The sequence below is a fragment of the Zootoca vivipara genome, chromosome 8 (assembly GCF_963506605.1).
Source record: "Zootoca vivipara chromosome 8, rZooViv1.1, whole genome shotgun sequence".
Taxonomy (NCBI): Eukaryota; Metazoa; Chordata; class Lepidosauria; order Squamata; family Lacertidae; genus Zootoca; species Zootoca vivipara.
Genome location: NC_083283.1, coordinates 87,713,201 through 88,001,558, shown reverse-complemented (window position 1 = coordinate 88,001,558; position 288,358 = coordinate 87,713,201). Strand labels below are relative to the sequence as shown.

General features: G+C 44.8%; 5 protein-coding genes across 13 annotated transcripts; 3 read left to right on the top strand and 2 right to left on the bottom strand.

Annotated features, from left to right (window-relative positions):
- Window positions 1–100,836: 100,836 nt before the first annotated feature.
- PCDH8 (protocadherin 8) lies at window positions 100,837–106,345 on the top strand. 2 transcript variants are annotated; one of them, XM_035101293.2, is made up of 3 exons: window positions 100,837–103,391; window positions 104,130–104,337; window positions 105,051–106,345. In XM_035101293.2, exons 1-3 carry the CDS (start codon window positions 101,022–101,024, stop codon window positions 105,422–105,424), a joined length of 2,952 nt encoding a protein of 983 aa, XP_034957184.1. In that variant the 5' UTR covers window positions 100,837–101,021; the 3' UTR covers window positions 105,425–106,345. The 2 variants fall into 2 exon arrangements, with proteins under 2 accessions (XP_034957184.1, XP_034957183.1); XM_035101292.2 differs by having other exon boundaries at window positions 100,837–103,640.
- Window positions 106,346–139,272: 32,927 nt separating this feature from the next.
- CNMD (chondromodulin) lies at window positions 139,273–158,548 on the top strand. The gene is made up of 7 exons (XM_035101312.2): window positions 139,273–139,381; window positions 142,105–142,245; window positions 148,721–148,861; window positions 150,360–150,473; window positions 155,083–155,236; window positions 155,716–155,924; window positions 157,933–158,548. Exons 1-7 carry the CDS (start codon window positions 139,307–139,309, stop codon window positions 158,149–158,151), a joined length of 1,053 nt encoding a protein of 350 aa, XP_034957203.2. The 5' UTR covers window positions 139,273–139,306; the 3' UTR covers window positions 158,152–158,548.
- Window positions 158,549–162,435: 3,887 nt separating this feature from the next.
- SUGT1 (SGT1 homolog, MIS12 kinetochore complex assembly cochaperone) lies at window positions 162,436–200,773 on the bottom strand. Its single transcript, XM_035101314.2, has 13 exons — window positions 200,675–200,773; window positions 200,542–200,587; window positions 195,353–195,443; window positions 192,819–192,888; window positions 192,217–192,287; window positions 190,122–190,175; window positions 186,156–186,175; window positions 185,078–185,124; window positions 184,323–184,419; window positions 182,340–182,447; window positions 168,340–168,430; window positions 163,280–163,467; window positions 162,436–162,809 (listed from the first exon to the last, which is right to left on the bottom strand). Exons 1-13 carry the CDS (start codon window positions 200,704–200,706, stop codon window positions 162,708–162,710), a joined length of 1,017 nt encoding a protein of 338 aa, XP_034957205.1. The 5' UTR covers window positions 200,707–200,773; the 3' UTR covers window positions 162,436–162,707.
- A 4,264-nt stretch (window positions 200,774–205,037) lies between these two features.
- On the bottom strand, window positions 205,038–270,898 carry ELF1 (E74 like ETS transcription factor 1). 7 transcript variants are annotated; one of them, XM_035101317.2, is made up of 10 exons: window positions 270,666–270,898; window positions 269,946–270,102; window positions 233,656–233,941; window positions 217,981–218,155; window positions 216,752–216,859; window positions 215,510–215,671; window positions 213,181–213,264; window positions 211,590–211,782; window positions 210,129–210,599; window positions 205,038–206,581 (listed from the first exon to the last, which is right to left on the bottom strand). In XM_035101317.2, the coding sequence occupies exons 3-10, from the start codon at window positions 233,725–233,727 to the stop codon at window positions 205,960–205,962; spliced, it is 1,887 nt and encodes a 628-aa protein (XP_034957208.1). In that variant the 5' UTR covers window positions 233,728–233,941; window positions 269,946–270,102; window positions 270,666–270,898; the 3' UTR covers window positions 205,038–205,959. The 7 variants fall into 7 exon arrangements, with proteins under 7 accessions (XP_034957208.1, XP_034957207.1, XP_060134158.1 ...); XM_035101316.2 differs by having other exon boundaries at window positions 270,048–270,102; XM_060278175.1 differs by lacking the exon at window positions 270,666–270,898 and adding an exon at window positions 270,286–270,433 and having other exon boundaries at window positions 270,048–270,102.
- Window positions 270,899–270,973: 75 nt separating this feature from the next.
- WBP4 (WW domain binding protein 4) lies at window positions 270,974–287,564 on the top strand. 2 transcript variants are annotated; one of them, XM_035101270.2, is made up of 10 exons: window positions 270,974–271,103; window positions 272,593–272,665; window positions 277,346–277,408; window positions 277,495–277,618; window positions 278,255–278,416; window positions 278,871–278,926; window positions 280,744–280,810; window positions 282,341–282,498; window positions 283,982–284,187; window positions 287,149–287,564. In XM_035101270.2, coding segments are annotated over exons 1-10 (1,119 nt in total). In that variant the 5' UTR covers window positions 270,974–271,101; the 3' UTR covers window positions 287,357–287,564. The 2 variants fall into 2 exon arrangements, with proteins under 2 accessions (XP_034957161.2, XP_034957162.1); XM_035101271.2 differs by lacking the exon at window positions 270,974–271,103 and having other exon boundaries at window positions 272,593–272,705.
- The last annotated feature ends 794 nt before the right edge of the window (window positions 287,565–288,358 follow it).

Below are 288,358 nucleotides of genomic sequence, written 5' to 3'. Positions count from 1 at the left end.
ATTAGCAGCATTATTCAGGGGAAGGGGAGCTTTGCAGAGCCCCTTGTTTATCATTCACCAATGGCAGAGCAGGTGGCAACACCTAGGCACTCACCTAGGCTGGTCAACACATGCATGAGAAGGAGCTGGCAGTGGTAGAATGGATTGCACTATTCAGGTAAAAGGTAAAGGTAAAGGATACCTAGGTCAGGCATCCCCAAACTTCGGCCCTCCAGATGATTTGGACTACAATTCCCATCATCCCTGACCACTGGTCTTCTTAGCTAGAGATCATGGGAGTTGGAGGTCAAAACATCTGGAGGGCCGCAGTTTGGGGATGCCTGACCTAGACGGTTACATCCCCATAAGGGAATTATCTTGCTCATTTTGCTTTTCAGGCCAAGGGAGCTGGCATTTGTCTGCAGACAGATTTCCAGGTCATGTGGCCAGCATGACTAAACTGCTTCTGGAGCAATGGGGCACGATGACGAGTGCCAGAGCGCATGGAAACGCTGTTTACCTTCCCACCACTGTGGTACCAATTTATCTACTTGCACTTGGTGCTTTCAAACTGCTAGGTTGGCAGAAGCTGGGACAAAGCAATGGGGAGCTCACCCCATCGTGCAGATTCGAACCGCCAACCTTCCAATTGGCAAGTCCAAGATGCTCAGTGGTTTAGACCACAGTGCAACCCACTTCCCCTGCACTATTCAGACTACTGGTGGGTAATGGCATTTTAAAAATATTACTCTATAAAAACTAACAAAACATATCTGAAACTGGAAATAAAAACCTTCCAAAATGGCAGCTCCCATTTGCCTCCTGAAAGGGAACAGTCTTTTCTACCACCTCAGCATTTGAACACTGTATGTGCAGACCAGGTCCTTTTTGCATTAGCTCTTCTTAAACAATCACTTTCTGTCCTCTCTTCCCAGCCACACCCCCCAACCCCCTTATATCAAGCATGTTCCCAACAGCCTAACGCAAATTATGCCATGCATGCATTTGCCTCAATGTAGTCAAATGGATGTTCATGGATTTAAGTCCTTTTGGTCGCATGCTGCTGGCAATACTGACTGACTCCCTCCCCCATCAGGGACTTGCCACACACTCATTCAGTCACACCTCCCTTGCCCCACAAAGAGGCCACAACTGCTGGAAAACATGCTTACTTTTTCACATCTGTCAAATCTTCTATCATCAAAGTGGGAAGGAAAACTCCCAGAGACAAATCCAGAAATGAGCAAATTAACACTCATTGGCAAGTGTGATCCTGGAGCAAACCAGCCCTCTCTCTTCCTTTTGGTGGTGTTTGCCCTTCCTTAAAGTTCTCTCTTGTCCTACATAGTAAAGTGCTTTCAGCTTCGTAAAAGAAAGAAATTAGTGGGTGTTGTTAAAAAGTGTCGCAATAAATCAGAGCAGATCAGTTTATTCTACTTAGATCAGTGAAGCATGCATAAGAGAGCCCTTCATCATTGGCAAATTTGCAGAGAGAACAAATGCACATTCTTTGGAAGAAAATGAGAGGAATATAACATGAGATTTTTGGCTTGGAGGGGGAAAAGCAAAGTATACACAGTGCTATGGTCTGAACAAACAGTTTTCTAGCCATATATAGCACAAACAATGAAAAAACCAATTTTTCATAATTTTTTCATAAAATTTGATAGTCACTGTTGGGTTTGTAGAAGAAACAGATGAGGAACATTAAGGAATAATAATGAAAAAGGCAGATGGCTGCAAAATGGCCAATCAGGGCTTTGTGACAGAAGGAAAGCCTGACCCCCCCCCAAAATAATAATAATAATAATTTAGCACTGGGCAGTAGATCTCTATCTGTAAACATCGCTCTGTCAAAAATCTTGTGTAAAGGAGGAGGGTCCTTTACAGTACTGGAGGTCCCCCAATAACACCACATACCATAACACTGGTCCTGAAAGACCTACATTGACTTCCAGGCACAATTCAAAGTGTTGGTGTTGACCTTGAAAGCCTTTAAAAAGCCTCAGCACAGTATACCTGAAGGAGCATCTCTACCCCCATCGTTCAGCCTGGACACTGAGATCCTGCTCCGAGGGCTTATGGCGGTTCCCTCCCCGGAGAAGTGAGGTTACAGGGAACCAGCCAGAGGCCTTCTCAGTAGTGGCACCAGCCCTGTGGAACACCCTCCCAGCAGATGTCAAGGAAATAAACAACTATCTGACTTTTAGAAGACATCTGAAGGCAGCCCTGTTTAGGAAAGTTTTTAATGTTTTAAGTTTTATTCTGGTTTTAATGTTCTGTTGAAAGCCACCCAGAGTGGCTGGGGAAACCCAGCCAGATGGATGGGGTAGAAATAATAATAATAATAATAATAATAATAATTATTATTATTATTATTATTATTATTATTATTATTATTATTATTATTGAGTCATAGAGTTGGAAGAGACCACAAGGGCCATCCAGTCCAACCCCTTGCCAAGCAGGAAACACCATCAAAGCATTCCTGACAGATGGCTGTCAAGCCTCCGCTTAAAGACCTCCAAAGGAGGAGACTCCACCACACTCCTTGGCAGCAAATTCCACTGTCGAACAACTCTTACTGTCAGGAAGTTCTTCCTAATGTTTAGGTGGAATCTTCTTTCTTGTAGCTTGAATCCATTGCTCCGTGTCCGCTTCTCTGGAGCAGCAGAAAACAACCTTTCACCCTCCTCTATATGACATCCTTTTATATATTTGAACATGGCTATCATATCACCCCTTAACCTTCTCTTCTCCAGGCTAAACATACCCAGCTCCCTAAGCCATTCCTCATAAGGCATTGTTTCCAGGCCTTTGACCATTTTGGTTGCCCTCCTCTGGACGCGTTCCAACTTGTCAGTATCCTTCTTGAACTGTGGTGTCCAGAACTGGACACAGTATTCCAGGTGAGGTCTGACCAGAGCAGAATACGGTGGTACTACTTCCCTTGATCTAGATGCTATGCTCCTATTGATGCAGCCCAGAATTGCATTGGCTTCTTTAGCTGCTGCATCACACTGTTGACTCATGTCAAGTTTGTGGTCCACCTAGACTCCTAGATCTTTTTCCCATGTACTGCTCTCAAGCCAGGTGTCAGGGGCTGTGTTTCCCCTGCTGAATGATCTGCTCCATATTCTTCAGGTCGGGAATTGTTTTCTTTTTTGGAGAAGACTGAGGCAAAGAAGGTATTGAGGAGTTCTGCCCTTTCTCTGCCCCCTGTTTGCATTTCACCATCTTCTCCTCTAAGTGGCCCCACTGTTTCCTTGTTCTTCCTTTTGCTACGGACATACCCATAAAAGCCCTTTTTGTTGCTTTTAACTTCTCTGGCGAGCCTGAGTTCATTCTGTGCTTTAGCTTTTCAGACTTTGTCTCTACATGTGCTGGCTATTTGTTTGAATTCCTCTCTTATGGTTTCCCCCCTTTCCCATTTTTTGTACATATACATTTTTAATCTAAACTCAGTTAAAATTTCTTTAGATAGCAACACTGGCTACTTTATGCACCTTCCATGTTTCCATCTCATTGGTATTGCCTGAAGTTGTGCTTTTAATATCTCCCTTTTAACAAACTCCCAACCATCATGAACTCCCTTCCCTTTTAGTATTTCTGTCCATGGGATCTCACCCAGCGTTTCCCTAAGTTTTCTGAAGTCGGCTTTCTTAAAGTCTAGAATTTGAGTCTTAGTATGCTTGGTTGCTCCTTTCCGCTGAATAATAAACTCCAGAAGTGCATGGTCACTCCCACCTAATGATCCTGCCACTTCTACCCCGCTAACCAGGTCATCACTATTGGTTAGGATCAGATCTAAAATGGCTGATCCTCTTGTTGCTTCTCCCACTTTCTGGACAATGAAATTGTCTTCAAGGCCAGTGAGGAATCTGTTTGACCTTCTGCTCTTGGCTGAGTTTGACATCCAACAAATATCAGGATAGTTGAAATCCCCCATTACTACTATCTCACTTCCTTTTGAATGCTTGGTCATCTGTTCCAGGGAGGCATCATCTGTGTCCTCAGTTTGGCTTGGGGATCTATAGTAAACTCCCACAATGAGATCACTGTTATTTTTCACTTCCTTAATTTTGACCCAGATACTCTCAATACTCTATTATTATTATTATTATTATTATTATTATTATTATTATTATTATTATTATTATTATTCCCTGCCTCTTGCTTTGGCCCACTTACTTCCCATCACACTTCTGGAGAAGAGACATGGGTCTGGTGAGTGCCTGTCCTATGCACAATTAGGCATTCACCCCCAAAAGCTGCTTAGGGTGGCTTGAGCTTTCCCAACACATGGAAGTAAAGATACTCATATCATTCTGAAGCACAGCTGTTGGGAAGAGGCTGGATCCATGCTCCTTCTTAGCCCGTGCGAACCTAATGTGGCTCTCCAGATGTGGCTGGACTACATTATCTCCCATTATCCTTGACCTGTGGCCACACTGACTGGAGCAGATGGGAAGGAAGTCCAAAAACATCTGGAGGGCCACAAATTCCCTATTAATCCTTTGAGGTGTTTAGATATTTTCCTTTTCCTTTTGTATTTACATAGGGAATGAAGTCTAGGTTCTGTGGTTGTCATAAATATTTGTGCAATGGTTGTGTTACTCTTCCTATAATGCAACAGGCCAATTGTTGTCATTGGACTGCAGAAGCAATGGGAAATAGTGCTCTGGTCCCAGACACTTGCAAAAGGAAAAAGAACCACCAATGGCTAATTCAAGCAAGAACACCTGTGAGGGAAGATCCCATGGGCCTGACCTGGAGATGCAGGTCCTCTTATAGCTCACCACTTTGTTCTGGCCTTGAAGAACACTGAAAGTCCTGTGATTTCAAGAGGTATACTCTGAGCACAACTTGTTGCAATGTCCAAAACCCCACATGAAGCACTCAGGAGTCAAGCTGCATTTTAATTACAGCTTTCTTCCAGTTGCAGTCCTGCAGCATCATAAAGTAGTCTTCTTACACCCACGAATCAGCAGACACTGATTACATACAGTGGAGAAGCCAGTGTGAAGTCAACCACTCTTCCTTATACTAGCTAGCTATAGACCAATTAGCCAACACCCCATGCATATGCATACCCTCCAAAATGTCAATGAAAATAGGGGCATCCCATTCCATACTGATAATTTTACTATTTTGGGCAGCTTCCAACATATATAAAAACATAATGAAACATTAAACATTAAAATAACTTCCCTATACAGGGCTGCCTTAAGATGGCTTGGGGTTCGGATAACTCCATACTCTCCAACATGTCTCCAATGAAAAAAGGGACCATCCTAAGGAAAAGTGGGACATCAGAAACTGAGACATCCCTGGAAAATAGGATCACTTGGAGGGTCTGCCCATGTCTCCTGATGGTGACTTATCACGTGGTGCTGAGTCACTATTTCCACTTAGCACAGAGTGTTAACTCCTTGAAGCCCACAACACTTTGACATGACTAGCATTCACTATCACCCACAGTACAATTGCAAAGTTCTTCTTCTGTAGTGTTAACCTCGTTTCACAGCTTGCATCATAGACATACTAGTTAGTCAAACATTGGTTCAGCTGTCAGTCTTGCTCCTCCCCAAATTCTTCAAAGGGTTTATCCTTCCCTGCCCTGCACATGCATTTATTCATTTGGGTGTTCAGTCTTTCTTTGGGGTCTGTGTGTGAAAACAGAAACATTCTCAAAACAATGACAAACTTGTTGTAGGTATTGGGGGAAAGGTATATTGGTGATATCATTGGTGTGGTACAGGTCCCAGGTCTCGTGGCCCCACCGCTGCTCTAAGCCAAGATGACAGACTGACTCTGGCTCTCATTGGTCAGAAAGAGCCACAGGACATGCCCTTCAGTGACTCAAGGCTGAGCTGCTCCCAGAGCTTTGTTCCATGTCTCACCAACTGGAACCTGATTCTCCTCATGGCCTACTTGATCTCTTCCAACTATGTGTAAATAAACTAGGAATATTATATGCAATAGGCCAGGATTAGTCTAGTTTTAGAGTCGCAATGCTCTGGTTTGCCTGTGGTGTGCTTCCCCCTTACTTTTTATTTCTAATAAAGTTTCAGTGTGCTTGCTGCCCTCAGGATCTGGGAATCCCTACATGCCTTAATTGCTTTGAGTTCTGTGCTACTGGAAGTCTTAAGGCCAGAGTGGCAAGATCCAACTGGCAGGGCTGTTGTGCAGCAGTTGGGCAAGGAAGGGGTGTGAGAGGCTCTTCTGAGCACCCCCCTTCTCCACATTCAGCACTAAGCAAATGGCACCTTCACAGCCAGCTTGATTCAAACTGAACCAGACTTGCAGAATAGTTTTTTGGATATTAAACCCCCCCCCCCCAATAAAGAAAATGATACAGTCATACCTCGGTTTAAGTATGCTTCAGTTTGAGTGCTTTCAGTTTAAGTACTCCGCGGACCTGGAAGTGTTTACTTCCAGGTTCCACCGTGCGTGCATGTGCAGAAGTGATCTGCGTGGTTCATGCATGCGCAGAAGCGGTTTGCACGGTTCGCGCATGCGCAGAAACGCTCTATCGGCGTTTTGCACACACACGCTATTGCCGCTTGGATTAAGTACTTTTTGGGGAGCGAATGGTACCCCGGAACCAATTGAGTACTTAACCCTTGAAGCCCACAACACTCTGTACCACTGTAATGAACATGGTGATATCATTTCCAGACTAGCTCTAGTGTTCAAAAATACCCATTTCCAGCCTTTATGGGCCAGCAAAAATCTTCATGGAGCAAATGCACACCCTCCCCCTGCAACACAGATTACACTACAGATAATGCGGGTGCTACTCACAAAGCAGGTGCCCAAATTGCATGGTGCTCATTTTGCTCTTTGGGAAGAAATATGCAAATAAAATATTCAAGTGATGTTTGCATGGAGCATTCAGAATGTATGGGAAGCTACATCTGTGGTTGTGGAGAGGGTTTGCCTGTCTCCAAACCGCGATAACACTCTCGCTAACTTACTAAGCACCTGATTGGCCCTGAAATCAAGGATGTGGGGCCTAAAGGCTAGACTCCCAAACATCAATGTCAAGTGGCTCTGCAGAAGCCATACCAGGTCAGACGAAAGAGCTACGTGCGCCATCAGCCCACTTCAAGATCTGAAGAGCAAGATGCCTGTAGAGATTTAAAATATGTCTAACTTTCAATCTGGGGTGGAAGAACTTTTTAAAAAGTGTGCGCCGAGTTCAGCAATTTATGTCTCAGGCTGGCTACTTTCCAAACTGGAAAAAGAGGGAGGGGAGTGAAAAAGAAAGAAGAAAAGAAAAAGGCTATCAGGTTCCGCACGCTCAACCCACCAAACCCCCTTGTTTCAGATTCCACTCTAAATGCTGGCAGAGTTTCAAGCAATGAGTGAAACTTTATGCAAATTAATCTGCCATTCACTGTAATTTAAATCTAAATTCATCATGCATCATGAATTCATTAAGGTAGATGGCCATGTGAATACTCAGCAAAGTTACCTGACTGCTGCCTAATTGATCTCTACGCCACCTTGGGGTGAAGCCTCTTCCTTCAAACTCTTCCTGTCCTCTTCCCGTGCCTGATTTCTGCCCCCTTCCACTTTGACATTGGTTTTACCTCCTCCCCCCTCCCTTCAGTCCAGAAGAGGCCCAGGATATGAATAACAGAATCATAAATCATCTAGTCCAACCCCCCTGCAATCCAGGAGTGATGCAGGAGAGAGATTTTCCTCTGGAGAACAGGAGATAGTTCAGCGCTATATGTTCAGTTCTTTATGCAGAATACACAACACATTTAAGGCATCTTAAAGTTTGGCAAGAGTTGCAATTAACCTGTTGTTGTTGTTGTTGTTGTTGTTGTTGTTGTTGTTGTTGTTGTTGTTGTTTTGCCATTAAGATGGTGGTTTCAGAGTAGAGTGCTTGGGCTCAGAAACCACCACTTGGTAGCCTTGGGCAAATTCCTTGTTTCCACCTAGTCCAGCAGTCTCTTGCCCCTGTAGGGTCACAAGCAGATCACAAGGGTAGCGGAGTTCTTCTTTTCTTTGTATGCAGACCTACTGCCTCTGAATACAGAGGTTCCATTTAGCTGGCTGGGCTGATGTGGGGGCAAGATCTTCTATGGGTAGAGCTAGTTGGAGCAAGTAAGAGGAACTTGCAGCACTAATGGAAGATATGAGTAGGGTTTGTAGCATCCTTACTTTGGGAAAGCAGAAGCTCTTCTGACCAGTCATTCACCTGTCAAGGTGCAGAGAATTCAGAGTGTACACCTGATGTGAGATTTGACTGGACATGGATCAGGACCACCAAGAGGTACTGAAGGTACTATTGTACCAGGCCTGCATGGTTTGGGGGGGGGCATTGGGGGGACAGGAGCAGGGCTCTTGTGCCTTTTACAGCTGCGTGATGGGTGGAAATTTAACAGGATAAGTCTACTATGGGAATCCAACGGTGGGGAAAGCTTCACCTGTCTGCCAAACATCTTTCTATTTGTGTGTGGTCTGTGATTTATTTATGGGCCCTTTGAGTCCATCTGCACAAGAGAGCACAAACTTGCAGATGACAAAATGTATGCAGATGTGTTTCTTCTTTTGCAAGTGCAGCAAAGGATCCTATCCATATGCTGTGCACTGGGCACGGAAAACTATGGTGGCACTTCTGATGTGGATGCAAGACTATGTGAAGGAGCTTTAGGGCAATGGAAGCTACATAATTAGGAAGCAGACATTAATTGTGCTCATCCCAAACCAAAATATGCTCTAAAGACCACACCCTATGGGAACTTACGCTGTCATTACAACAGAAAGCCAGACCAGACAGTTGTCATTTTTAATTATCACCATTTGCCACTATTAATACTGATTTATATAATGCCCCATCATGTTTGCAAGAATCTGTCTGAGTAAGAGAAGAAAGAGGATGTGCCCAGGCAGGTAAGGACAATGTCCCGTGTTTCTCCGAAAATAAGCCATACCCCGAAAATAAGTCATACCCCGAAAATAGGGCATCCCCTGAAAATAAGCCACTGTGTTGTTGTTTTTTGAGGAAAAATAAATATAAGACGGTGTCTTATTTTTGGAGAAACACGGTATCTGGCTCTGCCCTCCCCCTGTCAGGGCACAGCAGGAATTCTCTCCAGCAAACTTACAGGAAAACTCTGAGCTCCATGTGCCTATAAAGCAAACATGCATCATTTCTTTGACTGCATTGTAAATATCCCACAATAGGGACAGGGGCAAATACAACTCAGGGAAGGAGATATGAGGGTTAATGATTCAAAGACATTGTGGTCAAAGGTAGGAATGCAGGGACAAAGCCAGATGGAACTCAGGAAAGGTAATTGAACTGATCTGCTTTAGCATACGAGGGTGTAATATTTCTCTACACATCCTCACCTTTTGCTTGGGATAGCCAGTTGCAATTACAGTGGTATATTGGTTTAAGAACAGTGTAGTTTATGAAGAACTTGGATTAAGAACGCTGCAAACCCGGAAGTAGGTGTTTTGGTTTGTGAAGTTTGCCTTGGAAGCAGAACATGTTCCGCTTCCTATTGAGTGTGTTCCATTCGTAAATTGAGTCCCCCACTGCTATGGGAAAGCACACCTTGGTTTAAGAACGCTTTGGTTTAAGAACGGACTTCCGGAACGGATTAAGTTCGTAAACCAAGGTACCACTGTATATGTTATTTGCAAACATAGGAACCATGAAAACCCCAGAAACCTGCCCACACATAGGGGTCTATGTCTATTCACTTCCTCTATTCTGACATTTATGCCAAATGTATCTGTCAGGAGTATGGGCAGGAGTCAGGCTCTGGGGCCTGTAGCATAGCTGCCAAGTTTTCCCTTTTCTCACGAGGAAGCCTATTCAGCATAAGGGAAAATCCCTGTAAAAAAGGGATAACTTGGCAGCTATGGCCTGTAGTGCTTTGCAGGACTGGGGCCTGCCTCAGCTTGTGCTGGTGAAGCAAGGAGTGGCCACTCAGGTGAGGCCACTTGATACCTGCACCTGGTGGCAAGAGCTGGGAGGGATAAAAGCTCTGCATTTTCCTTCAGCTCTTGGCCACAGCAACACTATCCCTGCCTGGTTGCATCTGGCCTCTTGCTCCTTGCTCCTTGGACCCTTGCCTTGCCGACGCCTTGCTCCTCGACCCTTGGACCCTCGCCTTGCCAACGCCTTGATCCTTGGACCCTCGCCTTGCCAACGCCTTGATCCTTGACCCCCAGACCTTCGCCTCCGCCTGGCTCCTTGACCCTGCAACTGCCTGCTGCTGGACCCTCAGCCCTGCACCTGTTCCTGCTTCTACACCACCATCTTTCCTCTGGTCCTGACGTCCTCAGCCAGGGCTTTAACCGCCCGCCGACCGGACCGTGACAGTATCGATGCATGTGGAAGTTCATTCACATGCTTGTAATTAGCTCATGGATGGCTAAAAAGTGCCTTTCTTCTCCCACCCCCAATCTCTTTATATTTTGAACTGGCGTCCAACGGTTTATTTATTAATAAAGCTTTCAATTACTAATTTATAGCTTGATATTTTGAGCTATGGCAGACAGAGTATACTATATTTCATTATTTAGGATACTTAATTATGTACGTGCCTAATTAGTATCTGAAGGAAAAGAAGTTTCTTTACTGCAGTATAGATTTGTGATGGCAATAAAAAGTCCCTTTTAACCCCATCCTGAGCTTCTGCTCTTTTTCCTTAGATTCCTGAGTTTTAATATGTGTAATTGCTACCAACTGGTCTGGCAGGAAGAATATTAAGTGACAAAAACATTATTTGGATGAAAAGGTTTTTAAAATATTAAGATCTAGTCTTAGCGTTTTTATAGGTATGTTGGACACTTCCCAGTCATTTCCATCACTTCTCCATACCCATGATGAAGAGCCATGAATGAACCCACGCTCTTACCATAGCCAAAACATAATACACTAGCTGGCCCTGCCATGCGTTGCTGTGGGTTATTTGTGTGATTTCCCCTACCCTGTGCCGATCCATGATGTATTCCTGTGATTCCCCCACTCCTCCCCTCACCCCCCGGCTTATCCCTGTGATCCCCCCCTCATCCCTGTGAATCCCCCAACTCTGTCCTGATCCATGACCTATTATGCCCCCTCTTCCCCCCACCCCGGCTTATCTCCCCAGCCACTCTGGGCGCTCCCAATTGAATATTAAAACAATACAGCATTAAATATTAACAGCTTCCCTAAACAGGACTGCCTTCAGATGTCTTTTAAAATTAGGATAGCTGCTTATTTCCTTGACATCTGATGGAAGGGCATTCCACAGGGCGGGTGCTGCTACCAAGAAGGCCCTCTGCCTGGTTCCGTGTAACCTCACTTCTCGCAATGAGGGAACCGCCAGAAGGCCCTCGGCAATGGATCTCAGTATCCGGACTGAACAGTGGGGGGTGGAGAAGCTCTTTCAGGTATACAGGACCGAGGTCAGCTCTTTCAGGTATACAGGACCGAGGTCAGCACGAACACTTTGAATTGTGCTCGGAAACGTACTGGGAGCCAGTGTAGATCTCTCAGGACCAGTGTTATGTGGTCCCAGCGGCCGCTCCCAGTCACCAGTCTGGCTGCCGCATTCTGGATTAGTTGCAGTTTCCGGGTCACCTTCAAAGGTAGCCCCACATAGAGAGCATTGCAGTAGTCCAAGCGGGAGATAACCAGAGCATGCAACACTCTGGTGAGACAGTCTGCGGGCAGGTAGGGTCTCAGCCTGCGTACCAGATGGAGCTGATAAACAGCTGCCCTGGACACAGAATTAACCTGCGCCTCCATGGACAGCTGTGAGTCCAAAATGACTCCCAGGCTGCGCACCTGGTCCTTCAGGGGCACAGTTACCCCATTCAGGACCAGGGAGTCCTCCACACCTGCCTCCCACAAACAGTACTTCTGTCTTGTCAGGATTCAACCTCAATCCGTTAACCTCCATCCATCCTCCAACTGCCTCCAGGCACTCACACAGGACCTTCCCCGGTTCTGATTTGAAAGAGAGGTAGAGCTGGGTGTCATCCACATACTGATGAACACCCAGCCCAAACCCCCTGATGATCTCTCCCAGCAGCTTCATATAGATATTAAAAAGCATGGGGGAGAGGACAGAACCCTGAGGCACCCCACAGGTGAGAGCCCTGGCGTCTGAACACTCATCCCCCCACGACTTTCTGAACACGGCCCAGGAGGAAGGAGCGGAACCACTGTATGACAGTGCCCCCAGCTCCCAACCCCGTTATGGTCGATGGTGTCAAAAGCCGATGAGAGATCCAGCAAAACTAGGAAACAGCTCTCACCTTTGTCCCTAGTTCGCCAGAGATCATCAACCAGCGTGACCAAGGCAGTTTCAGTCCCATGATGAGGCCTGAATCCTGACTGGAAGGGATCCAAATGGTCCGCTTCTTCCAGGCGTGCCTGGAGTTTTCAGCAACCACCCGCTCAATCAACTTGCCCAAGAATGGAAGATTTGAGACTGGGCGATAGTTGGCCATATTGGCTGGGTCTAAAGATGTTTTTTTAAGAAGCGGTTTAATGACCGCCTCTTTCAACGGGTCTGGGAAGGCTCCCTCGCAGAGAGAAGCATTCACCACCCTGCAGAGCCCATCGCCCAACCCTTCCCGGCTCGCTTTACTAGCCAGGATGGGCAAGGATCAAGGAGACAGGTGGTCAGTTTCACTCATCCAAGCAACCTGTCCACATCCTCGGAGGTAACGGATTGAAATTGATTCCATGCAACTCGACCAGACAGAGCTCCAGCACTCTCCCACCCCAGCCCTGCTCCCATGGTGGTGTCTACCTCCTTCCGAATCTGAGCGACTTTATCTGCAAAAAGCTTTGCAAAATCGTTGCAGGAGATATTGGGGTTCCTACCAGGCCCCGATGACAAAGGTGGTTCTGTGAAATTGTGAACTACCTGAAAGAGTCTCCTGCTACTATTTTCTGCAGATGCAATAGAGGCCACTTGGTAGGCTCGACGTTGAGCTCTAGCCCGTGTCCGATCTGATTCAGAGTAAGTTTTCTGCCACCGGCGCTCTAGCTGTCTCATTGATTGTTTCATCACCCTCAGCTCTGGGGAAAACCACGGGACTGTCCGGGCTCCATACAATTGGAGAGGGCGCTTTGGAGCCAGACAGTCAATAGCCCTGGTTAACTCCATATTCCAATGGGTCACCAGGGAATCAGCTGAAAGGCCATCAACATGGGATAAAGCATCCCCTACTGCTCTCTGGAACCCATTTGGATCCATTAAGAGGCGGGGGCGGACCATCCAAATCGGTCCTACCTCCCTGCAGAGGGGAAGGGTTGCTGAGAAGTCCAGTTGCACCAGAAAGTGATCTGACCATGGCACTTCTTTTGTTTCACTTTTACTTAGTGTCAGATCACCCCCATCACTAGAGGTGAACACCAGGTGTAAGGCATGTCGGTGGCTATGAGTTGGGCCAAACTTATTCAGGGACAGCCCCATGGAGTCCATGCTTTCCACGAAGTCCCGAGTGGCCCCTTGTAAGGTCGTGTAGGCATGGATGTTAAAATCCCCTAGGACAACCAAACTAGGTTTCTCCAGGAGAACATCCGCCATGACCTGAAGCAGCTTGGGCAGGGAATCCTTGGTGCAGCGGGGAGGTCGGTACACCAAAAGGAATCCTGTACTGCCCCTATTGCCCAACTTCCAGAACATGCACTCAGAAAACTCGGTCTTCCCAATAGGACGCCTGGTGCAAACTAATGACTTCCTAAAAATCACTGCAACTTCCCCCTCCCTGCCCACATGCCCTGGGTTGCTGTGCGTAAGAGAAACCTGGTGGACCATCCACTGCAAGGATGGGCCCGTCTGCTTCCTCCAACCAGGTCTCTGTCACACATGCCAGGTCAAAACCACCATCCACAATCAGGTCGTGGATGGCAGTGGTTTTATTCATTATTGACCTGGCATTACACAGCAACACTTTCAGATCATATGGGTTTCCCTTGCTGATTCCAGTATCCTTCCGGCCAGGACCAGACCCGGAGGCAGGGATAGTCCTCAAACAACGACTAAGCTTGCCTCCTTGGTAATGACATGGTCTGGTCTCAGCGTAACTCCTCCTGCTGCCCATGACCACTGAGATCGGGTGTCCTAGTACATCCCTTCCTGTGGAACCTGCCCCAGCCATCCTATTGGCTGAGGTCTCCTGCCGGGCAGCCCTGACCCTTTCCCTGGAGGCCTCTGTGGGCCTCTTGAGCTGTGGTGGTGAGTGCCGGCCCCACCCATTAGGCCTGATGGAGCTGGCTGGATGAGGGAGTGGGCTTCCCAAGCACTCGCAGCAGCAGCAGCAGCAGCAGCAGCAGCAGCAGCAGCAGCAGCAGCAGCAGCAGCGAACCGTTCATTTAGCACACAATCATTCCCCCAATGCGTGTGTTCTGTAAAATTTTGCCATGACTCCCCTACCCATTTGTGTTATGTGAAGTAACATTTATTCTACCAAAGGCACGCCCCTGTAAAAGGCCCATATTCAGTTGATTCTATGCTGCGGCCTATTCGGGCCCCCCATCCCCCCCCAGGCAGGCCCCTAAATCCACTCAGCCTAGTCTGCAAAGCCAAGGCGAGATACTGTGGAGAGGACAGGTTTCATCCCTTTGTCTCCCCCCCCCTGTTCTGACCCATTACCTATCCCTGCCCCCTACGTGGCCCCCTCCCAGGCAGGCCCCTATGTCCACTTGGCAATGTTGGGCCTTGTTGCTGCAAAAGGCCTGTTTTCAGTTGGTTGCTGTGGAATTTTGTGATGTCATCTGGTGGTGCGGCTCTGAAGGCAGCAGTGGGCGATCTGCCTTTCTATTGGATGCTGCTGGAGTCTTCAGAGCTTCTGCTGGTCACGTCTAATTTGGGCGCCACTTTTTGTGTTTAATCATTATTTTAGGTATGAAAGGTTTGCTTTTTTGGAAAAAAAATTATGCCAGATCCCTCACTGATGGGCATGGAATGTTGTGGCCAAATTTGCTACATTACAATTCAGCGGTTGTGGAGAAAGGCTGTTACATCTGCATGCGCAATGCCTACATTTTTATATATATATAGAAGATGGGGGTCTATTTCTGCAATATTTCTCCACCAAAAGTGGGGAAAATCCATGTGGACTCTCTGCACATGTTATGAGCCCATGACATGGGACTCTCTGAGCATTGTAGAATTGTAAGAACACCCATATTTCCCCACCAGCTGATACACATCTTTTTAGGTGGATATATAAACTGGGCCAGAGTGTATTTCATGTCTGTCTTGGTAAACACAATTTTTTTCTGTTTTACAAAGGACCTCTGTGCTTGAAAAGCATATGGCTAACTGCTATGATTTATATTTTTAAGGGATCTCACCCTTCCCTCAGCATCCCACCATGTTTTGAACTTTATTTATTGTGGATGAGACTTCCAAAATATGGACATTTGGTAGCCCTGAGTCATCCATTCCACCCAAGACCCCTTTGTGTTTCAAACTTTAAGAAGCATAGTATAGTCTTTATCAAACAGTACCTTTCAAATATACATGACAGGCAAGGCTTGTTTCTTTGCCCTCAGATTGTTACAGATGCTTCCTAGACAGTAGAGTAACAAATCCTTAAATATGTAGCAGAAAGCAACCTCATGAAGCATGTCCCATGGGCCTCCCTCAGCATGTTCAGCATAGCTCCCAAAGCAGTCAGTGCTGCTACAGCAAACTTCAGACCTCAATGCTTATTAGTTGGCTTGTGACCTTTGCGGACTATGGTTATTTAGAAGAATGTAGAATATTTCAGCAGGATAGATGCACAGCCTTCAGTCAAAAAGAAAGAAAAGAGAAGCCCTTCAGTCGCTTTCAGCTTTCAATAGGTTAAAACGGCCCTCCAGTTGCAGTAAGGCTTTAAAATCTATTTTAACAATGTCCACAAGCCTTTTGGCTGTACATGAAAAGACAATAGGCAGGCACAATTAAGAATGATGGTTTTGTTGCTTGTGTGATAAATAACTCTAAATAGCTCTTTAGATAATCATTTAGGGCCTTCCTTTCCTTCTCTTTTTTTGTGGCAGATGGTTTGAAATCTCTGCGCTCCCCAAGCTTTGACCTCCTGCAGATGTTGGGATGGCCCAAAATGGTCCTCATGATTACAGAAGAAAGGAAGAAAACTTCCATAATGTACCGTATCAGGGCTAGCAGTGGGGTGGGCCACTAACAGCTTTTTTATTACTGTCACTTACCAGCTCTGATTCTTCTGTATTTAAAGAGTTATGTCAGCAATTGTGAAGCAGTTGAAAGGAAGAGTGGATGCATGTGGTGGAAAGCATTATTGGAAAGCAGGCCAATGGAAGATGAATGCTTATGAGAGGGGCCCACAGAACATAGCTAGCAATGCAGGAACTAACTAGACACTTATATTGTCCTCTCAGAGATATTCTGACAGGCTGTTATAGGGCCCCTAATGAGGTTGTCATGCATATCTCTTTATATAGCTATTAAAATCTTGTCTACATCTGCCGAAGTTTGCCTTAGTAAGGGCGAGGTTAGGCTGGGAGAAAGTGGGGGAGCCAGCAGTATCCTCTCTGTTCTGCTGTGTGTCCTGGCTCCCTAACACCTGACCTAACAGTGGGGAGAATTATTTCAGAATGTCTAATACGTAGTATCAGCTTGGGAGAGTCTTTCATCGAAAAGAGTGGAAGGAGCATTCCACAGCAGTCACTTGCAATAATGAAAGAGCCTGATGGATGGGAATATAACCAATGGGGAGCGCTTTGCTCCAGCCTTTCTTGATCTATCCAGACAGCGAAGCTATGCAGTATCATTATCCAGGCCTCATTAAATGTAAAAACCCTGCAGATGGCTTGTTAAGTTAAAAAGCCAGTTAACATGGGCTCTAAAATAACAAATGAAAAATTCACAATCATCATTTCTTAGCTTCTAAATTCTGACTGGGAATCTATGTGTATGCCCTCTGAGATGTGAGCATCACTAGCCACAGCAAAACTGTAACATAAGCAGTTGTGGAAGCTGTGGGAAGATTAGAAGTAGTCTTCCAGTCACATTCATCCCACTAAGGTCTGTAGGTCGAATAGTTTTTGCATTTCACAGTCTTCTGGAAAAAGCCCTTGGTTGCTTGTAACTACCACAACTGACCCAACAGTGGCAAGAAGGTTCTGAAATGTCCAATATGCAGGGAGTGAGTTGCACAGGACCACAGTGGAACAAAAATAAGTTAGTTTGTATACCATTGTCAATGCTGACTCTAACAAACCAATTCTCTTAGAAGTATTATCTAACTGCAGTTTGCATAATGCCTGTTTGGATACAAAAATTGTGGGAAACTGAACACAGAATTCTGCCTGTGAGGTTTAGTGGCTAAATTGGTTCAGCATTGATTGGATCCCCGAGGTTCGTGAATCTGAGTTCTTGCTGCCCTCAGGAGAGAGCGGGGCTTCTTGCTCTGTTGGGTTAGGGCAGCGGTTGGCTTAGCCCGTGGCCCTCCAGACACGGCTGGACCTCAACTTCCATCCCTGGCCATGCTGGCTAAGGAGTCCCACGACATCCAGAGGACAGCAGGTTAGCTACCCTGGGATAAGAAAACCAGGGGCCCTTTGATGTGGCTTGTGGCTGCAGGTAGCATAAGCTCAGCTGTGGAACCTGGTGGCCATGAGGCCTGCAGGAGAGCCCACCCGGGCCTTCAAGTTGTATCACAAGTCTAAATCTAGCCAATAATTCTTTTTACTATTACCAACTGTGTGTTAGACCTCTAAGCAAAAAAAGCATAACATGGTTTATCAAGCCATAGTTTTATCAACAAGTCACAAGCTGCCCCACAGACAACTAAACAAACCTTGGTTAGTTCCATCATTCCTTGATTGTCCTCATTCCCCCTCCCACCTTTTCCATAGTCTCTGAGAGGCCCTACTCCTGGTGTTCCCCCACAAAGTCACTGTGCCCTCTCACTACCCATCAGTAGCGCACAGCTAACCCCCACCCCAACATTAACTGTTGCCACACCTAACAGCGCACCTCTCCCCACCACCAATCCCCACTGGCTCATGACTTAGAACTGTACTCCATCTGGAAGGCAGATTCCTAACCCACAAGTTCCCTCTAATGCACAGAGCTGCAGGGGCCTTTATTCGCTGCTCCACATTCACCCCTTCACTGTTACTCTGCTTGTGAGCCACAATGAGTGTGATGAATGGCAGTTGTCACAATCTCTCTCCTCCCCCCCCCCAAAAAAAACCTTCCTGGCCTCCCCATTCTTCTCAGTGAATGTTTTTTTAAAAGTAGTTTTTATGAAGGTTTAACGTTAACTTGGGCAAAGCCAGTGGCGTCCCAAGAGGGGTGTGTTGGGTGCACACCGCCCCCACTAGTCCCTCCTGCCATTTAAGAGATGGGGTGACGGGCTGAGGCTGCAGGGGCAGCGGGCAAGCCAGCCCGGCCGGCCGCTGTGCTGAAGTGATTTGTTATTCATGCCGCAGTTAGAGTTTTATCTCCAGTGTGCATTGTATATTTGAAATGAAGGATACAATGGGAGCAGCTGAGCAGGGGGACTGGTCCTGTCAGGGTGGCCCAGTACATTTTGGCACCTGAGGTGAACCACAAAATGGCGCCCTCCTTCCACCATGAAGGAAGGGGTGAATGAAGATCTACATCAGAAACGGTGGGGAGAGAGATTGACATCAGGATCTGCTACCCCTTGGGATCCTGCCACCTGAGGCCTTATACCTGGCTTCACAGGTGGGCCGGCCCTGGAACCTGTCATCGATTGAGTTAGCTGTGACATCAGAGGAAGAGCCAGCAAAAGCAATGAAGTGCTGAGAGAGCTTGCATTTTCTAGCCACCCTTGGGTAGCTTCTTTGTCGCCTGGTGGGCAATTTGGGTGAGGTGAACAAGCAAACCACACTGAAACCATCATTGAGGAAGTGCCCACATTCAGCTGTAACACTTAAACCATAGGTAAGGTCAGTCAGCTAACAACTAACCAGGGCCTGTTTCTCTAACAAGCCATAGTTAAGGCACTGGACTGGGTCTGCATGTAACACTAAACCAGGCGTGAAGAACCTCAGACCTAGAGACCAGATGTGGTCCTGCAGGTGCCTCCACCTGACCCTTGGAGCTCAGCCCAGTCCACATATCTCACTGATCCTGCTCTGTGCCTTCCTTTAGAGTTTTCCCTGGCTGGAATGTATCCCTGATCTATGGTGATCCCCCTTGCTTATCTGAGGGATGGAAAGGCATATGTGTGGAAACTACTCTATTGCACGAAGGTGAGATTCACATTCACTGCTCTCCTTACTTCTGCCTCTAGAACCACCAACCAATGGCATGAGGCTCCCAGAAGGCTGTCCAGAAAGGAATGCATCCCTTGGGCTGAAAATAGCTGTGCTAAACCATGGTTAATCAACCATAGTTTCTTAAACAGTGGTTTAATGTAAAGAGCAAAACAGGTTAAAGGGGGCATATAGAAAAGTCTTGTTCAGCAGGTATGAAACACTTCAGAATTGCTATATCATGACCCTAGTATCATGCAACCCCTCCCCACCCTCTCACTATACATAAGGGCCTGGTGACTTCTGCTTCAGTGTATCTGAAGAAGTGTGCATGCACACAAAAACTCATACCAATGACAAATTAGTTGCTCTCTAAGGTGCTACTGGAAGGAATTTCTTTTATTTAGATGCAACCAGTATTATTCCAATAGGCAATTGTAATTTGTTTGTTTGTTTGTTTGTTTTTCTGGGTTCTGTTCTGTATTTTATATCAACATAATTTTTTGTTTGTTTTAAAGTTTTGTTGCTCACTCTGAGGTCCTGAAATAGGTGAAAACTAAAACTTTAAATAAACAAGCAAACACCTCTCTGTGGTCTTTCAGTGAACTTCTAAGGTTCACATTTTCTCCATTGCTCAAGTCCACTTATTTGCCTGCCTTCCTTTCCAGAGATTCAGAAACAAAACCTATCTTCTACATGAATTACCACCCAACTGGGCGGAGAGGCTGGCCTGACAGATCTATTGGGGCTTGATGTGTGAACCATTCTGAAATGAGGGTTCGCCATGAATATGTCAGATGCTTGCGCTTTGCTTCGCAAGAGGCAGATAAAGGAAGTCTCAGTGGGCTTTAATGAGGCAGATTGAAATGTGTGAATACATTTCTACACACAATGCATGGGTGCCTGGTTTGTTTTAGTGAAACACTAACCTCTTTTGCTTTTCCAGGGTAAATGCCACACAATTGGCCAGCACCACATGAATCTATTATGTCTTGCAGAGCTTTTAGCAGGAGGATGACTGTTTAACCAGGCAGTGACACGAGAAGAATTACTAGTCAGCCCTGTAGCTGAAAGTAGAGATTTTATTGATTCACTGCATTGCCTGCCATTTGAGCCTTGATTGAAAGGCACTCATGAATTCAAGGAAGGTAATGCTGCTTTGCAGAAAACAACAGCAGGCCGTGACTGGAGCCATCTGTCAGTTCATAAGAAAGATGGAGCCACTTCTCAAAGAAGTGCTTTAGCTCGGGAGAGGGTGAGGGAGTCCTGCTATCTGCTGCACAGCTATAACAAGAAAACTGATTTTTTTTCCAGGATTTGGGAGCTATATTATTCTTTAGCAGCTTTTATAAACTTTGAGCTGGTTCTCACACAATGCTAATCCAAACTATGGCATAGTGCAGGCATGAGGGATCCCGGAGAGGCCATGGTGACCCCTTTTCTCATCTTCCACTGTTGCTCTTGCTGTGCTGTTGTAAGCTAAGCCATGCTTTGGCTTAGCAAGTGGTCTGACCCTGAGCTCATGCTTTGCCTCCTCCAGGAAAATCACAAACAAACCCTGGCTATAGCTTTAAGAGAGGATTAGACAAATTCATGGAGAGGAGGGCGACCGAGGGCTACTAGTCATGGTGGCTATGCTCTGCCGCCATAGGCAGCAGGGCTTCCGAATGCCAGGTGCTGGAGATCACAGAAGTGGGGTCTGTTGTTGTGATCAAATTCTTCTTGCTGGTTTCCCACAGGCATGCTGGACTAGATGGGCCACTGGCCTGATTCAGTAGGACAGGACCCAAACGACTTCTTTACAAAGGACATTCCAACTCAACATTGTGAGCTCTCCTTCCTTGGGGGTTTCTAAGCAGAGGTTGGATGACCATCTGCCAGGGATGCTTAAGTTGAGATTCCTGGAATGAAGCGGGTTAGACTAGAAGATCCCCAGGATCCCTTCCAACTCCACCATTCTATGATTCCATTTTATGATATCACACTAAGCGAAACCATTGTTTGCTTTGCTCAGTGCCACACAGAAGAAGCAGGACCAGAAGAGGAGGCAAAGCAACCACAATTTCTTTTCCAGGAGCTTCCCCATGTCTCTCAAGCCATAGTTTGGGCTGAGCATTGCATGCAAAGTGGGTCACTATGTCTTTCACTCATGCAGAACCTGTGTAAGGTAAAGTCATGGTGGTTCCCATTGTTTCACACTCTGCACTCCATTGCTGTTGTTTAGTGGTTTAGTCGTGTCCGACTCTTCGTGACCCCATGGACCAGAGCACGCCAGGCACACCTGTCTTCCACTGACTCCCGCAGTTTGGTCAAACTCATGTTCGTAGCTTTGAGAACACTGTCCAACCATCTCATCCTCTGTCGTCCCCATCTCCTAGTGCCCTCAATCTCTCCCAACATCAGACTCTTTTCCAGGGAGTCTTCTCTTCTCATGAGGTGGCCAAAGTCTTGGAGCCTCAGCTTCAGGATCTGTCCTTCCAGTGAGCACTCAAGGCTGATTTCCTTCAGAATGGATAGGTTTGATCTTCCTGCAGTCCATGGGACTCTCAGCCAAATATATAAAAGGATGCCATATAGAGGAGGGAGAAAGGTTGTTTTCTGCTGCTCCAGAGAAGCGGACATGGAGCAATGGATTCAAACTGCAAGAAAGAAGATTCCACCTAAACATTAGGAAGAACTTCCTGACAGTAAGAGCTGTTCGACGGTGGGATTTGCTGCCAAGGAGTGTGGTGGAGTCTCCTTCTTTGGAGGTCTTTAAGTGGAGGCTTGACAGCCATCTGTCAGGAATGCTCTTATGGTGTTTCCTGCTTGGCAGGGGTTTGGACTGGATGGCCCTTGTGGTTACGGTGCAAGGGTGTTACCTCTGCACACGCAGTCAGGGACGTCTCAAGCACGTCGGGTGCCCTGGCGCCGAGATCGCTCTGGCGCCCCCGCCCCACTCTGTTTCTTGCTGCGGCTGGTGGGTAGGCGCAGTGCGCAGCACGGTTTCCGCGCGGGGGCGGCGCCCTGGCGCCCCGCGCCACCCAGACTACCCCTAGAGCCAGCCCTGCATGCAGTGTCTACATTTTTAGTTTGATGGAACTTACCTCAGAATTAATAGGTATAGAATCTGGCTTGCATTGTCTTGGGAACCTGCTGACCTCGATATCTTAGTGGGCCCAGCTGGTAAAGCTTATATGTTAAAAGGGGGTTACAATTGATATCTTTCCTCTTTTATCATTCCTACCTCTGTTCCACATGAGACTGGGTTAACAGTTCACACAACTACAGGAAAACCTCTAAATGATTATTACATGGTGCTGCAAAGGAAGAAATTTAAATAGAAATTGTACTTCCAGCCAATGGATCTTGTAATAGCTCAACTTCATAGGAAGGATGCCCCAGGCACTGAGTGTGTGGCCTGAAAACGGAGAGGTTTAATATTTTATAAAAACCTTCTAATGCTACTTTGCAGAGAGATCCCAAATTCTGTAAGATTTTCTTAGCCAAAATTATGATTATAGGAAGATTTATTATGTCCATCCAATTACAAAAAAATGCATATTATTTATTAAGTCACTTTTGCTAAACAAAGCCTCAGTTTCTGAAACAAATAAATACATTAAGGAAACAATAATAATGTTCAATGGGAAACACTGTGAGCATTGCACGGCAGCAAAGGTGGCAAAGAATGCTTTTATCACATCCTCAAGTAGCCAACTAGCACAGCTTTTCCGTGTTGTGATGGGACTGTTGACAACCGTCCCTGGGAACAGAGTGATAGAACCACTGGAGATTTGCTGCGACAAGTATCTCTTTGAGATAAAATCACTTGCCTCCATGTTGGATAATAATGCTACCATTATTACAGAGCCAGGTGAGGTGTCTGACACAACATCTTGACTTGATCTTGTGGGACTGATTTCAGCTGAAGAGGACTGAGGATGGTGTGTGAAGCTGTTGGGCCCAGTATATCTCAATGAGTGACTGAACTTTAGCTTCTGCTCGGCAGGATTTGTGCTAAGCCTATGCAAAGTTTTCGCATTTTGTATTTGCCATTGTGTGGATTTCTTTAACATCAACCCACACTTATTGTACAGTAGTATTTGCACAAAATAACTTCTAGGAGTACAGTACTATATCTGATTTCAGATACACTCACCACTGCATCCTGGTTGCTAGGAAGAAAAGAAGGGCAACGGAAAAGGGAAGGAAAGGAAAGGAGGTCTTTAATTTTTTAATTTTTTTTAAAGCATCTGCCCACTCTTTTGGGTGGCAGCATGTTCTCAAACTTGGCTATAAGTCAAACATGTTTGAACTAAGACAAAGAAGAGGGAGCTTAAGCAAAAACTGCACACACTATTTATCAACAGTTATTCAACATTTTAATATAGAAAGTGCTTTGCAGTCATTACCTCTTTTAATTTTATAGATCATTTATTGAATTATGGTAAGTTCTACAAAGCAAACTTACCCCAAACCACCTGCATAAATAATTGACTGAGTGAAAATATGAATCTGACATTCATGGGTTCAAAGCCAATATTTCAGCCATTTGCTTCTGTTCCTAGTTCTTCAGGAAGCGCTTAGGAAGCACAATATTAAATCTGCCAGACTGAAATCTTGCTATTCAAGTCTAATCAAGAAATTGCATAAGAACATCTGGCAACTTCGGAAACACGTGGAACTGCAAATTCAGTCACAGCTACAGAGGTTACTCCTTCAGATCAAGGATGAAGTATAATTAAGTTTCTTTTTTTAATTAAAGATTTTATTGATTTACAAGGATATATGCAATTTCTTTCGTAACATTTTTACAAATCAGTTTCATTTGTTGAGACATTGGGAAGAAAAGGGGGGAAGAAGTATAGAGATTCCAAGTACTAGAAAATGGGGGGGGGGGAGAAAGTGCAAGCAGGAGCCGTTTAGGACCCCAGGGATTGATCCATCAATTACAGCTCTGACTTTGTTCATTGGCTAAAACAGTGAAAGGTGAGAGGAGTCAGGCTGGCTCTTCATCTCTCAGAAACCGCTTAGAATTTTAACTGTACATTTTGCTTTCTATCTTCCCTTCCAAGGGGCCAGCAACTCTTTTTTTATTATTATTATCAAAGAAAGTTCAGTGTTCAGGTCCCCTGAACTGTGGAGCTCTCTGGACAGGCATGGGCCTGTGGCACCAGATTTAGCTTCCCCATTATCACATTTTCCTCATTAAAATACCCCTCCTCCCAAAACATCATTCTGACAGCCTTGTCAGGGGGGAAAGACAGGTTTAATATGGGAGTAGTTTTATCCTCAGGAGATCTCATGGTTGTGATGCTTATCTCTGCATCCTAGACAGAGATAGCCTGGCCTCAGTTTTCCATGCTCTAGTCACACCCAGGCTAAGCGAGTCTAATGCTCTACAGGTGAACTGCCCTTGGAAACTGCTGTTGGTGCTGAAGAAGGAACTTGGAACTTGGTGTTATGATCTGCTTACTGATGTTTGCCAACAACACTGGCTTCCAGTTGTTTCCAAAGCCAATTCAGCTTTAATCTACAAAGTCCTAAATAGTTTGGCCATAGGTTATTGGAGGATGCCCCCTTCGCACGTAAGCCTTCCTGGATCTTGAGGGCCTTGTCAGAGACATTTCACAGAGTATTACTGGCTAGTGATACCTGGCTAGAGTCGGTTAGGAAGAGGGTCTTCTCCATGACAGGACGGTGCTTGCAGAATGCTCTTCCCACAGAGGCTTGCCTGGTGCCTACTCTGTATTCATCTTTGGTGCCTGGTGAAGACTTTTAAATTTTGTATTGTTTACATTGTATTATTTTAACAATTTTATGTATTCCACCCAGAGAACTTCAGTGGCATAGAAATAGTGGTAACAAACAAACAATCTTTGTGCTTTATTGCTTCTCTACATATGTGACCTTCTATAGACTCACACTTTTCCCTTCCTGGGAATGTGGCTGCCCTTTGGGTCAGTGTCATTTTATTTTTATACTCCCTGCTGTATTTGTGCACAAAAATTCTGGATTTTTTTCCCTGCCAAACTGCAATTGAAGATTTCTTCTACCATCTGCCAGGCTCACTAGCACTGGCAACCTCTATTTTGCCTAATAGAAATTCAGCAGATGCTGCAAAACAGCAACATAAATAAATAAATCTTGATACAAACAGAAAAAGAACTACAATGTTGCAAGTCCCTTGATAGTTCTACAAATCTGATGTAGGATCCTGATGTGTTTGCAAAATATGGCCAAATAGAAACTGGCAAGATTTTTCCTATTTGGCTTTTAAAACATGTATTAACCCTGAGTGGTGATAGTAGCTTTCCAGCTTAGGGAGAAAAGAAAAATTACTTATTTGCAAGATTTTCTTTAGACTAACAATTCGAGGAGACTTGAGGTATCTAAGCATTGGCTCAACATTTTGGCTGAGGCATTAAGCAAGCTGACAGACTTACATATAGTTCACTGAGCAGTTCTGACTGAGACTGTGTAGATGGAAATTTTTGGCTGATTATTTTGACTGGAGACATTGATTAAAACATTATCTGCATGTAGCAATAGAATAGAATGATCAGATTTAATGTGCTTTACAGTGCATGGCATGAAATATCCAGCATCATATTAAAGCATAATTCATCCTCTAGAGAAGAACTGCAGTTGCAGCTTCAGTTATGAGAAGACACATCTTAGCAATTCCTTAGAAAAACTGCTCTTGCAAGAGCACTGCTTGGCTCTTTCTGATGTAAAGCTGTTGCCATGCACTGAAAGCAGAGGAGCATCCCCTGACATGGTGGTAAGGATGCTACAAAAACCACTGATATATCATAGGAATAATAATAATAATAATAATAATAATAATAATAATAATAATAATAATAAATTTATTTGTACCCCACCCATCTGGTTGGGTTTCCCCAACCACACTGGGCGGCTTCCAACAAAAATTTATAATACATTAAAATGTCACACATTAAAAACTTCCCTGAAGAGGGCTGCCTTCAGATGTCTTCTAAATGTCAGGTAGTTATTTATCACTTTGACATCTGATGGGAGGGCATTCCACAGAGTGGGTGCCACTACCGAGAAGACTCTGTGCCTGGTTCCCTGTAGCTTTGCTTCTTGCAGTGAGGGAGCCGCCAGAAGGCCCTTGGAGCTGGATCTCGGTGTCCAGGCAGAATGATGGGGGTGGAGATGCGCCTTCAGGTATACTGGGCCGAGGTCATTTAGGGCTTTAAAGGTCAACACCAACACTTTGAATTATGCTCGGAAATTATGCTTGGAGCCACTGTAGGTCTTTCAGGACTGGTGTTATATGGTTTTGGTGGCTGCCCCCAGTCACCAGTCTAGCTGCTGCATTCTGGATTAATTGTAGTTTCTGGGTCACCTTCAAAGGTAGCCTCACATAGAGCGCATTGCAGTAGTCCAAGCGGGAGATAACTAGAGCATGCACCACTCTGGTGAGACAGTCCGCGGGCAGGTAGGGTTTCAGCCTGCGTACCAGATGGAGCCTGGATACAGAGTTGACCTGCGCCTCCATGGACAGCTGTGAGTCCAAAATGACTCCCAGACTGCGCACCTGGTCCCTCAGGGGCACAGGTACCCCATTCAGGACCAGGGAGTCCTCCACACCAGCCTGCCCCCTGCCCCCCCAAGAACAGTAATTCTGTCTTGTTCAACCTCAATCCATTAACCGCCTGTCCAAGCCAGGAGAACCTAGCGGATGGGTTCACAAAGCCCTTGAGTTTCCAACATCATGGGGAATTCTGTGAAGGGTTGGTGTTGGGGTAAGTTTGGATACCCACTGTCCCCAGTGTTCAGGTGAGAGGGGGTGTGAGGAGTAACAGGTAACCAAGGGGTTAGACTGTGTACCACCTGACCACTGAGGAAGATATCGTGTTACAGAACATACGGGAAACTTTCCTTTGTGTAACGGTTGGTTTCGATTCTGCCTGGGAGACAGAAGCAAGATGTCTGCGATCTCCCCAGGACGTCTGTGTTTTTCTCTGTAAATAAACTTCAGTAGTGAGTAGAAGAACCTGGACTTTGTGTGTTCTTACAAGGCTTTTTATCCGAGGGCTATACAAGCTACCGCTGTGCGTGAAAGGAGGAGAGAGACTCTGCATTCTCACTGCCGAGCCCGGGTCCACGTAGCAGAGCGCAGCGCAAGTGTGCCGGGCGACGTGATTAGCTCTAATTGAGTCGTAAATCGCTCAATAGAGCAATATAACTGTCAGAAGGCCTTCTGGTGGTTCCCTCACTGTGAGAAGCAAAGCTACAGGGAACCAGGCAGAGGGCCTTCTCGGTAGTGGCTCCCGCCCTGTGGAACGCCCTTCCATCGGAGGTCAGGGAGATGAACAACTACCTGACATTTAGAAAACATCTAAAGGCAGCCCTGTTTAGGGAAGTTTTTAATCTGTGATATTTTAATGTATGTTGGTAATTGTTGGAAGCCACCTAGAGTGGCGGGGAAAACCCAGCCAGATGGGCGGGGTATAAATAATAAAATAATAATAATAATAAAATAATAATAAATCAGCAAAATCCTATTGCTTTAACCTCTCCCACAGCATTGTTTACAGATTGGTAATAATTTTTAAAACCCAATTCAAATCATTGGAACACAAATAAAAATGGCCCTAGATGTTGTGGGCAATAAGAAGAACCTGAGTATTTTAACACAGAGGTTGTAATGAATGCAGAATTCGCCATGTCAGTAAGTCACCTCTTCCGCTGCAGGAATGTTGCCCATAACTAAGCAACTGCTTGTAAGCAAACAAATAATAGAATACTTCTTATAGAAAAGACTAATTTAATATCACTGGCAAAGAGATAATTTAATCTAATCCTTAATACTATTATTTACAGCAAAGACTGTTGGATTTTAAAGCTAAAATAGCATTTTCCGATTTTTGAGGGGAAACTGAAACAAAGCTGCTCCCTGAAGTCTGACTCTCCCCCCCCCCCTGTGCCTGTAATAGAGCAGATGGGATTAAGCCCAGTCTTGGGATGACCAGGGGTGTGAAAGTTATGGAACTTTTCCCTCCTGACACTCTTTGCTTTTTTTGTGCTTCTGTCATCAGCGCAGGACAATAGGACAATGCTGCCTGATTCATCTAGTTGTCGTTGCCATTCATATGTGCCATTTGATGCTGGTTTGTAATTCTGAAATATTGGTATCTTATTCATGTAAAGATTCCTGACTACAAAACTTCCTTGCATAACCACTCTTGTGTAAACAGCAGAGCATGTTTGCAAACGGTGCCCCTTGGAAGGCCACAAACCTTGGAAAGGAAAGCCCCGTCTCATGCCTGTGCTTTTCTTTCCCCTGCTCACTTGACTATTATGTCATTTCCAAGCTGTGCTTGGCATGTTGATTGTCCAGAGACTAAGCAAACAGACTGGCTTGGGGGAGCTGCACTTTGCAGGGGGGGGGTATCCATAGTGCCATCTGCCATCTTGAAAATTAAAGCAAAGGAAAGGTCATTGGGATAAACCGATTTGCCAAACAAAATGGTTAACAACTCATGAATAAAACTTTGTTTAAAAAATACTTAGAAGGGACAAACTGCCTTCCTTGTGCTCCACGCATCTCCTTTCCAGTTCGTTTCCATCATTATGAGGGAGAGAAAGCCCTCACATGAAGTTGTTGTGTGTGCGGGAGGAGAGGAGTTTGCAATCTGTGCTGTGGGAGGGGCCCACCAGATTTCTAATGGCTTTTCAATGATAATTTCAAAAAGGCTTTGTCTTCCTCTTGGCTCTTTGCTGTTTCCACAGCAGCAGCAGCAGCAGCAGCTCAGACTCCTTCCTTAGAGAGCCACTTTTATCTCCTGCTTGCTTCAATGGTGCCGTCTCTTTCCCGCCCCTCTCCCCTTCTCAGCCTCGGCAGTAAGAGCTGTTTGACCGTGGAATTTGCTACCAAGGAGTGTGGTGGAGTCTCCTTCTTTGGAGGTCTTTAAGCAGAGGCTTGACAGCCATCTGTCAGCAATGCTTTGATGGTGATTCCTGCTTGGCAGGGGGTTGGATTGGATGGCCTTTGTGGTCCCTTCCAACTCTATGATTCTATGATTCTAGGTTGGCCTTAAGAGGAGGCAAGGCGAAGAGTCAGAGCACTTGTGGGTAGCAGAATGGGAGATGGGCAGGTGCTGTTCTGCAGTGCCTGCTCATTTCCATGGGCATTACGGAGGAAGCAGTTTAGGGCCAAACTACAGTAGATTCAATATGGTGGCCCAAATAAGCTGTAGAGGTGGTTGGTGGTGTGCTTTTAACACTGAGATTTATTGAAGTGCTGGACCCTCCTCTACAGAGCAGTAACTGGTACCCTGGCCCCCACCCCCAAGTCATGGTGTATTTTATCAGAGGCTGGTCAAGTTATTTTGACACCCGAGGCAGAAGATAATACATTAATGCTTACAACAACCTTGCAGTGTAAGTCAGTACTATTACCTTGCACCTATGGATGAGGAGGACCAAAGCTGTGACTTTTTTTCTTTTTATTAAACATAGATTAAGTTACCTATGGTGATTCCACATATAAAAAGGACCTGTGAGCAGATCATTTGAAGAATGCACTAGTTAGTGTCAAGTTTATATTTACTTAGGTGCACTTCTGCTACTGCCAATCAGTTATTTTTAACCAGCCTGTCCAGTAAAACTGTAGTTTTCCTTACCATTTCTGGGGGCTGAAAGGGCTCTTCTTGCCAGCCTCTTGTCCTGACCTGGAAACTGTGGGATGGAACACTGGGGCAGACAAGTCACAACAGTTCCTAGAATGTCCACTAACAGGAACTCACCTGGAGGGACACCTGACTACAGGTCAGTTCCTGTTCCCTCAGACATGCAAATGAGTTGGATTAGACAAAAGCCCTAGCCTGCAATCACTCTCTCTCTTAGCTACTTCCTCCTTCGATGGGAACACATCTCCAGAGAATCTCCAGTTAGCATGGTTCTCACTCTAGGCCTGCAGCCAAGAGTGAGACCAAATGGAGTCTTACTTTACTAAGTAGTCTCTAGATGTATATATACTTGTAACTTTTCTAAGCAAGCCTGCCTTTCTGAGATTATGCTGTAACTCAGGATGAAACTGTAAGTAAACTCTATCTTATTTTATAAACACTGTGTTGTGTATTTCTTTTAAGAGGGACAAAGGGGACCTTTGCCAGGAAGTGTAATATTGAACTATAAAGTGTAATATTGTTATAGAGATTCTAGCGAATCTAACGCACATGCTTTGCTGCGCACAAAAGGGGAATGTCACTCTGCTGATATTGGAAGCTTGCTAACACAAGCTTGGATAGGATCTATCTAATAATATATCCTAATCCACATCCCTAACATTCCCATAAAGGGTTATTACGGCCCAGGACTGCGTATTTTTGTGTATTTTTGAAGGATTGCTTTGGATTGTGATTTTGAACTGAGTAGGATTTTTTGAGTTAGAACTTCCTGGTGAGCACATGGTCTATTGTTCTCCAGTGTGCCTAGGGGATTAGCTACCCCTCCCCTCCCTCAGAGTTTACAGCACTGAGAACTCAGAGGCAGTGAAGATTATTTTGCATTTTGAGATATTTTTAGAGATTTTGATTTTGGAATTTTTGGCAAATTTTTGAATTTTGAGAAATTTTTAGAATTTTGAGATTCCAAGATGGCTTTTGCAGATTTTGATAGTGGAGTTAAGCCAGGATTCATGGCTCTAGATGATGACAATTATGTATTTTGGAAACAACGCCTGATAGCATTTTTAGATGCAAGGAATGTTTTGGATGCCATTGAAAAACCTATGCCTACTGGCACAACAGCAGAGGATCTAGCCAAGATAGCAAATTGGAAACGCATGAACAGCGAGGCCAGATACATAATTTTGAGTGGACTTCGCAATAAGCATCTAACGTCAATTAATAGCAAAGATGATGCAGCTAAAATCTTAAAAGATATTGAGCGCAGGTATGGAGCATCTACTAAGAACTCCTACAGGAATTTGATGAGCAAATTAACTGCGCTGAGGATGAATTCAAGAGAAGAATTCACTGACCATATCAGCAAATTTAGTGAAATTGTTCAGAGGATTGATCTTACTACTAAAGCCCTTGATGAAGAAACAAAGGTTTCATTTTTGATAGCATCTCTAGGACCAAGCTTCAGTTCATTCAAGAGTTGCATGGATCACAAAAAGGACCTGACTTTTGAAGAACTGATTGATCATTTGAGAGAGGAATGCAGAGATTACCTTGATTCTTCAGAAAGGAATACAGGGAGAAAGGACACTAATTATGCTTCCAAGCATTTTCAAAGGTCCAGACAAACGCCAAAGGAAATAATTTGCTTTAACTGCAATTTAAAAGGGCACATGGCGAAGGAATGCCGGGCACCTAGGAATAAATCCCACCCCTTTCCACCAAAAGGCGAAAAGAAGGGGGGTCGTGGGCGTGCAATGATATTGCAAGAAAGAAATGTAGCTTTCCAGAGCTGTGAAGGAAAGCGCAATAAGTGGCTTCTGGACAGTGCAGCAAGCAGCCATTTCTGCTATAAAAGGGAATATTTCAATGAAATAGACAATAATAAACAGTCTGAGATTGAAATTGCTGATGGAAATGTTATAAAGTCAATAGGTGCAGGATCTTTGAACTTGAATTTCAAAGTGAACAATGAGTCTTTTGATACTACAGTGAGTAATGTTAAGTATGCACCAAAGCTGAACTGTAACCTAATAAGTGTGTCTAGCTTGGACAAGAAAGGTTTTGAAATTATATTTAAAAATGGACAATGCAATGTGATAAAAGATGGTGAAGTGTTTATTCAAGCCAAACTAATCAATGATGTCTATGAGATTGATATTTCAGAGAATGAGTCTGCAAGGGTTGCACAACCCAGCAGAAAGGATCAACCAGATCTGGAACTCTGGCACAAAAGGCTTGGACACAGGGATACCAACCTTATCCTGAAAATGCAGAAGGAAAATCTGGTAAAAGGTCTACAGGTAAAGAATTGCAGTACACCAATGCCAAACTGTACAACTTGCATAACTGAAAAGGCAGTCAAGCCTTCCTTCCCACGTTGTACAGAGAAGAGAAGCACAAAAGTCATGGACACTGTTCATACTGACCTATGTGGTCCGCTGAATGTACCTTCCCTAGGAAACAATAAGTACATTCTGATATTTATAGATGACTTCTCAAGATATTGTGTTGGATATTTTCTAGAAGAAAAGAGTCAGACACCGGAATTGTTCAAACTGTACTTAAACATGGTGAAGAACAAATTCCAGAGAGCTCCTTCCACCTTAATTTCGGATAATGGTGGAGAGTTTTGCTCACGGCAGATGAAGGCCATCATGGCACAAGAAGGCATAGCACATGTAACTACAGTTGCTTACACGCCTCAACAGAACTCCATTGCTGAGAGAAAGTTTAGGTCTATTATGGAGATGACAAGGTGCATGTTAAAAGAGGCCAACTTGTCACAGAAGCTATGGGGTGAAGCGGCGAATACGGCGATTTATTTGCAAAACAGATTGCCTACAAAGGGTGCAGAACGCACACCATTTGAACTTTGGCACGGGAGAGTCCCAAGTCTGCAGCACATACGTGTGTTTGGAAGTGTCTGTTATTACCACGTGCCCAAAGAGCGCAGACACAAGCTTGACTCCAGAGCAAAAGCAGGTATCCTGGTTGGATATGCTCCTGGAGGAAAGGGATATAGAGTTCTAGATCCAAAGAGTGGCAGAGTAGACCCATACCATGTGGTTCATTTTGATGAACTAGGAAAGTTTGATACAAAGAACACTGTTATTGACTGTTCTAGAGAGTCACCAGATGAAGAGTTTATAAGTTATCCTTTAGCACAAGGAAGTAATATACCTTCTAGTGTCACAACACCCCCTACAGGCGACACCCCAGAAGACGCAGAGGTCCAGACCCCTGGCGGCACCAGAGACGAAGAGGAGGAGCTGTACGTGGACATGCCAGCGTTGGAGGAGGATGAGGATGCTGATGCGGTTGCACAACCAGAGGTCAGATGCTCATCCAGAACCAACAAGGGCGTTCCGCCACTACGACTGTCCTACTTTGCAGGGTCGGCGTCTCCACCAGAACCTTCCACTTGGGAAGAGGTAGAGCAGATGCCAGCCACCGAAGCCAGTCTCTGGAGGAAAGCCGCGCAGGAGGAGATTGACGCACTGCACAAGAACAAGACCTGGACACTCACAAAATTACCTGCTGGTAAGAAAGCAATTGGGAGCAAATGGGTGTTCAAGGTTAAAAGGGGTTCAGAAGGGGAGGTGCAACGTTACAAAGCAAGACTAGTGGCACAAGGTTTTTCACAACAATATGGCCACGACTATGACCAAGTCTTTGCACCGACAGTGAGATACAGTAGCGTAAGATTACTTTTAAGCATCGCAGCATCTAAAGGGATGGAGGTGAAACACATCGATATAGCTACTGCGTTTTTGCATGGGGAAATTTCTGAAGAAATTTACATGAAGCAGCCTAAAGGTTTTATAAAGCCAAATGAGGCACATTTGGTTTGCAAGCTTCAAAAGGGACTGTATGGTTTAAAACAAGCAGCCAGAGCCTGGAACTTGAAATTGCATGGAATGCTGGTGAAACTTGGGTACAAGCAAGGTGAAGCTGACAAGTGTTTGTACACTAAGCAGAGTAATGGACAATTTTCTTATATTCTTGCCTTCGTTGACGACCTTTTAATCGCAACGTCAAATGACAGGGATTATAAAAATGTAGTCCAGCACCTCAACAAGGAAGTGCAAGTGAAGGAATTAGGACCAGTTGAGTATTACCTTGGGATTCAAGTGGAAAGAGAACAGGATGGTTCATTTCTACTCAATCAGAAGCAAAAGATAATTGAACTGTTGGAGAGTATGCAATTGCAGGATGCAAAACCCGTCGACACCCCGATGGCTACAGACTTCTTAAAGAACCAAGAGGATTCGAAGCTGCTGCCAAACAACACAGAGTATCGTTCAGCGATTGGTAAACTTTTGTATTTAGTTACCACGTGCAGACCTGATTTAGCCAATGCAGTAGGGATTCTCAGCAGGAAAGTGAGTAGTCCCACTGAGCATGATTGGGTTGGTGTGAAGAGGGTGGTTCGATATCTTAAGGGTACAATGGATTGTAAATTAAAGTTACCAGCTGTCAGTGACCCTAAGCTCATTGGGTACACTGATGCTGACTGGGCGGGTGATAATTCTGATTATAAATCCACAAGCGGGCATGTCTTTATGTATGGGGGCGGAGCTATCACATGGGGCAGTTATAAACAGAAATGTATAGCTTTATCGTCTACAGAATCGGAATATGTTGCGGCTACAGAAGCGTGCAGAGAGATTTCCTGGCTGGACCAACTCCTAACAGACTTTGGCGTGGAGAGAAAGGAACCTATAAGCCTGCTGGAGGACAACCAAAGCTGTCTAAAGCTGGCGCAGAATGAGAAGTTCCTAGCACGCTCAAAACACATTGGGGTCAGGTACCACTACGTTCGCCAGATGATACAAGATGGACTTGTCGAACTGTCGTACTGCTGCACATCGGAGATGACAGCAGACATCCTAACAAAACCCCTGCCAAGACAGAGTTTCCAGAACCTGCGTGTCAAGCTGGGACTCTTGGGTGGTTGAATAAAGTTGCTTATGTTTTTGTTTTGTATGTAATGAATGTTGTGAATTGCCTGAGAAGGGGTTTGTGGGATGGAACACTGGGGCAGACAAGTCACAACAGTTCCTAGAATGTCCACTAACAGGAACTCACCTGGAGGGACACCTGACTACAGGTCAGTTCCTGTTCCCTCAGACATGCAAATGAGTTGGATTAGACAAAAGCCCTAGCCTGCAATCACTCTCTCTCTTAGCTACTTCCTCCTTCGATGGGAACACATCTCCAGAGAATCTCCAGTTAGCATGGTTCTCACTCTAGGCCTGCAGCCAAGAGTGAGACCAAATGGAGTCTTACTTTACTAAGTAGTCTCTAGATGTATATATACTTGTAACTTTTCTAAGCAAGCCTGCCTTTCTGAGATTATGCTGTAACTCAGGATGAAACTGTAAGTAAACTCTATCTTATTTTATAAACACTGTGTTGTGTATTTCTTTTAAGAGGGACAAAGGGGACCTTTGCCAGGAAGTGTAATATTGAACTATAAAGTGTAATATTGTTATAGAGATTCTAGCGAATCTAACGCACATGCTTTGCTGCGCACAAAAGGGGAATGTCACTCTGCTGATATTGGAAGCTTGCTAACACAAGCTTGGATAGGATCTATCTAATAATATATCCTAATCCACATCCCTAACATTCCCATAGAAACAGGACCCCAAACTGTTCTGTTTGGGGCTCTGCTTTAAACCCTGAGACAGCTGCAGACTATGCCCCACGCTTCCCAGATCCTGCCCAGGTTCACCCCTGCCCATCCCTATTCTTTTCTGCCTATCAGATTCCCCTAAGCTCTATGAATACAGGAGCTCCTGTTCTGGCTTACTTGCCTGGCCCTGCTTAGGGGGGCAATATTTTATTCATATCAATTGTCATTATTAGGTTTAAATCCCAGAATCAATGCCACCCTGGGCCCAGCTGTGGTTCCTTAGAGAGGTTTCTGCAGAGAACCCTCCTCCATAGCAGGGCTCTGCTCCTGAGTAGTCCTTTTCTTGTGAGAAGCCCTCTTCTGTGACCGGTCACTGTGAGGGTCTCAAACTGCTTCTTGAGGTGCTGTTGCTGCCAGGGGTTTGGGGGCTCTGTCTCTGTTTCAGAGCCCAGGCTTCCTTTCTGGGGGGGGGGGAGTTTCCTGCCAATCTCCCTGAAGGGTCCCAATGCCCCTTGGCCATTGTTCTGGGCTTCTCTGAGGGGCTGCAGATCATCCTTGGCTAGATCTTCCTTGGAAGAGTAGTGGGAGCCTGACAGGTCATTTCCCAAACACCTCTGTGTTATCAACCTCTGTGTTATCAACCGTTGGTGTGAACAGCTCCCGAGATTGCATTACAGCACCTAAAAGTTGTTCAGAAAGCCTTTCAAACGAGCCATTTGGTCATGTGGTCACCAATGTGGGTGTCTGCATGAATGAAGCAGATCAAGCGGATCTTGAAGACTAAGGATATTGAGCTCTAAAATTATTTTTCTGTCTCTCATGCATTCTCTTTGGCTGTTAATCTAAGTAAATGTTCCTTGGATGCCTGGACTATAACTGAGTGAGTTTAGGACACAAGATTTTCTTCTCCCTGCTCTAGATGTGGCAAACCTCTCTCTATTTTAATCCAGGAGGTTGATGCTGTGTTGATCCCACAAGGCACAGAACTGAAGTATTTTTTGTAACCTTTTAAAAGAGGTACACTCACTTCTTTAAAGTAAAGACAACAGCTAAATGTAGTATGGTGAGGAGACTGTTAGCCAGCAGTCCCTAAAATAAATACCACCTCTGACCATAATTCAATAGGCTCCCTTAGGCAATCTGCCATTTTCTTAATTTCCATCCTCTTTCTGCAAAATAAGGATAGCAATATTGACCTACTTTCTAGGAATCTCTTAAGGATTATTATTGTTGTTAAATCATTTTATTAGTTTTCAGTTACAAAAATCCAATATATGCAACATTGTATTAATACCAAGATTACCCCACACATTTCTCATTAACATAAAAAATAACCCAAAACAAAACAAAACAGTTTTACCCCCCCCCCAAAAAAATCTCCAGACTTCCCTCCACCCCCTCTTCTAGTTCTTTAAATAAACCAAATAATCTTACATTCTAGATCCCTTTACCCAATTTTCCAACTACTAAACAATTAAACTTGTGATATATTGCACAGATATTTTAAACATTCAAACTGCTTTATACATTACACATCTTTGCTTACAGACTATTTCCCCTTTTACAATTATCCTTATTGTTGCTTTTTGCAAGCATTTTATCCATATCTGCTGATGTCCTGATTTATTTACAACCGCTGGCCTCTAAATAAAAACCTTTTCCAAACTGTTACCAATTCTTTTTTCTTACTTTGGCATATTTGAATCTCCTTTAGAAAAGGCTTCCCCCTAGGACAATTTCCAGTTTCAGCCCTCCTTCCTTCCAAATTTCTCCCTGTCTCCACGGGTTATGATTTCACCAAAATTTATCTAACAACTATTTCCTGTCTGTACTCATATTTAAGACTCCTCAAGAAGCTGCTGCCAATTAGGACCATTTCCGATCTCACCTCCTTTTATCTTAACATTGGTGATTTTACCAATACTTCCTCAAATGTTTTCTGTCTATGCTGCCCTTCAAATCCCCCTACCCTTTCCTTTCAGGTTTTCTTCATAACAATTACCCTTTCCTCCTTTACAAAAATTTCCCTCCTGTCTTTGCCCTGCATCTATTCTTCTTGTTTCCGGTTCTTCCGCCGTGTTGTTATATTGATCCAATCTGGTCCTGATGGTCTCTGATATCTTAGCCATACTTTCCATAAATTCTCTTCTCCATTGGTACAAGAATGTCATAATTTCAGCATCTGAGCTCATCTCCGGCAGCCCTGCCCCCCATCCTTCCATTGTTTTCAGAGCAGCCAGTTTCCTCTATCAGTCCTGATTAAGTCCAAGGCCATTCAGTACAGTTTCCGAGTAAACACCAGGGAGAGCCAGTACTTTACCAGAGGAAGCGTCCGCTTTCCCAAAATGTCTCAGAGTGGGGTACAAGTCACTTGTAAACTGTTCCTTAAAAGTATCAATTGTGTTTGTGAGCCAACTTCAAGTTGCTTCCTCCTTTTATTCCTCCCAGCAGAGAATCTTATAATCCTCAGCAGAGCTCCAAGTTCCTCAGCACAGTACAAAATTAAATTCCCAATTTTATAATCCAATAGTGATAATATGCAATTATGAATAGATTTCAGCTGCTAATAACTTTCCTTTCCACTTTCTTGTTTAGTCGTTTAGTCATGTCCGACTCTTCGTGACCCCATGGACCAGAGCACGCCAAGCACTCCTGTCTTCCACTGCCTCCCGCAGTTTGGTCAGACTCATGTTCGTAGCTTCAAGAACACTGTCCAACCATCTCATCCTCTGTCGTCCCCTTCTCCTTGTGCCCTCAATCTTTCCCAACATCAGGGTCTTTTCCAGGGAGTCTTCTCTTCTCATGAGGTGGCCAAAGTATTGGAGCCTCAGCTTCAGGATCTGTCCTTCCAGTGAGCACTTTATGGTCCAGCTCTCACTTCCATACATAACTACTGGGAAAACTATAGCTTTAACTATACGGACCTTTGTTGGCAAGGTGATGTCTCTGCTTTTTAAGATGCTGTCTAGGTTTGTCATTGCTTTTCTCCCAAGAAGCAGGCGTCTTTTAATTTCGTGACTGCTGTCACCATCTGCAGTGATCAAGGAACCCAGGAAAGTAAAATCTCTCACTGCCTCCATTTCTTCCCCTTCTAATTGCCAGGAGGTGATGGGACCAGTGGCCATGATCTTGGTTTTATTGATGTTGAGCTTCAGACCATATTTTGCGCTCTCCTCTTTCACCCTCATTCAAAGGTTCTTTAATTCCTCCTCACTTTCTGCCATTAAGGTTGTGTCATCTGCATATCTGAGGTTGTTGATATTTCTTCCGGCAATCTTAATTCCGTCTTGGGATTCATCTAGTCCAGCCTTTCGCATGATGAATTCTGCATATAAGTTAAATAAGCAGGGATACAATATGCACCCTTATCATACTCCTTTCCCAATTTTGAACCAGTCAGTTGTTCCATATCCAGTTCTAACTGTAGCTTCTTGTCCCACATAGAGATTTCTCAGGAGACAGATGAGGTGATCAGGCACTCCCATTTCTTAAAGAACTTGCCATAGTTTGCTGTGGTCGACACAGTCAAAGGCTTTTGCATAGTCGATGAAGCAGAAGTAGATGTCTTTCTGGAACTCTCTAGCTTTCTCCATAATCCAGCGCATGTTTGCTATTTGGTTTCTGGAGTTGCGGAGCCGAGAGCGCTCTCAACTGCTCTTCCCCTCCATTTACCCTTCGGCAGTGTTTTTTTGGGGGTGGAGGGAGATTGGCGCTCTGCCAGACCTCTTGACACTCCGCTCACCCTAGCACAGCTTTTGGGTAGCACTCCCCTCTAACCTCCATGGGACTCGGGTGTGTCCGGAGATCAGATCCGCACTCCCTTTTCTGTCAGCAGGAAACCGGAAGTCTCTTAAGGATTACTCATATGCCATGAAGCTCCTGATTCTGGTTCAGAAGCTGGTGCGAACTGTGGCAGCCTTTGGTTGGTGCTAAACAGGAACTGAAGGAATCTGCATATGAGCAATGGAAGAAGAGGACAGGCTACATCTGTGGCTCTTTTTCTTTTTAAAAATAATATTTTATTAATTTTTCATTAATAACAATCCAATATAAACTACATTAATACAATACCAAATAATAATACAATTAAAAGAGCCAATTATCTGATTCCAAATTAAACATTTTGGATGACTTCCCATGTTCTGATTTTTGAGAGATGCTTTTATTCCTTGTTCCTGCTCCAATCCTCTTATTTGATTCTTTGTTTTAACAGCTACTGATGCGATGACTTTCATTCATATTTAACTATTCCATATCCTTTAATTTGCAAGAGGAGTTTAAATCTTGTAAGTTTCTGTGTGGAATGCTTTTTTTAAAAAAAGTTTGTCCTTCCTTTCTTGTTGTAATCAATCATTTTCAGCATTCCCCTCCACTCCAGGGACTTAATTTTGATACGTAATGGCCTATTGCCATCTTGCTTTTCTCAAAACTGAAAAAGGTCTGGCATCTAGACATCACTCCAGGTAGACTTCCAGCATTTTCTTTGATTTCTTTCCCATCCGAAAGAAACACCATAATAAACACAATAATAAATCAGAGTTCTTCTTAGAGGGTATTACCACAAAACATTCCAAAGTTTCCACACAGTTCCATTCTTTCAATTAATCCATAAACTCTAAATGTGAAAGGTCCAAATACGCAAGTGTTTGCATGCACTTAGATTGGACAGATGTCACACCTGTGACAGGTAAAAACCTGAATTTGTCAAAAAAAAACCATGGCGCCATCCAGTGGACATCAAAGGAACAGATTCCATTGTGTGGCAATAGTGCCATAATCCCTCCTCCTTCTAACTCCCCATCGAGGCCTTTCCAGAATCACATGTTGTCAAGAGCCAGGCTGTCCTCCCAGGCCCCGCCACCAACGGAGCCAGACCACTCCAGGAGCCAGGCCAAGCCTCCAACCGAGACCCACGCTGCCCCAGGAGCCAGGTAGCCCCAGAGGCTGCGCTGCAGACTGAGAGCCAGATCACTCCAGAGGCCGTGCCACAAACCGAGACCCAAACCGACCTGGAGGCCACTGACCGAGAGCCAGACTGCCCCGGGAGCCAGGCCGCACCGGAAGCTGCACCCTGACTGAGAGCCAGGCCACCCCGGAGACCATGCTGCCGATGGAACTGACACCCCGGGAACCAGGCCGGGCCCTGCCTCCCCTACCGCACCACCAATGCCACCGTCTCCAGAGTCAAGCCATACCCTGAACCCACCTCCACCTCCTCCGACGGCACCTCAAAAACCAGCCCAGACCCCGAGAACCAGGCCGCCTCTCCCGCCTCCCCCAACGGAGCGAGAGGCAGGCCCGGCCCCTCCACCACGCCGGGCCTTGAGAGCCAGGCTCCTGCGTACCAGAATCCACTGGGGGAACTGGACAGAGTCTCCCCAGACGGTATGTGAGGGGGAGAGAGAGAGGCCTTGGGGTGGGAGGTGACGTCACGTGGGGGGGGGAATGATGTCACCCACCAGGGGAACAGAGAGAGGGGTACCGTTACATCCTATGTCTGTCCGGATAAACGGAGGCCCTGACAGAGCCACAGCAATGCGTGGCCGGGTACAGCTAGTTATCCTTAATCGGCTGCATGCCCAACATCCGCTATCATGGGAGCCGCTGTTCACCATGGCGGCAAGCACTGGAAGTAGCGTCTGTGGCTCAGTTTCTGCTCTCCAAACTATGGCTAGCCTGAATGGAGCCCATTTAAAGCAATTTGATTGCTCCGTCGCACGATTCAGATGATAAACATTGTTAAGGAAATCTAAGGCCCCAACGGGATCAGGCCATTTAGTTTTATTATCAAACTCATGTGGACAAAAATGGAATCTTCCATGTTTACATTTAATTTCCTTGTGTATACAAAATGAGTGTCTACACTGCTAGGAGGCACCCCTTATAGAACCTATTTTTGGCTTTATGAATTGTTTATGCAATCTGAACTATGAAGGTTGCACAAAATAGCTGCTGAAGATATGTGACTTGAATTAAGTTTGCTTCTTCTTGGGCAGATGGTGAGTAGTGCATGTTTAATTGATTATAGCAATATGAGTGAATCAATATTCACCTTCCAACATAAATAACACAAATCTCTCAAAGCACCTTAAGAAAAAGAAATGTTGTAAGAAATGATTACCTACAACTAATGTTGAAAAGGAGCTGATGAAGATTGAATTATAGAAATAATTTTGTTTACTTGATCCATCCAGGTTTGTTTTTTTTTAAATAAATAAAATTCATGTCTTGTCAAATTTATACACAGAGCATAGTGACTTTGGATGCAGGGCAGGCAATGCTTCATATATTTGTTGAACCATAGAACTGTAGAGTTGGAAGGGGCCCCAAGGGTCCTCTAACAAGTCTAACCCAACCCCCTGAAATGCAGGAATCTCAGCTAAAGCATCCGTGACAGATGACCATCCAACCTCTACTTAAAAGCCTCCGAAGACAGTTCCACTGTCAAACGCAGGGGTCCCCAAACTAAGGTCCGGGGACTGGATGCGGCCCAATCGCCTTCTAAATCCTGCCCGCGGATGGTCCGGGAATCAGCGTGTTTTTACATGAGTAGAATGCGTCCTTTTATTTAAAATGCATCTCTGGGTTATTTGTGGGGCATAGGAATTCATTCATATATTTTTTCAAAATATAGTCCGGCCCCCCACAAGGTCTGAGGGACAGTGGACCGGCCCCCTGCTGAAAAAGTTTGATGACCCCTGGTCAAACAGCTCTCACTGTCAGAAATTTCTTCCTGGTGTTTAGTCAGAATCTCCTTTCTGTAACTCAAAGCCATTGGTTCCAGTCCTAGCCTCCAGAGCAGGAAAACACAAGCTTGCTCCCTCTTCCATGTGACAGCCCTTAAGATATTTGAAGGTGGCTCTCCTATCTCCTCTCAATCTCCTCTTCTCCAGGCTAAACATACTCAGCTTCTTCAGCTGTTCCTTTATGGCTTCGTTTCCATTTGTGCCTATTGAAATTCATTTTGTTAGATTAGGCCCAGTTCTCTGTTAAGGTCATTCTAAATCCTAATTCTGTCTTCTGCAACATTGGCTCCCCTCCCAGTTTGGTGTCATTTGCAGAGTTGATGAGCACCCCCTCAATTCCTTCATCCAAGTCGTTTAGAAAGACATTGAACAACAATGGGCCCAGGACAGAAGCCTGCGGCACCCCAATTGTCCCCTTTTTTCCAGGATGATGAGGAACCATTAATGAGCACTCTTTGTTTTTGATTGTTTTTTAAATAATATTTATTAAGTTTTTCATTTCAACAATCCTATCAAAGCCACATTAAAAATATTCCAAATTATAAAATAATCAAACAATCCAAATATTATGCCAAATTATAAATCTTTGGTTGGCTTCCCATGCCCTGAGATCAGGAAGTGATGATCATCTCACATTTTTGCTGCTTCTCTTAATTAGTCCAGTTAAAACCATAAACCAGTCTGATGTTAACCCTTCATTCCTTTTTAACAGCCTCTGAGTTCATCCAGCAAGCAAGTTAGCTCAATACATTTCTGTGTGAATGTTTATTTTCTTTCTCTCTCTCTTTATATTCTTTGTACTCCGAGTCTGTCCATGGTGTTCACTTCCACGTTCTCACACTGTGAATTATCCACTACGACACGTCCCCAAATGGAGGAAATCTGGCTTTCTGCCAATTGTAACAGGTCAGGTGCATGTCCAAACTTCTTCGTTTTAGCTTGGTCCAAAACTGATAAGCCTGTACTTTAGCTAGGAGCCTTTCCTTCTTCAATCCTTAACATTCCATTAAAGTAAAATGCCAATTCATAAGTCTTTTCCACACAGTTAATAATTAAACCAAAATTATATCAATAATGCAATACTCTCCAGTCCCGCTTGCATTGCCAAGTAAAATAGCAAATACAGAGTATATCAAACAGAAGCAAAGGAGGCTCGCCCCCCCCCTTCTGTTCCAACATACCAATCTCACTCTTCCACTCGTATTCTTTAGCACCTCAGTGGCTGGATCAGTTAGCAGAGTTTACCTCCCCTCACTCAGCGCATGCCCATTAAGTCCGAATTTTCAGGTGTTTGTTTGCTCATGTTGCCGACTTTAGTTGCCAAGAGACGCACGGTGCTTTCCACCCAGCGCCCCCTGCCCCCTCATTCCTTCCAGATTGGGGGCAGGTGTTGGGTGATCTGTGGGTGAAGCTGCCCCCACCCAGCCCTGGGGAGGTTGGGAGGATGATTACTCCCATCTCATCCTCAAAATATTCCATGCGAAACGGCTCCGATGTTTTGGGCAGCCACCTTCATGGCAAGCCAAACCGGAAGCCATTACAGTAATAAGTACTTTTTGGGTTATAAGGTATCATCTTGTCTGTAATCAGCTGAAGGGGCTCAAAGTTAAAATCATTCTTGTTGTTCCAGTTTTAGCTCCAGATAATTTTACTGCAGGGCTGCACAATTTATGACTCACCCAGCTGAATCCCTCTGTTTCCAAAGTCCAGGCAGCCAGCACAAGAGAAAGGTTGACCAAGGCCCAGCTAGACCACCATGCATGACTGGAGGACCGTGAACTAGTAATAAGCAGTGCGCACACCCACATGCATGTGCTTATGGTGGAGGCATAGAATAGTTTCATCCCCTCCTAGAAGTGCAATGCCAAACTCTTGTACTGGCTAGATGGTGATGATGATATTTTAATTAAATGCATTGCTCTTCATCTGTAGATCTTAGGGCAGTTCGCAACATAAAATTACAATATAAACACCACAAAAAAACATAATGAAAATCAGAACAAATACAAAGCCCAAAGCCCTCCTCCAGCAACACATTTAAAAGGGCAACACTAGAACAGGTCTTCTTGGCAGTGGTGCCCTCCCTGTGGAATGCCCTCCCATCAGATGTCAAGGAGTTAAATCACTATACAGTCATACCTCAAGGTCGAACAGAATCCATTCTGGAAGTCTGTTTGACTTCCAAAACATTTGGAAACCAAGGCGCGGAAGCTCCTGCAGCCAATCAGAAGCCTCATGAGCCGCGTTGGCCGTTTGGGTTCCAAAGAACGTTTGCAAACCAGAACACTCACTTCCAGGTTTATGGCATTCAGGAGCCAAAACATTCAAGTTGCAAGGTGTTCATCAACCACAGTACAACTGTACAACTTTTAGAAGACATCTAAAGGCAGCCCTGTATTGGGAGGTTCCTAATGCTTGGTGATTTATTTATGTTTTTATATGTGTTGGAAGACGCCCAGAGTGGCTGGGGCAAACCAGCCAGATGGGTGGGAATAAGAATAAGAATAAGAATAAGAATAAGAATAAGAATAAGAATAAGAATAAGTCAAACCAGCCAAAGGCCTGGTTGGAGAGGAATGTTTTCTCCTGGCACATATAATGAAGGCGCCAGGTGAGCTTCCCTGGGCAGAGCATTCAGCAAGCAAGGAGCCACCACAGAAAAGGCCTGTTCTCATGTTGCCATCCTCCGCACCTCTAGTGTAGGAGGCACATGGAGAAGGGTATCAGATGATGATTGCAGAGTCTGGGGCGGCCTTTGACGTATGGCTATGTAGGTGAAAGTAAGGATTATTTTCATGCCATCCCCCCAATAGATCTGTTGAAACTGAAATATTGCTAAGTCCTGTCCAAATAATACAAATTGGCTTTTGCAAGTTACCATTATACATGCTTCATATTTTACAGGATCAAGGCTCACTAAGTGTTTTATAAATCTTGAATCTGTGACTTTCATGGGGCTTTGCTTCATTTGGATCCAGTTTTACCTCTGTGGCCCTCTTTCATTATCTATAAAAGCATTCAGCCCACAATGTCATTCTTCCTTGGTGAGACAATTGTTTCTGACTTTTCTATTTAGAGTTAGAAAGAATCCAGGAGCCCTACAGGGTTGTGGCAAAGCACTTGAGATAAGTGATTCCCCTCCCCCTTCCTTGTATTACTTATTTATTAAAACTGGTGGAGCATAACTAAGATGATGAAAAAAGACCGAAGAAATATGGAATACAATGGCATTCAGATTTTAATGGGAGATATGGCTGGAAGCTATTTGTAAATTATTTAAAAAATGATTTTGTTCTTGCAGCCACCCTCCAAGATGTATTTGCCTGCCTTACTATATTTGCCTTGTGTGTTGTTTCAAACCACTTACAAAGGAACACAGCCTTTTTGTGGACTGCAGTCATTCACTCTAATTAATTACGCAATTTACACCAAGGTGCCACATTATCTTTTCACACACACACACACACACACACACACACACACACACCTTCTAAATGTCAGATACCAACCTAGAAGTCTTAACATCAGGTCAGCTGTGAGGCTCAAAACTAAGACACACTTGTTCTCCTTTGATATCAAGGATCTGTTGTCTACCGACCACTTCTTGATACATTAGCCTGCTGTTGATATTCTGATAGCTTACACAGAGATGATAAAAAGGACCTTCGTAGATGAGGGATTGAATTCTGACAAGTCAGGGCATTTCCAAATGAGTCCAACTAACTCCCCAAGCTGTGATGTACTCCTGCATACCTGGAAGCACTTAGCTCCGGGGGAGCAGCTACAAGGGCACATGTATAGCATCGCAAGCACAGATACATAGAACAAAATGGCAGTGCTCCTAGAACTGATGGGGTCCACTCCCAATCAGAATACTAAAGATTCCGTGTTCAATGTGGAATAAGATGGATAGCTCAGTTGGTTAGAGCGTGGTGCTGATAATGCCAAGGTTGCAGGTTCAATTGCTGTATGGGACAGCTGCATATTCCTGCATTGCAGGGGGTTGGGCTAGATGACCCCTGGGGTCCTTTCCAACTCAACAATTTTATGATTCCATGATACCTTCAACCATACCTCTCACCAGCCCCACTCTGTGCACTCTCTGAGGGTTTCTGTGTGGCCAGAATGGGTATGTTGACCATGAAAAAGTCATAGACCATGAGAATCTATTGTACCAGGTAAGAAACAGTTGCCCTGCTTGCTTTTGTGTCTTGCCCCATCTTCCCCTGGAAGGCTGCCATTGATGTAATGGCATCCAGTTCCAAACTCTGGCCAATGAAAACAACCTGAGGATTTTGGGGTGTCTGAGCAGGCTAGAACTCACTTGCTATTATTATTGTATTTCATTTGTGCGCTGGCCTTCAGGCAACTGCCCCATTTCATGCTCACTAGGCTCTTGCTATGCAGGGGAAGCTGATCAGGTCAAGGTAAATTTAAACACAGGTAGCCTTATCATCTGCAACCACATTAAACAATGTATTTATGTACTTGTTTGTGACCCTAGGATTTGTACCTGGCACTAAACAATTAGGTGTGGTTTATTCAAAATGTTACAAAAAAACAACTTTTTTAGCACCTTAACAGGCTAAAAGATGCTTTCTTGCTTTCTTGGAAGCTACTTAGCAAAGCTTATGGCATAGCAAATTTGTTGTTTCTTACCACTCATCTCTTTGGTTGTTTTTCTTGGGTGCCAGCAACCTTGTCTGCTTCCCGTCAGTAAAGGGCAGAGTTGAGACTAACATGTGTGTGTGAGGAAACTTCATGGTTTCCCAGACCCCCCCCCACAAGCTCCGCACCTTCTACTTGCTCTTTCTTCTCTCCCCCCCCCCCCCCCGGATGCAGCCATGGAACCATCTCTCGCCATGTAGACTTAGAATCCAAAATATGAAAAAACTGTAAGAACCTTTTTTTCCTTTAGCAGTGGGGCTTCAATATATTTTGTTTATTCTTTCAAGCCATGCTAGTGATATGTGAATGAGGCAGAATGAGTTGTGGAGATAGTGGATAGATCCAGTTTCCAAGCTATTAACTGTGCTATATAAATAAACCAATTTTATTTTTTTTAAAACCCAAAGTTTTGCTACAAGAGAAAACTGTGGCTTAGGTTCATTTCTCCTTCCTACCCCAAACACAAGAACACAAAATCCAATTTTGTAAGTTTACCCATGAGAAATGTAGCTTTAGTATATTGGAGCAAAACACTTTTTCCCCTTTAGAAAGCCAATTAAAAAGTCAATATGAAAATAAGTGATTAATAAAGAGTCTCTTGTAACTGAATGCTCTGCAATAGTGGTACTCGTAAGAAAATGGTAGCAAAATATTTTCCAAAGAATGACTTTACAACCCCAAGCAATTAAAAATGCAGACGTTGGATGTATTTCTCCCCCCCATCCGAATAATTTTCAGTAGTTCTTGGCCCCTGGTGTTCAGTGCAATGAGCCACAAAAAGAAATTGGGTGCAATGTTGGCTGTTCCCTTTATGGAAGAGTGAACGGGAATAAAACAGACCACAGAGAAGCAATTCCCAGCCCACACTGCAATGCTTATTTGCTTGTAAATATTTTTAAAGCTTGATTCTGTGCCCGAGGAGAGAGTTGGGGGTGTGTGTCGGTAAATAGCAAATGTTTGTTGTGATCAGAAGCTGTGTGAAGTCTGTCTGTCCATGTGTCTACACCGCTGGCTATATTTTTAAACCCGTGCAGCTCAAGAGGCTTCAGTGCCCCTGTGCAGCTGTCTCCTTGAAAGAGAGCTCAACAGGAAATATTTGAAGTGAGGAAACCAAAAGGGATCTCTTAACACTGACATTTTTGCTGAGATGGATGTGTGATTTTCATTAATGTGTATCAGCACAGCCATAACATGCACAAGCATAGCCACAAGGCACAACTTTGTATGCATGCCTTATGGCAGGTGTGAGAACCTCCCCCTTGTGTGCCATGTTAGGCCTGCCAGAGATCTTAATCCGACTCGCAATAAGACTGTATACCTGCAGCAACACCCACTGCACCTCAGGGATGGAGCCCATAAAGTTGCTGCTGGAAAGGACAACCCTGAAAACAAACCTGTCTAGGTCGTGATTCCTCTGTGCTAGCAGAGTCATTTCCAGCTCCCTCGCCTACAGAACACCCCCCCCCACACACACCCATGTCAAAAACCAGATCCAATAGATGTCCTGCCACTTGTATTAGGCCCAATATTATTTGAGACACATCCATGTTTGTTGGTCATGAAGTCCTGAGCTGCTCCAGAATAAGCAGGGATATTGAAGTCCATCAATAACAAAAGCCTTGGGGTCCTCGACACCACACCCAAGACCACTTCCCCCAGCTCATGTAAGGAGGTTGTTAGGCAGCAGAATGATCAGTATGCTAAGAGGAAGAAATGACTGGGTCTATCTTAGGGAAACCTTCTTAAACAAAAACAAGAAAGGGGGAAACGGTGTCAGCACGTCTAAGCAGTAAGCAATGGTTTGTTTCAGACAGTGGCTTACCATTACATGCAAACTGGGTCATTGTCTCCTAAAGCAGCTAACATAAGTACAAAAACAAATAAACTTGAGTCCTCAGGCTTTCAAACTAAAAAGATAAGACATACAAGGGAAGGGGAGTGGACTGAAAAAGAAGAGGTTAGCAGAAGGAGATGACTTGGCATCTGTTGCTGGTGGTATTGCTTGGGCAGAGGTCTTGCATCAGCCCTTGGTCCTGGAGTAGAGGCCTGTGTGCACCTTTCTTCTGCTCTTCAGTCTGAGGCTCACGCACAGTTGGAGCAGAATGTTCTTTCTGGCAGGGAGCCGGAGGGCAGCAGGGGTGGAATAAGTTTCCCACAGTTATTCCTTCTTTGGAGGATGTATGGAGGAGCCAGGTAGGTCTCCCTCTTGCCATGATGTTCTTCCCAGTGGCCCTTGGCTCCCTTGACTGATGGCAGATCAAATTGGAGGCTTGGAGATGGGGGGGGGACAACCAACTGGAGGATATTAGCAGTTTATCTGTTTTCAAATGAATGTGTTAATTTACATTGGTTCCATCTAGAATCTGATGTTGGAGCAAGCTTCTTCACTTCACTGTTGCTTTTTTTGTTTCGTAGTAAAAGACAGTGTAGTATCAGCCTTGTGCAGGGTTTTGAAACAGGATCTAAACCATCCATTGTTTTCAGCTTTGTTGGAGCATCTGCTGATTTTTTTATTCACTTACCAGAAAATATATTCTTCAGAATGGGAAAAAGTTTTTGTTTTTTAAGCAGACCAGACTCATTCATTTGTGGATCAGACTCATTCCTAATGCAATGCAAAATAAGGTCAATGTGACCCAGAGTGTTTTACCTGCAGAATATCTTCTGGTAATTATAATCGGAATCTTAACTTTTTGAAACAAAGTATGCAATCAAATTTGTTGTAATTGATGCTTTTGAGTACATCCCCCCCCCAAAGCAGTTTTATGTTTAATAAAAGAAGGACAAAAGCATTTTCAGATTCCTGATTGTTAATTCCCAACATGATAAAGAGCTAGGGCTACACTAGGAGAATCTAAATGAAATGGTAAACTTGGTGCTAATTATCCACCATTGAAAGCTGGCTGCAGATAAAACTAACATTCTTCCATGAAGTGATTATTAATGCATCTAAGTGGTGCTTGGAGGAGCCCCTAGAAAACAGCTAGGTTTGGGTACATTTTGATACATGTCAGGTGTGGGAAGGCAATTTCCCTCAGAAATAGGGGTTTCAATCAGAATGGGGTTTTTAAATTAATAGTTTTTTATTTGATTTGTAACTTTTTCCATGCACATACAAAGAATAAGAAACACAGACATTTAATAAACCAGACAACATAGCAAGAGTGGGTGGGGGAGAAGAAATGTATGCGAGTTTAATAAAGTGCCTTTATATTCTGGCCTCTAAAGGAGCAGCAAGGTCATCTCTGCCTGTGAGACCCCCAAAATGAAAATAAGGGCAATGCTCCCAAGAGGAAAGTTATGTTAGTCATAGTGCACTGCATTCTGGGAATTTCATGTCCTCTTGGTTTGGTTAAAACAGGGTGGATTCTGTGGGATTTACACCATATGTCAATTGCATTCCAAAATTGCTGCCTTTAGTCAGCTGCACACTTGCCGTCCAGTATTGATCAGAGTTAATGTGCTTTGCAAATTAGGGGTGGATGCAGTGCCTTTGTTCATAATAGACGTTTTCATTCATTTAGGATATTTTAAAAGTGAATCCCGTTACAATGGGAAGTTAAACCCCTGCTAGTCATTGTTAATGAATTTTCTAATGTTTCCTGGATCCCATAATTGAGAGGAAATCTATAGTTGTTACAGCCTAATATAAATAAGCGGAGAGTCCATTCATATGGAAATAGTTGGGTGTCAGGAGTGAAGCTTTGGCTGCTTTATTTTTTTAAAAAAAAAAAAATTTTATTCCATTTTCCAGTTTATCCAATTAAAATAATAAAAAGAAAACAATCTTTTATACAAAACATCTTATATTTTCATCTTACATCTTGCTCTGCCGAGCTACGACTTCCCCCCCTCCCTTCATGCGGGTTTCTTGTTGACTCCATTTTTGCAGTTCCTTTTTGACTTTTTTAATCAGTTCGTAGGATTTATTTCAATCCTGCAAGTGTTTTTAAAGATCTACAGTTTTTCTCCATATAATCCACATATTTACTCCAGTCTTTTTGAAACCTCGTCTCCCCTTGGTCGCGGATCTTGCAAGTCAACCTAGCGAGTTCAGCACAATCCATCATTTTTGTCTGCCACTCCTCAATTGTTGGTAATTCCTGTAGTTTCCATTTTTGGGCTAACAAAGTCCTAGCCGCGGTTGTCGCATACATAAACAATACTTGATCTTCTTTTCTAATCTCTCCTCCTATTATTCCTAACAAAAATGCTTCCGGTTTTTTTGGAAAAGTGTATCTAAACATCTTTTTCAATTCATTATACAACATCTCCCAAAATCTTTTTACCTTATCGCATGTCCACCACATATGATAAAATTCACCATCTCCCTCTTTACATTTCCAGCAACTTTTGTCACTCATTCTATGCATTTTAGCTAATTTAACTGGAGTTAAATACCATCTGTACATCATCTTATATACATTTTCTTTCAAGGCAGTACATGCTGTAAATCTTAAAGTTTGATTCCATAATTTCAACCACGCATCATATTCAATATTATGCCCAAAATCCTTTGCCCACTTATCATCACTTCTTTTGTCAACTCATCTTTTGTGTACCACTCTAACAGCAAATTATACATTTTTGACAGAAGCTTTGTTTTGCCTTCTAGCACTTCTATTTGAAATTTGGACCTTTTGTCCTCAAATCCTATTTTCCTATCTTCCCTAAGAACATCATTTATTTGATGGTATTGTATCCATCCTGTTAAAACTCCTTTAATTTCTTCATAGGGTTTAAGTCTCCATCCTTTTTCAGTCCTTGTCAAGATTTCCTCGTACGTGGCCCACCTCCCCTCCATATTTACTTTCTTAACTGTTAATACCTCTACTGGTGAGACCCACCATGGTTTTTTAGTCTCTAACAGCATTTTATTTCTTTCCCATACCTCGTATAGAGATCTTCTTATCACATGAAGCTTTGGCTGCTTTAAGCGAACTTCTTGACAGGTAATCAAAAATCGAACAGCAACTAGCTGTGCAAATCAATATATATACCAGTAGCTAGGTTCAAAGAGTGGCTAGTGAAACTGATACTGTGGCTAGATGACAGTTTAAGCTTCTGTTCTAAGCAAAAGCGGGATTTCGTAAAAATGAAGATGTTTAGCAATTGGTGTTGTATCCAGCATCAGTCCTACTCAAAGCACTATTGAAATAAGTCTAAATAATCTGCTTCCTCTATGCATACCTGCAGCTGGCTGGTCACCACCCTCTGAGTCACCTGCCCCCCCCCAGAAGGAAATGCTAGCTAGAGACTGGCCAGTTTCCTTACCACTGCCTCTTTCAAGTCCTTGGATATAACTCCATCCTGTAATGAGGCCTTGATCCATCTGAACAATCTATTCCTACGATATTTTATCAGCCATGATGGGTAGGGATCAAGAGGGCATGTGGCTGGTCTCACTGTCACAAGTGTGCTGACTACCGGTATATCGCCAAGCTGCAACAACTGAAACAGGTCGAACTTCTGTGGTGCTTGTGAGAGCACTGGGGGGCCTGAACTAATGGTGGTCTCAAGCTCAGCCTGGACTCATGGGATCTTAAAGAGTACTCCACACATCTTTTTATAACAGACTATTGAATGGAGCTTTATTCACAATGGGACACTGGTCCGTTACTGCATGTACCAGCCAATTTGCCATACCAGTCTGCTAGATGATCCACCAAGGAGGCAATAGATATGAATATATATTCTCTCTTTGTTGCCACCACTGCCAGGTGCTTGGCATGGCTACCTCCATTTGCTTAGATTTGCTCTGGGGCTTGCACTACCATGCTCCCACCCCTGCTCACCTGCCCATGTCTCAGTAATGCACACCAAGTTAGCCACTTCATCCATGGTCAGATCGTGGATAAGAGTTGCTTTATTATCGACTGACCTGGTATTTAGTAGTAGCAGCAGCAACAGGTAATAGGTAGGGCAGGTCTGCATGGCTACCCAAGTTCCTACAGCAGGTGGTTGAGTAGGGTTGACCAACATCAAGTGTCTACCCCCCCTCCCCTTAGGATGATGTTGGCTACCCATCATTCTATGCTTCCCCTTCCCCAAGACCCTGGTAACAGGCACCCACCTGTTCCTTTTGACCCAGGCACAAAGGCTGGATTTTGTTTCTTTGTTTCTTGTGTTAAGTTTTCTCCACCCAAGGCAAGTGCTGAATCCCACTGTAGGAAAGCTCAATATTCCCCCGCCACACCTCCAGTTAGGAGTCGTGGGAAGAATAAAACTGCAGGAATATACTGTGCTCAGAATGCAGGAGTACAACTACCTTTCACAGGCTAAAAGTCGGGCTATAAATTTTCAAAAACAAGCACACAATGTTGCCTGCAAGGCCCAAACTAGATGCAATGGTAACTGTGTGTGTTTCTCAGCTTGTCTGTTAGTTGAACTGTGTCCTGCTGGCCACATTTGTGTTTTTCCAATCCTGACTGTTTGTTCTTCAGATTTCACTTCCCTATTATCATGGAGGGTACATCCTGGAGAATACAGCACAATTTGCCAGCGCTCCAAGTTTAGGGACAGATGAGGGTACAAAAGACTCAGCAGCAGTACAGTAAAAACAACAGCAACAAACCAGGAGGCAGGAAGGTGTCAGGCTCTTACTTTCTTGGAATAAAGAGCTTGACAAAACCACTCTGTGTACCAACGCCAAATAAAGTGGCCAAGATGTACAAAAGCATGTCAAGTAAATGCTGGAAATGAAAGCAGATAAATGCGTCATTCTTCCATATGTGGTAGACATGTAAAAAAGCTAATGGTTTTTGGGAAATGATATGTAATGAAATGAAGAAAATATTTAAATGGGCTATTCCCAAAAGACCAGAAGCTTTCGAAGAAGAAGAAGAAGAAGAAGAAGAAGAAGAAGCTTTCGAAGAAGAAGAAGAAGAAGAAGAAGAAGCTTTCGAAGAAGAAGAAGAAGAAGAAGAAGAAGCTTTCGAAGAAGAAGAAGAAGAAGAAGAAGCTTTCGAAGAAGAAGAAGAAGAAGAAGAAGCTTTCGAAGAAGAAGAAGAAGAAGAAGAAGCTTTCGAAGAAGAAGAAGAAGAAGAAGAAGCTTTCGAAGAAGCAGAAGAAGAAGAAGAAGCTTTCGAAGAAGCAGAAGAAGAAGAAGAAGCTTTCGAAGAAGCAGAAGAAGAAGAAGAAGCTTTCGAAGAAGCAGAAGAAGAAGAAGAAGCTTTCGAAGAAGCAGAAGAAGAAGAAGAAGCTTTCGAAGAAGCAGAAGAAGAAGAAGAAGCTTTCGAAGAAGCAGAAGAAGAAGAAGAAGCTTTCGAAGAAGCAGAAGAAGAAGAAGCAGAAGCAGAAGCAGAAGCAGAAGCAGAAGCAGAAGCAGAAGCAGAAGCAGAAGCAGAAGCAGAAGCAGAAGCAGAAGCAGAAGCAGAAGCAGAAGCAGAAGCAGAAGCAGAAGCAGAAGCAGCAGCAGAAGAAGAAGCAGCAGCAGCAGCAGAAGAAGAAGCAGCAGCAGAAGAAGAAGAAGAAGCAGCAGCAGAAGAAGAAGCAGAAGCAGAAGCAGAAGCAGAAGCAGAAGAAGAAGAAGAAGCAGAAGCAGAAGAAGAAGCAGAAGCAGAAGCAGAAGCAGAAGAAGAAGCAGAAGAAGAAGAAGAAGCAGAAGAAGAAGAAGAAGCAGAAGAAGAAGAAGCAGAAGAAGAAGAAGAAGAAGAAGCAGAAGAAGAAGCAGAAGAAGAAGCAGAAGAAGAAGCAGAAGAAGAAGCAGAAGAAGAAGCAGAAGAAGAAGCAGAAGAAGAAGCAGAAGAAGAAGCAGAAGAAGCAGAAGAAGCAGAAGAAGCAGAAGAAGCAGAAGAAGAAGAAGAGTTTGGATTTGATACCCCGCTTTCTCACTACCCGAAGGAGTCTCAAAGCGGCTAACATTCTCCTTTCCCTTCCTCCCCCACAACAAACACCCTGTGAGGTGAGTGGGGCTGAGAGACTTCAGAGAAGTGTGACTAGCCCAAGGTCACCCAGCAGCTGCATGTGGAGGAGTGGAGACGTGAACCCGGTTCCCCAGTTACGAGTCTACCGCTCTTAACCACTACACCACACTGGCTCTACAGGTAAAATATAGGTATGGTCCCTAGAATATAGGTCCCTAGAATATAGGGACGGAGCTTCCAAATAAGATGGCTAGAATATTATATGCACAGAAATGGAAAGAAGAGAAGATTCCAGCAAAGGAGGAGTGGCTTTTGAAAGTAATGAACTATGCAGAAATGACAAAGCTGACAGTGAGATTAAGAGATCAAAATGATGAACTTTTTATAGAAGAGTGGAGGCCTTTCATGGACTATTTCAAAAAATATTGCAGTCAAATGAAATCGCAGGCAGGATTTGAGATAATAGCAGTGGAAGAAAAATGAAAATTTGCAACAGAGAAACTTTTGGTAATAGATAAAGATATAATGCAATAGAAAAGGTTTGAGTAAAAACATTGGAGGTGAGGGTGGAAACAATGTAATTGATTTAAAGGTTATTGTGAAAATGTTTGAAAAAATGTACTAAATATTATATACAAAAAGACCACTTTTAGTACTGACTGGATAATGATTAGCATTGTTTATTAGAAAAGAAGTATCTATGCCCCTAAAGCTCAGCCTGGAAATCTTTAGACCTTAAGTTATAGACAGCATTAGCCTTTGGCATGTCTTTGTTTTGCACGGGGGTGATTCTATCTGTTCACTTGACAACATACATAGCCTTTGATCCCAGCAACACATTAGCAGAAATAATTCACCCATAATATCCACACTTTTTATGGAGACAGGACTATGCCAGGCAAAGGACACCCTTCATCTTCCACAGGTCCCATTGAACTGTCATTTCTTTATTTAAAATATAATAACAGTAACAATAATAATTTATTATTATACCTCGCCCATCTGGCTGGGTTTCCTTAGCCACTCTGGGCAGCTCCCAACCGAATATTATTAACACAATACAGCATTAAACATTAAAACTTCCCTAAACTTCCCCCACTCAGTGTGGCTAACAACATATTATTTTACTTCATTATTTCTTAATTTATATAACACTCTGTGCCAAAATAGGATTCGACGTAGTTTGCAAAGTAACTATCCAAGCTATTCAGACCATTAAAATATAAATAGCTATAATTAAAACACACAATAAAACAGTATTGAATTCAACAATTCAAAACAGGAGACTCGGGCTGAGAAGTGAAGGAAATACCTGTATAAGCATATGTGTCTTCAGAAGCCTGCAGAATGCTAATGGGGCCTGTCATATTTTAGCACGGAATGCATTCCAGTATCACCAGTGACAAAGGCCCACTTTGCAATCCTTCAAGCCAATAACCATCAGGCTGTGGCAAGACTTCAGGTAACCTGGCTCAGAGCTGTTTAGGGCTTCATATGAAAGTAACAAGATCTTAAAACTGACTCTGTGGGTAATAGGCAGCCAGTGCAGGCCCTTCAGCATTTGATAGGGGACACCATTCACCACCCAGCCGTATGGAAGGCCCCATACAGATGATATTACAGATGTGAGGTACGCAGCATATGAGTCACGGTGGCCAGGCTATCCTCGTCTAGGAGAGAGCACAGTTGACACACCAGCAGAACCTGGGGGGGAGCCACCACTGTCCTGAGATCCCCCAACACCATCCCCAACCTCTGCTGGCCAAATGAGGTCCAGGTCTTCAAGGCCTACGCCAAGGTGAGAGTTGGTGGTGCATTGGTTGGTTTATTTAATAGGATTACTTTTGTGTTAGCCATTGCAGTATACATAACGAAGGAACAAATAAGATGAAGATAAACTGAAACTATATGCTTTTCTATATCAAATAACCACAATACCTTTGTTTATTGTATTAATAAGCTATTGTGTCACACCACAGTATATTTTTGCCCAATTGTAGTACTTTACATTTCTCCTTGTTAAAATTCATCTTCTTTGCTTTGGCCCAGTTGTCTAATCTGTTAAGGTCATTTTGAAGTGTGATCCTGTCCTCTGGGGTATTAGCCACTCCTCCCAATTTGGTGTCATCTGCAAACTTGCTCAGGATGCCCTCAAGCCCATCATCCAAGTCATTGATAAAGATGTTGAATAAAACTGGGCCCAAGACAGAACCCTGTGGCACCCCACTAGTCACTTCTATCCAGGATGAGGAGGAGCCATTGATGAGCACCCTTTGGGTTCGGTCAGCCAGTTACAAATCCACTGAATGGTATCATTGTCTAGCCCGCATTTTACCAGCTTCTTTACAAGAATATCATGGGGTACCTTGTCAAAGGCCTTGCTGAAATCAAGATAGGCTACATCCACAGTGTTCCCTTCATCTACCAGGCTTGTAATTCTGTCAAAAAATGAGATCAGAGTAGTCTGACATGACTTATTTTTCAGAAACCCATGCTGACTTTTAGTGATCACAGCGTTCCTTTCTAGGTGCTCACAGACCGTTTGCTTAATGATCTGCTCTAGAATCTTTTCTGGTATTGATGTCAGGCTGACTGGGCGGTAATTGTTTGGGTCCTCTCTTTTCCCCCTTTTGAAAATAGGGACAACATTTGCCCTCCTCCAGTCTGCTGGAACTTCGCCTGCTCTCCAGGAATTTTCAAAGATTATTGCCAGTGGTTCTGAAATCACCTCTGCCAGTTCTTTTAATACTCTTGGATGTAGTTCATCTGGCCCTGGAGACTTGAATACATCTAAACTAGCCAAGTATTCTTGTACTACCTCCTTACTTATTCTGGGCTGTGTTTTGGGCTGTGTACTTCTCATCTGGGAGGTATTTCTCAGCTGGGAGGGACAGCACAAAGCAGTGATCAGACGTTGAGTGATTCTCATGAAAGGCGGCCTGAGCTTCAGATATTTTATTATTGTCATTCAGAAAAGATCTCAGTTTGGTACAGAGAAAATGGGCATACAGCTTTCCTATTATAGAAAGCAAGCTGATTGGCCTATAATTAGAAGGCACGTTTGGCTGACCTTTCTTAAAGATTGGGACCACTATTGCATGTTTCCAGCTGATCAGTACTTTGTTAACTGCTATAAAAAGTACCACTAAAAGAGGGGGACCTGACATTCAGCAACAGCAGCCGCAGACCTGAAGGTTGGCTGATAGGACAACCACAATTCCCCAGGTTGGAAGAGGGACTGGCACACAGCACAGTCACTAACTGCTTGTGCCGTGTGCCCCTTACCCGGCCTGCCCCATCTCCCATGCCATCAATCTGGCTCTTAATTCTGTGTGTGGATGAAAAAGATGAGATCACAAGGTTTTATGAACCAAGTTCACTAAAAGGGGAAAAAATATTCCTGGGGAAAAGGTTTCAGCATCTGAATACTTACAGGCACACAAACAATCATCAAAGTGCAAAAAGGTAGTGAAAATAAATTGGGATAAATACATTCAGTTATCCCTATCTAAACAGTTTCCTACCAGTTCAAATTCTGCTTTGGATCAGACTCCTCCAGCTCCTCTTTGTTGTATAATAACCCAATCTGCAAAGACGGCAAACATCAAAGTACACTTTTGCCTCAATCCCACTTCCCCAGAATCCATACTTTCCCTCATTATTTTCTAACACCTCCTGAGGTGGTTATCTGCAAGCCAAGGTGGGTTCCAGGAAGCAAATCAACCCCATAATTACCAAGCTATATACAAGGTTTTTTAAAGAATAGAATTGATACTTTATTGTCATTGTACATACCAGTAGTACAACGAAATTGAATGCCATCCCATAAAAAAAAAACAATACAAAAACACAATTTCAGCCACACACACACACACACACACACACACCACAACTCCCAGGATCATAGTATTTAGTTACAGCATTTAAGATGGTTTTAGCTCTCGGATATAAACTTTTTAAATTTCTTTTAACAGCCCAATTCCTTCTCAGTGGGAAAGGGATTTACAAATGGAGATATCCGAAGTAGTATGGAGTTTCTTATTTGGCTTAGGCAAAAAATTTACAATTGCCACAATTACTGAGAAAATTTCATTACAGTGACGTTGGTCATCATGGAGAAGCAGCTGAAAGGAATGGGAACAGAATGGCAAAGAAAAGGAGGTGCCATTCACATCTTGGAGAAAGTCTAGAAAGCTAACAGACGTTAGAGAATGATAATCTTGGTTATAAACCAAATTTGGGGTGTGGGGTGTGTGTGATGAGCAACCTGCTGTTATGCTTAAAGAACAATGTAAATGATCGGATGATACAAAGCAGGGCCGTCTTAAGCATATCTGGTGCCCTGGCGCCATGGTGCGAAGATCCCTCTGGTGCGCCCCCCCGCCCTGTTTCCCAGCGCGGCTGCCAAGGGCTCAGCAGTGCGGCGCCCTCCTGGCGCCCGGCGCCCCCCAGCCTGCTGGGCCTGATACAAAGGTTTGTCTGTATCCAAGTATTCCTTTTACTAACATTAGCTAGGATTCTATTTGCAAAGGCTTGGAAAGAGGAGGAGGAGGAGCGGAGAGTCTACTGCTCTTAACCACAAAACCACACAGAGGAGTGTGAGCCAAGTAAAATAGAATTAAAAGGAGCAGATTGTCACGGTCCGGTCGGCGGGCGTCAGGACCAGAGGCAAGATGGTGGTGAAGAAGCAGGAACAGGTGCAGGGCTGAGGGTCCAGCAGCAGGCAGTTGCAGGGTCAAGGAGCAAGGCAGAGATGAAGGCCCACGGGGCAAGAAGCAAGGCGAAGGCCCACGGAACAAGAAGCAAGGCGAAGGCCCACGGAACAAGAAGCAAGGCGAAGGCCCACGGAACAAGAAGCAAGGCGAAGGCCCACGGAACAAGAAGCAAGGCGAAGGCCCACGGAACAAGAAGCAAGGCGAAGGCCCACGGAACAAGAAGCAAGGCGAAGGCCCACGGAACAAGAAGCAAGGCGAAGGCCCACGGAACAAGAAGCAAGGCGAAGGCCCACGGAACAAGAAGCAAGGCGAAGGCCCAAGGAACAAGAAGCAAGGCGAAGGCCCAAGGAACAAGAAGCAAGGCGAAGGTCCAAGGAACAAGAAGCAAGTCGAAGGTCCAAGGGTCGAGGAGCAAGGCGAAGGCAAAGCAAGGGTCCCAGGAGCAAGGAGCAAGGCGAAGGATCAAGGAGCAAGGCGAAGGATCAAGGAGCAAGGAGCAAGGCGAAGGAGCAAGGAGCAAGGAGCAAGGCGAAGGAGCAAGGAGCAAGGCGAAGGCCCACGGAACAAGAAGCAAGGCGAAGGCCCAAGGAACAAGAAGCAAGGCGAAGGTCCATGGAACAAGAAGCAAGGCGAAGGTCCAAGGAACAAGAAGCAAGGCGAAGGTCCAAGGGTCGAGGAGCAAGGCGAAGGCAAAGCAAGGGTCCCAGGAGCAAGCAGCAAGGCGAAGGATCAAGGAACAAGAAGCAAGGCGAAGGTCCAAGGAACAGGAAGCAAGGCGAAGGTCCAAGGGTCGAGGAGCAAGGCGTCGACAAGGCGAGGGTCCAAGGAGCAGGAGGCCAGATGCAACCAGGCAGGGATAGCGTTGCTGTGGCAAAGAGCTGAAGGGAAATGCTGGGCTTTTATCCCTCCCAGCTCCTGCCACCAGGTGCAGTGAGATCTCAAGTGGCCTCACCTGGGTGACTACTCCTTGCCTCTGCAGCACAAGCTGAGGTCTTCACCTGTGTGGCCACGCCTTGCTTCCCCAGCACAAGCTGAGGCAGGCCCCAGTCCTGCAAGGCACTACAGGCCCCAGAGCCTGACTCCTGCCCATACTCCTGACAGTACTCCCCCCATAGGGAAAACGGGGTTCCACCCCCGGTCATGGCCCAGGCTATCTGGGAACTTCCGATGGAAGACCCGAACCTTATCCCCAACCTGGAACGCAGGTCCTTGCCACCGCCGTCGATCCGCTTGCACCTTATAGTCCGCTTTGGCCCTCTCTAGGTGCTGTGCCAGGTCGGCTTGTGTCTCCTGGGTGTGGGAGACCCGATCATTGGCGGAAGGCACGAGAGAAGCCGCGGGGGTGCAGGGATGATTGCGTGGGTGGTACCCTCGGAGGGCCCCAATGTTCAGGGGCCGACAAGGCATAAATGCGGCCAAAGGGTATCTCTGCTCCCGGCTGCAGATCAATGGGGCAATCATAAGTCTGATGGGGGGGCAAGTCTCGGCCCCTTCCTTCTCAAACACGTCCACCAAGTCCCGGTAGGGCTCCGGGATTAACCGGACATCCGGAGATGCTATTCCATCAGGGGCAGTCCCCTGTAAGGTGGAAGAAGTAAGAGTCAGCTGGTGAGACGCCCCCGGCGCTTGTGGCAATGGAGGTAACACTGGGGGTTGAGCGCAGACATCCTGGCAGAAGGATGATGAAAAAGACAGTGTCCGCTGCACCCATGAAATGGCGGGGTCATGCCGGATCAACCAGGGACTACCCAGGACCACAGCCTGTGGGGGGGGTAGTGGCTGGAGGAGCCCCACACCTCCCCGTGAATTTATGTGGCACTGGGACGGGGAGAGTCCGTTGGGCTGGGGCCGCAGCAGGGATTGCTCGAAGAGCTCACACCTCCCCCTGGAGCGTAGCTACCTGCATGTGGAGGTGCTTCAGCACAGTGGCGAGGTCCATAGGCTGGGCTCCGTCCATCTTGCACCCTGGCCGGGACGAGGTTTGGCCACAGCAAACTGTCACGGTCCAGTCGACGGGCGTCAGGACCAGAGGCAAGATGGTGGTGAAGAAGCAGGAACAGGTGCAGGGCTGAAGGTCCAGCAGCAGGCAGTTGCAGGGTCAAGGAGCAAGGCAGAGATGAAGGTCCACAGGGCAAGAAGCAAGGCGAAGGTCCAAGGAACAAGCAGCAAGGCAAAGGTCCAAGGAACAAGCAGCAAGGCGAAGGTCCAAGGAACAAGCAGCAAGGCGAAGGTCCAAGGAACAAGAAGCAAGGCGAGGGTCCAAGGAACAAGAAGCAAGGCGAGGGTCCAAGGAACAAGAAGCAAGGCGAGGGTCCAAGGAACAAGAAGCAAGGCGAGGGTCCAAGGAACAAGAAGCAAGGCGAGGGTCCAAGGAACAAGAAGCAAGGCGAGGGTCCAAGGAACAAGAAGCAAGGCGAGGGTCCAAGGAACAAGAAGCAAGGCGAAGGTCCAAGGAACAAGAAGCAAGGCGAAGGTCCAAGGAACAAGCAGCAAGGCGAAGGTCCAAGGAACAAGCAGCAAGGCGAAGGTCCAAGGAACAAGCAGCAAGGCGAAGGTCCAAGGAACAAGAAGCAAGGCGAAGGTCCAAGGAACAGGAAGCAAGGCGAAGGTCCAAGGAACAGGAAGCAAGGCGAAGGTCCAAGTGTTGAGGAGCAAGGCGTAGACAAGGCGAGGGTCCAAGGAGCAGGAGGCCAGATGCAACCAGGCAGGGATAGCGTTGCTGTGGCAAAGAGCTGAAGGGAAATGCTGGGCTTTTATCCCTCCCAGCTCCTGCCACCAGGTGCAGTGAGATCTCAAGTGGCCTCACCTGGGTGACTACTCCTTGCCTCTGCAACACAAGCTGAGGTCTTCACCTGTGTGGCCACGCCTTGCTTTCCCACCACAAGCTGAGGCAGGCCCCAGTCCTGCAAGGCACTACAGGCCCCAAAGCCTGACTCCTGCCCATACTCCTGACACAGATGGCCATAGAAGTTGACAATAAAACTAAAGAAACAGAGATATTATAAAGAAAGGTCGGAAGTTTGGAAGCAGATTGGATAGTATATAAAATGTATACTAGTGGGATTAGTGTAGACGCCATGTGTTCTTATATACTTTTGTTTTGGCTATACTATGTTCCTATTGGGAAGATGGGTGGTCTGGATAAGGGTGGTTGAGTGCTCTTGACCACCTTGTCATGGTCAGACCTCTTCATGGGGAAGTTTGGACTTTGGGCAGCAGCCCCTCCCCCCCTGCAGGAGTACAGACTGATTTGGATGCTTTGCCCAAGATGCTAATGGAGCCTGGCAGATTCCTGGGTGCTCTGGTGTTTTTCCAGTGGGTAGAGCTGGTGAACCTACTGAGGTACTGATCTCCCTGTGGGGATAGGGAAGGTGAGAGGACCTCCGACACAATCACTCCTGAGGGTCCTCGCTGATGTTCAGAGCCCCCACCACTCCTTGTTTTGCTGAGGAGCTGTGGGCAGTGAGGCAGGCTGGGAGATGACCGGAAAGCAGATGGCAGAAGACTAGCAGCTCTATACAATGAAAAAATATGACTGGTATCTGAAGAGGCTTCATTTTCTGTTTTGTTTTAGTTTGGCAATTATTTGGAAATGCATAACATTTCAGAAGAAAAATATAGAGGGACAGTAGAACAAAGGGCGAAGTAGCATTGGTTGCCAATGCCTGGGGCAGATTGGAGGCACGCAGCGACCCCACCCCTACCAGAGCTAAGGAGGGCCACATTGAGCCGCTTACCTGCCCGCCTGCGCAGGTAAGCGGAGAGAGCACCAGGCCACACTTGGGGCACCTGCATGGGACTTCCTAGTTTCCACCTCCTCAAAAATTGTGGCCCCTGCCCCCTGGCACCCCCATGCCACACCCTTGGGTAGCTCTGAAAGGCCACTGAGCCCATCTGCCTGTGTAACTTTCATCTTTGGCTCAAATATTACTGGCTGAACTGTTATGGATATAAGTATTTCAAGAAGCTACCAACACAACCTAAAGCTCTGTGATATAGCCATGGCTCTCTTGTGCCCCAAAGACCCACCATTTCTCACCTTCTTCATTGGTCCTTTTCTGCTGCTGCTGCCCAGTCACGAGTTCCATTTCCCTGCCAAAGACTGAGCCTAGCCTGGCCAGATCCAGAGCTGGGAGAGATACTCTTTCAGTCTCATCTGGCTCATTGGCATTCACGGGAGGCAGCTGCACTCCCAGTTCTTCTGCTGCCTCCAGGCATGTCATGCGGCCACACGATGGCGGTCCTGGCAGAACATCCTTGTCCTTCTGGACCTGGCTTTCCTTTGAACCACCTTCAATGTAAATATCGTGCTTAACCAAGATCCAAGATTGATCGCATTTTTCTAGAGTTCCTGATGAGCCCCTCATCTATTTATTTATTTTTAAAAAAACTCTCATAACAGTCAACTCTCATATTGCTTTTCAAGGCACATTTGCCTGCAGTTGTTGAGAAATACAATTTCATTTCGCAGCATCTGTATTCAAGTAATATTTCAGCTACTTGCTGCCCAAACAGCAAAAGCTTCATTTACTGCATTTATTTATCTTCAAGAAACATGAATAAAACATATTCCAGAGGAGGCCATGTTTGTCTGTTGCCTAAAAACAACAAAGAGTCTAGTGGCACCTTAAATGCTAGCAGATTTATTCTGGCAGAAGACTTCATGGATAAGGTTACCAGATTTTTTTCCAATGAATCTGGGGACACTTTTCAACTTCAATGGATTTTGTATGGGGACTGATGTGTAAATCTGGGAACTTTCCCCAGGAAACGAGGACATCTGATAACCTTATTCATGGACTAAGTCAGATCTACAGTTGTTGTTGTTTAGTCGTTTAGTCGTGTCCGAGTCTTCGTGACCCCATGGACCAGGCACTCCTGTCTTCCACTGCCTCCCACAGTTTGCTCAGACTCATGTTGGTGGCTTCGAGAACACTGTCCAACCATCTCATCCTCTGTCGTCCCCTTCTCCTTGTGCCCTCCATCTTTCCCAACATCAGGGTCTTTTCCAGGGAGACTTCTCTTCTCATGAGATGGCCCAAAGTATTGGAACCTCAGCTTCACGATCTGTCCTTCCAGTGAGCACTCAGGGCTGATTTCCTTCAGAATGGATAGGTTTGATCTTCTTGCAATCCATGGGACTCTCAAGAGTCTCCTCCAGCACCATAATTCAAAAGCATCAATTCTTCAGCGATCAGCCTTCTTTATGGTCCAGCTCTCACTTCCATACATCATTACTGGGAAAACCATAGCTTTAACTATACGGACCTTTGATGGCAAGGTGATGTCTCTGCTTTTTAAGATGCTGTCTAGATTTGTCATTGCTTTTCTCCCAAGAAGCAGGCATCTTTTAATTTTGTGACTGCTATCACCATCTGCAGTGATCATGGAGCCCAAGAAAGTAAAATCTCTCACTGCCTCCATTTCTTCCCCTTCTATTTGCCAGGAGGTGATGGGACCAGTGGCCATAATCTTATTTTTTTTTTTATGTTGAGCTTGAGACCATATTTTACGCTCTCCTCTTTCACCCTCATTAAAAGGTTCTTTAATTCCTCCTCACTTTCTGCCATCAAGGTTGTGTCATCTGCATATCTGAGGTTGTTGATATTTCTTCCGGCAATCTGAATTCCAGTTTGGGATTCATCCAGTCCAGCCTTTCGCATGATAAATTCTGCATATCTATATCTATATATAAATGTAGACTGACCCTGTTTGTTCCACATGAATGGTCACAAAAACTGCTGGACCAATACTCCTCACCTTTGGCCACAACCTCACTTGCCACTATGAGTGACACCAGACCCTTTCCGTGGTCAGAAAAAACACTGTTTTCGGCAAATTTCGGAACCCACCACTCAGATACCCGGGGAAGCTGGGAATTATTTTTTAAAATCTGCATCTCCGGGGTTGGATACAACTGACCACGCCCCCACCATAGCTGCCAAGTTATCCCTTTTTTTAAGGGATTTTCCCTTATGCTGAATAGGCTTCCTCGCGAGAAAAGGGAAAACTTGGCAGCTATGGCCCCCACCCAAGCTCCACCACAAACCTCACCAGGACGCCATTTCCAACCATCAGAGTCACCACCACAGGCCTCAGAACAGAGGGCTCCCCCTCCCCCGCCACACCTGCCGTGGGAAACACACCACCCTGATGTCGTCACAGAAATCCCCACGGCCCGATGACACGTCTGTTGACACACGGTCACTCAAAGGGAACCAGGAAATGAGGGGAGGAGAGGACATGATACCTCAAATAACCTGACTCACCTGACTCCACAGAAGCCCCGCCCCCTCAGACCATGTGCTCAGAAGAGCACATGGCCAGAAACAAACACACACACAAGCCTGGACAGTCACCCATATCCAAGAGGCAGAAGCCCTTGTGCTCCCTCCTCAGTCGCTGGACTCCAGGTTTCTGAGCCTCAGCCTCCATTCAGATTAAATACCATTCTTAGCACATCAGGAAGTCCCACCTCCCATTCTGCAAGCCATGACTGCAGATCACCCTTGAAAGTCACATTTCTCCTTTCTGCTGATCTTTCAGGTTGCATTGCTGTTATCATTCATGCCACACCAAGCATTAAAGTTATGCCCTTTTCCTACCTAAGGAAGTAATCGTGTGTCAACTTCAGCAGCAGACATGACACGTTTGAGCACATGAATCAAAAGGGGATATGTTGCTTCATGCCATGATGAATGCAACTGTACATAAGCATTAATTTGTCGGCTCCAAGTCTTAGCCCTGCTCCCGTTTCCTTTCTTATTGTATTTGTTGAGATTCAATTGTAAGCTCTTCAAAGCACCAATCTGTCTCTTTCTATCTTTGTTAGCGGCTATGTACACCTATGGCGCTTGGCAATAAGTAATTTTCTCTCTGCCTCTGAATAAAGAGAGGTTTAACAGAAAAGCAATGTAAACTGAAAGAGACTGGCTAAAGGGCTGCAAACAGTTCAAACTGTGTCAGGCACAGTGTTAGCAACATGCCACTGATGTCAGTGTGTTGTAACACAACTTGCAAACGGTCTTACAACCAGACCAAGATCTCCCACTACTGCATTCCCAAATGACTGGCAGGAAGCAACTCACACATCTCAGCCCACTTAAGTAGTGTTTCCTAAATTATGCAACTTCTCATGAATCAAGTCCAAGCTGCAATTCAGCAGCATAGGTGTGGGCAATCACACCAAGACAAAGAGTGCTTTCTTTCTGAGTCCATTAAACCAGTATGCAGAGATTGTCTTCACTTTAGATTTCTACCTTGTCTCATCCCAGGACCTTAGGGAAGAAGGCAGCCTGAGAAGGAGGAGGAGGAGGAGGAGGAACAATAGTAGTCAACATGTCACCCAGGCTTCTCAGTAAGTAGAAGTTTGAGAGGATAGTATTCTGTTTGTTTGTATTATTCTGATAAGGAGGGAGAAGACAAGAAAATGGTGAACCTGCACCATGCCCATCCTGGCCATTTCTTTTTCTTGTTGAGTTTGCTGGGGGGGGGGGGGGAGAGAGGGAGAGAGGGAGGGAATGAGAAAGAGAAGGATTACATACTGACATCTCTTTTTACTCCTCTCCATCAACCTGCTCTGTTTGGCCCTCTGCCCTTTCCTGTAAAGTTCTGGCCTTTTAGGACACCTTCATTTTCATGTTTCTCTTCTTAGAGTACAACCCTGTACTGCATGTCTACTCAGCAGTAGGCCCCGTTGAGCCCAATAGGATTTGCTCCCAAGTACATGGACGCGGGTGGCACTGTGGGTTAAACCACAGAGCCTGGGGCTTGCCGATCAGAAGGTCAGCGGTTCAAATCCCTGCAATAGGGTGAGCTCCCATTGCTCAGTCCCTGCTCCTGCCAACCTAGCAGTTCGAAAGCACGTCAAAGTGCAAGTAGATAAATAGGTACTGCTCCGGCGGGAAGGTAAACGGTGTTTCCGTGAGCTGCTCTGGTTCGCCAGAAGCGGCTTAGTCATGCTGGCCACATGACCTGGAAGCTGTACGCCGGCTCCCTCGGCCAATAATGCGAGATGAGCGCCGCACCCCCAGAGTCGGTCATGACTGGACCTAGTGGTCAGGGCTCCCTTTACCTTTTACATGGAGATAGAATTCCACTTTCAAAGGGCAATTCCAGCCATGCCCGCTTAGGCCTATTGTAGGCAGCGGTGCTTACTCCCAGACCCAGAAAAATTTGGGTTAGAATTGAAGCCTCAGGCATCAATATTTTCCAATCGTAAATCCATAAGGATTTGGTGGGTTCTCTGGGTTACTGAGTAGAACATTAATTTGGAAGAGTAAATTTTAAAATGACCTCATTTATAGAGGTGATTTGGGGAGGGGTCAATTGAAGGAGGACTGAAATCGATCTGAAGCAAGATTGCAAGATTGCAAAATTTGAAGCAAACTGCTTGGCTGGGGTAGGATCAAATTACTTGGAGAATGTGCTTATTTGGGGTGATCTGGGTCAAACCTCAGCTTGTGTTCAATAAAATCAAACTATAGTAACTATTTCTAAATGTGTGCCTCTACTTATACATTATTTCATGTACAGTAGCTGCATGACGCTGTAAAATCAATGTGGTGCAGTGGCTGGAGGGCTGGGCTGGGATTGGGGCGATCCCCTTTCAGCTGTGGATGTCACTGGGTGACCTGGGAAGAGCCAGTATCTCTCAGCCTAACCAACAAGGTTGTTGTGGGGAGAAAATGGGAAGAGGATAATCTTGTAGCAGCTTTAAGCTCACAGTAGGAAAGGTAGGGTTGTCATATGTCCTCTTTCTACAGTAAAGGTAAAGGGACCCCTGACCATTAGGTCTAGTCGTGACCGACTCTGGGGTTGTGGCGCTCATCTCACATTATTGGCCGAGGGAGCCGGCGTACAGCTTCCAGGTCATGTGGCCAGCATGACAAAGCCGCTTCTGGCAAACCAGAACAGCACACGGAAACGCCGTTTACCTTCCCGCTTGGAGCAGTACCTATTTATCTACTTGCACTTTGACGTGCTCTTTTTCATGGGAATTTAAAATGAGAGTCATCAGAGCGATCCATAGTTAACAGCAGAAGTCGGCACTTCAAAATATGGCAATCCTAAAAAATAAATATTATCTGGATTAGGTGCAAGTAGGAGGAAGAAGATGTCTGAATGCTTCTTAATCTTAAAAAACAAATCAACCTTTTTGAACATTGAAAGCCAGAGATACAGAGATGCTGAATTCTGAAGTGATGGTGGTTGATTTGTGTGATCTTCATCCTTTGCATCTGAAGCAAAGTCCCCTATCAGACCATGATGTCCAGAGTCTAACATTATGTAGCTACTACCACTACTACTGTTCATTTTTATGTGAGGAGCCGGCTTCCAAACGGTGGATTTGTTGTTCTTTGGGAAGTGTTGCCTCTTCCACTACTGTTAAAGGCACAGGAGAAAAGATGGCAACCCTGCATGTTCCATGCATTTTGCAAATATACAACCTGAGCCATCTTGCAGCACAATTGAAATATTTATGTACTTATTTTATTGGCTCTGCTCCTCTGTGTTTAGCAGTAGCTCAATTTGCGATGAAAGCTGCACGCCTCTGCTCCCTTTCTAGGTACACACAGAATTATGCAGACTCTTAAGCTGGAACTCACTTTCCCTGCCTTTGAGAGCAATGCCAGGAAGACATTCTCCTGCCTTAGTTCTCTATGTCAGGCTGCTGTCAAAGGCACAGGCATGGGGCAAATGCATAGCGTGGTGAATCTTAAGGCCACAATCCAATAGACACTGTCTGACCACTGCAAGGCTTATCTCCAGGTAAACTTGCATTGGAATGAGCTGCCTATGATAAAATAGCTGTTCATGAAGGTTACGTTTTTCTTTCTCCTCTCTGGGGGTTATGTATTGTCACTACAGGTAAAGATTAATTGTAACATCCAGGTATGTATCTTTGCAAGGAAGGAGGGTAGGGAGAAAATCAGAACAAGTTCACTCTGGCTCCTGTGGTACCCTAGTACCACTTCACATGACCCCCATCTCTTGCAACCCCCTGGCTCAAGGCCTGTCATCCCCAATGGGCAGGGCTGCCACTGGTGAATGTTTCTTCTGACCTTGAAATCTGTGGTTTTTTTCTTGTGTATAAGCCTTCAGGCAGGGCTGACACAGCAGGGAATTACCTAAAAAACCCACAAAAGGATTCTCCTTTATCTGCTCTTAAACCCAAGTGAGACGGAGGGGGGGGGGACGGGGACATCTTTCCCCAGGAGCAAAACAAATGCTAAAATATTCAAAAAGTGAAGGTTCAGGTTTGCCCTCAGGCAAAGCTAGCTGAGCCTCAAAGCACAACAGCCTAGCAAGAAAATAATGAAATGCAGTCCAAAGTGACCTTCACGTGTTGTGGAGAAAAATGTGCCAGTTTCCAAATGGTCTTCTTCCTTTGGGTCATGGATTTGAGCTGGTAGTTAAAAGAAAGTTCTGTGCCAAAAGTAGGCCAAATAAGTTCTTATCTGCATTGGTGGATTTCAAGATAGCATTATTATTGCAGCCATCATATTACCATTATGTCACCAATGGACATAGTATTTAACAGATATGAGTCTCTGCCTGACGAAAGTTCACTATCAAAAATGGAGTGTCTCCCAGTTGGAAGGATATGTGGCTACATTCCACTGAACCATATTGAGAGGGGCCCCTCTGGGTGGCCTTTGTAGAGCACATTCACAGTGACTTGTGCTCACAATTCTCCTTCCCAGACTGTTTTCACCTGCAAAAGTTCGCACTGGTCCAGTTCTAATCAGTGCCTATCCTGTAACTTCCTGCTGAAATTTTGTAACATTTTACACCACAAAGGTTCTGATTCATTTTTAACCTGTTTTGCTTGTGCTATAGCCTCTCAAGACATACCTAATGAGGTTACACTGGGAGGAGGCTCAGCAGACCCTCCAAGGGTCCCTATTTTCCAGGGACGTCCCTGATTTAGAGAAGCCGTCCCAGTATCTGATTTGATCCCAGAATGTCCCCCTTTTCCATAGGACATCCCTATTTTCATTGGAGAAATGTTGGAAGACATGAAGTTATCCAACCCCCGAGCCATCAGAAGGCAATCTGTATAGGGAAGGATTCCCCCCCAACCCAATGGTTAATGTTTTATTATGTTTTTATAGATGTTGGCGTGGCCGGGGCAACCCAGTAAAATGTGTGGAGCACAAATAGTAGAATTATGATTATGGAATGGGAAGTCCCTATTTTCATTACATAAATGTTGGCGGATATGCATCAGATAACAACTAATAAAGCAGAACAATGCACTATTACTGTGTCAAGAACATGTTGCAGAACACACTCAAAATAAAATGTGAATCCAGACTGGCCCAGAGTTTGCCTTGACAACAACTTGCCTGGCGGATGTGCCCTGATTCCAGCTCCCGAGAATTCTGAAGCTCCCTCAGAGGCAGGCAGAGAGAGTGGCAGAGAAATGGCAGAGCGACTGGGGGTGGTTTCGCTCTCCTGGCCTCCTCTCTCTTATTATCCTTCAGGATTGAGAGGGGGAAGAACAGGGACAGTTAGCTGCCAAAGGAGAAAATAAGCCTAGATAAACAACAGATGGAAAAATGTGAGTCTAACATAAAGCCTATCCAGAAGTGACACTGAAGAAAAAGGTCCTTTGTGCTGGCAGAGCTGGGGGCGGAGGGGAGGGGAGGGGAGGGGAGGGGAGGGGGGCAGGAGGGCCATTCGTCCCTAGCCTCAGATTGGGGCAGCTGATAAGTTTCACAACATTTTTAGCATGCATCAGACCAAATTGCTACGCAACTTCTCATTTTAGAGGTGCAAACTGAAACAATTCAGATATATAATAATAGAATCATGATTTGGTAAAATACCTTTTTTGGGTTAGCTGATAGAGATTTTGTATATCAACTGTGATATTGTACAAAAGCAATATTTTTCTCCTTTAAAAAAAGCATTCAAAAGAAAAGCATTTATTAAATAACATAATATTCAAATTACTCCCCCCCCCCATTTTTGGTGCCTTGCCCCCCAAAATATGAAAGTCATAATCTTTCTTTCTTCCATATCTGCTTTCATAAGCCACTTGAATTTGGAGATTCTCCTCCTGGAGTTATCACTGTTGTTATAGATTTTGGGGGCATAAACCCTTAAATTAATAGATGGTAGGATTTTAATTATTTGGAGTATTCAAGGGAAGATTGGAGGCCAATTGAAAAATACAGGCTAAACTTCCTTTCCAAGCCAGGGCCTCATCTTGGACAAAGGCGTTAACATGGCTAAAGGTGTTGATTCCTGAGAGGAATCTTGAGCCTGGGCAGAGAGAAGGTGGCCATGGGGTTGGGGTGGGTGTTTGAAGTGACAGGAAAAGAGTGTTTTTAACAAGGTGTGGCTGTGAAGAAGAAGGGGAAGGACAGCCTTGGGCAGGCTGGCTGGCTGCAGGCTGGCTGGACTCCAGTGCCCCTCCTAAGATGACCATGCTGTGCTATCTGTACACCTTCCCAAGGGCGTAGGAATGGGGTGGGGGCGGTCCGCCCCAGGTGCCATCATGGAGGGGGGTGACAAATTATCAAGGAACAATTACTGCCCTACTAGGGTAGTTCATTAAAAAAAAATTTTTTAATGCCTGCTCCAAAGTTCATATCTTACTACACTAGGGATTATATAGCTATATATGAAAATTTCATGCATATCAGTTAATATCTTGACCCTCATCCACGAAAATAGCTGTTTACTTGGCCGTTTTCCTATGTCACGAAGGCTGAAATTTCAGTTCAGTGGAGCAGGGTCAAGATATTAAGTGATATGCATGAAATTTCAGATATAGCTATATAATCCCTAGTTTAGAAAGATAAGACCTTTGGAGCAGGCATTTTTTTAAAAAAAGTTTTTTATGAACCCCTCTACTGCCCTCCCCTCCGCTGGGCTTCCCTCTCCCCAACCTCCAGTCTCTGTTGTTGTGTGTCCTGGCTGAGGAGAAAAACAGAAGACGGATGGCCATCGGTCAGGGATGGTCTAGTGGAGATTCCTGCATTGCCCCCCCCAGGGGCTTGGCTAGATGATCCTCAGGGGTCCCTTCCAACTCTGCAATTCTCTGGTGCAGGCTTGTGCAGAGTTTTAGGTACAAGTTGGATGCAAGGGGTGCATAGGATTGCAGCCCATCTTATGCACCGCCGGCTTGGGAAGAAGTCCCACTGATCATGATGAGACTAGATTGCTGCTGTGCAGTCCTGCTTTTTAAAAAATGTTTTCCTTTTCAGATAATACAGAGCATGGTGAAATCACAATAAATAAAACCTCCCCTTCAGTAGTTTCAAGCACTACTACAGGTTCCACATAATATCTGTACTGCATTGTTTACTGTGACAGCACCTGCACTTTGGAACTCCCCGCCTATTGCAACAAAGCACGTGCCTTTGCTAGACTCTTTTCGGGCACCTGCTAAAAGCATATCTAGATGCTTAGGGAGTTGAAGTAATTTTAATTTTAATATTTTGGCTCAGAGGCCTAGAATCCACAATCCTTTGTAAAAAAAAATGAAATAACATAAAACAATTTTTGCAGGCAAAAAATAATAATCAAAATCAATGGGGTGTGTGTGAGACAAGAAATTTTCCGCACCGGGTACCATCTGACCTTCCTACGCCTCTGCACCTTCCAAGCAGACTGAAGGTGTAAATGTGGGAGTAAATCATATTTCTTCAAGCTACGACAGTCTACGCCAGGCATCTCCAAACTTTGGCCCTCCAGATGTTTTGGACTACAATTCCCATCTTCCCCGACCACTGGTCCTGTTAGCTAGGGATCATGGGAGTTGTAGGCCACAACATCTGGCGGGCCGCAGTTTGGGGATGCCTGGTCTACACTGTGTCTTCAATTCTCCCAAGGAGCACAGACTCTGGGTGAGTGCCTGGAACCCCTTGGAAACTTGTCACCACCCAACAGAGTGGGGGTGACGTCCAACTTTTGTAACACTGTCCATCTCCTGTTCTCTGGCCAATCACCACCCAGCCAATCTCAATCCAAAAGATGGAACAGCGAGTCCTGAACTTCTGATAATGAATTTGATCTGACTGGAGCAATTGGCTCTTAGCCCTGGTTGTGCCATTTCCGCCCCGCTCCTTCCTGTTTACACGTCAACCTTATGAGGAATCTGGCCTTACCAGGCCTAACGGGAAGTCAAGACGCCTATTCTGAGCATTCCTGGCGAGTCTCCCTTTCCCCGTGTTATTCTCACAGATGAGGCTGAGGGACAGGGACCTGCCCAAGGTCATGCAGGGTGCTTCATGGGGATCTTAACCCTGGTCTTATAGGCCTTGTCCACTTAATGGCCCTTCATTTGATTTCACATTCTGGAAAGAAGGTGTAGAAGTAAATAAACAAGGAGAGGGGGTTATCCTGTCTCATATCTCTGGCCTTGTTAACAGTCCTGTGTGGCATCTTTTGCACTTCAGGGTGCAATCCTGCACATACTTACCAAGGAGTACTCACCATGGAATTCAGTGGGGCTTACTTCTGAATCATGTATGGCTAGAAACTGTGGCAGCAGAGAGCCTGCTGAACCAAGTTAAGACACTTACTTGCTATGTCTTGTCTTTATTTATACATTCATGCCACGTTTCAGGGGATAGGGAGAGAACCAGAACAGGTGGAGCCTGGAGGACACATAATTTTTTTCCCAGCAGAGAAGCAACTGTGACAGCAAGAACCCCTTCCAGTTGAGGTGGGTGTTAAGGGAAGAGGATGGGAGAAAACCAGGACAACTTGGCTAGGCCCCTGTAACCACATTGCATACCCCCATGAACTCCTAGCAATCCTACCAAGTGCAATGGGCACCAGCCATCCTTGGCTAGGGGCTTCAAAAGCTGGAAGTGGCCCAGGCCTCTAAGAAGGTCATTGTGCTGCTGAGGAGAATAACATGCATTTAGCCTGAAGGTCTCTCAACAGGGTTCCTCAACACACAGGAAAGAGAAAATGCCCTGAAATGCTAAATATAAAAATGGTAAAATGAAGCACAAAGTGCAAAAGAAAAGAAAAAGAACCACCCCTCAGTATTTAATACCAAAATCAGACAATACAATTTCACCAAATTCATCCTGCAAAATTTTTCCAGCCCCTTTCATGCACCTCACATTAAGGGGCATATCTCTCTGAGGTGGCAGCATAATGTGCCCAGAATCCCATTCATAGCACAAGGTGTTCACACCCCATGACAGATGCAGCTGCATCTAATACAAGAGCCTGTTTATAGTTCACACACGTGCAACAGCAGATTCTTTCCTAGCCTAGCATCCTCCAAATGTACACGTTTCTGTTCTATAAACTTGTGACCACTTGGCCACAAGGAGCAGGAAGGTCTTCGGTTGACTCCATCCTGAGTCTAAGGCTCTAACTTCCATGCCAGGCCCAGATTCTGTTCACATCCCAGCATTGCATTAGACAAAGATAAGCCCGACATGAGTCTGTGGCACTTTTCAGATTCAGTGTGGTGGGAGAGCCAGCCAAACAACTTTTCAACCTGCTGGAGCCCATCTGCTCTCTCCTCTCCCCTGGCTGTTACAAAGAGCTGGATTACTGCCTGCTACACTTTGGACACGGGTGGCGCTGTGGGTTAAGCCACAGAGTCTAGGGCTTGCTGATCAGAAGGCCAGCGGTTTGAATCCCCGCGATGGGGTGAGCTCCCGTTGCTCGGTCCCAGCTCCTGCCAACCTAGCAGTTCAAAGGCACATCAAAGTGCAAGTAGATAAATAGCGGGAAGGTAAACAGCATTTCATGTGCTGCTCTGGTTCACCAGAAGTGGCTTTGTCATGCTGGCCACATGACCTGGAAGCTGTACACCAGCTCCCTCGGCCAATAATGCGAGATGAGCGCGCAACCCCCGAGTCGGTCACGACTGGACCTAATGGCCAGGGGTCCCTTTACCTTTACACTTTGGGGGAAGAGAGAGAGGTGTGGAAGAGTTTGGAAGGGAGAAAAGAGACTAACAACTATGGAGACACTATAGAGAGATAGTTGTATTGTTTGTATATTGCAGTATAGTACTTTCGTGGTATCAAGCATAGGCATAGGACAAGGTGCACACCTGACAGGGAACTCCAACCAATCCTGGCTCTCTGATTAACGTACCTGTATAACATGGGTGTTGTCAAATAGTTGTGGTATCATTTATATATTACATTTTTAGGTGTACATCTAAAAAATGTAACATGTGGATCAGCCCTAATTTTTTAGAAATACACCATCAGTGGACATTAGGGTCAAAATTACAAATACATAGGGAGACATATGGGTCAGGTCTCATGTGTAATTTCAGTCCAGGTATCTAAGAAGCAAGGTCTGTTGCTTCTTAGATCATGAGCCACCAAACATACTAAATTCTTTGTTGTGGAAACCTTATGTTTCTCTACATAGAAAGAGTTACTTCTGCAAAACATAGCCTACATAAATTAGTTAAATTGGCTTGATTTGTTCTAAGCACAGGACATGAGCTCCTTTGGTGGAGAATCTGGGGTGCTCCAGACAAGTGTTCATTAGGGCTCCTCCTGCCTGCCTGGTTTTTACAGCACCCAGAGGCTGTAATCTCCCGTGGATTGTGGGAACCAGTTGCAATGTCCTGACATTGCACACAAGGGGGGACCTCTGAACATTGAGGGTGGCTAGCTTCCTCAGAAAAGAGGTTGGGGGCCCACAGTACATCAGCCCCTAGGAGCCCCCAGGCAGCAGCCATACAAATGCCAACCTAGTTTATCCCCCCCCCCATTTACCCTTTCCACTGAAAATCTGGTAATTTTTTTTTTTAAATGTGGCCCATTTGTGATACCTGAAGCACAGGTCTGCAACATTAAGCCTGATCTGAAAGCACATTTGGTGTTTTTTTTCAGCACAGCTCTCAATAATAAATATGGGTGCTCTTTCAGTTTACAAAGAAGCAAGGAAGAGGGACAGGCAAAGAAGTACAGATGCTAAGAAACTCTGGCTTGTATTTATGCTGTTCTCTATCTTTTCACCCATTCCATACCCTGATGTTCACACAACTCCAGATAATGCAACGGAAACTGCTTTCTGGAAGTGGATAATTGGCACCTGGCAATATCAGTACAGGTGTGCTCATTTGTGCAAGTGTGGTACTTGAAACTCGTGTTGCAACTCATACACAGTAGTGAAGAAAGCCCTAGAAGGGCTCCTAAGGATCCACTTTTGGTATTTGATGCTGTGATGGGAGAAACCAGCTTGTGCCCCTCTGGCTCAGAATCAACAAGCTTCTCCTGCCCTTGGGGAATTCAGTAAGAATTTCTTATATTTCAGTTAAGTGGAACAGTTTTAATCTTCCCAGTGTCTCTGGCTTTCTAAAGACATCCAGCTTGTGAGACAGATGTGAGTGCCCACAAGCAAACAGAACAGGTGCTGTGCTCTTCCCACTCTGAATGTGCACAAATGGGGCAGGCAGCAAAGCGGAATCGAGGAGGAAAGTGATTTCCCACCCACCTCAAGAAACAAGACATCAGCGGCTCAGGCCGATCTCATGAATTCATACTCCTCCAAAGGTAATCTCTCTCTCTCTCTCTCTCTCTCTCTCTCTCTCTCTCTCTCTCTCTCTCTCTCACACACACACACACACACACACACACACACACACACATATCTCAAGTGCTTTAAATAGCTGGATCGGATCCTTGAAGGATCTAAAAAGCAAACCTATCCCAGAGACATCTGGATCATGGCAAATTAAGAACAAGTCTCTCCATCCCAAGCATTTCTCCATATGCTTCTCACACCTAACTAAGGAAATTCTAAGTCAAAGTACCTCCTTGAAATGTCAGGGTTCAGAAGAGTCAGCCCAATGTTCTTATCCACCATCCCAAATCCCCACTACTATTTGGCATTTAACATAGCCTTTGTCCTGGGTATCCAAAGGTGCATTTATTTCCATCTTATTTCAATTTTGTTGTTGTTTATTCAGTTTATAGAATAATGGAATTGCAAAGCTGGAAGAGATCACAAGGGTCATCTAGTCGAACCCCCTAGAACAGAACACATAGGCTTATTTAACAACAACAACAACAACAGGCTTGTTAGTTAACGGACATAAAGAACACAAAGATACAGCCAGAGAACTGAAAAACAAAACAATCTGGGGGTATTACTTACTTGTACCAGATGACATTGGCAGGTATTTATGGCTTGCATAATTACCACAGTTACCTGTAGTTTCAAACCTCTCTTCCTCCTTGGCAAGAGCTGCAGTGTAGCATTTCTTGAGCATCCATTTCACTTATAAATTACAGCCTTGGCTATATTCTTCTAGAAGAAACTAACTCAGGAATGAATGAGCTGGAACATAGGATTCTAGGTATAGATACTTTCATTCATGTTTGGGGACCATGGACATAGCCAGGATTTATGCCGGGGGCAGAATTACTTACTTACTTTTACTTACTTACTTACTCACTTACATGGAATCATAGAATCATAGAGTTGGAAGAGACCACAAGGCCATCCAGTCCAACCCCCTGCCAAGCAGGAAACAACATCAAAGCATTCCTGACAGATGGCTGTCAAGCCTCCGCTTAAAGACCTCCAAAGAAGGAGACTCCACCACACTGCTTGGCAGCAAATTCCACTGTCAAACAGCTCTTACTGTCAGGAAGTTCTTCCTAATGTTTAGGTGGAATCTTCTTTCTTGTAGCTTGAATCCATTGCTCTGTGTCCGCTTCTCTGGAGCAGCAGAAAACAACCTTTCACCCTCTTCTATATGACATCCTTTTATATATTTGAACATGGTTATCATATCACCCCTTAACCTTCTCTTCTCCAGGCTAAACATACCCAGCTCCCTAAGCCGTTCCTCATAAGGCATCGTTTCCAGGCCTATGACCATTTTGGTTGCCCTCTTCTGGACACGTTCCAGCTTGTCAGTATCCTTCTTGAACTGTGGTGCCCAGAACTGGACACAGTATTACAGGTGAGGTCTGACCAGAGCAGAATACAGTAGTACTATTACTTCCCTAGATCTAGATGCTATACTCCTATTGATGCAGCCCAGAATTGCATTGGCTTTTTTAGCTGCTGCATCACACTGCTGACTCATGTCAAGTCTGTGGTCTACCAAGACTCCTAGATCCTTTTCACATGTACTGCTCCCAAGCCAGGTGTCACCCATCCTGTATTTGTGCCTTTCATTTTTTTTGCCCAAGTGTAGTACCGTACATTTCTGCTTGTTAAAATTCATCTTGTTTGCTTTGTTTCATCTTGTTTGCTTTGGCCCAGTTGTCTAATCTGTTAAGGTCATTTTGAAGTGTGAGCCTGTCCTCTGGGGTATTAGCCACCCCTCCCAATTTGGTGTCGTCTGCAAACTTGCTCAGGATGCCCTCAAGCCCATCATCCAAGTCATTGATAAATATGTTGAATAAGACTGGGCCCAAGACAGAGCCCTGTGGCACCCCACTAGTCACTACTCTCCAGGATGAGGAGGAGCCATTGATGAGCACCCTTTGGGTTCGGTCAGCCAGCCAGTTACAAATCCACTGAATGGTAGCATTGTCTAGCCCGCATTTTACCAGCTTCTTTACAAGAATATCATGGGGCACCTTGTCAAAGGCCTTGCTGAAATCAAGATAGGCTACATTCACAGCGTTCCCTTCATCTACCAGGCTTGCAATTCTGTCAAAAAATGAGATCAGATTAGTCTGACATGACTTATTTTTCAGAAACCCATGCTGACTTTTAGTGATCACAGCGTTCCTTTCTAGGTGCTCACAGACCGTTTGCTTAATGATCTGCTCTAGAATCCCAACAATTCTTGAATGGCAAGAAAAATTGGTAGAGTTTATGAACCTCGCCAAAATGACTGCTGCAATTAGGAATATCCCCAAACAGAAGTGTAAAGCTGAATGGAAGTTTGTTGAGGACTATTTGATTAAAGAGGATATGAATACTGAATTGGTGATTTGCTTGAATGGAAAGATAAGTAGGGAAATATAGAGAATCTATGTAAATAATAACTCAGACAAAGCAAGACAAGGCAAAGTTAAACAAAGGGAAGTGGTGTACAATCTTTAGGGAGTCAATTTTTGTTTTTTGTTTTTGGTATGTTTTGTCTTATTGCTTTCAGGGCCGGCTTGCCCATTGATTCTAGTGGCGTGGGGCGCCAGGGCACTCAGGGGGCGCTGAGGGGCGCTGAAGGGCACCCCAGCAAGTGGGGAGCTGCGCAGCAGCCTCCCTTTTCCCTCCGCCAGCTGCAACACTCAGGGGAGAGCAGGGAGGTAAGCGAGTGGAGCAGGGGCACTAGGATCCTGTTCCGCTCTGCAGCGCCCACCTTCCGGCGCTTGTTGGCAAAGGGGAGCGCCAGCCACGGCATGGCCCGCGTGGCTTCTTGCCAGCGCTACTGATCCTGCTCGGCTGGCATGAAGACGATCTCCAGGCGCTGCTGCTGCTCCAGCGCCGCTCTGGCTTTGCCTCGGGCTGGTTGGAAGCGCATGTAGAAGGCGGCCAGGCTAGCAGCCAGCTGCGCGCCCGGCACAGCTCCGGTTCTGGCTCCTGCTGCTGCGGCGGCATAAAGAGAAACCACCAAAAACAGGCAGAGAGGGGAAATGGGGTAAGAAGGTTTGGTATATAATGTGAATGAAAATAGCTTTAAATAAAATTTCAGCTTTAAATTGGAGGTGGCGGGTTATAGCAGTTTAACAATGTCAGTGTCATGCGGAGCTGTTTTTTTGTATTATTGGAAGATAATTCTGGTTGGTTAGCATCTTTCTGTCTTGGGAGACAATGAAAGAGTGTTCCTTTGGGGGTGAAGTCAATGCCAGGAGAAAGAGTCTGAATGGAAAGACCTTATCTGCAGTGTTATGACAGTAGGAAGAACTTCCAGTTTTTCAGAACTTTCCAGTCTTTGTTGTTATTGGGTTGAATTTTTGTCTTTTTTAAAAATTGTATTTTTATTATAGATTCCTTGGTATACAAAAGTATGTGCAATGTCTCTTTTTTCAAGTTACATTTTCTACAGATCAGGGAGAAAGAGGTGGAGGGGGGAATGGTGAGTGGGGTGGGGTGGGGTGGGGTGGGGTAGCAATGCTTCTATTCCTTACTGTATGTGTGGGTTTTGTGTCAGCGTCACTTGTATGGGTTCTCTTTATTATTTGCTTGTATTCCTTTGGTGGTGAGAGAGGTTGGTCTAGGGCAGGGGTCAGCAAGGTTTATCTTGCCTAGGCTGGATTGCTGAAGTGGAGATCCCTCCGTGGACTGGATCGTGTGTGGTGTGAGCATGTGTGCCCGCGATTTTCGGCATCTGCATCTGCACAGATGAGATTTCTGGCACAGTGGAAGCAAGTGCTGGTGTAGCGCAGCGTGCGAGTGGGCAGCTCGGTTCAGAGGCGGCTTGTTGGCTGGTGAAACAACCTCCGCAGGCCGCTTCTGGCCCATGGGCCTTAGGTTGGTGACCCCGGGCCTAGGGTGTGGTTTGTTGGTTGTGATTGGCTGTGGTTAACTTTGTTTTCTTGTGTGAGTGGGGTGTGTGTGTGTGTGTGTGTGTGTGTGTGTGTGTGTGTGTGTGTGTTTGGATCAGGTTAGCCAGATTGAATTGAATGCTGTTGGTGGGTTCTTGTTGTCTTGTTGGGATGTGTATGTAATAAAGGGTAAAAATATCGGGGTGAAGGCATCTTCTTCTATTTGTCCCTGTGTCAGTTTCAGTTTGTTGGTTAGTTCCCCCCCCCTACTATTTGATACCATTGGTCCATGCTTATTCCTGACAGGTCTCTCCAGTGTCTGGCTATGATGTTTCTGGCCGCTGAGAGGAGGTGGGTGATGAGCTCTTTGTGTTGTGAGTGGGCATTATTGTCTTGGAAGATGTTTAGTAGGGCCAGTTCTGGGGTGACTTCTAATACTTGCTTAGTTATTTTGCATATTTCTTGTATGATAGATGTTCAGAAGTGTTGGATTTTAGGATATTCCCACCATGTGTGGAGGTATGTGCCTTTGGAGGTGCATCCTCTCCAGCATTTTGGTGAGGCTCCGGGGCGTATTAGTGTTAGTTTCCATGGTGTTAGGTACCACCTGTGAGTTTCAGAGTGAGTTCTTTTCTTTTCACTGAAAGGGATTTAAAGGGAGGTTTAGACCACATTCTGGTCCTTTGGGTGGGGTTAATCTCATAGCCTATTTCATCCTCCCATTGTTATTTTGATTACGTCCAGGGGGGTTGTGGGATTTTGGAGTAGTAATTTGTATATTGCAGATACCATCCCTTTGATGTGTCCCTTTGTTGTTAGGAGGAGGTTTTCGAAGGCTGCCAAGGGCTTAGTTGCTGCTGATTTTACTACTGGATTGCTTAAGAGGGCATGTAATTGGTGGTGTGTTAGCCAGGGCATTTAATTTTTGTCTTTGTTTTTCAAACCTTTTGCAATCTGAATGAGGCGTGAATATAGCAAACATACATGTCTGCGTTTTCATTGATACTGCAGTGCATTTGTATAATAGCAAATGAAGTGCTGGGAAATAAGGAGGAGAGGGGAAGGGGAGGCTCTGCAAACTGCCCACTGAGGAGTAAGTGCCTAAGGGGAAGTAAGTGCCCACTTGTTCAGGCACCAACATGGATCCTAAGCATTCATTGGCAGGAAACCAAGTGCTGCAGGTATCTGTGAGGAGCATTTCACAGCATTCTGGACTTCAACTATATCAGTCTGTTTTGTCTCTTCTTTTCTCCTGCCTTGCTCCTTGGGTGGCTGCAAACAGCAAGGACGTTCTCCTTCTCACAGTGAGATGCATGAAAACAGGCACAGAGGCATAAAACAGGCATAAAAGCAAATCCACTCCTTTTCCAGATTGCCCAGGGTGCTCTGTGCTAAGAGGAAAGGGACTCATAATGAAAGGAAGAGGGGGTGGCTTGAAAACAAAGTAGGCCAGCTTGTGGGTGGGTGTGGGAGGGAACGGGCAGCAGACGAGCTGGTATGAAAAAGAAAATGGCATGAATGTGGCTGATATATATTCTTCTAAAGTCCTGTGGACTCTCAAAAATGTGTCTGAAATAAGTATTGTGGAATGAAAGTCATTATCTAAAGAGGCCAAAGGCCTTGCACTCCAAAGGGAATGTGATAAGTCAGACTGGCAACCACCCTGAACAGTTGGTGCACAGATCAAGTAATGCTCCAGAGGGCAGATCCAGGGGTAGAAAAGCAGAGATACCTAGAATAATAGAATCACATAATTGTAGAGCTGGAAGGGACCCTAAGGGTCATTTAGTCCAGTGTTTCTCAACCTTTTTTGGGCCACGGCACACTTGTTCCATGAAAAAAATCACGAGGCACACCACCATTAAAAAAGTTTAAAAAATTAACTCTGTGCCGCCCTATATTGACTATAATTATGACTGTAAGAAACACTTGCCAATTGCTGTGTTGGTTGCAATCTCCTGTAATAAGGCTTCACAAGCCGTCCGGTGGGGCGGCTTGTTTGCACTGAGCTTTGGGAAAGAGGAGGAGAAATATTGCTTTCCGGCGGGTTAGTGCTGTTTATTGGCGGCCGCCAGGCACGTGACAATGCAAATCACCCTTCTCGTCGCCGCACGTCGCGGCACACCAGCCAGCGTCTCGCGGCACACTAGTGTGCCGCGGAACAGTGGTTGAGAAACGCTGATTTAGTCCAACCCTTTGCAATGCAATAATCTCAGCTAAAGCATGCATGACAGATGGCCATCCAACCTCTGCTTTAAAACCTCCAAGGAAAGAGAGTCCACAACCGCCTGAGGGAGACCGTTCCACTGTCGAACAGTTCTTACTCTCAGAAAGTTCTTTGAAGTTTAGTTGGAATCTCCTTTCTTGCAATTTAAGTCATTGGTTCAAGTCCTACCCTCCAGAGCAGGAGCAAACAAGCTTGATCTCTCTTCCATGTAACAGCCCTTAAAATATTTGAAGAAAGGCCATATCTCCTCTCGATCTCTTTTCCAGACTAAACATACCCAGCTCCTTCAGCCGCTCCTCATAAGGCGTGGTTTCCAGACTCTTGATCAACTTTTTCACATGTACATACTTGATTTAATTGAGTAACACTGCTTTTGGCCTTGACCTTCTGGTGCAACCCTCCACATTTCTTGCTTCCCTGTACATATACAGTGTGCTGCAGTGGCTATAATGTGTCCATGAGCTGTGTTGCTTTCATATGTTGCGTTCTGTGTTTTAATTGAGCTGGAAAATAACTACAAAGGAATTTACATAGGAAGTAGAATCCATTCATGTTCCTGATACTGAAGAATATACTCCTACTAAGCCAAATGGAGCAGTGTCTTTATTTTATATATATCACACAAACAGATGAAGGGTTCTTTCCTGCAAGCTATAATTTGGATGACAGTCTACAATGCTTCCTTCCACAGGATCTGCCGGCCAAGATGAGCATGAGACAGTAAGCAGCCCTCACATGCAAACACCAAGGGAACAACAAAGAACGTCCCTCGAGTTAGTTCCAGCCTTTTATTTCCAGGGAGCTTTTGATCAGCCTCATCTTGTAGTGTTTGACAGGTTAAAACCCACATCTTTGCTTGGGTACTTGGGAAAAAACTGATTAAACAGGAGCAATTGTTTAGCCTAAGAAGCATATGGGGTGCTTTTGTTTTTTGTATATTATTGAAGCCACCAGAACCATCCATGGTGTGAAGGGAGGAAAAAGGGTGAAGCTCAAAGAAAAGCATTTCAATAGGATGGAAGATTGGGGGGGGGGGTTTATACAGTCCTCTCAGCTCCTTCTCCTCTCTATGCAATTAAGAAAACCATTGTATTCTCATTTGCATAGTATAGTCCAGACATGATCAGAAGGCCAGGCCCAAGCCAGATATAATAGTGTGACTGCAGAGAGTTATATGCCCCCACTCACAGTATATACATTTATCAAGTATATTTGTGATTTTCATCAAATGATTTACATAAACAAATTTCCCAGAAGGTGGAAGAAGCCACAAGAGGATCATCTATCTTGGACCTGGTCCTCACCACCAAGGAGGAGCTGTAGGAAGAGATTTGCTAATTGTAATATTGAGCTAAATCTGATCATACAGTTTGCATTGCTTGCATTGTATAATTCTGATTGTGGCCCCCATATTCCTTAAATGCTTGCTTTTCTCTTTAAATCCATTAAGTGTCTTTCAGTGCCTCTGTGCCAAAGTGTAATGTAAACAGCATGATAGGATGCCCTGCTAGCTATCAAGGCCAGATTCCTTTCTCTGAACTCAACCCTCGGTGTCATTTTTGACTGTCTTTCTCCCTGTCGGGCGCAACACAAGGAACCCAGCTGAAGCCAATAAGGCAACAGAACCAGGGAGGAACTGACTGACAAAGTGGAAGTACTCAGAAACTTGGGAGGAAGTGATCATGCCCTCTTGGGTTTCATGAAACAGAGGCAAGGGAAAGCTGGGTGTAGTCAGACCTGCACTCTGGATTTTAAGAAGGCCAATTTCAAGAAGCTTAAGGAGCTACTGGGTATGATCCCATGGTGAGAAAAACTCAAAGAGAAGGGAGTCCAAGATGGATGGGAGTTTCTAAAAGAAATATTAATGCTGAAGAATTGATGCTTTTGAATTATGGTGCTGGAGGAGACTCGTGAGAGTCCCATGGACTGCAAGAAGATCAAACCTCTCCATTCTGAAGGAAATCAGCCCTGAGTGCTCACTGGAAGGACAGATCCTGAAGCTGAGGCTCCAATACTTGGGCCACCTCATGAGAAGAGAAGCCTCCCTGGAAAAGACCCTGATGTTGGGAAAGATTGAGGGCACAAGGAGAAGGGGACGACAGAGGACGAGATGGTTGGACAGTGTTCTCGAAGCTACCAACATGAGTCTGACCAAACTGTGGGAGGCAGTGGAAGACAGGAGTGCCTGGCGTGCTCTGGTCCATGGGGTCACAAAGAGTCGGACACGACTCAACAACAACGGCAGTTGTTGTTTAAAAAAACTCAATCACAAAACCAACATTTACAGTTTCATTTGAGTTTTATGCTTTGGGTGTGGCCTTAGAGAAGATGAACATGGGTATGAGTGCTGGAATTTTCTTGGAGAAACTCAAGATTTCAGTCACAAATTTTGTGAAAGGCAACATTTTGTCTTGACCACAAAGTGTTCTTTGGAAGGGAATGCACATGCAGGACACTTTTGGTCTTCCTTCTAGTTGAGAAAGACAAATGTCTCTATTTGCAGGATAGTAATTTGTCATTTATTGCACTAACTAGCATTTAAATGCTGCCTTGTCGTGGCGAAGGGGCTATGAGCTATGCCGTGCAGGGCCACCCAAGACGAACAGGTCATAGCTGAGAGTTTTGACTAAATGTGATCCACCTGGAGAAGGAACTGGCAAGCCACTCCAGTATCCCTGCCAAGAAAACTCCATGGACATAAAAAAGGAGGACAGGAGCTCCATCCTTCCTTCCCCCCTCTTCCTTTCTTCCTTTTTCTCTCTCTCTCCCTCCCTCCCTTCTCTCTCACCCCTTTCCTTCCTTCCTTCCTTCCTTCCTTCTCTCTTTCTTCCTTCCCTCCATCCTTCCTTCCCTCTCTCTTCCCCTCTCTTGCCCCCCCCCAGTTTTGATCCTGGGTATTACCTTCCTCCTCCTCTCGTAGCTAAGTATTGGCTTGGTAGCCGTTGTGAGAGTAGCTCAGTGTGTGGGGTGTGTGTGTGTGATAATTTTTATTATCGGTGATAATTTTTATTATCGCTCTGCAGTCTTTGCCCTATCTCCGCAGAGTATTGTGTGCTGGCTGCTTGCTTTCCTTGAAGAACCGAGCACATGGCCAGTCACCTGGTCAGTGGTCTAGTCCACTGCCTCTTTTGTTTACTTGAGTCTGGGGGATTCCCTGCCTGGGGGAATTCCTTGCCAGCAGTTGCCCTGTCCTCTGGGTCATTGCTGGGGGTGGGTGGGAGTGTTGGAGCTATTGAGGGGAACGCTAGTATTTCAGCCTCCTTCTTTATTTTTTGATTCCTACAACTTTTAAGCAACTGTGCACATTTTCAGAACTGGCAATTCCTTGGGAGGGGGTCTCCCCACATTGTTAATTTTTAAGTTGCTATTGGAGTTTAAGTTGATTTTGGTTTTTTCCTAACTTTGAAGTATCTTTTTTTCTCCCCTTTAGCTATACTTTTTACTATTTAAAAATTTTCTTCCCACATTTTTTGTTACCATTACAGTATTATTATTACTTTTACTTTTTAACTTCATTAAAAGAAAAAACCCCTTTCCCCCTCTCCCCAATATCAACACTTCTACATCACTATTATCACCCCCATCTCCCACTTTTAATACAGACTCCCCCCTTCATTTTATACACCAAATCCCCCCCCCTTTACTCATCTCCTCCTTATCATCCTCACCTACCCCACTTCTCACCCCCCACTCCCACTTTTGTCACTGTTTGACTGCTGGTTGGCCTGCCTTTAAATTGAAACCTGCTTGTCTGACTGTTTTTGAGAGGGGAGCCTTTTCCCTCCCCCTTCCCCCTCTTTTCTTTAAAAAATAATAATAATTAAAATACTGCAGTAGAAGGCTGGGTGGAACAAAGCCGGGAAGCGGTTAAAAATCTGGGAGACTGAAGCAGGAGACCTGCGCAAGGGGAAGAGGGGGTCAACCCCAATGCATTTTCAACCTCCTCTCCAGGAGTGGGAGTGAGGGGAGAGGTGTGAAGAGGGCCAACCCCTTGGAGGGAGGCCTGAGCCCAGAGTCCCACTGGGAAAGACTTTTCCCCCCCTTTTAAATAATTTTTTAATTTTTTAAAAAAATAAATTAAATAATTAGTTTTTGGTTTATTAAATACAGTTATATATTAAATGGCATTTTTGTTATTTAAACTATAAATATCATGAAATTATGGTTTTTTTCTCGAAGTGACACACCACCCGTTAGGCTCAGGTTTTTGGCGAATTTCAACACACCAAGCTCCAAAGGTTGCCCATCACTGATCTGTATTATATTCCCTCGCCCCTGGTGCTTCATTTTAATTTATTTTTTGCATCTAAGCAAGGATCTACACCCCCACCCATCTTCTTCCTATCTTGCTTTTCTGCTGCGTTGGTGGTTGTGTTTTAATTTTAGTTTCCCCTCCCGTTTTCCCTTATATATAATAACATTTTGGTTTCATTCGCCTTTTCCGAGCTGAAATGTCACCACCTGAACGACCATGGCTTTCCCAGTTTTGATCCTGGCGACGCCCCTGGGCCCCCTTTTAATTAGGCGGAGGCTGTGGGTGTACCGCTTGGCTTTTCTGCCTGGGGACCAACGTGTCCCGGCCCGGTCCTCGCTCCAGGCCTGCATCGCAGCAGAGAAAGATGACTTGAAATGGCAGAGCAAATGAGGAAAAGGGAGCAGGGAGCCTTTCATGTGTCTGGCGGCCTCCAAGCAAGAGGCTGCGGGAGGAGGACAGAGAAGGGGGGGGGCATTTCGGTTCCTTGACTGCTTGGGGGGGGAGTTTCTTCTTCTCTCTCTTCTCTCCCTGAGGATTAGGGAAGAGGAGGAATGAAGCCCGCCCCTCCCCCCTCGCTCTCCTTCTCTTCCCTTTCACAAGCCCTGGCTGCCTTTCCTCCGCCACCTAATCCTAATTAAAAAGAAATTACATGCTGTATGGAACTTGAAATGGAGAAGCTAATCCCATTACGGGGCCTGAGAAGGCCGGGGGAGACGGGCTCATTCAGCAGCTTCCCGGGCCTCGCTAATCCGTCACGTGACGGCCGTGTCCGCCGGGGGGGGCGGGGGGGCTGCACGCGAGTCGCCACAAAGCCCCTATTCAGCGCCCGCCCGCCCGGGAAAGGCAGCTTCGCGGCTTGGGCGGCCGGGGGGACGGAGGGCGCAGAACGCAGCCGGCCGACCCCCCCCCCCGGGCTGTCAGGCAGGTTGCTAAGCTCAAGAGGGACGCTAACAAAGCAGAGGTTTCTCTCGGGCGAGAGAGAGGCCGCTGCTGGTCTTGCTCAGGCAGCCGAGCTCACTTCGCTCGCGTGCCAGCACAGCGCCCCGGGCGGGCGGGCGGAGGACAGGAGAAGAGGCCGGCGGGGCGGCGGAGGCGCCATCTCCGTCCAGCTGGGGCGCAGCTTTTAAAGCCAAGCAGAACTGGCTTGGTTAAGTCTTCATTCCGGGATAGCCATAGGGAGAAGGGAAGGGAAGGCTGAGCTAGTGACACACTTTATTATTCAACAACAACAACAACAACAACAACAACAACAACAACAACAACAACAACAACAACAACAACAACAATATCATCCGTACAGATTGCCACACTGAGGTTGCAGGCGCAGCCCCTCCTCTGCACACGTCCTAAAAGTCACTGAACGGAGCGGGACCGTTGTTGTTGTTTTTGGCATCTGCTCTGCTTGTCTGTCTTGCTGCCCATGAGCATCTGTGGTCCTGCATGCTTATTTGAGAAGAAGGCCCGCTGAATACCGTGAGACTTGCTTCTGAGTAAGCTTGCATACGGTAGGATCAGGCGTCAGCGTTATGCTGCCTAATCCTCAAAACAATGAAACCAGAAGGCTGGCACTTGCAAGCCAATCCGTTTAGATCCAGCTATTCTGGCTTCAGAAGTAGTGGAACTGGCCTTCTGGAGTTCATCTTACTGCTATAAATTAGTTGCATCAAATAACTTAATTTGCTTGCATACCGGCAGTTAGCATTGTATTTAATTTATTTATTTCTATACCACTTTAAATTTTTAAGAAAAATATCAAAGCAGTTTACAACCTATATTGAAGCATCAAATAAAACAGTTTTGAATAAAACATGACTGAAGAAAGTCAAATATAAGGTATACATTCAAAGCAACATAAGTAACAGGAAACTAAAATATTACCTTAAAGATTTCAAAATGAAACATTACAAAGGAGATCAACTACAGTATGCACATTTAATGCAGCAAAATTAGCAAAACAAGTATGTTAAACATTTCGAAAGTAAACATTACCAAGGGAAGTAAAATAAAATTATTGCTTATTAAGCCATATCTAGTCCAGTTTCACCCTTGAGTGGGGCTAATGCTGCAATCCCATGCTGCCCTATATGAGAGGAACTCCCAGTGAACCCAGAGGGGCTGGCTTCTAAATAAGCATCCACTGAATCAGGCTGCAAATCTCTCCATCTGGCCAGAGACATCTGCGTGTGGACAGTTGATGCAGTTGTTCTGCATTGTGATGCTCATCCAGGTGTCTGGGAAATGCTGTTCCTGCAAATGCAATGCTCACCTCCCTCCATAACATGTATTTATTTATTTATTTATTTATTTATTTATTTATTTATTTAAACTAGTTGCACAACACATAAGCAGCTAAATCTGGGCTGGAAGCAATGCTCTGGCTTGTAAAATATGTTGTGTCCCTTTAGGACAGGGGTGGGGTACTTTTGGCCCTCCAGATGTTGCTGAACTGCATCTCCCATCTGTTGGAGAGAGAGGTTTGGAGTAGAGATTGTCTGAAGAAGTGTGCATGCACACGAAAGCTCATACCAAAATAAAAAAACTTAGTTGGTCTTTAAGGTGCTGCTGGAAGGAATTTTTTTATTTTGTTTCTCTCACAGCACTTAGCCCAATGGTGATGGCTCCAATCACATTAAAACTTGGTTAGATTTACACCTACCCTCATCCACTTTTAAACAAACATTTCTCATGAAAATACTTAGGCTAGAATAAATCACAGGCACTTAGCTTTGCAAATAAGTGAAGATTTTACTCAGCTCTAGAGTTTCAGGAGTTACAGCAAACAAATCTCCATCTGTTGCCAGTAAAAGAAAAGGGTTCCAAATGACATAAAGAAAATAACTTGGTTTCATTGCAAAAATGGTGGGTTAGCAAAGATACAGGCTGTTAAAAAATAAATAAATCTTACTTTTGCCATCACCCTGGAGGTGCACTCCATTGTCTCTCAAGACAGATAGATGTTCACTTGGTTTTTCTTTTCTGGGAGCCATTCTATATGGCTCCTTGTTCTTTGAAGGAAGCAGGAGAGAGAAAAGGGGGAGCAAAGGCTGCTGAGAGCCTACTAACCCACAAGAGCCAACTCCTAGGGGCCGAGGTCCCTTCACACACACAGCCTGTTGACGGGCATTGCCATTCCAATGGTGTGCATTTGCCGTGTCTTGTGATCGATTCTATGGGGTGAGGCTTACCTGCCCCCACCCATATTTTGTTCACATTGCCACCCCTGAACCACACCCACTGGGAATCTGGGCTTGGGGCTCAGGTTAACCCTTTCATGCATGCAAGTGTGAGTCACTAACTGCATTACAGCACCATCATCCCTAGCCAGCATGGGCAATGGTAAATGTTGATAGGATTTGTTTCTCCAGCCACATCTGGGGGACCAAAGGTTCCCCCCTCCTGTTTTTAGGAGTTGTTTTGTGACCAAAAATCAGTCTGATGAGGAGTTTTTAAAAGGCTATCCAACTGCATCCAAGGCTTTTGGCATGATCCCACACTGGTTTAAGGGTCCTTAGCATACTGTCCTCTGGTGAGACCACCCACTCCTACACCCATGGAACCCTTAGTGGATAGACTGCAGCACCACTTCTCCAAATGGTGCCACAATTTTGATTTCCCACAATTCCCCAAAGCAGCTCTGCATTGGAGAAAATTGAAATGGTGACTGCCTGGCACCAGCACAGAGCTCTATGGGACAATGTAAGGGGTGGTGGTGGTAAATGTTTGGTGTGGACCTGTCCGGACTCTGGGGCCTGTTTGAAGATGCCATGTGGTGATGTCATGCCTGACACATGGTATGAGGTGGAAATCTAGAATGACTCAACTGGTCCGCAAAACTGGAGAAGCAAGAGCTTTACAATAACATCAACTTTGCATATTGGGGGACTAATATCAACGAAACATTCCTCAATCCCTTTAAGATAGGTACATTTGTGGTCAGAAGCGAAAATGTTGACAGTGAAATATATGGGATGAGCCACTACATATACCGTATCTTGTTTCAAACACCTCATATACCAAACTATACCTTTTGCAACCCTTGCTTAATTTACAAAAAAAAAGAGGAGTTAACTGTCCAATTAAAAAGCTAAAGAGTGATAGAGCACATGAACCTTTAGCTGAGGTGATGAAAAGCTGTAGAAATGTGGTACTGTATAATATTGGAACATTGCAACTAAGAAATCTCCCTGCAGTACCCACAGATGGGCTGGAAGGAGACAGGATAGGATGGGCCAAGCAGTGGCAACAGTCCTAAGAACACAAAAAGAGTTTTGTGAAATTGGAGCACCTTCTTTCCAACAGTGGCCAGAGATGCCTCTGAAGCCCACAAGTGTTATGGGCCAGGAGTCAGTTTCACCTGCTGGACAGCAGCCTGAGGAAGCCAGAGTAGCTCCATGTGCAACCTTCCTTCAAAGACACGGAGCTGATCATGGTGCTGATGAAAACCAGGGGGCTTTAGCTGCCTTAAGCAGGGCTTCCAGCAGTAGCCAGATGCTTGTAACAACACTAGTAGTTCCTGGCCCTACGTTGCTGCTTCCTGCTTGTCTTGACCTTTGACCCCATGCATGGCAACCCGATCTTATGGATCTCACTTTGGATGATGACTCTGCCTCTAGACAAGTACACCTCAAAAGACTCTTCTGGTTGGCTGGTCTCCCACGCCACTGAGCTCTGCAGGTTGTTGCTCAGCAACGAGACTATGACAGTAAGCAGGGTAGGAAGGTAACAGCCGTCCCCTGTTGTTTCTCACCTGGCAGCAGGTGTCCAGAAGTACACTGCCTCTGAGGACGGATGTCCCATTTGTCTATCACATCATGGCAAATTGACATTGACAGACCTCTCCAACTTCTTCATCTAAGTCAGTGATCATTGCTACGTTATGTGCTGGGACATTCCACTCAGGCATTGCGGGAATAAGAATTTTATTTTCTGTGCCCTACAGCTACTGCCAATCAGTTTCATTGGGAAAATCACTGGGCATTGTGAGGGAAAGAAACATTTGTCCTTTTCCACTTTTATATACCGGTAAAGAGGTGACTTTCCCACTTAGTCATTTTTCTTTTAAACTAGGTATAGGGAACCTGTGGTATTGTTGAAGTCGGAGTTCTGTCATCCTCAGCCAGCATGGCCAACGGTGAGGGATGCTCAGAGTCAGTGCTTTTTTCTTTAAAAAAATGTTGTTTGACTCAAGAAAATCTCCATTTTATAGTTTAAATTGGGGGAAATAAAGACAGTAATTGGACAAAAGTACAAAGTACAGTAATTGGACAAAAGTACAAAGTACAAAGATTTGTACCCAGGTGGCGCTGTGGTTAAACCACTGAGCCTAGGGCTTGCTGATCAGAAGGTTGGCGGTTCGAATCCCTGTGACGGGGTGAGCTCCCGTTGTTTGGTCCCAGCTCCTGCCAACCTAGCAGTTCGAAAGCACGTCAAAATACAAGTAGATAAATAGGAACCGCTACAGCGGGAAGGTAAACGGCGTTTCCATGTGCTGCTCTGGTTTGCCAGAAGCGGCTTTGTCATGCTGGCCACATGACCTGGAAGCTATATGCCGGCTCCCTCGGCCAATAATGCGAGATGAGCGCGCAACCCCAGAGTCGGTCACGACTGGACCTAATGGTCAGGGGTCCCTTTACCTTTACCTTTTACAAAGATTCACAAAATGTTTAGGGGTATGTCAATTATTAAGATGAGTCAAACAGTTTTGCTTGATAATGGATAATGGATTTTCCCTTATGCTGAATAGGCTTCCTCATGAGAAAAGGGAAAACTTGGCAGCTATGACCCTGGGACAATGGTGGTACTAGGATGTGGGAGATTTAGCAGTCAAATACAACAAGGCACATTTTTGCTAGTTTAGGGATTAACAACCACAGAGTTGTATTGCTACCATAAAAATATAAATGGTAGAGAGGACACTGTGTGATGTCATTTCCAATCTTCTCCTGGGAGGAAAGGTGATGATAGTAATTTCCTGTTCCTCTCCCTCTTTCTCTTCCTTCAACCATGCATTTTGCCTGCTCCAGCTCAGGCATCTGCCTAAGACTCTTTATACCAGGGATCAGCAACGTTGACCTCGCCTGGGCCAGTTCACTCCAGCAGAGATCCCTCTGGGGGCTGGATTGGGCACATATATGAGCACATGTGCCTGCAGACGTGGTTTCCAGTGCCGCAGAAGTGAGTCCCCGTGCTGCATCCGTTTAGTGCAGTACGCGAGGACTCGCCGAGCGAGCGGCTCAGTTAGGGGGTGGCTTGTGGGCTGGTTAAATGACGCCCATGGGCCGCTTGTGGCCCATGGCCCTCAGGTTGCCAACCCCTGGTTTATACTGTAAATATCAGTATTCACCTCAGAAAGATATGGAGGTCTCGTACACCCCAGGTAGTGTGGTTGCTGACCTTGAGCCAGACATCTTGGAGAGTGAAGTCAAATGGGCCTTAGAAAGCACTGCTAATAACAAGGCCAGTGGAAGTGATGATATTCCAGCTGAACTATTTAAAATTTTAAAAGATGATGCTGTTAAGGTGCTACACCCAATATGCCAGCAAGTTTGGAAAACTCAGCAATGGCCAGAGGATTGGAGAAGATCAGTCTACATCCCAATTCCAAAGAAGGGCAGTGCCAAAGAATGCTCCAACTACCGCACAATTGCGCTCATTTCACACGCTAGCAAGGTTATGCTCAAAATTCTACAAGGCAGGCTTAGGCAGTATGTGGACCGAGAACTCCCAGAAGTGCAAGCTGGATTTCGAAAGGGCAGAGGAACCAGAGACCAAATAGCAAACATGCGCTGGATTATGGAGAAAGCTAGAGAGTTCCAGAAAAACGTCTACTTCTGCTTCATTGACTATGCAAAAGCCTTTGACTGTGTCGACCACAGCAAACTATGGCAAGTTCTTAAAGAAATGGGAGTGCCTGATCACCTCATCTGTCTCCTGAGAAATCTCTATGTGGGACAAGAAGCTACAGTTAGAACTGGATATGGAACAACTGATTGGTTCAAAATTGGGAAAGGAGTACGACAAGGTTGTATATTGTCTCCCTGCTTATTTAACTTATATGCAGAATTCATCATGCGAAAGGCTGGACTAGATGAATCCCAAGCCAGAATTAAGATTGCCGGAAGAAATATCAACAACCTCAGATATGCAGATGACACAACCTTGATGGCAGAAAGCGAGGAGGAATTAAAGAACCTTTTAATGAGGGTGAAAGAGGAGAGCGCAAAATATGGTCTGAAGCTCAACATCAAAAAAACCAAGATCATGGCCACTGGTCCCATCACCTCCTGGCAAATAGAAGGGGAAGAAATTGAGGCAGTGAGAGATTTTACTTTCTTGGGCTCCTTGATCACTGCAGATGGTGACAGCAGTCACGAAATTAAAAGACGCCTGCTTCTTGGGAGAAAAGCAATGACAAACCTAGACAGCATCTTAAAAAGCAGAGACATCACCTTGCCGACAAAGGTCCGTATAGTTAAAGCTATGGTTTTCCCAGTAGTGATGTATGGAAGTGAGAGCTGGACCATAAAGAAGGCTGATCGCCGAAGAATTGATGCTTTTGAATTATGGTGCTGGAGGAGACTCTTGAGAGTCCCATGGACTGCTAGAAGATCAAACCTATCCATTCTTAAGGAAATAAGCCCTGAGTGCTCCCTGGAAGGACAGATCCTGAAGCTGAGGCTCCAATACTTTGGCCACCTCATGAGAAGAGAAGAATCCTTGGAAAAGACCCTGATGTTGGGAAAGATTGAGGGCACAAGGAGAAGGGGACGACAGAGGACAAGATGGTTGGACAGTGTTCTCGAAGCTACGAACATGAGTTTGACCAAACTGCGGGAGGCAGTGCAAGACAGGAGTGCCTGGCGTGCTATGGTCCATGGGGTCACGAAGAGTCGGACACGACTAAACGACTAAACAACAACAAGTATTCACCTGCATAGTTCTTTACTGCTGCTGTAGCTGAGAACCAATACAAGACTATGAGTAAGTAAATTATATTTTTAAATTTACTTCCCAGTCTTTCTTAAGCTGGGTAAGAAAAGAAGGAGCCAGCTTGCTTTGCAGCTGGACTTGTTCAAAAGAAGACTTTACAGCCTAATTCAGGCACCCCCAAACTTCGGCCCTCCAGCTGTTTTGGACTACAATTCCCATCATCCCTGACCACTGGTCCTGTTAGCTAGGGATCATGGGAGTTGTAGGACAAAACATCTGGAGGGCCGCAGTTTGGGGATGCCTGGCCTAATTATTGTTGTTGTTGTTGTTGTTGTTGTTGTTGTTGTTGTTGTTATCATTTATTTATTTATACCCCACCCATCTGGCTGGGTTTCCCCCGCCACTCTGGGTGGCTTCCAACAAATACCAAAATACATTAAAATATCACAGATTAAAAACTTTCCAAAGCAGGGCTGCCTTTAGGTGTTTTCTAAATGTCAGGTAGTAATTTATCTCCCTGACCTCCGATGGGAGCGCGTTCCACAGGACGGGCGCCACTACCGAGAAGGCCCTCTGCCTGGTTCCCTGTAGCTTTGCTTGTCGCAGTGAGGGAACTGCCAGAAGGCCCTCGGCGCTGGATCTCAGTGTCTGGGCTGAACGATGGGGGTGGAGATGCTCCTTCAGGTATACAGGAGCGAGGCCGTATAGGGCTTTAAAGGTCAGCACCAACACTTTGAATTGTGCTTGGAAATGTACTGGGAGCCAATGTAGGTCTCTTAAGACCGGTGTTATGTGGTCTCGGCGGCCACTCCCAGTCACCAGTCTAGCTGCCGCATTCTGGATTAATTGCAGTTTCCGGGTCACCTTCAAAGGTAGCCCCACGTACAGCGCATTGCAGTAGTCCAAGCGGGAGATAACTAGAGCAGGCAACACTCTGGTGAGACAGTCTGCGGGCAGGTAGGGTCTCAGCCTGCGTACCAGATGGAGCTGGGAGACAGCTGCCCTGGACACAGAATTAATCTGCGCCTCCATGGACAGCTGTGAGTTCAAAATGACTCCCAGGCTGCACACCTGGTCCTTCAAGGGCACACTTATCCCATTCAGGACCAGGGAGTCCCCCACACCCGCCCACCCCCTGTCCCCCCAAAACAGTACTTCTGTCTTGTCAGGATTCAACCTCAATCTGTTAGCCACCATCCATCCTCCAACTGCCTCCAGACACTCACACAGGACATTCAGTGCCTTCACTGGTTCTGATTTAAAAGAGAGATGGGTGTCATCCGCATACTGAGGCAGGGATAGTTCTCAAACAACGACTAAACCTGCCTCCTTGGTAATGACATGGTCTGGTCTTAGCGCAACTCCTCCTCCTACCCGTGACCACTGAGATCTGTTGTCCCAGTGCATCCCCCCCTGTGGAATCTGCCCCAGCCATTTTGCTGGCTGGGACCCCCTCCCGGGCAGCCCTGACCCCTCCCCTTAAAAACAAAATAAAACCTCTATTAAAAAAAGCAGCAAAAAACAGAACAAAAGAAAAACACAAAAAACACAATAAAACAATAAAACCAAGAACAGTAAAAATTACAAAGACACCAAAATTAAACAAATTCCCAAACCCTACTAAAAATCCCTCCCACCTACCACACCAAAGAAAATAAGAAACATAAAAGCACCAGGAGCAGAGCAGCGGTAGCAGTCCTTATGAGGCCCCCCATTCCCCGCCGTGGGCCAGATGGAGAGAGGCAGGGACAGGGCCTGTGGGCACTCACAGCAGGAAGAGTCCTGGGCAGCACCAATTCCTGCACTTCATTTTGCTGCTAAGGATGGGACTTGAAACTATGTTCAGCCTGGAGATGGATGCCTGGAGATATAAATTGCAATTAATATATCCTCTCCTACCTATTAAAACTCATTCTGCAGAGCAGATAGTGTGGTCCCATCATGTCTTCACCTATAAGGAAAAAAACCAACCTGGTGATGTAATGAGGGAGTTGCAGTCCAAGAAAGGAAAGGAGGTGGTAAGGGAACACGGAGCTACTTTAAATGAATTCAGATCTCCAGAGCCTGATGATCTGCACCCAAGGGAGCTTGTGGATGTAATCTCAGAGCCTCTGTCTATAATATTTGAGAATTCTTGGAGAAAAGGTGAAGTTCCTGCAGACAGAGATGGGCAGATTTTGTCTCCATCTTCAAAGAGCATGGGTTTCTCAAAAACAAGTCTTGACAGATGAATCTCCTTTCTATTTTTAATCGAGTTACAAATTTGGTGGATCAGGAGAATGCAGTGAACATAATGTATCTTGATCTCAGGAAGGCATTTGACAAAGTTCCCGGTGATACTTTTGCAGACAACCTGGTTAACTGTGGGCTGGACGATGTAACTGTAAGGGAGATTTGCAGCTGGTTGACCCAGAGAGTACACATTAATGGTTCCTCATCATCCTGGAGAGAAGTGACAAGTGAGGTGCTGCTGGGTTCTGTCTTGGGCCCATTGTTGTTCAATGTCAATGGACAAAGGGATTGAGGGGATGCTCATCAACTTTGCAGATGATACCAAACTGGGAGGGGTAGCTACGGCAATGCCACAGAAGACAAACTGGAATTCAAAATGACATGAACAGACTGGAGAACAGTATGAAATTCAATAGGGACAAATGCAAGGTTCTGCACCTAGGCAGGAAGAACCAGCTGTATACAAATATAAGATGGGAAATATCTGGCTTACCAGTAGTACATGTGAAAAGGATCTAGGGGTCTTAGTAGACCACACACTTAACATGAGTCAACAGTGTGATGCAGCAGCAAAAAAGAGCTACGGTAATTGTATTGTAGGCTGCATCAACAGAAGTATAGTGTCAAGGGAAGTAATAGAACCACTCTATTCTGCTCTAGTCAGACCACACGTGGAATACTATGTCCAGTTCTGGACAGCGCAGTTTAAGAAGGATATTGACAAGCTGGAACATGTGCAGACGAGGATGACCAAGATGATCAAGGGTCTGGAAACCAAGCCTTATGAGGAATGGTTGCGGGAGCTGGGTATGTTTCGCCTGGAAAAGAGAATCCCAAGAGGAGATATTTTAGCCATCTTCCAATATTTCAAGGGCTGTAATATGGAAGAGGGATCAAGTTTGTTTTCTCCTGCTCCAGAGGGTAGGAACCAAACTAATGGATTCAAGTTTCAAAAGGGAAATTGTGACTAAACATCAGGAATATCTTTCTGACAGTAAGAGCTGTTTGACAATGGAACAGTCTCCCTTGGGAGGTTGTGGACTCTCCTTCTTTGGAGGTTTTTAAGTAGAAGTTGGATAGCCATCTGTCATGGATGCTTTACTAAGATTCCTGCATTGCAGGGGGTTGGACTAGATGACCCTCAGGGTTCATGCCAACTCTAAGATTTTATGATTCTATGAATACTTAGGGTGAAATGAATGGAAGCTTTGCCTTCGAACCCTCCTCAACCTATTTAAGCCAGCTTCTGCATGCTCAAACTCATTTAACCAGCGGAACCTCGAGGAATCCAAATGGTTATGTGGGACACAGACGCACAGGGTTTTCCCTTGAGGTGGGCGCAGAAGGATTGCCTCGCCGCTTTTCTTTCCTTGCCAACCCACAAGCCCCGCCTACATCAAAGAACACGGCAATGCCCTCTTCCTCCCCTACTCTTTGGCACCAAACGTGACTCACCAGAGGAATGGGCTATTTTTCTCAATGGACATGTTCCCACTGGAGAAGTGGAAGCAGAGCGCCGACTTTTGGGGTTTTCCTCCGTGTAAAAGTAATAGGGTTGGGTTAAAGATGCATTCTCTGCAGGTCCCCGACAGGCTGGTCTCGTTAACTGAGTCACAGACTCCTAGAATGGTAGAGTTTGAAGGGATGCCGAGGGTCATCCAGTCCAACCCCCTGAAATGCAGGGATCTCAACGTGGCAGCCATGACAGGTGGCCATCTGACCTCTGCCATTCCGCTGCCTTTCCGATCGACCCACAAACGTGACCAGAACAAGTGCGATTCAGAGGAGAGAAAGAGAGAATCCCTGGACTGTTTTCTACCCGGATAGGTTACGGCGGGGTTTGTGGCTCTCGAGAATCGAGTGCACCTGTGAGATCGTGGAGCCGGCGGTGGCTGGCTTCTCCAGAGCAGATGGCTTACCCCTCCACCCCCACCCCACCCCCATGCCTCTCTCTCAGTCACACACACTGGCCGGCCTCGTCCCTCCATCCCAGTTCCCTTCAGGTTCGTTCCAGGTTTCAGCTTCATGCTGTTATTTTGTTCTCCTGGAACGAGACTAGTTTGTCTTCCCAGAGAGAGGACAAAAAGCAAATAAGCAAATCCCTTCAACAGGCATAGCAGGGCACCAGGGGGGCCGATTGCAGAGGGAGAGAGGAAGGGAGGGACGGGGGGTCAAAAGTATACCCCCCCCCGCGCTTCGAGCCAGCCATTGTGTTGCCTTCAGCGCCCACCCTCGCCCCGGTCAAAGAGTAATGGCAGTGATGGGCGATGAATGGAGCCGGACAAGAACGGCTCCATGTGGCGCCCCGCTCATTATATTCAATTTAGCCGACACTCCAGGCAGGGCTGGGGGGGGGGGTTCAATCTCCCTCTCCCGCCCTCTCTTCTTTTGCCCTTTTCGCTTGTCATCGGGAAATAATACAGATATTGGTGGCTCCGACGCGCAGGACCGCCAAGCTATTCTATGGCGAGCCGCTAACGAGGGCTTCACGAGCCATTGATACAGTGTCATCTTGGAATTTGGAAACCTTTCGAAAGCTCCCCCTGTTTAGTCGAAATCCGATTTGGAGCTCAGATCCAGTTCCCCTCCCCCTCGTTTCGCAGCCCTACTGGCCAAAAGCTTAAGATTTGGATCGCTCTCTCCGCCATCCCCGCGCCCCCCCCCCCACCTCGCCGTCTGCTTACTGCACAAAAACGCCATCCTAGAGCGAGCTCGTGCAAAGGGCAACGCAGGTTTCTCTCTTACAAGAGGCTTATTTCTCCTCTTTTGTTGTGGGGGTTTCTGCGCGGGAAGGAGAAGGGGGCGCGTAGGGGAGCTGCTTGGCCTTAGAGGCTGTCCTGTCCCCCCAAAGATCACCCTGGGCTGAAAGCCCAGCCCTGCCGGACTTCAAACGGGGACGAGACTTCTTCATTTGGAAGGGGCTGATCGGACACCTGTTTCTGCCTCGCCTTAGGAGGAGACGCTGGGAGCCCTTCAGTTCGACTCTTGCCCAAAGCCGCCCCCCAGGGAAGAAAAATACGCCCTAGAGCCGAAGGACACACGGGCAAGGCTCCCTCGAGCGCCTTTTTTCTCCTGCGTCTCCCCAGTCCCGGCACATACAGTATGTGTATGTTGCGATGTAAGATGTTCGGGGAGGCGTCTGGGGAGGTAAGGGAGCCCACCATTGGCTGATCCGCTATGCAAATTTGCATACCCGCGTCTATTAAAGATTCTTCGGAGGGGCCGCGCCGGCTTAGAAGCGGGACAGAGCGAGGCAGCTGCAGGGCGGCGCGCAGCGAGCAGGTAGCCGAGCGGCGGCGACTTCTTCGCGCTTCTAGTGCCTTGGAAGCGGAGCTGTGCCGCGCATGGAGCCAGTCTAGACAGCACCCACGCCAAGCTAGGGAAGAACCCGCCGAGTAGCCGCTGGCCTGTTGGCCCCTCGTTCTCGCCCCCTCGCACCCAGGGGCCCCTTCCTTCTCTCTGATCGGCGCGCAAGGCAGTGCCAGAGCCATGAATGTGCGCAAGAACGGGCGCTGCCCAGGCAACCTTTGCCACCCTGTGGGTCTGCTTTGCCTAGGCTGGCTGCTCTCCTCTGCCCTCGGCAAGACGATCCGATACCACACCTATGAGGAAGACCCTCCCGGCACAGTGATCGGCACTTTGGCCGACGAGCTGCCCCTGAAGGGCCCGGGAGGAAGCGGCGAAGAGCGCAGTTTCCGCCTGGTGAAGGCGCCGGGCAACAGCTCGCTGGTGCAGGTGCGCGAGCGGGACGGGCAGCTGAGCCTGGGCGCAGAGCGGCTGGATCGCGAGGCACTGTGCGGGCAGGCGGAGGAGCCGTGCGTGCTGGCCTTCGACGTGGTGAGTCTGGGCTGGCCGCGCAGCGGCAGCGGCGGGGGCTCGCCTCCTTCGCCGTACCGCCTGGTGCACGTGGAGCTGGAGGTACGGGACATCAACGACCACGCGCCCCGCTTCCCGCAGGCGCTCATCGCCCTGGAGGTGTCGGAGAGCGCCGCGCCGGGCACCCGCCTGCCGCTCGACCTGGCGCACGACTTGGACGTGGGCTCCAACGGCATCCAGAGCTTCGCCGTCTCGCCCAACAGCCACTTCGGCCTGGAGGTACAGAGCCGCGCAGACGGGCTCAAGTGCGCCGAGCTGGTGCTGCTTACCGAGCTGGACCGCGAGGCGCAGGCCGCCTACCGCCTGGAGCTAGTGGCCAAGGACGGCGGCAGCCCGGCGCGCTCGGGCACTGCCACGGTCAGCGTGCGGGTGCTGGACGCCAATGACAACGCGCCCGCCTTCCCACACGGCGCGCTGCTGACCGTCGAGCTGCCCGAGGACGCGCCATCCGGTGCGCTGCTCCTCGATCTGGACGCCTCGGACCCGGACGAGGGCGCCAACGGGCAGCTGCTCTACGCCTGGGGCAGCCAGGTGCCCATCGAGGCACGGAACCTCTTCGCTCTCGACCCGCTCTCGGGGCGCCTAAGCCTTCGCGCTGCAGTCGACTACGAGCTCCAGCGCGCCTACGAGCTGGACGTGCAGGCCAGCGACCGCGGCGCCAGCCCGCTGGCAGCCAGCTGCAAAGTGGTGGTGCGCCTCCTGGACGTCAATGACAATGCGCCCGCCGTGGCCATCAGCGCCCTCAGCGCCGGCGGTGGCGGGGCGGGCGCGGGGTCCGAGCCAGGGCCACTCGTCGAGGGGGGCGCGTCTCCCGAGGGCGCTGCTGCCGCCTGGACGGTGGCCTACGTGAGCGAGGCGGCGCCAGCCGAGAGCCTGGTGGCTCTAGTCAGCACCTCAGACAGCGACGCGGGAGCCAACGGCCAGGTGCGCTGCGCCCTGCTGGCCGCGCCGCACGAGCCCTTCGCCCTGCAGCGCGCCTACGACGCCAGCTACGTGGTGCTCACCACGGGCGCCCTGGACCGTGAGCGCGTGCCCGAGTACAACCTCACGGTTGTGGCCGAGGATCTGGGCTCGCCGCCGGCCAAGACCGTGCATCGTCTCACCGTGCGCTTGGCCGACGAGAACGACAACACGCCGCGCTTCACCAAGGCGCGCTACGAGGTGGCTGTGCTGGAGAACAACCCGCCTGGCGCCTACCTCGCCGCCGTCCTCGCCGCCGACCCGGACCAAGGAGCCAACGGCAAGGTCACCTATCGCCTGATGGACAGCCAGGTAATGGGCGCCTCCATTTCCACCTATGTTTCGGTGGATCCGGCGACGGGGGCCATCTACGCACTGCGCACTTTCAACTACGAAATCCTCAAGCAGCTGGAGCTGACCGTCCAAGCCGCGGATGGCGGCTCCCCTCAGCTCTCCAGCGCAGCCTTGGTGAAGGTGCGGGTAGTAGACCAAAACGACAATGCGCCTGTCATTACTCACCCAGCACTCACCAACGGCTCCCTTGAGATCGAGGTGTCCAGAAAAGCTGCCCACGACTCGGTGGTGGCACACATCAAAGCCACAGATGCTGATGAGGGAGTCAACGCTGAGCTGAGCTTTTCCTTCCTAGAAGATCCGCAGCAACAGCAGCCACCAGTCCTGGACCTCTTTGCCATCAACAAGAAAACAGGAGAAGTTGTGCTCACCGGGAGCTTCTCAGAAGAACAGCTAGGCCAAGTCTACCAGCTGCTCCTCACCGTGTCTGACAATGGGCGGCCTCCCCTCTCCACTACGGTCCCTATCAGTTTCCAGGTGACTGCTTCGTTGCTCCCCTCTAGCAGCCAGGATTCCAAGGCCAAGCCCAACACTGGGGAAGGGAAAGCGGTGCAGTGGGACATCCCTTTGATTGTCATCATCGTCCTTGCTGGGAGCTGCACTTTGCTGCTGGTGGCCATCATCACCATCGCCACCACTTGTAACAGGCGCAAGAAGGAGAAGAAGGGAGTCCTGGAGGAGCCGCTGGACAGCTCTCATCTGGAGAAGGGGCAGCAGGAAGGCAAGGGCGGGGCCCTAATCTCCTCCAGCCCTGGCGCCCGAGGCAATGGCTTCGAAGTGCATTCCTTCCCCAGCAAATCTTCCTTTGCTAGCCCGGAGCCCTCCCCAGCCAGCGAAGACATCCCGGCTTTAGAAAGCATCAGAGAGAGCGTCAGTCTCTATGACAGCCAGAGCAGACTCCGGGGGACGAATGCAGAGGTAGCATTTCTTTCCCCTGGTCTTGATTCCCTTTCCCCCCTGGGAGAATGGGAAAGGCACCTTGATTCTTGCACCTTAGCTTATTCTTGAATGTTTTGTGATTTTTACATCCAGTTCCCAAAGTAATTTAGCAGGGATGTTTGCATTTAAAGTTATTTACAGCCAGTCTACACATCAGTTAAACAAGGCATCCCCAACCTTCGGCCCTCCAGATGTTTTGGACTACAATTCCCATCATCCCTGTCCACTGGTCCTGTTAGCTAGGGATCATGGGAGTTGTAGGCCAAAACATCTGGAGGGCCGCAGGTTGGGGGTGCCTGAGTTTTAAAAAAGTACTTTGTAGCTTAGCTTCAGTCCAGGTGATTCCAATTCACAGGGATGTGACCCAAGCTGCTAGTTAGACTGCTTTTATTAACACTGCTGTTCCTTATAACATTGTTTCTCCTTTCCTTCCCCTCCCCCCCCATGTGCCCTCCCACCTTCTTCCAGTCTTATGCCTCTACCCCTAGTTACAGCAAAGAGCCAGTCCCACCTGTGGCCACCTGGAAGGGTCATTCTTTCAACACCATTTCAGGCAGAGAAGCAGAGAAGTTCAGCGGCAAAGACAGCGGGAAAGGCGATAGTGATTTCAACGACAGTGATTCTGACATCAGCGGGGATGCTCTTAAAAAGGACCTCATCACACACATGCAGAATGGTAAGGATGCCTTAAACTTTGGCACTTTCCCCCCGGAATGCCACAGAACTTGGAAAGTGTTGCCCCAGAAATGTTGAAAGAAGCCCAGCACCAATCCCTCTACTGTTTTTGGAAACCCTCCTCAATTTTAATGAGTCTGGGAATAGGCTGTTAATTACAGCAAGAGCTATAGATTTCAATCAATCTCAGAGCTAGGGAAAATATAGCAGCCAGGGTGGCTAACAGCTTGGGGCGCATCCACACCACCTGAAGCCAAAGGACCAGGTTCTGTTTAGCTATTTCTTATCCTGCCATTTCTCCAAGCAGCTCAGAATGTTATCCTGTGGATACTTCTCGGCACAAGGTTCTGAGTTGTGCTGGCTTGTATTGTGGCTTGTCATTTTAAGGGGAGGGTGCATGCAGAAGGTCCCAGGTCCCAGCCCCATTATCTCCAGCTAGGGCTGGGAAGGAGCCCTGTTTGAAACTTCCACAGGCTGCTTAGCTAGGTGAACCAATGGCCTGACTTGGCAGCTTCCTATGATGCAATTTTGATGGTAGCCGTATGAGGATCTTTTTGTCCTTCGTGTTAGCTGCATGAAATGATTCTTCCCCTTCCCCTCTTTCCTCTCACTGAGAATGGCACTGATACGATGGTCTCCTAGGTGCTGCCCTAACAGTGCTCTGCTTGCTACGCATCCATGTTCTCAAGTTTGTTTTCCCCCTTGCATTTCTAGGGTTGTGGGCCTGTACTGCTGAATGCAAGATCCTGGGCCACTCAGATCGATGTTGGAGCCCTTCCTGTGGTCAAGCCAATCCTCACTCATCCCCCCACCCAAAGACCCAGCTCTCCACCTTCTGCAAAAGCACCTCACTGCCCAGGGATTCCCTTCGCCGAGATAACTTTTATCAGGCACAACTGCCCAAGACGGTGGGGCTGCAGAGTGTCTATGAGAAAATCTTGCATAGGGATTACGACAGGACTATTACATTGCTGTCGCCTCCTCATCAGGGGAGGCTGCCAGACCTCCAAGAGATCTCGGTACCATTATACCAAGCACCCTCCACTCGATATTTAGGCCCTCCACCTGAGACCAGTCAGAAGGTTTAACTGCTAATGAGTACTTAACTTGAGCTGAGGTTCACAAGTGTCAGGCCACAGGAGCCGTGTAAGAAGCTGGTGTCAGGACACAGAACTTGAATTTCCAGAACCACACATTTGCTGGAGATGTTTATCTCTCTGTGTTATCTGCAGGCTGGCTGAAGAGGACAATGACTCCGAGCATGTGCAAAGTGTCTTTCTCACTGCTTTGTGACCACAGCCAGCCCCAACAAGCTTCCAAGTTTATAGGAGAAGTCTTTGTATTTTAGCACCTCTTTAAACACACACACACACACAAACACACACACACCCCTCTATCTGTTCCATTCCTGTTGCATCTTACCCCCAAAGCATGTACCTACATAAATGCACACTGTTTGATTTCCCCCAAGAGTTCTTAAATTATTGATTCGGTTCAGTGAAGTATGTAGGAATAAGCAAAATGTGCCTTAAACACTAAGATATATGTTATAAATGAAGTTGTTGGGAAAGATTTCCAATTACATTGGTACTGTTTGATATTTGCAAACAAAAACTCTTTGTAGTTAATGTAATTTTTATGAAATGTGCAGTATTTAATTTTTTTGTCCTATATTGACCTTTTGTTTCACCCATGGCCTGCCTTTTCATAGTGGTTTTTAAAAAACCTGTATATGGTGTAATGTAATGTTTGTACATAAGGAAATCTCACTCTATTTTTATATAATAAAGCCTTGGGGAAGGAGAATCTTAATTTCTTGCCAAAGGAACTGTCTGAAAGACATGTGAAAGGAAAAAAAAACCTGAATTCTTTAGGAGTCACATAAAGGAACACTGTCACAGTTTGATGCTAAGTTAGTTAAGCAACTACTTGTATTGGAAAGACTGCCTTGCAAAGTATGAATTGTGTTTCTGGAGTCCATGGTCAGTTTCAAACTAAATGTGGTTTAATTATTCTGTGTCACTTATATAAACACTAATAAAGACTTGTTATGAGTTTCAGGGACTCAGGCGCTGCATTTGATTATCACAGTTACAAATTTACAGGCCTTTCCAAGTCAAGTGATGGACAATTTTTGCATAAGAAACCGGGAGTCATAGAACTATCTTAAAATAGCCAGCATCCAAATTTACTCCCATACCACCTAATTCCACATTTTTCTGGGGGCTGTTTCATCTAAGAACATTAGAAGAGCTCATGGATCCGGCCACTGGCGTATCTGGGCCACCTTCTGCTCTCAGTGGCTAGTCAAATGCCAGAGCCCTTTGCCCTCCTGTGTTTTCCAGCAACTGATATTCAGAAACATTTGCTGCCTCCAACTAAGTAGCCCGTGAGAGTCCTTGCCTTCATTAATGTGTCTAATTCTCTTTTAAAGCCATCTTGGTTCGTGGCCTTCGCTGCCTCCTGTGGGAGGGAGTTCCACAGTTTAACTATGTGCTGGATAAAGTTATTTCTTTTATCTGTCCTGAATGGTCCAACATTAGCATCATCAGATGCCTGCAGCTTCCAGTGTTATGAGAGACAAAGAAAAACTTCTCTCTCCAGTTTCTTCATGCCATACATAAGTTTTTTACACTTCTATCATGTCTCCTCTTACGCCCCTTTTCTCTAAACTGAAAAGCCCCAAACACAGAAACCTTTCTTCACAGGGGAGTCACTCCATCCCCACAATTGTTTTGGTTGCCCTTCTCTGAACCTTTTCCAACTCTTCAATATAATTTTACAGTGAGGTGACCAGAACTGTACACAGTATTCCAAGTGCAGTCACACTATAGATTTATATAACAACATTATGATAATGTAGTTTATTTTCAATTTTTTTCCTATTGATCCCTAGCATGGAATTTGAGCATATACTGTGAAATGGCATACATTGAGCATACATATGTGAAATGGATTTTTTTTTTGCCCCAACATGTATCACTTTACAATTGTTTATATTGAATTGCATTTGCTGTTTTACTGCCCATTCACTCAGTTTGGAGAGGTCTTTTGGAGCTCTTCACAGTCTCTCTTTGTTTTAACCACCCTAAACTAGTATCACTGGCAAACTTGGCACTTCACTATTCACTGCTAACTCTATATTGCTTATGAGCAATTTACAAAGCACAGTTCCTTGGGGGGGGACTCCATTTTCTACACCTCTCTCTTGGGAGAAACTGTCAGTTAATTCCTACTGCTTGCTTCCTGCCCCTTAACCAAATCCTGATCCACAGCATCTGGCCTCCCTTTCCAGTTACCTCCCTCTCATGATTACCCAGCATCCCTCTACCACTGTCACCATTCCCACAATCTGTCCTGACCTCACTTGAAGACTCCTCACATCACCCTGTTATTTCTCTATCTCCTGCTTCTATCTTCACAGCCCTTCTACAACTCTTGTTTGCCCTCCTTTCTACATTCTGCTCCATTCTTGCCACATTGTTTTTTGTGAGGTAACCAGGCTCATCTAACCAAAATGCTTATCTCTAATTAATGCATGAAGGGGTTAATGCCATAGAGTAGGCTGTCCTGCCAGGCTTAGCTAGATCACTTCCCCTCACCTTGGGAGGAACTTTCACTTCTTTGGAACTAAACTAAATTTTATTGCCTGTGCAACCTTTCTGGCTGATGTGTGGGAAAGCACATGAACCAGACCATTGGAGAGTTTGTAAGAAAACCCTTTTTTACTTACCAAATGTGTGGTCTTTTCCTATGTTGGGGGAAGAAGGGACTATTTTGGAACTCAGCACATTCATGCCTCCCCCCCCCCTCTTTTGTCACACTTTTATTTTACACAAAGCACCCCTATGGTAACATCCTGTATCCTCCTCCCACACATTGCAGCTATTAAGCACCTTTTTCATCTTCCGCCTGGCTAGAACACCATTTGCTCCTATTATTCTGCCCCTTTCATCTTCAACCCCCATTTCCCTGCCTCCTATTTTGCAACTGCCTCTGCACCCCATTTGCATCTTCAACCTCTTCTTTCCTCTCCCCTCCTCCTTACCTTTCTGAAGAGGAAACACTGTGAAATGTATGGAGGGGGCGGGGGGGGGGTTCACTGCACTCTCAGGTGGTAGAGTGAACACATCCTATTTGATACTTGCAGCTGCCCCATGGGTTGTTGTTGTTGTTTAGTCGTTTAGTCGTGTCCGACTCTTCGTGACCCCATGGACCATAGCACGCCAGGCACTCCTGTCTTGCACTGCCTCCCGCAGTTTGGTCAAACTCATGTTCGTAGCTTCGAGAACACTGTCCAACCATCTTGTCCTCTGTCGTCCCCTTCTCCTTGTGCCCTCCATCTTTCCCAGCATCAAGGTCTTTTCCAAGGATTCTTCTCTTCTCATGAGGTGGCCAAAGTATTGGAGCCTCAGCTTCACGATCTGTCCTTCCAGTGAGCACTCAGGGCTGATTTCCTTCAGAATGGATAGGTTTGATCTTCTTGCAATCCATGGGACTCTCAAGAGTCTCCTCCAGCACCATAATTCAAAAGCATCAATTCTTCGGCGATCAGCCTTCTTTATGGTCCAGCTCTCACTTCCATACATCACTACTGGGAAAACCATAGCTTTAACTATACGGACCTTTGTAGGCAAGGTGATGTCTCTGCTTTTTAAGATGCTGTCTAGGTTTGTCATTGCTTTTCTCCCAAGAAGCAGGCATCTTTTAATTTCGTGACTGCTGTCACCATCTGCAGTGATCAAGGAGCCCAAGAAAGTAAAATCTCTCACTGCCTCCATTTCTTCCCCTTCTATTTGCCAGCCCCATGGGTTACGCCTAGGCATATCTAGGTGAAGCTCATCTGTCAGCTGCAGCTGAGCTAGGAACTTTATTTTTTGCTTCAAATGTCTATCTACTGCTAGGTCTGTATTGGGGTGATTTAAATTTTGCTAGGGACCAAGTTTCCTAGGCCAGATTTCTCTGGTTACATTTCTTGGGGGCTAGATAATCTCTGAGCATCCAGCATCATTTACAGCCTCTGAGTAAAGGGAAGGATATGGGAGGGTATCCAAATAAGCATTGCCACCTTCAAATATTCACCTCAGCTTCAGTTTTTCTCTGAGTAGAAACACTGTTTGACGCAAGCAGAGTAGAAGAGTAAGAAGTGGCTCAGAAGGAGGAGCCGCTCTTGTACTCTGACCAAGAATCCGTATGGTAACAGGTGGAGAGGACTGGGCAAAATCAGGCCACACGGCTAGTCTCTGGCTGAGAATATGCCCTAAGAAACAGTTTAATAGCTGCCTGCCTTTTCTACAGCAAAGTCTGAAACCTTTTCCTGCCAGAGGGAAAATGAAACAGTGGCTGTAAGTGCTAAAAAGGAAAAAGAAGAAATATGTGCAGCTGGGGGGACTTGTTGCCCTGGGAGCTGAACTGGAAAGGGAGCAGATGGCCATAGACATAACACAAGAGGGCAAGGGCCGGCTTTGACCATAGGAAACATGAATTAGCAAGTCTTGGTGCGAGAAGCAATTCATTCTAGGCTCGCATTTGGGCACTTGGCCCACGACACCAGCAGAGAAGGCCACTTTATTTATTCAATACTTATGGGGCAAACACCACAGTCAAGTACAATATCACAGGAGGAGTCAAATGTCCCAAATAAACAAGCACAGGGAACATGACATCAGTGCCCATGATTACAATAGTGAGGATTTCATTGGCTCGTACACTTGGCTGATGATATTGAATAACACTGAATAAATAATTCTTTTTAAAAACAAATTTGTTTTATTTTTAAGATTTCATTTCTAACCCACCCTTTATCTCACAAGTGATTGTACTGTCCCAAAGCTTTGCCAAACCACTGTCACCCTATCACAAACCATCCTTAAACACTGGCCACAGGGCATGATGCTGGGCCTTCTCTAGAGGCCCTTGCCATAAACATAGGTTACAAGGAGCAATAAAACCAAGATTTAAACCATCTCCACACATCAGCCAAGGAATCACATAGCCCAGGAAGATGGATCTTTGGATTGAGATTTAGATCTTGATTGCTTCAGTTCTTGCTGTTCTGTTTTTCTCAGGAATTCTTTTCCAAATGTACAATAAATCTCCTTTACTTTCACATCTTCTCAAGCAATCATTGCCCTTCCATTTGTTTGTACTTATCTTACAATTGCATGATATCAAGCAAAAACTCATTCTCTTATCTAGCTTCACGGCCTTGATGGCAGCCACAACTAGCTACTGGAATTAGTGACGGTCATGGAACAGGGGGACATTAAAAGACCATCAACCCATATTTAGTACCTAAAGATAGGAGTCAAGAAATGGTAAGTAGGCAACACAAGTTTTACTTGATCCCTATTGACATCTCTGGCTCTCACAAGCTCAAGGTCTTTCTGATTCCCAGAGAATACCAGTGAAGGGAGGGATTGCTGCCATCCCTTGGGGCAGTTGCTTGTGGGGTCAGATCCAGTCCCTTCTCTGTGACTCTTGCTCCACTGGGTTGGGTGCTCCTGCTGTCACAGAAGGGTCATTCCATATCAAGAGATCCAACTTTTTTACCTCATGTCATCCAATTTTATTAATATTTTGTATACTTGTTGAATGATCAAAACTAAGTTTAAATCTAATTTTTTAAATCTCATCCCATTTGTGAGTTATGAGGGTTTGAAATTTCAAAAAAATGACAATTTTGGCCTTGCCAGACTACAAAAAAAATCTTAAAAGCTCAGCTTGAGACACGTTAAAACTAAAAACGCCTGAATTCAGGACTGTGCCTATGGGATAAATTATTTCAGTGAATGCATGGTCTGAGAGTTGGGAGCCCTTGTGTTCCACAACGCTGACCATCCTCAAACTAACACACACTGAGACTCCTTTGAAGACATGAATTTGCCTTATATGGTACCAAAGTAGCCCAATATTGCCTACCCTGGCTGGCAACACCTCTCCAAGGCTGCCTCAAGCAGGCTTGTTTCTGAGCTCTACAACTGGGATTGAACCATGAAACAGCACCATGCAAATCCAATGCTGTAGTGCTCAGCTACAAGTGCTTCTGGGTCAGTTTCTGCACTGCTTCCCTTCTCTCTGGTCTGAAGGTTTAGGAGTAAAAGGCGATCTCCAGTGTTAGTCATACTCAGTGTAGACACATTCCTCTCAGTGGATGCTGGAGATTGTCCTTAGGAAGCTGCCTCATTACTAGGTCAGACTCCTGGTCTATCATCTGATGAGCAGTGACTCTCCAAGGTGATCTTCTTGCCCATCACTTGCTTCCTGATCCTTTACAGTGGAAATGCCCTCTGTGCTGGCACTATGGCAGGGGTAGGCAACCTAAGGCTCGTGGGCCGGATGCGGCCCAATCGTCTTCTCAATCCGGCCCACGGACGGTCCAGGAATCAGTGTGTTTTTACATGAGTCGAATGTGTCCTTTTACTTAAAATGCATCTCTGGGTTATTTGTGGGGCATAGGAATTTGTTCATTTCCCCCCAAAAAAGTATAGTCCGGCCCACCACATGGTCTGAGGGATGGTGGACCGGCCCACGGCTGAAAAAGGTTGCTGACCCCTGCACTATGGAAGAGTTCAAAAGGAAGAGACTTTCCTTGGGCCACTGTGGGCTGCAAGGTGCTCCTTCTTACAACAGCTGGAATAGCTTGAATTCTTGATTTGATTTCTTCTGTTCCTTCATGCTCATCTCTTCCTCCTTCTCCACACCATTCTCCACTTTGACCATCCTTCTTCCTTAAGCCTTTGCCTACATGTAATCACCTCCATGTGACCCTTTCTTACTGGAGGCTACTTCTTTTTAAGTTATTTACTTAGCTGCGAAACTGATTATCCGTGTAACGACTTTAATCAATTATTTGTGGCGAAGAACTTCTCTGCAATTTAATTAGCTAAAGTTCTTTCCTGACCTAGGAATATCTCAGCTGCATCATATGAGGGCTTCAACTTTGAAATAGCAACACTGTTCATTAAAAATAACTAATAGCTGCAGGGTTTCAATATGTAAATGTTCATTTTCATAATGAGAAAAAAGGGGCAGGCAGATTCTACCTGTCTGTATTCATTATAGTGTGTCCTTTCAGGATAACTCTGCTAAACCCAAGTTTAATTAACATGCTTATTTTTCAATGATATTTCCCCATTATAATAAATTGAATGTTTAAACAACTAGTGCAAACATTTTTGATCTAAGACAAAAATGCTTACACAGTGCTGGTTTAAGCATTTAATTTATTATAATCCTTCCCTTAATAAATGCCTTAGATGTTGGGGGTGTACTGCAAAAAACTATTAGCAGCATTTCCTCTGGTAATGTTTAATCCAAGACAATCAAAAACGTGAGGCGTGAATGAAATTGGACCAGAAGCAATTATGATAAATGGGAGCGTCAAGGAGCCTCTCCTCCCTCCCCCGGCTGAGAGAGCCCTGCAGCAGGTGCTGTTCTGTGGTGAAGCAAAACCCTGCCAGGCTGTGCTGTCGTTAAAAGATCATATGGAAATTAATCAAAGGACGAAGGGAGGGCAAGGCATCTCCTCACCCCTCTGCCCCACTTTGACTTCCCCCTTGGGTCAATTGCTGATAGAGTTCTCACAGAACAACCATCAAAACAAGCCTGATTTAGAAGCAACTTAATAAAAGCAATTTCAAACCAGGCAAGAATCACAAAAGAACAACAGCCCCATTGAAGTGGAACTGGAGACAGCAAGCAATTAATGAAGTCGCCTTGTGGGAAGATGAAGCTGCCTTTGGGAAGCCAAGAGCCCAATAGGTGGCGGTGCAGGACCTGCCATTTTTGACCTGGATGACATTGCTCAGAGGTCTTCAAAGACACAGGAAGCAAGCATTGCTCACTCTGTGCATGGGAATAAACACAGACAAGCACATGCAGCACTTGAAAGGCAATAGAGAAACATTACAGTACTTCTGGAACATCTTCTCCAAAGCAAGATTGTAATTTATATCCAAAGGAAAGAAAAGAAAGTACGATGATACTTTTAAAATGGACATTTCTGTTAATTTTACAAGCTACTTAAAAAAAAAGTCAATGTATTAGGGCTGTAGTCCTGAACTGATTAGCTACTACTATTGCTTTCTGCCCAAGAATAAGAACTGTAGCATTTTTTTGTTGCTGTTGTTGTCAGGATGCTCAAGGCCCAAGATTTTTCAGCTGGGACCAAGATATCCTGGTCTTTTACCATCCAGACCAACTCTATGTTACAAAGATGTCTGCAAATGTGACATGGAGGCTGGCAACATTCCCGCCCTGTGGGAATTTCTGGAGATAGGCAGTCAAGTCATGTATCCCTAGCAATGACCAGGGGAGAAATGACCATTGAGAGAGGAAATGCTGTGGTGCATCTGCAGCAGCACAACTGGATGCCTTCATCTGTCCAGCTGCAACAAAACATGTCTCTTTCCGAGCACAGTTCAAAGTGTTGGTACTGACTTTTAAAGCCCTAAATGGCCTCGGTCCAGTATACCTGAAGGAGCGTCTCCACCCCCATTGTTCAGCCCAGACACTGAGATCCAGCACCGAGGGCCTTCTGGCGGTTCCCTCATTGCGAGAAGCCAAGTTGCAGGGAACCAGGCAGAGGGCCTTCTCGGTGGTGGCGCCTGCCCTGTGGAATGCCCTCCCATCAGATGTCAAGGAAATAAGCAACTATCCTACTTTTAAAAGACATCTGAAGGCAGTCCTGTTTAGGGACATTTTTAATGTTTAATGCTGTATTGTGTTTTTAATATTTGATTGGGAGCCACCCAGAGTGGCTGGGGAAACCCAGCCAAATGGGCGGGGTATAAATTTATTATTATTATTATTATTATTATTATTATTATTATTATTATCGCCCACAGAAGAATGCCAACCCAAGGTATGTCCTTTGAGTATCTAGCAGTGGCCCCCTGGCCAAAGGCAGCTGAAGCTGACATCACCCAGCAAATTACCACCAGCACACCTGTTCAGCCTGGGTTCCCCACACTACTAGAAGCTATTTTAGATTCTGTGCTGTGGCTATTCCATATCCCAAACAACCTTTCTTCCAAAACCAAGTAACAGGATTGGAACCACTGACTTCAAGTTACAAGAAAGGAGAGTCTCACTAAACATCAGGAAGAACTTTCTGACTGTAAGAACTGTTCAACAGTAGAACGGTCTCCCTCGGGAAGTTGTGGGCCTCTGTTTTTAAGCAGAGGTTGGGTGGCCATCTGTCATAGATGATTTAGCTGAAGGGGTTGGACTAGATGACCCTCGGGGTACCTTCCAACTCTATGATTCTATGACTTTATGAACAGAAAAAAATTCAGAAACCCGGAAAAGGTGCATTAATTGCAATTAGCAGGTTGTTTAAATCTGATTAATGAATGGAGCAAATTGTGAGAATTCATACAGTTCCTTGACTAACAAATCCTGGGCTTCCAATTATCAGATGAGAATGTGGATTGCAATCAAAGCAAAAAAAGGTTTCATGTTCCCTTATATCTCCTCTTCATCTCCCCTTCTACCCATCAGCTTCCAATAATGTTAGCTATGATATAAAATGCTTCTGGTCCAAATCTTGTCTCAGCGATGGACTCAGAAGCCACTCTTCTTTCAGCCCCACCACCAGCAATATCACACACAGATACAACACACTAGGAATATCATGTGCATCTCTAAACAAGGGTGCCAGAAAACACCTGGAGGGGGTTCCTTGTTTTGCTTAAATTATTCTATCTCCTAGCTTTTGGTATTCATGTCTGTAGATTTTCATCGTAACTCCATATACATAACCATGCCTTAGCCACAGAATGTGCAGTGTGATCACATCTTATGCTCCTTTAAGTTGTGCAGTTTCAATAATGCATGAGTGAAGGCCAGTTGGCGGAAGCTCTCTTGCTCTTTTCCCACCAGATATTCCTTTTTTCCTCTGAATGGGTCTGGGAAGCTCCCATAACTTTTCAGGGCAAATTGGACAGCCCAAGAGCATCCCTGGGCTTCTGCAACTTTTGCCCTGGTTCCAGAAGTCCCAGGATACTCACAAGTGGTTTTGATTCCCAAGGATCTGAGCACATGAGTTTTTACATATATGTGGAACCCTTGGAAGCGAACCCCTATGTAAGACGTGATCCTACAGCGTTGTAATTATGATAGTTTATCATTAGTATCAGTTAACTCTACTGGCATTGCTTCCAATGGCATTTTCAAGCAGATGACTCAAGGCTGGTGGTGCACGATGGCTAAGAGACTGCTGCAAATCAAAACACCGCCAAGCGTGAATCTCATTTTTGCCATGTTTCAGTTCGTCATCTGCAAAATTGGAGTAAAAATAATGCTAAGATCACTTGCATGGCTATTATAAAAATTGTGGTGAAATAATATATTTGAAGTGCTTTACACGAAAGCTAAGTATTAACCCTGATGCTGGGAAAGTTGGAGGGCACAAGGAGAAGGGGACGACAGAGGACGAGATGGTTAGACAGTGTTCTCGAGGCTACGAACATGAGTCTGACCAAACTGTGGGAGGCAGTGGAAGACAGGAGTGCCTGGTGTGCTCTGGTCCATGGGGTCACAAAGAGTCGGACATGACTGAATGATTAAACAACAACAACAAGTATTAACAGATCTTATCTGTATTATCTTATCTTATCTGATTATCTTATCTGAAGAAGTGTGCATGCACACGAAAGCTCATACCAATGACAAACTTAGTTGGTCTCTAAGGTGCTACTGAAGGATTTTTTTTATTTTATTAACAAGCAGTTAGAGACCCTTGTTTCATTCTTTTTAAAGGAGAGTGTTGCAAGATTGCAGGAGTTCCAGGTGCCACTGACTGAAAAATGTACAGTTATAATGGATCATGAAAATGCTTACTCAAATACACGCATCCTGCAAGGTCAAGTTTCAAATAAGCAGAGGCACCCACCAAAAGAATGTGAAGAAATGGACCCTACATGACAAGGGTACACCTCATACAAAGTCCAGTGTGGGGCAGGTCAGTGTGTTTTGGGGAAAATGGCATTGCAGTCCAAATTGGGAACTGTGCTGGCTCTAATTAGCCTCCTGGACCCAGAGGTTATCCACCTCTGTTGTGCTGAAAGACTTATTTTGGTCAAGTGTGGGGAAAACAGTAGCTATGCTGTCACTGCTCTCCCTCACGATGCCTATCAGTAGATAGTTTCTCTGGATCAGGTAACTGAATTGTCCTAGGATGATCTATGTTCTATGACTTAACAAAATCTCATAAAGCAACTTGAACTGCATAAACTGTGAGGCTCCAGGGTTTTGTGTTTCTCTCTTAACATAAGGAAAGCCCTGCTCAATCACACCATCTACTCTGGCAGTCTGTTACCACAGTAGCCAACCACCTAAATCATTGCTTATCCAAATAGCAATCATCTTGGATCAAATCATGACTGCATGAGGTCTTACTATGCACAGATCTGACATTAAAGAACAGATATGTGGCCAGGATCTCAGCCTTGAACAAGGAACAAGGCCTCAACAGAACCTTCCGTAGTGATGTCACCACCTTGTGGCCTTGTCTTCCATGACCATGGAAACTGGGATGGCATCACTTATGTCCCTCCTGCCCAAGACAGCTCACCCAGGGTTCATGTTTCCTTTGGAATGAAGTACAGTGGAGACTGTGGTGTCTTTATGATGTATGGTTTATTTACACATATACGTAGGATACAACCTGAGCCTATGATGGAGAGGCTCACAGCATTAACACTCCATGAGGGTCTTGTTTCTCCCATGGTCATAGCCTTGGATTCAAACAGATATTAATCACTGCTCTGTCTCGCTTGCTCCCCAGCTTGCTGCTTTGCTTCTGGCCCACATCACTGCAACTCAACTCTAAATCCAGGCTTTGTCCTTCTATCTATCTCTGAGTTGAGGGAGAAGCCCCACCCATTTGTTGCCTCTCACAGATTCCCCTTTGTTCTCTTAATGGCCCATCACCCAGGTGATCACCTCAACACAGGAAGCTAGCCTTGCTTATATTTTAACACTTGCTGGATGCCGGGGGGGGGGGGGGGTTGAAGGGTCTCAACTCTCATCTAACCACCTTCATCTCATAACAATAGAAACTTTAGCTAGGGTAATTGGTTGCTTGCTATAAAAGTGTAGAAAAGCAGCCTTCAGCATCAGGAAGGATAGCAGTATAATGTGTTTTTGTGATGCATGGAAGCCGCAGACTGTGCCTCCATAGTCACTCTCCTTTAGTACATAATTAAAATATACATAATTAAAATTAATAAGGAAAGCCCTCTAGGGAAACTAATTATGTTGTAAAGAGTGCTTTCAAATTCAAAACACAAGTTCTTCATCTGTTCAATCAAGTGACATTGAACCAGGAGTCAAACAACAAGAATTCCAAGTTCACATGAAGGAGAAAGAATAAAATTTCCCCACGAATGTTCAGGGATTTGTTATTGATTCAGTGGAACTTAGATGCAACTAATAGGAGGACAGTGTACCTTTCCCTAGTATATGTTGCTTATTCCATGGAACCAGTAAGGGTGAAAGGTGTGGAGAGCCAACATGGAAATATCTAGAGGCCAAAATCTGAGTCTATCTGCCTTGCTCCTCCCACCCTGCCGGCACGTTACTCAGTTGGCAGCTTCTTGATGGCAGCTCTTTGCCTGAGGGAACTTGATGCTAGGCACCAATATTTACGGTGCCATCTCAAAATTTGCTTGAAGATTAAGTCAGGCAGTGGCTCAGAGGTTTGATCTGAATTATTCCCCTACTGGAGGAGAGACGCAAGTATAGATTGAGTAGGTGCAGGGGGGGGATGAATTAGCAGCTTTGGAGGTGTTTAGATTGGGCAAATGGTACAGAGGGAAAGGGAAATGCTTAGCCTATTCATCTCGGGCTGCTTCTCAAATCAAACTCAGACCCCTGTGTCTGTTACATTTTTAAAAAGTCATTCCTGGATCTCCTACACCAGATGTTGCATGATTCAAAGTGGGGAGCACAAAGCACTAGCACTAGCACCCATTTAGAAGGTCAAAATGGGGCTCAGTGTGTTCATTGTCCATCGACTGACCAATTAGAACCAAACGAATGCCTTGGCTCCTATTTATAGAAGAAAAGAAGAAGAGCTTGCAGGATCAGAGTTCAGCATCCTGTTCTCAGTGTCCAACCTCTGTGGGAAGCAGCAAAGGAAGCAAAAGCCGAACACAACCACACTCTCTACTCCTGCTGGAACTGGCATTCAGAAGAAGAATACTGCCTCCAGCTGTGGAGGTCGTAGGCATTGATAGCCCTCTTCCCCGAATTGGCCTCAATCTCTTCTATAGCTATCCAAGTTGGCAGCCATTGCTGCCTTTTCTGAGAGCAAATGCCTTGATTTAACCATGTGCTGTGTGGAGAAGCCCCTCCTTTTGCCAGTGCTGAATCTTCCAGCATTCAGCTCCACTGAATGTCCACAAGTTGTAGTGTTCAATGAGAGAGAGAAAAGCTTTTCTCCACCTGCTTTCTTCACAGCATGCAGACGTTTATACACCTCTATCAGGCCATCTCTTACTCACCTGTTCTCTACACTAAAAAGCCCCAGATACCTTTCTTCATACAGAAGTTGATCATTTTGGTTGCCCTTTTCTGAACGAGTTAAAAAGCACAAGTACCAGAGCATCAAGAGCACTCCTCCGATTTGCTTCCTGTTTCTTAGCCAGTTCCTGAGCCACAAACAGACCTCTCCTCTTATCGCATGATGGTTACATTTAATCAGATGTACTTGGTGAGGTCCAACCGCACAATGACAGCTGGATTACCTCTATCTCTATGCTTGTTAACACTCTCCAACAGGTCTTACCCTGCAAAATTCATGCTGGTTCTATCTCAGGGAGGTTTATTCTTCTATTTTATCATCAACAATGCTTTTTACCAATTTTCCTGGAAGAGACATTAAGCTAACTGGTCTGTAATTTCCAGGGTCCCTCTGGAAATATGACCTGGGTAGTTCATATTTTTTTATGCTTTTCTGTATTTAAAACAGGAAAACAGCAATGAAAGTCTGGGGTAGAATCTTCCTTGTTTTCTGTATTGAGAGAGAGCTTCTGGTTTCCCCACGGGGAAGCATTCCAAATTGGTATTTTCTCCAACTTAAAGTGGAGCTGTCTATTATTTCACCTCAGCAATCTGCCACCTCATTCTGCTGCATTTATAGCCCCAACTCCCTATATCATAGCAGTTATAGAGAAAACTGCCATCTAAGTGAATAAGATGAATATTAGCACAGATATAGGAAGATTTTGAAAACTGGAATTGGAGGTGGGGCGGGAGAGAGAGAATAAAATGAGAGCAGCTTAGTTGTCTGCCAAGGACAGAAAAGGAGCAGTATTATCTAGGCCACAAAAAGCAAGCACAGCTGAAAAATGTGTGCAGTGCCTTGGGTATTGTTGCAAGCCTCAAGTCTAGTCATCTATTATTTCCTCTGTATCTTTCTAGTGGGTACAAAATGGATGGTTCTGGGTACACATTTAGATAGTGGAGGGGAAAGTCCTTTGCTGCTTTTGTTTTGTTTCTAGGCACCAGAAGCAAAGTGCGGGGGGGGGGAATCTCTTTTATAGGGGATCTGGGGAGGAGAATAAGCTACAGAAGGTCTGGACTACTTTGATCATTGAGCCGTCTAAAATGAATTGTTAGCTCAAGGTCATTTTAATCAAACTGCATGTCAGCTTGCAAAACCTCCAAATTAGCTACAGCTTGGGGAGATAAAGATGTTTCCTTATTTGTTGAGGAAGACAAACAGATTGGTGTGGCTGCTCTCAGTCATTATGACAGCTGGGGTCTAGCATTTGGGCCTCCAAATTGAGGAGAAATGGCATCTACTTTCGGTGTCTCCTATTGAGATTTTATGGTTTTCCAGCTTGCCACTGATTATGACTGTGTTAATAAAAGTTTTTTAAAAAGAGAAGAACCCACAAAGTGAAGTTTATATGCAAAAGTCCCTGATAAAAAGGCTTTGACCTTAATTTGGAAGCAAATTTCTCTCACACTTTTTTACCATTCCCAGGCTTATGAAATAGTGTGGTGAAAATTGGGGGGGAGGGACAATGACACCCCAATGCTCAGGCAGGAAAGTGCTGTCATTTAAACAGTAAATATATAAGGACACTTCCAATACATATTAATTATTATTATTATTAAAGACACGTATATCATTGATCACAATTTTCATATGAGTGCTAAACAAGGGAAAGTAAAACAAACAAGCCAAGAATTCTGGAAGTATGCTGCTCAAAGTTGGAGAAACAACAGGAAATATTGTCCTGTAGAGATAGGTGGGGAAAGGAGGAAAGGAGGTGGTAGCAGACTCACACACACACCCAGACACCACCCCCTGCAGGAAACCCCACAAAATCCCATTCAAGAGAAGAGGGACAATTTTTTATTCAGGGGTGTATGTTTTTGCGGATTGATGATTCACCAGTAAACAGCGGATTTTCCTTGGAGAAATGATAATAGATTGGTACTATTGAGGCATCTCTCTATTAGCTGCAGCCAGCAAAATTCTTGCAAGGATCTTAGCAAACCGTCTGGTAACAATATCCGAGGTGACCCTTCCTGAATCCCAAAATGGTTTTCGGCCTTCTAGGGGGACAGTGGACATGATTTTCACCGCTCGACAGCTTCAAGAAAAATGCAGAGAGCAAAACCAACCCCTGTATATGGCATTTATTGACCTGACTAAGGCTTTCGACACTGTAAATCCTAATGCCCTGTGGACTGTCCTTCTGAAAATTGGCTGCCCAGATAAATTTGTAAACATCATTCGGCTCCTCCATGATAATATGACAGCAACAATCGCAGATAACAATGGCTCTCACAGTGGGATCAGGTGTTAGACAGGGTTGTGTTATTGCCCCAATTCTATTCATTATTTTCATTGCCATGAAAATGTCGGGGGAGGCAGGCGGGAGAAGCTCTTCCCCCGCCACCGCCTCTCCCCGCGCACATCCGGCACGGAGCGCAACTTCGGAGGTGATCAGCTCCTGCCCAGAAACCAATGTGGAGGGCGTGTAGATCCAGAATTGGCCTCCACAGTCACTTACGGACTCATTGTTAAAACTGTGTTTATGGAAGACAATCTTACTCGGCTACGAGGGATCGCCAAAAAAGACGACACTTTTAGGCACCAGGCAAAAATGTTCCCTTTTAACCAGGCCTTTGGTTGATCTGATTTACAGCCTATGCCCTTTTAAAATGTGGCTCTTTTTTGAGGGGTATTATTGGGTTATTGCTTTTATTTTTATTTTACATGCTGTGATCCTTTTATGTCAACTGCCCTAAGACCTCCGGGCATAGGACAGTAGATCAATTCAATCTATATAAATAAAAATGTAAGTGTCCGTTTGTGGGTGTCAGAAGTTCTTGTGACTCCTGCTTCAAGGGCGATGGCCAGATCCTGCCCCTTGGCCCACCGGTATGCGAGGGGGGGAAAGGGAAGGCCAAAGGAGAGTGGGCGGCTCCTGCTCCGAGGCCGACGTCTGGATCCTACCCCTTCGACTGCTGGGCCACGCCAGGAACATGAGCTATATGAGGCAGGGAAAGGGAACGCCGGCAGATAGTGGAGGACTCCTGTTCCGAGGCTGACGCTTGGATCCTACCCCTTCGACCGATGGGCCATGCCGGGAACATCAGTTATACGAGGGGGGGGGAACCCCGGCAGATAGAGGAATCCTGTTCTGAGGCAGACGGCTGGATCCTGCCCCTTCGCCTGCCTGCCCCGCCGGGAGCATAAGGTAAGTGAGGGTACAGCTAGTAAATAATAAATAATAATAATATTGTAACCAATCAGTTAATAATCCTCGTACATTAATTTCAGCTCATGATCTATTTCGATTAATAATTCTTTATAAGATTTATCATATATATAAGTAATTTATCATATATATATTTACGGATATCACTTCCAGTGGGAAAAGCCGCCATGCTTTCCTTACTACATGATTCAGAAAAGCTTTATGAACTTTAACCTTTTCAAACCACAAATATGTGTGCCAACCAAACCTGTTATTGTGACCTTCAAGGTCTAAAATATCAGTATTTTTTAATAATATCCATTCTTTTAACCAGTTCATCCTTCCCCACACCTCTAAGTTTTTATTTATTTCTCTCCATGTTCTTACATAATTATCTTTAAAAATATTTATATTCTTTGCTGTTAGCCACACTGCTAGGTATTTGACTTTCTTTTCGATCGTTAATCCTGTTAATGACTGTAGTTCTTTTTTATACTGATCAGTCATGTTCCTCCCCCCCAAAAAAAAATCTTTTGCTTTTATTTAACTTAAAACCTGCTACTTCTTCAAATTTAGAAATCTGTTCCAGAACCCTTGGTATACTAACCATAGGGTCTTCCACAGTTACCACCACATCATCTGCGAAAGCATTCCGTTTATATGCTTTATAACCCACTGATATCCCTTTTATTTCTTCATCAGATCTAATTCTTCTGGCCAATAATGGTGACAGGAGACATCTCTGTCTTATACACTGGAATGTTTTTCAGTCCAGTGGCCAATATTATTGGGCAGACGGAAAGGCTGCCTTTTGAAAGACATACCATTCGGGCTTCTGGTCTGAGGGATTCATTTCTCTGCAGCTGAGCACACACTCTCTATTGAAATAGGAGGCTCACACAGACACCAGTGTCCCCCACATTCCATGTTTCAAAGGAGGCATTCACTGGCGATGCTAAGTCACCTTTTTTTGTCCTCAGGTCTGCAAACATTGGTTTTTGCATTCCACAGGCTGCATTTCAACTCTCTGAATGAAAACCCATTTATTTTATTTTAAAGCAATGAAAAGCCTTGCTTAATCAATCCCCATTCAATGCACACACAAAATTACATTTACAAAGTATAGGTGGAAGGGGGGGGAGCCAAACAAAGGTGAACAATAAAAATGAGGTTGTTGTAATTCTCCCTACTCCTTTTTTTAAAACCCTCATAAAATATAGTTCCCCCCTTCCAGGAATTCAGATTTTAGAGTGAATCCAAGATTGTGTTACAAGAGATAAATCACATCTATGGTCTCATAGTGGGGGGTAACTAACTGCAGCCTTAGCAGATTTTTATTTAGTTAGTTAGTCATTCATTTTTGCAGTAGAAATGGAAACATGTTCCTCTTTGCTGTGCAGTCCAGCCATGCCTCTTCCTCTTAAACACCTACTCCCCAAGTCCATAGCTGCCAAGTCCCAATTAGAAAAATACGGGATCAGCAGCACCGGCACCAGAACATGGGCAGAGTGGAACTGGAAGTCACTTCTACGCATGTCCAGACATGCGTAGAAGCAACTTCCAGTGCCGGCGCTGCTCGATTTCCGGTGCCCAGACATGGGCAGAGTGGCATTGAAAGAAACATTAGGAAGAACTTCCTGACAGTAAGAGCTGTTCGGCAGTGGAATTTGCTACCAAGGAGTGTGGTGGAGTCTCCTTCTTTGGCATAGCTGCCAAGTTATCCCTTTTTTTTAAAGGGATTTTCCATTATGCTGAATAGGCTTCCTCGCGAGAAAAGGGAAAACTTGGCAGCTATGTTCTTTGGAGGTCTTTAAGCAGAGGCTTGACAGGCATATGTCAAGAATGCTTTGATGGTGTTCCTGCTTGGCAGGGGGTTGGACTGGATGGGCCTTGTGGTCTCTTCCAACTCTATGATTCTATGATTCTATGAAATCCGGGGGAATTATGGGGTATTTTGCCATTCGGGATGACAGCAGGAAACGGCTTTAAAAACAGGGGAAACAGGGGACTTAGCAGCTATGCCAAAGTCCTCTCTTTAGCATAGTTTACCCCAGAGAGGTTGCTAGATCAGAGTCAGTAGGCTCTACCTGAACCATGAGATTAAAAGGAGAGCTCTGCATTTAATGAATAACAGAGAAGGTGACAGGCACTCCAATTTTCCACTAAGGAAATCCAGATTCTGTGACCTATATAAATTGCGCAAATGGAGCAAGATGCATAATTTGATATTTCTATTATGTGCAGGAGGGTATGTAATGCTCCCAAACCCTACTTTATGACCACTGGAAACTTACTCACAGAAGGAGCTGTAGCCCTCTAGCAGAACATGCAGTATACTTTGCACCAAGAAGGTTCCAATGTCAGTCCCTGATATCTCCAGTTGGAGGTGTCCGTAGTAAGTAAAGTCGGAAAAGACCTCTCTGCCTGAGACCCTGGCGGAGTAGGAAAAAGGAGTTGAGTAGAGTGTACAACACACAGCTAGATGGGCAAATGATTGGATCAGGTAGAAGGTATCTCCCAGTCCTCCTGGATTTCACATCCTGTTTGGCCTTTGTGATTCACCAGTTGTCATGTGTACACTTCAAAGTATTATCTTTGCAGACCCTCCAAGTGTCCCTATTTTCCAGGGACCTCCCTGATTTAGAGAAGCCGTCCCAGTTTCTGATTTGATTCCCAGACTGCCCCACTTTTCCTTGGGACATCCCTATTTTCATGGGAGACATGTTGGAGGGTATGAAGTTATCCAACCTCTGAGCTGTCTGAAGGCAGCTCTGCATACGGAAGGGTTTTTTAAATGTGTTTTTTTTTAAAAAAATGTTTTTATATCTGTTGGAAGCTGCCCAGAGTCGCTGGAGCAACCCAGCAAGATGTGTGGGGTATAAATAGTAAAATTAAAATTATGGAATGCGATGTCCCTGTTTTCATGGGAGAAATATTGGAGGGTATGTCTTTGTGGTCAAGGCATAAGGACTAGGAAGTTGGTGCTGATTTTTAAAATGTAGGCTGAGATGCTCAGGAAGCTCATTTTTCCACTAATTATAACATTCTTGCTTCATTTCTGTACAGTCATGGAACACACATGATCAACACCCTGATCAAAGCTTCGAATTCCCACATTTGTCAGAACAGACATTGGCTGCATCCACACATCCCCTTCTGGGGATAGTAAATAGCTTGCTAATGAAGAAGATCAGAAGACCTATCATGAGAAACGAGCTACAACAGTAACCCTCCATCTAGGGACAAGCCAATTAGAGAGTCACACAGCATGCCTTGCTTCTGTTCTAATGAACTGTGATTGCATTTGTTTTCAGCAACATCTGTGCTTATTAAGAGTTATTGAGTATTTGATTACTAATAACAGAAATTGACAGAAAAGTCAGTCTCTGTTTAGGGAAAGAGGGAACTAAAAGGCAGTCTAGGTGTTTTCTTCTTCAACAATATGGAGGCTTAATGCCTGAGAGCCCTGGAGTTCAATTTAATTGTGGATGACTTGATCTTTTTTAAAAAATAAATAATCTTTAGTGGTCCCAGCAGTGATGGCTTCTGAAGATATTAGAAAGGACAAAGACTTGTACATTTGTGGAGAAAGAGGCTGATCAGCCAATTAAGAGAAAGGGAATGCAGAGGCCCATGGCTGAATAGGATTTGTCACTTTAGGGGCTGAAGCTTAATTTTTCCAAATTTCTACAGTGAGGGGTCTTCAAAATATGGTTTGGGGTATGAAGGATTCCAACATCAAAAAAACCAAGATCATGGCCACTGGTCCCATCACCTCCTGGCAAATAGAAGGGAAAGAAATGGAGGCAGTGAGAGATTTTACTTTCTTGGGCTCCTTGATCACTGCAGATGGTGACAGCAGTCACGAAATTAAAAGACGCCTGCTTCTTGGGAGAAAAGCAATGACAAACCTAGACAGCATCTTAAAAAGCAGAGACATCACCTTGCCGACAAAGGTCCGTATAGTTAAAGCTATGGTTTTCCCAGTAGTGATGTATGGAAGTGAGAGCTGGACCATAAAGAAGGCTGATCGCCGAAGAATTGATGCTTTTGAATTGTGGTGCTGGAGGAGGCTCTTCTCTGGAGCAGCAGAAAACAACCTTTCTCTATATGGCATCCTTTTATATATTTGGCTGAGAGTCCCATGGACTGCAGGAAGATCAAACCTATCAATTCTGAAGGAAATCAGCCCTGAGTGCTCACTGGAAGGACAGATCCTGAAGCTGAGGCTCCAATACTTTGGCCACCTCATGAGAAGAGAAGACTCCCTGGAAAAGACCCTGATGTTGGGAAAGATTGAGGGCACAAGGAGAAGGGGATGACAGAGGACGAGATGGTTGGACAGTGTTCTCGAAGCTACCAACATGAGTCTGACCAAACTGCGGGAGGCGGTGCAAGACAGGAGTGCCTGGCGTGCTATGGTCCATGGGGTCACGAAGAGTCGGACACGACTAAACGACTAAACAACAACATGAAGGATTCAAATTTGCTATTATTTTGAGAGACTTCCGGCCGATTGCGCAGCAATGGCGGGTGCCGTTTTCCTCGGTTGAGGAGTGCTTTTGAGGCCCCCCAGAAGAAACCCCAAATCGAGCTTTTTGGGGATGTGGATCCGGCAGATGCCAGAAGCGAGCTCCCCCCTCCCTCGGTTTGCCTATTTTTGGGCGACGAGAGAGCAGGGGGTTGGAGCAAATCGTGGCGCATCGGAACAAAGTTACCTCGGAAGCACGAAGCTGAGACCCTGCCAGGCAACAGCGATCAGTTCTTCCTAAAAATTAAAATTTGAGGACATTGGATACCGTGAGTAAAAGGAGAAATGTAAGAAATTTGTTTAATAATTGGATTGAATTGGCCATGGGAGGAGATCTAAATAGGAAGTCAATCTCCCCCATTGAGAGGACTGTAAATGCAGTTAATTTGCCTACAGCCAGAAAAGTGAAAGGAATCTTTTAAATATCAAGGACTGGACCTAATTCCTTCCCCCGGAGGCAGGGTAAAGGGGAGAAGGATTAAATTCACCAAAATCCCTGCAAAAATGGTCAATTTGGACTGGGGGAATCCCCCTGGAAACTGAAGTCGGGTCCCGGGAGGAAGTAGCGAGCCGCCATTATGACGTCACAATAGAAAGGAATTTGTTTACCCTTTTGACATTGAGAACTGTCAATTGTGAAGAGAGTTTGACATTGCTGCTTTTATAGACGGACATAAGAATTTTAAGACATGAAAAAGATTTTTAAAATGAGAAATATAACCAGTTTGGACATAAGCCTGATTTCTGAGGTTTTTGGAAATACAATTGTTCAACTTCCTGCTCTGCTCTGCTCCCATGAAATCTGAGGTAAACAGGATGACTGTAGCCATAACATCGTCTGAAGGCCTTGACTTCCAGAAGGACCTTTTGGAATTGTTTTTGGACTTGAGAAATGAGCTGCAGCAAAATAACATATTGTTGCGTAAAAGTAATACAGAATGGCGTGAAAGGAACCAGAATTGTCAGGACAGAGAAAAAGGATTAACCCCAACAGAGAGCGAAGTCTCGCAAGAGGAACAACCACGAGTCTTGGACAGTGTAATGGAATTGGTTCCCCCAGTGAGGGGGGGGGATTCAAGGAGTCACCAAAGAAGAGCCAGCATGGAGTAATGTCCTCCCAGTGAGAGAGGGAGGGCAGGATCCATACTGGAGTCAGAATACAAAGGGAATAAAAATTGAGAAAGGGCTGGGGAAGAGAATTTTTGTTGGTTGGTTTTGTACTACAGCATTTGAAGAAATGGGGAAACAGCAGGGGATTATTGAGGAAGAATGGTGGCTAGGCTGGGACAGGGGTGAGGGGTAGTAATGGGTGTAACTTTTTTGATTTGAGAGTTTTTCTTTTTTATGTTGTATTTTTCATTTTTCATTTTTGTTTTATATTTTGTTCTGAGTTTATGTTTGGTTTTTTGTGATTCTGTATCTGAAAAATGAATAAAAATTATTTGAAAAAAATAGAAATTAAGCCAAAAACAAACAAAAACAAATTTGCTAATTTTTTTTAACTGGACATCTACTTTTGATTAAAAAGCACATAAACTGCTCTCAGAAAACCAAATAATTTTAATTTTCCCTTCTGAAAATGTCAGGTGATGTTACAAAAATTTGTTTCTCTGCATACAATATTACCTGGTACTCATAAAACAACATTAGAAAGTAACAACATCACTTAAAAAGAAATTTAAACAACAAGTTTCATTCCTTGCTTAGATTTGGTTTTGGACATCAGCCGCCATCTTGCTTCATGGCCCTCATGTAGCCCTCATGCTTCATGTAGCCCTCCTGTTTCTCATGTGTCGACACCCTGGCTGCTGCTTCTGTGACTTGTTTCACATACTTCTCCATAGACTGAGCATGACAGGGCCACTGGGGAACTTGCATAGGCTCACCAATGAACTTCTTTAATTCCACTGTAGCAAGTTTACATGTCAAAGGAGGTTCATATACCCCATCAGACTAGTCTATCAGCTCCAGCAGGGACAAAGCACTGGGGGCGATGGAAGGTGTCTTCCTCAGATCTCCCAGCCTGTCATAATCTCCGCCCCTCAAGTCAACAACCTTTTGGATGCCAGCTCTCCTCGCTGCCATCTGAGCACAAGAGTGTCTGGATTATCATTTCACTGAATGCAGCACTGAGTGCTGAATGGTTGGCAAAACAGCATCCGCCACAGCCCGAGTGTTTTGCTTTGATGTTGAACCAGCAGGGGTAGTACATGCAAACAATGTATTCCACTATCAATCTTAAGTTGTTTAGCTTTCTGCTATCGTTCACCATCTTGAATGCCTCACTGGGCCAATTTCAAATCCATGGAAAGTTTCCTGTCCTTATGGCCTGTGTGATCTGATGCCCATATGCTTGATCAGTAGACAGAAACTTCATGGCATTGCCTCTCAGTGAAGCAAGAGGCTCTCCAATGGAGAGTTTGGCAAATTATCACTTTCAAGGTCTGCAGGTGCATCTAGCCAATGTTACCTGTTGGTGTGGACAAAGTAACCAGATCAGCTTATGACCAAGCCTGACCGCTACTCAACGTATGGCTCCACCCAGAGTTAACATTTGTAGAATTAGCCCCAATGGCCTGTAGGCACTTATCAATGCCCTTATTCATGAAATCGACAAGATTATTGGCAATAACGTCAGCTGGTTTTTCTCTCTTTGAGCCATTCTGTAGAGGTAGAGATATCTTCCACCTGGCTCAATGCTGTTCTGAGATTATGCATGGTGGTCAAAGAAGAAGCCGTCAACTTCACCATTCCGACAAAGATCCTTAAAGTCCTGATCCAGGGGTTTAATAACCTTTTCTTCAGCTACAAGTCTCTTGCCTTCTTCAGTGATCAAGCCAGCATCCATAAAGAGGGCTGTGCTATCGTGTCCGGCTGCCTGGCAAGGCTGACCTTCCCCCTCTCTGTAGATAACAGCACAAAGCGAAAGCAGTCTTCTGGCAGCAACAGAGAGGTTTATTAAACACAGCACAAACATGAAGGATCTGTTCTCATCATGCAGGTGCTCCCAACTGAGTTCCTCCCACTTCCCTCTTGTTACTTCCGCCTTCCCATCTCCTCACCATGTGACCCCTCCACCACTGAGCCTTCGGAGAGGCTACCATATCCAGACGCCTGGCTCTCGGACTCGTGGCCTGCACACTTTCTAGTGAGGGAGATTCAACCAGCTCACTCTCTTCCTGTTCCTCTCCCCTTGGTTGCTCTTCTCCCAGGTCAGCCCAACTGTCAGTTCCCAAACTGTGTCCTTCCGCAAACCATTGTTCTAGGTCGATACTATCCTCCTGCTCCAGAGGAGCTTCAGGATCAGGCTCTTGCACAAAGGGAGAGGGGGGCTCTCACCATTCTTCCTCAGAACAATACCCTTCAGTCTGATTCCTGACATAACAGCAGCTATAGCACACAGGCCAACACCACATCTGGTGCTCTGCACAGCAACATTATGTATTTCTATTGTGTTTGTCTTTTTATTAGAAGTGGAATGCATTCTTGGTTTTCCTAATGTCAATTCATAATTCCATCATTTCCATCTTGGGCATCAGCTATTTGTTCCTTATTTTCAGCAGCACAGAAAATTATTTCATTTGATGGCTTTGATTTTTTTTATAATCTATTTTTATTAATTTTCCAATTAAAACACGATTATATCACATTCATTATTTCAAATTATACAAATACATATCAATTAAACCGAATATTATGCCAAATCATATAATATTTTCTGGAGTTCCCATGCTTCAAAAATTTGGGGATTCCTCGCACCCGTCTACTGCCGTCTTTTTCTAAAGTCCAAATCTTCACTCAAAATCCAAAATAATCCCGATCTTTCCCCACCAGTCACTAAAATATTTTCTTCTTTCATCCGATTTTTTCACAGCTGCTGAGATAAGTATCAAACGAGAGTTCACATATATTCTTTCTCCTGTGTGAGTTTTAATCGTCCTGGGCCCCCCCATATATCTTCTGTCTGGAATGTCCTGTTGCGTCAGCATTTCAACACGGAGCAGCGCCATCTTAAAAAGCTTAGATCACTTTCGCTTTCTTAAGCTTTTTATTTTTTAAACCAACGATCTTTGCAAACAATCTTTTTTCCGGGCAAAGAAACAGCAGTCACATTATGCATAGACTCTTGATAAGTTTGTGGCTCTCCTTGCCCTGTAGCTGAACTTAGCTTCAAATCGCTGTTCAAATTCAAAGTGCGTCACAACCATAAATCCACCGAACGCATTCCAGGGACTCCGACCGTCCAGTTAAAGGGGGGCCTCTCTCTTCAGTAGTTTTACAACTTCAAAGGATATGCTCAATAGAATAGTTTATAATTCATTACTCACTCAGGTATTCTTTATCTCTCATTTGTTCCAAACAAACAAGGACGTCCCGTCCGGGAAGGTATGGAGTAACTCGTAGAGTATATGAAAAAAAATAAAAAAGTTCGCTTCCCTTCTCGTTACGTCCCCATCAATCTTTCTTCCAGATAAGATACAGCTTTGACTTCTCACCCTCAGCAGCACAAATTCCTTGGCAGTAAACAGAGCTTCTTCCCCTCCTTCCGAAGCATGTCCATGAATACGCCTAATTATCTTCTTTAATCATGGAGATCCTGCTCTGCAAGTTGGCGTCCGGGAGATCCGACATTTCATGAGTGCTCTCAGCCCAGGCCCCCCCCCACTCCTTGAACAGTCGGAGTGGGTTTGGGGGCATCGCGGGCCCGCGGGCCCTCTCCGTAACCCCCGGAGAGGTAAGGGGGTTGCCTTTAACTCCCCTGGCAACCGCCGAATTCCTCATGAAGGTCGGAGGGATGGAACAAGGGTCAGCCACTCCTGCAGGCGGAAGCAGAACTCCATTTGATGGCTTTGAAGCATCCTGCTTCCTTCCTTCTCTTCTCACATTCAGAAAGCTGCCCTCTCTTGTCTTCTAGATGCTTCCGCTTTTTGACTTTTCTGTTACTATCAGGCAGGTCTGGCAAGCCAATGTGATGTGGTCCAACAGAAGTAGTCTTCTCTCTCTGGCCTTCAGTGAAAGCAAGTTCCTGTGTGTGTGTGTGTGTGTGTGTGTGTGTGTGTGTGTGTGTGTGTAATATGCAATTTAATATAAAATATGTATTTAATATAAAATTTAATATAAAATATGGGTCCCACAGGGACCCAGGTGGCGCTGTGGGTTAAACCACAGAGCCTAGGGCTTGCTGATCAGAAGGTCGGCGGTTCGAATCCCTGCAACGGGGTGAGCTCCTGCCCACCTAGCAGTTCAAAAGCACATCAAAGTGCAAGTAGATAAATAGTGACTGCTCCGGCAGGAAGGTAAACGGCGTTTCCGTGCGCTGCTGTGGTTCGCCAGAAGCAGCTTTGTCATGCTGGCCACATGACCCGGAAGCTGTCTGCAGACAAACGCTGGCTCCCTCGGCCTATAGAGCGAGATGAGCACCACAACCCCAGAGTCGGACACGACTGGACCTGATAGTCAGGGGCCCTTTTACCTTTATGTATAATATATAACTATATAAATAGTATTAGTATATAATATAACTGTAAGTACTTGGCAATCATTTCTAATGCTTTTAATGCAATTTTACACCATTTTTTCACAAAAAAATAATATGGCAAGTTTAAAATTATTAGAAATTCCACAAAAATGTTTAAAAGTCAGTTTTTTTATGTAGTTATTTACCAACCAAAACTAAATTATATTAATTGAACAAAAATACTTTGAATTCCCAAGTCAAGTTACAACTTTTTTGCACATCTCATTTTTGGAAATTGATAGTTGAAAAATTCAACATGCCCTAATGGCTAAAAAAACTATGCCCCCCCCACCCCAATGCAGAATACATGTTTTTAAAAGTGGAAATCATATGCCTGCGGAGAAGCCCAGGGTATTTCAAGATGGAGACTCTTTAATAATAACAGCAAAGGCAAGGAGAACTTGTGGCAGCCCTGGGCAGAAAGGAACCAGGTATCTTTTGCAATATTAATCTTCCATTTAATTTTTACAAGAGATGCATAATAGATAAGATGAAATATTTTATTAGACCAACTTCTGAAGTGCTAAAAGCTTTAAAGGTGACGAGAGAGGCATAGGTGTCTGCAGGAATTTATTTTTCCACTGGGGGGGGCAGCAAAGTAAACCATTGTGGTGGGGTAGAGAGAGAGAGAGAGAGAATAGTGGCAGTGCACATTGCCTTGTTTCTCAGATTCTACAAGTTCTAGAAATGTACTCTCTTTGTTAAATCAAAGATGGAGTCTGGGGATTATCGTTCCTTGGTGGATGCCTGTGGAGAGGTGCAGGATTCACATCCTTCATCTAGTTATGAGTGCAGCTATACTACACTGCTGGGACGTGGGTGGCGCTGTGGTCTAAACCACTGAGCCTAGGACTTGCCAATCGGAAGGTCAGCGGTTCGAATCTCCGTGACGGAGGGAGCTCCCGTTGCTCGGTCCCAGCTCCTGCCAACCTAGCAGTTCAAAAGCACGCCAAAAAAGTGCAAGTAGAAGGTAAACTACTTCCCGGTGAGAAGGTAAACAGCGTTTCCCTGCGCTGCTCTGGTTTTGCCAGAAGCAGCTTAGACTAGGGTTACCAGACATCCCCGTTTCCCAGGAACAGTCCCCGGATTTGCAAATAACTCCCCAGACAAATTCCATCCCTGGAATGTGCCTGGATTTCATCTAATGTCCCTGGGAAACGCAGCAGCGGCACTCTCAACAGCCCGGAGTAGTTCACCCTGGCTGGCTTCAGGAGCTGCTCAGAAGTCCCCATATGATGGTGGTGCAGGGGCTCTAAGATGCAGCTTCCGGGCCGCCTCTACCTTCCCTGACCCCAGCAACTAAGGGGATCCCTCAGCTGGGAAGGGAGGCTTCCCGTTGCCTAACTGAGAGATCCCTGCCCCCTCCTGCTTGCATGCAAGCTCTGATAGGCAGCGTGAAGCCTTCCTTCACACCCGAGAGATTCCCCACCCCGCTCCTGCTTGCGCGCAAGTAGGAGGTGGGATGGGGCTGCTCCAAAAGGCAGAGTGAAGCCTCCCTTCGCAGCTGAGGGATCCCCCCCTCCTGCTTGCACGCAAGTAGGAATGGGATTGGGGTTGCTCCGATGGGAAGGGAGGCATCGCACTGCCCAAGCCTCGCTGCCGCCGCTCTCAGCCCTCCTTCTCCACCTTCCATGCTTGACCCACCGCACACCGCTTCCCCACTACCACCACCGAAGAACCAACAACTCAGGGGCTGCCCATGCTCATGGAGAAGAAAAGATAGAAGCCATGGAGGAAGGGGAAACATGGTGGTTGAGATGAAGGCAGCGGCTGCCCCTCTGCCACCGCCATCGCTGCAGCATCAACCTCCTGAACATGTAGTATGTATGTGTTTGTTTGTTTGTTTGTTTGTTTGTTTGTTTGTTTGTTTATGTATCCCCAGATTCATTAAAAAAATCTAGTAACCTTAGCTTAGTCATGCTAGCCACATGACCCGGAAAAACTGTCTGCAGATAAATGTCGACTCCCTCGGCCAGTAAAGCGAGATGAACACCGCAACCTCAGAGTCGTTCGTGACTGGACTGTCAGGGGTCCTTTACCTTTTTTATACTACACTGACACCACACGTTCTACAGGCCCAGAATTCTCTAAAGGCACCAGTATGCTCACAATTACTCTCTCTCTATATATATATGTGTAGTTTTGTTGTTGTTGTTGTTGTTTAGTCGTGTCCGACTCTTCGTGACCCCATGGACCAGAGCACGCCAGGCACTCCTGTCTTGCACTGCCTCCCGCAGTTTGGTCAAACTCATGTTCGTAGCTTCGAGAACACTGTCCAACCATCTTGTCCTCTGACGTCCCCTTCTCCTAGTGCCCTCAATCTTTCCCAACATCAAGGTCTTTTCCAAGGATTCTTCTCTTCTCATGAGGTGGCCAAAGTATTGGAGCCTCAGCTTCAGGATCTGTCCTTCCAGGGAGCACTCAGGGCTGATTTCCTTAAGAATGGATAGGTTTGATCTTCTTGCAGTCCATGGGACTCTCAAGAGTCTCCTCCAGCACCACAATTCAAAAGCATCAATTCTTCGGCGATCAGCCTTCTTTATGGTCCAGCTCTCACTTCCATACATCACTACTGGGAAAACCATAGCTTTAACTATACGGACCTTTGTCGGCAAGGTGATGTCTCTGCTTTTTAAGATGCTGTCTAGGTTTGTCATTGCTTTTCTCCCAAGAAGCAGGCGTCTTTTAATTTCGTGACTGCTGTCACCATCTGCAGTGATCAAGGAGCCCAAGAAGGTAAAATCTCTCACTGCCTCCATTTCTTCCCCTTCTATTTGCCAGGAGGTGATGGGACCAGTGGCCATGATCTTGGTTTTTTTTTGATGTTGAGCTTCAGACCATATTTTGCGCTCTCCTCTTTCACCCTCATTAAAAGGTTCTTTAATTCCTCCTCGCATTCTGCCATCAAGGTTGTGTCATCTGCATATCTGAGGTTGTTGATATTTCTTCTGGCAATCTTAATTCCGGCTTGGGATTCATCTAGTCCAGCCTTTCGCATGATGAATTCTGCATATAAGTTAAATAAGCAGGGAGACAATATACAACCTTGTCGTACTCCTTTCCCAATTTTGAACCACTCAGTTGTTCCATATCCAGTTCTAACTGTAGCTTCTTGATCCTCTTGAATGCTCTTGCTCACCCCAAGAGAGAGAAATGCAGGCAGCAGCGAAAAAGCTATAAATGTTGCCATCCATTTTATTTATGTTGAAAAATATTACACGATACAAAAAGCCATAAACAGTCTACAACACGTCAACAGTTAAAACACAAATTTAGACTAAGGCATCAAAATATTAAATGACAATCCATTAAGTAATACATCAAAACACACCACGTGATGATTACTAGATGGTAACATTTCAAAACCACACAAGGCAACTTCCTTACCTGAAGTGCAGTGTTAAAACTGCCTCTACCCCTATTAAACAGGTTGCCTCTGTTGCAAGGCAGGAACAAAAGGAAGCTTTTATTAAGACCTGCAAGTACCTCAAAGAAAATGATGAACAGATTACAATGTCTGATTTAATATCAGTTATGGAAGACTTCTTGAAAGGCGCTGATACAAAAGCATACGACAGAAGGCATATGAAAAGGAAGCTTATTGAACATTATGATGATTCTATCGAAATTTTAGGTGACGATGGGCTGTGTGACTTGATTACAGTGAGAGAGACAGTGAACCACATACTGAGATCATATTACAACCAACCTAAAGACGTTGATGAGAATACTCAAAAGATGCAAATAATTGAGACAGCTGCACGGTTGATTAAAAGTGAAGTTAAAACACAAGTACTTTCTGCAAATTATGAATGCCCAGCACCTTCTGACCTTAAATTAGAAGAGGCCCTACTTTACCTTCCTGATAGCATTAAGCATCTATGCAAGAAACTATTTGTGGGAAAAGAAACCGGAAAGAAAGTAGCTGCTATTGGTCAGATAGCCACAGATAGTACATGCTATCAAAAAATATGTGATGCAGAAACAGAATAGTTGTATTACCGAACATGTTCCAAGAAGTGATCAATTTGTGTTAGATGGAGGTTTGCTGCTGCATCGCCCTAAATGGAAGAAGCATGAAACGTATGATGACATAGCATGTTCGTATGCGAATTTTACAACTCGTCATTATGGGAAAGCTATTATTGTCTTTGACGGCTATGAAAACATCCCATCTATTAAAGATATGACTCACAAATGTCAGAAATCTATGTTCTCTAGCCCTGAAGTACACTTCTCTCTGCAAACTAAATTCATATTAAAACAAGACAACTTTCTTTCCAATGAAAGTAACAAACAGTGAATCATTCTTCTCATAGCTGAACATTTGAAGAGACAAGGAAGCACTGTTGTACAAGGTGAAGGAGATGCTGACGTTGAAATTGTGAAGGCAGCTGTGACATCATCTCAGTTCCAAACTACTACTGTGATTGGAGAAGATTCCGATTTATTGATTCTACTCCTGTACCATGCTAACCATCAAACAGAATTTAATTTGTATTTTCATAGTGATAAACAAGGAAAAAATCCAAGCCACACATTTGACATTATTGCTTGCAGAATGATACTGGGTGCAAAGACCTGCAACTTTCTCCTTTTCCTCCAGCCTTTACAGGCTGTGACAGCACATCCAGAATATTTGGGATAGGAAAAGGCAAATGTTTCGACAAACGTATCGCAGATAATCGACTTCGTGAATTAGCATCGGCATTTTGTTTGAAAGATCAGTTACATATCAATATAGAAGATGCTGGCCAGAAGGCGATGGTTATACTTTTTGGTGGAAAAGTTGATGATACCCTTGGAACATTACGACATCGTATACTAGTGGACAAAGTAACATCAGCAAACTCTTTTGTTGTACCAACTACATCTGCAACAAAATTCCATAGCTTTCTATCGTATTACCAGATAATGGAATGGTCTTGCCACAAAGAGGGTTTATGACTTAATGTCTGGGGTTGGATTATAAAGGAGGACAACCAACTTCACCCTGTGATGTCAGACATGGCCCCTGCACCTGAAAGTCTTTTGAAAGTTATCCACTGTAACTGCACCACTGGTTGTAGTACATTCCGTTGCACGTGCAAAAAAAAAAATAGTTTTCCATGTTCAACAGCTTGTGGTCAGTGCCAGACCATTGGTTGTGAAAATGTGTTGTTGATTGAACATTGTTCTGATATAGAAGATGATATGGATGTCGGATGTCTGCTTTCATTATTTGTGATACATATTAAAAGTTCTGGTTCAAGCGCCTTATCTTGTTTCAATGGAACATTGCTTTCACTTTGTTGTTTTTAGCAAACATTTAAATACAGAAATTATTTAGCCTAATAACTAGATCAATGACAACTTTGTATTATTTTCCCTGACGTTTGGTAACAATTAAAAAACATAGGATATACACAATCAAGTTTAGAAAACTAATCGAAATACAATAAAATAGATACAGCAGGTTGGCCATTTTGAAATCACGATTTCTCAGTGTTCCTGTCACCTAATTTTGCCTAATTTTTTATATGTTATTCTACACCCAATTCTCATCAAAATGCCATTCATAGCACTTTTGTTGCCCAGGTCAGTGTTATATTAACCGGATTATCTGGTGGGAAACCCCAATGGCTTTGGCTCCAAAGCCCTGTGGATCCCCCAAGATCCACCTTCCCGCCAGAGTGGTACCTATTTATCTACTTGCACTTTGGGGGCATGCTTTCAAACTGCTAGGTTGGCAGGAGCTGGGACCAAGCAATGGGAGCTCACTGGGACCTAGCTACAGGAGCTCACCCCGTCACGGGGATTTGAACAGCCAACCTTCTGATCAGCAAGCTCAAGAGGCTCAGTGGTTTATATCACAGTGCCACCTTAAGGCAGAGAAGAGCAGTACTATTACTTCCCTTGATCTGGAGTCTGGACACTAGACCTCTGTTGATGCAGCATAGAATAGCATTAGGGTTTTGTTTTTTGCTGCTGCATCACACTGTGGACTCATGTTAAGCTTGTGGTCCAAGACCCCTAGATCCCTTTCACATGTACTGCTAGTAAGCCAGGTGTCCCCCATCCTATATTTGTGCATCTGGTTCTTCCTGCCTAAGTGCAGAACCTTACATTTGTCCCAACTGAAATTCATTTTGTTAGTTTGGGCCCAGTTCTCCAAACTGTCAAGATCATTTTGAATTCTGATTCTGTCTTCTGTGGTATTAGCTACCCCTCCCAGTTTGGTGTCATCTGCAAATTTGATGAGAGCATCCCCTCAATTCCTTCATCCAAATCATTTATAAAGATGTTAAACAATAATGGGCCCAGGACAAAGAGAATCCTTGTCACTTTTTTCCAGGATGACGAGGAACTCTTTGGGTTCTGTCAGTCAATGAGCTACAAATCAACCTACCAGTTACCTTGTCCAACCCACATTTTACTATTTTGACAAAGTCCCCCAAGCCAGAATATTATGCCCCCCCACCTCCCTGAAATATACTGGGAGTCCTGTAGTGACTTCATGCTCTTTATTGCAGCTTGTAAAACAGTGAATGAAATGCCCCCCAATGAGTCCCGCCTGATTGGCTGATTCTGCTTCCCTCCTGGAGCCTGATCGGTCTTTTCCTGCAGGCCAATCAGTTGTTGCATTCTAGGATCCTACTTGCCTATTGTTCTAGGATCCAAGCTTAGTACATAACACTCTCCATCTTCAGCTGCACCTATTTAGCAGAGCTATTTCGCATTCTGCACAGTGTCACTCAACTTATCTAAAAATATGCCATGGGAAAATATAGAAGAGTGCTTCTGAGCATAAGCAGAGTTCCTTTCTCCTGGCCAATTAAAGAGCAAGGCTCCGGGTGTTGCGATAACCCCCACTCTCTTCCTCCCCCCCCCCGGGAATTGCAGCGGAGCCCCCCACCGTCCCTCCCTCGACACAGTTTTGGAACAATTCCTCACGTTCTGCGGAAACTTTGACAGCTCCTGCTTATGAGACCACGTATGTTCCTGTGGCACAGCTGGATTCAACAGGCTGGGGAGGTGGTTTTTTTTTTAAAAAAAAATATATATAAAAAAGTTTAGTTTAGAAACCTAAAGACCCCAAGCGCCCCTTTTCTACCCTCTGGAAACGCCCCTTGCCAGATGCGCCGCCTCCCTGCGCGCCGGTGCTGTCGAGGTTCCCGCAGGAGCCGCAGGCAGAGCCGCCCGAGACGCGGAAAGGATGGCCGAGAGGCTGGAGAAGGTGCCCATCGCCCTGGCCGAGCCGGAGGACGCGGAGCCCGCCCCGATGCCCCCCGTGAGTACGGCTCTCCGCTCCCCTTCTGCCCCCTTGGCTGGCGGAAACTTTTTCCTTTGGCAAAAAGTCCTGCTTCTACCTTACAGACGGAGCACTGTCTGGCGATTTCGGAGGGCTCGGGGGGGGGGGGGGAATGCAGGGGGCGGGGGCGGGACGGGACGGGACGGGACTTTCTTTCCCGGGAAGAGAAAGCCAACTGTTCTCTCCCTCCCCTGGCCAAGGAGCTGGGGGGGGGTCTTTCCTCAGAAGTCTCACACAATGGCAAAAACTGACAGGGGGTCTCTTCTTCTGCTTCTTGGGGAAAAGGGAAGGAGGGTCGCTCACTTAGGAACCCGATTCACTTCTTCCTCTTTCTACTCCCCCCCCCACTCCATTTTGGCACTGAATAATGCTCCAGGCAGTTCTTGTGCAAAGTGCATCGGCTAAGGCACTTCTGGCCTGCCCCCCCCCCCAAAAAAAAGACCAATGCAAATCAGAAAAAATACCTGGCGCACAGTTGGCTGATTGGGCAACTGGCCAGGTGGAAGAAAGTCTAGTTTTAGTTGGAACCTCTCTGACACAGCCAGGACAGGCAAACCTCTGCTCCAAATACTACAGCAAGCTAGTTAACTTGGGTCTGCACTGCACCCAAAGGCCCACCAGCATCAAAATACAAGCTCCCACACGCACACCTCCCAAATGATGGTGCTGCACCTACATTCCACCCTGTGGGATTCAGATCTCTCCCCCATTCCCCCCCCTCCGTGGCCCCATGGACCTTCAGCTGGACGTCAGGATCAAAGCACAAGGATGTGGGGAACCAGCAGTCATTAGTGGAAAAGAAAAGAACATGCTGGAAAAGCTGATTTGGGTAAGGTGCTGGACAACCTGGAACTGGGTCTGATCCAGCAAGGGATTTCTTCAGAGCTTAGTTTTCTTGATCATTGTGAATCATTTCTCTATTATTTTTATACCATCCCTTATCCAGAAGCATCTCAGAGCAGCACACGAAAACACATTTAGAAAACCCATGCAACCAAGCAGTTCAGCAAAGGACTAAAAGGAGCCAAATCTAATCTAAGTCCTCCATCAAATGCCCACCTGAAAAAGATGGAACTTTAATTGCCTTCCAGAGGCCCCATCCTGTGTCACTTTGCAAAGGGCATCAGGGCATTGGCAAAACCTTGAACTGAGCCCCGTAGTGAGTAGGCAGCCAGTACAACTCTGGAAGGACAGATGTTCCCACAGCAATGGGGTGAAGCTCCACTCCATGGTCTACTGGTGGCCACTTGCTTCACATGCAGCTTCTTCACCCAGTGTTGCAGCCACAGCCATCTTCTGCGGCAGGCCCACAAGAGAACATCACAGAAGTCCAAGCTGACAGGATACAATCAATCTGTACCAGGTGCCTGTGATGTTCAGGCAGCCAACATTCCACAGAACCACCTCAACAGCCAGGAAGGCTCTGTGCCAGGGAAGGAGCCCATTTCGCTGCATACCTGAGCAGAGACATACGTCAGTAGCTCTTTAGGAGGGAAACAGGCTACCAGGAAAAATGGCTTCCAGGGACAGGATTTGGTACTTCTTCAAATATGGTAACGGAAGGTGCTGCTCGTCTCTCTCCCCACCCCCACCCCCAGCACACAGTTACCCCTTTGTAAAGCTGCTACTTCCAGATAAATACAGTATGCCAGTGTGGCGTAGTGGTTAAGAGCGGTAGACTTGTAATCTAGTGAACCGGGTTCGCATCCCTACTCCTCCACATGCAGCTGCTGGGTGACCTTGGGGACCTCTCAGCCCCACTCACCTCACAGAGTGTTTGTTGTGGGAGAGGAGGGGAAAGGAGAATGTTAGCCGCTTGGAGACTCCTGAAGGGGAGTGATAAAGCGGGATATCAAATCCAAACTCTTCTTCTTCTACTCAAGATTGTACTGCACAACAGATTGCCTAGAAAGAATGGAGGGACTGGCCCAAGGCCATGTCGTAAGTTCACAGCTGAGGTGGGATTTGAATCCAATATTCATGAAATACATGGAACTTGAACATCAACCCATCGTGGCAAATGGCAGAACACGCCAGTGCCTCTTTTCCCTTTCCACTTGTCACCTCTCCTTGGAAGCAGAAAGGCCAGTCCTCTAAGGGGTTTACTGGGTGGGTGGGTGTATGCACAGGTATCTCATTTCTTATATCATATTAAGATGTTTGGAAGTGGAGCATTTCCCTTACAGGAGGGCTGGTAGGTAGAAATCTGAACAATAGGTAGGTTTGCACCTGCCTGTCTCCCCATTAATGTAGGGGTGTCCACATGATGTCCTCCACACCCTGGACTTTCCCCCTCTAATGAGGAGTTTTTCAACCTTAGGAAGTCTGAAATGGCCATAATTGAACCCAAACCCCTCCCCCACTAATGGACAGCAGACAGGCACAAATCCACATTTTGCTCCAGTGTGGACAAGCCTTTGACCTCTCCCTATCCTCCTGGATGCGAGCCTCTGCCCTCTTTCTTTTCTCTCAGCCTTGTGTAGACCTGCATGTGCACACCCCAAATTCAAAATACCCCCTTCCTTGACTGCTTGGTACTTTTGCTGTAATTTTTAAGAGGGCTGGACGGAATTGTGGCTCACTCTGAGCAAAGGCTTTGTGTGCCCCATATGAACCTCCGTGGCTCGTCCTCCGAATGGGGAGCCTTGGCATGGCCTCTGCCCTCTCTCATTTAAGTCCCTTTGCTTCCCACCCTGCTGTAGGCATACTCAGCTGTGATGGCAAAACCCTCTAGTACAAGGCGGCTGCTCAGGATTGGAGCCATGGTGCTTATCGGTGGAGCCATCCTCCTACTCTTGGGGGCCATGGGAGCCTTTTACTATTGGAAGGTGACTGACAAAGAGGTGAGAAATGAGGGATTTGTTTGGATTTTGTTTGGATCAGATACATTGGGCTCAGGGCTACCTCTGACTGGGCCATGAATGAAAGTTAACCATATTCACCAACAGTGTCTGAAGCTACCAACGCACCCCTAAGCTGCTCTCCCCACAGTGCCCCAAACCATTCTAGGAAATAAGGACTGTGTGCAGGAGACACCTGGTTTTTTAAACAAGGCCAGGTCTTGGACTGTACTCTGTGTGCTTCTAGGATCCATTTCAGGGGCCAGGATCCGTAAATGTGATGCTGGTACCTTTTCATGTGTGAAGAAAATGCAAGACAAGCAGCAGTTGTGGAACCAGACCCTGCACTGGAAATTGTCTAGTTACAGGTAGGTAGCCGTGTTGGTCTGACGTAGTAAAAAAAAACCAAACAAAAAAAAAAACCAGTAGCACCTTAGAGACCAACTAAGTATCTGAAAAAGTGTGCATGCACACGAAAGCTCATACCTATGACAAACTTTTGTTGTTGTTGTTTAGTCATCAGGGCAGTCTCGAGCAGATCATGCGCCCTGGCGCTGAGGGGCGGAGATCGCTCTGGCGCCCCTGCCCTCGCAGGGCGCAGCATGGTTTCCGCGCGGCTTTGCCGCGCGGCGCCCGGCCTACTGGCCCGGTGCCCTGGCGCACCGCATCACCAGGGGGCTACATAGAGCCGGCCCTGTTAGTTGTCTAGTTGTGTCCGACTCTTCGTGATCCCATGGACCATAGCACGCCAGGCACTCCTGTCTTCCTCTGCCTCCCGTAGTTTGGTCAAACTCATGTTTGTAGCTTCAAGAACACTGTCCAGCCATCTCGTCCTCTGTCGTCCCCTTCTCCTTGTGCCCTCCATCTTTCCCAACATCAGGGTCTTTTCCAGGGAGTCTTCCCTTCTCATGAGGTGGCCAAAGTATTGGAGCCTCAGCTTCACAATCTGTCCTTCCAGTGAGCACTCAGGGCTGATTTCCTTAAGAACGGATAGGTTTGATCTCCTTGCAATCCATGGGACTCTCAAGAGTCTCCTCCAGCACCAAAATTCAAAAGCATCAATTCTTCGGCGATCAGCCTTCTTTATGGTCCAGCTCTCACTTCCATACATCATTACTGGGAAAACCATAGCTTTAACTATACGGACCTTTGTCTAGGTTTGTCATTGCTTTTCTCCCAAGAAGCAGGCATCTTTTAATTTCGTGACTGCTGAAGGATTTTTTAAATTTTGTTTTGGAAATTGTCTGTTATCCTTCATTCTCCAAGTGAATAAACTTGTTGATAATCAGAGGGTAGCAGGGGTGCCAGCTTGAATAAAATATTGTGGGGGCCCACTTAAGCCCTGCAGAATCAATCACATGACACAGTGCACACACACTATCTGAATGGAATTCTCGTCCACTTTGGGGGACTCAGTCCCCTCAAATATTTTATTGTGGGGGCCAAAGCCCCCATAGCTGCTATGGAGGGTAGGCTGAATGGAAAACTCGGGTCTATTGTTACCATCTGGTAGCTGTGGCAAATGTGCTGCACTGGGTGGCTTCTTTAGAGTGTCTTCTAGGGCACCTTATTTAAACGTAAAGGACCCCTGACAGTTAAGTCCAGTCGCAGACGACTCTGGGGCTCATCTCACTTTACAGGCCGAGGGAACCGGTGTTTGTCTGCAGACAGTTTTCTGGGTCATGTGGCCAGCATGACTAAGCTGCTTCTGGTGCAATGGAACACCAAAACCAGAGCAGCTCATGGAAACGTCGTTTACCTTCCCGCTGGAGCAGTACCTATTTATCTACTTGCACTTTGACGTGCTTTCAAACCAGAGCAGCACACGGAAACACCGGTTACCTTCCCGCTGGACCAGTACCTATTTATCTACTTGCACTGGTATGCTTTCAAACTGCTAGGTTGGCAGGAGCTGGGACAGAGCAATGGGAGCTCACCCCATCATGGGCATTTGAACCGCCAACCTTCTGATCGGCAAGCCCTAGGCTCTGTGGTTTAGAGACCACAATGCCACTCACGCCCTTTGAGCCTTATTTACTGTGCCTCTAATTCACAACATAATTCAACAAGAGTTTCTGTGGTATATAAGGCAGATCTTGTGCTTTAATTATTAGTCTCCAGCAATGTGTTGTGGACAAAGCTGCAGTTTTAAAACTCCAGATCCGAATGTTTCCGTTTTGAACACAGAGATGTCCCTTATTCTGTCAGGTTTCATTTACAATTCAGCCAGCAAAGTTTCAATAAGAAACACAAACTGCCTTAAGATTTCTTCCTGGGAGTTTGCCAAGGTCTTTAGATATTTTATTTCCTCTCATTCTGGCATGGAGATTTCTTCTCTGCTGCTCTTTTACAGCCATAGCAGAATAGAAGGTGCTACTAGGAATTAAAATAAATAAGTGATATATCTGCACGCAGCAGATACAATCCAAGCACAATTGCTCACAATTCACCACGGTCCCCTTTCTCCATTCTAGGCCTGGCGTTCCACATTAAAGTAAGTAGGATCTCTAGAAATGTTTGGATTGTTGACTTTAATTTTGTATATTTTGGTTAAAAGAAAAATACTACCGGTAGGTATAATAGAATTTCTTGGATGCCTTGACCCAAGTTTGGGAAAAATACTTTTTGGTAAGTGAGCCCTAGCAGAGATTTAAAATCGGAAAATATGCAGCCAAGTAAAGAGTGGAAATTAGAATGTCCCCTTCTAAGTTCCCCACTTCCCTTAGCAAACAAAGAGACCATACATTTGGTAAGTGAAAATAGTTTACTTACAGCTCTTTGGAGGCTCTTGTGCTTTTCCATACAGCATCAAGAAAATACAGGAAGTTTAGCTTAAGTTCCAAAGTTGTGAATTTCTAAATATATATACAGTGGAAACACAAAGGCGGCTTGTTTAAGCCAGCGTTTCTCAACCACTGTTCTGGCTGGTGTGCGGCGACGAGAAGGGCGATTTGCATTGTCACGTGCCTGGCGGCCGCCAATAATCAGCACTAACCCGCCGGAAAGCAATATTTCTCCTCCTCTTTCCCAAAGCTCAATGCAAACAAGCCTGGCGGCCGCCAATACACAACACTGACCCACCGGACGGCTTGTGAAGCCTTATTACAGGAGATTGCAACCAACACAGCAATTGGCAAGTGTTTCTTACAGTCATAATTATAGTCAATATAGGGCGGCACAGAGTTAAATTTTTTAACTTTTTTAATGGTGGTGTGCCTCGTGATTTTTTTCACGGAACAAGTGTGCTGTGGCCCAAAAAAGGTTGAGAAACACTGGTTTAAGCCACACAGCCTAAGCTTGGAGCATCCAGTTAAGACCTCCTTACTGGTAGGTTTCATATGGTGGGAGAGAGAGAGCAAAGTGTTTGGTACAGTGGTACCTCTACTTACAAATTTAATGCGTTCCAAACGCACATTCGTAAGTCGAAAAAAATTGTAAGTTGAATCCCATAGGAATGCATTGGGAGAAAAAAATCGTAAGTAGAAGCAACCCTATCTAAAAATTTGTAAGTAGAAAAAATCCTATCTAAACTGCATCCAAGATGGTGGACAGAGCTCCATTCGTAAGTAGAAACATTTGTAAGTAGAGGTACCACTGTAGTCCTTTTTCCCAAGGTGAGGGAGAGTGACCTAGCTAAGCCTGGAAGGACAGCTTACTCTATGGTCTTAACCCCTTCATGCAAGAATAGAGTTAAGCATGTTGGTTGTATGAGGCTGATTTATCCCACATGGATAACTGGATGAAATGGCAAAAGAAACATTTTGAAATCTAGCATCCAGCAGCATCCAGGTGCCAATTTTTTTTATTTCATTGAATTTATATCCCATCCTTCCTCCCAAAAGAGCCCAGGCAGTAATTCCAACCACACATATATCCTGACATTTAAATAATTTGTGCCAGGTTTATAATGGCAAACTTTGATATTTAGATGTCCTGCTTTAACCCTTTCTTATCAGTTAATGTTTTAAAAGCACTAAAACTGAAACAGAGTCCCAGAAGGAGTTCTTTAAAACAACATTTCCCCTCAAACTTGGCGTGTAGGTTGGGGGGGGGGGTATTCTTCAGGCAGAAGAAGAAGAAGAAGAAGAAGAAGAAGAAGAAGAAGAAGAAGAAGAAGAAGAAGAAGAAGAAGAAGAAGAAGAAGAAGAAGAAGTTTATTACTTATACACCACCCATTTAGCCGGGCCTCCCCAGCCACTCTGGGCAGCTTCCAACAGAATATTAAAAACACAGTAAAACATCAAACATTAAAAACTTCCCTAAACAGGGCTGCCTTCAGATGTCTTCTAGAAGTCAGATAGTTGTTTATCTCTTTGACATCTGGTGGGAGGGCATTCCACAGGACAGGCACCACCACCGAGAAGGCCCTCTGCCTGGTTCCCTGTAACCTCACTTCTTGCAGAGAGGGAACTGCCAGAAGGCCCTCGGCACTGGACCTCAGTGTCCGGGTTGAATGATGGGGGTGGAGACGCTCCTTCAGGTATACTGGGTCAAGGCTGTTTAGGGCTTTAAAGGTCAGCACCAACGCTTTGAATTGTGCTCAGAAATGTGCTCAGACCCGGGAGCCAATGCAGGTCTTTCAGGACTGGTGTTCATGGTCTCGGCAGCCACTCCCAGTCACCAGTCTAGCTGCCACATTCTGGATTAGTTGTAGTTTCCAGGTCACCTTCAAAGGTAGCCCCACGTAGAGCACATTGCAGTAGACCAAGCGAGAGATAACTAGAGCATGCACCACTCTGGTGAGACAGTCCACAGGCAGGTAGGGTCTCAGCCTGCGTACCAGATGGAGCTGATAGACAGCTGCCCTGGACACAGAATTGACCTGTGCCTCCATGGACAGCTGTGAGTCCAAAATGACTCCCAGGCTGCGCACCTGGTCCTTCAGGGGCACAGTTACCCCATTCAGGACCAAGGAGTCCTCCACACCTGCCCATCCCGTCCCCCCAAAACAGTACTTCTGTCTTGTCAGGATTCAACCTCAATCTGTTAGCCACCATCCATCCTCCAACCGCCTCCAGGCACTCACACAGGACCTTCACTGTCTTCACTGGTTCTGATTTAAAGGAGAGGTAGAGCTGGGTATCATCTGCATACTGATGAACACCCAGCCCAAACCCCCTGATGATCTCTCCCAGTGGCTTCATATAGATGTTAAAAAGCATGGGGGAGAGGACTGAGCCCTGAGGCACCCCACAAGTGAGAGCCCAGGGGTCTGAACACTCATCCCCCAACACCACTTTCTGAACACGGACCAGGAGGAAAGAGCGGAACCACTGTATAACAGTGCCCCCAGCTCCCAGCTCCTCTAGACAGTCCACAAGGATGTTATGGTCGATGGTGTAAAAAGCCACTGAGAGATCCAGCAGGACTAGGAAACAGCTCTCACCTTTGTCCCTAGCCCGCCAGAGATCATTAGCCAGTGTGACCAAGGCAGTTTCAGTCCCATGATGAGGCCTGAATCCCGACTGGAAGGGATCCAAATGGTCCGCTTCTTCCAGGCATGCCTGGAGTTGTTCAGCAACCACCCACTCAATCACCTTGCCCAAGAATGGGAGATTTGAGACTGGGCGATAGTTGGCCATATTGGCTGAGTCCAAAGATGGTTAAAAAAAAAAAAGATGCAGCCCAATAGCAGGAGTACCAATCTTCTTGGACAGTTTGCACATATAATTTTGTGCCACATTGCAGAAAACCATTATGGGGCAGATGGAGCCTTTTACTTGCACATGGACAGCCTTCCCCAACATAGTGCCATGTAGATATTTAGGACTACAACGCCCTTCAGTCCCAGCCACCATATTGGGAGTTTTAGTCCAAAACACCTGGAGGATACCAGGTTGGAGAAGGCCATAATGGTTTCCCACAACCCTAAGCCTTTGCCCTAAACCTTGGGCAAGTGCCCAAGGCATAAAAGGTCCCAGAGGGTGCACTAAGACATCACTCACATGATGCAACTGGGCATCAAGGACCATAGAAGGTATCTGTCAGCCTTGAATTTAACTTATTTAGCTTTACTATAATTGGACATTGCCTTTCTGTTACCTCTTGAAAACATTTTAAGGTCATAGAAGTTGGTAGTAATCTGCATATTCCATAGTGTGATTAAGACTTCAGCAGGAGGGCCTGCCTTGCATCCTGAAACTTTTTGGCCCTTGGATTTCATCAGCATCTAGGGGTGAACCATTCTAATGGCTGGAAAGCAGGCAGAGTTATCTTTCTCGCAGATGAAATGGTAACTGGCTATCTAAACCTCACCAGGATCTGACCATGACAATGAAGCCAAAGAAAACCCCTTCACATTCAAATCACCATCTCTCAGTACAGACAAGAATAGCAAGTGAGGATTTGACGCATCATGAGTTTTGGGACGATAACATTTTGAGAGCCATCCTAGTAGAACATCTAACCTGTAGTCTTTGATACCAGATCTAGTTAGTTAGGTTTCTACCAAAGTCTTTCCCCCCCTTTTCAATCCTAGGTCTACAATATCCATTACATGATGAGTATTAATGGGAAGGCACAAGAGGTGTCAATGGAAATAGATCCTGGGAACAACCTGGAAACCTTTAAAACTGGAGGTGGTGGGGAAGAGGCTATTGAAGTTCACGATTTTCAGAATGTAAGTATGGTTGGCTGAATTTTTTTTGGAGGGGGGAGTATCCCAAGAAGGAATGGAGGAAGCAGTGGTGAAGTTTGGGCTTTCAAATTTCAGCAGTGCCCTGTATGATGCCAAAATTTGACACACACCCCTCCACCTCTTGCCTTCCATTCTAAGTCATTGTTGCAGCCCACTCTTGGCTTGGCTCCCAGGCCTGGCAAACCAGTGGCATTCCCCTCAGGTTGCATTTGGAGTGAAAGCACCAAGGCAGCAGTGGGTGGGGAAGAAGAGAGAAGAACTCTCCGATGGACATGGAAATTATTTATTAGGCTCACTGTTCATTTCAGTTGGGGTCCACCTTGGCTGCCATGTACAGAATTTTCAAAAAATCATTTAACAAAAATTATATGCCACTTGATTGTAAATAGAACCTCTGAGCACTTAATCAAAAATGCTGGGGAGGGGGGAGGTAAAAGCGTCTCTGATTATTCTCCTTGGCCTCTCCAATGGCCTATGATACCACTGACCATTGAATCCTTCTGTGAAGACTGTGAGCACGGAGAACAGGGCACTGCTGTGCTGGAACAGTGCCTGACCTTGCTAATGGACTGGATGAGAACCAACAACTGACGCTCAGTCCAGCTAAGACTTAAGACATTGTGAGGGGGCGGTTCCTGTGCCCAGATGAGCAAGATTAGTTCTGGATGGGGTTACACTCCCTTGGAAGAAGCAGGTTCACCGCTTGGAGCTACTCCTGGATCCAGTCATGTCATTGGAGACACAAGTGGCCTGAGTGGCACTGAGGGCCTTCTACCAGCTTGGGCTGGAAGCCTGACTGCAGCCCTATCTAGATGGGAATAGCCAGCTGTAATGGCCTTTGCTCTGATAACCTCCAGGTTAGGCTACTGCAATGTGTTGTACATGGGACTGCCTTTTAAGGTGGTTTGGAAATAACAGCTAGTGCAAAATGTGGCTGTTTGAATGTTAACTGTGACAAGAATGTGTGAACATATAACACTGGTTCTATGATTCTATTCTATGATTCTATGATTCCCAGACCCTGAGGCCCTTCTATGTTGAGAGGAAATGCCTTCTCTGAAGTAGCTGACTGTTTGTGGAATGCTATCTCTAGGGAGACCTCCCTTGTCAATATTTTGGTTCCTGGAAAGTCTTCATTTTCCTGGTCATTTGAGAGTACTGGGGATATGGGGTGGGTGGGGGGTGGGGGGCATCTCACCCCGTCAAAATTGGCTAAGATGTATAGAGGGGCTAGTAATATTTGCTGGAGGTGTAAGGTTGAAGTAGGTACTTTTATACGAGAGTACTGGGGATATAATTGCATTGTTAAATCTTTTAAAATACTATTTTATTACTGTACTTTTTACTTGGTAGTGAATAACTTTGGGTCTTTTTTAGTGGGAAGCAAATCATTTTATGTTAAAAGCACTTTTGTATCTTGCAGCAGTTAGGTGGGCACCTCAACCATTTATGTTAATAACATAAATGTCTGTCTTTCTAGGGCGTAAGTGGAATTCGTTTTTCTGGAGGAGAAAAATGCTACATTAAAGCCCAAGCTAAATCTCACATCCCTGAAGTCAGTGCAATGATCAAAGAGAGACTTTCTTTGGATCTGGTAGGTAGTCACCAAAAATATGCTTACACTGACGACACAGCTATGTTTGAAGGCTTGTCAAGTGCAAGGGATTTAGAAAGGCTTTGTGATGGGAAGTGTGAGGGGAAGTGTGAAAACACCAAAAAGCAGCTGGGAAGGTTTGGGAAGGTTTGGGCTGCTCTTGAAGGTGCTCCTCCCTTTTGGGCTAAGCTCTGCTGCTGCTGCCTGGCATATTCCAGGAGAGGTGCTCAGTGAAAGGCCTTGGGACTGGCGCTTAGAGGTGCTCCCCCTCAAGGGTGGCCCATCCCATTTCACCACCTGAGGCGAAAGGGAAATGTGCTGCCTCCTGCCCCCCCCCCCCCCCGCCACCAGAACGCCTCTGGAATGAGGTGTTGCTACTTGTTCCACCCCCCCCCCTGGAGTGGAGAAGACAAGCACCAAGACCTTGCAGAACACCCACCTCTGGCTGAACTTGGCAAGTTGGGGGGGGGGTCCAGAGGCGGCAGAAGTGGTGGGGCAGGTGGGGAGCTTTCTCTTAAGCTTCTGCTGCCTGGAGCAGCTGCTTCGCCCTGACTAATGGATGAGCCAGCTCTGCCCCCCCCTTCTGTAACGGTGCACAGGAGGGGCTTGAGCTGTCCTCTTGGTTCCTCTCAGCTTCTGCCTGGCAGCAGACAGGACTGGGCAGGCACCCAGGGCAGCCTGAGCCCCCTTCCTCCTCCTCCTCCTCCGTGCCTTGGCTTGTTTGCCTTGGAAGCAGGCTGATCCTTGCCACCAGCAGGACTGTGCCTGTATGCCATGGCTTGAAACACCAAAAGAAGCAAACGCATTGCCGGGCTCTGCAGTTGGTCTCTGGACCAGTGGGCAGGCTGGCTCTGATCCTACGCACAAGAAGCTGCCGTGAAGCAAGTCAGTGCAAGGGAAGCCCATCTAAATTTACACCAGATCCAAAGCCCTCTCTGCAGAGTGGGACTGCTGGGTCCTAATCCCCTGGCCCACCTGCAGACAGTGTGCCAAGATGAAGTCCCAAGTCCAGAAGCCAATGCACACAAGCCAAGCCCAAAGATCAGGAAACACAGCAGAGAGTCAGTCCAAGTCCAAGGAAGCCAAGATAGTAGTTCAGCCGTCATTCTCAAAGTAGAAACCTGGGAAGGTCCAAGGCTAATCCCAGGCGAGGTCCCTCAACATGGCAGTTGAGCAGAGAAAGCAGCTCCCTCTGCTGCCTTCGGACACTGTGTCTGACCCTCACCTGCTCTCTGCTTGCCCCAGCTGAGAAATTGCAGGCCTCCTTCCCTACCTGGCCAGCTAGTGAACTAGGTTGCAGACTCTGACCTGCCTCTGCTTCCTGGAGTGTCCCACCCGCTGTTTGTGGGGAGGGGGGCCTCTCTGGGTCTGGGTCCCGCTGCTCGGCTTCCTGTGCACTGGCCTCTGTCCCCTCATTATCCTCTATAACCCCACCTCTCCTTCCCCATCCCCAGCTTGCTCCCGGGTGACCCACTCCCAGCTGAACCCCTCACCAGGATCCTCTTCCTTCACCCTGAAGCCCGGCCAGTTCTGTTGCTGCTTTGCCCAAGCCTGACAGAAGGAAAACAAGTCTTTAAAACAATTCTGTGCCAGGTTACATGACCAAGTTGAACAGGCTTAGGATCCACCTGAGCCCCAGCGCAATCCCTGGTCCCACCTGCATTGCACCCCCAGAACGTCTCTTTTTGGGCCCCAGCCGAGCAAGTGTTTCTTGGGCTGAGCCAGGGTTGGGGACTTGACCTCAGCTGAGCCTAGTTGAGCCAAGACCCAGCTGGCTGAAGATGACCTCCTTCATTAATGATGTCCTTGGAGCCTTATGGCCATAGCTGCCAAGTTTTCCCTTTTCTCGCGAGGAAGCCTATTCAGCATAATGGAAAATCCCTTTAAAAAAGGGATAACTTGGCAGCTATGCTTATGGCCAGTAGGAAAACTGCAGGGGGGGGGGGACTGAGCAAATGAGAGAGCTTTTGGCATGGAAGGCATGAGAGAGAAGCGTTGCAGGGGGAATTGTTTCCTGCCACTGAGGGAACTGGGTAGTCAGAAGTTTCTTTAGGATGCACCAATTAGGAATGGTTTAAATTTTAGTGAGAATATGAGGTGCATAGTGTGCATTGGAACCTCAGAATATGAGGTTAGGTTTAATCACCCTAGAGATCCATTTTATGATACTGTGAAAGATTTGGTTTGGACTGGATACAGCTTCCAGTTCCACTGTTAAGCTAATATGATAGCTCTGATTAAAAGTCTTGTTCAGTGAAAGCAATTATATTGACCCAAAGCTTGCAGTGCAAGTTAAAGAGAGAGAGCCTTCGTTTGGAAGTGCCCCCTGGAGGTCTTTTCATTCTCATCTTCAAAGCAGTGTTGGAAAATGGCACTGATTGAACTAGAAACTTGAAAGAATCCAAATATTATTATTTTTTACACAAGAGAGCTGCTATTCTGTAGTTGCACTGCAGGAAACACTAAAATGGAAGCAGAGGATAAAATTCAGATTGCCCTCTGAGATCACTTTAAGTACCACACACTAGATCAGTTTTTATTTAGCCAAGTTGTTTGCACAATGCCATTATTGATTTTGTAACTGGCTCCTAGGCTCTCTAGCTAGTGATATTTTTAAAAAAGGTTTTATCCCCTTCTTTTGCCATTTTAAAATAATAATAAAAATAATCTGTGAAAGCTTTTTAGAAATAAAAATAACTGAATGGATGCGGAGGTGGGGGTGGAGTGGACTCCAGAAAACCAAATTACCTCCTACTGGAAATAAACCACTTTCTGGTTTTTGCAAATGCTAGTTTAATTGGCCATTTTATATTCAATATCTACTACAATGAAATGTGCACCAAGACAGGATATAATCCTGTGCTTTTCTTCTGCTGTAAGTGCAAAAATTGTTGAAATGCAACACTAAAGTAACAGAGACAGTCAGAAGAGTCATGAAACGAGGAAAGTTTAGTGTTTCTGCAAAGGCGTTAGGTTGACTGAATTACCCATCCTGTGCATTTGTGCTTTCAAACACCAGCATACCACCCAACATTCCTCAGATGAAAATAGGGACATTTTCATCTGAGAAATGTTGGAGGGTATGCTGCCCCTTTGGCGTCTGGCCCCAGGCGTTCTCCCCCCGCCTCTTCCAGGATCGTGGAGGGTGGCGATTTCTGAGCAAAGGCTCAGCACAGAGGCTGACGGGCTACAGTGCCCCCCACCAGTGACCAGAGGAGGTTCACCAGAAGCAGTTCCTGCCATGGTCAGCCTCAACAAATGGTCAACACCCGTTGTCCAAAGGCAGCAAAGCGTGGCAGTTGATCATGTGGGTGAATGTCCAGTGGCGATGCCAAGCCTGTTGCACTGTAATCAATAAAATTGTGGCCTCCTTTAATCCAGCACCAGGTTGTGTTTGCTCCCATTAAGGTCTTCCCTTAACTGTGGGACCCAGAACCCCCACCAGAGTGGCTAGCAAAAGTGCCTCTTTCCCGGCACCTGGTTGCCTTTAATTTTATTCTGAGTTTTTCTTTGAAAATAGAGTTTCTTGGGACACCTTGCCAGCCCAGCCAGCTCCCATTCATCCACATGAGATGATTTCCTGGCCCTGGGCTGGGGGAATCATCTCAGCCGAATGCTTCTGTCTGCCATATATATGCCTGGATTCGTGCGCTTAGGCTTTTGGTGTGACTGTAGGATGTAGGTTAAGTTTTAGGATGTTATAGTGTAAAAAGTTGACTAAGTTTAAATTTTGAAAACGGTCAAAGATGATTAGAACTGAAATTCAGATGGGAGGGTTTGGGGAAAGTCATCCAAAGCTGTTTAGAAAAGGTTATGAATTGTAAGATTTATTTGTATGTTATTTTTGTGTGTGTGTGTGTGTGTGTGTGTGTGTGTGTGTGTGTGTGTATATATATATATATATATATATATATATATATATATATATGTATGCCTGGATCCGTGCTGACTTGCAGTGCAGGGGCTTCCACTGCCTAATCTCCCTCACAGTTCTGGGGCATGCACAGAATTCCAGCTGAACTGAGCTCCTCATGAACACTCAGTCCTGAGGTTTCTGTCTTCTAGAAACAGTGCACATAATTCTAGACAGAAAAGCAAAATTCATAATTCAAGTTGTTCCAGGGAGTAAGTGAGAGAAGCACATAACTAACAGCCATGTAGTGTGTGCAAGATTCTTGGTCGGAGATGTGTGCAAATTGATTTTTCAACCTGCAGGATACTATGGAGGTGATAGCATCATGATGGCACCCAAAATCTTCCATGACTGAATAACTTCATCATTACTGCAGCCAGAACACACGTTGTCATAGCTTTTACGCACTTGAGGGATCCCTAAACAGTTAATAATCCCGCCAAGAAAACACCCTTTAAAAATGTTTTAAAGTGTCTTTTTAAAAAAGTGAAGCCAATTTCACTCTTTCCCTTAAACCTAATAAGACCAGCTCCTGGTAACAGCTAATCTCAAATGGAACTGAAATTGGAAAGAATGAAAGTAACCTGAAATGTTCTTTCTTTGCTGAATCCTTGACTATTATTAGCACCCAATTTCACATGCAACACATACCATACCTTTTGTCAAATTAACAGATTTGTTTATCTCCTTTTACAGGAAGGTGAAATTATGCCAGCTAAATTTGCTGAAAATTCGCTAATATGGGTCACTGCAGGTCAACCCATAAAGAACAAAAATTTTCTGAGTCCCAAAATTTTAGAGCTCTGTGGAGATCTACAGATATTCTGGCTTCGCCCATCCTATCCAAAAGGTAACATCTATTTAACAGAGTGCACCCAGTTCCTTTAAATCCTAGACTTGAGCCACCTTTGCCCATCCAAATTAATTTCATTCTGGGGGAGGCCTGAGGAGATCCTAGAGCCAGACAAGGCAGTCTCCTGGCTTATACTGAATCAGAGCCCTTGGCTATCCAGCCCAGTGCCATCTGTTCTGAGAGCCACATAGACCCTATGAGGAAAGGTTACATTTGGCACTTTTTAGTGTAGAAAAAAGACAAACTATTTTTCTGCTGTCGTCGGGATTTGGAGCCCCTCCAGCCTCCCCAGTGGTGCAGAGGCACTTGATCTGTTGTTTAGAGATGCAGCTGTTATGCGTGATGCACCCGTGTAAAGAACATTGCTGGACAAAGGAAGTAATTGAATTTCAACTCCTTTAGCCTAGTGGGTTCTTTCAACCAGCGCTTAGCTGAACCTATTTAAATGAGTCATGTACCCCAATGTCTGTCTGCAGTCGGGCGGAGAAAAAAGAGAGAAGCTACGCGGAAAGCACGCCAAGCTCAGTCAAACTTGGCTCTGGATCAGTCCAACGCAGCTGCTGAAGAGGTGAATACGAGGCCACGAACCACCCAGCGGACTCAGCAGCGTAGATGGCAGTCTAACGCTACCCGGACTTCTGAGCAGGACACCCAGCCAGCCTTTAACCCAGACAATCCTTACCATGTGAGTATTTGTTAGCAATGGAATACATCTGCACTCTTGGTCAATGTGCATCTCCCCAGGCGCTTCTACAGAACGGGGCGTTCTGAAACCGCCTCATTCTTCCATCTTCTGGTCCTGACCAAACAGTTGAGCCAGGAGAGAGCGGTCAGCCAGTCACTGACTTAGGTGAGCCGAGGTTTCTACTCTGTGCAGTTAGGATTGTATTTCCGATGAAAAATACATTGCTGAGCCTTCTGCATGACAAGGAGGGAGCATCTGTTTACAGTAGGCAAAAAAATGAAACACCCCATAATTGGTTCCTGGAAGGACATGGACTGCATCTGGGTGCTTGTAAGCAACAAGAGAAAAGGGAAGACAGCACAAGAGCAAGGATCAGGGCCAAACTCTGTAGCTCTGCCCAAGGTGCTCCATGTTTTCCCCTCGATGGCTGGGCAGAGCATGTGAGAAGGGGCCTTCCCTCCTATACCTGTCCACACACAAAGGCATCTCTGGAATCTGACACACTAACCAAGAGGCAGGAATATGAAAAACCAGCATCTGATAGCTGACCAGGATGCATGAGGGGACCACGGCAGAACTAGCTCATTCTCGGGGTCTTGGAACAGAAAACTGAGGTGAAACGCCTCTAGGGATTTCAGTATTGGACCCGCCTTTCCACCAGTCTTTCACATGCAGCAGCCTGACTGAAGTGTATGGTGGACCTAGTTTCCACAGGAAGCTCTTGGCAAAAAGCCAACTGTGCCAGTTATTGCAATAATCCTGTACAGTCCTCAAAAGTTAATCTCAGTGGTTTGAGTTTAAGGGGGGATACAAGATAAAAATTAGCGCATTATATTAATTAATAATAAATTGCGTTTTCTGTCAGATAACAGAAGATACTGACAAAAATGCAGTTGGCAAGTGAAAAGGCAGCCTATTTGTGGTAACATGATATGCATTCTCTTCATAGTTCTTTCACTATTTCTTTTAAAAAATAAGATTAACCAAGTCAGCAAAGAGCAAAGATGAACACCTGCCAGGAAAACAAATACTAGCCAACAACATAACCCAGGCATGGCCAAACTTGGCCCTCCAGCTGTTTTGGGACTACAATTCCCATCATCCCTGACCACTGGCCCTGTTAGCTAGGGATCATGGGAGTTGTAGGCCAAAACATCTGGGGGGCCGCAGTTTGGGGGTGCCTGGCTTAACCAGATGTTTCTCCATATCACTGCTGCCCTCCTTATCCAAGGACCCTGGAAAGCTGAGATCAACTTCAGAAGGGTAAATGTTGCCCTGGTTTCCCCTCTGTGCTTCACCCCCAACTTTCTCTCTCCTGATCATCCATTTTCTCTCAGTTCTACTATAACTACCTCTCTGTAAGCAGTAGTCAGTAGCTGAAAGCATTTGCTGTGTTAAATTGAAGAAACTCAGTCAATGGGAAACTGCACTGATCTGCTAATTTAAAGGAAACTCAATTATTGGGAGGCGGGTTGCATAATGTTCTAGTCACCATCAAAGAGACCCTCTACGCCAGTGATGGCCAAACCTGGCCCTCCAGCTGTTTTGGGACTACAATTGCCATCATCCCTGACCACTGGTCCTGTTAGCTAGGGATGGTGGGAGTTGTAGTCCCCAAACAGCTGGAGGGCCAAGTTTGGCCATCACTGTTCTATGCCCATGCTGCTTGCCCAAGGCCCGTTTCCCCAATCACCACTCACATTTCACTATTAAGAAGTTACACTGACTTTCTCAGCACCTGCTGCTGTAATAGGACTACTTTCCCATTGCATTCCTCACTTAAGTGTACAACCGAATAAGGCTTGAGTGGCTGAAAACAAGTAAATCAGTTTCAGTATTATACTTCTAAAGATCAGGCTGGAATCTAGAGGTCAGCTACATCCTCTTTGAAATCCAATTTAAGAGCAACTGAATCTGTGAATTATGCTCATGGTGAATTCTTGCTATTTTATGATACATGATGAAATATACCACTGAAAAACTGTGCTTGTTATATTTCAACTTTCAGCAGCTGGAAGGGGGTGAAGGGATGACCTTTGACCCACGGCTAGACCATGAAGGAGTCTGCTGCATTGAGTGCCGGCGGAGCTACACACATTGCCAGCGGATCTGTGAGCCTCTCCTGGGATATTACCCGTGGCCTTATAACTACCAAGGCTGCCGGTCTGCTTGCCGGCTGATCATGCCCTGCAGCTGGTGGGTTGCTCGCATCTTGGGGGTGGTGTGAAGGAAGAGGGAAGTGCAGGAGGAGAAGCAAGAATATCTCTGCAAGGGCCTCTGTTTGTATGTATGTTAAATTACCCCAGAAAATGACACTGGCTGATGTAGATGTAAGTAAAGTTAAAACCTCATGTTAATGTTTTATTAGTTTTACAAATAAAGTATTGGAAACCTAGAAGCCTTCTTGAAAATAATCACCTCCAAGACCTGCTGAAAGTGAAAAATAAAAAAGAAATCTTATACATTCTGAGCCAGATCAACTCCTCTGCCCTTAAAAATTCATCCTCTCCTGCCCAAGCTGTCTGTTATGAAATAGATGTGAACATTTGTCCAATTAGATTACTAGACCTAATGCTTCGGGGAGTAGCTTTCAACTATGTAGCACTTGACAAATAAATAAAAAGTGAAGCTGTTCTTTGTTGTATTCATATAGAACCAGAGGATAATTAAGAAGCTGATTCTAAGCTGTCAGAAACCAATTACAACACTTTTCTCACTGAGCAGCTGGAGGGGGGGGGGATGTGGGTGTCACAGATTCTTCCACGGTGATTTAGCAGAGATGCTCAAAGTCTCAGGTTCTTCACTGCAGTATATTTACTAGAATCTTTCAGAGGTTCTTGCGGCTGCTCTTGAGTAACGACGCTCCACACCTGCTTGTCTTTAAGGTGTTTTTATTGTGCATTCTATTTACAGTGCAAAGAGTCTGGAAAACATGTCTGCCAAGTCCGAGTCAGAACCTCGCAATGGCTTCTTTCTGTTTCACGCCCAACATAACAGCTTGGGAACCCCAAAGCACCTCCCTCTTGTCCTACGGGGTGCCGTGAGCCTCAATTCAGGCTTCGGAGGGAAGGGCCATCCTTCTGACTGCTCTCCCGTCATTTCCTCCCCAGCTGCCTCCTTCTCTACTCGGTGTTGAGGCTCTTTGACGCTGCTAGAGCTTCTTCCCTCCCTCTCTGCTTCCTGACTCCTGTAATCTGATCTGCTGCTGGACTTACTGCTCTGAGAGGAACTCAATCTGATGAGGGGGGGGCTGTTCCCTATAAGCCCCTCCCCCTTACAGAATCATAGAGTTGGAAGAGACCACAAGGGCCATCCAGTCCAACCCCCTGCCAAGCAGGAAACACTATCAAAGCATTCCTGACAGATGGCTGTCAAGCCTCCGCTTAAAGACCTCCAAAGAAGGAGACTCCACCACACTCCTTGGCAGCAAATTCCACTGTCGAACAGCTCTTACTGTCAGGAAGTTCTTCCTAATGTTTAGGTGCAATCTTCTTTCTTGTAGTTTGAATCCATTGCTCCGTGTCTGCTTCTCTGGAGCAGCAGAAAACAACCTTTCACCCTCCTCTATATGACATCTTTTTATATATTTGAACATGACCTCTTCTCCAGAACCTTCTCTTCTCCAGGCTAAACATACCCAGCTCCCTAAGCCGTTCCTCATAAGGCATCGTTTCCAGGCCTTTGACCATTTTGGTTGCCCTCTTCTGGACACGTTCCAGCTTGTCTGTATCCTTCTTGAACTGTGGTGCCCAGAACTGGACACAGTACTCCAGGTGAGGTCTGACCAGAGCAGAATACAGTGGTACTATTACTTCCCTTGATCTAGATGCTATACTCCTATTGATGCAGCCCAGAATTGCATTGGCTTTTTTAGCTGCCGCATCACACTGTTGACTCATGTCAAGTTTGTGGTCTACCAAGACTCCTGGATCCTTTTCACATGTACTGCTCTCAAGCCAGGTGTCACCCATCCTGTATTTGTGCCTTTCATTTTTTTTTTTGCCCAAATGTAGTACTTTACATTATTTATTGTGAGCTATATACAAATATCTACAGGCTATGATACAAGCAGTTCATACAAATAAGCAGAGTACCAGGCTGCACCTTAAGGCATGTAGGAAGACTTCTCTCTCTAAACTTCTCTCTCTGACCACACCCTCTTCTATACTACTCTCACTGCTGGACAGGTTTTCCTTTTAAACCAATGACAGCCAATCAACTGATAGCACATTACTGCCGAGTCATTCTGACCCAGCATTTCTATAGAAAGTATTGCAGGCTGATTGCATCAGCCAGTTGCATCAGCTAGTCTCACTTCTCTAGCAAACTCAAGCTGCAGACTTACTATCTCACATAGCATTCTATGGATCCCGACAGAGGACAGTGGCAGAATCCAAATACAGGGCTGTTGCACGGAAGGGCCCAACGAAGCCCATCAATTTTATTATTATTATTGGAATTGATTTAATTTATATACCCGGAGGTCTCAGGGCAGTTCACAGAATAAAATCAAAGTCCCTTCAGGAGACCTGCGCATCAAAGTAGCCCAGGCAGAAGCCGTGTTGTTTCCATCAAGTGACAGCTTTGAAAGTGAAAAATAGGATTAACATAATAGTTAATAGCCTCTATATCCAGAACATATACTTCTACTGTGTAGAGATACTACACAGAGACATTTGAAATTTTCCAGCATCTGCTGTCTGTGAGCCACTCCATACCTGACATTAGGCAACCATGAGAAATGGGCCAAGGGAGAGAGAAGCCCTACAAAATGTGTGTCCCTGCCCCTCAGAGTTGCAGATGATTTGAAAGAGATTTTTCTGTTCACAATGCATAGACTCATTCTGCTTTCCCCAGTGGTGAACAGGTTCTGGTGATGTGTGTTCTGTTTCAAAACACTGCCAAGCCTGTTTGACCAGAGGTAACAGAGGGACAAAACAAAATTGTACATAGTCCGAGGGCAACAATGGGGGGAGAGGACTCTCAATCCACTTTCCCAGTCTAGGAAATTAACAGAACACTTTTGGGGCTGAAAAGTTTGATCTTGGGAAAGGGAATGCTACCAGAGCCTAAGACACAATGTGCCATTTGTCCCAAAGGGCTTCAACACACTCACTGTGTATTTTTCTATCCTGCCCCCACCTTTACAATCAACTTCTGAACATCTTCTTGCTTCAAAGGATTCCCATGAGGCAGACCGTTAAAGCAAGTGTTTCGTTTTGCTTTCTTTGAAACTTGGCTTATTATTGAGCCATGGAATATAACAAACTGGTTAGTGTATCAAATCAGCTTCATAAAGCTTTGTAAAGTTTGAAGGGACCCCAATGGTCATCTAGTCCAACCTCCCACAATGCATGAATTTACCTAAAGCACCCCTGACAGATGGCCATCCAACCTCTGCTTACAAACCTCCAAGGAAGGAGAGTCCACCACCTCCCGAGGGAGTCCGTTCCCCTATCAAACAGAACTCGTAGTCTGAACTGGGCTTGTTGTGAAACTGACCAAATTTTGTTATAAGGGGATGAACCCTGGTTCACCCACAGTAATGTCAAGATGGAAGGAAGGTGGTTGCATGGGAGGACGACAGTGTGGGCTTGGGGGACAGATATCATTTACAGTGGTTATGATATGGTGGTTAGCCTCTTGTTATGTGCTTATTCCGTTTATTTCTATTATATTATAAAAATACACTATGTATAATGCCTGGCTGATCACCGAAGAACTGATGCTTTTGAATTATGGTGCTGGAGGAGACTAGAGTGTCCCATGGACTGCAAGAAGACCAAACCTATCCATTCTGAAGGAAATCAGCCCTGAGTGCTCATTGGAAAGACAAAATTGTGAAGCTGAGGCTCCAAGACTTTGGCCACCTCATGAGAAGAGAAGACTCCCTGGAAAAGACCCTGATGCTGGGAAAGATTGAGGGCACAAGGAGAAGGGGACGGCAGAGGACAAGATGGTTGGACAGTGTTCTCGAAGCTACGAACATGAGTCTGACCAAACTGCGGGAGGCAGTGGAAGACAGGAGGGCCTGGGGTGCTCTGGTCCATGGGGTCACGAAGAGTCGGACACAACTAAATGACTAAACAACAAAAATGCCTATAGAGCAATCTCGGCTGTTTTTATTGTAAATCGAATGAGGTACAGTGGTACCTAAGTTTATGAACTTAATTCATTCTGGAAGTCCGTTCTTAAACTGAAACCGTTCTTAAACCGAGGTACCACTGTACTAAGATCCTAATTTTAGCACAGAGGATGCCTATCTATCCACAGGCTACGTAACTTAAGAAATGCTAATTTGCTTTCTGCAACTGTTTTAGTTTGACAAAGAATGAGCCCAAGATATTTTTTGAAAAGTTATATATTTACAGTTTTATTGGTATGCAGAGTTAAACAGCAAACAATCTTAACACTGTAGGAGAAAAGTGTATTTACCCCCAAATCACCAGAGCGAATAAATTATTTAAAGAATTTTTGTGTATTAATAAGGCAATAACCCTAGGTGGCCATTAAAAGTCTTGCTAACTCTCCAAATACATAACCAAGCAATCCAGCAGAAAATGTGTGTTATGATAGGTTCGCATTATCTCCCCAAAAAACCCTTCAAGGACAGAAGCCGTAAGAGACTTCAATTCCTCTAAGACCTGCAGAGAAAGGTCTTCCTAGAGCATATCAAGGAATAATCTTCAAATGAACATTCAATGCTTCAGCTTCAAGGATGCTGTGTCCACACACAATGGTAAATACACAAATATGGGCAGCACAAAGCGGCACATGAATAAGTTAGAATTTTTTCCATTCCATGTCATCTGGAGGATTGACGTCTACTTTCCTTTTACCCACATCAGACCAGTTTGTGCTCAAAACTGTCCCACCAGACTCCATCTGAAACAGGAAAACACACATTTGTCGATTATTGTAAAAAAAAAAAAAAGGAATAATCCAAGAATCAAGTAGACTGAGTTCTGCAGGCGAGGAGGAGACCCAGTGGCCCAGTTGCTAAGCAGATTGGTGGTGGTGGGAGGGCTTGGAAGAAGAGACCGTCCCACCCAAACAGGAATGCTTTGATGGTGTTTCCTGCTTGGCAGGGGGTTGGACTGGATGGCCCTTGTGGTCTCTTCCAACTCTATGATTCTATGATTCTATACCTGCAAAAGAATTTCCTATTATTTCATGCTTCTCCAGCTCTCAGAAACAGCCATATCGGCATCACAGGAGGTTGGATCACATGATCCTTGGTGGGGTCCCTTCCAACTCTAAGATTCTATGACAGGCTTCCTTGTCAAACGGTATTGATGTTACATTTGCAATCATAATGAATTAAACACAACTCAGAAAATCTCGTGTTAACTTACAAAAGATTTGTTCATGGCACGTTTCACTTCATCTGTGCCATCAGAGTATATCTGCTGGAACAGTTTATTTAAAGCTGCATCCCCCTCCAACTTTTCATTCTTCTCTTCTTCTTTGATCTCAACTACCAATTTGTCCCAATTCTTTGTATAATGAGAGGATGAAGGATAAAGGTGTGTTGCATCTGAAACTTGAAAATAGAGAGAACAGATTGATCCCAACAATATATCACAGGTGAACAGTGGTGGACTTTCGCATGTACAGACTGAGAAGAAGGCAACAGCTCCAAATAACTGAGTTTACTGAAGCATGTATTCCCTCTGCATTCCTTACTCAAACATGACCATAAAAGCCAGAGTAGGGGCAGGCAATCTTTTCTAATGCAAAGGCTATGGGTCCTTGTGAATTCTCTTCTCAGGAACTACATGCCCGTAATGAGTGGGGCTGAAGCCACACACCTTTCTCCTACACACACATATCCCTTGGTGTTCTCTTTCTGGCACCCCTCCCCCCCCCACAAAATATGCATCTGTTTGGCCTCTCTTCCACACCACAAACACAATCAATCCTCTAATCCACACCTTCCCAGTCTTCCAACAATGGGCTACATAATGCAGAAGAGGGAACAAAAGAGGGCAGCTTTTGTTCCACAGCAGATTCATGCTGGGCTCTACCAAGAGCTCAGCAGTTCACTTACAAATGTCACTCTACACACAAAATCCAGTGAAAAGTTCTCTCCTACTTTTTCATTCTCTACCTGTGCTCCTTCTCTCCCCACCCTATGAACATAAGAGCAGCCTTGTGGATCAGACCCATCAAGGGCAGCATCCTGTTCTCACAGTGGCTAATCAGGTGCCCACGGGAAGGCTGAAAGCAGGTCCTAAGTGCAACATCGCTCTCCTCACCGCTGGTATCCAGAGACATACTGCCTACCAACAGCGGAGGTAAAACTTGGCCATCACAGCTGACAGCCATATCCTCTGTGAATTTGCCTAATTCTCTTTTGAAGCCTTCCAAGTTGGTGGCCATGACTACCTGCTTGTGGAAGCAAATTCCATAGTTTAACTATGTGGTGTGTGAATAAGTCTTTTCTTTTGTTTATCCTGGTTTTTCCAACATTCAGTTTCATTGGATGTCCACAAGTTGCCGTGTTATGAGGGTGAAAAACCTCCTCCCACCCATTTTCTCCATGCCATCCATATTTTAAATATGCTTAGCATGCCTCCTCTTACTTTCCTTTTCTCTAAACCAAAAACCCCAAATGTTGTCATCTTCCCTCAGAGGAACCTTGCCACCTTTCCAATAACTAAAAGGAGCATCCACATAAGAAAAGACAAAAATATATTATGAGGCATCCTGCATTTGCTGGATCTGGGAATGGATAATTTTGAAAAATGGAGACATTTTAGATTTAGAAGCACATGATAACAGATTTGGATGGCATGCATACTTATGGTATGAAAGAATCACATAATAAGAAAATCAATTTTACGGTATGGGAGAAATATAAAGACTTATTAGAACAAAAAACACTGTGGTGGCTCTCCCCATTAGCAGTATCTTTGAAAAAATTGAACATATAGACAGCTGTTAACCGAAGTAGAAAAACAGGTAAAATTAAAAGACTTTGAAGAGATAAGAGAACTGGTAACATACTGGTTACAGTATCATCAATTAAATATTTTAAAGACAGATAAAAAGAAAGGTTTTAGTTATGAGTTATCAAGATTTCAAAAAGATGTTTTAGAAAATAATATAAAATTATTGTCGAAAATGTAAAATTTGCTCATGGAATGGCATACAAAAGGCGAACAGGTCAAATCAGTGATGATACAGTGGGCAAAAGACTTGGGACATAATACAGTGGTACCTCTGGTTAAGAACTTAATTCTTTCTGGAGGTCTGTTCTTAACCTGAAACTGTTCTTAGCCTGAGACACCACTTTCACTAATGGGGCCTCCCACTGCCCCCACGCCTCCAGCACTCGATTTCTGTTCTTATCTTGAAGCAAAGTTCTTAACCAGATGTACTATTTCTGGGTTAGCTGAGTCTGTAACCTGAAGCGTCTGTAACCCAAGGTACCACTGTATACAAATGGCAGACTGGGAGAGACTATGGAAAACAGATTTGAAATTCACGGCATGTTGTTCACAAAGAAAATTACATGAAAATTATGTACCAGTGGTATTTGACTCCTGTTAAGTTAGCAAAAATGTACAGAACGAGCACAAATACTTGCTGGAAATGTAAAGAAAAAGAAGGTACCTTTTATCTTATGTGGTGGATGTGGAAAGTAACGAAAAATTTATGGGAGATACTATATAATGAAATGGAAAAAAATGTTTAAAATAACTTGTTAAAAAACCAGAAGTTCTCCTACTAGGAATTATAGGTACCGAGATACCAAAGGACCAGAAAAGAATGTTTATGTATGCGACAACAGCCACACAGATACTATTATCCTAGAGATGGAAGGAAGAGACAACCCTGACCAGAGAAGAATGGCAAACCATGTTGATGGACTATGCCGAAATGGCAAAACAAACTGGGAAGCTCAGAAACCAAGAAGATGAGAACTTTAAAAAAGAATGGGAAGTTTATAATTTATTTAAAAGACCACCGCAAGCAGGTTAAAACATTAGCAGGATTTTAACCACACTTGTAAAGTAACAGAAAGTATGGACAATTTAGAAGGATAAAAATTTGGATAATATTGATATGCAGTTGTAAATATTATCACTAGGACCCAGGGAAGGGATGGGGGGAAGTCATGAGATTCAGAGTAATCTCAATATTTGGATTTTGAATTGTTTTTTGTTGTATGTTTATAATTTTGAAAATCAAATTTTAAAAAATGCTTTTACAAGGTAAACGTCAATTATGACACATCAAGCAAAGACCATCTCAAGCTCTTCTCTTCTCAAAAAAGAGAAAAGACTACCAGCAGAGAAGCAGCTTACAAGCCAGGAATCAATTCAAGATACCTACATGGGGCTACCCTTGAAGATGGTCAGGAAACTGCAGCTAGTGTACAGACTGTTACTGCTAGAATTTGGGCAGGTGCTCCAATGGGAAGCCACGGGGCACCAGATCTGTTCTGGCTCCAATTAAATGTGTTGATGCTGGCATATAGAGACTTCTGACCTGGACACTTGGTGGTGTGTCTTCCTGTTTCAGCCAGCACAAGCCTTGAGATCCACTTGTGGAGAGGGTGGTTGGTCACAGTGCCACTAGCAAGTACTGCTTGCAATGCTGGACAGGACTGTCTCAGTGACTGTGCCCTGACTTGGGACGTGGGTGGCAATGCTGTTTGTTACTGGCCTTTTATCATCCTAGTCAAAACCAGCCAGTTCTCGGCTTCCAGTTTCCTTAATGGCACACTCCCACAACAACAGGAGATCGTTGGCAAAGCAATAAACGAAGATGATAGAGCGTAATTCCGACATGGATGTGGGGAGACAATGAGTGCAAAAGTACTTTGCCTCTCAGTAACCCTCCAATGCCGCCATTAAGAGCAGCGGTTCTTCTCTTCATTAAGAGATTAATTAGAATTAATGCACAGACGCGTGCTGGCAATAAAGGGACAAAGATTAAGGACTGCCGAACTGAAATAGTGACAAGGTCGTACAGATTTAAATTGGAAAGATGACTTCTTTCGAGCTAAAAGACAGTACAGTCATACCTCATGATATGTCCGCTGCGGGTTACGTCTTTTCAGGTTACCAGAACAGGCGTCACGGGCATGCACAGCACTTCAGGATGCGGCCTTCAGGATGCGCCCCCCCCCCGAGACTGCTATTTATTTATTTATCTATTTAGTTCTTTACAGCAAGTGAAGAGGAAAGGAGATGAGAGTATAGATATGGAATATAATTCCAAACTAAGGCCCGGGGGCCGGATGCGGCCCAATCGCCTTCTAAATCCGGCCCGCGGAAGGTCCGGGAATCAGCATGTTTTTACATGAGTAGAATGTGTCCTTTTATTTAAAATGCATCTCTGGGTTATTTGTGAGGCATAGGAATTCGTTCATTTCCCCCCAAAAAATATAGTCCGGCCCCCCACAAGGTCTGGGGGACAGTGGACCGGCCCCCTGCTGAAAAAGTTTGCTGACCCCTGGAATATAATGACAAACGGGACTGTGTAAGGAAAATATTAAAGTTTGGACCAATTATAAAAGGGGCTTGGAGCCTCTGCGGAGTTAATTTTTTACCTGCCCCCTTATTGAGGGGAGGAGGGACTGGACTTTGAAGACTTGCCGGGCTTGTGAGGGCTCTGGCAGGACGTTAGGCAACCCCCTGCTTGAAATCAAAAGTATGGAATTTTACAGCTGCAATCAGAAGAGTTGAGAACAAAAAAGAGATCTCTCTCCAGAATAACTCTGAGTCAACAGAGCCGTAAGGCACAGGAGATCAGGAATAACTAATATGAACATAATATTTGATAAATAAAGGAACAATTGATGAAAATTAAAACCTCACACAGGAAGAAGAAAGGAGAACTTCACTTGCGAATTTACAAATTACTGTATGTGTTAATAGGAACTGACATCAACTATTGTAACTGTGGTATAAGGGATTTTATCAAGAGTGGATTGTATATGGTTTGAGCAATAGTCTGGAGGCAGAATTAAAGGGAATCAGTAGACCTTACAAATTTTATAATTGGCTATGTAATTGATTTGTATTTGAATGGGTATTGATAAATTATGGCGTTTATTGGATTTTTGTAATTGAAAATTAATAAAATATTGAACAAAGACCAGCCAGTTCTCCAAGGAGGACCCGTTTTGCCTGTCCTGTCCATTTAAAGTTACATTGTTTGGATCTTAAATTTATCTAGTTTTACTCTGTGTGGCTGGAAATCACTTTGGGACCAATGGTGAAAGGAACTCTAAAAATCTGATAACTAAAATAAAATAATAAATAGGGAAAAATTTGTTGTTTAATAATGGCACCCAAGAACAGACCTATAATCCAGTGATTGTCACAAACAAAAGACTGCAATAAAATGTGTAGATAAGAGCAAAAGTACAATTTGTAGAACTGAACATGAACATACTAACCAGGTGCAAATTGTTTTTGTTTAGGAGAGCCTCCATGGCCTTCCAATTTCTCCCATCGTACAGCTTCTGGTTTCTTCATTTTTATTTCAATCTACAGAACACACAACAAAAACCCAAATTTTAATGCACTAAATTGAGGCCTGTAGTTTTCCTCTGGTGGAATTGTTTTAAAGAAAAATGTTAACTGCCATACCAGTTAAATGTACAATTAAGCTAATTTACATACTAGCTCAATTTGCTTATCATAGTAAATGGTTTATTGTAGATGTGCTGATCCACCTACCCTAGGATCCAGGAGAAAGCAACCACAAGCCCTGGCTGCGTGTTACAGCTGAACCAGGAACTGTGGTTTGCTTTGCTCTAAACAATTATCTAGTAAGCCGAAAAACAAACCTAGACTACAGATTGTGGTCTGCTTGTGCAAAACAAGCCACAAATCCTGGTATGTGTTTGTTCACTTGAAGCTGTGCTCTTTGAACTCGGCCTGTACCGAGTTCTGTACTATAGCTTTGCAGAACAATGAGCAACAAAAAAGCAGCTGTTGCCTGGCAAGAACCACAGTAATTAAGATGATGTGTGAAAATAAGGTTTGGAAAAACAAATCCTAGGAAGTGGGCTTGAGCATCACTTTTATACTTATGGCTGAATCACTTCCTCAGTCTGTTAACCATGGTGGCAACTGGTGACATTTGGACTTGGTGGGGCTGTAGTTTTTTACCTTGCAGTTCTCTTCACAACAGGGCATGTACAAAACTCATTTAGTAAAATGTATCATATGCCACAGCCACATGTTCCAGTGCCACTGTCTCCTTGCTAGAAATAAATTACTTTCCTCACATTTATGGACAGGGAAAGAGTTTAGAATCAGAGAGTTGGAAGAGACCACAAGGGCCATCCAGTCCAACCCCCTGCCAAGCAGGAAACACCATCAAAGCAATCTTGACATATGCCTGTCAAGCCTCTGCTTAAAGACCTCCAAAGAAGGAGACTCCACCACACTCCTTGGCAGCAAATTCCACTGTCAAACAGCTCTTACTGTCAGGAAGTTCTTCCTAAAGTTTAGGTGGAATCCTCTTTCTTGTAGTTTGAATCCATTGCTCCGTGTCTGCTTCTCTGGAGCAGCAGCAAACAACCTTTCTCCCTCTTCTATATGACATCCTTTTATATATTTGAACATGGCTATCATATCACCCCTTAACCTTCTCTTCTCCAGGCTAAACATACCCAGCTCCCTAAGCCGTTCCTCATAAGGCATCGTTTCCAGGCCTTTGACCTATTTGGTTGCCCTCTTCTGGACACGTTCCAGCTTGTCTGTATCCTTCTTGAACTGTGGTGCCCAGAACTGGACACTGTACTCCAGGTGAGGTCTGACCAGAGCAGAATACAGTGGTACTATTACTTCCCTTGATCTAGACGCTATACTCCTATTGATGCAGCCCAGAATTGCATTGGTTTTAGCTGCTGCATCACACTGCTGACTCATGTCAAGTCTGTGGTCTACCAAGACTCCTAGATCCTTTTCACATGTACTGCTCTCAAGCCAGGTGTTACCCATCCTGTATTTGTGCCTTTCATATTTTTTTGCCCAAGTGTAGTACTCTACATTTCTCCCTGTTAAAATTCAAAATGACCTTAACAGAATAGAGAACTGGGCCAAAGCAAACAAGATGAATTTTAACTTGAAGTCCAGCATAAACTTACTCATTTTGGCAGAGTAATCTCAGTTCTATTCAAACCCAGGATAACCCAGGGATCCCTGTAGCCCTAAGAACAACGGCACCTTTGTAAATGCTCACCTAGAGTCAACTTATAGCAAGCTGTTCGAATATCCTGTCATGAATCAAAACTCCTACTTTAAACATTGAACTAAACAGAAATAATTTAAAATAGGCTTCTACTTTTACAAAAATGCTATTTCTTAGGGGAAAATATGTATATGGATGTACATTAACAACAACAACAACAATTGTATATAATAATAATAATTGTATATAATAATTGTATACCACCCTATATCCGCAGACCTCAGAGTGTCACACAACACAAAATCACAATACAAAAACATGTATATTACTATACAAATAGATTTTATCTAGTTCTCCTCTTGTTACACATTTATTTTAGTTTCTGTTTGACCCTAACCCTAAACTAGGGGATTCCAAACTATCAAGTACACACCTAAGGCTAGTGTTTTCCCCAGTTTTAGTCCCAATGGGGGTGGGGTGGGGGTGGAGGTTGTCCAAGAGAAAAATTGAGGCTGTGTCTGCAACTCCCTACTATAGTGCGCTGCTACCAGCTCAATTCCAACAAACTATGATTAAGGAAACCTAACTTGGCTGCAGTGTGATATTTGATTTATTTATTTAAATATTTATAGTAACTCTGATCAAACTTTGGATTCAGTGAATCCACACATAATCCCTTTTGTTGAAACTGCTGGAGTGGTAAGAACAGCAGGGCTGTCGATGGCTACAACGGGAAAACACAATTGTAAGGACAGATCTACTGCAAGCCAAAAGGCGGATCAGCAACACCTTACAGTCCAGGGGACACCCCCAACCCCCCAATTTCACCTCATAAGTTGCACTTACTATTAAACAGATTTAAAATGTTACTTGAAAATTATCCCTATTTCATACTTTTCAATATTTTAAGGTATGTCAACTAAATAGTGCTAACTTACCTTACATTGTTTAAAATACTAAATTAAGCAGACCAAAGAGAGTAATTTTTATATCTTTATGACACTACACACACACACACACACACACAGAGAGAGAGAGAGAGAGAGAGAGAGAGAGAGAGAGAGAGAGAGAGAGAGAGAGAGAGAGAGAATAATCCATCAATTGTAGGGAAAGCACCCCCACCCTTGCAGAACCAAAAGGCATTAACTGCTGCCTGCCAAAGGAATAATTCCCCAGCACCAACTTCTGGAGCTGACAGTCTAAGGAGCAAAACCACCACAAAGCAGGGCCTCCCAACATCCCACTCAAGACAACCTATCCAGATACCATGGTCAACAATATTAAAAGCTGCTGAGAAATCCAAAAAAGGTTACGCAACTGTTTAGGCTGCAATCCTAATCCCACTTACCTGGGAGTAAGCCCCACTGAATTCAAAAGGATTTACTTCTGAGTAGACATGGTTAGGACTGCTCTTTCAGTCCTAAACCAAAACTCCTGAAATAGCAGTCTGAACCTTTCTAAACTGCAAGTGCTTATTTAAGGCTGCATTCATTCCTTTTTAAATGTGGAGTAAAAAAGGTAAAGGCAAAGGGACCTCTGACCATTAGGTCCAGTTGTGACCGACTCTGAGGTTGCGGCGCTCATCTCACGTTATTGGCCGAGGGAGCCGGCGTACAGCTTCCCGGTCATGTGGCCAGCATGACAAAGCTGCTTCTGGCAAACCAGAGCAGCACACGGAAATGCCGTATACCTTCCCACTGTAGCGGTTCCTATTTATCTACTTGCATTTTGATGTGCTTCGAACTGCAGGGACCGAGCAACGGGAGCTCACCCCGTCCCAGGGATTCGAACCGCCGACCTTCTAATCTTCTGATCAGCAAGCCCTAGTCTCTGTGGTTAAATCCACTGCGTCCCCTTTAGCAGTAAAAGAGGTATTGAATTCCTATTCCTAGATTAGAATACTCTTGAAATATGCATTAGAGTATAAACTATGTACAATAATAATGGTGGAAAGCTAATGGTTTAAAATGAAGTATTAAGCTAAGCCAATGTATTTATTCATTGCTTCCCAGGCCACTAGTAAAAACTGAACCCAATGAGCCTGAAGCAATATTTTAGCACCCTCTAGTGAAAGTGACAATTCCACATAACTACTAATGAGGTTCCAGAAGAAACCAATAACTGTGAGTTTTAAAGATCTGTCAGCAAGATTTCCAGAACTTCAAAACCAAACTCAGGGAATTGACAAGCAAGATCTAACACAGCTGCATTTGGCAAATTTAGCTATGCTATTTGTGAGACATCTTGGTGCAAATTGAATTAGCTGCATTCATTAGTAATGCACCATGCATTTAAAGTACGTCTCGTGTATTTTTTCCATGACCTGTGCTATGCCAAGTCTTCACATTTCTACCCTAAACAACAATCACAGTAAGCAGACTAGGGTGTTTGCCAAACCGAGGCATCCCCAAACTTCGGCCCTCCAGATGTTTTGGCCTACAACTCCCATGATCCCTAGCTAACAGGACAAGTGGTCAGAGAAGATGGGAATTGTAGTCCAAAACATCTGGAGGGCCGAAGTTTGGGGGTGCCTTGCCAAACCCTTTATCAAAGCACAGTAGAGCCCCTACTGCATTGTAAATGAATCCTATTCTTCTCTTCCCCCTCCCACATGCACATGAGCGCATGGTAATCCGACATCTCACACATAAATGAAAACTGTGTTTACTGAAACCCTTGGAGCCACCCCACATTTAGCGGGTGACAGCATCCCCATCACTCCCATCAAGCAAACAGAGCACTTAAAAGCTCCTTTTGCACCAGGTAACCCAAGCAGATCCGGCTCAAAAAGAGTTTAAAGCTCTCTGCCTTGTGGGGGCCGGGGGTGGGGGGAGTAATGGAGTACCATGAAGACCAGAAAACTGAAGCTCAACTCCAACAAGACCCAGGTTGCACAAGTCACATCATTCCTAGTGTCAGAGAGCTGGTGTTCAAGCAGTTCTGGGTGGAGTTGCATTCCCCATTTGCAGTTTGCAAGAGTTCCTTAATCCAGCTCTGTCAGCGGCAGCACAATTGTTTCAGTGGCACAGAAATACGATGGGCAGCAAATTCAACTCTGATGGATCAACTGCACAGCTGAGTTTCCTGTCAAGCTGATGGGCTGGAACCCTGAATAGGATTGTTCCTGCTAGGAGCTAGGAGCTGTCAGACTTACTTCTCACTTTTGCCTTATTACACAGCCCTAGAACTCAAGCTAGTATTGGCATGCATCATTTTAAGTCAGATATTATTTCACAAAATATGTCTGAAAAGTTTGTGAATGTAATCATGTTTATTTATAATATCACTATTTGTAACTTAATAATTCAAAATAGCACGAATGGTGTTTTTTATATGAATGTAAGGTCTATGTAAGATTACCAAAGAAAAATGGTTATTCAGGGCTATCTTAAATAGACAGGACTTAAAATAACAGATTTTAAAATAAATGTCACATTTTAGGACTGTTGTGCCCATTTGCTTAGAGGCACTCTTATTAGACCAAAGACAAGAAAAGGCTTTATAATCTGAATGCAGTGAACATGCTAGTTTAAGGCTATGTAATTCAATGAATATTTGCAAGAAAGATTGTGCTTAATAAGAAAAACGCAAGAACTTTGGGCTGAGGTCCCCTGCATGAAGTTTTGGCCAGCGCCCTTTGAGCTACTAGGTTGGCCTTCTAATTAGACAGAGCAACTATCTATTTCCCTGCAGAACATGTGTGAATAGGTTGTATGATTGAGAGCTCTTGAATAAGTGAAATAAACCATTCTTTGAAAAATAGTACCAATGGCTTAACCTCTGTGCCTTCTTCCAATTCTAGGTTGCGTTCATGACTTTATCTGGGATCCACAAGGCAGCCACCAATTTATACCTGCAAGATCTGAATAATGAAACATCGTTTCTTTTTCTTGTTATTAAGCAGTCAACTAATCTTAGAGAAATCTGTCATAAAAAAGGATTCAGTAACTCATTGTGTTGGAGACTTTGAATCTCACCCTTCTGCCCTAAAAAAAGAATACACTCTCCCCTGCTGATATCTGAACTAATCAGTTGATTAGCTCAGATATCAGCAGGGGAGAGTGTATTCTACAATAACCGCATATTTAGCACAGAAATTGACCCACCATTCTGAATCTCCAAGTTTTAGCTGAAAACAAATTGATTTCTATTAAAGCAGCACCATCCTATGCATATTTACTCAAAAGTAAGCTATGCTGTGTTCAGTGGAGGTACTGCTAGGTAAGCATACTTAGGGCTGCAGCCTAAGTCATTTGCAGAAGCATGACACAAACTACTTCACTACTTCAGTGTGATGCAGCAGCTCAAAAAGCCAATGCAATTCTGGGCTGCATCAATAGGAGTATAGCATCTAGATCAAGGGAAGTAATAGTACCACTGTATTCTGCTCTGGTCAGACCTCACCTGGAGTACTGTGTCCAGTTCTGGGCACCACAGTTCAACAAGGACACTGACAAGCTGGAACGTGTCCAGAGGAGGGCAACCAAAATGGTCAAAGGCCTGGAAACAATGCCTTATGAGGAACGGCTTAGGGAGCTGGGTAAGTTAAGAGAAGGTTAAGGGGTGATATGATAGCCATGTTCAAATATATTAAAGGATGTCATACAGAGGAGGGAGAAAGGTTGTTTTCTGCTGCTCCAGAGAAGCGGACACGGAGCAATGGATTCAAACTACAAGAAAGAGGATTCCACCTAAACATGAGGAATAACTTCCTGACAGTAAGAGCTGTTCGACGGTGGAATTTGCTCCCAAGGAGTGTGGTGGAGTCTCCTTCTTTGGAGGTCTTTAAGTGGAGGCTTGACAGCCATCTGTCAGGAATGCTTTGATGGCGTTTCCTGCTTGGCAGGGGGTTGGACTGGATGGCCCTTGTGACCTCTTCCAACTCTCTGATTCTAAGCTCTTTCCCTGTCCATAAATGTGAAGAAAATATTTTATTTCTAGCAAGGAGACAGTGGCACTGGCACATGTGGCTGTGGCATATGATACATTTTTCTAAATGAGTTCTGTACATGCCCTGTTGTGAAGAGAACTGCAAGGTAAAAGGGTTTGTTTTTAATTAGGTAGCATGAGGCTTTATATGCAATGTTTAATTTTTTTGGTAAATGAATTCCATTAATCCATCCACAAAGTCATGCTCTTCCAGAGGTTTCTGTAATATTATTTGGGGTGGATTTTCTAACAAGATATTATCACAGATGCTTGTTTTTGCAGTTCTCAAAAGTGTGAATTTGTGTCTTCACAGGAAAATGTTATAAAATAAACATACAGCGTTGAGGAAGAAACCTTAATCCATTGTTCCTTTGCAAATTCATACACACAGAATCAACCCCTTACCTCTTAAATGCTAAGTTATAAGAGGTTCAGTGAATAGATTGTTTTGAGTGGAATAGATCTGCACAAGTAGCTAAGTGGGAAGCAGTAAAAATGAAAGTGCAACCTTGTGAGATGACTACAGTACTCCACCAGGAGTATTTGGATCTTTGTGTAATAATTGTGCAAGTCAGTTGCATGTCTGTGCAACTCAGACTTGAGGCAAATGCCAAAGGCACTTCAGGGCTGGCCACCTCTTCCCAAGCCCACTGGGTTCCAACAACTGCACTGACACTTAGCTGTACAGAAGAGGCACCTGAATGTAGAAGCAAATCCAAAGGGTTTGTGGTGGAGGAAACAGGAACTGGGATCTGTAAGTCCTTGGCGAGACCTTGAGGTGCTTGCCAGTCAACTCATAAGAGTTCACACTAGTTCCAGGCCCTTCTTCCCAGGGCTGGCCTGACATTGTCCAAACAAGAAAGTCTCTAACCACACCAGTTAACAAATATGGATACATATTGTCACAGTGGCCGGAGTGGACTACTTCAGAGTAACGACGCTACGCAGCTCTGCATTTTATTCTTTTATTGGTGCTGCGTATTTACAGTGCTCAAGTCATTGCTATTTACACGGAGCGATGTTGTCAGTCGGTTTCAGAACCTCCTAATGGCTTTTGGCGCGTCTTTCTCCAACACAAAAGCTTTGGCAGACCCATCCTCTTGCCCCTCCTCTTCCTGCGTAATTCTGGAGTTGGAGGGATGGGTCTTCCCCCCTTGCTTGCCCCTTCCTGTCCCACCTGGGACCCTGGCTCCTCTACCTTGCCTGAGCCTCGGACACGACTTCCTGCTTCCCCACTGGAATCGGAACTCTCCCTGCTTTCCCCTTTGCTCGGGGACGGGCTTGAACTCAGGAGGGGAGGGACTTCGCGATATCCCCTGTCCCTCACATCCACCCCCCTCCCAAGCTCTCCTTCACCCCTCCCCAGGCCCCCCCCATGTGTCGGTGACGACTGGAAGCCTAAGAACTCAGTGCTCTCCGAGCCCGTTGGTGTGAATACCTCCCCCCAGTCCTGCGAGCCCCCCCCTTCCGCCTGGGCGGACGGGAATCCCAAAAAGTCCGTGGCGTCAGAGCTGGTGGGGGTAAAAACGTTCTGCCAATCTGCTCCTTCCTCTGACTGGGTGGATCTCGGTGACACCCATACCTCATCCTCTGGTTCCTCAAACTCCGCTTCCCAGCGCCATGGTGAGCTGCTCTCCCGTGCCTCCTCCTCCTCCCCCTCCCTTTCCATGTGCCAGGGCTTGGGTCTGTGGGGAAAGAGGGCGTGAAATTCTTCCACCAAGAATTCCTCCTGTATCTGAGTGGCTGGGACCCATTCATTCTGGGACGGTGGAGCATCCTCCCATGCCATGAGGTACTCCAGTCCCCCCACCCCCCACCTTGAATCCAGGATGGCCGTGGCCTCATTGAGTTGCTCCCTGCCTTCCCTCTCCCCCCCTCCCTCGGGGGTTTGTTCGCTGTCTCGGAGCCTGCTGCTTTCCCTGTACGGCGACAGCAGCGATCTATGAAACACTGGATGCACCCTCATGTCCTCTGGCAGTGCCAGCCTGTATGCCACCGGGTTTACCTGTTGCGTGACCGTGAAGGGGCCCAGCCTTTTGGGTGCCAGCTTTTTGCACCTCCCTCTGGTGGGAAGGCCCTCCGAGGACAACCACACCTTGTCCCCCACCCTGATGACCTCCCCTTGTCGCCTGTGGCGATCTGCCCCCTTTTTGTACGCTTCCTTGGCCCTCTCCAAGTGTTCTCTGAGCTGCTGGTGCACCGTCTCCAGTTCCTCTGCCCAATCCTCAGCCTGTGGGCCCTCCTCCTCCTCCTCCTCCCTCTCCCTCTCTGGGAAAGATCTGAGGTCGCGCCCGTAATTGGCCTTAAAGGGCGACACCCCTGTGGAAACGTGCACTGCATTGTTGTAGGCAAATTCTGCTAGTGGCAAGCGATCCACCCAGTCCGTTTGCCGCTGGCTGACGTAGCATCTCAGGTACTGCTGCAGAATGGCGTTGACCCTCTCCGCTTGTCCGTTGGTCTGCGGGTGTCTAGCCGTCGACAAGCTGACCTCCACCTGCAGGAGGTTCATGAGCCGCCGCCAGAACCTGGAAACAAATTGGCGGCCACGATCCGAAATAACCCTTAAAGGTAATCCATGCAGTCTGAAAATGTGATCAACAAACAGTTTGGCTGTCTCTTCTGCCGAGACTGCCCTGGCACACGGTATAAAGTGACACATTTTGGACATAAGGTCCACCACCACCAACACTGCAGTCTTACCCCTGGACGAAGGCAGATCTGTGATGAAGTCCATGGACACCACTTCCCACGGCCTGTGTGGTGTGGCTAAGGGCTCCAGCAACCCTGGTGGCGCTGCTCTGACCACCTTCGCCCGCTGGCAGGTGGTACAGCCCCTTACATAGTCTCGAACATCTTCCCGCACCCCTGGCCACCAGAAGTGTCTCATGACTAGGTGAGCGGTTTTGTCCCTTCCAAAATGCCCCGCTGTAGGGTTGTCGTGCATCTGCTTGAGGACCGTACGTCGAAGCTGGGTGGTGGGTAGGTACAGCGCACCCTTGTAGAAAAGCAGCCCTCTGCGTTCTGCAAAGTCTTTTGCCTGCTCCCTCCCCCCTCTCAGTTCTCTGAAGATGCGGTTGGCAAATTCATCCGCTGCCGTCAGTGCTGTGAGTTCTGCCTCGCTCACCACAGCTGCTCCGCAGGACCATGCCGACGGGGGGAAAATGTGCCTTGGGGCTGGTGGCGCCTCCTCCTCCATGTACTCTGGCTTGCGGGAGAGGGCATCCGCCCTGACATTCTGCTCCCCCGGGATGTAGTGGATGGAGAAGTTGAAGTTCGAGAAGAACTCTGCCCACCGTATCTGCCGCTGGTTGAGCACCCTGGCAGTCCTCCAGAACTCCAGGTTCTTGTGGTCTGTGCACACCTGGATGGGGTGCTTCGCGCCCACCAGGAAGTGTCGCCAGTGCTGGAACGCAGCGTAGATCGCAAGAAGTTCCCTATCAAACACTGTGTAGTTGCGTTCAGGCTGTGTCAGCTTCCTGGAGAAGAAGGCACAGGGTCTCCACTCCCTGTTGGCGTCCAGTTGCAACAAAATTGCGCCCACAGCTTTTTCAGAAGCATCTGTCTCAATGCGTAGGGGCGCGTCCTGCACCACATGGAACAGGTTTTGGTCTGAGGCGAACACTCTCTTGAGGCTTTCGAACGCTGCTTGCGCCTCTGGTGTCCACTTGAACTTCTGCTTGCCTCTCAGGCAGTCCGTGATGGGAGCCGTAACGCGAGAGAAGTTCTTGATGAACTTCCTGTAGAAGTTAGCGAAGCCTAGTAGGCGTTGGGCATCTTTGCGCGTCCTGGGGCTGTGCCAGTCCAGGATGGCCTGCACCTTGTCCTTGTCCATCGCCAGCCCCTTGTCTGACAGCTTGTAGCCCAGGAAGTCCACCTCTTTGGTGTGAAACTTGCACTTCTCCAGCTTCACATACAGGTGGTGCTCCTTCAGGCGTTGCAACACCTCTCTGACATCTTTCACATGCTGCACTGGGTCATTCGAGTAGATAAGGATGTCATCTAGGAAGACCAAGCATTTCCTGAAGAGGAGGGACCCCAGGACGTGGTGCATGAAGGCCTGGAAGCATGCTGAGCCCCCTTGCAAACCGAAGGGCATCACCAGATATTCAAAAGAGCCCAGAGGCGTGAACATCGTGGTTTTCCATTCATCTCCTTCCCGGATCCTGATCAAGTTGTACGCCCCCCTTAGGTCCAGCTTGGTGAAAATCTTGCCCCTGCGTGCCGCTGTCAGGAGATCATCCACTCTGGGCATGGGGAAAGCCACGGGCTCTGTCACCGAATTCAGCCGTCTAAAGTCCACCACAAGACGGCGCTGTTGCGTGTCTTTCTTGTCCACCCAGAAGACCGGGCTGCCCCCTGCTGCCTTGCTTTCCCTTATGAACCCCCGCTTGAGGTTCTTGTCGATGAAAGCGCGCAGATCCTCCAGCTCCTGGTCTGACATGGCGTACAGCTTGGCTGGGGGTATCGTCGCCCCCGGCACCAGGTTGATCTGGCAGTCAAAAGGCCTGTGCGGGGGTAGGTGGTCGGACTCCGCTTCGCTGAAGACCTCCTGCAGGTCCCAGTACTGCTTGGGTATTGCCTCACCCCCTTTGATATGCATGGTGGCCACCGTGGCTATCGGAGGCCCCTCCCCTGGTTGGTGCTGCATGCAATGTTCCAGACAAAAGTCTGACCCAAACGTGATGCACCTCTGGTGCCAACTGATGGAGGGGTCGTGGCGCGCCAGCCAGCTCATGCCCAAGACGATGGGGGGGTCTGAGATGGTGGTGACGTTGAACGCCAGTGTCTCTGAGTGCCTTCCCACCGTCATTCTCATGGGGGGGGTTTGATGTGTGATGGCCCCTCCCAGCAGCTCCCTGCCGTCAATGGTTGCTACGTGCAGAGGAAAATCCAACTGCAAAAGCTGGATTTGGTGCTCTTCTGCAAAGCTTCTCGAGAAGAAGTTGGCGGACGCCCCACTGTCAATTAAGGCGAGGACCGTCAGGGGATAGCCATTTGGGAGCGTTAGCGTCACTTCTAGAACCACTCCTGCTCTGGGAGGGGTGGGCTGGCTCTGCACCTCTCTGTGCGGGTGGGCGGGCTGGGGCTGTTGTCTGCTGACTGTGCCTGGCTGCTGCCCCTTGTCTCCTGCAGCCAGGCTTTCCCGTTTCCCTGCTGTGGTGCTGCGTCAGTGGGGGAGGGCACCACCGTTCCCGCCTTTCCTTGCCACTCCCTGCGATGTGGGCAGTCTCTGACGAGATGCTGGGGTGAGTTGCAGAGAAAGCAATTCCCACCCCTTCCCTCCTTGCGTCTTGGCGCCGCTGGGGTTTGAAAAGCCCGCGCGCGCGCGCTATCAATCTGCATGGGCTCCTGGTCCTGGCTGGCTCCAGGCGTGGCCTGAAAGGGTTGTTGAGGGAGTGGCTTCTCCTGCGACCGTGGGAACCAAGCCCGCTTTGCGCGCGTCGCTTGCTTGTCGTTCCACCGGGATTCCTGCCTCACCCCCACCGCCAGAGCTGCTTTGCTCAGCTGATCCATAGTACTGGGCTTTGGACCTCTCGAGAGTTCATCCTTCACCTCCTCGCTCAAACCCAAGTAAAACGCAGCGTGCATGGGAGGCGAATCCAAAACCCACCCCAGTCTGTGCACCAGCATGGTGAATTTCGCCCAATATGCGCGAACTGTCATATTTCCTTGGCGTAAATTATGCAGTTCCTCCTTAGTCTGGTCCAAATGACTATCGGACGAATACATCGTCCTCAAACCTTCTAGAAATTGTTGGACATTTTTCATGCAAGGATTCTTGGTTGCGATTAATGGTCTTAGCCACTCCCTGGCTGCTCCGGTGAGATGTTCCACAATAAACGCTACTCTGTGCTCATCATCGGGGAACTCATTCTGGTGCAGCTCAAGAGCATACACGATCTCAGTCTCAAAGCCCTGAAACTCCTTCGGGTCTCCATTGAACTTGCTTACAAGGGTCCCTGCTCTCCTTCCTGGCAGCACTTGGACTTGGGGAGCCCCTCCCGCCTTGTTTTTCTCTGCATCCAGCTTGTTTTGGAGGTCTACCGCCACCGCCCTTAAATGCTGCTCTTTTTCCTGGAGCTCTCTCACCTGTTCCGCAAGTTGTAGCCGGTCGTCCTGGACCTTCTTAGTCTCCTCTTTAGCTGCCTTCAATTCTCCCTGCGCCTGCAGCGACAGCTGTTGCAGTTCTAGCTGGGCTTGCTCAGCGATCTGCCGCCACTTCTCCGCCTCGGACACGCTCATCCCGGCAACTCCGAAGTAGCCCAAAAATGATTAGGAGGTTGCTGTCACAGTGGCCGGAGTGGACTACTTCAGAGTAACGACGCTACGCAGCTCTGCATTTTATTCTTTTATTGGTGCTGCGTATTTACAGTGCTCAAGTCATTGCTATTTACACGGAGCGATGTTGTCAGTCGGTTTCAGAACCTCCTAATGGCTTTTGGCGCGTCTTTCTCCAACACAAAAGCTTTGGCAGACCCATCCTCTTGCCCCTCCTCTTCCTGCGTAATTCTGGAGTTGGAGGGATGGGTCTTCCCCCCTTGCTTGCCCCTTCCTGTCCCACCTGGGACCCTGGCTCCTCTACCTTGCCTGAGCCTCGGACACGACTTCCTGCTTCCCCACTGGAATCGGAACTCTCCCTGCTTTCCCCTTTGCTCGGGGACGGGCTTGAACTCAGGAGGGGAGGGACTTCGCGATATCCCCTGTCCCTCACACATATGCTATAACGTTGTTGTTTTGGTTAAATAAATTGTTTAAATTGTTATTAAGGAAATGATTATTTATTTATTTTTCTCCTTCCAATCAAGTACAGCAGAAAAGTTGTCCAAATATAAACAGTTTACTTATTAAACCTCACAATAATTTCATAATTATCGGTCTACTTATTTCTAATAGTATAAATGAATCAGCATTTTTTTATATAACTGTAAAAACTACTCTGAAAAGTTATTATTCCCCCCCAAAATTGAAACTTTCATCTGGTTGTAAATATTAAGATTATACAGTGGTACCTCGGTTTAAGTACACAATTGGTTCCGGAAGTCTGTACTTAACCTGAAGCGAACTTTCCCATTGAAAGTAATGGAAAGTGGATTAATCTGTTCCAGACAGGTCCGCGGAGTACCTAAACTGAAAGTACTCAAACCGAGGCGTACTTAAACCGAGGTATGACTGTACCAGCAAGAATGAGTCTTTCTGTTAAAAATATCATTTAAATCAAGTATTACTGATTAGTGATTTAAATAGTCATTTAAATTGATTTGCTTTAAATCAAATCCACCCTGGCGACAAGTATCTAACAAAATAATTTGTTCTTTAAAAGATTACCTTGGTTGAAAGAACTTTGAATGTACTTTGTTCTGGAACTATGGAATGAAGAAAATGAAGCTTTAAGTTGTAGTCTTCCTCTGATGAAAGCCTCACGAATACATCTAGCTGTGAAAAATACGAAACATAATCAGTAGTAAACACAAGGAAAAGGCCTCCTAGTGTTTACATCATTTCCCAGGAAACTGAAGGCAAAGACCGTTCATTGGGAACACCTAATCTGTGTTGAGTATAAGAGAGGAATTTAAAACAGCAATTTATATTGAATTATTCAACAAATAATTTAAAGTGTGCTAGAACATAAACAGAAGATTAATGTTCTTAGTCATCAAGTAGGTATTCAGAAAGCCTGTTATGTCATTTTGATATGCATTCTTTAGGTAAAGAATTGCATTAACTGTAGAAAGTTACCAAAAGCCATAAATAATTCAATGGACAAAAGACACACAGCTTCTTCTCTTGCATTATACTTCACACATTTCCATACCCAGCAAGATGTGTGAATATAATTTTTGATTCTATTGTCTAAAATATGTAAATGATAAAACAAGAATACTTGCAATATAATTAAGCAAACCTGGAGTCCCAATAATTAAAGTTAGGATTTAGTGAACAGCACAACAGAACAATACGGAGAATATACCATATTCTTCGCTCCATGAGATAAGACACACCCGACCATAAGACGCACCTAGTTTTTAGAGCAGGAAAACGGGTGTGTGTGTGTGTTTTCCTGAGTGTGGGGCAACGGCGAACAGCCTACCCACCGCTCCCAAATGCTCTGTGCGGCTCTCACTTTTCAGCGAGCCAGGAGGAGGGGCGGGCGGGGCTCCCATCCATCCCTCCTCCTGGCTCGCTGAAAAGCAAGCAGAGCAGGCGGGAGCCGCGCACAGCCTGTAAGCGGCAGAGGTGGCAGAGGGACGAGTGCCGCCTCCTCCTCTCGCTGGGGCAGGCAGAGGAGCCACTGTTGGGGGAGGCGCTGCACCTCTCCCAACAGTGGCTACTCTGGCTGCTCGTGTGAGCGGGAGGGACGAGCGGTGAGAAGAATAATAATTTATTATTTATACCCCGCCCATCTGGCTGGGTTTCCCCAGCCACTCTGGGCGGCTTCCAACAGAAGTATTAAAACACAGTAATTTATTAAACATTAAAAGCTTCCCTAAAGCTCCTTTCTTGCCGCAGGCAGGCCGAGGAACCACTGTTGGGAGAGGCGCTGCACTCTGCCTCCCCCAACGGCAGCTACACTCTGCCACCCCCGGCATGGGCAGGCTTGCTAGGCGCTGTTGGGGGAGGCAGAGTGCAGTGCCTCCTCCAACGGCAGCTCCTCAGCCTGCTGAGCGGCTGCTGCCTCTCGCATAAGAGCCATCTGGCAGGAGCGGAGTGCGCTGGCAGCGGCTTCGGAGCTGGGGCTGCTCTTTCCTCCCCCCCCCCCGCCACCCGCCGCTCGCAAAAGCGGCTACGGAGGAGGAAGAGCTGCTCGTTCCTCTTCCCCCCGCAGCTGCCAGCGCGCTCTGCTTTTGCAAGGCTTCGGAGGAGGAAGAGCAGCCCGGGGCTGCTCATTCCTCTCCCCTCCTGCTCGCAAAAGCGGAGTGTGCTGGCCATGGCAGCGGAGGAGATGCTTGACAGGCAGCCGGCTCCTGCCTGCCCCTCCTTCCCAGCTCCCTGTAAATGCTTGTGCTCCACTTGCTTTACAGGGAGCCTTCGCACCATAAGACGCACTGACTTTCCCCCTTCCTTTTCAGGAGGGAAAAAGTGTGTCTTATGGAGCGAAAAATACGGTAAATATCAGATAATACCTGCACCAACATTTCCCAAAGCATCACTTTTTCCCATCCAAGCATAAAGCTGCTGATTTTATCTTGGGCTGCAATAAGCACACACTCTCTTGGAAGTTACACTGAACTCAAAGAAATGTCTTTGAAAAGAACTACATTTATAACCTAAGGGTGCCTGATTTCAGTTTGAATTTTACGCATATCTTACCTCTTTTTCTGAAAACTGTATGTTTACATCATCCTTCTTTGCGTTTTTGATCATAATAGTTACAATTACGTGAGATTCTGTTTGGTACCAGTCATGCCTTTAAAAAAAAAAGCAGCATTTTAGTTTATGTGAATATCATACCTGTTAAGTTTTCCCTTTTCTCGCGAGGAAGCCTATTCAGCATAAGGGAAAATCCCTTTAAAAAAGGGATAACTTGGCAGCTATGGAATATTCCACTGTTGTATCCTGATTGCTTCCCAAGACTTTCCCAACTCCCTCCCTCTGAACAAGGGCCCATGTGAACTATGTTAAACATGATTGCCAATGATGATCCTTGGGAGAAAATGGATCATCCAGGAATTGAGCATGGATCTAAAACAATGGTTCAAGCCTTTTGGAGTGGAATTGCATGCTCATTTTCAAGAGTGGAGAATTGACCAGACGGCTTACAAGCAACATTCAATTATGTATTTTAAGAACACAACACACAATGTGACAAATTAAAAAACACATCAGGATGCTACTCATAGGGTAACTGATGGTAGATCATTCTGGGGGGCAGGGTAGAAGAGTTCAGCTGGAGCCTGCTCCTGCCTCGCTCCCTCTCATGGAACCCTTTCCACAGGACACCTGGAGTGGTTTGGTTGAGGAAAGTCCCACTGGTTTTGGCTGTCTTTTGAGGCCTTTCTTAGGAAAATTATTCTATAAACACTAAGTGCTGTTATAGAGAATGTTAAAAAAGAACTCCATCTTACTTGATCTTAGGTGCTTTTGACTGATGTTGCAAAATCCGATTGTCATCCTTTACAATGAAAAGATATTGATAAATTAGAATAATCTAGCAGTTTTAAAGCCAAGCATCATAATATTTTCACATTACAAAAGAGTGCTTTTTAGCAGCTATCTGTGGTCTCTTGTGCATAAAATGGACTTCAATACGAGAACCACATGAAAACACATGCAAAAAGAAAGTTTAGGCACATTTTATACATATATGTCATATTTCCCCAACTCCTGTACCCACAAAACCAGTGGGTGGGTGTATGACTAGAAAAACACGCACCTACATATACTTTTACAAATAATAAATCATTTTCTGATTACTCAAGAGGACTCAAAATTATAAGGACACAGAACCATGAGATTAAAACCATATTGTAGTTAAAAGCACTTCAGAACTATAAATATAAGCAGAAGAAAAACACAGCAGCCAGAATGTGCAAGATTTTTAAACAGAAAGCTATTGAACACAAGGTGTTGGCAAGGACAGCATAGGGAAATGTTTAAATGAGGAATCTCGGGGTGGAACATGGTGTGCTGTGTTAGCTTATGTGGTCAAGAAAGGCGAGGCAAGAAACAGTGTGAGAGGTTATGATCAAGGAGCAGACAAAGATCAAGGGAGACAGCTGGAAAGAACTGAATGGAGATAGAAACCATCCAAGGCCATGGTCACAAGAGATACAAGCTAAGAGAAGAAGAGAAAGACCTAGCAGAGAGGAACTAACTCAAAAGTTAACTGGAGAGAAGCAAGAAAGGCCTGGTCCTAGACATGTGTGAACCTCTGTAAGCATTGTATATTCTTCTGTGTGTTTCTTGTTCTTCACTTTTAAAATTCTGATAAATTACATTTAAAAATTATCTAGATTTTCTGATCTATTAGCGCTTGGTTCAGAGGGTGGGAAGACTAGTGGACGCCGAGAAGTAGGAATCCTGTTGGAAAGTGTTTGGGTCACATTATAAAATGCCTCATCAACATCCTTACAAAGGTTGTCATACAACTTGGAGAAGTGTTATGCTCTAGAAACCAAGTATACGAATTAGGGAGAACCTTACCACTTCATTCTGCAATCCAGCTGCAAGGGGAAAAAATCATTTATTTGAAAACATGTTTCTTAAAATGTTTATCAATTAGCGACAAAGAAAGCATGCTGATATCAAAGCTATTTAGTAGTTTTTGCTCCAGTTTATTTTACAGATTGAGCCAGTTTAACACAAGAAACATTTAGATTGCAAACCTTAACTAGGGAGTGAGTGGGAATTACTTCCAAGGAAACATGAATAAGCTTCCATACCAAGTGTGAAAAGTTTCTGGCAACAGTAATGTACCATTCAAGTACGGTAGCAGCAGCAACATCCACATAGAGATCTAAGGCAGTTGTGGTGGGCTTCCAAGCTGTAGGCCTACCTAGACCCACCAGACTCTGAAATTGGCATGGGAGGCTGTTTCAAGCAAACTATGCCACCTGCCACTTACCTGACATCAATTGGCTGAGGTTTTTGGATCTCTGTACTGGGGTGGGGGCATATATAAAATCTGCAAGAACTTTAGAACATTAGACTGTTTTGTTAAACAGCCTATATAAACAAATCCTTTCCAATCTGTTGGTTCCTTCAAAAACCTTATACTGTATAACTAGATGCTGGAAACGAACTTCAGCACCATGTTAAAAAATGGCTTATTAAAACACTGGCAATTGATAAAAATAACAAATTTTGTATGGAGAATAAATTCCTCTTCTCCTTTGGTCTTGTTATTTGAAAAGTTGAGATCTTTTATGATTTAGAATCAACCATATTATTACTTTCTCTTATTAGACATTTTTTTGTGTGGAATCTAATTTGTAACTTCATTTCTTTTTCAAAAGAAGAAAAAGACCAATAAACTTTATTGTTGGTAAACTTTCATTTTTGTTTTGTATTTATGTAAAAGGTAAATTAGATCATTAGATCGTCATGACCGACTCTGGGGTTGTGGCGCTCATCTCGCTTTATTGGCCGAGGGGGCCGGCGTACAGCTTCCAGGTCATGTGGCCAGCATGACAAAGCCGCTTCTGGCAAACCAGAGCAGCACACAGAAACGCCGTTTACCTTCCCGCCAGAGCGGTACCTATTTATCTACTTGCACTTTGACGTGCTTTCGAACTGCTAGGTTTGCAGGAGCTGGACCAAGCAACGGGAGCTCACCCCGTCACAGGGATTTGAACCGCCGACCTTCTGATCGGCAAGCCCTAGGCTCTGTGGTTTAAACCACAGCGCCACCCATGTACTTAAGCCTAAATTGCTTTCTATGATTGCTAAATTGTTGATTTTTGTTATTTTGATTTTACTGACAAGTACTATACTTTGTATATTTCTATTTCCAGTGTTCTGTATTTTCATGTTTTGAATGTTTGCTGTAAGACACTTTGGGCACAGCTCATTGTGGAAAGGCGGCATGTAAGTCCAATCATTCAATCAATCAATCAATCGAAAGAAAACAGATAAACGTGGAGTGAACTACTCATACCACACATTCCCACTATTATTTATAAATTTATTCAAAATGCAAATAAGAAATCAGAATAAAAAACTACCGTACTCATCTAAACACTGGCACTGTAGTACGATATAACATCGATTTATCCTTTGCTTGGCTCAGTCAGTAAAATCTCTATGTGTTGCACCCCAAACTGTAGAAAAGCAGAAAGCATGCAGGGAAGTGGATGGCGCTGTGGCCTTTAGGGCTTGCTAAAGCCTTTAGGGCTTGCTGATTGGAAGGTCAGCGATTCGAATCCCCGCAACGGGGTGAGCTCCCTTTGCTCCATCCCAGCTCCTGCTAACCTAGCAGTTTGAAAGCATACCAGTGCAAGCAGATAAATAGGTGTGGCAGGAAGGTAAAAACCGATACTGTGCGCTCTGGCTTCCGTCATGGTGTTCCGTTGCGCCAGAAGCGGTTTACTCGTGCTGGCCACATGACCCGGAAAGCTGTCTGTGGACAAACGCTGGCTCCCTCAGCCTGAAAGTGAGATGAGCGCCGCACCCCATTGTTGCCTTTGACAGGACTTAACCGTCCAGGGGTCCTTTACCTTTATTGTTAGTCTTTATGTCTTCCTCCAGCTCTGTCATTCCTTTTATCGTATTGGCCTACCATAAAGGGCTACAGTAAAGATTAATGAGCTGATGTGAGGTTTTTGAACCTATGAAATGTGTTACAGAAGTTCAAATGGTTGCAGTTAACTCGCAAATTCCATTCTGAATCACTATTTCACTTCTGTGTCTACTACATGGTTTAAAATAATTGGCCAAATAAAAGAGAACAACATTAGGCACTTCTAGCACTCTTTAAACGTGTGTGTGTGTGGCTGCATTTTTGTCTGTAGAATGGCTGTATTTTGAACTGAAGTTCCTTGTAGGAATCATACAATTTTTTGAAGAGCAGGTTTTGTCTGTCAAGTAAGTAGAAAATGACTGCTATTTTGACTCTTACTTGGCTACCTTGCTTCACTTTCTACCCCCAGGAGTTTGAGAAGGGTTTTATTTCTCAAAGAGGAAAATAGGATCTCCATATTCTCATTGGGATGTGCAGAAGCAGTCAATTCAAAGTTCTATATCAGGCAGGCCCAACAGGTAGATCGTGATCTACCGGAAGATTACTGGACGTCTGTGGTAGATCACTGGCTCCCCCCAAAGAAGCTCAACAACTTTGGCTCCCCTAAAAATGCTCAACATTTTAGCCCTTCACACACACACACACACACACACACACACACACACACACACACACACACCAAAAAACAGGGCTTTCCTCCCGCCTCAGAAAAGCTCAACAACTCTGACCGGAACCCCTAAAAAATGGGCCTTCCCCCTTCCTAAAAAAATCTCAACAACTTTGACCTGAACCCCTAAAAACGGGGCTTTCCTCCTCCCTCAAAAAAGTTTACAACTTTCACCTGGACCCCCCAAAAGGGGGGTCACTGCCAGTTTTTAACTCTGTGAGTAGATTGCGGTCTCTTCGGAGTTGGCCACCCCTGTTATATATCTTTCATATTTCCCATCAGATTTAAACTAAGCTTTGAAATGCATACAAGATCTATGTGTGCTCCATCCCTAGCTTCTTAAAACAGAACACCCCCTAATTACTGCATTTAGGTATAGGTTTCTTTATTCGCCATTCAAAATACAAGGGAAGAATAATAAAATCAAAGCAAATATTCTGTAATTGCAGTGTCTATGACAGAAATCTGTACATTTAAGAAGTAGCCCAAAAGCCATTTAATAAAATACCATACGTTTATAGAAGAAATTCTGGCAACTGTAATTCTTGAACCTTGGAGCACCACTTCCAGTTTGTAATTTTTTACAAAATAATATTTTTAGACTTCTCTGACCAGCAGCAACTCTGTTATTCTTTAGGCATCAGGCAAAGTGCCCACTGTTCTTTCAGACTTTTAGTTGTGTGCAAGATATTTTAATGGACTAACATCACTGGTTTATACATGTTTAGAAGCTGATCTGCTCTCTTTGCTTTTTGATTTCATTGTATTGCATTTTGTTGTGCTATATTATTGTAAGCTACCTTGAGACCATTCTATGGCACAAGGTTCAAAATAAATTCAGTCTATAATTGCAATGTCTCTCTCCCACACATTTTCTGAAAGTCACACCTTTTGGTATACAAACCACTTGCATGTTGCCACCCTAATCATAAATATGAATATATTTATGTATTTGTAAGTTCTTTGGAAAAACAAGTGTTGCACTAGGTAGATCTCGTAACCCACTGGGCAGGTTCTACAACTGGGTTTGCTGATGGTTGTTCCCCAATAAATCCTCTTCACAGGGAAAGTTGTGCAGTGATAAATCCTGATCCTACTTGGGATATGTCACACAGATTTTGGGGCAGGCAGGGTCAAAAGCATTAGAAATTCAGTGAAGAGTATATAGCAGGGTATAGATGAAAACACGAAAAAGGTTCCATTGGGATGGCACATCTGAGGTTTCCCATCCCATAAGAATGCATATAAGTAAAGCATTGCTTACCAATGAAGGCTTCCTCACATCTTTGAATCCAAATAGTAAAAGCTGTGTCAGCACCTAGCAGATGAAACACACATTAGTCTACTGCAGTATGACATCTACTATAAAATTTGATATGCTTTTATGCTGTGGTGACAGGCTCTTGCTAGAATCTGAGATTCCCAGCCTTTCTAGCTTTTACTGAAGAAGACAAAGGGAGCAAACGTATAGCAATATCTGCCAGGAGGAGCAGAGCTAGCATCTAGCAGAAATCCAGCTGTGCTGGGAAGGTTCCCAGGGCAGCTGGGCTCAGTGGATCTTAAGTCCTGAAAAAAGGGTGTTCTAGGAATGGGGCAGGCTTGAGCTGGATCCTATGTCCACTGAGCTCAGTCAAGCGGCCTGGCAAACTGCCATAAGTTCAGCTGGCAAAAAGGGTGATGTAACTCAAAAGGCTTTTTTTTTTCTGCCATGCTTAGGCTGTAATTTCTTGAACAGAGTCTGGATCTGATGCACCTTATGCTGGTTTAACATATGCCATACCTGCTTTACACTGGCTTCCTGTGTTGCCCCTTAAGTGGCAAAAAGTGTGGCTCCCAGTCACACGCAAGTAACCTACCCGTGACAATATCAACCTATCAGCAGTTAACTGTAAGATATTGCATTCAAGTTTGGATTACTCTACGATTCTATGATCATGGAGGGTATGCAAACTGGATGCCATCTACACTCTAGCAAACTATGTTTGGTTCATTTTAATTAGTGTTAGTGAAAACAAGCCAACTTTAAAACATAGTTTATAAAGGTGGCTTGTTTTAATTAACGTCAATTAAGATTAAGCTTCTGAGCTCCTCTTCACAGTTACAGGGGTGGGGGGAGAGAATAGCATGAACCAAGGATCACCTAGGTTTGTTATTGGGATGCCTAACTACAGTGTGATTCACTGTAATCATAGACTCATAGAATCATAGAGTTGGAAGAGACCACAAGGGCCATCCAGTCCAACCCCCTCCCAAGCAGGAAACACCATCAAAGCATTCTTGACATATGCCTGTCAAGCCTCTGCTTAAAGACCTCCAGAGAAAGAGACTCTACCACACTCCTTGGTAGCAAATTCCACTGCCGAACAGCTCTTACTGTCAGGAAGTTCTTCCTAATGTTTAGGTGGAATCTTCTTTCTTGAAGTTTGAATCCACTGCTCCGTGTCCGCTTCTCTGGAGCAGCAGAAAACAATCTTTCTCCCTCCTCCATATGACATCCTTTCATATATTTGAGCATGGCTATCATATCACCCCTTAACCTTCTCTTCTCCAGGCTAAACATACCCAGCTCCCTAAGCCGTTCCTCATAAGGATTTGTTTCCAAGCCTTTGACCATTTTGGTTGCCCTCTTCTGGACACGTTCCAGCTTGTCAGTATCCTTCTTCAACTGTGGTGCCCAGAACTGGACACAGTACTCCAGGTGAGGTCTGACCAGAGCAGAATACAGTGGTAGATCTAGATGCTATACTCCTATTGATGCAACCCAGAATTGCATTGGCTTTTTTAGCTGCTGCATCACACTGCTGACTCATGTCAAGTTTGCGGTCTACCAAGACTCCTAGATCCTTTTCACATGTACTGCTCTCAAGCCAGGTGTCTCCCATCCTGTATTTGTGCCTTTCATTTTTTTTGCCCAAGTGTAGTACCTTACATTTCTCCTTGTTAAAATTCATCTTGTTTGCTTTGGCCCAGTTCTCTAATCTGTTAAGTTCATTTTGAATGGTGATGTGATCTTGGCTGTTAGTCCTGGAAGACCTGCTCCGTCTGGCTGGTGCTTTTCACTTGGCTTGGGAGAGCGAGACCCTGACTGACCCCACCTACAAAAACTGAGGCTGCTGAACAGGCTCCTGGGCTGTTGTATCATGGTGTGTGTGTGTGTGTGTGTGTGTGTGTGTGTGTGTGTGTGTGTGTGTGTGCTGTTACTGATATTATTTTTTTGTATCTTTAATTTAGACCTTTTCAATGCATTATTTGTGATAACTACTTTTATTGTTTGTAATTATGTGATTTTTAAAATGATGTCAGCCACTTGGAGCATGTTTTAAACTATGAGTGGCATCAGTTTGAACGTTCATACTTACTATCCAGTTGCTGTCCTTCCCTGAAAGACTTCAGTGCAGAATCATAGTCTTTCATATGGTATTCACCTATCCTGATGTGCACGCAAGGGGAGAAAATGCCAATATTTGTTAAGCAGGATCTACCAACATTATAAAATTCAGTAATTGGTTGACAATTTACTCCTACTAATGCAGAGGAACAGTCAAACCTTATAAATATTTCAATTATTTAATGATTAAAATAATCCTTAGTTTTACTTGGTTTGTGACTTGCAATCAAGAATACTGAATGAACTTGTATTAAATTGCTACAGAAATCAGAAACAGGTTCAGGTAAATATTCTAAATATTTATTCAAAAGTACTATTTTGAGAGTAGAATACACTTCCAATTTTGTATAGCAAGGCCCCAGTTCTCCCCAGTCCCCCTACCCATTGCACCCACATTCCACACTATTCCAAAGAAACAACTTCTCAGGAAGCCACAATGGGGGCAACTTGTGTGAATGCCAGTGATTCTCCTCATACAAAAGCACATTGCACCTCTGCAAGAAAGTCAACAAGGTCTTCACAAAATTGGGAAACTAAAAACACCTGCATACGATTCATTAAATAAACACTCACCCTTGTCTGAGAAAGGCTACAGCATTACTGGCGTCAAGTGATAGTGACTTCTTTGCATCTGTAATGGCATCTACAAAAATGTCATTAAATTTCTAAGTATTGCATTATTTCACTCACTATTAAACCACACTAATTCTGTCTTTCCTAAATACTTCACACAGGTTTCCTCATACAGTACTAAAATAGTCAGTTAATGGGTGGCAACTACATATATTAGAAATAAAATATAAACGAGCTATTCTAGGAAAGAGGCAAAACCTGCATCTAAAGTTTTCTGAATCTTATTTAGATTAGTAGTATTAGTTTCAAATATTGAGTTCTTATGACAAGCAAGTACATAATAAATAAGCTAGAAATGATAGAATGAATGACAGTAGTAGTAGTAGTAGTAGTGGTGGTAGTATTTATACCCCACCCATCTGGCTGGGTTGCCCGACACTCTGGACGGCTTCCAAAAAGCACAATAAAACTTCAAAAATTAAAAACTTCCCTATACAGAGCTGCCTTCTAAAAGCCAAGTAACTGTTTATTTCCTTGACATTTGACAGGAGGGCATTCCACTGGGTGGGCTTGACTACTGAGAAGGCCCCCTTCCTAGTTCCCTGTAACCTCACTTCTTGCAGTGAGGGAACCACCAGAAGACCCTCAGAGCTGGACCTCATTATCTGGGCTGGGTGATGGGTGTGGAGATACTTCAGGCATACAGGGCTGAGGGTGTTTAGGGTTTTAAGGTCAGCACCAACACTGTGAATTGTGCTCAGAAATGTACTGGGAGCCAGTATTGATCCTTTAGAGCCAGTGTTATATGATCCCAGTGGCTGCTCCCAGTCACTAGCCTGGTAGCTACATTCTGGATTAGTTGTAGTTTCTGAGTCACCTTCAAAGGTAGCCCCACGTAGAGCACAGTAGTTCAAGCGAGAGATACCCAGAGCATTACCACTCTGGCGAGACAGTCTGCGGGCAGGAAGAGTCTCAGCTGGTGTACCAGACAGAGCTAGTAGACACCCGCCCTGGACACAGAATTGACCCATGCCTCCATGGACAGCTGTGAGTCCAAATGACTCCCAGGTTGCACACCTGGTCCTTCAGGAACAGGGAATCCCCCACACCTGCTTGCTCCGTCTCCCAGAACCACTACTTCTCGCTTGTTGGGATTCAACCTCAAGCCATTGACTGCCATCCACCCCGTAACCGCCTCCAGATGCACACACAAGAAGTTCACTGTCTTCACTGGTTCCAATTTAAACAAGAGGTAGAGCTTGGTATCATCTGCATACTGGTGAACACAAGAATGGGCCTTTTCTGCAGTGGCTCCCCATTTGCGGAATGCTGTCCTCAGGGAGGTTCATTAGAGCCCAGGTGAAAAGGTTCCTCTTTAACAAGGCCTTTGGTTGATTGACATGCAATGTGCTTTTAAAATGTGTTGGGGAAGGGGGATTATTGGGTTGTTCTTGTTTTTGTTTTTATTATGTATTTCGTGTTTCTATATTGTGATTTTATGTTGTGAACTGCCCTGCTACCTGTGGGTGTAGGGCAGTATGCAAATTTTAATAATGATAATAATAAAAATTAAAAAGTGCAGGTGGCTGCCACCCATGTAATTCCCCTATGCTATGCCTAATCAACAGTAAAAGAACACAGACAATACAATGGGCAGATCCAATCAGAACTACATGGCAAATACTTCCTCCCCATCTCTCACCCAGAGTGATTCTTTATCACACACTCTTGCCATGAGTGGGTCAGGTGGCTGTGGCCTGCAGCCAACCCTCGACACACAACTGGTTTCCCCCCCTGTGCTGAGATCATCACTGGCTTACACAACAGGGGCTTACCCTGTCCACCACAATGGAATTCTCATTGTTCAGGACACATGCAGAGTTACAGCTGAACTGAGCTTCTTGATGACAAGCCCAAATCTGCTCCTGAAGTTAGAGAACCAGAATGGCGTGTAAGCCATAGGGGAAAGGTGCCAAAAACTGGAGAAACACCATTGGTATCTGAAGAAGTGTGCATGCACACGAAAGCTCATACCTATGACAAACCTGGTTGGTCTCTAAGATGCTACTGGAAGGATTTTTTATTTTATTTTTTTGTTTCTACTACGTCAGACCAACATGGCTACCTACCTGTAACTAGTACCATTGATATTGTGAGGGTAGAAATGCCTTCTGCTTGCTTATTACCCAGTTTTGATCCAGCCAATGGAACTGATTTCAAAGTAAATATATCTAGCACAGAGAAGGTGTGATGCAGGTGAAAATATCAGGCAAAGACACAAACTGTGTGCATTCCAAGCAGTTATTTTGTGAAATACACAAGCAAAGCCTACTAATGTGCTGGCGGGGGAGGGGAACAAAAAAGAAATGAAAGCCCTGCATTGCAACGGGTTGGCTAAATGACCCTCAGGGTCCCTTCCAACTCTGCAATACGACGATTCTTTGACTGTATGAAATCAAGCTTTAGACCATCATTAACTCTAAAAATATTTTAGCATTTTGGGGATATAATAGCACCAAATAAAGAGATGTTACCATGGTAATTTTGTAGAAGAATGTGAGCAAAAGCTCGTTGACAGTAATTCTCTGCATCATCTGGCTTCTGTTCTAAAGCTGCTGTCAGCTTCTGCAAGTGTAAATGAAAAAATTTAACATGACATTTTCTACAAATCCTTATGTAGCCCACAATGAAATGTCTTGCCTGTCAAATCAAAGAGCATCAATTAGTACAATTTTGCTTTGAGAAGAATTACACCAGAAGCAAAATTCTCAAACTCAGAGGATAGGTGCCTATAAGTGAGATAAAAGCACCACAGTATATAAGCCAAGGGGACGAGTATATAAGCCGAGGGGACGAGAAGGGGACGACAGAGGACAAGATGGTTGGACAGTGTTCTCGAAGCTACGAACATGAGTTTGACCAAACTGCGGGAGGCAGTGCAAGACAGGAGTGCCTGGCGTGCTATGGTCCATGGGGTCACGAAGAGTCGGACACGACTAAACGACTAAACAACAATATAAGCCAAGGAGTAGACAGCATTTTAGTCAAGAAACTGTATCTAGAAAGAGGGAGGGGGGGAGAGCAGTAAAAATTATTTCCTGAATGTATAATGTTGTGACATCTATTTATTACTGTGCAACTCAGAATGGCTGTTCTAATTTCTCAGTATACACAAAAAATTCTCTTTATCATTCAAAGCTAACAGGGTAGACAACCAATTTCATACCCAATGCGACAGAAGATCAGTTTCACATCCAATGTAACAGAACTGCTCTGAATGAAGTTGCACAGGCACAAGCAACTCCTTGGTGGTCAAAATTCACTTAGAAAGCTTCATGGGTGGGAGGGACATGCTTAATGGCTCATCCACCAACACTTCCCCACACGCAAATCTTCTCCAGCCCCTTTCTGTCCCCCACCCGAGTCAGTTACTGAGTGCAAAAGAGGGTGCTGCAGCAGTATTTCAGATGAAGGGTGGTATACAAATTTAATTAATAAAATAAATAATAATCTTCCTAAATGTTCCCTGCATTCAAATTATCTTGAATAGTGCAGGTTTAGTAACAAGCATTTGCTGAGAATCAAATCAATTTTTATTCTCAAGCTCAATTTTGTTTCATCTCTCACAGGTAAAGGATGCCTGGAAGGTTAAGTCCAGGGGTTGCGGTGCTATTCTCACTTTTCAGGCTACGGGACCCGGCATTTCTCCACAAACAGGGTCATGTGGCCAGCATGACTAAGCAGCTTCTGGCGCATGGAAGGCCGTGACAAGTGCCAGAGCACATGGAAACATTGTTTCTCACACATCTATGGAACAGCTAAAAAAAGTTTGGAAACTGATACTGTATTTTTAGCACTGCAGTGAAGCCAAGGAATTTTGTTCAAGTAGAAATGGCAAATGGGGTATTTAAAATTGGCATTAAAGGAGTTTAGGAACACAATTTTCACCTAGAATTTTTAAGTGCGTAACTGCAGACAAGTTTGTTTCAATTGGAAAGTCGTAGGGTAACATTTAAAGCCCCCCAGATGCTGGGAGGCTATGAGCAGCTCTACAAACTGCTATGATACAAGGGTACAACCAACACAATGGACTTTGGAACAATCAGGAATTTAAACATCATTAGAATAATGTTTAGGTAGTAGTAGGATGGTGCATTCTAATGCCATTCAATGACTGCTATTGAGAAAATGGATTAAGTTTAGGTTAAAAGGTAAAGGGACACCTGACCGCTAGGTCCAGTCACGGATGACTCTGGGGTTGCGGCGCTCATCTCGCTTTACTGGCCGAGGGAGCCGGCGTACAGCTTCCAGGTCATGTGGCCAGCATGACAAAGCCGTTTCTGGCGAACCAGAGCAGCGCACGGAAATGGCGTTTACCTTCCCACCTCTTTATCTACTTGCACTTTGATGTGCTTTCAAACTGCTAGGTGGGCAGGAGCAGGGACTGAGCAACGGGAGTTCACCCTGTCGCGAGGATTCGAACCGCCGACCTTCTATGGCATCTTCCTTTTCCTCTTCCTTGGCGCCATCCAGACCTGCTCCCACCACTACCCGGTACGGCTTATTTTTGGGGTATGTCTTATAGTTAGTCAACTCATGAAAATCCTGCTGTGGCTTATTTTGTAGGTACAGTACGTCTTATTTTATGAGAAACACGGTATCTAGAGTATAATGCAATCCTTTGAGTGTCAAGAATAAGAGACAGGAGTAAAAGAAGGTGGAAATAATATTCAGTGTAAGGATAACAGACAGATGGAGGAAGAATGTGGTGGCAAAAGAAAACCCTTATAAGCTGATTCATCTATTGCAGACATCCCCAAACTTCGGCCCTCCAGATGTTTTGGACAACAATTCCCATCTTCCCCGACCACTGGTCCTGTTAGCTAGGCATCATGGGAGTTGTAGGCCAAAAATCTGGAGGGCCGCAGTTTGAGGATGCCTGATCTATTGCAGGCATGTCCAACCCATCGATCGGGGTGCAACTTAGTTGACTGTACGGTATCATTCATGTTGTGAGGCGGCCGCAATGTGGTATAAGGGACGGGGACTAAGATATGCGTGAGGCTGGAGCTCAGGAAATGGTGGAGCCAGCAATGAGAAGCAGGCAGGGCGAGGGAGCTGGGGAGAGGTTTGCGCGAGGAGCCATGTTTCTGACGAGGGAAGGCGGGATCAGGACCAGCAACAGCATCAGCTGCTTGGCTCCCTTGGGGGGGGGGGTCAGGCAGGATTGGGGTTCACATCAGCTGCACAGCTCCCTTTGACAGGGGGGAGAGAGAGGGGGCTGGCTTGAGTGGGGAGAGCTGCTTAAGGGGCTAGAGAGAAAGAAAGGGCTGGCTTGGGGGGTGGGAAGAGAAGCCGACTGCCTTCTCAGAGATAGAACTTTTGCCTCCCTTTCCTTCCCCTTCACTTAAACTCCCCCATCCCGCGTTCAGTTAGCCACCTCCTTCCACACACGCACCCTGCACGCACTCTTCATCCCTCCAATGGCAATGGGTAGATCACTGAAGAAGAAGAAGAAGAAGAAGAAGAAGAAGAAGAAGAAGAAGAAGAAGAAGAAGAAGAAGAAGAAGAAGAGGAGGAGGAGGAGGAGGAGGAGGAGGAGGAGGAGGAGGAGGAGGAGGGGGGGGGGAGTAGTTTGGATTTGATATCCTGCTTTATCACTACCCGAAGGAGTACTCAAAGCGGCTAACATTCTCCTTTCCCTTCCTCCCCCACAACAAACACTCTGTGAGGTGAGTGGGGCTGAGAGACTTCAGAGAAGTGTGACTAGCCCAAGGTCACCCAGCAGCTGCATGTGGAGGAGCGGAGACATGAACCCGGTTCCGCAGATTACGAGTCTACCGCTCTTAACCACTACACCACACTGCCAGTTTATGATCCTGGGTAGTAGATCGCAGCCTATTTGAAGTTGGACATGCCTGATCTATTGTAGTTATAAAGCACTTAATCAAAAAGCTTTCCAAGTTGAGTGCAAATAAAATAGCAGCAAAAGCACAATTAAAATCCACAAACAAATTTGAGATTTCAAAAAATACAAGTGAGTACTTGATGTCAGAAATGTGGGTGGAACTTTGCAGTCTTCAGATATACTAGGTGCTTGTACAAAGATGTAAGTTATCAAGTGCTTGATGTTGGAAATGTGGGTGATGTAGTCTTCATACATATTTTGGTGGCTATGTAAAGCTATAAGAAGTTTGGGTTATAACTGTCGCTATTCAGGAAATAGAGAAATATTACCTTCCCAGTAAATGATAAATGGAGCAACATGATTCTAATATGTTGTTTTTTGCCTGGATTTTAGTGATATTGAAAAATAATAATAAATTATTATCCCTCAGAGAACTGTAACACGGTATTTGGCACAGAGTCTTGGGGCCAGATTCAGCGCAAGGGCTCCTGCTTCCAGAAGAGGGCTTTCCCTGTCTCTCTCCATCCCCCAAATCCACTCTGGAGTGTTGGGAGAACCCCCAGAACTGCACACAGGGGGAGAAGAGAGCAGGTTGTTTCATCTGGCAAGCACTGTTGAGTTCCTTCCTTGATATTTAAGATGTCATTCTTTAAACTGCTTTTGGGGGGAGAGGTTACTTCCAACAATTCATTGTAACAGTGTGAGTAGTTTTCATGGTATCTTTAGTATATTTTGGGGCTTCTACCAGGTTCAGTACCTTGCACACGTGTGCAATCATATGCCGTTTGGATGTGCCTAAAACAGGAGTTGCCTATACTAAAGTATGATTATTAGTACAGTGGTACCTCGCAAGACGAATGCCTCGTGCAATGAAAAACTCGCAAGACGAAAGCGTTTTGTGATGTTTTTGGTGACTCGCAAGATGGGCTGCGCTTCGCAAGACGAAGTTTTTCGGCGGTTTTTTGGGGGGCCGCGGCAAACCGCGCTTCGCAAGACAAAAATATCGCAAGACGAAGCGACTCTTGGAACGCATTATTTCGTCTTGCGAGGCACCACTGTAGCAGCATCATATGTAAAGATTGTCTACACTTGTGAAGAAACCCACGACCCCTGGAGCGTGAAAAGCAGATTGAGAGTTTATGGTACAAATTGTAGGCGAGAGAAACAAGAGTGACCTTACTGTGGGGGTCTGCTAAAGACCACCAAGCCAAACAGAAGACTTGGATGACGCCTTCCTAGAGCAGATGACCAAACATTCAAAAAGGAGAGAGATAGTAGTCATGGGAGACTTCAATTTTCCCAATATAAGGTCCAACCAATTTCTCCATTGCCTCATTGACAATTTCCTTTCCCAGAAGGTGGAAGAATCAACAAGGGGATCATCTATCTTGGACCTGGTCCTCCCCAACTGATTGAGGCAGTGGAAGTACTGAAACTCGGGAGGAAGTGACCATACAGAGGCAAGGGAAAGCTGAGACTAGTCGGGCAGACTCTGGACTTTAAGAAGGACAATTTCGAAAAGCTGAAGATGCTCCTGGGTGAGATCTCGTGGCCAGAAGCGCTCAGAGAGAAGCGGGGTCACAGATGGATGGGAGTCCCTGAAAGGAGAAATACTGGAGGCCCAAATGCAGATCATTCCAATAGGAACAGAAAGGGACCCGGTGTGGCTGCCTAAGGAGCTGGCAGATGAGCCGAGATTCGGGAAGGGAAAGAGGCGGCGGCATAAGCCTCAGAAGGCTGGCTGCTCTTCCTCTGGACGCCTCTAGCTCCTCGCCCGGCTTCTCTCCGGCCCTCCCGCTGCCTTCCCTCCCTCACCTGCGCGGCTCCGGCGGGGTCTCCTTCGACGTCTCCGTCCGTCAGCCTGAGGGGAAAGAGGCTCAGAGTCAGACCGAGGACAGACAGACAGACAGACAGACAGGAGGACCCAGAGGGGACCCAGGCCGCTCACCGCAACACGCCCAGCCCGGCCGACTCCGCCATCTTGGCGACGCCACGGAAACTTCGAGAGCGCCAAGAGTTTTGTTTTTTTTTACGCCGAGGAAAGGGGCGGGGGCGGAGCGTCTCGGTGACGCCATCAGCGAGCGCCCTCGCGCGCGCGCTTAGGAAAGCTGCCCGTGCGCCCGCCGCTCTGCTGGAGCGTCAGAGGGCGCGAGGCGGGGCGGGAGGAGGAACCGGAAGAGACGGAGGCCGGGATGCGGCCCTAGGGCGCCGCTGGCTGCCTTGCCCCGACCAGCAGGTCGTGTTCGTACCTCGGGGCTGCGGGGTGTGACGGCGCCAATGTCTTCTCCGTCGTATAAATTTGGTTTAAAAGATTAAATTCTTCTCTCATCCACTTTGAATCCTGAAGCTCCCGACCCTCATCTGGTTCTGGTTCTAAATTTACGTGGCTTCACTTTATAAGCTAATTATTTCGAGGCTTTATCATTTAAATCATAATATTTTTGGCTGAAATATTGCATAGCTGTCGAATTTTTCCTTACCACTGTTACCGGGGAATTGGACGGAGGGTGCGAGACCTCCCTCCACCCCCGCCTTGCCTCTCCATCCCACGAGGCAAAGATCAGAGCCTCCGCAGGACGTTACCAAATGTCACAATTCACTGATGTATCTATGGCTCAATGGGAAAACTAGAAATTCTGAAGAAATCACATCGTTGTATCAGCCTCCTCAGTTCCAAAGGCATTTAGGACCCAGGGAAGCGAGGTATAAGGGGAGGACTGAGAGAGGCCACCCTAATCCCCAAAATGTGCAGTCAGGCCCACAGAGCCTTCCCAAGGAGTCACGACTGGTGATATCCTGCCCCCAGAGTGCCAGACAGATAACCATGTCAATCACAATGCCTACCTGTCTTGTCCCATAGTGGGAAGAAGCCCAGAGAAGACAAATGGGTGTATTTGACTTGACCCAGGGATCTGGAAACTAAATACTTGTATTTGTACTGTAATGGAGTATGTGTGAAAGACTATATTTGAGTGACTAGGGCATGCCTGGATCTCAGGTTCTACCTGAGACCACACATTTTTCTGGGACATATCTATGATGTCTTGATGATGCTTCTGGAAATGTATTTTGGGAATACAGATGTAACCATTGTTTGGGGCTTCTCTCTGCTTCTATGTGGTAGTTTGAAGAGGTGTTGCGAGGCCTGGCTGCTGGCTTGCTTCTATCTCCTGGCTGAAGTCTCTTGCTTGTAGCCCCCGACCTGAACCTATGGGAGTCACGGTTAGACGATTGTGGGGTGCTCCAATGGCTCCCTTATACACCTCTAGTGCTTGAAGTTCTGGGTTTTTTTTCTGTCTCATAAAACATCCGTTCTCCCATGTTTTTGTTTTAGCTCCATTATATCTGCCAGTAACAGATTCTTTCTGCTTCTTTCCCTTTTAAAATGACTGTTTTTGCAGAAGCCTCCAGTGACTTGCATGCAGATTGGCTGTACTTTTAAATATATACATTTAAAAAATATATTCTTGAGGGTGGGAAGCTAGAAAGAGCCCTACTCCTGCTTCCTTTTGTTTCATCTATTATTTGTTGTTGTTGTAGGCAGGGTGGTGGGGTGCACCTGAATATCCTACAAATGTCCCATTTTAAGTGGGACATTCCAGATCACAGAAGCCAATCCTGGCTTGTGTTTGGATCCTGGAATGGAGTGAGTCAACAGAGCTGATGAGCACCGGACAGCATGAGGGGAAGGTATGCCCCTCCTAACGTCCCATTTTGGGGGACAAAAATGTTGGAGGGTATGCACCTGCCAGCCTGTCATATAATTAGTAAAATATTTGATATAGCTGTTGATTTCTGTTGACTGCTCTTTCTTCTGCCTAGAAGTTTAAAGTATTTTTAAAACAAGGGCTAGCTATTGAAAACCAAAATTGAGCAATTCCTTCTGTGTTTATCTTTGCAATGGAGATGAATGACAAGTGCACAAGCAAATGCTGTGGGCACATTATCTTTTCCTCTTTTCAGCTACAAACTTCCCCATAGATTTAGCTGTGCATGTTTCCATATTTGCTTTAATTACATGCTATATTTTGAGTCTTGTTCCATTTTCCTTCCTTTCACCCACATCCCAAAGGAAAAATAATGGTGACGAAAGCAAAAAATAATTGAGATACGGAAAAAGATCTATTGGGACTGGAATATTACAAGCCATTGTTGCTGGGCACTTCACTGTCATGAACTGGCAGGACAACGGGGAGGAGGAAAAGGATCCTGGCAAGGGGCTTAGCTGGGACTGGGACACACCTGGGGAAGCTAGGGATGGGGAAAGAAGGTTGGTGAAGGAAGTACTCGTGGGGTGATGGAGGATGGTGGGAACCAGAGCAGCAGGACCCATCACCAAAAGGCCCAGTCTCTACAATCATTAAGTACTCCAAGGCATAAAGAGCAGCGGGAGGGACCTGCTAGGAAGCTGAGGCAGGCAAAGGCCTACAGCCCAACTTCCTAGCTGACTGCTGAGGCTTGTTAGTTCTGGAAGGAAGTGTGTGATTCCCCAGCTGGAGTAGGCTCAAAACAGATGAGGTCAACTGTAGTGAAATAGAGGACTCTGGGAATAACCAGAAACGGGGGTTCATGGTAGAATGCATTCTGGAACTGAGAAAGCGCGGCATTTTGGGAAATGGGCTATGCCAACCTTTTTCTGGAATGTGTTCTGGTCTTCTTTAAGAGCCTTGTGTGAAGTGCCTTTCCGTGCTAATTGCCTTCTGTGTGAGATAACAAGAAAGAGGGGGTAACTTTCAATATGGGTTGATTGCAGGATAAGGCTTAGCTGTGAAAGGGCGTCTAACCTTTGCCAGTTACATGGGGAGGTGTCCGGGAATAGGAGAAGGGAGTGCTTTAGTTATTTCTTTGATATGGCTTTTGTCCTGTCAAGCTATAAGATGGATGTCCATCAACCGGCTATGGCCCGCTGGGCATGCGTAGAAGCGACTTCCGGTGCCGCTCTGCCCGATTTCCGGTGCCCACACATGGGAAGAGCGGCCCCGGAAGTTGCTTCTACGCAACTTCCAGTGCCACGCTGCTGCTGATACCACATTTTTTAGCGGGAGACTTCACAGGTATACCATAGGACACACCTAGTTTTTAGAGGAAAGAAACATTTTGCTTTCTTGAATTGTCCTAGGCATCGCATCCAATTCCTAGAAGCCTAGGTGCCTTTGCCCCCCATTAAATATTTGAGGTGCCTTCGTCTTCCCCCCTGTTGATGGGCATTGTCATTCATATAGTGTGCATGCACTTTGTCTTGAGATCAATTGCAGCGGTTCTCAAGCTGTGGGTCCCCAGATGTTGTTGGACCACAACTCCCATCATCCTTGAGCTCTGGCCTTGCTAGCTAGGAGCGATGGGAGTTGTAGTTCAGCAACATCTGGGGACCCACAAGTTGAGAAAGGCTGATACGGTATGTGAGGTGGGGCTTACCTTGCCCCCCCAAAAATATTTTATTCAAGTTGGAAGAGGGAGGGAAGGGTTGAGAGAGGGGGGGGAAGGGGGGGAAGCAGCCCTCTCCGCTGTCATGGAAGCATCCCGAGAGCGGGTTTTCCTGGCCCTGGCTCTGGCCTTCGCTCCATAGGACACATTTCCCCTTCCTTTTTGGGAGGGAAAAAGTGTGTCTTATGGGGCGAAAAATATGGTAGTTGAGCTCTATTTAACATCAGCCTTTTATACAATAATCACTTGTTTTGATCTATTACATGTTCTTGCGATATCTTAAAACACTTACCCAACTCATCATGGCATAACCTTTTGCAAACTGGAGCCCATTAGGCAGATGAAGAGTTATCATCCATTGGCAGCTATATGGTTACCTGGATAAGAGAAAAATGGAAAAACACTGGAGCCAAATTGCCAGGAGATGCATGGGGAACCAGCTTAAATGTGTACAATTGTATACTTTGTTGTTTCTGCCACAAAAAGCTGTGCTTCCGGAAGCTGCTAGATAGAAGCCTGCTTAGTACATAACAATGCAGGATTGTTATAAATCACTGCAATGTGGGGATATGTAGGTGCAGAAGAGTCGTCAGTCAACAGTGTGCACACACAATACTGGAATATTGTGGAGAGGAGTGAGAAATCCTGTTGCATGAGCAGAAGGTCACCTGTGAAGTGTTGGATGCAACCTACCAGTATTGGGGGATTAAAAATTATTTTTATGCTGAGCGTATTTGATGGCCATATTGGTGAAGACACTTTGCATTATTTGCTGTACTGTATTTGAATTTAGTTACCAAGACTGTTTTATCCTGAACTGTTCTACATGGTAATGCATGCCAAATTCATCTCTTTTAGACTCCTAGATTCACAAACAAAAACATATAAACATGTTGTACTTGATTTATTTTCATAATAAACCAATTTAAAATACAAAAGACAAAAAAGGTTCAGAAGGGTTCCACAATTTAAAAGTTTTTAAATACAAATCCACTCTGTAATATATGAATACATATAACTTTAGAGCTCTAAACATAATGATCTTATTTGTATCTATAAAATATTGCTCTATGGAAACAAAATTTTGAAAAAGTCTTTGAGAAATTAAATTACATATTTACAATAGAAAACTACTTCTATAGAAACATTTTAATCTCATACTTTCATAAATCATACAATTCTTTTTTCAGCTTCCTACAAAATAATGGGAAACACATTTTTTAAAGCTTGAATATTGAAGTGGTCTGAAAATAATTGCACCAGTAATGATAACTTCAGTTTTGGTGAACAGGTACAGTATACCCAATATATCCGCATGATGAAAACAAAAGCATATTGTAATTAGTATCTTTTTGGGTTGGGAGGTGTATTTCATTTTGCACAACAAAGTAGTTGGTGCAAAACACATTAGAAACAAGTATATTTCCAACTGTCCACTTGTTTTCTATCCATATAAAAATAAAATCACATAGATGGGTGGAAACATCTTTGTAGAAATTTATTATTTTAAAGCACTGATTACAGCAGTGATTATATTATTATGCAAGATAGCAAGATTGACAAATAATGCATGAAGTGTATGAAATTAAGAAATTTTGGACAGTGATCTAAAAAAAGATAAATGCCATATTCCTTCAAGCTTGCATTTTTAAACATTAATATTTTATATCATGTAGCAAACAAAACATTGAAATAAAGTGTATCATATTACTTCTAAATTAATTTCAGAAATTAAAGTAGCTTTGTAATGCCTGCTTTGGAATCAAATGATAAACAGCTGGTGAAGTCCCATCACAAAAAAAAAACCCTTTACTTGTATGAGCTTTGCTCCAACTGTTCACTTTCTTGCTTAATTTGCACAGAAGAGGGAAATCCATTGGAATTGGATACCACCACCACCAAAGGCTGCTGTTGGAAGCCTTGCTCTGAGTGTTTGCATTCTTCCACTGTGTTATCCTCAGCCTCTGATTTTATCACTCCTTGTATAACAGTTGGTTTAGTTTCTGGAGCTTTAATGACGGAAGTGATCACAGTGTTGGACGGCTGAGCAACAACGTGTGAATTGCTGGGCGTAAAAGTTACCACCGGGGTAGCAGTGCTGAAGGATGGAGAAGAAGCCATGTTGACTGTTCCATTGCAAATGGTTTGCACGTTGCTGGTGAGAACTTGGTGAACCTGAGCAGGACTGAAGACAATGGATGAAGGAGGAGAGACTGGCTTGGGAGACTGCAGCATTATGTTCTCTTTAAGCACAGTCATGGGCTGTGAAGTTGGGATGGCTTGTAGAATGAACTTTTGGGGTGTTGTGGATGTTGGGTCTGCACTGGCTATCACTGTGGTTAGAGGCACTGTTTGGAGTGTTACGGTATGCAGCTGCTGGTGGTTGCCTGGGGACACAACAACCGGAACTTGGCTTGGGGCTTGGATGGTCCTGTGAAGAGAGGCAAAAATAATTACATTCCCCCCCTACTTTTAATGCATTTGTAATATTGTTCTGTTTGAAAGCCACATGACAGTGAACTTGCCTTCGGCCTGGAAAGCCAATGGCAAATCCCTAACGAGGACTCACTGGAAAGCACCAATATCCACTCTCTTTCAGCCTAAAGTAAATGATGTTGAGGATGAGGAGAAAACTAGAATAGTTGTGAGAAATATGACAAATGAAGAGGACGAGGCTCTTCACGCATTAAACCTAAAACTAAAGTCTGACACAAGACTACTGTAAAGTATTAACATACAAAATATCTCGAATCTTTGTGAACACAATTTAGAAATAAAATCTCCAGTATTTTTCACTCAATAAGACACACTTTTTCCCTCCCAAAAAGGAAGCGAAAAAGTCAGTGTGTCCTATGGAGCGAAGGCCAGAGCCAGAGCCGTGCGCAGTGGGAAACCGGCTCTTGGGCTGCTTCTGTGACAGCGGAGAGGGCTGCTCCCCCCCTTTCGCCCCTTCCTTCCTTGTCTCTCTTTCTTTCTCTCTCTCTCTCACCCCTTCCTTCCCTCCCTCTTTCAACTTGAATAAAATATTTTTGGGGGGCAGGTAAGCCCCACCTCACATACCATATCAGCCTTTCTCAACCTGTGGGTCCCCAGATGTTGTTGAACTACAACTCCCATCGCTCCTAGCTAGCAAGGCCAGAGCTCAAGGATGATGGGAGTTGTGGTCCAACAACATCTGGGGACCCACAGCTTGAGAACCGCTGCAATTGATCTCAAGACAAAGTGCATGCACACTATATGAATGACAATGCCCATCAACATGGGGGGGACGAAGGCACCTCAAATATTTAATGGGGGGGCAAAGGCACCTAGGCTTCTACGAGTTGGCTGCTATGCCTAGAACAATTCAAGAAAGCAAGATATTTTTTTCTAGGTGTGTCCTATGGTCAGGTGCGTCTAATGGAGCAAAAAATACGGCACTTTTCATCTGAAATAGTAACTCACTTAACCACCATAACTTTTCCCAGATCTGTTCAGTATCAAAATATTACTTTTACAATGAGCCCAGAGGGTAACACTGCCTGTGCTTCCTCCTCCTCCATCTCAGTTTTGCCCTTGCAGAACTTAGCAGGGAGAAGCCAGGAGGAGTGCCTGGCCACTGCCTGCCACTCTTGGCCTCGCTGTCTCCACCCTGCTGCTCCCAATGGGCATCAGACACCAGTGAATTCCAATGAAGGCTTTTCTCATTTCTGCACGGCATAAGCCTTAAGACAGCTGAGAAGCAGGGGGTGGCTGGTGTCAGCTGATATTCAAACAGAGAACAAATTTAGAGAGTAGGGTTCATTATTGCTCTTCTGACTGAAAAATGGCCGCCTTGTAAGACTTTTTTCCCATGGCATCACAAAGCTGAAAAAGACCCAGAATCCTCTATTCACACTTCTTACCCTAGAAGTTATTTTCTGTAAATACAACAAGTGGGGGTGGATGTTTAAAACACCCCCCTAGCAAAAAAGGCAAATGCCAAAAAATTGCAGAGAGTCATATTTTTGATGCTTTCTTTTTGGAATGGCTAATTGATTCCATTTTCCAAAGGCTACAAAGTACACCTTAAATAAAGCAGCAGCAAAAAAGTGGAGAAACACTTCAGCATGACTGTTTATCTTCTTAAAATCTCTCCCCCCCACACACACAATCAAAACTCCTCCCCAGCTTCAGTAACTAACAGTTCCTTAGTTTTGCACAAAGGACTCGAGAAATAGCAATGTCTGTGTGCCTGGATGTGTTTCCTGCAGCCAATCGGAAACCACGCCTTGGTTTCTGAATGTTTCAGATGTTGAACGGACTTCCGGAACGCATTCTGTTCAAAAACCAGGGTACGACTGTATTCCATTTTTTCCCATGCCACCCTCCCATACTGTTCCCCTCATCCCTTTGCCCTGTACTTCAGTCCTCCCTGCTTGTGTCGGCTGTGAAGCACTCGAGGCCAGGCCAGCAGAGCACAGGAGAACACAACACCAAGCATGGCACTTCTAGGCATTGTGAGGCACCTCAAACCCCGGCTGTTTTGCACTAAACATATTCGCAGATTTTTATCTCTAATGCCCACTGACCAGCAGTGAAGTCTGTGTGAAAACAAGTAAATAAAAGTTTGCATCTGCAAGCAACCGCCTGTGTTTTGGGCTTTGATTGGAATTGCCCCCACCCCCAATCCAAGTTTGGAGGAGGAGCAGAATTCCCAAGCCAATGTTTCGATTATGCAGTGCAACTTGTTTTTTGTTGTGATGTGAGCACCATAACCCCAATATTTTAGTTTTGAGGGAGCAATGACTAATTTTCAAACTTTTTCTTGTACCCACTGGGTTCTGGACTACATATGTGCCAAATTCTAAATTTCTGGGTGCCTTGGATATACATTAACCATTTGAGAGAGAAGTGCAAATTTACCCTCCACTTTAGGTATCTTATTTTCACATCTTCCTAGTGTCCTGGTTTATGCATGACAAGCCAGATGCAGTCCTATCTGGCCTGCTAACCACCCATTTAGACCCTTGCAATGGGTTAGCCATGGAGCCAACTTTTAAAAAGCACTGAAAATTGCTGCTGGTCCAGAATATACTCTCAAGATTATTTTGGCCACATTACATCCGAACTCTGCCAGCTGCACTGGATCCCAGTTAAGTTTCTGGGCTCAATTTAAAGTGATGCTTGCATACTTTTAAAGCTCTTAACAACTTTAAAGGCCGTTACTTTTTAAAAAATTGTATTTCCTCTGATCCTTAACATCCTCATCAGAGGAGCCCGTGCTTCAAGTGCCCTTGGCAAATGAAGTGAGATGGGTGGCTCCTAGGAAGAAGGCCTTTGTGGTGGTGGCATCCTGTCACTGTAGCACCCTCCCATCTTTTTAAAATTATAGGCTTCTCAAATCAGGGTTTGTGATTTATTGTATATGCATGTTCTTAATTGCTGTACTTATTCATCCTTCAATAATAACTTTTATCATTTGTGTCATCGTATTTAGTGTTGTATTTTATTCCTTTAATTTTTTGTGAGCCACCCAGAAGGTATATCTCATTGCACAGTGTGGAGGAATGCAGTGTGCACGTCTGTCTGTTTTAGGGCTTGGAAGGGACTTTCAAAGTTCAAGGCCTTGTGCTGTTGCGGACCTGTCTAGCAGGAGCTGCTTGGGGGCAGCAGGGAGCAAAGTGGGAGCTTCTCTCTGGGAGCTGACATCTTCACAAAGTCAAGGTAACCCAAGGTTTGGCTTAAGTGACATGTTGACCAAACTCAAAATGGTTTCTGGTTAACAGTTTAGGTACTGTATTTATTGGTATGTTTTAAACAGATTTCATATATGTATATAGTTTTAGTTCTCTTAATTGTTTTTTAATTATTTTGTCCATGTTTTTAGTGATTCTTGTTCTTATCTGTAAGCTGCCTTGAGTCCTGTCTGGGGAAAAAAGTGGGGTATTATTATTATTATTATTAACGCTAGCTGCCACCAGCAGCCCCAGGAGCCCTGTCCTGACCTTCTTTCTTACCTTATGTTTTGAAGAGACGGACTCCCTGTCTCCTCCAGCATGTTACTGGTCACAGCTGTGTGTCCTTCTGGAATGGCCTGCAGGGGGTGCATTAAATGAACTGTCCGATAAAGCTGAGTTGGATGGACTGGCTGACTAGGCTGCCCCGTCCTCAGCGCTTCTGCTGTCACCGCAGGCAGCTGCTGTGGAACACTTTCAATGGGCTGCTTAAGCCTGGCAGACTTGGAGGTGACTGGAATCTTTAAAACAGCAGCAGACGTTCCTTTTTGCACCATGTTTGAAGATGTTTTAGACCTGCCCGTCTGGTTTCTATTACCAACAGGTGTTGATTGTAAAGATGAATCAGGGGAGTCTGTACTCAAACTTGGATCTTCGTCATCTATGTAAACAAGGTCTTTTGGCATTTCTTTAAACTGATACACCAAACGTTGTCCTTCTACTTTGGCCAGAATGCCTCTTTGGTAATAATATCTATTTGAAGTAGGAAAACACACCAAAGATTACACAAAGAAATAGAGTTGTACCTTGGTTGTTGAACGGAATCCGTTCCGGAAGTCCATTCAACTTCCAAAAATGTTCAAAAAACCCAGGTGCGGCTTCTGATTGGCTGCAGGAGCTTCCTGCACTGAATCGGAAGCTGCAGAAGCCGTGTCGGACATTCGGGTTCCAAAGAACGTTCACAAACCGGAACACTCACTCCCAGGTTTGCTCTGTTCAGGAGCCAAAACATTTGAGTCGCAAGGTGTTCATCAACCAAGGTACGACTGTACTTAATGTTGGAGAAACTCTACCTAAAATACTGTTTTAACACTAACAACAGATTAATGCAGCAATATGCACTTTTAAAAGAATGAACACAATTCATTTCCTGCTGTTTCTGTTCTTGCTGAATACTCAAGTACTTTCCCCCAACAGATCACTCTGTTGCTTTGAATATACTTGCTTTGAATACTCAAGTACTTTCCCCCAACAGATCACTCTCCATATTATGAAAGGTCTCCATGCAACCAAGGACATTCCACTCAAAGTACAGAACAGGATCCACCTGGGCTTATGAAGCCTCACTGCGAACAAAAATGCAGTTGTGGGCCTGAGATGGTCATGATTCATTTAACAGCCGGTATCCATGCTAAGGGAGCCATGTCTTACTAGTCCAGTGCTAGCCAGTATTGATTCAACCACAGTATTAATATTTCTAGAATGTTAATATTATTTTCAATCTTTTCCCTCCCAACAGTCAGCATGTCAGGCTCACTGAGCATACTCTGTCCTCATTAGGTTGGGGTGGTTGCTGTTGTTGTTTTGGGGAGGGGGGTTAGCTCTGCACAAAGTGTTTATGTATATCTGTATATAATATTTACTAGTATTAGTGTTTAACATTGTTTTAGCTTAGGATGCTCTCCCCCTTATGATATACATTTTGTGCTGAGTATATTCTGTCATTATCTTAAATTTACCTACCTGAGAGCCCTGCCCATTGTTTCATAATTCATATCGGGTTTGTTTTTGTGCTTTCCCCACAACCTTGACACGGCCTTGGAATCCACAAGCTTAAAAATGCCCTTTTCCCTCTGAGTCCATTTTATGTACTTCGGACAAGTGGCTTTGTCCTGAAGCAGAGCTAGCAAGAACTCCCAAAGGTAAATGGTGTTTCCTAAAATAAATGAATAAAAAGATTTTCAGAAAGACACATTTTGATAAAACAATTGTTACTGCAGTAAACAACAAATAACTTGTCCCCCAAAAATGACAGTGTTTTGTTATGCTAAATAACAGTTTCATCTGATTATTCTAAATATCATGCCACATTTTCCCATGAGTGCTGGGTAGATTCCTGCCACAATCTGTATGATTTCTCTATTCTGTAAACACTTGCCAAATGTTATAAAAGGAACAGGGATTGTATTTGCCCCTTGCTGCTTTGACAGCCTGTGCCATTGACTCTGGGACACCAAGAGTTCATGTGAAGCCCACCGCCAGTTTCCCAACATCTGGCTATCTCCATACGGGGAGCTACCAATAGAAAGGCTAAGAGGTCATCATTCGGGTAATCTTGAGTGGGTGGGATCCTAAGTCCATGTAGTGCTCATTTATTTGAAGTCAGCACTCCAATAGAGAAGTCCCTTTGACTGCACCCCCTCCAACATTTAGGATTGACTTCCTTATATATTTGGGGTTGCCTCACGAGGGCACAGGGACACCTATGCAGAATGAGGGTTCCCTTATCTTTGCAGAAACCTATTTGGATTACAAAGCTGTCCAATTTTGTTCCAACTTTATGTTGATCACTTCAACATATTGTCAAAACGCAAATGTATTTGAATCCAACTATTATACTCTGGCTCTGAGTGAGCATGTGAAGGCTGTAACATTTGCAGATTCTCTACCAATCAAGTTCAAGAATGCCCAGAGTCTCTACACAAGTAGAGAATTCTACATGGGATCAGATCAGTCTATATGGTAAGGAGCTCACAAGCATTACAAGACTTGTGGTGGCAGAAGCATTTTCAGCTGCCTCTGTATGCAGACTAATTTCTGAATTCACTCAAGCTCTCACTAGTACATTTATCGGCAGGAGAGTTCATAGTGCTACTATTCTTCACTTAGACTAGTACCATCTGACAGGTACAGAGTCCATTGTAAGACACACACACACACACACACACACACTGCTGGAAGAGCCACCTTTATACTGTAAACCTCCCTGTGATTCTCAGATGGAGGGCAGTATGTAAGCTTAATTAATTAACAACAACAACATCTTAAAACTACAGTATGGCTTAGTATCAGAAAGTACCAGCAGTGGGTACCTGTGTACTCCTGCAGTGCAAAAAAGCAGCACTTGCCATGGAAAGAAGCAAGGGCAATCTCCCAATTATCTTCTTTACTGTTATCATGATGGATGGCAAATTCACTTCAGATGAAGCAAGAAACACCTCTCCTTGCCTCTTAAGCCCTATGATCAGAATGAAGCAGCCCTGCGGAAGTAGCAGCTGTGTTTGACTGCCAATTATCCAGAATGTTATAGGCTCAGCTCTATTGATAGGCTTACCCTTCCCATCTTTGCTTTTCTTTTTCACTGATATGTTTGGAGTCAGAGTGGGAGATTCTGGTCGTGGAGCTTTGGGTTTCTTCCCTGAAAGAAAATGACTGTTGTATGAACTTTCACACTGAAACTATTAAACAGACATAGGGCAACCAATGCTTTCAACTGAGTATCGATCCCACAGCATGTCAGATTTAAAACAACCAAACTGCTAGATAAGACCACAGCAGTTCAAGGACCCCACTGGAGTCCAAGTCAAGATTTTACAGTACTTATTTTGCTGGACAAAAAGCTTCCCAATTATTGATCTCCAAATAATTTATCTAAAACTTAGCAATAAGCCTTTGCTAGTTAAATTCTGATAATTTATATTTATCCCATTTAGCAATGAGCTAAATAGGCACCTAAGAATCAAGATTTTATTTATTTTTAATTTATCACATCAACTGATTTTAAATAAAACCTGTAAACGGCTTACAAAAAATATTAAAATTACCAATAAAAAGTTAAAAACAAGTTATTAAAACAATTAAAATTAACAGTAAAAGAGTAAAACACATCAATATCTACAGCAGTTTACAAAAAGAATAAAACAATCAAATTATCAGTAAAAACAGTTAAAAACAACTATTAATGATAAGCCTAAAACCAGATTAAAACACATGTAAATATTCCACATATCTGGATAGGCTTGCATTAAAAAAAAGCTTTTAGCTGGCACCAAGAAGAGTGCAGTAAAGGAGCCTGCCTGATGTCAAGAGGCAGGGAGTTCCAAAGTGCAGGTACTGCCACGCTAAAATATCATTTTCTTACAAATGTGAAGCAAGTATGTGGCTCTGTAACAGCACCAGTTCTGCTGGTTGAAGCAGATGAGTGGGAGCAGATGAGGTAAGCATAAAGTAAAGTAGTTCCAAGCCCTTAAGCTTGGCCTAGAAACAAAATCAGGAACCAGGGCAGATCCTGGAACAGAGATGTTCTATGCTAACAAGGCCTCACTCCTGTTAGGAACCATGCAGCAGCATTCTGCACTAAGTGCGGTTTCTGGGTCAAAGCGCAAGGGCAGAGAGTCCCTTGAAGCAATCCAATCTTGAAGTCACCAATGTGACTTCAAGATTGTCACTATTGTGGTCAAGCTCTCCTGGTCCAGAATGGTCCCAGTCACAGCTGGAAAAAGACGCTTCCAGGCACTGAGCCTGCCTGGGCCTCCAATGATGAAGCTGGATCTGGAAGCGCCCTCAGGCTATGTACCTGCCTTCAGTGGTAGCGCAACCCCACCAAGAGCGATTGACCAATTCCCTGCATGGTCAGCATGGTCATGTGCCAAGATGTCCCCAGTTCCCATCTCATGTAAACAAGGAGGTACTTGCCCCCCCCCCGCCCCATTTCTGATATGAATGCTAAGCATTATTACACAATGGCCACATTTGCACAACACAATCCTGGCTGGCCTGGAAGTCATTAATCATGGTTCCCAGTACACATGTAACAGTCAACTGTGACTTCCTGATCTGATTTTCTCACTTGCCTGAAGGGAGAAGTGAAATGGAAGCAAATAAGTTCATGTGACTGTACAAAACGAGCACATGTCATGTCGTTTATTAAACGACTTGACCATGTGATTATTGTATAATTATTATCCATTTATATTATATGTATATCTAAACATATACATGGGAGGAATTCACGTCACACAAGCATTTTGGCTGGCACACAGTTCTGTGCAGAGCAAGTGGAGAAACCCCATTGCATAGCTGCCAAGTTTTCCCTTTTCTCGCGAGGAAGCCTATTCAGCATAAGGGAAAATCCCTTTAAAAAAGGGATAACTTGGCAGCTATGCCATTGGGCAACCACAGGCGGGACTTATGCAGGGCTTCCACTGATGCAACTCATTACAGTGGGACCTCGACTTACAAATTTAATCTGTTCCGAATGCACACTCGCAGGTCGAAAACTTCGTAAGTCGAGTTTCCCATAGGAAAAGCGGTTTCCCATAGGAAAACATTGGAAACGGAAAAATTCGTAAGTCTCTGCATTTTAAATCAGAGTTTTAGCTTTGCATAATTGAAGTAGGCTGAACATACTGCAGACCTATAGCTTCTACTCTGAAAATACCCAAGAATCAGAGTAGGTAGGTACTGAATTTAAACAGTTCAGTTCATGGTGTCTCTATCTTAAAATAATCAAATATTTCTTTTTGTAATATAAAACAGCATCAAACACATCTACTTAGCTAAGAGATGTGATCATTCTGCTTTACTGATGGGCCACTAGGCTAATTTGGATATTATAAACACGCACACACTTCTTCCATTTGCACATCATCTCATTTCCTTACCTTTTCTCTTCTTCGGTTGCTCCAGTGCTAGAGCGCTTGGTGATTCAGCAAATGCCTCTTGGATCTGGTGAACCTCCATCACCTCTGGAATCCCATCTAGTGTGACTGACACATTAGTAATAGGACCAAGGTCAACATCCTCCTCCATCCCAAACCCATGGGCTGCAGAAAAACAACAAATAAGTCAATGAACACTTTAATGCTTTTGGAAAAGTTTCTAGCAATAAGGTTACAAAAAAGTCAAGGTTCTGTAAGAACAAAAGCTGACTTTTGAATTTCAATCACTTTAACAGAATAACCAATAAAATGCTAGTGTATCTTGACACATGTTAATTTGAATCTACTTAATGTAGGTTACCTATTTCTCTTGACTAATCAAGGGACCTACTTAATTACAACCTTGCAGGCCTGTTAAGAAGGTGATACTGGATAACGCCATGTGTGCTGCCTTACCCTCTCGGAAGGAAGGGCAAGATATATACTGAATAAAAAAATGAATACATCAGCTCGTCCCAGAAGTGACTTAACCAAAAGTGAACAAAAAAGAGAGAGGTCTTATAGTAGCTCCAAATCTGAAGCTACTGAAACTGATTAATGTGAACATCAAAACAATGTTTTAAAAAAATCAGTGATAAATTTAAAATTTAAGTTGTAAAGAGAACATGGAAAGAGAATGACACTTGTGTGGACATTAAATATTTGTGCCTGATCCAGGCAACGTTTTTACAGGTTTCATTAATGCCAATGGAAAGTTAGGTACAGGCTTAAATCTTTCCAAGACCAATTAGACTCAAAAGCAACTTCTGTGAAATCATGTTCCTTCTTTAAATAAAGGGAAGAAGATCTACTAATACTACTCCTTTAAACTAAAAGCTTTTCATTAACCCTTCCATTTCCTAAAATTGGGAGATTAGGACTAATTGAAAGGGTTGTTAATGATATTTTTTTAATACAGTAGTCTTATTTTCTTCCCTAGCCTGCCCTACAGTGCAATGGCTAAGCTACCAAGTAAACCCACTAGAGAGCTCAAGCCTTCTCTCCTGCAAAATCTAACACAGCTGCATAGTTTGGGGACAAAAGACACTTTGCACGGATGTATTCCTGTCAGTACCAACATGAGTCTGACCAAACTGCGGGAGGCAGTGGAAGACAGGAGTGCCTGGTGTGCTCTGGTCCATGGGGTCACAAAGAGTCGGACACGACTAAACGACTAAACAACAACAACATTCCTGTCAGACTCACTTGATCTCTTCTCATCCAGCATTGGGCCAGGAGAATCCATATTAAGAAGAGCTTCAGCAGCTTCAATGGTTTGCATTGTTTCATCTCCATTCTGACAAGAGGCTTCAACTGCAGATAAGAGGGATAATTATGCAAAAGACTAGCATGTGGGATGAGGTGAAAACATTCTTTGATTTGGGTTTCATGCCATATATGGGATCTTGGGACATGACTACAAAACCCAAGAAGAGAAAATATTCATGATAGTGAATCCATAACGGCATTTCCTGCTTTCAGCCACTCCTGTAAAAAAATTTCTCAGGCCTTGCACATTTCCCACTTTTGTTATGCATAAATTTAATGTCTCCCATGGTGTCAGGGATCCTGCTGGGGAGGAATGGTGGGAGTCTCCCACTCCAGAATCCTGAATCCTCCCAGGAGCAGTTCGTTTTGTTCTGCTTATCTACTGCCAAAGTGGGGGAAGGAAGCAGAGTCCCTGAGCTCTTGAATTATCAGCTATGTCAAGAAACAGCACCAAAAAGATTGACAAGTGAGGTGCTGTGTCTGTAGATTTCAGCTAATAATGAAGTAGAAGCAAAGCTCCCACAATAGTGTATCAAGGAAAAACAAGATGGATGGAAAAACAACGTGTTGGTTCCAACATATTTTTTTACTACCTCTGTACCTCAAAAGGCCTTATGGTTCTGTCTAACCATAAGGTTAGACATTATTATCAGTCAGCAAACCACAATCCGTAGTTTGAAGTATGCTAGAAAATGATGGTTTGGTGTGATATCTGAATTGATAAATCATAGTTACAACTGTTGATCTGCCTCAAGATTCTGTACAGCACAGTAATGAGATGAACTGTTGAAGGCGAGTACAGAAAGGATGAAAATAAAAGCAGATAAGCCATGGGTTTGCCTGTTCATTAGGAAGCTCAAACTATGGTTTGGTGTGATAATTCAACTGAGCTGGTTCAGACAATCATAACTTGGCTTATTAAGCCAATATATGCACAAGCTTTTTTCTGAGCACAGAGCCACTTCATGTGAGCTGAAGTGAAATCAGGAAGCCTCCAATTAACCATAGTTTCCCATTTCATTTCAGCTAGTAACCATGGTTTTCCAACTTGGACCAATCATGAAACCATGGTTAATTGGAAGATTCCTGGTTTAACAGGTCAAAAGGCATGGACATATCTGAGCCACTGTGTCCTTAAGTGACAATGAAAAAAAATGCTCACAAACCTGTAAGGGTGATATCATCATCTTCTATAATTTCTTCTTCTGCAACATCCAGCGAGTTCTCTGTTATCATGTCGCTGGGTTCAGCAACACAGGACAAACCAGAGTAAGTGTTCAGGAGATCTGCACTGGGTACATGTTCCACAATGACAGCAGGAAAGATTGATGGATCACCCAGCTGTTAGAAGAAGGGGCAAGACAAAAACAAAACATTACTTTATCAGCAAACAGTGGGAAAAATTAGACAAAATGCCGCAACACATATTGGCAAACGTGTTATCTGTCTCAACTTCATGAGTCAGCTGGAGCAATAAATTGCCTTGTAAGCATATCTTGCAATGTGTCTGCTGTAGCTCGAGGCATACTAGAATCCTGCTCTTTGGCACAGGCATTGTGCATTTCTGGGGTAGCCAATGTGGTGTCCTACAGAGTGCGGGTGGTGCTGTAGGACGCGGGTGGCACTGTGGGTTAAAGCACAGAGCCTAGGGCTTGCTGGTCAGAAGGTTGGAGGTTCAAATCCCCGTGATGGGGTGAGCTCCCACTGCTCAGTCCCTGCTCCTGCCAACCTAGCAGTTCAAAAGCATGCCAGTGCAAGTAGATAAATAGGTACCGCTCTGTTGGGAAGGTAAACGGCATTTCCGTGCGCTGCTCTGGTTCGCCAGAAGCCGCTTAGTCACGCTGGCCACATGACCCGGAAGCTGTACATCGGCTCCCTTGGCCAGTAAAGCAAGATTAGCGCCGCAACCCCAGAGTCGTCCACGACTGGACCTAACGGTCGGGGTTCCTTTACATTTACAGAGAATTTTAGGGAAGAATTCTCATCATCACTGACCACTGGGTGTGCTAGCTGGGAATGATGGAAGTTGAAATCCAACACCTTCTGACGGGCACTGTGTAGGCTACCCCTGTCAAGATCATCTGATGAGTTGGGACCCACTAGTGGGACCCAGTGATCCATCATGGGGTGCAACAGGACACTAACCGTTTACATCTGCATAGTAGCAAAGTGTTCCTTAAAAATGTTGGGCTAAAGTCATTTCCAGATAGAAAAGCTTGAAGACTATATTCTACATAATATCTGGGTCTTTTCCCACTCCATGAGAGCTGGTGAAGCATAGTGATTAAGAGCATGAGTTGAGGTCTGGAAGTTCCCCATGAATATGTCACCTCAGCCGTGAACTGATCAGGTGCCTTTAAAGAAAGTAAGTCTCAATCCGTAGTACAAGGACATTCATTCATTTATTTATAAACATTTTTATTCATCCTTCAACATAAGGTCCCAGGGTATGTTACAACAATAGAGCAAACAATTATAAAATCAAATAAAACCATTACAATTATAAAACACATACAACTGTTTTTACTGGAACAGATCCATATTGTCAGAGGTGTCTGTGGCTACTCTTGAGTAAAGACGCTCCACTCTGTCTTGTCTTTCAGAGTTTTATTGTGCATATTATTTACAGTGCAAAGATATCAGTAAACATGACTGCCTAGTCCGTGTCAGAATCCCGCAATGGCTTCTTCCAGGTTCTTGCCCAGCATAAAAGCCTAGGCACCCCAAAGCGCCGCCCCCTGGCCCTACGGGTGGGTGCGCGCCTCAATTCGGGCATCAGAGGGAACAGTCTCCTTTCTGGTGGCCCTGTGTCCGACATCTCTCCAGACTCCTGCTCCCCTGGCCCTCTCTCAGGCGCTGGGGCTCCAATACCTGAAAGAGCCCTCTCTCCTCCCCGCTCACTTCCTCATTCCTTTCTCCTGACTCGCTGCTCCTGCTGACGCTGCGTGAGGAGCTTGTCAGGATGACAGGGAGCGGCTCTCTGTAGGGCGTCCCCCTGACACACATGATACTGTTATAGCTGCAAGGATTTTTGCATGTTATGGCTTAATTGTTAAAGTTATTTTGTTTGTTTGTTAAAAACAAAACTGGCTACCAATTCAGACTTGCGGCAAATGTCAAAATCACAAAAGTTAGTTAATATGTGTGCAGTATACCCAATCTGAAGCACTTTCCAATTTTACTCTTGAGTCTTTTCCTCTTCTCTATTGGCACATCTGGATATTATGGCTCGAGTCCTTCCCACTCCTTCCTCTCAGCTTGCCTTCTCCACAAAGCAATTCCCTTTCTCAGAGATCATCTCCATGGAAGGTAGCAAGTGGGTTATTGGCATACTCCTTCATGATCTGAAGGGGTTAGGTCAAGAATGGAAAAGGACTCCTCCAAATCCATCTCCTCCTGTCTCTTCCTCCTCTGGAAGGTGGCAGGATCATTTTGTGCACTCTACCTTTCACAGCCACCTTGGTGTATTCTGAGGATGGCAAATGCTTCCCATGCTCCTCTGGCCCAGAATTGATGTCCAAGGTGAGAGCATGGAATAATAATAATAATAATAATAATAATAATAATAATAATAATAATAATAATAATATATTATTTATACCCTGCTCATCTGGCTGGGTTTCCCCAGCCACTCTGGGCGGCTTCCAACAGAAAAATAAAATACAGAAATCTATTAAACATTAAAAGCCTCCCTAAACGGGGCTGCCTTCAGATGTCTTCTAAAAGTCTAGTAGTTGTTGTTCTCTTTGACATCAGATGGGAGGGCATTCTACAGGGCGGGCGCCACTACCGAGAAGGCCCTCTGCCTGGTTCCCTGCAACTTGGCTTCTCGCAACGAGGGAACCGAAAGAAGGCCCTTGGTGCTGGACCTCAGTGTCCGGGCAGAATGATGGGGGTGGAGACACTCCTTCAGGTATACTGGACCAAGGCCATTAAGGGCTTTAAAGGCCAGCACCAACACTTTGAATTGTGCTCAGAAACAAACTGGGACCTATTGTAGATCTTTCAAGACCAGTGTTATGTGGTCTCGGCGGCCGCTCCCAGTCACCAGTCTAGCTGCCGCATTCTGGATTAGTTGTAGTTTGGTGTGATAATCCTGTCCCCCACAAACAGTACTTATCGGTAGTGGCATCTGCCCTGTGGAATGCCCTCCCATCAGATGTCAAAAAGAAAAACAACTACCAGACTTTTAGAGGACATCTGAAGGCAGCCATGTTTAGGGAAGCTTTTAATCTTTAAGAAATTAGTGTATTTTAATATTTCTGTTGGAAGCCGCCCAGAGTGGCTGGGGAAACCCAGCCAGATGGGCAGGCTATAAATAATAATAAATTAACAGTGCCCCCAGCTCCCAACCCCTGTAGATGGTCCAGAAGGATGTTATGGTTGATGGTGTTAAAAGCCGCTGAGAGATCCAGCAGGACTAGGAAACAGCTCTCACCTTTGTCCCTAGCCCACTGGAGATCATTGAGCAGTGCGACCAGGGCAGTTTCAGTCCCATGATGAGGCCTGAATCCCGACTGGAAGGGATCCAAATGGTCCGCTTCTTCCAGGCGTGCCTGGAGTTGTTCAGCAACCACTCGCTCAATCACCTTGCCCAAGAATGGAAGATTTGAGCAGCTCCAACAACACAGCATGGTTTGTGACAGTCCTACTTCTGTGCATCACATTCCTCCAGGAGTTAGTCTCTTTCAATAGGCGATCTTCCTCCTCTCTAGAGCCATCTCACCTCTGTACTGTCCCATCACAGTCCAACTCAGCTCTACTGAGAAACACTGCATCTTGTCCTGTCGCTCGAAGTGTGTCTAGGTGAGCTTCAAGTTGCTGGACCTTCTCTTAAAGCAAGGCAATCAACTTACACTTGCTACAAATTTACTTTCGCATGTTCTCCGGCAGAAAGATCAACATGGCACAGGTCATGGCAGTAGCTCCCTTGCCCTCTATGTCTCTTGGTCCTATGCACACTGTGAGAAAGGACTCCAGGCCTCCCCGTCAAACTGCCCTCGCAAATGCCCATCTGTGAGTTCTGATCACAAGTTCTTGGTTGTGAGCTCCCAGAAGCTGCAATGTGCCAAGTGCGCTGCTGGCTACTAACTCCTCCCTAAGGTTTACTCCAAGTATAACACAGCTAGATATCTGCCTATGTGTATGATTTAAATGCTTTTGGAATTCAATCATTTAGCACAGAGACCATTTCAACAGAGTTGTATAAAAAGAGGCAGTATAAAATTGTGATAGGAGTAATTTAACATCTTTCATAGAGAGCTGTGACCATCCATTAGCTAGTAAGTTCACATGTAGGCATTAGTTCCTCTTCTAGGAGTGTCCCACAGATGTCTCTATTCTTCCTTAGATTCTATTATATTAGCTCAGCTCAGTGCAACTGGACCATTCACCTTGTGGAGCCAAGAGGGGAGTGGGCGATACTCTTGCAGGTGTGCTGGGCTTGAGGTACTTGGGGCTGGTGACCAACGTTGGCCAAAAAATATGCAAACCATTTGTTGCATTTGTAATACTTAGCATATGAAGAGGCTTTTAGAATACAGTTCTGAATTTAGACTCTTCTTTATCTTAGGCAACTTCCTCTTCTGCTGTTGCAAACATTTCCTTTTTTAAAGGAGAAGTTACAAATGAGATATTTACTATATGAAGAAACTTTTAGAATACAACTATGTATTTGCACTTTCCATGCTTTTTCCAGTTTAGGCAATCCCTACTGTTGTAAAAATCTGTTCTTACAGAAGTCAGGAATTATCTGTTACTGACAGTGCAAGCCTATACATCTACTCAAATGTAAGCACCATTCAGTTCAATTAGTGTTACTCCCAAGTAAGTGTGCACAGGATTACAGTTTAAGAGCACCATCAATTTTCGGTTGTAGCGTGGGGAGGTTCAGGCAGGGAAAAGCCAAAATTTATAAGGCAAAATTCCTGGCAATGTTCCCCAGTGGGTTCTGGGGTGTTCACTGCATCCCACTATGCCACTTAAGCCCGTGTCTGCCGACTTGAAAGGCAAAGTGGGTACAACCTGGCATGATTTGTGACTGGTTCCTCATTCATTTGGAATATTGGCATTAATCATGAGGCGCTCACACTCCTGGTCCGGTCCAAAAGTGATTTTAAATAAAGTCCATTCAGCTTTGGTCGAGGGGGGAGGGCATAATAAAACCTTGTTAAATTCCTTATTGAGCATAAATCAAAAGCCTCCCCCTTCTTTTCCTCGGTGACAGATAGAATAACAAAGCCATGGCTACACAAAGACTGGAAAAAGGAAGATAATTAACTCTCCCAACACCATCAATTTTCCAGAGACTAAATATATTCAGCAATGACTGCAGACTATTTTTTTTTCATTTTAACTGACATTTAATAGGTGTGCTGCACTTATTAATTTTTATATGTAACCAATCATGTTGTACTAGACAGAATATGCATTGCTCCAATGCAGCCTTCTTCAACCTGCTGCCCTCCAGATGATGTGGCAGTACAACTCCCACCATCCATGCTGGAAGGTATCAGGTTGGGGAGAGCTGCTCAAATGGGATGCTTTCATTCACTGGGTTATAGGTGCCACTGATGAAAGGCTAATTTGGGACTGAAGTGTACCAAACCCTTGGTGGAATAAATTTATCTCTGCAGATTTGTATGAACGTTTTGTGCTATCCTTATCATCCCTTTTGCAGAGCGGGTGTCTATAATCAGTTTCAATATCAGACTGTCAGCAAAGGTAGGAAGAAATCAGGAGAGAACAACTCAGCACAAAGAAACCACAATAGCTGTAAAGCAAACGTCACCTTCTGTTATAATATATTTTAGTATTGTTCATTTGTAGTCAATGCAAAGCACTGTTAATACCAACCATGGTTTGAAATCACTCAATACAAAATGGTGGCAGCTGGTTTACAAGATTAGAACTGAGAAAGGAATTTCTCCAGAGTTAAATGGAGGGCGTGTACCAAAGCTGGCAAACTATGAGCTGCCAGGTATTGTTCAATTCAGGCATCACTTCAAAATATGACTAAGGAAGCCCAACTCAAGCTTGTGTGATGGCTGAATGGTCAAACCATGGCTTACAATCAGCTGGTAAGCCATTATCAGAAGCTAAAATCAGAACTTAGCTTTTCAAAGCTAACATTTGTGCTAGCTATGGTTTGACATGACATTTGAATTAACAAGCCACAGTTACAGCAATTGCATCTCTCTCAGGGGCTGCTTTACCATGGAGATAGATGGGAGGAAATTTATGAAACTGAGAGGGCAGAAAACAAATACCATGAGATGCATCAGTGAGTCGGGATTTGCTTGTTGTACATTTGGAAACTCAAACCATGGATTGGGTTATAAGCTACGGCTGGCCCAAACCCTGCTTTAATGTGTTGTCTGCGCTAAGCCAGTATCACATCTGCACTGGACCTATGGGCAGTGCCAACACAAACTCTCAAACACTGCATCCTAAAATCACAAATGTTTATATTCACAAACCATTGACGCATTAAGCTGTTAGCATGCAAGAGTAAAAACATACATACTAAGAAGATAAAGACACTCAGGGGGAAAAGACCCTCTGTATGGCAGGCAAGAGTGTTGGACAGAAAAGTCATGTCGGAAGAGGGACAAGAATCAAGCTGACTGGATGGGATGGGACACAAGTAGGCAAATGCCTGAGGTGCATGGCAGAGTGAACAAAGGTTAGAGCACAGGAGGGTTTAGGTCTGGAAGACCAGAGGATCTATGAGGAGCATGTATTTTACTATAAGAACTGAGCAGCAGATACCAAATGAACTATAAAGGTAAAGGGACTATATATGCATCTAATTTTAAGTACAGAGTAAGATCAGCTTTACTCACCAGCATCACCATGTGCTAGAAAACAAAAACCTCTGTCATAAAAAGCTACCGTATTTTTCGCTCCATAAGATGCACTTTTTTCCTCCTAAAAAGTAAGAGGAAATGTCTGTGCATCTTATGGAGCGAATGCGTGGTCCCTGGAGCCAAATTGCCCTGGGACGAAAGGCAGGTTGTGTTTTTTTTTTTAAAAGAGCTAAAGGCTAACAAGAGGGAAAGAGAGTGTTGAAAGGAACCCGCTGATTGCAAGAGATCGGGGAGGGAGATAAGGGACACTAGCTCCCTTCCCGACCCACCCAGGCCCCTTGCCCAGGCCTCAATTGTTGTCTGCAGAGGGAGGCTGTTTGTTTCCCCAGCGACATGTGACTGGCTGATTAGATTATCTGTCTGGAAACTGTAGAAATGGCTCCCTTTCCTTTCCCAGAGAAGCTGCAGAACTGTGAGTTGAACCCCATAAAAACAGGATTTTTCCCTTTGCAAGGAAACTCAACAACTTTAAGCTGATTCTAAAAAATGGAGCTTTCCCCCTTTGCAAAAAAGATGCACAACTGTGAGCTGACCCCTCCCCCAAAACGGGGCTTTTTCCCATTTGCAAAAAAAGCTGCACAACTTTGAGCTGATCCTTTAAAAATTGGAGCTTTCCCCCTTTGCAAAAGAAGCTTCCACAAATATTTAATATGGGGAGGGGGAAGCACCTAGGCCTCTAGGAGTTGGCTGCTATGCCTAGGACAATTCAAGAAAGCAAAATATTTTTTTCTTGTTTTCCTCCTCTAAAAACTAGGTGCATCCTATGGAGCGAAAAATAAGGTACTTTGCAAGTTGCAAATGTGGGCTCAGGAGCCTCCACAAGGGAAATATTTTGCTAAGAGGAGCACAGTAAGCAACCAGCCGCTTTAAGACTGGCAGGTATAAGGAGAATCTTGCAAAATATTTCCCTGAACATCTTTCAGTCATGTCACTGATTCCTCTTGCTCACAAACATGAAATGACAAGGAAACATCTAACTGGAACAATTAGGTGCATTTGTTCTTAGTTTTTTTTAGGTAAACATAATGGATGAAAGCCACAACAGTACAGTATCAATGCCATACTAAGGGTGAAAACAAGAAGGCAAAACTATTTAATTTCCATTATTTTTATATTGTTCGTCCTCACTGATTCCAAAATAGGAAATTGGCTGCACCAGGAGCTGAAAAGGTCAGTTTTAGCATTTGCCATGAACAGCAAACTGCACAAGGTTTAGCAGAGATGTAAATTTAAACAGATTAGAAGTCTGTCCAGCAGCCTACACTTCTTCAAAGCAGCCAGGATAAGTACCAGGATAAGGAACACAGTGGTAGCCTTTGTACCTCCTTGCCTCAATCATGTATTCTGCATAGCTCAGGGGGACTGAAACCAGTCTAACTAAGCAGGCTAAGAATGAGATCTCTAACACAAGCTCAGAAAAACGGCCTAAGATGGCGGAGTATCAACATCCTCCCTTCTGACCTCCGTACTTTACTGGTTTGTTTTTAAGTTTTTTTTACTGTTTTATACCGTGTTTGTATTTTATTTTCGTTTTATTCTTATCTACTTAATTTAGCTCAGTTTTAAGTTTTAAGTTTTAGTCATAGGTTTTAAGGAATTAAAGTACAGTAGGGAATTGTTTAAAGTCTTCCTGACCTTCACTTGGGGGAGCGTCTGGGCCTCAGCGGTATTTAAAGAAGAAACCTTTCAAGTTGTGACTGCTCTTATCGTTATCTTCCTGCATGTACTCCCTGCTCTACCATTCTACTATCCAAGCAAATGAACTGAAGTGAGACTTTTACCAACCTGATCTTTACCAAATAAATACCAGTAATGGTGACGACTCGGAGTGGCTGTAAAACCTCAGGCTTTCCTCAGAGTGATCTTGGGTTGCCACCTGTCAACCGTGCCAGGAATCGAGACCGGCACCACCAGCAGCGAAAGGACACACCTGGGAGACGCCCAAGGCACCCTGGTCGAGGGTGCACATCGATCTGGCCGGCCCTTTCCATGGACGGACCTTTATGGTGGTGGTCGATGCTTATTCCAAGTGGCTGGAGGTGGCCCTGATGACATCCACCATGACAGAGGCCATCATCTGGGTGCTGCGGGGCCTGTTCGCGATCCATGGGTGTCCTGATGTCCTCGTCTCCGACAATGGACCGCAATTTACTTCAGGTACATTTGAGTGGTACCTCATGGGGCTGGGCATCCGCCATGCGCTGACGGCACTGTTTCATCCCGCCAGCAATGGTCAGGCGGAGAGAATGGTGCGCTCAGCGAAAGAGGCACTGGCGTGCTTGAACCAAGGGGACTGGCACGAGCGGGTCGTGGAGTACCTGCTCGTGCAGCACATCACCCCTCATGCAGCGACAGGGCGGAGTCCGGCTGAAATGCTGATGGGCCGTCGCCTCAGGTCTCTGCTCGACCGGCTACGCCCAGACTTTGCTGTGGCCGAACCCCCGGGCTGTGCGAACACAACACGGTCTTTTATTCCGGGGAACCGGGTTTTTGCACGGAACTTTGTGGGGGACATTCCTTGGGTACCGGCCACGGTAGTGGGGGTCACTGGGCCTCGCTCGTACCAGGTGGCACTCGAGGATGGATGCTTGTGGCGCCGACACATAGATCAGCTGAGGCGCCGGGCAATACCACAGTGCCCCCAACTGCGGCCTCAGCTCCGGAGCAGACACCAACAGAAGGCGAGGCTCCATCAACACCCCCCCTCACAATCTACAGACTAGGAACTTAGCCAAGCTGCGTCAGAGGTTCAGCTGGACTCTCCAGAGGTTCGGACCTTTGCTGAACCTGACTGGCCGCAGAGTCCACTCGGGGAGGGTCCCACAACAGTAGCGGACCCAGGAGACTTGGGCTCACCGCCACCTTCGGCCACACCGTGGTTTCAGCAGGCATCGGGCAACCCCCTGGACTCGAATACTGGCCCTCGGCGATCCAACCGGGTCACCAAGCGGCCAGCCTATCTAAAGGACTACGTTCCCTAAAAGATTAAGATTGGTAACTGTAACCACTATGCGTTGTACCCCAAGGGGAACCACTACGAATATTATTGGAACCACCATGCTCTTAACTAATGCCCTCTCTTGGTGGGGAGGGGTGTTATGTATTGAAGTCACTGTATATAGTTTTCCCTCAGGTCCGAGGCAGTTGTTTTAGGAGGGAACTTTAGGATGGAATTTTGAATGATGTTTTGTTACATTGTTTGAGCCAGCCTCTATAAAAGCAGGCTGGCTCAGCACTTCAGTTCAGTTCTGTTCTGACTCAAATAAAGAGCTGTTTGGAGAATCGCTGTGTTGTCTGCTGCTCACCCACAACTTAACAGTAATGGCAGCCAGAGAGAGAGATTTTTTACATGTATCAGAGCATAGTTCTTTTGCTCTCTGCTGCTCTCTTCCAAAGTACTACCTCTTGTCCTTCCAGGGGGAGTCACACCAACAGCAACTAGGCAGAAGCAGCCATCCTCCTGTAGAGGGGAGTGTCCGCCTAGGTGTAAGTCCCTGCGTGAACTTGGGTCAGTCACTATTTCTCCGTCAAACCTACTTCAGAGGATTGTTGAGAGGATGAATTGGAGGGTAACAATGGCAGAATCAGTATGTTGCCCTGATCAACCTGGAGGAAGAACAGGATACAACCAAAGTAAATAATATTCTATTGCAAGTTGGTTTGACAATGGAGTTACTGTCCAAACTAGCAAGTATAATAATAATAATTTATCATTTATACCCCGCCCATCTGGCCCACCATTCCTCACAATACGTTCTGGCTTCATGACTCTCCGGGAGTGGTCCATTGTCATGAAGGGATAGAATAGGATTGTATCTGTGCTTTGAGAAGATATTATCTGATGAGGACAAGAGAACACTTTCAACAATCTCTGTGCCTGCAATAATTCCACCACAGAACTCATAATCTCTAAAATAACAATAAGCCTAAAAACGCAGTGCAAATCACCTCTTTTCAGAGAAAAAATATATAAAGAGAAGAAGTTGTGGAACGATCTGATCTCAGTGGTGGAGCAAATGCTTTGCTTGCAGAAGGCTTGCTATTGCCTGTTATTAGATAGAAGACACTGAGAAAGATCTCTGCCTGAAGCCCTAGAGAGTCACTACTAGTCGGAAGAGATAAAACTGGGGGAGATGGACCAATAGTCTGGCATGGTAAAAGGCTGCTTCCTTGATATTGCTATTGTTGGGAAAATAATGATAAACTAATAAAAAATTATTTGCTATAAGGCTGCTTCCTGTGCTTACAATCTTGTTCTCCTGCCAAAGGATGATGATGATGATGATGAACTATTCTATACCATTAGGTATTTTATAGCACTCGAATTTCTATGTGCTGTACAAAAAACAAAAAAACAAAACCCAATGGGTAGATTTAATATTTATTAGAACTTAATAAATGTTAAGGAGAAATGCCTCTGGGAATGGGAAAGTCTTTGCCAAGCGCCCAAAGTTCAACAGAGAGGTGGCTTGTATCAGCTCAGCTGGAAATTAGTTCCATGGACCTGGGCCCACAATACTGAATGTGTGGCTTCTGCTAGATATGAGCCATGCACCTGAGCCATGGGGTGCCACAAAAAAGAGATCTCAGAGATTGGAATCGGCTGTCCTTAAGGTATCCTGGACCCCCAGTTGTTAAGGGACCTGAAAATTCATGAACCCAATGTTCATGCATCAGGGTTACGTATGGCAAGTAGTCTGTCCTCACCAACCATCTAGCCACGTCATCCTGTCTCAACTGGAGCCTCCAGACCAGACCCAAAGGTACCCTGTTTCCCCGAAAACAAGACATACCCATAAAATATGCCGTAGCAGGATTTGTAAGCATTTGTGCAATATAAGCCATACTCTGAAAATAAGACATAGTGATCAGCGCAGTTATGGAGGGCACCAAGGAAGAGGCGAGGCTGGACGCGCAATAAAAAAATAAGACACCCCCTGAAAATAAGCCATGTTGTGTCTTCTTTAGGAAAAATAAATATAAGACAATGTCTCATTTTCGGGGAAACACGGTAGCCCCGCAGATAATGCATTGCAGTAATCAAGTCCTGAGGTCACGAATGCATGAATCACAGTGGAAGAATGGCAGTTGTTGGTGTTCTAACCACAGCTTGTGAAAGGCACTCCTAGAACTGAGGTTACATAGGGTTACCATTGACAAAGCTGGATCCAGGAGCACAAACTACGAGCCTGCTTTTCTAGAGGGAGTGCAAACCTGTCCAGAATAGGCAACTGGCCAATCTTCCAGACACAAGAATCACTTGCCTTCACTGCCTCAATCAAGCTCCGTTTATTGACCCTCATCCACTCCATCTATTTACACAGTGTTCAGGTCTTTGTACAAAAATGCTTCTAGCTTTAGGCTCTGATCTAAATAAGCTTCAATGTATAAATTAGACACAACAAAGAAGAATTTCACAGGAAAGTGAAATTCTGTAACTCTCCTCAATGCAAACTAATCTGTCCGTAGGACCATGCTACAAACTTGTCTCTACCCAAAACTGAGAACTGATGAAAATGGGTCTCAGCAAGTGAAGGGGTGAGACTATGGTCATGTGCATGTGCACCCCCTCAAACCTTCCACCTGCTTTCTTGCTGCCAGCAGCCCAGTGTGTGCCTGGTAGTGGTTGACACTGGAGGTCCTCATATAGCCTTGGGAATTTGAGGCATTGGCTTGAGTGGTTCCCCTTCTCTCTTTTGGGGCCTACTCAGATGGTAGTTGTATTAACCGGCTGAGCCCCTCCATGGGATTTGTCCTGCACAATCCCACAAGGTTCCATTTGTTTAATGTGTATATGATGCTGCAGTTGGTTTGAAGTGAGATGCCATCTATATCTGCAGATTTGCAATTGGTTTGGCATGGGGAGGCACATCCCCTGAAAGACAAGCATGGAGATTGGCGCTGCCAAGGAGTGTGGTGGAGTCTCCTTCTTTGGAGGTCTTTAAGCAGAGGCTTGACAGCCATCTGTCAGGAATGCTTTGATGGTGTTTCCTGCTTGGCAGGGGGTTGGACTGGATGGCCCTTGTGGTCTCTTCCAACTCTATGATTCTATGATTCTATGATTCTATTGAACTCTGCACTATCTGTGGAGGCACAAGGCGGGATTCATGGCTTAGGACACCTCTCACCAGCTTAAGTTTTTAAAATAAAAAAAATTCCTTCAGTAGCACCTTAAAGACCAACTAAGTTTTTATTTTGGTATGAGCTTTCGTGTGCATGCACACTTCTTCAGATACAGTGATAAACTTAAGTTTTTAAGTTTATCCAGAGAAAAGCAGACTGGACTGTTGTCATGTCTGGCATGGGCTGCCTTTGAAGACAGTACAACAATCAAAACGCAGCTGCCTGGAGGGTGGTTGGGACCAGGTGTGGGGGTCATTATACCAGTTGCAATGGTGAACTATTTGTTTGTGGATCCATTTAAAAGTCCTGCTATTGACCTTTAAAGGCCTAAACAGATTAGGACCAATTTCTCTGAACGGCTCTTGCCCCCTTCCCAGCCTTATGACTGGTCTCAGAGGCTCTACCATTAAGGCCTATTTGACTGACAGACAGCAGATGCAGGGCCTTCACAATGCTGGCCCCAGATCCCTCCCAAGGGTGTACACTTGGCTCCAACTTTATTAGCTTTTGAATGGGCCTTATGGATTTTCAATTTCAATCTGCTTTTAACTAATGTGTTACAGTTAGCCCAAGTACTTCATTGTTTAAACTAGGGTGGATAACCTGAAGTCACCATACACCAGGCATCCTCAAACTTCGGCCCTCCAGATGTTTTGGACTACAATTCCCATCTTCCCCTACCACTGGTCCTGTTAGCTAAGGATCATGGGAGTTGTAGGCCAAAACATCTGGAGGGCCGCAGTTTGGGGATGCCTGCCATACACAGTCTCCAAACTCCATCTTACCCTGAAATTTGTCATTTCTTAAAATAAGAATCAATTTTAAAAAATTGATTGCTTCTATGGCTTTCCCAATATGATGCCGTAAGGTTTTTTTGCCCCTCCCAAGGCGTCCCCAAATTTTACCCCTATTTTTTTTTAACTTACAGGGTTTTTAAAATAATGTTTTTGCTGACTGCTCCCATGGGTCCCTCACTATGGTACTATGATGCCAAAAGATTTTCTATAGCTCCCAAGCCCTACCGCCCTCAACTAGTCATTTTCTAAAAAAATACAAACCCTTGCTTTTGCTGATCTTTACTGTTCACTCCCTGATATGATTCTGTGAACCCCCTACCTGCAAAATAAGATAATAATCAAATGTCCCCTTCCTAACCCTCTTTCTCTGAGCAGGGTTTGCAGATGCAAGAGGGCTCCTCCCAGCCCAGCCCTGCCAAAGCTGAGGATACCACTCAGGCATGGACACTCTGATCCAGCCCAGCTCCCCAGGATTCTTCAAGCCCAGTTTGCAAGGGCTTCCAGAAAAAGCCCACCCAAATGCTGAGCTGCCTTGACTGCCCTCTAGCTCCTCTGTCTCATGCCTTTTGCTTGTGCACAGAAAGAGGGAGGGAGAAGCCACAACCAGAAGACAGGACACTCTTCTTGAGGGATACACAAGTGCCAAACATTTCAAGAGGCAAAGCGCCAATAAAAGCTGCTCACAGTCTGTGGCTCTTTGGCTCCAACCAACACTGTTAATGGTCAGGTATAGCGGGAGCTGCCGTCCGGGGAGCCACAGCTTAGCCACCCTTCATGTATTTTATCTATCTGCAATAATAATAGTTGACACCAACATAATCATTTTTGGCTGCTCAGAGGTGCCTCTGGGCCCAGAAGGCAGCAGAAGGGGGTCTAACGGGGTACGGCATGCTTATATGCACTCCGACACACACGGGAGGCCAGGAACAGAACCCCTGCGTGAAATGGTTGTCCCCTGGATACTGCTCAATTTTTAAAAAAATAAACCCCTCAAAGCAGTTACAAAAAGAACAAAATGATGACATTAGCAGCAAAAGTAATTAAAAACAACTATTTAAAACATTAAAAAATACTTAAAATCAACAATAAGCTAAAACCTAGATTAAAACACATGGTCAACATTCTACACGTGTGGATAGGCTTGCCTAAGGTGTTTTAGCAGGCACCAAAAAGAGCATTGTGAAGGCACCTGCCTAGTGTCAATAAGCAAGGAGTTCCAAAGTGTGTGCGCTGTCACACTAAAAGATTGATTCATTTGATAGGCTATCAGTAATAATTTATATTTTAGTTTGGAATTGATATTCTTTGAATATTATAGGGAAATATTAGATTTATTGGGAAATATTAGATTTATTGGTAAATATTAGATTTATTGGTAAATATTATATTAATAAGTAAGGAATATGAGTAATTAAACTGCTAAGGATGTTTTAAAGTGAAACTCAGAAGAAAGAGATCCAGGGAAGTCATTTAACATTGTTAAAGAAAGTTAGAAGAGAAATAAGAATCTTTTTGTTTTTGTTCTTTTTTCTTTTTTGCATTGTGTTTTTGTTTGATTATATGTTTGTATGTTTGAAAATGAATTATTATTATTATTATTATTAATAAAAAAAGATTGATTCACTTGATTGATTCACTTACTACCAGTAGCACCTTGAGCTTTGCCAGTGACAAACTGGATCCAGAGGTACTCTGAAACAATGAACCTGCTCTTTCAGGGAGAGTGCAATCCCATCCAGAGAAAAAAATTCACCAGTTTCTCAGATGTAGGAACCACTCACCCACAGTGCTTCCGTCTTGCTAGGATTCACGTTCAGTTTGCTTTTTCTCATCCATCTGGAGAATTATAGGTGTTGTAAAGTCTTAAGGAATGAAGCCTATCAACTAAATTGCTCATAAACACACATACACTAGAAAGCAATTCATAGATGTGCATTTCCCTTGTGATTAGAATCAACGGTTCAAAAGGGGAAAAAAGTAAAACAACGCTTTTAATATTTGCGTAGAATACCCCAGCGGTTATCCAACGTGGTTTATTTTATTTCTCCCTTACCTGTTGCTCATCCTCCATAACATTACTGGCAAATTCAAACATTAGGTCATTCTGCTGTACAGCTGCTGCCATAATAAAGCATTCCAAGATTTCAGTTCTGCATGTGAGGAAAATGCTCCTTCAATGTAAAGAAACAGAGTTTATCATCAGGAATGAGTTGTGTGGGCTAGACGATCTTGAAGTTACTCAGGTACCCAGATTCTTATACAATCTTCCCGGATTCTACTATTCAGAGACAGGTCAATTAGAAAATGCCTTCCAGAATACTCTTGCAATCCAAAGACCCCTGAAAAACAAAATCAAGATCACAGTCATAAAAAATGTAAAATAAAATCAAAGACGACGCTATAAAGCCCATCTCTTTATTTTTAAAACCTTACTAATATTACTTAAAACAGACATACAATGGAGTACGTGATCAGAAAACCCACCATCTAAGGTGACCGGAGGGATCGAACTCCACCAGTCCACATAACACATTTCTTCCTTTCAAGCCGATCCAACTTTGCAATATACAGTATATTTATTATTGGTTTAAGAAAATGTCTCTCTTTACCACACTCCTAAGACTCGTTGCTTGTTTTTGATCTAAAGACGCAGAAAAGTCTTCTTCCACCCCTAAGTGAGCAGATATTTGGGCATTTTTTTCAACCCTGTGTAAATGCAACGCGAGTGTATTCTTATCTCTAACACCGGCTTGTAAACAGCAGGAAGGAAACATTGACCACGTCATGGCAAATGAGACATGCAAAGAACTGTATACTACAAAACCTGATAAACAGAACTGCACTAGGAATATTGCAACATGTGGGAAGATGGACTTATAATTCTCTCATTCTAACAAACCATGTATAAAGTTGGACTAAATCAGTTTAGCAGGAAGTGATAAGCTATATCAAAATTCTAACCTGAGATAAAAATAGTCAAAGCAGCGCTATTAAAAGCAAAACATAAATGAGATCAAGATATGGTGTGTGATGTTCTCTGCTTTAATTTTGGCAATCCTCTTGATATTTGTACTCAAAGAGCTATTGTACCAAACCCATATTGGGAGAGGCAGCTTTCAGAAGGTCACAAATGCAGCTGATCAAACTTTATTTTTATTTCCTATAGATGTGCTGCATAGAACTCGTTAGGTCAGAAATTCCCTAATGATCCCCGCCAACATTGCAGTGCCCCTCCTCCTCTCCTTACAATGAATCCTCATATTCAGTGTGCACTAGAAACTAAAGTTCTTCTGATTAGTTCTAAGAAGTGACACAGTTCTTGGTGCCTGGGCTCTCATCTTTGCATACTTAAAATAATAAATTGTAGAGTCGGAAGTGACACTAGGGGCCATCTAGTCTGTTATTGTTGTTGTTTAGTCGTGTCCGACTCTTCGTGACACCATGGACCAGAGCATGCCAGGCACTCCTGTCTTCCACTGCCTCCCGCAGTTTGGTCAAACTCATGTTCGTAGCTTCGAGAACACTGTCCAACCATCTTGTCCTCTGTCGTCCCCTTCTCCTTGTGCCCTCAATCTTTCCCAACATCAGGGTCTTTTCCAAGGATTCTTCTCTTCTCATGAGGTGGCCAAAGTATTGGAGCCTCAGCTTCAGGATCTGTCCTTCCAGTGAGCACTCAGGGCTGATTTCCTTCAGAATGGATAGATTTTATCTTCTTGCAGTCCATGGGACTCTCAAGAGTCTCCTCCAGCACCATAATTCAAAAGCATCAATTCTTCAGCGATCAGCCTTCTTCATGGTCCAGCTCTCACTTCCATACATCACTACTGGGAAAACCATAGCTTTAACTATACGGACCTTTGTCGGCAAGGTGATGTCTCTGCTTTTTAAGATGCTGTCTAGGTTTGTCATTGCTTTTCTCCCAAGAAGCAGGCGTCTTTTAATTTCGTGGTTGCTGTCACCATCTGCAGTGATTAAGGAGCCCAAGAAAGTAAAATCTCTCACTGCCTCCATTTCTTCCCCTTCTATTTGCCAGGAGGTGATGGGACCAGTGGCCATGATCTTGGTGTTTTTTTTATGTTGAGCTTCAGACCATATTTTGTGCACTCCTCTTTCACCCTCATTAAAAGGTTCTTTAATTCCTCCTCACTTTCTGCCATCAAGGTTGTGTCATCTGCATATCTGAGGTTGTTGATATTTCTTCCGACAATCTTAATTCCAGTTTGGGATTCATCCAGTCCAGCCTTTCACATGATGAATTCTGCATATAAGTTAAATAAGCAGGGAGACAATATACAGCCTTGTCGTGCTCCTTTCCCAATTTTGAACCAATCAGTTGTTCCATATCCAGTTCTAACTGTAGCTTCTTGTCCCACATAGAGATTTCTCAGGAGACAGATGAGGTGATCAGGCACTCCCATTTCTTTAAGAACTTGCCATAGTTTGCTGTGGTTGACACAGTCAAAGGCTTTTGCATAGTCAATGAAGCAGATGTCTTTCTGGAACTCTCTAGCTTTCTCCATAAATCCAGCGCATGTTTGCAATTTGGTCTCTGGTTCCTCTGCCCCTACGAAATCCAGTTTGCACTTCTGGGAGTTCTCAGTCCACATACTGCCTAAGCCTGCCTTGTAGAATTTTGAGCATAACCTTGCTAACCCCCTGCAATTCAGGAATCTCAACTAAACAATCCCTGATAGATGACATCCAGCTTCTGCTTTAAAACCTCCAATTAAGGAGGAATTATGTTCCACTTTCAAACAGTTCTTACTGTCAGAAGTTCTTCCTGAAATCTTTAGCTGAAATCTCCTTTCTTGTAAGTTGAAGCCATTTGCTCAGGTCCTAGCAACAGGAAAAGCAGGCTTGCTCTCTCCTCCACATGACAGCCCTTCATATATTTGAAGATGTCTATCATGCCTCCTCCCAGCCTCCTCTTTTCCAGACTAAACATACCCAGCTTCTTCAAGCACTCCTCATGAGGCTTGGTTTCCAGACCCTTGATCATCTTGGTTGCCCTCCTCTGCTCACCTTCCAGCTTGTCAACATCCTTCTTAAATTGTGGTGCCCAAAATTGGACACAGTATTCCAAGTGTGGTCGGACTAAGGCAGAATAGAGTGGTACTATTATTTCCCTTGATCTGGACACTAGACTTCTGTTGATGCAGCCAAGAATAACATTAGCTTTTTTGCTGCTGCATCACACTGTTGACTCATGTTAAGCTTGTGACTCATGTTAAGCTTGTGGTCCACCAAGACCCCTAGATCCCTTTCACATGTACTGCTAGTAAACCAGGTGTCCCCCATCCTATATTTGTGCGTCTGGTTCTTCCTGCCCATGTGCAGAACCTTATCTTTGTCCCTACTGAAATTCATTTTGTTAGTCTGGACTCTGTTCTCCAAACTGTCACGGTCATTTTGAATTCTGATTCTGCCTTATGAGGCATTAGCTACCCCTCCCAAATTGGTGTCACCTGCAAGGGTGATGAGCATTCCCTCAATACCTTCATTCAAGTACTTTATACATATGTTGAACATCAACTGGCCCAGAACAGAACCGTGTGGCACCCCACTTGCCACTTTTTTCCAGGATGATGAGGAACCGTTAGTGAGCACTCCTTGGGTTTGATCAGTCAACCATCTACAAACCCATTTCACAGTTACCTCATCCAGCCCACATTTTACCAGCTTCTCTGCAAGACTATCATGGGGGATGCATTTGTCAGAAGCCTTACTGAAATTGAGATACACTATGTCCACAGCATTCCCAAGCTATCAAAAAAAGAAAAGAAAAGAAAGGAGATTCGTCTGGCATTACTTGTTTTTGAGAAACCCATGCTCAGTTTTAGTAATCATAACTTCCTATTTTTAATGCCCGTAGACTAACTTTTTAATTATCTGTTCTAGGGCTGTTCCTAGGATGGACCTCTAACTCACTGGTCAGTAGTTACTTGGGTCTTCTCCCCCCCCTTTGAAGATGGGAACATTTGCCCACCTGCCGTCTTCAGGGACCTCACCTCTTCTCCAATAATTCTCAAAGATAATAGACAAAGGCTCTGAAATTATATCCACAAGCTCCTTCCTTGGTGCAGCTCACCAGGCCCTGGAGATCTGAATTCATTTAAAGTAGCTAGGGGTTCCCTTACCCCTTATTTTCCTATCTTAGGCTATAGTTCTCTCCTTGTATCATTTATTCTGTTATCACCAGTAGAAACCAAGCAGCTTCTCAACCATAATAAAGGACAAAAGTGGTAAGGACCTAACAGAAGCAGAAGACATCAAGAAGAGGTGGCAAGAATACACAGAGGAATTATACCAGAAAGATATGGAGGTCTCGTACACCCCAGGTACTGTGGTTGCTGACCTTGAGCCAGACATCTTGGAGAGTGAAGTCAAATGGGCCTTAGAAGAGGACTTCCAGCCGATCGTGGAGCAATGGCGGGCACCGTTTTCCTCGGCTGAGGAGAACGGGTGCCTTCGAGGAAGGGGGGGCTGCTTCAGCGCAGCGGCCCCCCAGAAGAAACCCTAAATTGAGCTTTTTGGGGATGTGGATCTGGCAGACGCCAGAAGTGAGCTCCCCCCTCCCTCGGTTTGCCTATTTTTGGGCAACAAGAGAGCAGGGGGTCGGAGCAAATCGCGGCGCATCGGAACAAAGCTACCTCGGAGGCACGAAGCTGCGACCCTGCCAGGCGACAGCGATCGGTACTTCCCCCCCCCCAAAAAAAATTGGAACTCTAAAGACCGTGCATACTGAAATAATTGGACTAATTAGTAAAAATTTGGTCACAGGAGGAGATTGAAAAAGGAAGTCGGTCTCCCCCCATTGAGAGAACAGAGACGCAGTTAACTTGCCTATAGCCAGAATAAGTGAAAGGAACTTATCAATTACCAAAGAGTGGACTTAAAACCCTCCCCCTGAGACAGGGTAAGGGGAGAAGGGTTAAATTTATTTAAATCCCTGCAAGAACTTTCAATTTGGATGGGGGGGGAACCCCTGGAAACTGGCTTCGGGTCACCAGAAGGATTAGCAAGCTGCCATTGTGACATCACAATAAGAAGGAATTTGTTTACCTCTTTGAGGCTGAGATTTGTTAACTTTGAAGAGAGCGCAAAATATAAGGCTGTGGACAAGGAGTTTGATATGCTCTTTTCATTAATGGGCACATGATTTTTTTAAAGACATGAAGAATTGAAAATGAGATTAATAACCAGATCGGACATAAAATTGGTTTGGAAATACGAATTGCACCGCCTCCTGCTGGGTTATCTGCTCTTTTCCCATGAAATCTGAGATGACCAGGATGTCTGTAGTCATAACATCATCTGAGGCATTTGAGTCCCTCAACTTTCAGAAACTACTTTAGGAACAGCTTTTGGACCTTGAAAATGATTTGATGCAAAACAATATACTGATACGTGAAATGAGTGAAAGAACTCAGAACTACAAGGGAAATGAAAAAGGACTAACTCCAACAGAGAATGAAGAGAAGCAAAATGAACAATTATCAGACATGGACAATGCAACAGAATTTTAACAAGAAGAGGAAAATGCATGGACTATTGTTCCCCCAGTGAGAGGGGGGAACAGGACACCTGTTTGATTCAAGGAGACCTCACAGAAGAACCAGTGTGGAATAATGTCCTCCTGGTGAGAGAGGGAGGGCAGGATCCACACTGGGGCCAGAATTTAGAGGGAAAGAAAATTGAGACAGAGCTGGAAAGTGGAAATATAACTGGATGGTTTTGTGCTACAATTTTTAAAGAATTGGGGAGACAGCAGGGGAGGATTAAGGAAGCATGGTGGTTAGGATGGGATGGAGGTTAGGATGGGATGACATGAGTCTGACCAAACTGCGGGAGGCAGTGGAAGACAGGAGTGCCTGGCGTGCTTTGGTCCATGGGGTCACGAAGAGTCGGACATGACTAAACGACTAAACAACAACAACAAATATATTAATATTGTTATATTAATATGGTCTTCCTCCCTCCCAGTTGCTGTCAAGTGTGACCAACATGAATAATCACATCCCTAGTAGGGCAGGCAGCTGGTACAATTCAGCCAGACCAGAAATTCCAGTTTTTTCACATTGCTGTCTCTCTTCCTTCAGGACTGTGCCTGCACTATCGTTGTGTCAGATTACAGAGAGCCAGGACTTTTAGCCCTTGCAAAACAACTAAACATGTCACATACCAAGATCTGCCTATACCTGTTGCTTCATATTTAACCCCTTTATGCACAAAATGCCATAAAAACACTTTTAAAATAAGACTTACAAACACAGTTATATGCCTAGATGTTAATATAACTTAACATTTTTTTTTAATCACCGTGGCACTTTAAAGTATTTCAGGTAGCAAAATTTATTTATGCCATGTCAGAACGAACTTGCTCAGAAATCAGATACAAAGGTTAAAAACAAACAGAAATTATCTTTTATAAAGGTTCTTGACTTGCTTTTCTATTATTGCAGGAAATATTTTAAATACACCCATTCACTTATTCCAGTCTGTTTCTGAAATTTTTCTGTAATAAAACAGCTACTTTGAGATCTTGTATAGAATGTACAGAATGTATAGATTGTACAGACTGGAAAGAGAAGTTGCTGAATTGCAACTCATTACCAAGCTTAAAACCATGGAGAGACCTGGTCTGAATAAGGACACTGGATTCTTATCTCATTATACATGATCAAGCTTTCTTTAGCACCTCAGTCCTTGCTTTTTCCTGCAAGACCAATTGCAGTCGTTAATAGTCTTTAACAGTCATCAACAGGTTTACCACTCCTATCAGCCAATCACCCATTCCCACCCCCCTTCTGAGTAATACCCCTCTCTACCCTCTCACTATATATAAGGGTCTGGTGACTTCTGTTTCAGTGTGTCTGAAGAAGTGTGCATACACACTAAAGCTCATAGTTGGTCTCTAAGGTGCTACTGGAAGGATTTCTTTATTTTGTTTTGACTGCGTCAGACCAACACAGCTACCTACCTGTAACCATTCACTTATGATACTGACAGAAGTTCACATTTTCATATAAACACTGTAAGCGGTAGTTTTAATAATTGCTCCCTGCCGTCAGGTCATGGCCTTTCTGTTTGTTTCCTGCAATAAATAGCTGTTCAAAGTAGCCAACAGACGCATAACCCAATCCACACTTCACTGCAAAGTTAAATTTGAAGCATATGACAATCTAAGCAATGGAAGACACAAGGGACCAGTTCTTGCTCTCAAGGATGAGCACTGTATCCTTAACGTGGATATGTCTCTTTCCATCTCATCGCTTCTGCCTCTTCTTACTTGCCATTCGTCAGCCATTGCTCCCCTGAGAAAACCCCCTTTACTGTTGCTATTTTGAGAGCTCTCTCTTTCTGTCACTTCTCACAGCTCTCCCCTCAACTCTATCCAATACAATTGCTGGTAACACTTAAGAAACGCTATATATATTCTACACAAAGCTTTGAAACTTGTATGAGCTTTCTGCTGATAACTGATAACTACACACGTCAAAAGGAATAAAAGCACAAACATGCTCTGTACGGTATGAATTATGTTAGCACCTTTTCCTTTACATGCATTATCCACTGGACAGGTTTGTCCTGGACCGAAAGGTTTTTTTCAAATGCTAAGTGAAAACTGAACTGAAAAGGCAGGCTTAGCTGATGAAAAGAGAAAGCACCACACAGCCTGCCCAGAAGAGAAGCACAGGTGACTTTCTAGCTCCATGCAAGTGGAGAGGACAGTCACGAAAGACCAGTGACTTTGGTCTTGGAGACCAGCCACACGGTGCATTTTCAGAAACGGCATCTTCCTTTTAAGAAACCTTTCCTGTGCAAAATGCTCACAACCCTATGGAATCAACAAACCCTATCCCTCCCCTGCTCTTAGAAAGGCACATCCAAAATATTACGCTAGCATAAATCCTTCATTTCAGGGCTCTTTATGGAACAGTAGGATAGAGACAACACAGTTGTGGGAAAGGTAAAGGGACCCCTGACCATTAGGTCCAGTCGCGGACGACTCTGGGGTTGCGGCGCTCATCTTGCTTTACTGGCCAAGGGAGCCGGCATACAGCTTCCAGGTCATGTGGCAGCATGACAAAGCTGCTTCTGGCGAACCAGAGCAGCGCACTGAAACGCCGTTTACCTTCCTGCCGGAACGGTACCTGTTTATCTACTTGCACTTTGACGTGCTTTCGAATTGCTAGGTTGGCAGGAGCAGGGACCGAGCAATGGGAGCTCACCCCATCACGGGGATTCGAACTGCCAACCTTTCGATCGGCAAGCCCTAGGCTCTGTGGTTTAACCCACAGCGCCACCCACATTCCACTGTTGTAGTACTCAAGAGTTAAAAACAGCAAAAACTACAGCAAAAATGAAAAGCGGACAATAGAATTGCTAATGCTACAAGCCTAATTTCTTTTAAACTGCAATTTGTTTTAAACTGTTTTCTGTGCTGTATTTTATTTGGCTGCAACCTGTGCTGGGACTTTTTGGTGAAAGGAAGGTACTAGTAGCAGCAGCATACCCTCCAACATTTCTCTGATGAAAATAGGGACATCCCATTCCATAAGGATCTTTTTACTATTTATACCCCACACATATTAGTGGGTTGCCCCAGCACTCTAAGCAGCTTCCAACAGTATATAGAAACATAATAAAACATAAAAAAATAAAAAAAATCCTACACAGGATTGCCTTCAGATGGCTTGGAGGCTGGATAACTCCATACCCTGCAACATTTCTCCAATGAAAATAGGGACATCCTAAGGAAAAGCGGGACATTCTGGGATCAAATCAGAAACCAGGAAGGTTTCTCCAAATCAGGGATGTCCCTGGAAAATAGGGACCCTTGGAGGGTCTGTAGTAGCAGCAGCAGTAGTCCTAGTGCTGGGAGTTTTTAAGCTCTGCTGAAACCAACAGGATCTAAAAGCCGATGAAGCCAAGCATGTGATCATAGAAAAAATGTTTTGGGAACACAATTCAAGGCTGGAAATGTGGGCAAAGTGCTAGTTTGATCATGAACTTCAGCGTCTGCCAGGGAACGGTTGCTGAGGAAAGCCCTGCCCCATCCTCAGTGCTGTGTTTAGTTTCCAGCAAAGAAGCAGGAAAGTGAAGAAAATACACCTATTCCAGGTGCACTGCAGAAGCAGTGAATGAAAAATGAGAAGCAAACAAAATACAATGAAACACTTTCCCACCTCTGGGGTACCTTGCAGCCCCACAGAATCCTTACAAGGAACAGAACAGATAAACTATATCAAGCAAACAACAGCTAGAGATCAGCATGAACCAGCTGTGCCCACTCAGAACAAAGTCCTGTCTCTCAATAATATAGACATACCTCGGAAGACAAATGGAATCATTCCAGAAGTTTGTTTGACTTCCAAAAAGTTTGGAAACCAAGGCATAGCTTCCGAATCGTTCCCAATTGTGCAGGCGTGCCAGAAACAATAGCGGAAGCGCCAGATGTTCAGCTTCCCAAAAAAGTTCGGAAACCAGAACACTCACTTCCAGTTTTCGATCGTTTGGGAGCCAGAATGTTCAACTCCCAAGGTGTTCGGGAGCCGAGGTACGACTGTATACAGGTTCTGCCATGATTTTCATAGGTAACCTTGTTTGGGCACTAAGCAAATAACCACTTTAAATTCCCTTTATTCTCTTAGATTGACAAAGTTAGTGATACTGTACTCTAACTCACTATGGGAATAAAATGAATTCCACCATCTAAATTGGGAGTTCTAAAGCAAGATGAACTCAAAACAGGAGATTAGAGTCCTGAAAAACTGGGCAATGGTCTTTTGAAACATCAAGCTTCCTTTAGGACTTCCAACAAGGGTAGTATCCAGCAACAAAGGTTCTGTCCTGCTCAAGACACTGTGTTTCACAGTTTAAATTCACATTTCAAATTGATGCTTGAAATAGCATAAAGGCTACTTACAAATGCAGATTGTATAAATTACTACAAATAATACATCACAAAACAGTTGAGATTTAAAACATTCTTTTTTTAAAAAAAAAATCATTAACTAGCAAGCAGTTACAAAGAGCTTTCCAATTAGGCAGTTATCTACAGGAAGTGAGGAAAATGTTGCAACTCTAAATTTCAGAACTGGCTAGCTTCTACCTGATCAAGAAATCTTTCCAGCTCAAAACCTGCACATTCTTTCACCAAATGAAATTGGTTGAAAGGGAAAAAATATCCTGCTTTGTGGAGGATTGCCATGTGTGAGAGCCTTTAAAACCTCAAAGTAAGCAGATCGTCCTTCTTCACATGACTGTTCGCAGCAAGCAAGATTTTAGTTTTGCCCCCAGCAGATAGGAGCCGTCATGGTGACCAAGGCATCACCACTGCTTTTGATGGCGGACAGAATTTATGGGCTGCCAACTAGCAACCGTTTTTCTTATTCTTTGGGACGAATATGAAAATATTTGTACTTAAGCTAATGGATGTGATCCATTATAGAACATCAATGATAATCACATTTATACTAGTTTGTCACAGGCATGCAATTTACTCCATCATGTAATTTCATGTTAACCCCAATTGGAAGATAGATTTCATGGAATTCTACAGTGTTCTAATACAAATAAATTGATCGTAAGTTTTCTGACTAATCCTAACAATTATTTTTCAGGTAGGTAGCCGTGTTGGTCTGATGCAGTCAAAATAAATAAATAAATTGTCCAGTAGCACCTTAGAGACGAACTAAGTTTGTTCTGGGTATAAGCTTTCATGTGCATGCACACTTCTTCAGATACACTGAAACAGAAGTCACCAGGCCCTTATATATAGTGGGAGGGTGGGGTGGGGTTTTTCTCAGAAGGGTAGTTTTTCTCAGATGGGTGATTGACTAAATGGGTATAGTAAACCTGTTGACAACTGTTAATGACTAAATTAGTCCTACAGGAAAAAGCAAGGGACAGTATGCAGATGACCAAAAATAGCTTTAGCTATTAATTATCTACTCTGCCTTATTCCTCCATTTGTTGCTCATGATCAGAAATATTCCCATTTTCCATTAAGTCCAGTCTTGAAAAAAGAATACAGTCATTTTTTCCACTTTAGATTGTTACATCATAACCTTCATGAGAAGAATTAAAGAACAGCAGTATCTTGGTTCATCTGTTCCACTTCTAGTGGTCTAACTGACAGGAAGCAGACATGTAGCTATGAAGGATGAGTGACAAGTGCTTCCTGCCTTCACTACTGCATCTTTCTTTCACACTTGTAGTAGGAGAGTTCATTAATGTCACAGTATACTAAACAAAGCATCCAGTGTAATGCCTTTCAGAGAAACACCTGCTAACATCTGCAAAGCAACATGCTATAAAATACAAATTCAAAACACTGTGGGGCAAAGCGAGCCAATTCTCACACTGAAGGCAAAGAAAAAACTGGGAGAAATGAAAGATGGCAAACATTCTTTGAAATTAAGTATATTAAGTATATTACCAGAAATCACAAACCACCATCTTAAGAAATAAGAAATTATGTTCCCTAGCTTCACAAGATCTAATGGCTAGCAAGGCTTCTACGGTAGCAGTTGTGACCTAAACATATTGTGGTGAGTTTGCAGGGGAGGAAGTTGGCTATGTGAGATCCTCTTCACCCCTGGATCCAGCAAATGTTAACATAGAAGCCAAGCTAGCTTCCTGTGTTAAGGTGATCAGCAGGCCATTAAGAGATCAAAGGAGACAGGAATCTGTGGGAGACAGCAAACAGGTGGGCACCCTCCCTCAACTCAAGAGAGTTAGAAGGATAAAGCCTGGGTTTTGAGTTGCAGTGAGGTGAATCCAAAGCAAGGCAGCAAGCTGGAGAGAGGCAGGACAACCTTTGAGAGCAAGGTTAGACTTCTTCTTGAATCCAATACCCTTTTTGGGTGTTGATGCTGTGAACCCCTCCCTCATAGGCAGAGGTTGTATATACTGTATGCATAAAGAGATCAGGTATCATAAAGACACCACAGTCTCCTCTGTGGAAACCTGAGCCCTGGGTAAGGGCCTGGAAGCGCTGGAATGGGAGGTTGGGGTGGCTGCAGGCAACAATATGATGTGTCACATGTTCATCAACACAAAAACTGGATGGAAGCAACTGATCCTGCATTTTTATGAAACACAGCATGATTAAATCTATTGAATGATGGAAGCATTTCAGAGTTTGACAAACATCTGTTGCCAACTGTAGCACACACCTTTCTGCTACGAAAGTCATACAAAATTTTTCTTTCTTCATCAAAAAACCATCACAAAACAGGAAGTACCAGAATGGGAAAATAAAAGTGTTAGCTGGGAGGGACTACAAACAAGCCTGGCAATTTTAACTGGGCAATCTTAGATTTTGTTTGGAAAATATTAAGATACATGTACGATGGATATTGTAACTCCAACTATTTTTTCCTAGGTAAAAATCAACCCTATAATTGTTTAAAGCATTGAAATATTGCATTATTTAAAAGGGGAATTTTCACAAAAAATTGGAACTATCGTAAGAAGCCCACATCACTGTCAAATCTAACCAATCAGTGGCAACAGCAATAGAGGAGGTGGGGGGAAGAAAGGAACCACATATACTTGTGCCCAAATACACACCAAATTTACAGCAAGCAGGCAGCCACAAAGCCTCCAAATTTTAAAAGCCACTTCTTTAAACTGTGGAGGAAGAAATGAGTGTCTGCTGATAACGGACCTGAAACTCTTGAGAAGCCGGATGGATCTTAAATACACATCTCCTTTTGTACTTTAGGGAAAAAATTCAAATTCCCACCATAAAGGGCTCCTCCTTATGCTCCAGTTTCTTGCTACATTTTGTAACCTAAACTTCCATATACAACTAAAATTATGAAAACAAAAACAATTTACACGCATATACGGAACTTTCCTAAAATTATTCAGATTGCAGACTGTTTCAACTTCTGGAATATTACAAAAAGGACTTTGTAGGTGAGGAAGGGAGAAATGAAGTATAAGCGGCACTTAGAATCATAGAGTTGGAAGAGACCACAAGGGCCATCCAGTCCAACCCCCTGCCAAGCAGGAAACACCATCAAAGCATTCTTGACATATGCCTGTCAAGCTTCTGCTTAAAGACCTCCAAAAAAGGAGACTCCACCACACTCCTTGGCAGCAAATTCCACTGTCGAACAGCTCTTACTGTCAGGAAGTTTGCCCTCCTCCAGTCTGCTGGGACTTCGCCTGTTCTCCAGGAATTCTCAAGGATTACTGCCAGTGGTTCTGAAATCACCTCTGCCAGTTCTTTTAATAGTAGTTCATCTGGCCCTGGAGACTTGAATACAACATCTAAACTAGCCAAGTATTCTTGTACTACCTCCTTACTTGTTCTGGGCTGTGTTTCCCCAGCTGAGTCATCTGCTCCATGTTCTTCAGGTCGGGCATTGTTTTCTTTTTTGGAGAAGACTGAGGCAAAGAAGGCATTGAGGAGTTCTGCCCTTTCTCTGTCCCCTGCTCGCATTTCACCATCTTCTCCTCTAAGTGACCCCACTGTTTCCTTGTTCTTCCTTTTGCTACGGACATACCCATAAAAGCCCCCTTTTTTGCTTTTAACCTCTCTAGCAAGCCTGAGTTCATTCTGTGCTTTAGCTTTTCTGACTTTGTCTCTACACGTGCTGGCTATTTGTTTCAATTCCTCTCTGATCACTGATGCAAACCCACATCTACTTCCTCTAGTCCTTCCTGGAGAAAATGATGAAAGGCGAGCAGTGGCCTTCAAGGTGTTTCAGGGTGCTATACAGTATACCTTTAAGGTCTCTATATAAAATCACTGTGAGGGAAGTCACCTGGAGGTTTGGGTTGAAGTGCCATCAGTATGACACCCAATTCTACTTCTCTTTTCTATCTGCTCGCCCCAGGGAGGCCCTGAGGCAGTTTTTGGGTGGATGACAGGAAACAAGGTGAAGCTTAATCCAGGTAAGAAGACTGTGCTGTGGGGTGGGAAAACCAACTCCAAATATTCTGAATGGAAGTTTGCAAATGCTCCCAGACTAGGTTGCCCTCCCCACAGAAGGGGCGGGCTTCTTATTACTATCTTTTTACTATCCTTTTACTGCTGGCTTTAGTGGTTGGTCTGCGGCTGAATTTTTAGTAAGGTCACATTACCTCATTTTAGTAATGTATTGCCCTGTTTTGAAACGTACAATTTAAAAACAGATTATGGTTTGAATGTGTCAGTTTTTGCAAACCATTATTCTTGAAAAGTACTCTTAGTATGAGTACCTAAGGTAGTGTTACTCAAAGTAAGCAAAAAGTAAGGTTACCATAACTTCCTGACATCCTGTAGTGTGCGCACACTCAGAGGATGACCTCCAAACCATTCTAAATATCTTTGCAGAAGGTTACAAAAAGCTTGGCCTATCACTCAACATCCAAAAATCCAAAGTGCAGCACCAACAAGTACAAAATAACCCCTCTGCAGCGCCACAAATCCAACTCAGTGGTGTAACGTCGGAAAATGTTGATCACTTCTACCTAGGCAGTTACCTTTTCCACAAGGGCCAACACTGATGCTGAAATCCAGCATTGCCTGAGGTCTGCAAGTGCGGCTTTCTCCCGATTGAAGTGCAGAGTGTTTGCGGACCAGGACATCCACAGGGAAACCAAAGTGCTTGTGTACAAAGCTATTGTACTACCAACATTACTATATGCTTGTGAAACATGGACCACTTATAAACGCCATCTCCAACTCCTCAAAAGATTCCATCAATGGTGTCTCCGAAAAAATTTACACATCACTTGGGAAGACAGGCGAACTAATATCAGCGTACTGGAAGAAGCAAAGATCACCAGTGTTGAAGCAATGATTCTTCAACATCAACTCCGTTGGACTGCTCATGTTGTGCGGATGCCTGATGATCATCTTCCAAAGCAACTACTCTCTTCCCAACTTAAAAATGGAAAGCGTAATGCTGGTGGTCAACAAAAGAAGTTTCAAGTCTCAAGGCAAATTTTAAAAAATGTAGTATAAACACTGACAAGTGGGGGAAACACCGGCCTGCGAGCGCTCCAGTTGGAGAACAGCCTTTACCAAAGGTGTCATGGGCTTTGAAGAAACTCGATCTCAGGACACAAGGGAGAAACATGCTAAGAGGAAGGCACGCTTAAATCCACACCGTGGATGTCCCCAATGTGGAAGGACGTGTGGATCCAGAATTCACCTCCACAGTCATTTACGGACCCATTGTTAAAATTGTGTTTATGGAAGACAATCTTACTCAGCTGATCGCCAAAGAAGGAGAAGACTCATGGTTTCAGTTTCAGGACAAAGGAGGGTTCCTGCTTCATCTTAATTTCCACTTTGAGAGCTCTATCTGAGAAAAGTTATAGTGCCTTCCCTCTGGGTATGCAGCACAATATTCTAAGTGTCCTTTGTACTCTGATCCTTCCCCCTTTGCAAAATCGACAGTAATGGAGGTGTTGCTAATCGTCTCTCATGAGCATCCTTTGCTCTGGTTAAGAGGTTGCCAGAATTCTACTGTACCCTCGATATGAATGAAATCCTGTATAGGATGCCCAGGGAACAACTACAATTCATTTTTGTCATCAAGTAGCTTCCAGTTTTAATGGAGGGGGGAGCATAAACTGAGGAGCAAAGAACAGATTGGTCAGATAACCAAAAATCTGTAAAGATTTTGCTAAAAAAAATCAGGATACAACTATTGTTGCATCAATAGGAGTATAGCATCTAGATCAAGGGAAGTAATAGTACCACTGTATTCTGCTCTGGTCAGACCTCACCTGGAATACTGTGTCCAGTTCTGGGCACCACAGTTCAAGAAGGATACTGACAAGCTGGAATGTGTCCAGAGGAGGGCAACCAAAATGGTCAATGTCTTATGAGGAACGGCTTAGGGAGCTGGATATGTTTAGCCTGGAGAAGAGAAGGTTAAGGGGAGATATGATAGCCATGCTCAAATATATAAAATGATGTCATATAGAGGAGGGAGAAAGGTTGTTTTCTGCTGCTCCAGAGAAGCGGACACGGAGCAATGGATTCAAACTACAAGAAAGAAGATTCCACCAAAACATTAGGAAGAACTTCCTGACAGTAAGAGCTGTTCGAGAGTGGAATTTGCTGCCAAGGAGTGTTGTGGAGGTTTTTAAGCGGAGGCTTGCCAGGCATATGTCAGGAATGCTTTGATGGTGTTTCCTGCTTAGCAGGGGGTTGGACTGGATGGCCCTTGTGGTCTCTTCCAACTCTATGATTCTAAGTTTCTTGTGTAATCTGCAAAAATCAACAAGTGAGGTTTTTCAAGGCGTAGAGGCAAATATAAGCATCAGCTCATGTCTTTTGATAAGTAGCTGTTCAAGTACAGCAGAAAAGGCCAGTAGAATAAAAGAAATTGTCAACTGCACAAACTTTGAAACCACAGAGATAGGAACAGGTGTGGTAAACATAAAAATATATATTCCAACACATTTTAAGCAGTCATTACTTTTCATCTGGGGAACATTACTGAATGGGTTTCTTTTACTCCCAAGCAAGTTGGTGACAATCCCTTGAAAGAGACCTCCTGAAAAATAATAGCAGTAGTACCTTATTTTGCCTATACTGTACTCCAAAAATATACTGGGAGTTCTGAACAGTTTTTTGCTACTCTGCTGCTCCTGGATAATAAGGCCGGTGTAACATACAATGTGGCCAAATTCTGCATAGCAGCAATTAAAATGTGACACATAATGACTAGCACCCAGGAGTAGTATATTGACGGAAGATCATCAAGGGTTCCTCATCTGACAGATAAATGACCAGCTGGAACTGCTTTTTTATGTATATGTAATTTTATTTATTTTAGTTTGTTCTGAGATTGTAAATTTTTTAATTGGTGATTTCATCCTAATACTGGTCATTGACCATAATAAAATGACTTGACTTGAACTGCCGTAGTTGCTATTTAACTTTGCTTGAGTACCAGAAACTGCAAGTGAAAACACAACATGAGTAGTTGTCAAACAACAATTTTGCTCTCTTAATGAAGAGATGCACTTCTCTCTTTCCCTATCCACCCATCCTCTTTCCCAGTTTTAATATTTTGATGTAAACCACTTTTTGTGAAATGCAGCACACACACACACACCCCAGAACCAACATTCAAAACATCCCAAATGTTTCTATGCAGGTCCTGTTCTATTCAGTTAGGTCAGTCATTCTATTCTGTTCTGTTTCTTTTATTTGCAATAGGCTAGATATCACATTCACTGTTCACGCAAAGGACAAATTAACAGACACTTCATATCCAACAGCAGCCACCGCCTGGGTTTATGTGACATGGGACAAGCAACTTAGCACTGCAATTCACCACTTTTTGTTAAATACGTCCAACAATTTGGAAATGAAGGGTTGCTTTTTTTAAAGAAAAAAAGCCCAAAAAGCCCAGTAATGAAAAAATGATCCTACTCCAAGCAGAAAATGTTTTATAATGGTCATTTCAATAACAATGTTTTAAAAAGAGGCTAGCAGATTTGGTTTTGACAGAATATGTCAGGAGACCACTAGGAACTATGAGAACATTACTAACTAGTGTATTTCAGCCCGTTTAATAACGGGCGCTAGAACATCCTGGGGTTCGGAGAAGCGCTTGTGCAGCGCTTCTCCGAACCCTGGGACCTGTCCTTGCTGTCGGCGGCAGGGGGACAGGAACGGAGGAGGAGAAAGCGCTGCGTTCTCCTCCTCCGTTCCTCTCCCCCAGCCGCCGACAGGAAGGACGCGCGCACTCTCCCCCCCCTGCCTCCTCCAACCGCCGCTCCTCACGGACAGGGAGGGTTGTGAGGAGGCCTTCGCCGGCCTCCACCCTCGCTTCCCTGACGTGCCCTGCAGTGAGGCGGTGTCCGGTGGGAGCGGCGGTTGGAGGAGGCGGAGGGGGGGAGAGTGTGCGCGCGCAGTCTCTGCTGTCCAATCCCTGTATCCCTGGGGCACACGCGCAGTGACCCAGGGACACACGGGACAGCTTGGGCGCAGGGACAACTTGGACTTTATTATATAGGATTATTACAAAAAGTGAACATTCACCTTTAACTTTTTCCGCTGCCCCTTAAGCGAGATACAATGTGATGAGAATCTCCTGTACTTTTTCTACACAATGTAACACCCATGGAGGGGATCAAGCTGGGAAAACTATAGGGGAGGGGACTGATCTCACAACACCTTCCACTGAAAAATTGCCTCCTCCTCCAGGGTTGTTCTTTCCCCTTGGAAAAATTGCAGGTACCCATATAATTCTGCCCTAAAAAGGGGGAATAGCAGGTGGAATTTTTAACCAAGAAATGAAACAGAGATGTGGGCCAACCAAAGACTAGACCACCACTCAAGCTGTGAGAATTCCTGTGTCCTACCTGGTGAGACGAATGAGGGGGTGGAAGTTGAACTTGAATCCTGACAAGATAAGAGGCACTGTGTGTGAGACTGGTTCCCGTGTCCAAGAAACTGGTCAACTCCCTGCTCTGAATGGCGTTGCACTCCCCAAGAAGGAGCAAAGTTCACAATCTGGGGTTGCTTCCAGTTTAGTCACTGGAGGTCCAGGTAGACTCAGTGGCTAGAAACCCCTTTTAACAGATGCAACCGGTGTAACACCTACAATGTTCCTGAATCAAAGCAGTTAATGCATTGGTTACTTCAAGGGTGGATTATTGGAATGCTTGTAGGGCTTCCCTTGCACTTGATCCAAAAGTTGCAGATAGTGCAGGATACTGCGGCATGATCGCTGACAGGAGTGAGACCCTGTCAGCATAGAATGGCTTTGCTCAGATAACGGCAGTGGTTCCTGATTTGCTACTGGACCAAGTTCAAGTTGTTCCTGTTGGTATATAAAGCCTGTGACAACTTGGGACCAGTTTACTGGTAAGATTGCTTTATCCCATATAGGGCCACTCATGCCCTTTGATCTGAGGAACTAGCACTGTTAAAGGTGCCACATAATCAGTGTTTTTTCTTTTAAAATGTTTAGGGGTACTCTCATTTTGACTCAAGAAAATCACCATTTTATACTTCAAATCAGGAAAAATAAATGGACAGCAAATAGACAAAAGTACAAAGATTTCCAAAATGTTTAGGAGTATTCATACCCCTGCGTCCCCCCAGAAAAAAAGCACTGACCATAATACTTGGAATGCATTTGAAAGAAATCCATATTTTAGTGTGACAGCACACATTTTGGAATCACTTTGGGCATTTTGAAATCAGGCCAGCACATCCACTGCACTTTTTCTGGTGCCTGTTAAAAACGTTTTGTTTAGGCATGACTATTTAGATATGTACAGCGTTGACATGTGTTTTAATCTGGTTTTTTTGCTCATAACTGATTTTATTTTTTAAAAAATGTTTTAAATAGTTGTTTTTAACTGGTTTTACTGAAAATCTGAACGTTTTATTATTTTTGTAAACTGCTTTGAATGTTTGTTTTTTTAAAAAAAAACACACACACAATCAAGCAGTACATAAACTTTAGTGAATAAATAAATAAATAAATATCTAGTTTGGCCTTCTGAGGCTAGCAACCCAAAGTTGTCATGTTCAAGGGCTTCTGCCCATCTCGTGAGAATGGTTTAAGGGCTGTTGTTGTTGTTTGCTTTCAGCAGCATACCCCTCCTGCCCCTATTACCAAGCTCCCTTTCATATCTCCTCAGATTCAAAAGAGGTTTGCTTTGTGGCACCGGTAAAAGTTGACTGCTGTTCACAAAAAGTTGTCCTAAAGCATTACTGAATATAGACAGCAATCACCAAGTTCTTTGGATCACAGATATATATGTGGATTTCAAAGTTATTTTTAAATACAGTGGCACCTCTGGTTAAAACGAACGTAATTCGTTCTGGAGGTCTGTTCTTAACCTGAAAATGTTCTTAACCTGAAGCACCACTTTAGCTCATGGGACCTCCTGCTGCCGCCGATGCACAATTTCTGTTCTCATCCTGAAGCAAAGTTCTTAACCTCAGGTACTATTTCTGGGTTAGCAGAGTCTGTAACCTGAAGCGTTTGTAACCCGAGGTACCACTGTATCTGATAACATAGGCTCCTTATATGCTAGGGAATACCACTACTTTGAGAGCATTAAACACTAGGGATACTGCAGGAGAACTTAATAGAAAGGCTGAAACGAAGGAACCGTACCAGAAATTGAACAGCATCTGACCAGCACCCCCCCCCCCGCCCCAGACAACATGCAAGCTTTCTATCTTGGTAATGGTGGTAGCAGCAAAAAGCCCCATTGTATTCCATCCACCCAGGGAGGCATTACAGGCAGCTGTTCCTCTGGCACTGCATCTTCTGTTTTAAGGAATCAGACCTGGTTTTAAAAGTTATTCAAGTTTTGTTTTCAGTTGAAAAGGGAAAATAAAACACAGCTTACTCAGATAAGCCTTCAGCTAAAACTGACAACTAACGCCTAAACAAGACAGGCAGAATCCCCCCTCTAAAATCATGTTGTGGAAAACAGTATCTTTGCATGTTGAAGTTGCATGTTGAAGTCAATAGAGAAATAATTTACAACTCGAGCGTATTCCCCTCCCCCCATTGAAACAGCCTTTCCACTCCTTGGTCCTACCGTGTTTCTCATATTATAAGACACGTCTTATATTTATTTTTTCCTCAAAAAAACACACTATGGCTTATTTTCAAGGGATGTCTTATTTTTTCCTCCTCCTCCTGCCGCGGCATTCAAGGAATATAAGCCATACCCCGTGTCTTATTTTCGGGGTATGGCTTATATTCCTTGAATGCTTAAAAATCCTGCTATGGCTTATTTTATGGGTATGTCTTAAAATATGAGAAACAGGGTAACCTGAGACCTTTATGTTACAACAACACAAACTCCCTTCTGCTATAAAATGTAATATATACGTTTTGCAGTATAGAACAGCAGAAATTCCCAGCAACAACAGTCTATAGGATTATGACAACTACAAACTCTTAGTTTTTCATTTTTGGGGGTAGCGTAACAGAAAGATGAGTGCTAAAATCACAGACAACAGAAGACTGGCTCAGTCTTCCTCAGTTCAATCTCTTGGATGTGAACAATCAGAATTCACCTCTTTAACCCAGCTCAGTTTACTAATGTGTCGTCTGGAGGATTCCCACAGGCTTGCCTATACCATGCTTAGACACACGTACTGTAACTATTTTACAAATAAGAATCTACCTTAAAGGTAAAGGCTACACCTGAAGTGTATTTTTTTTCTGTGGCACACAGTTTATATTATATTAGTTTCCTTTTTCAAAAACCTTAAATCCATTAACACTTTTATATATAGGTAAACCAGTAAAGCTGACAGGCCCCCTTAAAGTCATTTTCATTTTTCATGCAATCAAACTAATTGTGCTACAACAGATCGTTTTTCCAGCCTTAATCTTGCAAACCCATTTTTTAATATTGTGGCAAACAAAACCTTTAAATACCAAACAGTCAGTATAACACTATCTGTTCCCTATTTTTTAATTAAATTAAGCGTGGGACTTTCAATTATTAACATAGCCAAAAGCACATAGCCATGTTTGTTTTTAAAAACTCAGCAGGTACACCTAATCCTCTACCAGAAATATTAAATTTAAGTTACAGACACTTCACCAAGTTAAATCAGTCAAAATTACCTTGATCTAGGATGTTTGCAGAGTCCCAAAAGCTAGACAGTAAAAAGAAATCCAGCAGTTTTGTGCAGTTAAAATGGCTTCTGTAGATTGGGGAAGTGGTGTGTGTGCCTCAGCTTATGAGTCATACATGAAACTAAATGTTTCTCAGCGAGGCACGCCCAGGTTGCTGTGGGCCCAATTACTCCACCAGGTCAAACATGCAAATCTTCAGGTAAGAGGGGAAAGAGAGAACAACCTGAATCAGCCAGCCACACCTTAGCTAGTTGGAGAGCAAAGGCCGAACAATTGCCTGGAACATACAGACGTGAGCACGCTCAACAAGTGGAGAAGGAGAGGCCACAGCAATTCATGCAGCCCTATCAGATATTCCTCCCTGCACTCTGTTTGCTAAAGAACCAAATAATTTCACTGTTCAGAGAAGTTAATGATCAATCACCAAACCCTTTACACTGTAAATCAGCTAAACACAACTTTGCAGTATTGTTAAAACCACTTAATTTGAATATAATTTACTTCAATTAAATTGCAACAGAAGGCATTGTTTTTGTCAGAGTATTAATTATTCTAAACACACCATAACCTTGTACTGGGGTACCGGGGGCATCCGGGTCACTTAGCAATACTTCTGCCATGTAAGATAACTCTTCATCATAGCTTTTTTTGTTTGAGTCAAAAAATAAGAACATAAAAAGGGAACTTGGAAAAACAATTACATACAGCAAGACCAATCTTACGAGGTGTAGCCATTCAGTAAAGGCAGGGCAAAATGAAACCAGAATCAGGAAGTCCCAAAGGCAGAAGACACTAACAAGGAACAGCTGAGTTTAGAACATGCACCATGGATGCTGGTATTGTTATTATTTATTAAATTTGTATAACCCCTTCCTTCAAAGACCTCTGGGGAGTTCACAGCATAAAAATCCAAAATAAAAACACAAAATACATAACACAAACAAGAACAATCCCATAACCCCCACCCAAAGACATTTAAAAGGTCACAAGATGTTAATTAGCCAAAGGCCTGGTTAAAGTGGAACACTTTTGCCTGGCACCTTAAGATGTATAATGAAGGTGCCAGGGAGAGCTTTCCACAGATGGGGAGCCACTGCAGAGAAGCCCGTTCTCGTGTTGCCACCCTCCAGACCTCTCAGGGAGGAGGCACACAAAGAAGGGCTTCAGAAGATGATCTCAGGGTCTGGGTTGGTTCACATGGAGAGAGGTGGTCCTTGAGGTACTGCGTTCCCGAGCCATTAAAGGCTTTGTAGGTCAAAACCAGCACTTTGAATTGGGCCCGGAAACTTATTGGTAGCCAGTGCAGCTGGGCCAGGATTTGTTCAAACTGTCTTGCCCTGGTGAGCAACAGAGCTGCCAAATTTTGCACCTGCTAAAGTTTCTGAAGCGTCTTGAGAGGCAGCCCCACATATAACATGCTACAGTGAGCCTCGCTAGACGAATTTAATTCGTTCCACGGGTCTTTTCTTATAACGAAAAATTCGTCTAGCGAATCCCATAGGAATGCATTGAAAATTTTTTGCCCTTAGGAACGCATTAATTGAATTTCAATGCATTCCTATGGGAAACCGCGATTCGCTAGACGAATTTTTCATAAAACGAATTTGTCTAGCGAGGCAACCTCCGCTAGAAAAAAACTTTCGTTAAGCGGAAATTTCGTTAAGCAGGGCATTCATTAAGCGAGGCACCACTGTATAGCAATCCAACTGGCATGTTTTGGCATCTGTTGGTGCCACATGTCAGGGAGTCCACCGCAGATTGCGGACAGCAACCGAGCATCTCCCCACAGTTCATAGAGGGGCTGCTTCCTTTTCTTCCTTGCCTCTCTCTGTCTCTAGACTGCAGACAGAAGGAGAGCAGAAGCGGAAACAACTGCCAGTATTAATTACCTGTGTTCAACAAAAGTGAATTATTACCTAACAAAAAGGAAGGACAGTGATACCTCGGGTTACAAATGCTTCAGGTTACATTTTCAGGTGGCGGATCACGGGAAACCCGGAAGTACTGGGAAGGGTTACTTCCGGGTTTTGACAATCGCGCAAGCACCAAATCGAATCACGTGCGTGCCCAGACGCAGCGCTGCAGGTTACGAACGCTGCGGGTTGCGGACGTGCTTCCATCACGGATTACGTCCGCAACCTGAGGTTCCACTGTATGTGGTAAATACAGCAGCAAGTCTTGTGGCATCTTAAACATGAATGCATTTATTATGGCATAAGCTTTCAGATATATAAAATGTAATCCTGAGTTTCAGGTACATATTGGTGAGAGCTAATTAATGCATATAGCATGATAAAAAAAATCCAGTACCAGTTTTAATTGTTTTTTAAAAATTAATTTAATTGTTTTTTAAAAATGGAAAAATGTGGGGGTGTTACCTTTTCCATATTTTTTAAGTAAGAAAGGGGCAGATGATTCCTGCATTGCATGTGGTTGGGTCTCTTCCAACTCTACAGTGCTGTGATTCTAAGAGATGAGGTTTCTCGGAGAAAGAGCTATGCAATGTTGCGAACTCCCCCACTTCTGGCTGTGGGCCCTAACTGACTTTTCCTATCAGATAACGTCCTTACATAGGAAAAGTGTTCCTTATTGTAAGGATTACCATTTTAATTACAGAAGTGTAGAGACCCCAAGGTACGGCTGACATATGTCTGGATTTTCCCGTACACAGTCGGAATACACTGGTAGCTTGGTTCTCAAACATAATCCATTCGTGAAGTCCGTTCCAAAACCAAGGCGTGCTTTCCCATAGAAAATAATGCAAAACATATTAATCCGTTCGTCTTTTAAAAACAACCCCTAAAACAGCAATTTAACATGAATTTTACTATCTAACGAGACCATTGATCCAAAAAATGAAAGCAATAATCAATGTACTGTACTGTACTATAAAATAAGACAGTATTGTAGATAATAAAAATAAAAATAAGTTCTTACCTGCACTGTTTAAAAACCGGAGCACTTCCGGGTTTTCACTGTTTGGGAACCAAGGCGTTTGAGAACCAAGGTACTGCAGTGGGCAGCAGTGTCCAGGCAAAAATCAGGAAACTGTCCAGGAAAATCCAGGTGTATGGCAGCCCATGGCAGCAGTGCCCTTTTCGCCAGTTTTCCATACAAATAGCTCAAAAACAGCAATCTACCCCAAGGGTCATCTAGTCCAACCCCCTGAAATGCAGGAATGATTTCATTGAAAGTCACCCTGACAATTTCAATCATGATTCTAATAATATATTTAAAAACATGTGCCAGAATGGTTACCCCATATTGCAGGGGGGTGGGTGGAGCTTGCTTTAGACCACTTTCTCATTCCCAGTGAGAATTAGCAATTGAACCAGTTTGTAGTTTGGTCTCTTAGGTTCTACTCTGGCAATTTTGCTTATGTCAAATCTATTAGGCTATCTTTTAAGACAAAAGCCTCACAAGACCTCTTACATGGCAAAGTATATACAGAATTAAAACTAAAACAATTTATTTATTCATCTGTAACCACCAGAAAACAAACATTCATGTGATAATTTCCCATATGCCTAAATACAGACTTCTGGGATGAAAAGATGGCTGACTAGTTGTTTACTGTTGGTACTCCGTAAACAGAGATACTGTAATTATGCAGTGATTAATGACAGCCAAGACGTAAATCTTGGTTGTCACATCCTCTCTTTGAATATAGGGGGATCCAAGGGATCAACCTCTAATGCTCTGAAGAAAGCTACTCTTTACTCTGAAGAATGGGGGCGTTTCTGATACAGTGAGTGACTGGGAGTGAGAAACCAACCACTACTGTGCCCACCACATAATAGCCCTGAATACTAGCCCTCGAGGCATTAGGTCAGCTAGATCTCCCTTCTTTTAAATATCTTTGAGACTGTGGTTAATTACAACTGAGGTGATCTGTCTACCAATTAAACTATCACCTGGAATGTAAACTGACTGCTGGTGTAAGAAGAGGCATTGACAGACTGAAAATAAAACAAAAAACAAATTTTAATTGTTTGTGACTAAGAAAGATTATTAACAAATAAGGAAGCTCTGGTTAAGAATTTTCATTTTATATTACTTTTAATTCTTTGTCCCGTATGTGGAGTTCTGGCTGCAAAAGTGAAACTAAATTCTTCAACCAATGGAAAGGAATGCACTTCTTTGTTAAAGAGACAGATGCAAGTTTTCAGATGCAAGGCAGAAACTTTTAGGTGGAAACTAACAGAAACCAGTATGGTAAAAATACTGTTGAACACCCTATTGGCTGTTGGTACCATGTGGCAATTATTGGATGAGCAACTGAAAGAGCTCCATAAAATGGTGAATGAAAGATCAAACTAAATTCTAACTGGTCATCCTTCCATTACCATCCCATAGGAAAAATGAGTAGTGGCCCTAAGTTTTGGAGCTTCGCAACCACTCTCCATTTCCTCCTCCAAGTGGCCATTCTACCGTGTTTCCCCCTTTTTAAGACACCGTCTTATAACTTTTTTTCCTCAAAAAAAACCACGGTGTCTTATTTTCAGGGGATGTCTTAAGGCTTGGTGCTCTGTGCAATCACACATGACACTTTCTGGCACATGCAGATACAGATCAGCTGTAGCGCTGAAATCAGCTGTTCCTGGTTCAGGTGTAGCGCGCGCCTAGCGAAGTCAGCCCTGAGAAGGGAAAATGGCATTTAAAAATGCCGTTTGAAGTGATTTTAGCCTGTCGCCCAGAACCGGCTGCTGCAGCGCGGAGCGCCCAGCAGCGCCCGGGGGAGCGCCCAGCAACACGGACAGAGCGCTCAGCAGCACCAGGAGGAGCGTCCCACCGTGCCAGGCGGCGGGGTGGCAGGCCTCCTTGGCATGGCGAGGAAGAGACGAGGGCGCTGGCTCGGGCGCTCCTGAGTCCTGACCCCAGCCGCTTCTACGCGGCAGCAGCAAAAGAGCCATGCGGCCACATGGAGAGGCTAGTGCCCGAGCGGGAGACGCGATCTCTGCAAAGCTCTGCACTCACTTCATCCGCCCGACGGGAAAGCGAAGTGGGGAAGAGAAAAAGAGAAAAAAACGAAGCGGCTCTTTTTCTCTTCCCCACTTCACTTTCCCGTCGGGCGGATGAAGTGAGTGCAGAGCTTTGCAGAGATCGCGTCTCCCACTCGGCCACATGGAGAGGCGAGCGCCTGAGCGGGAGACGCGCTCTCTGCAAAGCTCTGCACTCACTTCATCCGCCCGACGGGAAAGCGAAGTGGGGAAGAGAAAAAGAGAAAAAACTGAAGCGGCTCTTTTTCTCTTCCCCACTTCACTTTCCCGTCGGGCGGATGAAGTGAGTGCAGAGCTTTGCAGAGATCGCGTCTCCCGCTCGGCCACATGGAGAGGCGAGCGCCCGAGCGGGAGACGCGCTCTCTGCAAAGCTCTGCACTCACTTCATCCACCCGACGGGAAAGCGAAGTGGGGAAGAGAAAAAGAGCCGCTTCGGTTTTTTCTCTTTTTCTCTTCCCCACTTCGCTTTCCCGTCGGGCGGATGAAGTGAGTGCAGAGCTTTGCAGAGAGCGCGTCTCCCGCTCGGGCGCTCGCCTCTCCATGTGGCCGCACGGCTCTTTTGCTGCTGCCGCGTAGAAGCGGCTGGGGTCAGGACTCAGGAGCGCCCGAGCCAGCGGCCTCGTCTCTTCCTCGCCATGCCAAGGAGGCCTGCCACCCCGCCGCCTGGCACGGTGGGACGCTCCTCCTGGTGCTGCTGAGCGCTCCGTCCGTGTTGCTGGGCGCTCCGCCCGGCGCTGCTGCGCGCTGCAGCAGCCGGTTCCAGGCGGCGGGGAGGCAAGCTGAAATCACTTCAAACGGCGTTTTTAAACGCCATTTTACCTCCTCAGGGCTGACTTTGCTAGGTGCGCGCTACAACTGAACCAGGAACAGCTGATTTCCCCACAGCTTATCTGTATCTCCGCGCTCTGCTTCCTTGCTTTGCCTGCCGCTGCTGAGCGTTCCACGCTGCAGCAGCTGGTTCCAGGCCCCCAGTTGGCAGGCATGGGGGTATGTCTTATTTTCAGGGTATGTCTTATATTTCTCAAATGCTTAAAATTGTTGCCCTGGCATACTTTTTGACTACGTATTAAAAAAGGGGAAACACGGTAACCACAAAAAAGCTGATGAGGTGGCTATAATCCATCTGAATTATGTTTATTCCACTGAATTCCCCAATATGTCTCAATACTGTAAATGCTTTCATAAAAACTAGGTTAATGTGGTTGCAATGTTGAATGCTTACTGAGGAGTTAAGTAGTACTGAACACAATGAGAATTACTTTTGCGTAAACAAGCCTATGATCAAGTTACCAGTCTACCTACTGTGGTGCCCACCCACTCTTTCTGTTTTGGGGATACATGTCCGACTTGAAGATGTAGAGTTGATAGCAAAAGCAATAGGTTCCTTCAGCAAAAAAGAAAAGCAAACAATTTTAAGAAGCAAAAAACTTTCTCCTAAAGGCCTCCTTCTTGGCTGGAACATATGACTAAGGGTGAATGTACAGTATAGAGCAAGCTTCCCCCAACTAAGGCCCACGGGCCGGATGCGGCCCGCGAGGCTCATTTATGTGACCCCTACCGCCCGCTCTTACCGGCGTGGCGCGGCTGCCCACTTCCAGGTCACCGGGAGCGTTGGAAATAGCTTGTGCGCATGAGCAAGCGTCATTTCCAGCGCATTTCTGGGTCGGAGGAAACCCGTGGGCATGCGCACAAGCTATTTTCGGCACTCCTCCAACCTGGAAGTGCGCCGGAAATAGCGTGTGCGCATGTGTATGGGTGCGTGCTCCCGCACGCTCCCCCACCCTCCGGCCCGCCGCACAATCGGTGCGGTGGGCATTGGCCTGAGGCCGGGTAAGTTTGGGGAGCCCTGGTATAGAGAATGCTTTACAAAGAAAGAGAAGTAGGCTTGCAGAGCAGCTATTGCCCATGAATACATAAGACTCTTCCACTCACCCCTCTCCCTCCATCTCCATGGAACCAGTTTTTCAGGTTTTCCAAGTTATACTCTGGAAAACCCAAAACAGGTCCTGAAAAGTATGTCAACTCTGCTGAAATAGTGGCATTTATGTTCCGGTGGTACAACTGTTACAGATGTATTGATTTCCAGCCTTAAAGGTCTGTACACAGTCAGGCATGTAAACAGCCTCTTGCCTAGTTAATCAGGGAAAACAGGTAGAGAAAAACGGGACTCCACATTGCCATCTGGTGACACAATGTTAAAGCACATATACAACACATATAAATCACTTTTTCTTTACCAGTCTAGCTGAGTCCATACTTTTGTATTTACAAATTCCTAGGAAGCCAACGAAACTTGTTGTAGAAGAAATGAATCGTCCATTGAAGGCATCCAGCTCAGTCAACAGAAACACATTTTTTTCACACAATGCATGACACAAACTTGGTAAAATTCACTATCTAAAGTTATAACAATGTTATCAGCTTAAAATGCTTTTAAAAATATTTGGTGAATTAATGGACAATATTGCTGGCAGCCAATGGTAAGTCTAATTATTATGTAAACAGAGCATATATGTACAGAGGCCGTATGTTCCCAAATGTCAGGAGCTGCTCCTCTGTTTCCAAAGGTCTCACTGCCCGCTGTTCAAAACAAAATGCTAAGACTAGATTTATTCTATAAGGCCAAGCTTAATAAGAATTGGGGGGGGGGGGAGAGACACTGTGCATAGCCTAAGAAATTATGATGATCCAGAAACAGTTTGCACATGCAGTTCTCCTACAGCAAGAGCCCCAAAGCTGGTCTGGAGGATGTCTAGAGCTAGCAACTGGATCCTGCCCCGATTTCCCATCACATGCCTTCTTCCTACTTGACCATGCTGCTGTCCATTTATCAACTCAGAGCACAAACTCAAAAGAAGCAAATCTTACAACTATTTATATTTGACTAAAAGAAATCTATCATACAGTGAAGGGCTTAGAAATACAGTAATCAAATATTCCTACTGCTCAGTTAATTAGTAGTAAATGTTAGATGATAATGCATGTTAAGTAATGGTTTTGCCAAGTAGTAGATAAAAAGGAGCTCAACTGACAATACTGTTGGGGGAGCACTTCTATTCAGATTATTTGAAGCAAAGAGGAGAAAGGGGGAATATAAATTTTAAAAGGAATCATTAGATGTTATGATTGTCACAGAGCCACAAACAGGCTGCCACTAGTGATCATCTGGAGTCCACACAATGGCAGAGCCACTAACTCTACCCTGCCCAGCAAGCGGAGATAAAAATAAATAATAATAATAATCCCCAGCCACTCTGGGAGGCTTCCAACAAAATATTAAAAATACATCAAATATTAATAAAATATTAATAAAACATCAAAGAAGCAGTTTGTACTGCAACAACAGTCCTAGGTATCCTTCCTGAGAGGGACATCATTGGGCACAAGGCACATGAAGAGCTTATATTTGATTGTCCTAGAATCATAGAATCATAGAGTTGGAAGAGACCACAAGGGCCATCCAGTCCAACCCCCTGCCAAGCAGGAAACACCATCAAAGCATTCCTGACAGATGGCTCTCAAGCTTCCGCTTAAAAACCTCCAAAGGAGACTCCACCACACTCCTTGGCAGCAAATTCCACTGCCGAACAGCTCTTACTGTCAGGAAGTTCTTCCTAATGTTTAGGTGGAATCTTATTTCTTGTAGCTTGAATCCATTGTTCCGTGTCTGCTTCTCTGGAACAGCAGAAAACAACCTTTCACCCTCTTCTATATGACATCATTTTATATATTTGAACATGGCTATCATATCACCCCTTAACCTTCTCTTCTCCAGGCTAAACATACCCAGCTCCCTAAGCCGTTCCTCATAAGGCATCGTTTCCAGGCCTTTGACCATTTTGACTGCCCTCCTCTGGACACATTCCAGCTTGTCTGTATCCTTCTTGAACTGTGGTGCCCAGAACTGGACACAGTACTCCAGGTGAGGTCTGACCAGAGCAGAATACAGTGGTACTATTACTTCTATTGATCTAGATGCTATACTCCTATTGATGCAGCCCAGAATTGCATTAGCTTTTTTAGCTGCTACATCACACTGTTGACTCATCCTGTATTTGTGCCTTTTTTTTGCCCCAGTGCAGTACTTTACATTTCTCCTTGTTAAAATTCATCTTGTTTGCTTTGGCCCAGTTGTCTAATGTGTTAAGGTCATTTTGAAGTGTGATCCTGTCTTCTGGGGTATTAGCCACCCCTCCCAATTTGGTGTCATCTGTTGGATGTAGTTCATCTGGAGACTTGAATACACATACCCATAAAAGCCCTTTTTTGTTGCTTTTAACCTCTATAGCAAGCCTGAGTTAATTCTGTGCTTTAGCTTTTCTGACTTTTTCTCTACACGTGCTGGCTATTTGTTTGAATTCCTCTCTGGTGATTTCCCCCCTTTTCCATTTTTTGTACATATCCCTTTTTAATCTTAACTCAGTTAAAAGTTCTTTAGATAGCCACCCTGGCTTCTTTAGGCACCTTCCATGTTTCCGTCTCATTGGTATTGCCTGAAGTAATATTGCCTGTGTCTTCCCACACAGCTGTTGCACAGGATGGAAATCTGAGCAAAAGGTCCAAGGTTACCAGCTTCTAGTGCACCAATACTGCTTCTGATGACTGTCTATTGAGGGCAGAAGAATGGGCCATGAGCAATATGGCAATAAGAAAGCAGAGCACGAGCATATAGCTTGTCAAAAAGCAAGCATTAAGTCTCCCCAAATGGGGCTGCCTTCAGATGTCTACAAAAATTTATAAAAATATGGGGTTGTGCTACAAGCTCTCAGTCTCCCACTATGCTACTCCTAGCCTCCCGTGCCTCTTGCCTTTTCTCCCAATGTCCTATTCTATACCCTGTAAAAAAGTTACAATGTCTCTGAAAATCGGAAGAACAGATTTGGCATCATAAATTATAATTTTTTAAAAAGAGAAACATGATTTGACACACATTAATCACTCAAACAATCTGGTAATCTGTAGCACAGAAGTTATTTTCTGTGTGTTGTCTGTGGGGGTTTTGGAGCAAAGTACAGTGGTGCCTCACTAGACGAATTCAATTCGTTCCACAGGTCTTTTCTTATAACGAAAAATTCGTCTAGCGAATCCCATAGGAATGCATTGAATTTTTTTTGAATTTTTTTTTGCCCATAGGAACGCATTAATTGAATTTCAATGCATTTGTCTGGGAAACCGCAATTCGCTAAACAAATTTTTCGTAAAACGCATTCGTCTAGCGAGGCAACCTCCGCTAGAAAAAACCTTTCGTTAAGCGGAAATTTTGTTAAGCAGGGCATTCGTTAAACGAGGCACCACTGTACACAAAAATCCCAGATATGAAGTTGTAATGAATGACTGGAAAGATCTCTTGTACATAAGCAGACTCAGGGAGGAGCTATGGCATAACAAAAACAAAAATCTACATACAGTGGTTACAAACTTAATCTGTTCTGGAGGTCAGTTTGTAACCCGAAACCGCTCGTAACATGAGGCGCGCTTTCACTAATGGTGCCTCCCACTGCTGCCACGCTTCTGGCACGCAACTTCCACTCACATCTCGGGGCAAAGTTCGCAACAAGGGCACATACCGTATTTTTCGCTCCATAAGACACACTTTTTTCCTCCTAAAAAAGTAAGAGGGAGTTCTGTGCGTCTTATGGAGCGAATGCATGGTCCCTGGAGCCGAATTGCCCAGGGGCGAAAAGCAGATAGTGCTTTTTTTAAAAAAGAAAGAAAGAAAGAAAGAAAGAAAGAAAGAAAGAGCTAAAGGCTAACAAGAGGGAAAGAGAACCTGCTCAGCAGCTGATTGCAAGAGATCGGGAGGGAGATAAGAGAAGCTAGCTCAGGGGTCCCCAAACTGAGGCCCGGGGGCCAGACGTGGCCCAATCACCTTCTCAATCCGGCCCGCGGACGGTCCGGGAATCAGCATGTTTTTACATGAGTAGAATGTGTCCTTTTATTTAAAATGCATCTCTGGGTTATTTGTGGGGCCTGCCTGGTGTTTTTACATGAGTAGAATGTGTGCTTTTATTTAAAATGCATCTCTGGGTTATTTGAGGGGCATAGGAATTCGTTCATATTTTTTTCCAAAATATAGTCCGGCCCCCCCACAAGGTCTGAGGGACAGTGGACCGGCCCCCTGCTGAAAAAGTTTGCTGACCCCTGAGCTAGCTCCATTCCCAGCCCCACCCCCTTGCCCAGGCCTCCATTGTTGTGTTTCCCCGGCGACATGTGACTGGCTGATTAGATTATCTGTCTGGAAACTGTAGAAATGACTCCTTTCCTTTCCTTTCCTAAAGAAGCTGCAGAACTGTGAGCTGAACTCCATGAAAAAAATGGAGCTTTCCCCCTTTGCAAAAAAGCTGCACGACTGTCAGCTGATCCTCAAAAAAAATGGAGCTTTCCCCCTTTGCAAAAAAACCCTGCACAACTGTGAGCTGATCCCCCAAAAAACGGGGCTTTTCCCATTTGCAAAAGAAACTGCACAACTTTGAGCTGATGCTCAAAAAAATGGAGTTTTCCCCCTTTGCAAAAAAACTGCACAACTGTCAGCTGATCAAAAAAAAACCAGGGCTTTCCCCCTTTCCTCCTCTAAAAATTAGGTGCGCCTTTTGGTCAGGTGTGTCTTATGGAGCGAAAAATACACTACTTCCGGGTTAGCGGAGCTCATAAGCCGCAGGGTTCACAACACAAGGTCCCACTGTACAGCAAACAGAACTGGAGGACCTGAATTACTCCTGGTCCATCCAGATATGTGGCTGGGCAGCCCTATGAAATGAACAACAGATGAAAACAAACCCCTTGCCCTGACAAATGCAATCAGAGTTAGTCTACTGTAGAGCAGGAAAAAAAACTTCAGAGAGTGATACCGTTGAACAGTCTTGCTTTATGGATCAGTGTTGAATATTTCTGCAAAAATGGGGAAGGATCAGGTGTGCTGCTTTTGCCCTCTTTACTGTCCCACATGCATTCTTAAAGCATTTTATCTTAAAGCTCAGATAGTGTCTCCAGTACATTGTTTATACAAAGTCTTCCCATTTCTTTGTCCGATAGCACAGACAAAACCAGGTTTAAAAGAATATTTCCCTAGTCTTACGTAAGAGAAAGAAGTTGGGGCAGATGAATCTACAAACAAAAGTTCAATATTGACTCAGGCTCAACTTTGGTTACAGTGGCAGACCACACCTGAAGATGTGCTTAGACATGTTTACACTACCGTATCATTTACATGTTCAGGATATTCAGAGATGAGACAGAGCTCAAGTTGTCTGGAGCATCTTTCAGACTCAGGGACAAATGCATGTAACCGAAGCCTTGACAGATTTTTCGAAATGAAAAGCAGAGAATTGACAAGGTTGTGTAGGAACACAACAAGTGCCCCATGCCTCAACTCCATGTGTTAACTGGTCTTAAACCTTGAGAGTGCGAACCAGCATATGTTGATGTACAATATTTTAATTATCTAAGGATTTTTTTAATGAGGGCACTACTAATGTAGTTGTCTATTGCAGCTCATGCCACAGGAACTCACTGATCCTTCAAGGGGATGCAACAATTTCTTTTTTTAATTCAATATATATTCATGCCATGCCTTCTCTAATTTTAGGTGAAATTCTCCATATACATTTCTGATTACAGGTCAGAATTTTATCTGCTAATATTGTTTTTAAAATTTCAAGTTTTGAATAGTTTACCTCTCTATCTCTAGCAAAGCAAAATCTTTCTCTCTCAACTCAACTATAAAAACATTGTAAAAAGAACATCCAAACTAACTTTTTATCGAATTTGATCCTCACAACAGAAGCATGTGTTGCATTCAGGTGGTATCAAAGACTTCTAACAGACATACACCTCAAGTTCGTTCATTTCAAAAATCTTCCAACTTGGGGCCTATTTTCAAATGCAAAATAAGGGATCTATTGTTCTTTAAATTGAATTAAGCAGTTTTATAAGCATCTATGCTTCTACTGCATGTTCACTGCCAGCAGCAACCTACTCTGCCACAAGAAAATGTTCATTTCCTTCAAATGGTCTCAGCATCTGGTAGCCTTATTTCTTTAATATACCAACTGCACATTAGATGCATACCTTTTTCATCCTTACTGCCCTTTCAATAGCCTATTTCTAAATGGATGGAAACAAACATCAACAAACATCAACATCAAAGTTATACCACATCCTAACTCTGTTCAGCAGTAGGGCTGTTGCTGCTGCTCTGCTCTGCTCTGCTCTCCTCTGCAGAGGAGAAACAAGCCTTTCAAATAGTATTTTGCACCAGGTTGCCATGTCACATGACTGTGCTAAACATGCTTAGGATCCAGCCTAATTCCCCCCCAGTCCCATCCCTAGAAACACCCCCCTTTTTGGGACTACATTAGGTTCATCTCAGCCAGCTGGGCAAAGATGAGCAAGTTAAGCCCACCTGAGCCACTGTTGAGGACTTAAATCCAGCTGAGCAGAAGATCTGCTGCATCCTAGGCTGCCTACCCCAGTGGAGCTTGCCATTGGACTGCCCCCCCCCCCAACTCTACTACCGGTAAGAGTACAGTGGTACCTTGGTTCTTGAATTTAATCCGTTCTGGGAATCCGTTTGACTCCTGAAACAGATCAAAAACCAAGGTGCAGCTTCCAATTGGCTGCAGAAGCTTCCTGCACTCAATTGGAAGCTGCAGAAGCCGCTTTGGACATACGGCTTCCGAAAAAACGTTTACAAACCGGAACGTTCACTTCTAGGTTTGAGGCGTTCGGGAGCCAACCAAGGTACCACTGTACTCATAAAAAGCCTAATCCCCCATTGTATCTTCTTAAAAATATATATTGGCCTCAGCAAATAAAATGTATCACATGCCATGCCTTCTCTAATTCTAAAATAGTACAGTTTTATCAGTATTTGTGTCTTTCTGCTAGTACCGTATTGTTGTTTCTTCATGTTATTGACTGGTTCTGAAACTAAAGAGGAATCACAATAACAGCTGAACCTATCAGAAACCACATAAAGCAAAACTATAACAACGAAGTTTAGGTAACTTCCATTCATGGAAAGGAGAACTTGCTAGAGTTCACAACACTGGCAAGTAAATAAGCAGGTCATTACTATAAAGAGGTATGCAGGAGTAACAAATAATTTTCATTACAAACTGTCTATCATTTTAGTACTTCACTAACTCATGATGAATTGTCAGAACATTAATGCAAGCCACACTTGCTCATAATATCAAAAGTAACTGCAAATTGCATTTGAATATAAATATGTGAGATATAATACACCTTTATATCCACTGGGTGGCAGTCCTTCAATCACCAAATTAATATTTATACCCTAAGGACCAACCTTTTCATGTAGTATTGCCCACAAATCCTCACTTCCTGGCTGCAGTTATGGGGCTGCAGTTGTACCATGGTTTAGTATTGCAATAACAAGTCTTTGTGACCACTGGGTTCCTAGGATCTCCTCCAGTGTGGCCATAAAAAGAAGATACTAACTGGAGCTTAGTGTTCTGCCCAAACTCAGACAAACTGCAGTTAGTCTTTACTGAGGTTTCCTAAAACACTAGCTTCATAAACCACAGCTTAGAGTTGACTTGTTTCAGTAAGACTAACTGCTGTTTGGCCATAACTCTAAGCTGGCAACAGCATGGATGACAGCAAACTGAAATTGGTAGAGTAATTGGAGTTTGAACCCAAGGCTTGTTAAATTATGCAAAACACTCATATCCCATTCAAATAGCCCTGGCTTCCCCCAAAGAATCATGAGGCCTCCCAGAACGTACATTGTCCAGGATTCAAGTGCTGTGTGAGCTTCTGCAGGGCCCACTGAGCCAGAGAAAGCGGCTTCCTCGGTTGCTCTTCCCCCGTCAGCTGCGGAGACTTACCTCTCCCGAGTCGCTGGCTCAATCATTGCTCTCGGTTCCCAGTTCACTTCCAGCGCTGAAAGACGGAAAAAAGTGGCAAGAACGTAAGACGCCAGCGAAGGGGCAGCAGCACCTCTCCTCGTCTTCTGTTTAAAACCAGACCCCACCGCTAGTTGGTGCCTGTTGCCCCCCGTTTGGCCCAAAGCCTCCGAGGGAGAGCGAGCGAGCCAGTGCCCGTCCGGGGGGGGGGGCAGGAGACCTTTTCGTCCAGAAACGCCGCGCTTGGCCAGAGCCTCCAGCATCACTGGCATCCCCCGATGGGACGGAGGAGGATCCCGCCCCGGTCCCCCCTCAGAGCCCGCAGCTGCGCGGGGCCTTTTCCTCCTCTTCCCCCAGAAGGGGCGACCTGGGTGGGGCTCCAGGGGGGTCTCTCTCTCCGCCCCTCGCTAGGCTCCACCCCCCGCCCAACTCCGCCGAGGCCAAAAGGTCTCACCCCCGACGGGAAGAGGGAAGGAGGCGCCCCGGGGCGGAGAAGGGGCTGACAGGGGGCGGCTCGCGCGGGACCTCGGACTAGAAGCCTCCCTCCCCCCACCGAAGAGACGCGGAAGAAAGGCAAAGGGGCGCAGGAAGCCAACTGACCGGCCCCGCCGCGGCGTCTCCACCTCGCGGACGGCGCCCTGGCCGTCGGGTTTCCGCGCCAACCGAAAGCGCCTCTTTCCCCGCCCCCTCTGAAGTGGCGGAGCTCGCCCGCCCGCCCGCCCGCGCGGGACTCGAACCCGCGACTCCTCAGAGCCCGCCCGCGCGGGGGGGGTCTCGTGGGGGGGGGGGCGTCGCGCGCAACTCGCCGAGGCTCTGGCGCGCCCCTCCGCCCGACCGACGGGAGGCTCCTCCTCCTCCTCCCTCTCTCTCTCCCCGCCTCTCCTAGAAGGCGAGCGGGCGAACGCGCGGCGCGGATTGAGCCTGTGCGGCTGCCGTCCCGCCGCGTCGCGTCTGGAGGGGAGAGAAAGGCGCTGTTGCTCGGCTCCCTCCGCTCCTCGGGGAAAAGACCCGGAAGCGGCGCCTAGGAGAGAGAGAGATGTAAGTGCTCCCCGCCGGGAAGGGAGGGGGCGCCGCCCGAAGGCCCCAATACGAATCTCTTTCTCGCGGTGTCTCCTCCTCCTCCTCCGCCCGCCCCGCGAGGGATCCTTTCACACGTGAAAGGGATGCGGCCGTCTCTCAGCCCCGCTCCCGGTTCCCTTGGGACAGGCGTAGCTCCTCAGGAGCCGATCTCGCAGAGTTACGCCACGGGGCGGGGGTGGCATCGCGGGCATGCATACACGCGTCACGGGAGTCCCCAGTATCGCTTTCCAGGTGGATCCCTTCACACGATCCAGGGGCGTAGCCGCACTCCCGTGTTTCATTATCAGGCCAAAGGGGCGGGTTACACACAGAACAACTTACCGTACATGAGCACTGCAGAGCTCCCCCTCCCTTCTCTCCCCTCCCCCAGGGCAAATTCCCCCATCCCTCCCAAGCAGATTTGGGGGCACCATAGGAAAAACACATGGAGGGAAAGCTGCATTGCACAGAGATCCTTTTGTGCACAGTTATCTATATACAGTATATAAAAATGTAGGCATTGTGCATGCGGATGAAACAGCCTTTCTCCATAACCACTGAACCAAATTGAAAAAAAATTGGGCAGAACATACCTTGCCCATCAGGGAGGGATCTGGCATTTAAAAAATTATCAAAAAATGACACCTTTCACACCTAAAATAATGATTAAACACAAAAAGTGGCGCCCAAATTAGACGTCACCACTAGAAGTTCTGAAGACTCCAGCAGCTGCGCTGCCAGATGACATCACAAAATTCCACAGCAACCAACTGAGAACAGTCCTTTTGCAGCAACAAGGCCCAGCTTTTTCAAGAGGCCGCAGCATTGCCAAGCAGGGAAAAACAAACACAATAGGGCCTTTCACAATGGGGGGGCACAGGGATGAGGCACAACAAAGGGAGGGGGGACACATAGCCATGAGGGGGGGGAGGACCCTGAGTCAGCCAAAGCAGTGGGGGGGGGTGGGACAGGGAAAACTGAGTAGGCCGACTGCCAAAATGGCCATTCCACCTCCAAAGCCCAAGCCCAAAGCCTCTCCTGGTGGCTGCATTAATAAACGCCTGGCAGCATTAGGCAGTCGTTCATCATTTCCCCTGACATGCACTTGGGGGCATGGCGAGGGGTTTTTGTTTTTTAATTTAGTGGGCGTTGTGTCACATGCGAGGCTACGGTGGCCATTTTAAGTAAGGGCAGTCGTGCCCCTTTTAATCATACAATACCCACCAAAATAAATGACAACCCCCCCAAAAAAATTAAACAATAGTAACTTCTGCTTCCCATGTTCTTATTTCAAAAAAAATGAATTATATATATATAAATGTTCACGATGCGTGAAATGGTTGGTATCGCACATTAGGAAAAGTAGAGTTTTGACATTAGAACAAATACTCAGTGAGAAGGTTGGGATTCAGTTTGAATTGCTTACTCTTGGAAAATGGCTTTTAATTTCCACATTTTTCTTTTCTAGGGCCGATTACTGGAAATCTCAGCCCAAGAAATTCTGCGATTATTGCAAGTGCTGGATAGCGGACAACAAGCCTGTATGATGATCTACCTTCTGTACTCTTAAGTGAAACTGAAGTACAAAAAATGAATTATATAGCTTTGAATTAATATTCAATAGGTCAATCTAGATTTGGAAGTTTGTATTATGAGGAGTGGTCACCTGAGCAGTTGCTGAGTCTGAGCGAACCCCAGGTATATCTGAGATCCAGATATACTGCTTCCTTAGAGGTTGTGCAACAGCTGGTGATACTGTCCTGATCTTAACTGGGACCAGCTGCCATGAGTGCTCCAATCATTGCAACAGCATTTCTATTCAGGCATTGTTCCTGAATGAGAACAACCCACATGCCTAGGAGGCACGGGACACCCCCACCTCCCGTTCTGTTCACTCAGTCCCAGACCTTCCAAGGTCTGAAGGGGGCTAGAAGCCTCTACATGATGGGGGAGCCTGCTTTATCAGGGTGCTGGATCATGCAGAGCCTTCCACTCACATTTAAGTGAGCACAGGTAAAACCTCCTCAGACATCCCCTGCTCATTACAGAAAGGTTGGGGACTGATTGGGTCCCCCTGCTTCCTACTTGTGTGCCTGAGCAGGGTTAATATTGATGGTAGTTGCATGTCATGTGAGCTGTGAAGTCTCAAGATGTCAGTACACCAGGTTGCTGGAGGACATTCCTTGCAATACTTCTGTTTGTTACTACAATATTGATGAATTCTCTTTGATCATTCTTCTTATAAGTCCCCACACAAATTCCTAGCTTTTGTGGCTTTAAAGATAAACCTGAAAAATGTGGACAATGGCTGGTGAAATCTTACAAGCTAGAATATAACTCTGCAAGATTTTGAACTGTCTGCTTACCTATTTCCATGGCTGACACAATCAGAATAAATTATGCAAATAAACCAATGCATACAAACTTAATTTCCATGGTATGTTTTGACTGACTTTATGCAAAATCTGGATTACTTTGGCAGTTCTTTATGGCACAAAAACTTAGGCAATAGCAAAATCTTGTAAGCAAAAAGTGTCAGCTCCGTTCCTGTATGGCCTTCTGTCCCTTCAAAACATCATTGAAACCTCTCTAAAGTTGTTCTTAAGCAACTTCTTTCATTTCTGTCTCAGCAAAGGAAGTCCATCTCCAGCCTCTTTCTCTCCCTTAGCATGACTTTCTCCAAACCTATACCTACTTCACAATCTGTAACCCTGTTACCTAAATTAGAAGCTTCAGTTTCTTCTTCAGCTACCCCTGCTTTTCCTGTGGCTAAACCCCACTTCCCATTTCAAAGCTTACAAAGAACTGTGTGAACAAAGAAAAACATTTTAACTTGGTAAGATGTTCAGGTGCATCATTCTTGCAAGTGGCGAGAACTTTACCACACTTCATTTGGTTGGAAATAAAATAAGTAGCAAAGCAATCCTAGGAGGTGCAGTAGTTTTTTATTCATTCTCTGCTGTGCTCCAGAATTGGGCAGAAATGTGCCTACATTGCCAGAAACACCCTGTTCTGAGGCTTTCTGCTGACTGCTGGCAGTGAGAGCTCCCCTCTCCACCATGGTGGAGCCCCCCCCCATTGCATCCCCTTTCCATTGGTGGAGGCTGGCAGAGAGAAGCCTGCACACCATTCCAATAGTGCCCCCTGCAAGTCCTCAACATTGGAGAAGCTGGAGGTGTTGTGCCCTAAATTGCCACTTGGTCAAATCTGTACTGACCACTGCTGTCCTGTGTGCACCATCTATTCTCTTTGAGATTATGTGGGGCAGCAACGGTGCTTCAGGCTGGTCTTCTTCATTGCTGCTGTTACTAAGTCCAATATGCCTGATATATATTTAAAATAGCATTTCAGGAATCCTTGTGATTGAAAGAAAAGGAAACTTGTTTTCATCCTTCCTATTGTGTGTTTCTTTTATATTTATCTTTGTAGCCTGAACTTCTGAGCATTTCACTGAGGCGAGCCTGTATTAGTATGCAGTATTATTATTTTGAGATTTTAATTGACTGCAGTGATCTTATTTATTTAAGATATTTTAGCCAACTTTTCAATGAATTCCCCAATAGATTGCAACAAAAGAAAAACAACTCTTAACAAATAATTTAAACAAGAAAATGATAAAAACAGCAGATTGTTTTTTTTAAAAAAATAATTTTTATTGATTTTACAAACAAAACTACACAAACTACACAAACATACAATATAATACTGTCCCTTCGTTCTCCCTCCACCCACTGGTTCACCTCTGCCACCAGTGAAACCAGTGTGCTTTGAGCATCAAAGGGGTCCATTGTAAGTTGGGTTTAGCCTCCCCCCTCCCTCCTCCCCCCTCTTCCCCCCCCTGCCACTGAGAGGACAGGAGTGGAGGAGTTCTGAGGATTGGTTTCCCCCAGCTCTTTCATAGCTATACCTTGACACAATACAAACATAAACATAGTAGGGGAGAGTTTTAACTCCCCAATTCTTATTACCTTAACCTTATACTTGTGACTTCCTCGGTGGTCTTCCTCCTGGTTTTCCTTAAAACAAAATCTAAAATTGATGGCGGGTTTTCTATTTCAGTTTAAAATCCTTTTCTTATAATATTAACTCAACCCTCCTCCTTTTCCATGCTGCCCTCCCACAGACCCCCTCCTGCCACAAGAGAAATCCGTGGGGCACAGCATTTCCAAGGTTCCATTATATCCCCTCCGAGCACCCCCTGCCACTGAGTATCTCAGAGTAAGGAAAGGAGAGTAGGCAGCCTTCTGCCTAGACCTAACTTATCTTACAAAAAATTTACATTCACTTAAATTCTTTCCTAAGCTGCTCTTATAATTCCCTCCAGAAAGCACAACTTTTTCCATTCATTTTTAGACTCCATCTCCTCTCCCAAAATCTTTTCCCCCAATTGGATCAGCATTTCCGTTAAGCAAGCCAAAATTTCGAAAAACCGTCTCTCAGAAACTAAAGACAAAGTCTTTTAACTTAAATATTCACCCCACACCCATTCTTTCCCATGTCCATCTCCAGGCCCTTGTCCCCCCCTGCCCCTGTCTTTTCCACTCCTCCCTAACCTCATCCCACATTTCACCCCCTCCAGGATCTTCAAGTCCATCAATCCTCAAATTCCTTTGCTTCTCATTGTCTTGCTCTGTTTGATTTTCTTCCTTTTGAGGTCCATGCTTTGCTTCATCCCAAACATATTTTTTAAAGTCCAAGTCCTCTTTAAAATTTTCATCCAATTGTTCCTCCTGACATCCAGATTCAATCTCCACAGTCTCTAAAGTCAAATTTTCCTCTATATCCTGGGCTTGGACTTCATCCTCATCTGCTGGTAAATTGGGATGCTGCCGTTCCTTGTAAATCTCCTCCCATGTTTGTAGATAGTTTAGCACAGCCTCCTGGAAGGCTCGAGAGTACTTTGTTTTCATATTTCTCCTGACCGCAGACAAACAGGAGGTGGAGAACAAAGAGGTACTGGAAAATTCCTTTCTCAGACGGTCGACTCCATTTTGGCTGGTCTTTTCCTTTGTCTTTTAACTCAATCACAAGTCCATTCTTAAATCCAAAATTAAACAATTCTAGCACATTTTCATCCAATTTTTCCGATTTTAACAGTAAAAACAATCCACCCGGTCTTTTGACAGCTTGACAGCTTTTTGACAGCTGTCAAAGCGCTCTCCCCCTTAATGATGCTGTACCTCAAGGGGGGCCGGACTCGGGAGTTGAGAGGGTTCAAAAAGGTCTTCTTTCTCTCGGGTCCACAATCTCAAAAGTCCTTTATCGTTCAGCTTAAGGTTATTTATAGCGCCTCTCAATTTTCCATTAGGAAGAGACCGACTTCCGTTTCTTTAGAGTCTCTCCTATTTTTCCAATTAACGAATTTAAAGTCCGTAATCACAATTCCGCTTACTTTTTTGGAAGTTCGAATTTATTTCGGAAGAATCTGCCGCTTGCCGGGTCGGGACTCGGAGCTTCACTTCTCGGAGGTAAGATCAAGCCCAAAATGGCTCCCGCGGTTCCACCCCACCGGCTCTCGATCGCTCTACTGAGCTCTCGGGCAGCGGGGGATCCGCAAAAAAATGGAGCAGCCGCTGGGCGCGTGAGTCACCGGGACTCTCTACCCGGTGTTTTTACGGGGAATCCGCTCGCTCTGCGGACCTCCCCCCCCCCTCCGCGAACCCAGGGACATCGGCGCGCGAGGTCCCTGCGTCCTTCTCTCCGCCGCGACAGACCAGAAGTTCTGTGGAGGCCTAAAAACAGCAGATTGAAACATTTAAAAATGTAAAAGACAGAAGCAGAATAAAAAACAAGACTTGAAAACAAGTAGCGTAAAACTTCCTGAGTACTGCCACAAAATCCAACTAAAATGCCTGAGAGGGAAAAGAAAAGGTGTCTGGAACTTAAAAGCAAAGGTACCAAGCAAGGCTTCCTGGCGTGCCGCCACTGCAAAGGCCTTCACCCCAGTTCCTGTCTGTCCTATTAGGGCAAGCAGGCAACACATAGAGCTGTGCCTTTGATGAACTCTTGAACAGGTTCCTATAGAGCACAGTGGTCACTAAGGTACCCCAGGCCCATGTCACATAGTATTTCAAAGGCTGTGCTCCTTCTGTTGGAACTCTAGGTTACTGATAGGTGTGCTTCCTTTTGTTTTAATATCTCTCACCTGTGTTCAGTCTCATTTGTGCTCCTGCCAGTTCATATTTCTGTGTATTTTAATTCTGTCTCATTTTCTTTTAAAGAGTATTGACTTTCATGAACGAGGAAAAAACCATAAGGAAAATGTGGCTAAAAAGATTAGTGAGGTAATACAATATATTAAACCTTGTTTAAACTAATCACATTATATTAAATTCAATTATTATGGCACTCACTATTTTTTCAATTGCAGATTAAAAAGAAAAGTTTGGAAAAGGCAAAACAAGAGGAAAAAATGTCAAAGGAATTTGCAGCCATGGAGGAAGCTGCAATGAAGGCCTATCAGGAGGATTTGAAAAGAATTGGTGCTACGACAGGTAGGGTCTGACGCTGCCAAAGAGATGAACAAGCTCCTGCTCAATATGTTCTGTCACTCACTTTTCCCATAGCTGTAGTTCAGGCATCCCCAAACTCGGGACTAGAATTCCCATCATCCCTGACCACTGGTCCTGTTAGCTAGGGGTGATGGGAGTTGTAGTCCTAAAACATCTGGAGGGCTGAGTTTGGGGGTGCCTGCTGTAGTTGCTTCCTCTTTCCCTCCTTAAAAAACCAGCAGATATAAATCCCAGCAATTCACTTCTACATCACGTCCAGGTGAGCTTCTCTTGTTATAATCCAAATCAGAGAAGGTTGTGCTCAGCCAGCTTCTGTTCAATGAATTGTCCGATAGAGGAGTCAGCAAGATGGATTCCCACTCCCTGCCACTCATGCCCCTCTCCTTCACTGAACCTTTTGGCACAGCAGGGAAGGGGAGCTGGCTTAACAAGTATGTGAGTGATCTCTATTCAGTCTCTTTAATCCAGGGGGGTGATAACAGGTGTAGCTCTCCCAAACCCCCCAAATATATCCTTGGTCTTCCCTCATGAAGTGAGCATCCTGCTGTGTCCACAGCAACCCAGAAGTCCCTGGAAGTTTTGATGTTTGTTTTTTAAACCTGGAACTTGATGTTTCAGAATCTTTAGGTCAGAGCTCAGCACCAAAAAAGCATGAGGACAAGAAAGAAAAGAGAAAGAGAGAGAGAGAGACGACAGAAACATCATCAAAGGAAACAAAGGAATGGGTGCGAGGATTTTCTGCAGAAGGCTATGTGTATTACTACAACACTGTATCAAAAGGTAAACCTGTAACAAGGAATGTGGATTTAAGCATCCACATATCTTGCAACGGCTCCTTTCCAATTGCCTCACCACCAACTTGTACCTATGACATCAGAACAAAATAACCTGCTCTCACCACGCATGGAAGTTCCTTGGCTTAAAAAAAAAAATGGCCACAGACTTCTTCCTTTCTGAAGCTTTTCTCCAATCTACCGTCTTCAGTCCTTCAGGAGCTGTCAGTGTGACCACGTGGAGCCGCCCTCCTGAGATTGGCATCACTGCCACTTACCAGGATGGGGATGAGGCCCAGCAAGGTGGAAGCTGCGTGGACACATTGGCAGAGCCACTCAGTGCCATCACAGCAGCTAGCATTACTTCCCATACAGGTTTACTTTATGTGTCACTATCTTTTTTCAATGTACAGACAACTGAAACCTAATATCTCTTCTCTATTATCATCCCCACCCTTAAGAATCGCAGTGGGAGAAACCCGAAGGATTTCAGGACAACCTTCAAGAACTCCAAAAGGTAAATGAAAGTTGTAAAAGCAAATCCTGCTTTTGTTTTATTGTTATGCAGATTCTCTGAGCTTGAACTGGTCATTAGAATTACCAGTAGCTAAGTCCCACCCCAAAGGGGAAACACCAGCTGAAGCCCTGTGTCCCTTATTGGATCTACTCCTTTGGCAAATGCTGCACACCATACGCTGAGTCTTGGCATGACTCACATTTTCAGAACGCTTCCTGCTAACGTTAAGTTTTAAGTATGCAAAGTTAGATTGTATTTTTATTTTTTACTTTTGTTGTTTAGTCGTGCCCAACTCTTCGTGACCAGAGCACGCCAGGCACTCCTATCTTCAACTGTCTCCCGCAGCTTGGTCAACCTCATGTTCGTAGCTTTGAGAACACTGTCCAAGCATCTCATCCTATGTCGTCCCCTTCTCCTTGTGCCCTAAATCTTTCCCAACATCAGGTGCCCTCAATCTTTCCCAATATCAGGGCCATGAGGTGGCCCAAGTATTGAAGCCTCAGCTTCAGGATCCAGTGAGCACTCAGGGCTGATTTCCTTCAGAATGGATAGGTTTGATCTTCTTGCAGTCCATGGGACTCTCAAGAGTCTCCTCCAGCACCATAATTCAAAAGCATCCATTCTTCGGAGATCAGCCTTCTTTATGGTCCAGCTCTCATTTTTTGCTAGAGCTCAAAATATGATTTGTAGAGGAAAGATGTGGTAATATCTTCAACTTAACCAAGCAAGCGATGTTATACTTACACAATAAACTACATGGGCTTGGGGTCCTGGCACAAGTTAGTTGCATTTTGAACCAACAGGAAAGATTGATATTATATATACAAAATAGGTACACACGTTTTGGGTGGCATCTAGCATTATACGAGTGGACGAGAAGAGTCCATTTTCTCTTCTACCCCTGTAATCCCCATTATATGTCATCCTGTGTCTTTAATCAAGTTCCAGCTATTAAGTGCAAGTCAATAGAACTATTAACATGAATTAAACCATTTTCTTTCATAATAGTCTATAATCAGCAATTTGTCATATCATCAAGTTTAATTTTCCATCTCTCCTGTGCTTATGGGTAGTCTACTTCCCCACTCCTGTAATGTCTCAGATTTTTAATTGCTATTTAATTGGAGAATTGACTGCATTCAAGTGTAGAGCAAAAATTAGTTTAGCTACAATTGTCATGTTGCATGGGTATTTAGGAACAAGTTTGTAATGTGGCTTAGGGTGTGCGAGGACAGGATCCAGGAGCAAGTCTTTGGCATGTTTCTCTGGTATCTTTTCCCAGGACTCTTAACTCCCACCATATATAATTGGTGGGGAGGAAAATCAGATTTTCTGAGTGATTCTTCTTATACCTACCATTGTTCAATTTATAATGCAGTTTCCAAGGTGTTATACATTGTTCTTTTGTAACCATTTTGCTTACTTATTATTACCAGAATTATAAAGAAAAAGGACAGATCCCTTGTCCTAAGAAGATTGCTTTCTAAAAGCTGACAGTTTGGGGAGACGAGGGTGTGGGGAAATGGGGTTCCCAAGGTAACCAAGGACTTGTTTCACTTGTGAATGGAAACAATAAAGTTTATTAAGTCAAATGCTTCAAAGAAAAGGTGCAAAGGTAACTTGGCTATCTATGAGCCATTCTGTCGCTGTCCAAATTCTGTTAGAGTGTATGGAATGTCCCCCTGGTGATTTTAATGAGTTAGATATAATTGCAATATTTTCATAAGTGGAGCCTGATCTTTCTTGCTTATATCCATATGGTACATCAGTGACACTTCCATTAATCTTTTACTAGCTGGTTTATTTTTCTCTGTTAGACAGCACAGTGGATGGAAGGAACAAGTCAAGATGGTAGCACCTATTACTACAACACAGAAACAGGAGGTAAGGAAGTTTTAAAAAAGAGGTAAAACATAGGAAGGTGCCTTATCCAGAGTTAGGTCATTGGTCCACCTAGCTCATTGTTGACTACACAGACCAGCAGCAGCTTTCCCAGATTTTTGATGTAGGTCTTTCCCAAAATTACTTGGAAATGCTGGGATTGAACTTGGGTTTCTGCCCATGGAGAGTTTTGCCAGCGTGAGACAGCCCCACACCTCTGTGAAGTCAGTAGCACAAATGGAGAACTAAATGCCAGAGGGTGGGGAGTGGGGTGGAGGGGTTACCCTGATAAGGCCCTCAGGTCCTTTCTGTGGGAACTTGTGGGCCATAGAGAAGCTGCAGCACCGTTCCGAAGGTGAAACGGACCGAGTCTGCCCTCTGAATGTCCTGACTCTTTGAGCCAATCATGTTTGGAGTGCAGTGGATGATAACTAGGTACAGGAGTCGTCCTCGGTGCTGGCACACCAGTTGTGGAAAGCTCTCCCCAGTGAGGTTTGCCAGGTTGCCTACATTGTTGTCATTTTGGCACAAGGCTGGGAGTAGCTGCCAGAACTCAAAACCAGTAATTTTCAGATTTGTGTCCAGCTTCCCGATGACACCAAATTGCACCATCTACCTGAGTGTCAGGGATGAGCCAGGAGTGTCACGTTTCCCAGAAGGGGAGGGGGAGACGCAGGGTTGGAAGGAGGAGGAGATGTTCCCGAGGGGGATGAGGAGGACAGAGTTATTGATGTCAGTCTAGAGGAGAAAGCAGGGAGAGATGTAGAGCTAGGAGGTTCACAGGAGCAACAAGGGTTAAGTTCCAGTTCAGAATCGTGGGGAAGGTTTAAGCCAGCTCTTGCGAGATGTGTAGAGAAGAGGAGGGGCAAAAGATGGAGCTCAAGAGTTCACCATTTACTGGCGTGCTGGCCGGGCAAACGCAGACCTCAGCAGAGATCTGAACTGAGTGACTGATGAATGATCATTATGTGCTAATGACTGCTTGTAAATACTGTAAATCAGGGGTAGGCAACCTAAGGATGCGGCCCAATCGCCTTCTCAATCCGGCTCACAGATGGTCCGGGAATCTACATGAGTAGAATGTGTCCTTTTATTTAAAATGCATCTCTGGGTTATTTGTGGGACATAGGAATTCGTTCATTCCCCCCCCCCCAAAAAAAAAATATAGTCCGGCCCACCACATGGTCAGAAAAGGGCCCATGGCTGAAAAGGGTTGCCGACCCCTGCTGTAAATAAAAGGCTATAAAAGGCCAGGAGGCTCTCGTGGTGATTGTGTGAAGAGAGGAAGCCCATCAGTTTTGACACTCAGACCCATATTTGTTTCTGTATGTTGAGTGTACAACTGATGCTTTGCATTAACATTGTGAAACACAAATAACAGCTGTTTGTTTGAGTGGGGTTAAGAATGGGAATTTAACATTGTGTGATGTTTTGATTTGTTAGCCACCTTGAGTTTATTTTGAAAATAGGCTGGATATAGATTCTTTTAATGCAAACTATTGTTTAGAATATATTGCTGTCTGTGTTTTCCAGTATCAACCTGGGAGAAACCTGATAATTTTGTGGCTCCTTCAAAAGAGAGTCAAAATGAAAACCATTCTGAAGACAGCCGAGAAATGGAGTCAAAGGAAGCGGAACCAGATGCAGGCAGTAAAAGCGAACAGTTGCAAATGCCAAAAAGAAACTTCCGGGTAAGTCATTTTCCTAAGTCATTTTCAGAATAAATCCACATCTTTTATCTAGTCATATTAATTCTTTAAGTTGCCATCCAGCAGAAATGCTGCCACTGAGGAGACCAGGCCACAGAGCTGGATGAAGAGTCTCCCTGCCCATGGCAGCAGTTTCTGGCACGCCAGTTGCCCAACGTCACTTTATGGACAAGGGAGATAAAAGCTGTAATGGCATGTGGTGGCTACTCACGAGTAACGACGCCAGGCTTCCAACTGTCTTTTAACAGTTTATTAAGTGCAAACTATGTACAGTGCAGAGCTACCAGAAACATGTCCATGTTAGTCACTCGCAGAATCCAGAAGTGCCCTTTTCCTGCTCCTCCCCTCTTTGTGCTTGACCCCGTGATGTGGCTGGGGGAGAGGAAGTAATGCCTCCCTCTTGGAGGCTCCTGTCCAGCATCCCTGACCCCTCTCTCCTCCAAGCTGACCATTTCGTCTCCCTCCTCATTGGACGTCTCGCTGCTTCCTCGGCTGGAAGAGGTGTTGCTAGAGAGGAGGGGCTTCGGATCCCTGTAACTCAGCCTGACCCCCTCCTTCTCCCATGGACCCCGTGGGAGTTCCCTGACAAAAGCCCTTTGGGGGAGCCAGTTATGGGGGCAGGGCACTTCCTTCATGTGGTTTTGGGATGTGTATTGTGGTTAGAGAGGAAGCCAAAGGCAGTCTTCCCCAAGGGTGAGAGACCAGTTGAAAAGAAGGGATAGGACCCCCTGTCTCTGGGTCACAGCCTTATGACAATGGAGGATGCTTAGAGGGTTTTGAGTGGGAGTAGGGCTGGAGGAAGAGGGGTATTTGGGGAATAAGGAGAAGATACCAGGGATGGAGGCCCCATAAAGACATCTCACTCACTATGTTGCACTTGGATTGCTGATTTATTTATTATAGAACTTGTTTAGGCTGCTTTTGTATAAATTGTGTTGAGGTTGCTGTTGTATACGTTGGTCTCACTATCAAAACACTATGTGTTGTCAGAAAATAGGAGAGTGTTTGCGTAATGAGTCAGTGTTTTCTGTTGAGTCCTATGAGGAAATTTCGAAAGCATTCCTGACCACCAAATTTTGACCTCCAAAGTGATGGAAAAAACCAGGAAAATCCTCTGAAAGCTTGAAAAAGGAAAACAGGGAAGGAAAACATGTGCTCTTGTTTGTCAGATCTCCCTGACCCCGCCCACATGGTTTCTGGCGAAATGGCTGTCACAGACTAGCCAGACACAAAAAGTAAGGCTTGCTGAAGGCTGCTTGTTTATTTACAGCACTACACGCAGGTCCAGCTGTTTGGATATGTGAATCTGTGGTGTTTAAAGCACAGTTTGGCTACTAATTCCTCATGTTTGGATAAGTGAATTTCTGTATAACCAGTGTTTGGTATTTGTGGACTTTCTCTTGTTTAAAGAAAGTTGTTGGTGTTGTATTACTCAGTAGTTTCTGTTGACTTTCTTTGCTTTCAGAGGAAAACAGAAAGTGGTGGTGAAGTAGAGGAAAAGTCTCACAGACGCAAAAAGGTCGGCCCTTATGGGCAATGGCAGGAAGTGAAGCAGGAAAGCAGTGAGACAGAGGATGTACCAGCCGTTGGTCAGGAAACCTCTCAGGCAGCATCTCAAAGAGTCAAACCTTACGGGGAATGGGAAGAGATCACAGAAGATGAAGATCCATAGTAAGTCCCAGATGCAGCATGGAGACCATTCATTGTATACCATTTCTTGGGAGAGCGTTAAATTCCTCTGAATTCCTGTTACTGCGTTCTGAACTTCAAACCGGTTTCTGACAATGTTTTGATAACGTGTAACAGAAACTTGGTTGGATGAAGCAAATGCGCCTGTTCTTGCTGCTGCTTGTCCACCAGGTTTCTCTTACACACAACAACCCAGGTCATATGGGGGGGGGGCTGCAGTCACTAGTTTGCACCAGGCGTCCTATTGGGAAGACCCAGTTTTCTGAGTGCATGTTCTGGAAGTTGGGCAATAGGGATTCCTTTAGGCATACTGCCCTCCCCACTGCACCAAGGATTCCCTGTCCAAGCTGCTTCAGGTTATGGCGGATGTTCTCCTGGAGACACCTAGTTTGGTTGTCCTAGGGGATTTCAACATCCATGCCAACACAACCTTACAAGAAAGCACGGCCTCCATGGGGCTGTCCCTGAATAAGTTTGACCTAACCCATAGTCACGGACATGCCTTAGATCTGGTATTCACCTCTATAGATGTGGGTGATCTGACACTAAGTAAAAGCGAAACAAACGAAATCCCATGGATGGATCACTTCCTGGTGCAACTGGACTTCTCCACCAAACTTCTTCTCTGCAGGGAGGTGGGACCAATTCGGATGTTCCGCCCCCACCACCTAATGGATCCAAATGGTTTCCAGAGAGTGGTAGGGGATGTTTTATCCCATGTTGATGGCCTTTCAGCCAATTCCCTGGTGGCCTGCTGGAATGCAGAATTAACCAGGGCTAATGACTGCCTGGCTCCGAAGTGCCCTCTCCGATTGCATGGAGCCCGGACAGCCCCGTGGTTTTCCCCAGAGCTGTGGGCGATGAAACAATCGTTGAGATCGCTAGAGTGCAGGTGGTGGAAAACTCACTCTGAATCTGACTGGACAAGGGTTAGAGCTCAAAGTCGAGCCTACCAAGTGGCGATAGAAACAGCGAAGAGGACTTTCTTCACCGCCTCTATTGCATCTGCAGAAAAAGGAGACTCTTTCAGGTGGTTTGCAATCTAACAGAACCACATTCATCGTTGTGGCCCGGTAAAGACCCCAAGATCGCCTGCAATGATTTTGCAAAGTTTTTTGCAGATAAAGTCGCTCAGATTCGGAAAGAGTCTGCTCCCACCGTGGGAGCAGGGCCAGGGCAGGAGAGTGCTAGAGTCCTGTCTAGTTAAGTTGCGTGGGATCAATTCCAATCTGTTACCTCTGAGGATGTGAACAGGCTGCTTGGAGAAGTGAAACCAACCACCTGTCTCCTTGCCCATCCTGGCTCATAAAAGTGAGCCAGGAAGGGCTGGGCGATGGACTCTTCGGGGTGGTCAGGTGAATGCTTCCCTCTGTGAGGGAACCTTCCCAGACCCACTGAAAGAGATGGTTATTAAATCATTTCTTTAAAAAAAAACAAAAAACTTTAGGCACGGCCAATACGGCCAACTACCGCCCAGTCTCAAATCTTTCATTCTTGGGCAAGGTGATTCAGCAGGTGGTTGCTAAAAAGTCAAGGCACGCCTGGAGGATGTGGACCATTTGGATCCCTCCTAATCAGGATTCAGGCCTTGGGTGTGCTGGTGGATTATCTCCAGGGGGCTAGGGACAAAGGTGAAAGCTGTTTCCTTTCATTTCTTAAACAAAATTTTTATAATATTATATTATACGTTGGTACAATAAGTTGTTTCCTAGTTCTGCTGGATCTCTCAGCAGCCTTTGATACCATTGACCATGACATCCTTCTGGACCATCTAGTGGGGCTAGGAGCTGGGGGCACTATTATACAGTGGTTCCGTTCCTTCCTCCTGGGCCGTGTTCAGAAAGTGGTCTTGGGGGATCAGTATTTGAAGCAATTCTATACATCTTTGCTAATTTTATAGGTGTTAAATACCACCAACACATCATTTTCATATATTTCTCCTTCAGCGCACAGCATGCTGTAAATTTTACCTTTTCCAAAATGAAGATTGGATATTGTGCCCATTGTATCATTACTGATTTAACGTCTTCATCCTTAGTATGCTACTCTAACAATAACTTACACCTTTTGGAAAGTAACTTCAGATTGTTTTCCAATAAATCTTTAAAACCTTGAAATTTCCTTACTAAATCCATTTTTCTTATCCATTTTAAACACATCATTTCATTGGTGATATTGCAACAAGTCTGTTGTTTAGGGAAGTTTTTTAATGTTTGATGTTTTATCGTGTTTTTAATATTCTGTTGGGAGCCATCCAGAGTCGCTGGGGAAACCCAGCCAGATGGGTGGGGTATAAATTATTATTATTATTATTATTATTATTATTATTATTATCCACCCAGCCCTCCCATCCTGCCTGCCTGTCCAAGGGCCCACTTGGGGAGTGTCCCTTCAAACTTGTCCCCAACCTTGCTTGCTCCCATAAACTTACATTGCCAATTTTACGTATGTACAGTGGTGCCTCGCTAGACGAAATTTATTCGTTCCACGGGTCTTTTCTTATAGCGAAAAATTCGTCTAGCGAATCCCATAGGAATGCATTGAATTTTTTTTGAATTTTTTTTTGCCCATAGGAACGCATTAATTGAATTTCAATGCATTCCTATGGGAAACAGCGATTCGCTAGATGAATTTTTTGTAAAACGCATTCGTCTAGCGAGGCAAGCTCCGCTCGAAAAATCCTTTCATTAAGCGGAAATTTTGTTAAGCAGGGCATTCGTTAAGCGAGGCACCACTGTAATTAACTTTACTTAACACTAGTCTGATTATATTGTTCTTTTATGTTGCCTGTTTGATTCAAGGTTGAGCAGTATTTTTGCTTGATGGGTTTTTGTTGGCAGCTTTTGTGTCTGAATTACATTACTGATGTCACGTGATTTTGGTTTGATATATTAGTGGAACTTGCATTTGTTTAATGCTTCTTTTTGTTTTGTTTTATCTTAGTGAAAAAGTAGACTTGGAGCTTCCCAACGTTGAAAGTGACTCTCTGCCAGTCTCAGTTCTGGAAGCCCCAGAGGATGCCAAAGCAATATTTAAAGAAAAAACTGTCACTTCTCTAGGAGACACAACAGAGGGAATACCAGTTTTCAAAAAGCGAAAATTTGAAAATGGAAAATCTAGAAACATACGACAGAGACTGAATGATCACTAACAGATTAACTGTACTGCAGAAAATAAAATATTTTAAACTATTTCTTTGCTGAAGATGGTTGGAAATTAGAAGCTTTTAATTCTTCCAAGTTTATTGGGTGTAAATTGTATTATACTACTTATTTTTGAGGTGATACTAATTTTGTTTGCTAAACCAAGGTTTTTTCCCCTTTATGCAGTCATCTAAATATATTTTTTTACATACCTCATCTTCTGAATTTGTATTTCTTGTCTTATCATCAGTATGTGGCGATAGTGAATCATTTTCTAAGGGAAATGGGAGTTTAGCTGCTCCATTGCTCATGTCCTATTCCTTCGGTGGGTTATCACCAGTGAAGAGCAGAGGGGATCCAATTTCATGCTGGTTGCTTTCCAAAATAGTACTGTCATTTATATGGTAGCTCGTCATAATATTAAGTATTGACAAACGGTGACAGAAGATCACCTCCCCTTTGGTTTTTAAAGTTTAACAGTGAATATCGAACTACAGAAGATCACCTCCCCTTTTAAATTTTTGGAGAGTTTTGAAATGTGATGCAGCAATTAGCAACAAACCTTTCTCTCGTTTACCTTAACAGAAAGTAATAGAATACACAACAATTTACCATTCAAAGCCTAGGTAAGATTTCAATGTGATATTTCTGCCCCATGTTATGGACAATATTACCTTTTTTTTTGTTTTGAATCTGTCTGCTTTTCTTCTTGCTACTTTTTGTGCTTTTGTGACGGTAGCCTGTATTCCTTAGATTTCATTGTTTTTCCTTGGCAGGCTTTGGATGAGGGAAATGAATGTTTTATGGACGGGATAAATAGACATGGGCAGGTCTCTTGCTGCGCTGAGCCTTTCCCGTGGGGCCCTGGCCTCTCCCTTTCTTGTCTGGGCAGTGGCAGAATGGTAGCCTGGGCTGTGTGTACTTGTGGCCTGGGACATGAAGGTAACCTGAATTCTCTGGCCTGCATAGTTTTGCAAATTAAGTAAACATATATTTGTTTTGCACGGTTA

What these genes read in the sequence shown, in the direction of transcription:
- PCDH8 (XM_035101292.2), top strand. Translation starts at nt 101,022, where the DNA reads ATGAATGTGCGCAAGAACGGGCGCTGCCCAGGCAACCTTTGCCACCCT. An exon ending in TCCGGGGGACGAATGCAGAG is followed by an intron (nt 103,641 to 104,129) that starts GTAGCATTTCTT and finishes ACCTTCTTCCAG; the next exon opens with TCTTATGCCTCTACCCCTAG. An exon ending in CATCACACACATGCAGAATG is followed by an intron (nt 104,338 to 105,050) that starts GTAAGGATGCCT and finishes TTGCATTTCTAG; the next exon opens with GGTTGTGGGCCTGTACTGCT.
- CNMD (XM_035101312.2), top strand. Translation starts at nt 139,307, where the DNA reads ATGGCCGAGAGGCTGGAGAAGGTGCCCATCGCCCTGGCCGAGCCGGAG. An exon ending in AAGTTCACGATTTTCAGAAT is followed by an intron (nt 148,862 to 150,359) that starts GTAAGTATGGTT and finishes CTGTCTTTCTAG; the next exon opens with GGCGTAAGTGGAATTCGTTT. An exon ending in ACCCAGACAATCCTTACCAT is followed by an intron (nt 155,925 to 157,932) that starts GTGAGTATTTGT and finishes TTCAACTTTCAG; the next exon opens with CAGCTGGAAGGGGGTGAAGG.
- SUGT1 (XM_035101314.2), bottom strand. Translation starts at nt 200,706, where the DNA reads ATGGCGGAGTCGGCCGGGCTGGGCGTGTTGCG. An exon ending in ATGTGAGGAAGCCTTCATTG is followed by an intron (nt 186,176 to 190,121) that starts GTAAGCAATGCT and finishes TTCCCCTTGCAG; the next exon opens with CTGGATTGCAGAATGAAGTG. An exon ending in TCAAAAGCACCTAAGATCAA is followed by an intron (nt 184,420 to 185,077) that starts GTAAGATGGAGT and finishes TTTTTTTTAAAG; the next exon opens with GCATGACTGGTACCAAACAG.
- ELF1 (XM_035101317.2), bottom strand. Translation starts at nt 233,727, where the DNA reads ATGGCAGCAGCTGTACAGCAGAATGACCTAATGTTTGAATTTGCCAGT. An exon ending in GCTGGATGAGAAGAGATCAA is followed by an intron (nt 215,672 to 216,751) that starts GTGAGTCTGACA and finishes GTTTTTCTGCAG; the next exon opens with CCCATGGGTTTGGGATGGAG. An exon ending in ACAATGGGCAGGGCTCTCAG is followed by an intron (nt 210,600 to 211,589) that starts GTAGGTAAATTT and finishes TACTTCAAATAG; the next exon opens with ATATTATTACCAAAGAGGCA.
- WBP4 (XM_035101270.2), top strand. An exon ending in GGATAGCGGACAACAAGCCT is followed by an intron (nt 272,666 to 277,345) that starts GTATGATGATCT and finishes TTTCTTTTAAAG; the next exon opens with AGTATTGACTTTCATGAACG. An exon ending in TGCCAAAAAGAAACTTCCGG is followed by an intron (nt 282,499 to 283,981) that starts GTAAGTCATTTT and finishes CTTTGCTTTCAG; the next exon opens with AGGAAAACAGAAAGTGGTGG.